Here is a 237,813-nt window from a genome sequence, read left to right on the forward strand (position 1 = left end):
AGCGTATCCCGTTAGCGCAGGCGGGGTTACCATTACGTTTTCACCTATCAAAAAAAACCCTGTCAGGTCGACACTCCATGTGATCTCTCCTGGAAACCATCATGTTGAATTCCAGGTGCATTCATCACAATGGGCCAACTGAGCTGCCTCTTCGTCTTCGCCTGTCATCTCTCACTGACACCCCGCCAGCGTAAAACGTTAGTGCCGGCGGGATTACCATTCCATTATCACCCATTAAAAAAATGGGGCTACTAGAGGAAAGGGATTTTTAGTAATGCGGGCTACAAGTTCCATTACTAGCAAGACCTGACAGGGTCAGGTCGACCTCATCGTTGTCCCCCCTGGAACCATCATGTTTAATGTTAGTTGCATTCGTCACGGTGGGTTAACTGACCTGCTTTCATCCTCACCTATCATCCCTCACTGGTGCCCCACCTGTGCATACTAATAACGCAGGCGGAGTTACCATTCCATTATCATACATTAAAAAATGCAGGTGCTTATCCCCATTATTGGGGGGAAAGGGATTGTTAGCAATGGAGTTCGACAGCCCCATTGTTAGTAATATGCCCTATCAGGTCAACCTCCACGTGGTTTCCCCTGGAAACCACCACCAACAATTCTTGTTGAATACGTCACGATGGGCTAACTGACCTGCTTCATCCTCACCTCTTATCCCTTACTGGTGCCTTGCCAGCGTATACTGATAGCGCAGACGGGGTTACCATTCCATTATCATCCATTAAAAAAAATCCCCATTATTAGCAATCTCTTCTATCCCTCGACATGTCGAGTGTCATGTGCACCATAATGGCTGCGGTTGACGAAATAATCACCTGATAATGTGATCAGAGGCAAGACTATAAATAAAGTTCTAATAATTTGTTTTAATGATACATTGAGAAGATTTAAAAAGTATAAGTAACGTATAAGAGAGGTACTGACTGTAAACCAGCGCTGTGCAGCTGTTCACATTGCGCTGGGACACTCACAGCATCAGCTGAGCCGATTCCTTTTGCCTAGTATGGGACACTTTTTGTATGTTAAATTGTATGTAATATGTTATTTATATTTTATATTCTAATTGTATGTTTACTGGCAATATATGTTTCTATTCTATTCTATTTTTAAAATATAAAAATTAAGACCATAGAAATTTTTTTTTTTTTTGTTTTTGTTTTTAAAGCGGCTACTTGGAAGTAAGAATAACAGGCATTTTAGAAGATCAGGCAGTGTGGCTTAATTCCTTTGCCCTTCCTATTGTAGTTAAATTATAATTACTACAGGCATTTTGCCAATATTTATCTATGTATAAGGATAAAGGCGGGAAAACTTGTAACGCGAGGGCGGAAATTTTAAATTCATTTTATTTGTTTAATATTTATTTGTTGCTTCTCCTAGTTTCTTTTACTTATTTCTCCAATTTAAGCCCTCGTGTGTTGTTAGAGGGTATGTGCGAGTCAAGCGGAGGCAAGTTAAAAAGAAAAAAAAATACTTCCATATCTGATGAAGAGCCAAATGCTAAAATGAGTATTAAATTTACTCACTCAAAAAGAGGACTGTTTAAAGATCAAAATTACCTATATTCTGACACTACTAAAAATGAATATTTTATCCTGTTGTCTCCTATTGAGGGCAACAATGTAAACTTATTGCAAGTCAATTCTATTCTGAGGACTGTACCTGGTGTATTCTATATTCGTACTATGGGTCCTACTGCATTCAAAATATGTTTTCGATCAATGAAACAGGCTAACGAATTTTTATTAAATAAAGATTTATTAGAGAAACATAAACTTCAGGCTAGGTTACCCAATAATCAGCTGGAATCTCAGGGAGTTATAAGAGCTCCTACTGAAATATCTGAGGAAGATCTCTTAAATAACTTAAAATCTACTGTAGATATCATCGGTGTTAAACGTTTCAAAAAAAAGAAAGAAGATGAAAGTTTTCATCCTCTTCCTACAGTTTTAGTAACTTTCCTCTCTACGCAGCGACCTGATCACGTAACGTATGATCATATTTGGCTGGATGTGCGTGAATTCATTAGACCTCTACTGTTACAAATTTGGTCATGGAAGCAGTTCCTGCAGAAGTAAGCAAGTTTGTTCCATATATGCCGGTGCCCATGATTATAGATCCTGTATCAACAAAGAGAACCCTAAATGTGTTAATTGTAATGGACAACATGTAGCAGTATCTAATAGCTGTCCCACTAAATCGATGAAATTGTCTCAAATCAAAGATAAAATTCTAGGCAAAACATCTTATGCATCAGTGACTTCAAAATCGGTTAACTCTGTAATTAATTCAAATACTCCTGTGTCTATTAACAGCCCAATGCAAAATAAATCTCCTCAAAAAAGGGCATTAGTTACTGACATCATTAACTCAGACATTGTACTCAACACAATTACTAAGACTGTTATTGAGCTAGTTAAGAAAGCTCAAACTAATTCTGATACAATTTCATCCAAATTAATTAAGGAAATACTCATATCTAATTTTTCAACATGACCATTACATCTTTAAAGGAAATTAATATTGTTCATTGGAACTCAAGAAGCTTTCTGTCTAAAATATTTCAATTTAAAAACTTTATTTACAACTTTACATCACATTTTGATATCATTTTACTAAATAAAACTTGGTTTGATTCTAACAAAATCTGTAAATTGTCTGGTTACAATATTGGTTGGAAAAATCTAATGTTTTTCTTGGTAGACAATATTATACTACATTAAGTAGATTGCGGATAGGTCATTGTAAATTTCCTGCACATTTGCAACGTATTAATTTATTGGATAATTCTATCTGTAAATACTGCCAAAACATTTTTTCTGATTTGGATCATATTTTTTTTGTTTGTCCTAAATTCTCACTTCAACGGTTACTTTTTATTTGTCAATGTCAAGATTTATTAAAATGTCAAAATATTCCTACTTCAGTGCAGGATCTACTAAAACATACCATTTTGTACCAAGAAATTTTTAATTATATTACTTCAACAATTGGTGAAATTTAAATATGTAATTGTAACTTATACTTTTCTACTTAACTTACTTTCTTAGTATATTATAATTAATTTATAACTATAATAATTTTTGTAATTTGTCTTGTAATTTTATATTGTTACCTTGTAATTGTTACTTTTTGGCTGATGGCTTTCGCCAAAGTCACAATAAATGAAAAAAAAAATATATCTATGTATAAATAAAAAACAGACATCTTTTCACATATTTTTTCTCAATTTCTTTTTCTAACCAAAAAACTTATTTCATGCAATACAGATACAAAACTACAGAACAATATTTATTGTTTCAATAAAAAAAATCATCTAAAAATGCTTGATAAATAAAATAAACCTCCCGCAACGCACAAAGAGAAAGGCGACGTTGCCGTTCCGCGTGTGACGTGACGCAAGCGAGTCGAGTTGACGGCTGGTCAAATAGGACGGCTCACTTGATTATGCTTCTGATCTGGCTGTGCCTCTGTTTCGTTTTAAAAACAAAACAATGGCTTTATAGTGTTGTGTCAATAGATGGATACACCCATTCCAACTCGTAGACCATTAATTAATTATCGAGAAAGAATCTTACATAGAAATATTATAGTTCTATTTGCTACGCTGGGTTCGGTAAAATATTGACTGTGGGCTTGATTCTAAGACGCCATTTCTCTGAGCGTATCACAAAATTAAAGTTTCAATTTGATATTACAGCGAAACCTTCATTCTAAGGGTCAATATATTGAATTAAAATCATTTATTCCATGAATATGGGCACATTTGATGAAAATAGTTTTTTTTTATAATTATTTATTATTTATTCATTATTTCACTATATAAACAAAATTTCAAATAGATTTTAGTAAAAGTTATTATAAATTTAATGGTATTTTATAATGGTCCATAAAATAGTAATTTTGTGAAACTATCAAAGTAAAATATTTGGGTAAGAGATTGATTTAGAGAAATAGCGTTACAGAAATGACGCCATTGTTCATTAAACAAAAAAAAAATGGCGTAATTAAATCAATAAGAATAAATGACTTATTTGCGCGTAAGTGTATGCATACTAAGCATATAGTGGAGCTAATAATCATCATCTCCGGCTTTCGTTTTAATTAACGAATCTAGTTAAGGCTTTTTCTATATAACTACAGAAACACTAAAAAAATTAGTAACAAATCGTAACATGCATTCAATCAATCGATTTTTATTTGTATTAATTTAATTCAAAATTAGAATAGAATAGAAAATATTTATTGCCAGAAAAACACAACTATAAAAAAAAATACAGAAAAGAAATATATATAAGTGTCTCATATCAGGCAAAAGGAACTGGCTTAGCTGATGCTGTAAGTGTTTAAATGCAATCTGTACAGCGGCACAGAGTAGGTTTTCAGCCAGTCCCTCTCTTAAAAAAAATACAACAAAAATGCAAAAAAATACTTTTTACAAATTTTTTATTTTTTTTTATGATGGGTGAAAATGGAATGGTAACCCCGCCTGCGCTAACGGGATACGCTGGCGGAGCAATAAGAATGAAGGGTAATAGATGAGAATGAAAACAGGCCAGTTAGCCTATCATGATGAATTCATCAGGAATTAACCATGATAGTTTCCAGGGGGAACCGCGAGGAGGTCGACCTGGTTGGGTATATTGCTAGCAATGGGATTCTTAGTCTCCATTACTAACAATCCCTTTCCCCCCCCCCCACCCACAAATTTTTTATTAGATTTTAATCAAAACTATTGTGGTTATAATTTATAACGGTCCATAAAGCAGTATACATAACATGATATTATCCAATTAGGTTAAGAGATAGGCAGAGAATGCTACTAGCATCAAGTTCGCCATTCGTACCATATTTTATTTAGGTCAATAAAGTTATTTAAATAAACAAATAGATTTAGGGAAATAACGCCTCAGAATCGATACCATTTTCATTAAGTTCCGTTTTTCTTAATGGATGATAATGGAATGGTAACCCCACCCGCGCTATCGGTATACACTTGCGGGGCACCAGTGAAGGGTAATAGATGAGGATGAAGTAGGTCAGTTAGCCCATAGTGACGAATTCAACAAGAATTGTTCACGATGGTTACCAGGAGCAACCACGCGGAGGGCGACCTAATAGGGCATATTGCTAGCAATGGGGCTGTCAAACTCTATTGCTAACATTCCCTCCCCCCTCATTAATTTACCTATTTTTTTCGTTAATATCTTTATAGTAGCGTACGATATAACTACAAATAATATACCCGCGCCGCTTGACAACACAGCTGTTACGGCACGCCTTGTTTTCGCAAACGTATTGCGCAGTTGGTTTTGTTTTGCGATAAATTATGTTTATTTACAAATATAGCACGTTTGTACTTTCCTCAATCTCAGCTATTTTTACAATGTTTTTTTCTTTTTTAATATAATCAGATGCAAAATAGATGAACTTGTCGATTCGTCGCTATTTTTTTATTGCGTCGACATTTTTTGTACACTACTTCGTAGGCGTGGATTTTAGATGTAGAAAAATTAAATCCGTTTCTAGATAAAACCTAATCTAATTTTTAAGTTAAATATTTAGGAGCACAAGTGTGAAAACCGCACCCAATATGGTGCAGTAATCTTTGCATAATATTGGAACAAATACAGACCGACAAAATTTCTAAAAATTATTACTTTCTATTTGATTTTAGACCGCTCATATCAATTATATTAAAATTTTTCAAATATTAAATTATTTATTAAATATTTATATAATTTTTTTTTCATGTACAGACATCATCCATTTACAATTTTATTATATTATAGTAAAATAACATATTTTTGCTTAGTTTTCTTTTTTTATAATAATATCTTGTACACAACATTCTTGTACATATGTGTTAGTTATCCTATGTTTTGCGTAAAACTGGTTGAAAGAAATCTATTTCAGACCTAATCCTATACATATATATATAACGAGACCTATAAACATGTAACTGTATATCTCTTATTATATACATATGTCTTACAAATGCAATAAAGAATATTATATGGTCGATTCTGGAGTTCTCTATCTCTCTATCTCTTAGCCCAATGTTAATTTGATAATTTTACGAAATAATTATTTTATGGACCGTTATTAACTAAAATAATAACTGTAATTTAAATCTATTAGAAAATTAATACATATTGGTCCTTAAAGTAAATATTTTGCTGTTATATTAAAATGAAATTTTAATTTTAGTGGTAGATTAAGAGAGATGGCGCCTCCGAATCGACCCTAATATCTTCACTATTTCTTACCCTAAAATCCTTAGCTCGAGTCATAATTCTTAAAAAGAAAGTTAGAGACGTAATAATAGTGTTTTTAATCGACTTAAAAGAATGCACAAGTTTTTATTTTTTTTAATACCACAATGATTGCAAATAATCATTCTATTATTATTTAATTGGGTTATAATGTGGCATTATCATTTGCTACAATGACCGTTTAACATCAGACGGGTGGCAGACAAGCATATAGCTTGGTTTGCCACCTTCTTTGATATATAAAAAAATCTTTTTCTGTTTGATACCTCATAACTCCGTCATTTACAGACCAATTTGTAAAATTATTTTTTGTCTAATACTTTTAGTAAATACTTTAAGGTTGATCGCATAGATTTTTCATCAAAATTAATTAAAAAATTTGGTTTTTAAATCAAAATCACTGGTTCAGCCACGACTGAAATCTGTTTTTTTTTATTACGGGGCCAAATCTAATTGATATATTCACACGATTATATTTCTTTGTCTATGCCCTAATCACTTTATGTTGGGGGGAAAGGGATTGTTAGTGGTTAATGGGGTCTAACTGACCCATTGCCAGCAATACCCTATCAGGTCGACCTCCACGCGGTTCCCCCTGGAAACCATCGTGGTTAATTCTAGTGGAATTCATCACGATAGACTAACTGACCTGCTTTCATCATCATCTATCACCTCTCACTGGTGCTCCGTCAGCGTATACCGATATCGCAGGCAGGGTTACCATTCCATTAGCAACCATTAAAAAATTACGCTTTATGCTTCAATACGCCCGATAAATTTATCAGATAAAACGGTTTGATAGCTCTAAAGTTTACTCATACCCGGCCGTGACTATGTAATTACTCTTTGATGACGCACACCAATAGTATCAGGCACAGCGCATTCGACCTCGTCACTGTATATGACGTATTTAGTTTTTGTTTCATTATTTCTAAAAACAACACAATTATGCTTATTAAGAGGATCTCCACAATTTGTTTGTGACTTCCAAAAAAAAAAAGATAAAAATATAGATTAAAAAAGAACTTCCGAGCCGAAATGTACAACTGCATGTATTCTAAATTGAAAAACAAAAATTCAAAAATGGAACCGAAAATTTATAGCTAGTGTCACTCGGAATGAAATTAATACCTCATATATTGAAATCTGTAAGACATTTAACAATTATGGCGGAATAAAGGCACTCATATTTGCAGTGTGGTCACAGCATAGAATGGGGCACTCTTTCCTTTTCCGTGAGTGTCGTAAGAATTTACGATTCTTACGACACTCACGGAAAAGGGAACTTACTAGTCAAGGGATCGGCAGCAGCATGTCTCTTAAAACATCACCAAAGCCTAACTGTGGTTACCAACCCGCTTGCCAAGCGTGACAACTATTAGCAAAACTCTCGTTATTCACATACGTGAACTTTAAAAATATTACGTTTCTTATTGTCCAAATAGTCATGCAATAAAACAGTTACAACTTTCCATCAACGGCTGTCAGCTTATTTACCATTAAATATTACATAAATATATAGAATAAAATCCCGTATTGATCCCATATTGATTTTGCGATTATCGCAGCTATTTTAATTCGGAAAAGAGAAAACTGCTTGTTGCGAAGTCTACTTGCAAACAGCGGATTCCTGGGGATCATTTATTTCATCGTCAATCAATAAAGGGCTTGGTGACCTATTTTTTTTTCTATTGTACGGAAGTGGGTTCGCCGTCAAGAATAGGCCCAGGGACGCCAGGTTAAAGTAGGCCCCGGGTAATAAAACTTTAAAAAACGTTACATGTTTAAGTCACATGATTAAAAACTAGTTTATTTTGTCTATGCTTTTATAGTAATTTAAAGGGTAGCTCTGTTTTATCAGTAATAAGCCCTTTGTTCAGTACGATAACAATATCTAGGGCCAATATCTTTTCAAAAGTAACATTGTAACGTGGAAAGATTTGATTTTCCGTTTTATACTGAAGAAACTCAAAAAATACTAACTATAGACTGCTATATAAACAACGAGCAATAAATCTATAATATTTTTTAATAAATTACTGCCTCTATCTTATTAAATAAATTATAGATCTTATTTACACGTCCAAAACCTAATACCTAAGATGGGTGGAGCCCTAGTTTTCATAAAGACCCCGTTTGTCTTGCCCAGAGTAGGTTAGACGCGAATTTTATAGATAAACAATGATTTTAAAATTATAAAAACAATGATGCATCCAAATGCATTGTGTCAAAAACACCATTTGTCTATTTTAGAGCGTTCCTAATTGGTAATCCCAAAAATAAATGCGTGGGCAGAATCCTTGGGATTGACCTTGAAAACCAGTGTCGATGATTTTTATTCGTGCTTCTATGTAACCGTGTCAACATTTTTTTTTTACAACGTAATTTGTTACATTTCTTTAAAACATTTCAACTTTTTTTTTCGAGTATTGAATACCTGGCAAAGAAATTGTTCTGCTAGAACTAGAATATGATATTTCACGTACCGTTGACATTTTTTTTCTTTTTTAGCAGTTCACAATATGTACAGTAGTGTTTTATCTATTTTATCTATGATTTATGACTATATATACATCTATGATTATTAAACAGCTACCCAAAAATCGGTTGTAAACATTTTTCGGATATTTCTTTCCCATAATTTCCTTCAATATGCAAAGTGACGTATCTATAGTTTTTATTCGATTTTTTAATTGTAAAAATAGGTAGGCACTTAAAATAATTTGCAGCAACATACATTTAATTTAATTTATATATATATCTAGCGTTTCTTTTACCTACACTAACTTGCCGTGCTTTAGACTTATAATTTTCGTTTAAGTATATAATTAAAATCCGAAAATTGGCTGTATTTATAAGAGATTTAGCATGTTATTTTTATATTAAATAAATATAACTTTTACCTGCTTATTCATACCTTTATTTATATAAAAAAAATATTAGGTATTTAAAAACAATAGCTAAAAACAATTATAAATTTGTTAGCTACCAATTTCAATAGCAAAACACGCAAAAAACTTACCTACCTAACTGCTAAATTGTTGTTGGATTAGTACTAAATATATTTTGCGTTTTACATAACAGATCTTATCTGTTATATCGAAATTATCTTTGTAAAATAGATGAAAATGTAATGTAAACAATATCCAGCTCCATCCAGATATCCAGGTAACGACCATTCCAAATATAGATGCTTGACATGATCAATATAAAAGGCGGGAGTGCGACGTTGCCGTTCCGCCGACAAAAACAAGATCTCTACTTACGCCATTCTCGTGTCAATTCCAGTAAGTAACATGCACATCTCTAAACTAAAATCGTCCTTAAGATCTAAGTGTTAAGGTTTGAATTTTAATAATGATTTGTGGCGTTTATGTTAATTTGGAATGTACGAGCATTGTAAACAAGCTTCGCGGGCAGAAAATATTGATTCCTATCCAAACGGGATAAAGGTTTTAATAGAATGCGCGTTGCCTACGTGATGTTAAATTATGCTATGATTGAAGTAGGTACCTAACTTTATAGGTAGCTGGGTGAGTATGTAACTGTGTACTTGGTATAGAAAACATTTCGATTTATTCAAACGGGCTCCATAATAATTTTAATTTTTTCACATTAATTTTCATAATGTGTATGAATACATCAGTTCCCAGTCCCGAATAAAGTCCTTAGTCGTAGAAGTTAGAATAAATTTAAACCCTGTGATTCCTAATAATAACATATACTGTTCGAACATGAACGATTATTAATTGAAAAAAAAAAAATAGTTTTAGGTAAGTAGCACGATTACGTTTTAATAGATAGGCGAGTGATGCATCTATTCTTCGATATACAGCGCCATTAGCAATCAAGTGGCAATAGGTAGAACTAATTTATAACAGTAATTTTAGTTTCTTGATCGCAATGTAGAGGCAGCACTTTACAAGACTGTGCTTTGGAATTGTAAATTTTTATGGCAGTGACCGGCCGCATGATAAAAATTGGTAACCGTCGCCTACACATACGGACATTACAGAAAATATTATGGCGCCCATGGTTAGCCCTCATGAGTTGTCATTCTTAAAGATTACAGGGCGTACCTCCATAATTTGTTTCTGTAATGTCACTGCCATATCCCATCCTTAGTAAACTTAACTATACTCATAGAAAAAAAAATGAAAAAAAAAACATAACCATACATATGTAACTGTAGAAACACGAGTGGGACAAAGGTACTAGACGACGTTTGCACAAAATTTTCCTATAAAACTCTCAGTCACGGTGCATTTATTTTTTAATAAAGCTATTATAGCACGCTACTTCACTTTTATAATGTAGCCAAAAGTTTTAAGTAATAAATAAAATACTATTATTTATAATTGTACCCCAGTTATTGCTGGAATGATGATGCCTGGGGTACAATTATAATACGTCCTGATGGGGAGGGAGTATTTATCTCGTTGATCTACGCGCGGTCCACTTTGGAAACCATAGTGGTTAATTATTTAATTTTTACCAGAGGCAGACTTTGTACAAAAGTCGATTGCTTGGGTACCTCTGTCCCATTCGTGTTTCAACCGTGAAGCAGTTGTGTTTGCATGGCTGTGTTTCGGTTTAAAGGGTGGGATATGGCGTGAATTTACACGGTACAGAGGAATAACACCTGAATCCTTAGGAATGGCAACGCATGGGTGGTATCATGGGCGAAACAGTATACTCTGTTATGTTCATAGTACTGCTTATGTCTGTAGGCGACGGTTACCAATTTCCATCAGGTGGTCCGTCAGCTTGTTTGCCATTCTAAGTTTAATGAGGAAAATAAAAAAAAATAGGCTGTAACGAACAATATACTTTGGTGTAACGCAGGGCGATACATAGAGAGCATGGAATGTATCGCATAGCGCCATCTAGTTATGGATAAATAATTTAAAATTGTGTGTACAAAAAAAAACTAACCTAAAACTAGTTATTTTTATTTCAAAAGTAAACTAAACTCAATCAATTTTGATAAAATTAAAACGGGACTTGTCTGTAAGTATACCTTTCAGATAAACAACTAGTTTTCCAAATCGGTTTACAACTGACGGAGTTATGCGGTAACAAACATAAAAAAAATACAGCTAAATTGCTAACTATTTCTATTTAAAGTTAATTGATAAATGGCAATATCGCCTGCGCTATCGGTATACACCGGCGGAGCACCATTGAAGAATGATAGGTGAGGATGAAGCAGGTCAGTTGGATTGGTGGAGTGGAGTTGGCGTGGAGGTCGACCTAATAGGGTTTTTTTTTTGGGGGAAAGGGATTGTTAGTAATGGAGACTTAGAATACCATTGCTAGCAATATTCTCAACCAGGTCGACCTCCTCGCGGTTCTCCCTGGAAACTATCATGGTTAATTCCTGATGAATTCATCATGATAGGCTAACTGGCCTGTTTTCATTCTCATCTATCACCCTTCACTGGTGCTCCGCCAGCGTATACCGTTAGCGCAGGCGGGGTTACCATACCATTTTCACCCATCAAAAAAAAAATAGGATTTTTTTAATGATAATGGAATGGTAGCCCTGCCTACGCTAACGGTATACGCTGGCGAGGTACCAGGGACACATGATAGGTGAGGATGAAAAGACAGGTCAGTTAGCCCATCGTGATGAATACACCTGAAATTCAGCACGATAGTTTCCAGAGGGGTCCACGTGAAGGTCGACCTGATAGGGTATATTGCTAGCAATGGGACTGATAGTCCGTATCAATCAATCCTTTCCCCCCTAACGTTTTTATGAATAAGGGGTAAAGTTATATTCTAAATTTCAGTTTTTTTTTTATACAACTTAGAATGGCAAACAAGCTGACGGCCCACCTGATGGAAAGTGGTAACCGTCGCCTATAGACATGAACAGTACCGTGGACATAACTGAGTATACTGTTTCGCCCATGATACACCCCATGCGTTGCCATTCCTGAGGACTCAGGTGTTATTCCTCTGTACCGTGTAAATTCACTGCCATATCCCACTCTTCAAACTGAAACACAGCCATGCAAACACAACTGCTTTACGGTTGAAACACGAATGGGACAGAGGTACCCAAGCAATCGACTTTTGTACAAAGTCTCCCTCTGGTAAGTTTTATTAGTACTTATGTCTGTGTGTTGGTAGACACAGTCAAAACAAACCATTTTATAAGTATTTAAAAGAAAATTATGTCCTTCCAATATGTTCAAATAATATCAATTGCGAACAAGCTAGAGTGCCCATCTTAGCTTATATTCGCATACGGGGTCAGCTAAGCCGTTGCATGTCGACCCACATTGAACTTTTGTGCTTCCCCTTGCCTTATACCATCATTTCATAGATCCTATGTGTTATCTTTAGGGTATTTTTTTGACGGGTGAAATTGGTATGGTAACCCCGCCTGCGCTAACGGGATACGCTGGCGGAGCACCAGTGAAGGGTGATAGATCAGAATGAAAACAGGTCAGTTAGCACATCATGATGAATTCATCAGGAATTAACCATGATAGTTTCCAGGGAGAACCGCGAGGAGGTAGACCTGGTTGGGTATATTGCTAGCAATGGGATTCTCAGTCTCCATTACTAACAATCCCTTTCCCCTCTTTAGGGTAATGTACCAAGTAGTATGGTACGCGTGTATCGTAATTAATAATAATTAAAAAGAAAATTGTACACTAATATAGTTTTAAGTTTTAATAACATATAAATAAAAATAAAAAAAGAACAAATAAAAACAAATTCAAACTTAGACTTGTTTACAAGCACTTTTAAATTGTTATTTTTTTTTAATGTACTGCAGGACTCGGAAGGATTGTTACATATATTAAGAGTACGTGACCTAAGACCATGTGTCAGCCTACGACCTAATCATTATAATATTTGACATTCCTATTTGTATATTTGTATTTGTCCATTTGATATCGAAATCATTATATTGTTTAATATTCATATTTGTATATTTGTTTATCTCATACAAGTTTCCATTAGTAAGTTATTATCTGTATTTGTTGTCACTCTTTCGATGGAAGTATTTGACTATTGTAATTGTAAATAGTAATTAAGATATCTCTACTATATATATGGACGATTTGTAATAATAAAGACAGTTCAATTCAGAATACTCTACGAGTCTAGTCATTTCAAAAACACCAACTGTGTTAAAACCCTGCCCCATAACAGGATGTTATCTGTCGAGAAAAGTCCGCTAGAAACTCAAATAAATAAATAATATCACTTTATGTTTGTGCCATGACCGTATTATTATTTATTTCAAATAGAAATCTACATTTCAATAAAAATCTGCATATTTTTATAATATAAATCTATATGTATATGTGAAACCGTGTTTAGTCTATCTCCTTCTTAAACCGTTACACAGTAGGATAACCAAGTCTCAATTCAATATTAAAAAAAAAAATTGAGGCACTTTATTTTTTTTTACAATGTTAGGTTTTTTCTTCTTTTGGCTTCGGCTTTTTAAGGTAGCCATTAGCCATTCAATGTTAGGTTATAAAAATAGAATTAACTGTTCTTTTCATCAAATTTCCACGGATCGGGCGTCCATCCCTATAACTGTTAACTTAGTTATTATCGAATAAGTCAAATAAACAAACGGTTAATGTATATATTTCCCCGTTATCGATACATTTCAAACGACTGTTATCAACCATAGATCATAAAAAGTTTAATCATAAAGTCAATAAAAAAAAATACATACCTTCATCGCTCAATGTCAAGTACACTTCTTTGCTGACAGCGTCTAAATCCGGCGGCTGCAGTTCCAGGAACCTGGTGTACTCATCTGGATGTTTCTTTTGTAAATGTGTTTTCAAATTGGCCGTGGTTGTACGGTACGAGACATGTTTATCACAGAAGTTACAGGCGGCTTCTTTATCTTCCCCTTCGACTTGTGAAAAGTAACCCCATATGATTTTGGAGTATTTCCCGTATGGGGCATAATGCGCCGGACGCTCCTTCTTCGGCGGTACCTTAATGTCGGTGCTGTGTTTACTCGCTAAATGAACTCTTAGGTTACCCGTCGTTGATGAATATGAATAATAGTTTCCACAAATTTTACACAACGCTCTCTTTTTATTTTTATCTGTACTTCTCTCGAAGTAGTCCCAAATTTTCGGTATCTCAGACATGATAATCAAAAACACCGCCAAAAACAAGTTAAATATACAGTTTTCTATAACACAAACGAGTTGGCTATCACGCGGCGTTTATAACTAACAAGATGGCTACGTTTTATTTGTCGCGTTACAATTAACGGCGAACGAACGAAATAGCAACACTTGAAGCAGAGCAAGTTTAGTAGGAGGGAAAGAGATAGAAGAAATAACGATGTGAAGGCCGCTATGTAGCTTCCTAACCAATATCTATATAGCTTCACTCTGCGAGAATCAACACTACAATAGAATGCGACCAAACCGGCTAGTTACCTATATCAATGTTGCTAGATTAACATCTTTGTAATATTTGGCCCGTCTGCGTAATAAATTAATAATATTGTTTTGAGACAGTTCTTATTATTTTCTAAGATTATAAAATTATTAAAATTGGGTGTAATTACATTTTTTTTATATTAATAAAGTAAAATATATCATAGCAATTATTCTACGATTTTTTTTATGACATAATTTTATTTAATAAAAAATAATCATTAAAGTAACATTCAAACTGGTGAAGTAGAATATGTAATAAATACAAAATGTAATATAAAAAAAACAACAAGTAAACACTATTACGTAGCACGATTGTATTATAATCGTTGAGTAGGATGGGTGGGTTAAAATATATAAATGAACTTTTTTGTGACAATCAGCGCCATTTACGATTTGGTGTTCGGTAATGGCTGGAAAGAAGCCATATAGTATATTGGAAAAAAGAAAAAGAATTATTTGAATTTTTATATACCATTCATTATCTCTTGATTTAATGTTTTAATAGCTATAATTTTAATACGTAAATAAATATAAAAACACTAGTGGAACTATAGAAGTGTTATAATTTTGGAGTACGTCGTCTAGTGGCAAAAGACAAAACTAATTAAATTTTGTCTTTTGCTACTAGACTTTAAATATTAGTAATTTTAGTTCCTAAATCGCTCTACAGAGGTCGCACTAATATTCGTTTACAAATCTCTTTTAGACGAATATAAAAAATGAAGATAAAAGCAAGAGACGTACCATTTCTCCTTTTACAATTGTTATTATAGAGTATCACTCATGTATCTGATTATATAATCAAAAATCAAAACATGGTAGGCATAAAGGATAGGTATTGTTTATTAATATTTAAACGCGCCAAAATTTTAAAACAGATATATGATGGTGAAGATTTTGACACGTAGATTATGGCTGTTAATACTTGGGCGAGTTGGGAATAACTTTCTAGCTATAGGGTTTTTTTCCGGGAGGGGAACGAAATAAACCTCTTAATTTTAAAATTTATGTTTAGATCATTTAATATTAATTGTCACTTACTCTCTGTCTTCGGAAGACACATAAAGCAGTTTCGAGCGACGACCGAGGCCTTCGTGCACAACGAGAACGGGTTACAACTGTTAACAATATGGGGGAAAGGGATTGTTAGTAATGGAGACTGAGAATCCTATTGCTAACAATATACCCAACCAGGTCGGCCTCCTCGCGGTTCTACCTGGAAACTATCATGGTTAATTCCTGATGAATTCATCATGATGGGCTAACTGGCGTGTTTTCACTCTCATCTATCACCCTTCACTAGTGCTCCGCCAGCGGGGTTGCCATACCATTTTCACCCACCAAAAAAAAACTTAACACTAGAGGGCGCCATTGTCCCACGTATAGTAGTGTCGATGCCGATGGAGCCGTTAAGTGTACATCGCTGAAGGTAAGCTTCCGCTATAAAGGTTGGTTTTGTCAATAGTTGCCACGTTTGGTAGACGAATTGGCAACTGCAGTTTTTTTTTGGTGGATGAAAATGGTATGGTAACACCGCCTGCGCTAATGGGATACGCTGGCGGAGCACCAGTGAAGGGTGATAGATGAGAATGAAAACTGGCCAGTTAGTCCATCATGATGAATTCATCAGGAATTAACCATGATAGTTTCCAGGAGGAAACACGAGGTCGACCTGGTTGGGTATATTACTAGCAATGGGATTCTCAGTCTCCATTACTAACAATCCCTTTCCCCCCTGGCAACTGCAGTTAGCAAGGGGTAGCCCATTTTATGTCAGGACCACACGACGACGCATAGTAGCATTAGACAATGTTTATTTATTTATTTCTGACAACTTTTTGAGTACAATGAACAATTTATAATAATACCATAGATACATTAAAGTTGCAGAGAATAATAATTAAGCAAATACGATTTCCATATTTCCTTTCAATTCAGCGATTCTTTTTTTTTTATGCACAATAATGGAATGGTAGCCCCGGTTTTCTGACAGGCTGATCTACACCCATGCTTCCATCAAACCCAAACTGGAAAGGAGTGTCAATTAGAAATTTTTCACCAGAGGGAGACTTTGTACAAAAGTCGTTTACTTGGCCACCTCTGTCCCATTCGTGTTTCTACCGTGAAGCAGTTGTTTGCATGGCTGTGTTTCGGTTTGAAGGGTGGGATATGACGTGAATTTACACGGTACAGAGGAACAACACCCGAGTCCTCAGGAATGGCAACGCGTGGGGGGTATCATGTGCGAAACAGTATACTCTGTTATGTCCACGGTACTGCTCACGTCTATAGGCGACGGTTACCACTTTCCATCAGGTGGGCCGTCAGCTTGTTTGCCATTCTAAGTTGTATAAAAAAAAAACCCGGTTTGTAAATGTCTTATCTTATGCTTTATTATTATTTCTTTAATTATTTCTATTACAACAAGTCGTGGTCGTGCACCACGGATATCTTCAGCTTGTGTTTATGCCACGTTAGAGTAAGAGGTAGGGCTGGCGCGCTGTCTCGCTTGCACTCGTCCCCGCTGTCCGACTCCGAGTCGGTGTCCGCCAGGGCCGACAGCCCCGCCACTTGCCGCGACATGTCCTCCGCCAGGTCTTTTGGTATTAATATCTGGAATGACATTTTTTTTTAATGAACGATAATGGAATGGTAACCCCGCCTGCACTAACGGTATACGCTGGTGGAGTACCAGGGACACATGATAGAAAGATTAGTTAGAACATAAGTAATGAATTCATAAAAAAACAATCAAGATGGTTTCCAGGGGGAACCGGCAGAAGGTCTACCTGATTGGGTGCATTGCTATTTGATAGTTATTTATCGCCTCTAGGTATTAATATGACGGAGAGAAATGAAACACACCTGGATCGGATCACTTCTATTTGTAGTCAAGAGCTGTTACCCGCCAAATATAATTATTATAAAAATCTCAGTATACCCACATGAATCACAGTAAGCAATAGAACTAATAGCTTGCATTACTAACAATCCCTTTGCCCCCATTGCCAACCAATTTTTAGTGGGTGATAATGGAATGGTAACCCTGCCCGCGCTATCGGTATACACCAGCGGGGCACCAGTGAAGGATGATAGGTGAGGACGAAGCAGGTCAGTTAGCCAATTGTGACGAATTCAACAAGAATTGTTCACGACGGTTTCCAGGGGGAACCACGTGGAGGTTAACCTAATAGGGCATATTACTAGCAATGGGGCTGTCAAACTCCATTGCTAACTATCCCTTTTCTCTCTGCAAAGGAGGTGGGCAGTAAGATACTTAATTTAGCCTGGACGGGTATACGGTGGGAGGATCCTAGTTGTACTGAGACTTAAAACTATAAAAGGTGGCAGCTGTCGCAGACAACGTACTGGAATGTGTGAGCGATCTTAAGTTCGTGTATCTGTAAATAGCCTATTTGTTTTGTCCACCATATATACATATATATATGTAGTAATGCAGCCGTATGAGGGAGAGTGTCGATGTGATGTCTGGTGGTGGTTGTGCGTACCTGCAGCCAGGTGGCGCGGCATGCGTAAGGCCGCGCAGGCGACGTGAGCGCGCCGCCGACGGCCGGCGCCAGCAGCGTGGCCGCGCCGCCCGCGCCGACCGCGCCGCGGTATGTGAAGTGCCGCCCGTGCGCCACGCGCCCGCTGCCGCCACACAACATTCTTAGTATTATTTTTATTTATACAACTTAGAATGGCAAACAAGCTGACGGCCCACCTGATGGAAAGTGGTAACCGTCGCCTATACACATGAGCAGTACCGTGGACATAACAGAGTATACCGTTTCGCCCATGATACCCCTCATGCGTTGCCATTCCTGAGGACTCAGGTGTTATTCTTCTGTACCGTGTAAATTCACTGCCATATCCCACCCTTCAAACTGAAACACAGCCATGCAAACACAACTGCTTCACGGTAGAAACACGAATGTGACAGAGGTGGCCAAGCAAACGACTTTTGTACAAAGTCTCCCTCTGGTATTACCAGCTTGTAATGAATATATAGGTAGATATTCGACTGGTATGGACGACATTGCAATGGGTGATCACCAATGGCCAGAAGAAGTCAACATATAGATATAGGATTTTACCCATTAAATAAAGATATTTAATTTTTTATTAAAGTTTTTACATCAACACTAGCTGACCCCGTTAAACGTTGTTTTACCACTTATTGCGAAATATAAAAATCGCAATTAAAATACAGGGGTTGATCGTAAAACGATGAAAATTTAAAGTTGTATGTATTTTTCAATGCTAAATTATAATAAAATAAAAATAAAAAAAATTATCTACAAAATACAAAAAAAAATTTTTGTGGTGGGTCACCCTTATCATTGAGGGGTATAAAAAATAGATGTTGGCCGATTCTCAGACCTACTCGATATGCGCACAAAATTTCATGAAAATCAGTAAAGCAGTTTCAGAGGAGTTTGGTAACAAACACCGCGACACAAGAATTTTATATATAAGATAGGCCTTGGACAATTTTGTCAATAGTTGCTACGCTTGGCAGGTGAATTGGCAACCGCAGGCTTTAGAGATGTTTTAAGAGGGACGCTGCTGCCCGTCCCTCGCCGTCCCTTAGTCCCCTCTTACGACAGCCACAGGAAAGGAAGGGGTGGCCTGTTCTATGCCGGGACCACGCGGTGACTTGAGAGATAAAATAACGCCTCAGAATCGGTACCATTTTACAGAATTTTCGTTTAAAATAATGAATCAAGATCGCCAGTTGGTATTAACTCACTCAATAGCTAGCGGCAACAAGCTGGCACCTTCAGGGTTCAGTATTAAATGCACTCCGTCCAGGTACTCCACGGCATCATCCTCGCTTTGCCAGGAACCCTGGAATAGAATGGAAATCATCTTAAGTCTGTACCGTCTTTTACGATTCTATTGCTGGATTCGGGCTGCCCACGGCCACCTTCTATCATCGTACGGCTCGCCATCGACAGGGACTTCACCCTCAAAGCCTACAAGCCTTTTTTTACAACACAGGGGGCAAACGAGCATGCGGCTCACCTGATGGTAAGTGACTACCGTCGCCCATGATCACTCACAACACCAACGGCATTGCAGGTGTGCTGCCGGCCTTTTAAAAAGGAATATGCTCTTTTCTTGCAGGTCACGATGTCGTATCGGTTCGGAAATACCGCTGCTGGAAGTTGATTCCGTAGAGTGGTTGTGCGTGGAAGAAAGTGCCTTGAAAAACGCACGGTGGAAGACCACCAGTCTTCCAGATAGTTGGGATGATACTATTGTTTGTGGCGTCCTAGATGGTCGCATACAGCGCTGTTTCAAAGATGTTTCCTCCCACGAACGCTCAGGTTATGGAATCCATGGAACACTTGATATGCAACTGCGATTCGTTGGCAAGTATGCGTATGAGTCTACTGGGAACGGCTTATCCGGAGCCAGAGGACTACAGGTATCTTAAACCGCGGGATATCGTTAGGGTAACACATAGGATCTATGAAATGATGGTATAAGGCAGGGGGAAGCACAAAAGATCCCAATGGGTCGACGTGCGACGGCTTAGCCGACTCCATACGCGAATATAAGACACACAGTAAGTTTTAGTTCGTAATATCATGTATTTAGAACATATTAGTAACAAATATACAAAAAAAAATACAGTCGAGTTGAGTACCACCTCTTTGAAATCGGTTAAAAATTGTATGAGATGCATTAATCACCTGCATTAGTTCCGGTACGTGCGGTAGGGCGCGCTCGATGCTCGACATCTCGAAACTGTCGGTCGACATGTGGCCTGCAACCAAGTTATTAACGAAATTACAGGGTACAGGGGCATAGCACCTCAGTCCGGGGGGAAGGGATCGTTAGTAATGGGGAAGTTAGTTCCCATTGCTATCAATATACCTTACGATCTCCACAGAGTTTCCCTTGGAAACCATCATGACTAATTTATAGTGGAATTCGTCACGATGGGCTAACTGACCTGCCTTTTCATCCTCACCTATCATGTTTCTCTGGTACTCCGCCAGTGTATACCGATAGCGCAGGCGGGGTTACCATTCCATTATCACCCATTAAAAACACCCTAGTCCTCAGGAATGGCAACGCATGGGGGGTATATCATGTGCGAAACAGTATGCTCTGTTATGTCCACGGTACTGCTCATGTCTATAGGCGACGATTACCACTTTCCATCAGGTGGGCCGTCAGCTTGTTTGCCATTCTAAGTTGCATAAAAATCTATGAGGCCTGTATTCAGTGGACATTTAACAGCTGGAATGTTACCTTCACCTTCGGGTCCGGTGCGGTCGGTGTTCATAGTGGTGAGACCCCGCTGTAGCGTGTCCTTGATCTGCTGTTCCACGCTCGGGGACAGCTGGGACGGGGACGTCGGCTCCACACCCTCGCTTGGCTGCAAGTCAATGGATATATTAATATTGGGACACTAGTTTAGTGGATGATAATGGAATGGTAACCCCGCCCGCGCTAACGGTATATGCTGGGGGGAAGAGATTGTTAGCAATGGAGTTTGACAGCCCCATTGCTAGCAATCAGCTACCTATCAGGTCGACTTCCGCGTGGTTTCCCCTGGAAACCATTGTAAACAATTCTCGTTGAATTCGTCACGATGGGCTAACTGAACTGTTTCATCCTCACCTATCATCCTTCACTGGTGCCCCGCCGGTGTATACCGATAGCGCGATCGGGGTTACTATTTCATTATCACCTATAAAAAAAACGGTATACGCTGACGAGATACCAGGGAATCATGACAGTTGAGGCTGAAAGCAGGCCAGTTGGCACACTATTCTGACAAATAAATTCTGCAAGACGGACCTGTGCGCTCGGTGTGGGCGTCCAGGGATGCCACCGTAGCCGCGCGGTCACCCCCGCGAGGTGTGCGGCTTCCTTGTCGCTCCCTTTGCTCCTGCCCTTCAGTCCGCTGGCGGAGGCACGTCGCGAGACCCTCGTGACTAGCCAGGGGTCTCCACACCTGCATAACATATAAAGCGCTGGAAGAACCTCACTAATATAAAAAAAAAATTAACTAGATCATGTCTGTATATATATATGTGTATATATATATACACTCACACCACATACAGACACACACACACACACAGACACGCACACACACACACACACAGACACACACACACACACACACACACACACACACACACACACACACGCACATACACACGCGCGCGTGCGCACACACACATACACACATACCACATACCACATATATTATTATGATTGTTTTATACCATAATGGTAAGAAACTAGCGTATAGCCCGTCTGATGGTAAACGCTCACTGTAGCCTATGAACGCCTGCAACACTAGGGGTGTCACGAGCGTTTCGCTGACCCTGAAGAAACCTTAACATGCCCTTTTTGAAGGATCCCCTTAGAAGCCATAACAATATTTTTTCAGATAATGTTTCTGTCTGTCTGTATATTTGTTCTGAATTCATGCATAACCTACTGCATCAAATGGAATATAGTTCTCACAGTTTTGTACCTAAAGGTATAACTATATCAGAGGGAGACTTTGTACAAAAGTCGTTTGCTTGGCCACCTCTGTCCTATTCATGGTGTTTCTACCATGAAGCAGTTGTGTTTGCATGGCTGTATTTCGGTTTGAAGGGTGGGATATGGCGTGAATTTACATGGTACAGAGGAATAACACCTGAGTCCTCAGGAATGGCAACACGTGGGGAGGTATCATGGACGAAACAGTACACTCTGTTATGTCTACGGTACTGCTCATGTGTATAGGCGACGGTTACCACTTACCATCAGGTGGACCGTCAGCTTGTTTGCCATTCTAAGTTGCACAAAACTGGTACAGGTTTCATGTTAATATACCATCCAGAATTCGTTGTCCACCTTCAAAACCCAAGCGTACAAAGCTGTGGGGAACATGGTGTTATAGGATTCTGACCTGTGGTCCTCGCTGATCAGCTTCAAGACATCGAACCCGGAGCCTCGCTGTGCCGCTCGCAGCTCGCGACCAGTGCACCCCACCAACTGGACACAGGTTTTATTATATATATATATATATATATATATAATGTATGATAATGGAATGGTAACCCCGCTTACTCTAACAGTATACACTGGCGGGGCACCAGTGAGGGATGATAGGTGAGGATGAAAAGACAGGTCAGTTAGCCCATCCTAACAGCAGCATCCTAACAACCCATCACAACACCCTGCTTTCATCCTCACCTATCACCCCTCACTGGTGCCCCGCCAGCGTATACCAATAGCACGGGCGGGGTTACCATTCCATTATCATCCATTAAAAAAAAATCTCTGATCCATCCGGATTAATTTTTGTCCCGGAGTTCACATATAGCGGACGAAGTCGCGGGGAAGAGATAGTGAAAAAACTACACCTGTAGGAAGTTGACGGTGCCGAAGGGTCCATCGGTGGGCGGCAGCTGCGGGTCCTGCGCCACCAGCAGATGTCGCAGCCGCGAGCCGCCGCCGTCCAGCGGCGCGTGCCACGAGATGTGGTCGCCCGCGTAGAATTTGTTACCTGCACAGTATGAAGTTTACATTATGATCGTGAAGAACTGTCTCCTTGGGTACCGCTGTCCCACTCTTTGCAATATATTTTTTTTATACAACTTAGAATGGCAAACAAGCTGACGGCCCACTTGATGGAAAGTGGTAACCGTCGCCTATAGACATGAGCAGTACCGTGGACATAACAGAGTATACTGTTTCGCCCATGATACCCCCCATGCGTTGCCATTCCTGAGGACTCAGGTGTTATTCCTCTATACCCAATAAATTCACGCCATATCGCACCCTTCAAACCGAAACACAGCCATGCAAACACAACTGCTTCACGGTAGAAACATGAATAGGACAGAGGTACCAAAGCAACTCTGGTATCCAAAATATCCTTCAGTACCTTATATATATGCACGTATTATACAATGTATGAGGGACTGACCGGTGGCGAACACGTATCTGGCCAGCGCCTGCAGCAGCGCGGCGGGCCACAGCGGCGGCGCGGCGGGCGGCGGCGGCGCGGCCAGCCGCAGCGTCAGCTCCAGCCCGTAGCCGGCCGCCGCCTGCCAGCCGGCCGGGTGCACGCGCCCGTCGCCGTGCAGGTCCGACAGACCGAAACTGGATGATGGATACACTTGGAATTTAGCAAGCCATCGTTCTGAATTTGAAGATTCCAGGGGGGACCATGTGGAGGTCGACCTGACGGGGTATATTGCTAGCAATGGGACTGGTAGTCCGCATTACTAACAATCCCTTCCCCCTCGGAAAGGAATTGCTAGTATTGGGGACTAGAGACCCTTCTCTAGCAGGCCTGGGTCTACCAGTCACATTGCTAGCAATATACCCTGTCAAATTGAGCGGTGATATCAAGTTGAAATTTCAATTTTAGAGATCGGCTTAAAGAAATGACGCATTACAATCGGTCATATTGTCAATACTAGGTACATTGAAAATAAATATCTCAAAAAAAAAAAAATTTAATACCTAATAATGCTGTGTGGTCTGGGCATAGAATGGACCATACCTTCCTTTCCTGTAACTGTCGTAAGAGGCGACTAAGGGAGGGCGAGGGATGGGCAGCAGCGTCCCTCTTAAAACATCACCAAAGTCTAACTGTAGTTGCCAATCCGCTTGCCAAGCGTGGCAACCACTGGCAAAACCCTCTTAGAGAGCCCTATGTTCAGCAATGGACAGTGGAAGGCTTAACGATAATGGTACCTAATATAATGCCAGTGCGGTGGTATGTGTTCATCAGGACTTCCCGGGTTCCAGTACATGCTGATGTAGTCCAGGGGATCTTGGCCGCCCAGCCTGCAAGATTTTTTTTATAGAATAAGTGTTTGGTTGACATAGCAATTACTTTTCTACTGTTACCCCTAAACTAGAGGCAACTTTAAATCCTCTCCATCCTGAGGTTATCTGGTTTTGATGGTGGAAAATGGTACGGTAACCCCGCCTGCGCTAACGGGATACGCCGGCGGAGCACCAGTGAAGGGTGATAGATGAGAATGAAAACAGGCCAGTTAGCCCATCATGATGAATTCATCAGGAATTAACCATGATAGTTTCCAGGGGGAAACACGAGGTCGACCTGGTTGGTTATATTGCTAGCAATGGGATTCTCAGTCTCCATTACTAACAATCCCTTTCCCCCCGAGGTTATCTGGTAGAGATTGGTGTTTAGCAATAAGACTGCCCATTATTAATAATAATAAGTTTTATTACAGATTTAGGTCCTTCATATTATGTGTTAGTATTTATTTTATACAACTTAGAATGGCAAACAAGCTGACGGCCCACCTGATGGAAAGTGGTAACCCTCGCCTATAGACATGAGCAGTACCACGGACATAACAGAGTATACTGTTACCATGCGTTGCCATTCTTAGGAATGGAATCAGATGTTATTCTTCTGTACCCAGTAAATTCACGCCATATCCCACCCTTCAAACCGAAACACAGCCATGCAAACACAATTGCTTCACGGTTGAAACACGAATGGGACAGAGGTACCCAAGCAATCGACTTTTGTACAAAGTCTCCCTCTGACGGCCCACTTGATGGTAAGTGGTAACCATCGCCTATAGACATGAGCAGTACCATGGACATAACAGAGCATACTGTTTCGCCCATGACATCCTTCCTTATTATAAATTTACCCAGTTTATGGTGCAAATTCAGCTGAGAAGAATGGGTAAAAGACTTAGTTATTACTTTATTTGACTGATTACATGGCATACCAGTATTTGAGTCTCGTGGTGACCTGCAGAGGGTTGGGCTGGTCGGGATACACCTTGGCACATGCATCGCACAACGCTTTGAGGCCGGCTGGTACGAGGCAGTCTGGAAACATGAAAGTCATAGTTGTATGTACAGCACTCGTGTACTTTAGCTGCCCACTAACAACATGCTTTCTAACTGTATCGGGTTGACTAGAAGAGATCTCTGTCAGAGACAAGTCCACCCTTGCTCACAACGTTTATAAATACATTAACAATGTAATTTACAAGTGTAATAAAGAATATATACACATGCAGATTCATTATCGAAAAATAAATACTTGACTTTTTTTTTTTATACAACTTAGAATGGCAAACAAGCTGAAGGCCCACCTGAGGGAAAGTGGTAACCGTCACCTATAGACATGAGCAGTACCATGGACATAACAGAGTATACTGTTTCACCCTTTGATACCCCCCATGCATTGCCATTCCTGAGGACTCGGGTGTTATTCCTCTGTACCCTGTAAATTCACACCATATCCCACCCTTCAAACCGAAACACAGCTATGCAAACACAACTGCTTCAGGGTTGAAACACAAATGGGACAGAGGTACCAAAGCTAACGACTTTTGTACAAAGTCTGCCTCTGGTGAAATATATTTTTTAAGTTTTTTTTGCCTATACCTATTTTGTAATCAATCACAGAATTATGAGCAGAACAAAGAAGTTTTTGATATATATTGGAGTATCTTCTTTATAGGGAAAGGGATTGTTAGTAATGGAGACTGAGAATTACATTATTAGAAATATACCCAACCAGGTCAACCTCCTCGCGGTTCCCCCTGGAAACTATCATGATTAATTCCTGATGAATTCATCATGATGGGCTAACTGACCTGATTTCATCCTCATCTATCACCCTTCAGTGGTGCCCTGCCAGCGTATCCCGTTAGTGCAGGCGGGGTTACCATTCAATTTTCATCCAATAAAAAAAAGAATGGAGTACCAGTGTGGTAAGGATGAAAGCAAGTCAGTTGACACATCACAATGAATTCAACAAGATTTAACCAGAAATGTTTCTAGGAAACCCATGTAAAAATGTGGCAGAGTATTTTATAATTTTGTTTAAAGACTTTTAGATCCCAGTAACAAGGAATAAGTCGCGGGCAAAAGCTAGTAATAAATATACCTTGTCCCGTTTGTTCTTTAGATGTGTCCTGCAGATTACTCGGAACATCTTGGTCAGGTGAAGGTTGCGCCGGCGCAACAAATGACAATGCGCTGTTGCGGACCACGCCGGAGCCACCCGACCCGCTCGCACCAGACATTTTAAATTAATACTCGTTTAGGAACACATTACGAAGAATAGAATGAAGAAATGGAGAAAATTAAAACTATAACTTTTGTTGATACGTCAGTGAAGAAGGAAGTTATAGCCACTTTTTGTTTTTATACTTTTAATTAATCTGTGGTCACTGGAAATATTTTGCTAGATTATTTATCTGTGGCGTAAGAATTAATGTTGTTGTTTCCATACTTGTTAGTATCCATGTTTACCTATATTTAATTTATAATTAACATACATAAATATTTAATTGTTGTCAATTACAATAAAAAATAAATTTTATCTGTTTTTGTAACACCTCTCCTCTAAATTTGATATCACAATAAAATCTTTAGTCTAAAAAGAAATATAAACTAATTCTTAATAGAATAGTTTTCTAGCTGCCCCGTCGCGTCGTTTTAAAAAAAACTAAAAAAATAAAGAATCGAATGTTTCGACAATACGAAGTTTGTGGTGTTAACTAGTTTATAATAGATTCAAATCTAAATTATTTTGAATTTAGTTTATGATAGTTTGCTGTAGCCAATGTTAAGAACAAGGAATTACAAAATGCCGAAATTTTTGTGCGAATATCAACACAATAAAAAGAAAACTATGTTAGTGTAGGCTGTATCCGTTTTATTGATTTTTATCTTTTTGGCTAAGATCAAAGTATAGTTATATCGGCTTAATTCACTTTATCAGGCAAAAAAAACTGATATATACACAGATTAAGGATAGTACTTTTGGTACAAGTACTCTTTCTACGGTCAAAAGATAAAAAAATTAACTGTCATTGTCATTTTTGGATTTCGATTCATTCGTTGGTGGTTCTTCGATTTCGTTTCGTTTGTTTATTTTTACCAGTTACATTTTTCTCTTACGATTTATTCTAAATATAAATATAAATAACCGTTGCGCTCGCTAAATATAACTTCTGTCGTTCCTTTTTTTTTACTGTACGGCACAGGGATAACGCGTTACCGGAAGTATTATTTAAAATGCGGTACATTTTCTTATCTACGATATTTAGTGTTGTTTTTGCGTTTGAAAAAGATATGACTTTTACAGTGCAAGCCGGAAAAATGGATTGTTTCTTCCAGAAAGTTTCACCTAACGAAGTAATCGACATAGAGTATCAGGTACCTACTTGTTTATTTTTTCAAAAAATAACCTTTATACTTTGACGATAATTATTGAATTTTCTTTTAAATGAGTGAAGGTGAAATGGTAGCTTAGCTTGTGACCCGGTGAGGTTCAAGTAAGAGACTAGGATGAAAGCAGAATAGGCCATCCATAGTGCGAATTCATCAATAATCAACCACTTCGGTTTCCAGGTGGAACTGTGGAGATCAGCCTGATAGTTGATATAGCTATAGGTGTATTAAACCCCATTATCAATAAACTCCTTCCTGTATATTAATATAGCGACCTATCCTGGCTGCACATTTTATGTAATTGTTTTTAATTTTTAATTATAATTTCTATAGAACCAGCAATATATATAGTGGCAAAAAGGCACCTATAGACATAAGCAGTACCATGGACATTACTGTTTCACCTATGATACCCCTATGCTTTGCTATTCTTAATGACTCAGTTGTTATTCCTCTGTGCCCTGTAATCCCACCGCCATATCCCACCCTTCAAACCGAAACACAGCCATGCAAACACAACTGCTTCACGATAGAAACACGAATGGGACAGAGGTACCCAAGCAAACGACTTTTGTACAAAGTCTCCCTCTCGTAATTACGTTTTTATTGTAAACACTTTAATCTATGTAACAACAAACTATATATCAATACTCAATTTAATAATAACTTTTCCATAAAAAATTATAAAAGTGAGGGTAGTTCTAGATTAACATTAACACAAAATTATTGATATACAACTGTGGAATGTTACAGAAATTATATAGAAGTAAAAAGAACTTTTAAATTAGATCATGTCTGTTCCAGGTGATAGATGCCACACATGGAGAGCTGGACGTGTCATTCCAGATGGCTGATCCCGCTGGCCTAGTCATTGTGGCGGATTACAAAAAACCGGAGAACTCTCACCGGTACACGGCCACCCTCGACGGTGACTACAGATTCTGTTTTGACAACACATTTAGCACATTCAGCCAGAAAACGGTTAGTTAAACCACAGTTAATTTATTTTATTTTATCAGAAGGAGTAGAAGGAGAAAGAGAAGAAAAAGTTTTTCACAATTTTCATTATTGCCAATTGTTATAATTAGATATACTAACTTTATATAAAATCAATATTCTATATGTAGCACTAAAAATTTAGCTGAACTAACATTATACTATGTAATGAGGGTTGAGCGCTGTTGTCTGAGATACAGGTTTTATAACCTAGTTCAGACACAGATATTTAAACTGATCCAAATGTACAAATGAATTCGTATCTACTTTTACTGTAATTTCCAGTGCTGAGTTTGTTAAAATCATGGTTATGCAATAAAGTTATTATTAAGTTAAATTAAGTAATTTTGCTTGGGCACCTCTGTCTCATTCATGTTTTTACTGTGAAGCAGTTATGTTTGCCCAGCTGTGTTTCGGTTTGAAGGGTGTGATATGGTAGTGAATTTACAGGGTATAGAGGAATAACACCTGAGTCCTCAGGAATGGCAACGCAGGGGGGGGGGTATCATGGGTGAAATAGTATACTCTGTTATGTCCACAGTACTGCTCATGTTTATAGGTAACAGTTACCACTCCATCAGGTGGGACGTCAGCTTGTTTGCCATTGTAAGTTCTATATAAAAAAAAAAATTCGGTTTAAGCGTGTGAGGATGGATTTCCTGTCGACGGCAAGCAGTTTGATGCAGTTATATCATTACTGAGAAGTATTCTTGTCTTCTGCAGGTGTTCTTCGACCTGATGATTGACACCGAGGATACACAAGAGAAGGATTATGATGACGACAGAGAAATGGAGTTAGGTGAGTGTTTTATAATATAGCTCACTTTTCACGAGGGAATGCTGCGTTGGTTCGGCTATTTCGAGAGGATGAATGAAAGAAGAATTACGAAAGTGATTTATCGAGCAAGAATGAATGGAGATGTCGGTAGGGGCCGCCCTAGACGGACGTATGTCGACCAAATAGGCGACGTGCTGAAGAAGGGCCAAATTAAAAGTACCCGTAACCGGCGAGCGTGTATGGAAAGATTGATGAATGTGGAGGAAGCGAAAGAGGTTTGTTTGAATCGAAGCATTTGGCGTTCCATTGTTTCTGCCTACCTTAATGGGAGACAGGCGTGACAGATATGTATGTATGTATTGATTTTTCGCCGGCTACTTCGTAGGCGTGGATTTCATGAGTCGAAAAACAGAAAGGTAGTGTCTTGACAGACGGACGGACCATGAAGTTATCCTATAAGGCAGGGGTTCCCAAACTTATTTTGTCTACTGCCCACTTTGAGAATAAATTATGTACATTATGTATTACTGTATTATTATTACAGTATGTATCATGTACTTTTAACATAAAGTTTGTGTTTTGGGCGAGGGATTGGCAGCAGCGTACCTCTTAAACCTTCTCTAAACCCTGCATGCAGTTGCCAATCCGCTTGCCAAGTGTGGCAACTACGGGCAAAACCCCCCAAAGGGAAGACTTATGTCCAGCAGGGGACAGTTAACGGTTGAACAAATTTAGAAAATAGTGGAGATCCGACCTCTTTTTTTTCCAAGGTGGTAAACCAGCATACGGCTCATCTGATGGTAAGCGGTTACCGTAGCCTATAAACGCCTGCAATACCAGAAGTATTACGCGCGCGTCGCAGACCCTGAAGAAACCTCTAAACCGAAAAGACCTAAGGGTGCTATGTCGTCTTCGGTGAGGTACTGTACCCAAGAAGTAATGATACTTGTAGGCAACGCGGCTGAGACGTACATGATGCGCGTCCGCGACATATCGGAGTCAGTGTCGCGGGTGCGCGACAACGTGTCTACCGCGCGGCGGCTGCAGGAGCTGCACTCGGCGCACGAGGCGCGCGACCGGAACCTCGCCGAGGACATGTGCTCCAGGTAAATAAGGAGACCTATTGTGTATTATATTATGGCGGTTGCCAATCCCAGATGGATTTTATAATACGTGTATGTATGTATTTTGGCCGCGTGGTCCCGGCATAGAATGGGCCGCCCCTTCCTTTCCCGTGGGTGTCGTAAGAGACGACTGAGGAGGGCGAGGGATGGGCAGCAGCGTCCCTCTTAAAGTATCTCTAAAGCTTGATTGCAAATCCGCCTGCCAAGTGTGCCAACGACTGGCAAAGCCCCTCAAGGGACAGGCCTGTGTACAGAAGTGGACATTTGAAATATAAATAAAGTTTTTTTCAAATCGCTTTATAAATCTCTCTATCTCAGAGTTATGAGATGGCACACAAGAGAAATACACTGGTTATTTTATTAAAATTATTTCATTTAATTTTGCTACCATTTTAATGAATGATAATGGAATGGTAACCCCGCCTGCGCTGACGGTATACACCGGCGGAATACCAGGGAAACATGATAGGTGAGGATGAAACAGGTCAGTTAGCCCATCGTGACGAATTCAACAATAATTGGTCACGACAGTTTAAAGGGAGAACCGCGTGGAGGTCGACCTGATAGGGTACATTGGTAGCAGTAGGGACTAACTGTTCAATTATTAACAATCCCTTCCCCCCATTCCGCTCCCATTAGTATGTGTGTGACTGCCAACACTCGAAGATAGATCACCACTAAAGTTAGGAGGAAGGCAGGTTGGTTTTTTTATACAACTTAGAATGGCAAACAAGCTGACGGCCCGCCTGATGGAAAGTGGTAACCGTCGCCTATAGACATGAGCAGTACCGTGGACATAACAGAGTATACTGTTTCGCCCATGCGTTGCCATTCCTGAGGACTCAGGCGTTATTCCTCTGTACTCAATAAATTCACTGTCATATCCCACCCTTCAAACCGAAACACAGCCATGCAAACACAACTGCTTCACGGTAGAAACACGAATGGGACAGAGGTGGGCAAGCAAACGACTTTTGTACAAAGTCTCCCTCTGGTAACCCATCATACTAAATTGACCAGGGATTAACTACTATTGTTTCCAAGGTTCTCCCCTGTGGAGGTCACCTGACGTGTATTGCTAGCAACGGGGCCGTTTGGCCCCTTAACTAATAAATATTTTGCCCCAAATAATATGATTTCTGTTTACATTCCAGGGTGCTGACGTGGTCAATAGGGCAGATTATATTGATGCTGCTCGTCGGTATCACTCAGGTATGTTTGCTATTTCTTCATCATCATCACCATTCAGCTGTTAATTGTTCACTGGACGTAGGACTCCATCATAGACCTACCATAAGGAAAGCTCTCGAGCCACCTGCATCCACTGACTCCCTGTAATGAATTTGTGGTCTTCCCTCCACACGGTTCCCCCTGGAAACCACCGTGACTAATTTATCATTGAATTTTTCACGATGGGTTAACTGACCTGCCTGGGGGAAAGGGATTGTTAGTAATGGAGACTGAGAATCCTATTGCTGGCAATATACCCAACCAAGTCGACCTCCTCGTGGTTCCTTCTGAAAAACATTAGTGAATTTGTTACGTTGGGCTAATTGACCTGCTTCATCCTCACCTATCATCCCTCCTGGTGCCCCGCCGGTGTATACCGATAGCGCGGGCGGGGTTACCATGCCATTATCATCATATATGTCTTCAAGCCCACATCTACATGTGTATTTTGAATGTAAGTTAATTTGTAATTAGGTAAACATAATTTATTATTTCTTAATAGTAACAACTATACTGTTCCCTCCTATCACTGTACGCGCACCGCCTGCTGGTAATCAACGCTCCTTACCACTCAGGGTGCGCTGCAAGAGAACTGTTACAGGGTGATGCTCGCCTGCTGTACAGCTTTATTTATATATATATATATATATATATATATATATATATATATATATATATATATATATATATATATATATATATATATATATATATTTTATTAAAGTAATTTTTGTGTACAATAAAGTATTAATAAATAAATAAATAAAACAATCTCGCCATAAACTAAAATTTCATTCCAACCATCTGGACGGGTGGCGGTCCTCCACCGTGCGTTTTTCAAGGCACTTTCTCCCACGCACAACCACTCTTTGGAATCAACTCCCAGCAGCGGTATTTCCGAACCGATACGACAACATAACCTTCAAGAAAAGAGTATATTCCTTTTTAAAAGGCCGGCAGCACACCTGCAATGCCTTTGGTGTTGTGGGTGATCATGGGCGGCGGTAGTCACTTACCACCAGGTGAGCCGCGTGCTCGTTTGCCCCGTGTGTTGTAAAATATTTTTCTTCCGTTGCAGGTGTACTTCGTGAGGAGTTTATTTGAAGATAAACACAGCATCAGCTACAAGAGATTCATACCGAGCTTCAGTTCGCAATGATGCCAAAGATTTTTTTATAATGATTGTAAATAACAATAGTGATAAGTCAAGTAAATCTGTGTCAAGTGTATAAGTGTCCACTTTAACACGGTACCCCCCCCCCCACTCCCCCAAACTGTCCCCTCCACCGCGTGCGCCCGTACACAGACAGGGGAGGGTTGAATTCCCTGGTGGAAACCTTGAAAATATTTGTTCCGATATCAGCTGAACATTGGTCTCCCCCATAGACTGCCATAAGGAACAGTCCTGAGCCACCTGCATCCACTAGCTTCCTGCAATGCATTTGAAGTCGTTACTCCATCTAGTGGAGGGTCGTCCTATACTTTGATTTTCCATATTGGGGTCTTTTTTTTAATGGGTAACAGTGGAATGGTAACCCCACCCGCGCTGTCGGTATACACCAGTGAATGATGATAGGTGAGGATGAAGCAGGTCAGTTAGCCCATCGTGACGAATTCAACGAGAATTGTTCACGGTGGTTTCCAGGGGGAACCACGTGGAGGTTGACCTAATAGGGCATATTGCTAGCAATGGGGCTGTTAAACTCCATTGTTAACAATCCCTTTGGAGGAGCGTGCCGTGTTATTGTAGATGATCTATACAGTTCAAATCAAGTAAAGCTTGTAATATGGACATAGCAAATGATAGGCATAATTTTTTTTTGTAAATAAATTGTCAATAGAAGAGAAACCGAAAGCTTTATTAATTAACCAACTGCGTTTAAAAAAAAATCTTTAATATTATAAAAAAATATGGTATATTGAGGGGAATGATAGCCGTGTGGTCCCGGCGTAGAATAGGCCACCCCTTCCTTCCCCGTGGGTGTCGTAAGGCGACTAAGGGACGGCGAGGGACGGGCAGCAGCGTCCCTCTTGAAACATCTCCGAAGTCCAGCTGCAGTTGTAAATTCGTCTGCCAAGGGTGCTGACTGCGGGCAAAATCCCCCCAAAGGGGGAGATTTATGTTCAGCAGTGGACAGTTAAAGGCTGATAAGAGGATGATGGTATATTCAGGGGGGGGGGGGGAATTGGTAGTAATGGAAATCTAAAACCCCATTGTTAACAAAATCAGGTCCGTGTCAGGTCGACCTCTAGGCGGTTTTTTTTTGCTGGGTGAAAATGGTACGGTAACCCCGCCTGCGCTAACGGGATACGCTGGCGGAGCACCAGTGAAGGGTGATAGGTGAGAATGAAAACAGGCCAGTTAGCACATCATGATGAATTCATCAGGAATTAACCATGTTAGTTTCCAGGGAGAACCGCGAGGAGGTCGACCTGGTTGGGTATATTGCTAGCAATGGGATTCTCAGTCTCCATTACTAACAATCCCTTTCCCCCCACCTCTACGCGGTTAGATATTTGCTTGCAATATATCATGTTTTTTTATACGTTTTACTCTGAGTCGCCATTTTTATTTTGTAGTCGTTGCCAGTATTCGTCAGTATTGTCATTTTTAGCTAGTAATGGTTGCTTGGGTGTTACGTAACTTTTAGGGAAGGGGAAGGGCTACAGAAGAATTACGGCGCGTTACATGAGGGGGGGGAGTAAGGGATAAGTCTTTAAAAATGTCATTATTAGATTAGGACTTAAGAGCGTTCATGTTTCAGCTTGCCGAGCAGCAACGACGCAATTATACAATAAATTTACGGACGTTAAATAATGTTTTTGTGAGCTAAGGTGGATTTTGTCTGGGGTTGCCATCTCTAAAATGTGCCAAACAGGACAAGACGCGTGAAACCCAGAGATTTAAGAGCCCAGAACGCGGGCATATCTACGGTATTTTTTTTTATATAGTATAATAAAAAACAGTTGAAAATGTTAAAAATTACTTTTTTATGTATTTACATACTTAAAAATTTAATTTAGTCATGATTTATTATAATTTTAAATGTACCTAACAAAACAGAATTACGCCCAAAAGACTGTAAAATACGCCTCGCCCGGACGCAATATGGATGCCCTCTAAACTAGGACAAATCCGGGGTAACTTGGACGGATAGCAACCTTAATTTTGACCTACTTACAATGTTAAAACTACATAATACATACATACTTTTTAAAAATAATAAAAAATCGTTATTCTGAACTATTACTATTGGATTTAGTACGAATAAAATATTAAGTCCCATTTGTTGGGCCGATTTCAGTACTAAGAACAAGGAATTACATAGAAGGAATGATAAAATAAAAACTGTAAATCATACGGTTGCCTCCTTTCTTCTTATGCAAATATAATTAGTAAAAAGAGGACGAAAGATACACCATCAGTTGCTATTTCTCTCAATTCGTAGCAGGCTAGTGTATAGACAATGTTTGATATGTCAATTATTTGTCAATGACAAATGTTACATTACTAGATTATATATTGGACACAGTTTATGTAGACAGTATGCGAGCAGGTTGTATCTGTATTTGGTGGGGTTATACGGCCAACATTTTTTATACACTAGCCTGCTATGAATTGACAATTTTATCACTCGTTCAATTTAATTCCTTGTTCTTAGTTCAAGTACGAACGTAAATACGAAATTTCTAATTTCATTTAATGGTAGATTCGCCGTAGTAATGTTTAAAATTGGAGTTACAATATTAGATTTCGGATTGTATGATATGTATTTTCCAAGACAAATACAAGGAGTCCCAAACTTTTAGCACGGGACCCCTTTTCAGTACAAATCCATCTTAGAATTTGAAAATTGTTAATAATTATATCATTATTTATATTGAAATTTTGCACAAAACAGTTATAATTATAATATTTTATAATTCAAAATTTATTTTATTAATTTAATATTTCACCATCCTTTTATCTCCTTTAACGGATATCCATACAGACTGTCGAAGACTACACCAGGGGTGGATCGCGACCACTAGTCCAGTGGACGGTGGCAAGGCGAACAATATAATACATTGCTAATTCAGCGGAGGATGCTGGGACGCTTGGCATGCAATATTTTTTTATAAATAATAATGTTCTATATAATATAAAACAAACTATATATCTAACGTCCTTCATTTTTCTTGATCCTTTATTCCATAAGAGGGGGTCTTTTTAATGGATGATAATGGAATGGTAACCCCGATTACGCTATCGGTATACAGTGGGGGGGCATCAGTGAGAGATGATAGGTGAGGATGAAAAAGCAGGTCATTTGGTAAATCGTGATGAATACATATGGAATTTAGCACGTAACAACAACATGCAATAACAGCATGTAAATAACGAGAATATACTGTTTCGTCCATGATACCCTTCATGCGTTGCCATTCCTGAGGACTCAAGTGTTATTCCTCTGTACCCTGTAAATTCACGCCACATCCCACCCTTCAAACCGAAACACAGCTATGCAAACACAACTGCTTCACGGTGGAAACACGAATGTGATAGAGGTGGCCAAGCAAACGACGTTTGTACAAAGTCTCCCACTGGTAATGATTTTTTTTATTGTGAACACTGTACTCCACGTAATGACAGACTATATCTTAGTACCCTACATAATAATAGCTTTTAATATAAAAGTGAGGGTAGTTCTAGAAAAACAATGACATAGAATTATTGAAATATAGTAGAAGCATACTTGGCTTTATGTTTTGTGCACGGCAATAAAAGCTGATGTTTCCAATTATGCATTTGGCAACATATTGGTAATATTTAATGCATTTGCAAGGCCAGCAGTCGAGATGCATTCTGAAAGTGCAAGCCAAGAAAAAACGGCGAGCCAGCCGGATGTGACCGCCGTGCGTGTCAAGCAGGAAGCTCGGGAGCCACAGTCGGATACTGATGCAGTCATTGTACCAGGGGCTGGTGCACATGTCTGTTGCAGAATTAAACAAGAGATCCTCCCCATATTTTACAAAAAGTCTCCAGAGTCCAGAACAGAAGAAGACACAGTGCTGAAACAATCGATTAAACAAGAAATCATCGAGTACGATGTAGATATAACTGGAGTTGTGAAGACAGAGTGTGTTGCCACTGAGGAAACGGCACATATAAACATATTCTCTGGTGAAGACAGTCAGCCACCAACAAAACAGTATGAGAGTTGTAACACTGAACAAGAGACGAGTGAACTTGATGTCCTTCAGTATGGAGTAGACGGAGCTGGAGTTGTAAAGTCGGAGTGTGTTGACGCAACTGAGCAGTCAGCAGTAGGCCACCGCACATGTTCAGGCAAGGAAAAAGATAATCTTATAAAACTGTACGAGGATCATGAAATAAAGAGCGAGTTGGTTATAGGACCAACAGTCGTTCAAACAAGGACAGCGTCTGGAGCTGCAAACCATTTGTCACGTTCAAAAGATGGTTGTAAAAATGTGCTGTATACTGAGGATGATGTCCACATATCCAAGCACCAAGATAGGACAGTGGCAACTGGTACATTGTACTCATGTGATATATGCAGAGAGACATTCAAGTCCTATAATGCAATAGAACACCATATGTCAGTACATATGGGCCAGAAATCATATAAACAATGCAAAACTCCTTCTACACCTGAATTGGATACTCGTGGAGAGCCATACAGATGTAAACATGACAAGAAGTGTTACAGTTCACATGGAAAAGCCATACAGTTGTGACGTGTGTAAGGAGTGTTTTCAAAGAAATGTATATTTGAAGGTACATATGCGAACACATACAGGTGAAAAGTCATACAGTTGTAATGTATGTATAAAATGTTTTAGTACACGTAGATATTTGAAGCACTATATCAGAACACATACAGCGAAAACGCCATACAGATGTGAATGCGTGTAAGAAAAATCTTAAAAGTAAATCGTATTTGGCAAAACCCATGCATTCATTGTGAACATCACTAAGATAATTACTCCTCTCCATCCAAAGGTTGGCTGGAAGAGATCGCTGTTAGCCATAAGGTCGCCCATTGTTCTCTCATTGTGATTATTTCTTGTAATTGTTTATATTTATAATAAGTTTACTATTGTAATCTTTTGGAGGGAACAATAAAGAGTATCTATCTATCTATCAGTCTCTTACGGCTTTCTTCTTTTAAAAATATATTTAATTATGGTTTAATAAAAGTATTTTTTTTTTACGTTAATTGTAAACCTCGCATTTCGAAATGTAATATTACTAAAGTATTCCTAAAGCAATAGTATTTTAAGAGATATTTTACATTGTTTTTTAAACAGCACCCATATTTTTTATAATTCAGCCATCTTGTATCTAATGTCATCGTCTTTTGTATCAAATATCAACCAAATTGTTAAAAAAAAAAATGGAAGTATATGTTTACTCTTTAAATAAAGTAGTATTTTTCATATTTATAAAGTTAAATTCTTTAATTTCTGTCTATTTTACAAAAAATTGAAGAATATGGTAATTGAAAATAGATATTTGTATAGGCTGAAAATATGTATTTGAAATACATTGTTTTATTTTTTTTTTAATTTATTGTTAAAAGTTTTGTAAGCACACATTACATTTTAATGTAATAACTACCGATTTAGCTTGTAGTTAGATTGAGAAAGTTCCGATTAGTATTATGAAAAGGTTGGAAACTATTCCATTATCATTCATTTACTCGGTTACTAGATCCCTGTCTGCAGTAGCAGTATGCCCCAGTCGGGCACCTGAAATTGAAAGGAGGTTGGTTGGGTTAGACTAAGGAATTTATCATAGATTACTTCAGACAAGGCGGTATGGTCTAAATGACTTTAGCCTGTCCACAAATTGGGCGAACATTATAAAAAAAAAGAATTAATGGTTTCTAGATGTCCGCGTGGAAGTCAGCTGACATGTTATACTGCCAGCAATGGTGCTACTAGCCTTCATAAGTAATCATGCTTTTTCCCTCCTTAATTTGTCATTATGAATATTAAAATCTGACTGTTAAACAATCGGAGCATTGAGTGAAGAAATAGTATGACAAATGGCAACAAATTGAGCAGGGGGGATAATCTGTTAGTAATATGGAGTATCAGTCCTATTGTTAACAATATACCTTGTCAGATCGACCTCCATGTAGTCCCCCCTAATAAGTTTTTCAGTTGTAGTGAGATAGAAAGAAAGAAAAAAGATTTTTAATTAAACTTAGATTTTAGCATCTTTGAACAATAATTTTTATTACCGCTCCGTAATCCGAATGATTGCAATCGAAGCTGTTGCTTGTTTTTTATTCAAAAAGTTTAACTATATAAGTATTTGATTTGAGACAATATATTAAAAGGGATTTATTTGTTCATATTTTTTTTTTATGAATTACGAGTATAATGGAATGGTAACCCCGCCTGCGCTAACGGTATACGCCGGCGGAGCACCAGTGAGGGATGATAGATGAGAATGAAAATGCAGGTCAGTTAGCCCATCGTGATGAATACATTTGGGATTCAGCACGATGGTTTCCAGGGGCGACCACGGGGAGGTCGACCTGTTAGGGTATATTGTTAGCAATGGGACTGACAGTCCACATTACTAACAATCTCTTCCCTTCTATTTGTTTATATTAAAATCGATTTTTATAATTCCATATGAAAAAGATACAAATGATGATGACGCGCAAAATTACAGGTAACGTAAGGGATTTATTTATTTATTTGAAAATCACTCACCACACTTACAGTCTCCCAAAACGTGTAATGAGCCACAGGTTTATTTTACAAACTTACAAATTTTGTACAACATTTTAAAAATATATCTATTTTGTCATTAAATATGTCAATATCTGGCTGCCGAGCAATCAGAGAATTGAGCAGAGAAATAGCCTGATAAGTGGAAGCAAACTGAGCAGTGCAGGTGCGAACTGGCAGTGCCGATAGTAGTCGATAAGCACGCATATGTATCTCAGCAACTTGTTGTCGTCATTTAAAAAAACAGTCAAGAAATTGACTAATTTCTCCCCACTACAACGTCCGCCACGCCGTAAGCGGGAAGCAAGTATTAGACAACGAGTAAAAGGCGGTGCAGTCGCTCGACAGAAACGGAAGGGTAGGTCTCTGTGTAGTTTTACTAAGTATAGAATATTCAATTTCATTTATAATTAGAAAGTACCGTTATGTTTTATTAAACTTAAAATTCATTAGTTATGTTACTGATTAGATATGATTTATAGAATTGAAATTTACTAACTAGGTTATTCAAAAATATTAACGTTATAATTGCCTAATTAGAATTACAACGGTCTAAATTTATTATTGTCCTAATTTATATACATAATTATTGATTATAGTGTTGTTAAAATTGTCAAGAGGGTATTCAGAATATTATGGCTTACTATGTGATATGTTAAAATAAATGTATTAATCCTAAAATTGTTTTTAAACTTATAAATGATATTTATATGTATATTATTGAACGATTTAGGCTATATTGCAATAAAAAAATTCGGGCTTCTTTAGGCTACTTGACATGTAAGGTTTTAGCTAATTTCGGCCCAGTTTATATGGCAACACTACTGTGTTGGGCTTGTTTATTTTTATTTATTTTCTTGAATGAAAATTAAATTAAAAAATATACTTATATATTGTTTTATTAAAGAAAATATATTCAAATATATTACGACTCCAATGCAACATTTATAAAAAAGAATATAATTCTGTTACCCGTGTTACATTCGAAGAGGAACATGAATTTTTCTTCTGTTTGCAGAACTTGTCTTAGTAAATCTTCTTTGAATTCAATATTTGTGAATAGCAGCGACCACGCACGGTATTCTCTATCGATTTACATCTCAACTGGTGTGAAGGTGTGTATTTACTTTGGTAAAATATCTCATTGGAAGTGATCTCTTATAGAGTTAAGCCCTCCCTTGCTAACAAGTTGTTAAACAAATCACTGTATCCTTTTTTTCAAGTGCAATTAATAATATATGGTCAGTGGATACCCTTAGGGGCGGTTGTTGGAGTTGAGATGTATGGATAGGGGAACACTATTGAAAAGCCGAAAAAAATTTTTTTTTTTACCAAAAAATATGGGACTTGGGAAAATTTCTACTTTTTAATGTCGATATAATCCCCCCCTTTTTATAGATAAGGTAGGGTTCCTAGAGAACTTTGGTCATGTGCATTTTTTTGTGTGACACTCCATTTCTGAGTTAGATAGCAAGTTTGAGAGAGATAGGGGCCTAAACATGTCGTTCGGGGGAAAGGGATTGTTAGTAATGGGATGAATAAATGACCCATTGCTAGCAATACATCCTATAAGGTCGACCTTCTCACTACTGTCCCATCAGCGTATACCGATAGTACAGGCAGGGTTACCATTTCATTATCACCCATTAATAATAAAAAAAAATGTCCTTCTACTTTAACTACATAGAAACCCTAGACCACATACAACCCATAGAAACATAGAAATTATAATATTTGAATATTAGAATAACCAAGACAGATAAGACGGTGTTCGCCCTGGAAACTTGTCCTTAATTCAAAAAACAACAGTGTCACAAAGTCGCAAAGCAATTTTGGTAGTAGGAGCATGCATTATGCTCTGAACAATACTATATCAAATTTAGTGATGATGATAAACTGTGATGTTTGCAGTCCTGTTCATGTGTAGGGTACTGCTGTATTTTACCAGAGGGGGACTTTGTACAAAAGTTGTTTGCTTGGCCACAAGGTCTGTCTTGGTCTGTCCCATTTGTGTTTCTACCGTGAAGCAGTTGTGTTTGCATGGCTGTGTTTCGGTTTGAAGGGTGGGATATGGCAGTGAATTTACAGGGTACAGAGGAATAACACCTGAGTCCTCAGGAATGGCAACGCATGGGGGGTATCATGGACGAAACAGTATACTCTGTTATGTCCACGATACTGCTCATGTCTATAGGCGACGGTTACCACTTTCCATCAGGTGGATCGTCAGCTTGTTTGCCATTCTAAGTTGTATAAAAAAATATATAAAAAAATAAATAATAATAATAAATAATAAGTTGTATAAATATTTATAATCTACTTTTCAACCGAATTTAAAAAGAAGGTGGTTTTTTAATTCGGTTGTATTTTTATATGTTTATTACCCCATAACCCCATCACTTATAAATCAGTTTGCAATATTTATTTATTTATTCACCATGTGTGCATCGGCATAGAATAGGCCACCGCGTCCTCTCCCGTGGGTGTCGTAAGAGGCAAATAAGGGACGGGCAGCAGCGTCCCTCTTAAAACATCTGCAAAGCCTAACGGCAGTTGTCAGCCCGCCTGTCAAATATGGCAACTACTTGCAAAACTCCCCTTATGAGGAAGGCTTGTGTCCAGCAGAGGACAGTTAATGGCTGAAATAATAATAATAAAAATAAGTTAAAAATAAGTTTTGTCGGTGAACGGTCTTATCCCAACCAGTCTGGAACAACATCTCAGACGGTTGGGATTCCGAGGCGGCTCACTCCCGGGAAAGATGCAGAAAGCGGTGCTTTAAGAAAGAAAGTACAGTCGGCCCTGAACCCCGGCCGACTGTGCTTCTGCCGGGGGTTAGTTGCCATCTCCTCTCCTTAAGAGGGGAGATGTGAATTTTGTAAAAATTTAAAAAATAATAGATGATATAACTAAAACTACTTTTTAGCAATATCTATTATTGTTCCAGATTGAATTCAACGATGGGTTACCGCAGAACATGTGTACGGAATGTATAAACTTTCTTAACTCGTATTTGAAATTTCGAAAGAAATGCAAAGAGGCCGAAATTGTATTATTAAAATTGAAACTAGAGTTGGACAATGCACATAACGGAGTTGCACTCCATCACACAACGGAATCTAGCATCGTTACAAATAATGACGATGAAACGGTAGCAACGGAAACGGAGAGAATTGATAGAAACAGCGAATTGAAAAATGATGAAATTACAAATGTACTAGAAGACGAAGACGATAAACCTTTGAAATACTTAATTGAGAACATATTGTGCGACACTATAGACGCAGAACATGTTGATAGCAAGGAAATATATTTAGAAATAACGGAAACGGACAACGAAATGAAAGAATTAACAGAAACAACGGAAATAGATGTGAACGAAGTTAAACAAGCGGAAATAATAGATCAACCTTACGATGTTATATTTAGTGCGGGTAAAAAGAAACGTGTGATATGTAAACTGTGTCAGAAGGATCTGTCGGTGAGGAGTATTGACACGCATATGGCGCGGAGTCACCCCGGCGCTGACAAGAGGAAGGTCAAGTGTGATCTGTGCGACAGTTATGTACTGAAGGAGAAAATGAACAGACATAGAGTACTAATGCACGGCTCTGCGTGCTCACGATGTGGAGTAAGTGTTCTTTGCTTACTTTTACCCGCGGCTTTGTCCGCCTGACCGGGATATATTTACTTATATGCCTTTATATCATAAGCCTTTAACTGTCCATTGCTGAACATAAGCCTTGTCCTTGCGCCTTTGGGGGGTTTTGCCGATGATGGCCAAGTTTGGCAGGTGGATCAGCAACCGCAGTTGGGTTTTGGAGATGTTTTAACCCATTGAGTGCTGACGAGCGCCACCGCGTTCGTGCGCATTGCAACTAAAAGTGCCACGAGCGTCATAGCGCTCGTGAAATCAGTCGCTGTTTAGCTTGCTGTAAAAAAAAATATAAAAATTGGATAATTTTTGGAGGAGATACAGTTTTTTTTAGAGACAAGGGTAAATGGTACTGGTTACGCTTCAAAGTCTTCTCCTACATTCTTCACGACTCTGGAACGCGCTTCCTGATGCCATACGAATCGTTTTATTTTTCTTTTTTAATTTTATATATATATATATATTTTTTTTTTATAAATATTTTTTTGTGTTGTTTCTTTATTATAATTCTTAATATATGGATTTTTTTTTAACCCCTGTGTGGGTGCCGTCGCATATTTCTTGTAAAATAAAGTTTTTTCTTTCTTTCTTTCTTTCTTTATTAAGAGACTACCGACTAAACCGTCTTTCAAAAAAAGCGTTCACGCTCACTTTTTATTTTTATCCGAGCAGTAAGTGCTTTATATTATTCCCAAATTCGTGTATAATATAGTATATATCATATATGTGTAAGTATATTTGTTATTTATATATATTTATTCGTTTATATATGTAATTTTAGTATGTATGTATATCAATAATTACTAGTACCGCATTCGAGTGTTCTGCCACTTCCCTACGGTTGACTGGGAGAGAATGCTTCTAGCATCCGCCATGTACACATATATGTATATCCGCCATGTACACATATATGTACTAATGAATAAATAAATAAATAAAATAAATGACATCAACACGACAAAGATTTCTTTGGCATTTTTAAGTATATATGAGTAAAAATCAATGGCACTGAAAGGGTTAAGAGGGACGCTGCTGTCCATCCCTCGCCCTTACATCGTTTCTTACGACACCAACGGATAAGGAAGGGGTGGCCTATTCTATGCCGTGGATGTAGTAAGAGGCGACTAAGGGAGGTCGAGAGATGGGCAGCAGCGGCATTTTTAAATAATTTTTAAAGTCTATCGGTTGCCAGTCCGCCTGTCAAACGTGGCGACTACTGGTAAAACCCCAAGAGAGAGGCTCATGCTCAGCAGTGGACAGTTAAAGGCTGATGTGAAGATGATGATGAAAGGCTGATGATATCCATTGTTCCAGTACTGCAAATCCGAATTCGAAAATCGGGAACTGCTCGTAGAACACGTGGCGACGTGTACGGCCAAGAAGAGGAAACGGAAAGCCAACGACTCGGTGCGTATGTATTGGGGGGAAAGAGAACTAGTTGATCTTCAAAGAGAGGTGAGGGGCGGGAGCTGAGCTTCACATTTCTGGAACGTGCAGCTGTGGCCTCTCAACGGTTAGAAATCCTTGGAACTGAGGTCGCTCCGTAAGGCCTGTGAAGGTACCAGCAAGCTTCTGTGCGTCTTGCCAGAGCTGGGCTGGCTGTACTGGACATGACTCATACCGCCAGTGGTCCAAATGAGAGGCTTAGCATGAAAAATAGAGTCCAATTTACATTTTTTTTCATACTGCAATACGGCTCACCTGATGGTAAGCGGTTACCGTAGCTTATGAACGCCTGCAATACCAAGGAAGGTAAAAAGTAGGTCTTTTCTTTAATGGGTGATAATGGAATGGTAACCCCGTCTGCGCTATTGGTATACGCTGGCGGAGTACCAGGGACACATGATTGGTGAGGATAAAGAGGTAGGTCAGTTAGCCCATCGTGATGAATACACCTGGAATACAGCACGATGGTTTCCAGGGGCTATATTGCTAGCAATGGGATTGGTATACCACATTACTAACAATCCCGTGGGAAAAGGGATTGATAGTAATAGGATCTAACAGTTCCATTGCTAGCAATGTACCCTATCAGGTCGACCTCCACGCGGTTCCCCCTGGAAACTGGTTAATTTTCACGGAATTCTTCATGATAGGCTTACTGACCTGCTTTCACCCTCACGTTACCAGAGGGAGACTTTGTACAAAAGTCGATTGCTTGGGTACCTCTGTCCCATTCGTGTTTCAACCGTGAAGCAGTTGTGTTTGCATGGCCGTGTTTCGGTTTGAAGGGTGGGATATGGCAGTGAATTTACAGGGTACAGAGGAATAACACCTGAGTCCTCAGGAATAGCAACGCATAGGGGGGTATCATGGGCGAAACACTACACTCTGTTATGTCCACGATAATGCTCATGTATATAGGCGACGCTTACCACTTTCCATCAGGTGGGCCGTCAGCGTGTTTGCCATTCTAAGTTGTATAAAAAAAAACCCTATCACCCCTCACTGGTGCCCCGCCGGTGTATACCGATAGCGCAGGCGGGGTTACCATTCCATTTTCACCTATTAAACAAAAATTACTAACAATCCCTTCCCCCCAGGGTCGAGAGCTGACAGAGTGTGATGTCTGTCACAAAACGATGCAGAGGGCCAGCCTGAGGATGCACAAGGCCGTCAAACATGCCGGCCTGGGGCCCGTCTGTGAGGTAACACTTGTCTGAACGAGTCTGTCTTAGTTGGCAAAAATTATTGTATGGAGGCTTTATGAACGCAATAGAACCCAGAAACAATGATTTTTAGAATTTTGTCTGTTAGTCTTTACGTTTGTGCGCGCTAATCTCAGAAACGGCTTTACCGATTTGAATACAGTTTTCACTAACGCGTCGCGGTTTGCCCCACTTAACATTTAGTGTTTGTTTTATTTCAATCGGTTCGTAAATAAAAATGTTATATCAATGTAAAGAATCACATATGGGGGTAAAGGGATTGTTAGTAATGGAGACTGAGAATCCCATTGCTAGCAATATACCCAACCAGGTCGACCTCCTCGCGGCTCCCCCTGGAAACTATCATGGTTAGTTCCTGACGAATTCGTCACGATGGGCTAACTGACCTGCGTTTTCCTCCTTACCTATCATGTGTCCCTGGTACTCCGCCAGCGTATACCAATAGCGCAGGCGGGGTTACCAGTCCATTTTTATCCATAAAAAAAAGAATCACGTATAAAATGCTATAAAATAACCGATCAGTTCAATTGGCTGACACTTTATGAAGGTATTTTTTTTAATGGATGATAATGGCATGGTAACCCCGCCTGCGCTATTGGTATACGCTGGCGGAGTACCAGGGACACATGATAGGTAAGGAGGAAAACGCAGGTCAGTTAGCCCATCGTGACGAATTCGTCAGGAATTAACCATGATAGTTTCCAGGGGGAACCGCGAGGAGGTCGACCTGGTTGGGTATATTGCTAGCAATGGGATTCTCAGTCTCTATTACTAACAATCCCTTTCCCCCGCTGTAAATGTTGTTTATAAGGACATTCTGTAGTAGCTAGGTATATTTAGTATCAGCATTGCACCCGTGCGAAGCCGGGCCGGATCGCTAGTTATATACAATACGTTGTGTACAGCACTGCGGTAAAAAGTTCGGGAACAAGTTCCGTCTCAACGAGCACTACCGCGCCAAGCACGGCTACGAGAAATTCAAGTGTTCCTACTGCGACTTCCAGAGCGCCGCCATCATGGGCATGCGGGTGAGTAGCGTGGCGTACGGCCCGTCTGATGCGCCGCCTGATACAATAAATTATAGCTTATTTTAGCTCGAAAGATTAAAGAAGAAGCACCAGCATCGTTTTTTTTTATACAACTTAGATTGGCAAACGGCCCACCTGATGGAAAGTGGTAACCGTCGCCTATAGACATGAGCAGTACCATGGACATAACAGAGTATACTGTTTCGCCCATAATAACCTTCCCATGCGCTGCCATTTCTGAGGACTCAGGTGTTATTCCTCTGTACCCAGTAAATTCACGCCATATCCCACCCTTCAAACCGAAACACAGCCATGCAAACACAACTGCTTCACGGTTGAAACACGAATGGGACAGAGGTACCCAAGCAATCGACTTTTGTACAGTCTCCCTCTGGTAAACCATTGAGCGCGCGTTAATTATATAAGTAAATTAACAATCCGCCCCGGCTTCCTCCATCCTCCACCGTGCGTTTTTTAAGGCACTTTCTTCCACGCACAACCACTCTTTGGAATCAACTTCCAGCAGCGGTATTTCCGAACCGATACGACAACGTAACCTTCAAGAAAAGAGCATATTCCTTTTTAAAAGGCCGGCAGCACACCTGCAATGCCGTTGGTGTTGTGGGTGATCATGGGCAGCGGTAGTCACTTACCATCGGGTGAGCCGATTGCTCGTTTGCCCCATGTGTTGTAAAAAAAGTCTGTGTCTATGTTTATGTTTGTTTGTCTCGCCGCAGAACCACGAGCGGCGCCACCGCGGCGAGAAGCCGTTCGTTTGCGAGTCGTGCGGCGCCGGCTTCCACGCCGCGCGGCTGCTGGCCCAGCACCAGCACTCGCACCGCACGCATCGCTCGCTCACGGTACGCCTACATCAGCTCGTCATACCGCCTGCTCGACATAGGCCTCCCCCTTAACGGGAGTTTTGGCAATAGTCGCCACGCTTGGCAACCGCAGTTAGGTGTCAGGTCGACCTTCACGTGGTTCCCTCTGGAAACCTTCATAACTGATACGTTGGTGAAATGGTTTGGCTGATCCGATTTCGTCCTCATCTATAATGTTTCCCTGGTGCCTCGCCAGCGTATACTGACAGCGAAGGCGGGGTTACCATTATATTGGTCATATAGCTCAAAGAACCGACAACCGATGGGGAAAAAAAAGGCTCTTGAGTGGCCACCGCTTAGGGGCAAACGCAGTGTAGGATGAACCTCATAAGATGGAGTGACGATCTCAAATGTATTGCAAAGAGTTAGTGGATGCAGGTGGCTCAGGACCGTTCTTTATGGCAGTCTATGGGGGAGGCCTATGTCCAGCAGTGGACGGATAATCTCAAAAATGATGAATGATGAAATGTACTATGTAATAGGTTTTTTTTATACAACTTAGAAAGGCAAACAAGCTGACGGCCCACGTGATGGAAAGTGGTCACCGTCGCCTATACACATGAGCAGTATCATGGACATAACAGAGTATACTGTTTCATCCATGTTACCCTCCATGTGTTGCCATTCCTGAGGACTCAGGTGTTATTCCTCTGTACCGTGTAAATTCACGCCATATCCCACCCTTTAAACCGAAACACAGCCATGCAAACACAACTGCTTCACGGTAGAAACACGAATGGGACAGAGGTGGCCAAGCAAACGACTTTTGTACAAAGTCTCCCTCTGGTGAGGTGTGGTGTACTGGCTACCCGTGTGTTGTGACGCCCCCCTCCCCCCGCCTGCCGCAGTGCCCGCAGTGCCCGGCGACGTTCAAGGCGGCGAGCGGGCTGCAGGCGCACCGGCGCGCGTGCCACGGCGGCCGCGCCGCGCGCTGCGGGCTGTGCGGCCGCGTGTACCGCTGCCGACACTACGCCGCGCGGCATCTGCGGCGCGTGCACGGGTACGCACGAACACGCACACGCACGCACGCGCACGCACACGCACACGCACACGCACACTAGCACACGCACACGCACACGCACGCACACGCACACGCACACGCACACTAGCACACGCACACGCACACGCACACGCACACGCACACGCACACTAGCACACGCACACGCACACGCACACGCACGCACACGCACACGCACACGCACACTAGCACACGCACACGCACACGCACACGCACACTCACACGCACACTCACACGCACACGCACGCACACGCACACATATGCACGCACACACACGCACGCACGCACACGCACACGCACGCACACGCACACGCACACGCACGCGCACGCACACTCTAGCACACGCACACACACACGTACACGCACACACGCACACGCACACACGCACACACACACACACACACACACACACACACACACACACACACACACACACACACACACACACACACACACACACACACACACACACACACACACGCGCGCGCGCGCGCGCTCACACACACACACACACGCACACACGCTGTGGGGAACAACACGAAGCTTCCCTGGAGACCGTCGTGCTGAGTTCCAAGTAGATTCGTCACGGTGGCCTAACCGACCTGCCTTTTTATCGTAACCTTCAAGAAAAGAGTATATTCCTTTTTAAAAGGCTGGCTACACACCTGCAATGCCGCTGGTGTTGCGGGTGATCATGGGCGGCGGTAGTCACTTGCCATCAGGTGAAGTGCATGCTCGTTTGCCCCCTGTGTTGTAAAAAAAATAAACCTATCATCTCTGGCTGGTGCCCCGCCAGCGTTTACCAATAGCGCATACGAGTATTTTTAATGGGTGATAAAGGAATGGTAACCCCGCCTGCGCGGGGGGAAAGCGATTGTTAGTGATGGAGACTGAGAATCCGATTGCTAGCAATATACCCAACCAGGTCGACCTCCTCGCGGTTCCCCTTGGAAACTATCATTAATTCCTGATGAATTCATCATGATGTGCTAACTGGCCTGTTTTCATTCTCATCTATCACCCTTCACTGGTGCTCCGCCAGCGTATCCCGTTAGCGCAGGCGGGGCTACCATACCATTTTCATCCATCAAAGAATAACCTCGCCTGCGAGGAGTTCTCCTTTAACCAAAAGTTGTCTATAAGAGATCGCCCTAGCGATAACACCGCCTTTTGTACCTTTATGTGTATATTTCAGTCTGTATTTATGTCACTGTATTTCACTTGAACTATTCACAAGCAAGCAAGCTGACGGCCCCCCTGATGGAAAGTGGTAACCGTCGCCTATAGACATGAGCAGTACCGTGAACATAACAGAGTATACTGTTTCGCCCATGATACCCCCCATGCGTTGCCATTCCTGAGGACTCAGGTGTTATTCCTCTGTACCGTGTAAATTCACTGCCATATCGCACCCTTCAAACCGAAACACAGCCATGCAAACACAACTGCTTCACGGTAGAAACACGAATGGGACAGAGGTGGTCAAGCAAAAGACTTTTGTACAGTCTCCCTCTGGTAATTGTTGTATTTTTTTTTATTTACAGGACAAAAGCATAGCAGACGATAGAACATGGCGTCCTGTGTTCCGTTTAAATGAACGAGAAGCTTTAATTGTTTTATGTTGTAAATTAAAATGTATGGCGTTAGAAATACCAATGGACATTGTGGAAATAAAAACTAATACAATATTTTGTTTATTTATTTCATCACCATCATCTTCACCTTATCAGCTGTTAACTTTCCACTGCTGGACATAGGTCTCTCCCATAACGCGGATTTTGCCAGTAATGCCACGCTTGGCAGGCGGATTGGTAACCGCAGTTAGGCTTCGAAGATGTTTTAAGAGGGACGCTGCTGCCCGTCCCTCGCCCTCCCTTAGTCGCCTCTTACGACACCCACGGAAAAGGAAGGGGTGGCCTATTCTATGCAGGGACCGCACGGCATTATGTATTTATTTCTTTGTTAAAAAATCCACAAAAAAAAAAGATTTCTATTGTGCCAAAATCAGTTATTTCGGTTTCAAAACTAGACTGCTGAACCGATTTCGATAAACTTTCTACACGACCAATCTTTAAGTACGTCCTTTCAGATAAAAAAAGGAATTTACCAAGTGGGTTCACAACTGACGGAGTTAAACAAAATACAAAGTCTCCCTTTGGTATCCGATAATAAATATCTGATTTCTGTAATACTCTGCTGTGGCCAAAAGCCGTAAACTTGATAATAACCTTTTTAATTAACTGAACTGTCAGTTATTTGCCATTTCTTTTTGTAATCACAAAACAAACCCCGTCTCCATAGCAACGCGTCCAAACAAAACACAACCTAAATAAAAATACACAAGTATTTTCAGCGATAAAAGTAAAATAGAAAGAAAGAATTTCGAAGTAAAAATAATGTCTAATCTAAGCGGTTATGATAGTGAAGTTGTGGGCTTCGAATCTGTAACTAGAAACAAGAGCTCCGAATCTGATAATGGTACTCAGACAAGCGAGTTCGCAGAAGTTGGTGCGTCTTCACAAACTAACCTGTCCGTGGACAGCGGATGCAATGTCACCCCTGAGGACTTGAACGCTACAGAGTCTGTTTTAAGGCAGTACCCGCCGCCTGGACTCAACGAGTTCTTAAGGAGAGTGGTCCCGGCCATGATGGACCAGTTAAATCAAAATGACAAGGAAATTATCGACAATTCATCAGACTCTGATGACGAGGAACTGGTATCGGCGAAGTTATTCCAAGAGATTGAAGTGAAAACGGAGCACAGGCTCGGCAGCGGGGATCACCAGTCGCCCTGTGTATTAAGTTTATCTTGGAGCAGTGCTGGTAACTCGTTAGCTGTATCAATAGGTTACACCCACCACGAGAATTGGTGTGAACATGACGGTTTAATCAGGATCTTTACCGTCAAACGCACAGCTGGCGATAAGCTAGTCCAAGCGTTGGATATTACTGAAAAAAATTGCGTCTCCGTGGTACAGTACCACCCTTCCGTGGCCGCGTTGCTAGCTTACGCGACCACCTCTGGAGAAGTAGTCATTTGCAACTTGAGGAACTCTTTGGATTACCACGAAGGCGCCCAACTGACTTCCCCGTCGGGTTGCCACGGCTCTAAAAGGGTAAGCGCCCTACTATGGGCCGATCAGTCTTTAGCAAACATATTTTTGACGATGCAAATAAAGAATACCGGGAAAAGGCGAGGCGCGGCCGATCAAATTCTTTTCTCCTCTGGGAGCGACGGCACAATAAACGTGTGGCAAGTCAACTCGAGTTCCAAGGTCTTCGAGAATGTAGTCTCTTACGCTGTGAACGGTTCCAGGAAACTGGCGACGCCTGACATTACTTGTTTTGACTTTATAAAGAGTTATCCTCTACGGCCGAGCGACGACAAGGTCGCCGACGATGTGTTTGTCGTCGGAACGAAGTCTGGGGCTCTCTACCTTTGCAGAGCGAAGTCGTGTCGGCAGATTGCCGGAAGTAATGTGCTAGACCCAGTGTACGAAGTGCTGGAGGGGCATTCCACTTGTATTTTGGAGGTGGCCTTCAGTCTCCAGAGGCCTGGAGTCTTCGCATCCGTGTCCATTGGCTCGGAACTAAAGGTTTACGACATGAATCAGGCTGCTCCTTTGAAGGTAAGTATTTAAATATTGAAAGTGGACTTCAATTGTGGGAAAACCAGTAAGTTTGATTTAAAAATTAAACTATTGAATGGACTTTAATAAAACTTATAAAGATAGATAGATAATTTATTTACATTACTTACAGCACACAAATTACAATACAAACATATACATAATACCGACTAAACCGTCTTTCAAAAAAAGCGTTCACGCTTACTTTTTATCTTTATCCGAGCAGTAAGTGCTTTATATTATTCCCAAATTCGTGTATAATATAGTATATATCATATATGTGTAAGTATATTTGTTATTCATATATATTTATTCGTTTATATATGTAATTTTAGTATGTATGTATATCAATAATTACTAGTACCGCATTCGTGTATTCTGCCACTTCCCTACGGTTGACTGGGAGAGAATGCTTTCAGCATTAAGTCCGCCATGTACACATATATGTACTAATGAATAAATAAATAAATAAAATAATACACAGTAAAAGAGATAAAAGAATGAAAAACAAAAAAGCAACAAAACAAAAAGCAAAATATATAAAACGACAATTTAAGGGACCTATCTGCAAGTATGTAAGTAATTTCAATTATTTACACGGATAAATAACACCCTAACTAAATTTATAAGGTTATATTTCCCTTTGGCCGCAACAGAATATCAGTGCTTTGCTCTTTTGAGGGCGAAGCGATAAACTGAGTTGTGGCCATTTTGTATTGTTTTGGCACACGCACGAAAGGAAAAATTGTACTTGGCTTTATGTATTTTTTTTAATCATTTCTCTTATCTCGCTTTTTATGTATATCTATAAATGTTATAATTTGTGTGCTGTAAGTAATGTAAATAAATTATCTATCTATCTATTTTTTTATACGATTTAGAATGGTAAACAAGCTGACGGCCCACCTGGTGGAAAGTGGTAACCGTCGCTTATAGACATGAGCAGTACCGTGGACATAACAGAGTATACTGTTTCGCCCATGATACCCCCCATGCGTTGCCATTCATGAGGACTCGGGTGTTATTTCTCTGTACCCTGTAAATTCACGCCATATCCCACCCTTCAAACCAAAACACAGCCATGCAAACACAACTGCTTCACGGTTGAAACACGAATGGGACAGAGGTGGCCAAGCAAACGAGTTTTGTATAAAGTCTCCCTCTGGTATCTATCTATTTATTGACTCCACTGAGTCGGTATACTCACTATTATACACATATCCACGCGGCAGGTGCTCTGCCTCGACGTTCCCATATCGAGTATGTGCTGGTTACCAAACAACCCGAGCGTGGTCGTTCTCGGGCTGGCCGCTGACCCACAGAGGAAACACTCGCTGGCCGTCTACAATGTATGCAGCGGCCGCACTTTGCCGGTCGACGGGTTTGCTGGCGAGGGCACAGTCACCTCGCTGAGTGTCAACCAGAGTGGGTAAGTTAAACATCTTCAATTTGCCATTTGTTGTTGCTTCCGGTGATTTCAACCGGAAATGTGGTATTGGAGCGTATATGGACAAGGACCAGTGGACAATTTTTCCATCCCAACCATTTGGATGAGTGGCGGTCCTCCACCGTGCATTTTTCAAGGCACTTTCTCCCACGCACAACCACTCTTTGGAATCAACTTCCAGCAGCAGTATTTCCGAACCGATACGACAACATAACCTTCAAGAAAAGAGCATATTCCTTTTTAAAAGGCCGGCAGCACACCTGCAATGCCGTTGCTGTTGTGGGTGATCATGGGCGGCGGTAGTCACTTACCATCAGGTGAGCCGTTTGCCCCCTGTGTTGTAAAAATAAAATTCAAAAACGAAAAAAGACAGTCAGTATTGTTGGAGCCACGAAACAGTTCAGAGGTGTTTTTAATCTATACAAATATTTCTTAATATATTTATTAATTAGTAGAATTACATGATTAGGTTTCTCTATGTCCTATGTATGTTTATAATTATAAATTATAGGGGGGAAAAGGGATTGTTAGTAATGGAGACTGAGAATCCCATTGCTAGCAATATAACCAACCAGATCGACCTCTTCGCGGTTTCCCCTGGAAACTATCGTGGTTAATTCTTGATGAATTCATCATAATGTGCTAACTGGCCTGTTTTCATCCTCATCGATCACCCTTCACTGGTGCTCCGCCAGCGTATCCCATTAGCGCAGGCGGGGTTACCATTTTCATCCATTAAAAAAAAATATATAAATTATATACTACAAGATTTAAGAACGATAATATACTCGTAATTGGTGTGTGTTTAATTTAATAGTTATGTTTTTTTTTTATACCACTGAGGTGGCAAACAAGCATACGGCCCACCTGATGGTAAGCGGTTACCGTAGCCTATCAACGCCTGCAATACCAGAGGTATTACGCGCGCGTTGCCGACCTGAAGAAACCTCTTTACATCGTTACCGTATATCGATAGCGCAGACTGGGCTATCATTCCATTATCTTCGATTAAAAAAATAATCCCGTTCTCTCAAGTGGGATAGAGGTCCCCGTATTTCTTATTATGGGTGTCAAGTGAAAGGTCTTAAAGAGTAGAAAACAACAAGTTAGTGGCATCACATTAAATACAATATGGCCGCCATTTCAAGATGGCGGATTATGTTATCAAAACTTGTTTTTATTTTTAAACAGAATTATTTATTAATCGATTTTTTAAAATAAGAGTTAAAGTAAGTTTCTTACCTCATACCTCCATCAATTGGCAATCAATTTCTTTTTTTTTTCATCTCAAACAATGTACTGGTAGATTAGTCCAATCAAATATTTATCAAAATCGGCTCTGTAATTTGTTTTTTAAATTAAAATAATTGGTATATATTATTCCATTCTCAGCCATTAAAAAAACTATTTTACATTTTTTTTATTTATTTTTCAGATCATGTCGTATAGCAGCGGGCGATAGTGCCAGCATTGTACGCGTTTGGGATCTACCGTCGAGGAAAATTCGACTCTCGTCCGAGGATTTAGAATTCTAATTCTTGTGATCTGTTTTTCTTAACAGTTCCAATAAATGTTTTATTGAAATAAAAATACTCCGTGGGCTGCATGATGGGTCCTTTACAGGCCCTTACAGGCCTCTAGGAGCTGTTATCGTCCGCTTTGTGATTCAATGCATTACATTGGAGTCGATTCTGAAGACACAATTCTCTAGCAAAATTTATAAAATTAAAATTTGATATTACACCCATGATGAATGAAAGATGACTTAAAAAAACTGAGATACGACTGTTGAGACAGGTGTCTTTTTATGCAACTTACAATGGCAAACAAGTGGAAAGTGGTAACCGGCACCTATAGACAAGAGCATAACAGATTGTACTATTTCACCCATGATACCCCCCATACGTTGCCATTTCTGAGGATTAAGGTCTTGTCTCTGTATTCAGTAAATTCAGTCAAATTGCACCCTTCAAACCGAAACACAGTCATGCAAACACAACTGCTTCACGGTAGAAACACGAATGGGACAGAGATGCCCAAGCAAACGTCTTCATCAGACCTTGGTTACCATTTAGTATCAAAGTACTAGTCAAGACGAATTGAACGAGCCCAAACCCGATGGAGTTGCGTCGTTTAATTACGGAGTTCCTATGGCCACCTTGCAACTCCATCATTAGACCCTGGTTACTATCTAGTATCAAAGTACTTGTCAAGACGAGTTAAACGAGCCCAAACTCGATGGGGTTGCGTCGTTTAATTACGGAGTTACTGTGGCCACCTTGCAACTCCATCATCAGACCCTGGTTACCATTTAGTATCAAAGTACTTGTCAAGACGAGTTAAACGAGCCCAAACTCGATGGGGTTGCGTCGTTTAATTACGGAAATCCTATGGCCACCTTGCAACTCCATCATCAGACCCTGGTTACCATTTAGTATCAAAGTACTTGTCAAGACGAGTTAAACGAGCCCAAACTCGATGGGGTTGCGTCGTTTAATTACGGAAATCCTATGGCCACCTTGCAACTCCATCATCAGACCCTGGTTACCATTTGGTATCAAAGCACTTGTCAAGACGAGTTAAACGAGCCCAAACTCGATGGGGTTGCGTTGTTTAATTACGGAGTTCCTATGGCCACCTTCCAGCTACAACACCAGATCCTGGTTACCATCTAGTATCAAAGTACTTGTCAAGACGAATCAAATGAGCCCAAACTCACTGGGGTTGCATCGTTTAATTGCGAAGTTCCTATGTCATATTAATATTGCATTGTCATCTGATTTGTACTTGTCAAAGTCCAGTTAGAACAAGCTAGGTCACAATTAAAATTTACAAACAGAAATACACGTAGTCGCTTATTAATCCCAATAACATGCCAACACAATGTAGGTAGATCTCTAACCGCAGGGTTGCCATTAAAATAATTAATTGTTACTCAAATGTTAAATATTTTTTCTTCAAATCTGCAGAACTTTCTTCATTGTACTCGAGCACAAATTTGTATCCATTTCTCTACATTTTGCCATGTAACCTCAAAGAGAACGACAAAAAAATACTATACTAATTATATAACGCTGTCTGATTTACAGATACCACAAATGTAAAATAAAAATATAAATAAATAAAAATATAAATAAATGAAATATAAAAAAAAAAAAAATAAAAAATAAGCAAACTTCTCCAAAGCTTTTTGACTTATTTTCGAACATTTTACCAAGATTTTTTTGTTTCGCGAACAATTAATTTTTATCCATAATTGTGACAAGAGTACCCAATCTGGCAACGCTGTATCTAGAAATTTCAGGTGAACGGGTAAAACAGATTTAGTAGTGCACTAAATAGAAACAGCGCCATCTGTGAAATGATGTGTACAAACTTGTAGCAGGACCGCGTTAACTAAACAATGCTAATTAGATCGAAGCATAATAGTTTCCTGATAGAAATAAAACAATTTTTGAATTTTAATATAACTAATGAGATTTGGTTTAAGAATCTGTTTTATTCATTTTTACGTTTTTAGGAGATTTTTAAAATAAAACTATACATATTTTGTTCAAAATAAAGCCTTATCCCTTTATAATAAAGCACAGTTTGTTTACAATATTGGAGTCCATCATTATTGTTTTTCTCCCACTTTACTTTGACGAATAACAAAAAAGTACTGACCGAATGGAGGCGTGTGCGCGGACTGAAAATAAATGTGATTTTGTGTGTTTTAAACTGTATGTGCCCTGAAGAACCTGTAAAACCTCGTGAGTGCATATAGGAGTTGAGGAAGAACTACCTATAACCTACAGCAGAAAAATACAGAAAGCCGATGCCAGGTTAGTCCTCCTCGACAGACAGAGAACATTCCCTTATAAACGCTTCCACTGCGGTGTTTTACCTTAAACATATTTTATAAATGATTTTGTTTGTTTTCTAAGACTTACGGAAGCATTAATAGTAAATTGCGACTAGTAACGCCATCTATTAAGACTATTTCCGCGCGGCCATTTTTTTTGTTCGTCATCGTCTCCCCCTGGTATTGTAACCTTATGGAGGGTATTTTTTTGTTGAATGAAAATGGTACGGTAGCCCCGCCTGCGCTCACGGGATACGCAGGCGGAGCACCAGTGAAGGGTGATAGGTGAGAATGAAAACAGGCCAGTTAGCCCGTCATGATGAATTCATCAGGAATTAACCATGATAGTTTCCAGGGGGAACCGCGAGGAGGTCGACCTGGTTGGGTATATTGCTAGCAATGGGATTCTCAGTCTCCATTACTAACAATCCCTTTCCCCCTGTGGCCTGTACTCCACACTGCGTATTGATACATTTTTGTATTGTTTTCCTTTTAATGGCTCATTTCTGTTTGCAAACTGTTATTGTAACTTATAACAAATAAATAAATAAATAAATTTATTTCTAAATAAAACACTGTACCATTCAAATCAATTCATTTATTCCATACAAATTATATCACTAGTGCGCTTTATGTAATGACTCGAAATATACATTCTGCATTCTATCCCACCGCGTCCTCTGCCGGCGTCGTGTGAGGCTGGAATGGGATAAACAAAACATATAACCACTAGAGGGAGACTTTGTACAAAAGTCGATTACTTGGGTACCACTGTCCCATTCGTGTTTCAACCGTGAAGCAGTTGTGTTTGCATGGCTGTGTTTCGGTTTGAAGGGTGCGATATGGCAGTGAATTTACACGGTACAGAGGAATAACATCTGAGTCCTCAGGAATGGCAACGCATGCGGGGTACCATGGGCGAAACAGTACACTCTGTTATGTCCATGGTACTGCTCATGTCTATAGGCGACGGTTACCACTTTCCATCAGGTGGACTGTCGGTTTGTTTGCCATTCTAAGTTGTATAAAAAAAAATATGTAAATAAAGTAATGTGAAATGGTTGAAAAAGATTCTTGGACCATTTTTTATGCAACTTATGAACAGTGCCTTAGGGGGGAGGGGGATTGTAAATAATACGGGCTACCAGTCCCATTGCTAGCAATATACCCTGTAAGGTCGACCGCCACGCGGTCTCCCCTGGAAACCATCGTATTGAATTCCAGGTGTATTCGCCACGATAAAAAAACACTCCCTTCACTTCGGTTTCATGTATTGTATTGCCCGAAGTTTTTTTATAAAGGACGATAATGGAGTGGTAACCCCGCCTGCGCTATCGGTATACACCGGCGGGGCACCAGTGAAGGATGATAGGTGAGGATAAAGCAGGTCAGTTAGCCCATCGTGACGAATTCAACAAGAATTAACCAAAATGGTTTTTGGAGGAAACCGTAGGAAAGTCGACCTGATAGTGTATTGTTAGCAAGGGGGCTGCCCAAACCAATCCCTCCCCCTCGCTCCCCGTTGCGCGAAGGTTACCTGATCACTGCTTGGAGCGGCGCGAGGGCTCGGTGGCGGTGGGCGGCGGCGGTGGGCCCTTCTTCTCCAGCTCCTCCAGGTAGCTCATGATGATCTGCTGCCTCTCCTCCGGTATGTGGTCCAGCGCTAGGTACCTGGATACAATACTTTTTATTCAAATACACTTGTTTACAAGCACTTTTAAATCGTCATTTTTTAAATCTACTGCATCCTGTAGGCACTAGTGTCACCTCCTGTAGGCACTAGTGTCGCGTCCTGTAGGCACTAGTGTCACGTCCTGTAGACACTAGTGTCACGTCCTGTAGGCACTAGTGTCACGTCCTGTAGGCACTAATGTCACGTCCTGTAGGCGCTAGTGTCACGTCCTGTAGGCACTAGTGTCACGTCCTGTAGGCACTAGTGTCACGTCCTGTAGGCACTAGTGTCACGTCCTGTAGGCACTAGTGTCGCGTAATGTAGGCACTAGTGTCACGTCCTGTAGGCACTAGTATCACGTCCAGTAGGCACTAGTGTCACGTCCTGTAGGCACTAGTGTCACGTCCTGTAGGCACTAGTGTCACGTCTTGTAGGCACTAGTGTCGCGTAATGTAGGCACTAGTGTCACGTCCTGTAGGCACTAGTGCCGCGTAATGTAGGCTCTAGTGCCATATCTTGTAGGCACTAGTGTCACGTCCTGTAGGCACTAGTGTCACGTCTTGTAGGCACTAGTGTCGCGTAATGTAGGCACTAGTGTCGCGTAATGTAGGCACTAGTGTCACGTCCTGTAGGCACTAGTGCCGCGTCTAGTAGGCATTAGTGACACGTCCTGTAGGCACTAGTGTCGCGTATTGTAGGCACTAGTGCCACGTCCTGTAGGCACTAGTGTCACGTCCTGTAGGCACTAGTGTCACGTCCTATAGGCACTAGTGTCACGTCCTGTAGGCACTAGTGTCACGTCCTGTAGGCACTAGTGTCACGTCCTGTAGGCACTAGTGCCACGTCCTGTACAACCTAGTGCCGGGTCCTGTACGTTCCTAGTGCCGCGTCCTGTAAGCACTCCTACAGTAGTGCCGCATGCTGTACTTGCCTGGCATCGTGCACGAGCGTGTCCTGTATCTGCTGCAGGGCGCTGCTGTTCTGCTTGACGGCGGCGAGGCTCTTGTGTGTGATGGATCGCGTCTCGAGCAGGAGCTGCCGCATCGCCGTCTTGGCCGCGCTCTGTTTGTCGCGCTGGTAGTCCCGGAACTCGCGCTCCATCTGTCGGCGAAAATATAATAAACTAGTGACCCAACCCGGCTTCGCACGAATCGATAGCTAGATGTCTAATGCTTTTTTTAATAAAATTTAATTTTTTTAATTCGAAACTTTGATTCACCTTGTGGTTAAGTTGTTAAGGCGCAACAAGGTTACAAACAAACATACTTTTACATGTAGAATTTTATTAAGAATATGCTTGTTTACAAGCACTTTTAAATCGTCATTTTTTAATCTACTGCGGGGTTCAGAAGGTTGTTATCTGTTGTGAAGAGTCCGCGAGAAACTCAACAGTTACTCTTTTAAATCTCTGTTAACATTATGTGTATGGGGGGAAAGGGATTATTCGTAATGGAGACTGGAAATCCCATTACTGGCAATATACCCAACCAGGCCGACCTCCACGCGGTTCCCCCTGAAAACTATCATGGTTAATTCCTGATCAATCCATCATGATGTGCTAACTGGCCCGTTTTCATTCTCACCTATCACCCTTCACTGGTGCTCCGCCAGCGTATCCCGTTAGCGCAGGCGGGGTTACCATACCATTTTCACCCATCAAAAAACTTTGTACTCCTTTTTACAAAAAATTGCGCGGACGGAGTATGGAATTTGGCACACTTATAGTTTTTATAGAAAAGGAGGGGCAGAATGATAATATTTTTTTTAAAATTATGCATAAAAATAATCAAAAAAAAAAAAAAAAAAAACATTACACACACTACCATGTATTTGGCACACACACCCACGGATATATACTCTTTTGTCTATTGTTAAAGTCTGCGGTCGAGTTGAGAATAGATTAATATTGTTTATCTATAGATTTGATTTAAAATTAAAATTTTGAAAACATGTAATTGGTTTTTTGTCTTTACTAGTGTTTTTTTTATTATGACACTAGCTGATCCCGCAAACGTTGTTTTGCCATAATACATTATTTAAATTTGTCAAAAAAAAAATTATGAATGGGTCACCCTTATCATCGAGGGGTATAAAAAAGAGACATTGGCCGATTCTCAGACCTACCCGATATGCACACAAAATTTCATTAAAATCGGTAAATCCGTTTCGGAGGAGTTTGCTAACAAACAACGCGACACGAGAATTTTATATATTAGATTTTCTTTAATAAATAAATAAATAAATAAATGACCCTTAAATACCTGAAGTTTCAAACTTGATGCCGGGGTTATAAATCGCATTGGGCGCCTACAATCGATTTTATTTTAATATTTGGCTGTTTACATGTTACCAAATGGTTTTTTTTTTTCAAAATAAATATATAAAAGTATCGATTTGATTTTTTTTTTACTATTTTCCCCCATTAGTAAACACAGTGAAGGGTACACTTGTATATTTTTTAATTTGATTTAAAAAATCACGCTTTTAAGGATTAAAAGTAATCCAATCAGGTCTTCTCTGTGCACGCCAGATGGCGTGGGCGGCCGAGATAGGGGCCTCGGGGCGTACCCCATTGTCCCGGCTTCAGCTCCGGAGGCTACCACCTCCGGGTCACGAGGTTTTAAGCCGACATACACGGATGGTCTGTGTATGCCGGCCTGGCGTTTTTTTCTTCATCTGGTTGAAGAGGCTGCTGGCTTTAAAAGTAAGAACGTAGTGAGGCGGTACCTGGCCGGCGCTGGAGTAGACGGGCGCGGTGGGCTCGTGCTTGAGCCGCGCGCGCACCTCCCGCCAGGTGGCGGTGCAGGCGACGCCCAGCTCGTCCAGCAGCGCGCGCAGCTTCTCGCGCCGCTTGCTCGCCAGCGCCGCCGTGTGCTGCACGAACAGACGCTCCTGCGAAGGGGGGGGGGGGGGGGAGATGAAGGTCACCAGGACAGTTCCACAGTTTGGGCGCCAAAAGGTCAACATTAAGATTCTAACAGCGATCTATTAATTTGCCCGATGATGGAAACACGTACTGCAAAACGTGCGTGGACTGAATGGTGGTCGGTGATTGATGGCTAATATGGAAGGTTGTGGTACTTCTGGCAGTAACAGTGGTGGTCATTCTTCGAGTGTTGGCAGTCACACGCATAGTAATGGTGGCGGAATTAAACGAGATAATTTTATGGACTTCTAAATGTTCATTTCGGGGGAAAGGGATTGTTAGTAATGGAGACTGAGAATCCCATCGCTAGCAATATACCCAACCAGGTCGACCTCCTCGCGGTTCCCCCTGGAAACTATGACGGTTAATTCCTGATGAATTCATCATGATGTGCTAACTGGCCTGTTTTCATTCTCATCTATCACCCTTCACTGGTGCTCCGCCAGCGTATCCCGTTAGCGCAGGCGGGGCTACCATACCATTTTTACCATAAAAAAAAGTTTCATGAGTTTTTAATATTACAATAGCTAATGTGCATATACGATTAAAAATATTGCTCCCTGCCGAGGTTTTCCCAAGAGACTACAGCATGGGGTTCTTCAAAAGGGGGGTAAAGAGGTCTCTTCAGGGTCGGCAACGCACGCGTAATGCCTCTGGCATTGCAGGCGTTCATAGGCTACGGTAACCGCTTACTATCAGGTGGGCCGTATGCTTGTTTGCCACCTCAGTGGTATAAAAAAAACTCAAGGGCGGGCATGCCCACCCCGTGTCAATATGGCGGAGTTGTTACCTTGTCCTCCTTGGTGAGTACGTCCGCGTTGGCGTATCTGTGGTCCTTCTTCAAGTGCTTTTTACCCTCGCGCCACGACAGATCCGGGTCCCGTACACGATCCGCCAGCAGCGCGTTGTAGTTCTGTACAAACAAACGGTACGTACAATAATTTTTTTTTTGTACTTATTGTTAGTAATGGGGTCTGATTGGCCCATTTTTTTTTATACAACTTAGAATGTATATCAATAATTACTAGTACCGCATTCGTGTATTCTGCCACTTCCCTACGGTTGACTGGAAGAGAATGCTTCTAACATTAAGTCCGCCATGTACACATATATGTACTAATGAATAAATAAATAAATAAATAAATAAATGGCAAACAAGCTGATGTCAAACAAAACTCGTTTCCTTGGGTACCTCTGTTCCATTCGTGTTTCTACCGTGTAGCAGTTGTGTTTGCATGGCTGTGTTTCGGTTTGAAGGGTGGGATATGGCAGTGAATTTACACAGTACAAAGGAATAACACCTGAGTCCTCAGGAATGGCAACGCATGCGGAGTATCATGGGCGAAACAGTATACTCTGTTATGTCCATGATACTGCTCATGTCTATAGGCGACGGTTACCACTTTCCATCAGGTGGGCCGTCAGCTTGTTTGCCATTTTAAGTTGTACAAAAAAATTAAAAAGCTATAAAAATTTAATACGACAAGTTCGGATGCCGTAAACTAGATGGCGCTGTCACAAAATTACAACTCGCTATCATTTGAATGTAGCCGTTTTGATAATATTTTCCAAGCTATCGGTTTAAACGTATTCTATGTACAGACAAACATCCTAAACTAGCTTTACCCGCGGCTTTGATCCGTGAATTTTTGTAGTCCAAACAGATATGGACTTAATAAATTTACTGAATTAAAAAAAATACAGTCAACCATTCGCTAACTTCATACGAGAAAAAAAGGAGTCATTACCTTACACTCAGTCATACATTTTAATGTATTTATAAGTTATTTTTTTAATGCATCAAAATGGCATGGTAACCCCGCCCGCGCTATCGGTATACACCGGCGGGGCACCAGTGAAGGATAATAGGTGAGGATGAAGCAGGTCCGTTGGCCCATCGTGACGAATTCAACAAGAATTGTTCACGATGGTTTCCAAGGGGAACCACGTGGATATCAACCTGATAGCAATGTCGAACTCCATTGCTAACAATCCCTTTCCCCCCTACCAATTATGAGATAGAGTAGTACAGTACTTAACAGGGGAATTACAAAACTATGAACAAACACACAAGTAGAAACAAAAATGGATTGTCATGTCATTCTAAGTCGTATAGAAAGTAATACAATTCCATTATGTTCCATGTAATATGTAAGTGGAGGGGAAAGGGATTGCTAGTAATGGAGACTGAGAATCCCATTGCTAGCAACACCCAACCAGGTCCACCTCCTCACGGTTCCTCCTGGAAACTATTATGGTTAATTCCTGATGAATTCATCATGACGGGCTAACTGGCCTGTTTTCATTCTCATCTATCACCGTTCGCCGGTGCTCCGCCAGCGTATCCCGTTAGCGTAGGCGGAGTTGCCATACCATTTTCACCCATCAAAAAACTTTGTACTCAAGTGTAGCAGGGTGTTAGGATGTGCTAACTGGCCTGTTTTCATTCTCACCTATCACCGTTCGCCGGTGCTCCGGCAGCGTATCCAGTTTCTGCGACCGGAGAGGGTGGCGTACCTGCTCGGCCTCGTCGCGCGCGTGGTACTGGCGCTCCTTGTCGCGGTCGCGCAGGCTGGGCGCCAGCGCGCGCTGCACCTGCCGCTCGCGCTCCTTGATGGACGCCGCCGCCCGCGCCGCACGCTCCCGCGCCGCCTCCTCCGACCCGGCCTCCTCCTCCTCCGCCTCCGCCTCCCCGTCGCCGTTCGCCACCGCCTCGCCCGTCTCCACCGCCGCCTCCTCCGGCGCCGGTTGCACCTTGTGCTGTACACAGCACGGGGGGAGGGATTATTACGAATAGCAATGCAGACTGCCCGTTCCATTTTTCACATATAAGATTTTTTTTTTAATGGATGACAGTGAAATGGCCAACCCCATGCGTGTTATCGGTATACACTGGCTGGGCACCAGTAAAGCGTAATAGGTAAAGATGAAGCAGGTCAGTTAGCCCATCGTGATGGATACACCTGGTAATTCAACACGATGGTCACCAGGGGTATTACGAGGAAGTCGACCTGGTTGGGTATATTGCTAGTAATTAGTGTCAGATCGGCCTCCCAGCGGTACTCTTGAAAACCATCTTACTGAATTCCAGGTGTATTAATGACGATGGGCTAACTGACCTGCTTCCATCCTCACCTATCATGTTTTCCTGGTGCCCCGCCGGTGTATACCGATAGCGCTGGTGGGGTTACCATTCCATTATTATCCATTAAAAAAAAAAACAATAAACAGCAGTTGGTAATGTTATACATTGCAGTGAAGTAATAGAGTGAGAGAGAGTAAGGTGAAGATACACGACAGTTTTTCCGACAAAGATCGATTTTTAAATCGATTCGAATAAAAAATCTTTTAAATTGTGATCATACAAAAGTCGATATCTTAAAAACGTTGTCTCTTTAATGTAAATTTAAATACAATTAAGTATGGAAAACAATAGTAATCGATAATTTGATTATTTTTAACTAATTTATATATATATATATATATATATATATATATATATATATATATATATATATATATATATATATATATAATCCGTTAACTGTCCACTGCTGGACTTGCCACGCTTGCCAGGCGGGTTGGCAAATAATATTAAAACTAATAAAACAAATAATAATAAATATTTTGTGTATTTAAGTAAACTTAATAAACGTTTTTAAATACAATTTTTTTTTTATAAATCTACCGCCCAATTCGTAATGCAATGTCAGCTGAGAACTGGCGAGGAGCGCAGCTGTTGCTTTTTAAAAAGCTAAGTTTACTACAAAACAAATTACGAATTGATAAAATACCAAGCTATAACCAATTATGTCGAGTAGGACACCTAGCTACGATCAATCACAGATTCTTGTACAGACCAGTTTGTACTTTTTATAAACATAAAGTTAAATTAATAAATTTTTTGGCAAAGGTAAGATAGAAGGAAAGAGGGCAAGGGGGAGACCGAGGCATAGTTACATCAGGCAGATCAAGGAAGGAGTCGGTGTCGTGTCGTATCAAGAGGTGAAGGTACTCGCTGACAATCGTAGTGAGTGGCAAGAGCTCCACCGATAAGAGCGCAGCTCTTAAATAGGATAGATAGATCGATATTTTCATAAGTTGATATAGGCCTATGTAGGTATACCATTATGCATACTTCGAGCTGCATGTTTGACCAAAACATTGGTATGCAAAATTTATTAAAACAATACAGGTATGTCGAAAATAATTAATTCACATCTGAGTAAATTAAATGTCTCATTTTTTTTTTTATTGGATGAAAATGGAATGGTAACCCCGCCTGCGCTAACGGGATACGCTGGCGGAGCACCAGTGAAGGCTGATAGATGAGAATGAAAACTGGCCAGTTAGCCCATCATGATGAATTCATCAGGAATTAACCATGATAGTTTCCAGGGGGAACCGCGAGGATGTTGACCTGGTTGGGTATATTGCTAGCAATGGGATTCTCAGTCTCCATTACTAACAGTCCCTTTCCCCCCAAATGTCTAATATTAACAATATTATTTCGGTAGACAAAATAAAAATACAATATTTAACGTAATAATAAATTAATCTATACTTATAATAAATCTGTAGAGAGGTCAATTCTGTACATGAAGTATATTCACAAAATAACTATCAGGCGGTGATTAGTGGTCGATACTGATGACAAAAACGCAATCAGTAAAATTTTTGCCTGTCTGTCTGTATGTTCATTATAGAAACAAAAACTACTCGACGGATTTTAACGAAACTTGGTACAATTATTCTTCATACTCCCGGGCAGGTTATAGTATACTTTTCATCACGCTACGATCAATAGGAGCGGAGCGGTGAAGGGAAATATTGGGAAAACGGCAGAAGTTACGCTATTTTTAAGTTTCCATCGCACGTGCAGCCTTAATGGCCACTTTTTAAAATGTAAAAATCTGTGCCTCTAGTGAGAAAGGGTTCAATTCAAAATGGCCACTTTTCAGGAGAGCCAAAAAACCATTTTAAATAAAGAAAAACAATTCTGCTGCTTTTATTATTTGCTAATTGAACAAGTCAATGATTGCATTTATAGTAATTTTTTCTCCTCTTTCTTATGAAATTGTCGGTTTTTGTGTAAAACCTATAGTTTTAAAAATAATTCTATTATACCTAATCACACTTAACAAAATATTAAAATTATGATGTGAAAATAGTTAGTGGCTTTTACATGTTTACTATCTCTATTGTTTTTAAAGATATCGTTACGATTCTTATACCATTCGAAAGAGAAAAATTTGCTTATTTAAAGTAGCCTAAAAAAGAAAAAGGCTATAACTTGAGTTATATCCTTTCTCACTAGAGGCACAGAAATGTCCACCCGTGCGACGCCGGGACGGGCCGATAGTTATTAATAATTCATTTATAACAAAAACCATTATCAATTTTTCTAAGAAAAATCGATAATCTCTTTCGAGTAGCAATATTGAAAATCTAATGTATAACTAACCAGAGTTGCAATAATCTCGGAAAGGCATTTAATAATTCAAATATTTATCAATACTTTACAACTTAGAATGGCAAACAAGCTGACGGCCCACCTGATGGGAAGTGGTAACCGTCGCCTATAGACATGAGCAGTACCGTGGACATAACAGAGTGTACATTAAAAATGATAGAATTCCCATGGTGCCTCCGATCAAACTGTTTATAATTACTCCTCTCCATCCAAAGGTGGCGTGCAAGAGATCTCTCTCAGCGATAAGGCCGCGCATTGTTCTCTCAGTGCAATATTACCTTGTAATTGTTTGTATCTATAATAAGTTTACTATTGTAATCTTATGGAGGGAACAATATCTATCTACACTGTGTCGCCCTTAATATCCTTCACGCGTTGCCATTCCTGAGGACTCAGGTGTTATTCCTCTGTACCCAGTAAATTCACTGCCATATCCCACCCTTCAAACCGATACACAGCCATGCAAACACAATTGCTTCACGGTAGAAACACAAATGGGACAGATGTACCCATTACAGTTTTAATAAAAGAAACACAGTTCAGCACAAATATTTATTAGTAATAATTAACTTGATATTCTTGGACTCTGTTATTTTTTTTTTCAATTTTTTTTAATAATTATTAATAATAATAAACAATAACTCACACATACATACAACACTACATACCAATAACCAGTAGTAACACACAATAGTAAAATAACATTTACAATTTTTGCATTAATATTTACATGGCTCATACATAGTTTTATACAGCTATTTCGTAAACTATAGTACAATTACTGCAGCGGCCAGCAACTGAGGCATTGATGGACGAACGTGCAAATGTGGGCCGAGGCGTAGCCGAGGCACACATACGTGAGTCCATCAATGCCTAGTTGTGGCCAAGGCTTGTATAGTACTTTTCTCAAACAATGCGCGGAAATCAAAAACACAATTTTTTATTTTTTAAGTTCAATGACGAATAACAAACAATACCTAATAATTTTTCACGCGCCATACTGTTCCTTTGTTTTTTTTTTCAATAAACAGCTTTCTATTTGCAAGCCAGTTCGAAATTTAAATAAAACCTTTTATTAGTTACCTCCTTGGTAGCCATGTTTCGAAGTAAAAGGTCATTCCATTTTTAAATTACAGGACAGATATGAGTTTACATAGTAATTTATCTGGCCGCAAAACACGACAGATATGGATTTTCATACAACTTTTGCCGGCCGCTGCCCGCATGTATCTGGCCAGTACGGCAATTTTGATTTATCTCGGAGAAGATTGTCAAAATAATGCTCACATTTCCAAGGCATGTTTGAGAAAAATATTTAACAGTTTGTTGTCTGTAGAACTTATAATGTTAACGAACAATAGACAATAACAAAGAAAAAAAAAAACACTAATCTTGTTGATAAAAATAAATTGTAAACTTTTTGGCAGATAAGAAAATTTGGGCTCGGAATTTTGTTACCTGCCGCCGCCATCTTTTATAATCCTTCAATATTAAAAGATAACGACAATATTAAAAAAGCTAATACATAAATATACCCATTTTAATAAACATCATATCTGTTCTCTTCGACCTGACCATAAGACAATTTATTTATGTTTTATAGTAGCGTAAAGTAAAAGCGGGAAGCAGTGTTAACGGTGCACTGTTCTCGAGTATGTCAAGTAAAAATGTATCGAGCAAAGCTCGCCTTGCCATAATTCAAGGAGCACTGACACCAGCACTCATGTATGTAAGCGAATCGTGGGTATGGCAGAAGCATGAAAGTAAGACAAATGCTGTAGAGATGAGAGCTCTGAGAAGTATGTGTGGTGTTACATTGAAAGATAGAGTAAGAAACAGTTTGATTAGAGAGAAGTGTGGACTGAAAGACGATGCGGTGACAAAAATAGAAAAAGGAATGTTGCGTTGGTTTGGCTACTTGGAGAGGATGGATGAAAGAAGAATTACGAAAGTGATTTATCGAGCGAGAGTGAAAGGACTTGTCGATATGGGCCACCCTAGACGGAAGTATGTCGACCGAACAGGCGACGTGCTGAAGAAGGGCCAAATTAAAAGTACCCGTAACCGACGAGCGTGTATGAAAAGATTGATGAATGTGGAAGAAGCGAAGGAGGTTTGTTTGAATCGAAGCATTTGGCGTTCCATTGTTTCTGCCTACCCTAATGGGAGACAGGCGTGACAGATATGTATGTATGTATATGTATGTAGTGTAAATCCAAAGTGGAATAATTAACTAGTTGTTTCGATTCGTTCTTAAGGGGGCCATCCAATGTCCATCAATCCATTATCATCAATGGGTGATAATGGAATGGTAACCCCACCCGCGCTATCGGTATACACCTACTGGGCACCAGTGAAGGATGATAGGTGAGAGTGAAAGCAGGTCAGTTAGCCCATCGTGACGAATTCAACAAGAATTGTTCACGATGGTTTCCAGGGGGAACCGCGCGGAGATCGACTGTTAGATCGATTGCTAGCAATGGGGCTGTCAAACTCCATTGCTAACAATCCCTTTCCCTCCCATTTTGTGCTACTATGACCAGGTACAGTAGTAGTCAATAGAACGACCGGAAAATACATACAGATAATAGTTTCCCGATGAGTTCGACACGAGCGCTGCAGGTGCGGGCGACCTCGAGACCGTTTTAAAGCTCATACAAGAGAACACAAATAAAATCCCATAATAGCATTTTACTTCATAAAATATGTTTGAATTGGGGGAAAGGGATTGTTAGTAATGAGGACTACCAGTTCCACTGCTAGCAATACACCAAGCCAGGTCGACCTCCAAGCGGCTCCCCCTGGAAACCATCATGTTTAATTCTTGTCGAATTCATTATGGTGGGCCAACTGACCCGCATTTGTTCTCACCTATCATCTTCCACTGGTGCCTCGTCTGTGTATACCGATAGCGCGGGCGGGGTTACCAATCCATTATCATCCATTATAAAAAAATATGTTTGAACCTGCAGCAAATTATTCCCACTACACTAACCGTTCCCCACGACTTTGCCCGCGTCAATTAAAATACAAGACTCGATTATCCGGACCTGGGTTACATACGGGTTCGCGACTATTCGTAACGTCGACCGAGAACAAACAACGGCGTCGATTCTGATGCGTCATTTTCATAAACTACAATTAAAATCCTTTAAAAAGCAGGGTATCATACAATTTTATTTTGAAACTCTTGTTTTATTGGGACAATTGTGAATATTCATATGTATGTATGTATGTATGTGTTATTTAAATATGTTTAATTCAACACAATTTATTTTTCGCATTTTACAATATTATTATGAAAGATATTGTACATAGATAGGTACTCTTTATTGTTCCCTCCATAAGATTACAATAGTAAACTTATTATAGATACAAACAATTACAAGGTAATATTGCACTGAGAGAACAATGGGCGGCCTTATCGCTGAGAGCGATCTCTTGCACGCCACCTTTGGATGGGGAGGAGTAATTATAAACAATTAAATTCCAAATTAAATTTTTATTTCCATATGTTTTATTTTATTTTATTTTTAATATTAATATTCATGTTTTTTTTTATACAACTTAGAATGGCAAACAAGCTGACGGCCCACCTGATGGAAAGTGGTAACCGTCGCCTATAGACATGAGCAGTACCGTGGACATAACAGAGTATACTGTTTCGCCCATGATACCCCCATTGCGTTGCCATTCCTGAGGACTCAGGTGTTATTCCTCTGTACCGTGTAAATTCACGCCATATCCCATGAAAAGAAAGAAAATTGTTGTTTTATATATTTTGTTTTTTTTTTGTTTTGTTGCCTTTTTGTTTTTCATTCTTTTATCTCTTTTACTGTGCATTAAGTGTATGTTTGTATTGTAATTTGTGTGCTGTAAGTAATCTATCATCTTTTTTGATGGCAAAGCAATAAACTGAGTCGTGACCATTTTCTGTTACTGTAGCACACGCGTGAAGAAAAAAATACGTTAATTATTTTATGTATTTTCCCTGTTTTTTTTTTTGTACCTGTATTTTTTATTTCTTTATTCGCGTATGCACCTCTATGTCTACTATTACTTGTCTGCTGTAAGTAATGCAAATAAATTATCTACCTATCTATCTAAATTAACCAATTAAAATATTAGGTTCAGTGATAGGTATAGAGAAAAAGACGCATCAGAATCGGCCGCAACGCATCTAACACTTTTTAAGTATGCAAAAATATACGTACAATCTCTTAATAAACTAAAATCAATTTTATTTGATCAATTTATTTTTATTATATCTTTTGGTAATTTCGTTCCAAACAAGTGTTCGCGGACGTGACTCATATTAACAACACCATATAAAAATAGTTTCTTTTCGTATATTAAATTATCCGGATTTCCGATTATCCGGACGCAATCACGATAATTTGTCCGGTTAACAGTCTATACTGTGTAAAGCATCGCGTGTTAAATGTCCATCGAATGTCCAAACCATCAAACATGTATACATCTATACAATCCAACATGTATACATCTATACAATCAAACATGTATACATCTATACAATGAAACATGTATACATCTATACAATGAAACATGTATACATTCTATACAATCCAACATGTATACATTCTATACAATCAAACATGTATACATCTATACAATCAAACATGTATACATCTATACAATGAAACATGTATACATCTATACAATGAAACATGTATACATCTATACAATGAAACATGTATACATCTATACAATCAAACATGTATACATCTATACAATGAAACATGTATACATTCTATACAATCAAACATGTATACATCTATACAATCAAACATGTATACATCTATACAATCCAACATGTATACATTCTATACAATCAAACATGTATACATCTATACAATCCAACATGTACACATTCTATACAATCAAACATGTATACATCTATACAATCAAACATGTACACATTCTATACAATCAAACAGATTACGTGCACGCGCTATGTGTAAAGTGCTGAATCAACGTTCTTAGAACTTTCCCTCTTTTTTTTTATAGAAACAGACCACAGCCGACCGGACGATAAGCAGGTATGTATTGTGCAATATAGTACAAACACGAGGGCTGCCAACACAGTATAAATTGCTGTGTTCGTCATCTTGGCAGCCCTCAAATGTATGACTATCAGACCCTGCAGATATCGTCTTAACTCATAAAAATATTAACGGTCACATATCAAGTTAGAAACTACCCTATAATCGAACAATACACATTTACAAAATTACATTAGAATCAATTGAGCGGTTTCGAAGATTATCGTGAACGAATGTCGTGACACGGGATTTCCTGATCGACTGTTTACAATATTAGCCGTTTCCCGTGGCTTTGCCCGGGTGAATTAATATATGAAGTACCCTGCGTTAAGTTAGGATATAAGTTATCCATGTAATAAAATTTTATTCAAATCTTTACAGCGGCGTTTGTGTTATTGAGCAACAAACGTGCAAACATCTAAACATCCAAGCATGCAAACATGTAAACAGCCAAACATGTAAACAATCAAACATGTAAACAGCCAAACATGTAAACATTCACACACGTAACCAATCAAGCAAATTACATACATACGCCATACACAAAGTGCCAAATAGTAATTAATAAATGCTAACTCCAGAAGCTCTACCTTGAAATGTTTTCCAAAATTTTCAACGAACGAACGAAATATAAATTTGATCTTCAAATTACATAAAAAATACCGTTTAAAAATATAAAAAAAAAAAAAAAAAAATGGTAAAATACCGTTCTTTTGGACTTTTGGATAGACTGGTAGGATATATGACGAATAAAATGTTAAGCTCCGTTTACTGTATCGATTTGGGTATGAACAAAAACACAAATTTGAGGTGGAAAATTCGGAAATTTAATGGTAGACCTCCAGTTTTGTGAACGAATCACCGTAGACCGCTGGCGCGGCGCCTCCACTGCCCTACCGTGAATAAGCATGTCAATATCAGTACCGATCCGGTATCTATGTATCAAGTTTCTCTGGACATTGATGGTGGATATAGGTATTTACACACACTGGTCAGATATGTATATTCCTTGCGATAGGGTTTTACATCTCGATACTATACATTGGATACACGATATTTTTTTTATACAACTTAGAATGACAAACAAGCTGACGGCCCACCTGAAGGAAAGTGGTAACCGTCGCCTATAGACACGAGCAGTACCGTGGACATAACAGAGTATACTGTTTCGCCCATGATACCCCCCATGCGTTGCCATTCCTGAGGACTCAGGTGTTATTCCTCTGTACCCAGTAAATTCATTTCCCACCGTTCAAACCGAAACACAGCCATGCAAACACAACTGCTTCACGGTAGAAACACGAATGGGACAGAGGTGGCCAAGCAATCGGCTTTTGTATAAAGTCTCCCTCTAGTAATCCGTTGTATGGACCAATATATAGATAGATATTGCAACTACAATAAATAGATATCGCTGTATCGCCCTGACCATGAAGATGACATTTACGAACAATCACTGACCAGCAGGTTTACTCTTGAATCTAATATAATTAACGATATTAATCCAAATCTATTGCCAGATACAATTTTACATCGCACTCATGAAACAACAGGAATTGGGGGGAAAGGGATTGTTAGTAATGGAGACTAAGAATTCCATTGCTCGCAATATACCCAACCAGGTAGACCTCCTCGCGGTTCCACCTGGAAACTGTCATGGTTAATTCCTGATGAATTCATCATGACGGGCTAACTGGCCTGTTTTCATTCTCATCTATCACCCTTCACCGGTGCCCCGCAAGCGCATCCCGTTAGCGCAAGCGGAGATACCATACCATTTTCACCCATTAAAAGAAAAAAAAAAAACAGGAATTAGCTTAGAACAGGGATCGGTTTACAATAGTTCGCATTGGCAAGTTGCACTAACGTGCATCTATCAGAACAGTATGGAGCCATTACGTCGCTAAAGCTGCAGTACGAGAGCAAGACACAGCTCGATTTGAATATCGATCTATTGGACTTTATTTCAAGAGTAACCCCACGGGTCAGTAAGTAGTTTTAATTTTTCCAAAAAACTAATTTTGAAAATATCCTTTTTTTTTTAGATCCTCCGACAGCGGCCTGCGTAATTTAAATCTGAACATACATACAAACATCTAAACGTCACAGGCGTATTCAGGGGGCGGAGGGGGGCGAGTGGTCGTGCCCAGTACAAAGTCATCTGGTACTTAACCTACAATTCGAGACGAGGTTTCAGCTATGCAATACTAAAGTGACAATTGACAAATAAAAAGTGACAAAGACATGTCTGAGAACACGATATGCCCTTTTGAAGGAGACCAGGCCCTCTGTAGGACGATCCTTAATACGCCAATAGTAAAGAACGATTACTGACCGATGGTTAATATATATATATATATATACCGAATAGCTTCCCTTCTTACTTTGCGTTTTACGAATTATGTCACGAATTCGTGTCAAACGTAGGTGAAGAGACAGCATTAAGACTGCAGCTGTAACTACCCGCAACAAATTTTTTTTTGTAATATAATTAAAAAAAAAAAAAAAAGTATATTGTCATAAACGTCGTAAATTTTTAATAGCCACTAATCAATCAAGGTACGAGCATAGAGAGAAATGCTTCCCGAACCGATCATGAAACCATTCGGGACACGCCAACATCGGACTACCATTTGTCCTTACAACGTGATCTTACATAACAAGTACTTATATCTACATCTAATATATGTATATTTTAATATATAACGTAATTCACCTATGCTAATATAGTATGTCCCAATTTTATGTACAGATATTGTAGTCACAGCATGGTGTCCAATATTTTCCATAAACTAAACAACACGAGTCATGGTCGCTGTTGATCGTTTAAAGAAAACGTAAAGTAAACACTAATCTTTCTCCGATTTTTTCCGTTTCTTCTTCTCTGTCTTCTCCTTCTTCTTGTCCGCCTTCTTCTTCTTCTTCTCCTCCGGCTCGGGGGATTTGAACTCCGCTATCCGCTTCTTCGGGGGGCACCTTATGATTATCTTATTTTCGTAAGTAAGCACTTCTTTCTTCGACGACCTGAGGTGTTTCAGCGGTATCATGTCCTCGGGGGTGGAACACGGCGATGCTTCCGACTTCTCCGACACCGCGTCTATTCTCTGCAAGGCCATGTCCTGGTTCCCTTCTTCTACGCCTTCCTCCTCCTGCTGGCCCGGTATACCGAGGATCTCGGCCCACTGGTCGGGGGGAGGGGTGGGCTGTTTCCACTCCTCCTCAGCGGCGGCTGCCTCTTGCTTCTGCGGGTAAATCGGCTGATTAGGAGTGCTTGGGGGTTATACACAGTTATATTTGTGGACACAACCTCCCCAATGTAAACGCCAGGAAGGAAAGGCTCGTTCCTCGTGGCAGTCTATGGAGGAGGCTTGTTCACCAGAAGTTAATGGCTGATTTGAACGGATGAATTTTGGCATATCGAGTCGAAGTCGTGCATATTTGGAGCAAGTTACGCAGGCAACATGGCCGTTATCCTGTGTGGCTCGAGTCTGAAATGCTATTTCTTTAAACCCACCTTTCGAATAAAAAATTTTATATCACAGGGGGATTCCCCTGATTCCCTTTTCCTTCTGTGGACCAAAATGAACTAAATTTCTAATAGATTCAAATCGATTTTTTTATGCAACTCAGAATGGCAAACAAGCTGACGGCCCACCTGATGGAAAGTGGTAACCGTCACCATGGACATAACCTGTCTTAAACTGTTTCGCCCATCATGGGCCCATGATCCCCCCATGCGTTGCCATTTCTGAGGACTATTATTATATTATTATAATTTTTGCCAATAGTTGCCACACTTGACAGGCGGATTCGCAACCGCAGTCAGGCTTTGGCGATGTTTTGAGAAAGACACTGCTGCCCATCCCTCGACTTTTAAATACCCTTAACGCATCTAACGACACCCATGGGAAAGGATGGACAGCTCGTTCTATGCGGGGACCATATGACGATTAAGAATTAAGTTTAATAGAATAAAAAAAAGGGCAGGTTTAAAGAAATGGCGGCACAGGATCGGCCTCAACACCGTTGTCTACGTATCTGGCTGCAATGTTAACGGAACGTTCATTAGGCAGGCTGAACAATAGTCGTGGTCGAAAAAAATAAAAAAAAAAATTATTAGAGACCTTCCATACTGTATGTTTTATATACCATTGTATTGTATTTATGTTTTTCTAAATATGGCAGCGTTCAAGTTTTATGCAACGCAATTTAGGGGGTGTGGTATAACTTTACGATGAGTTACGTAGACGAGAGACAGTTTAAACAACACGTTAAATAACATTGTTTTTTATTTACATATATGCTTTTGTACATTCACTTATAATATAGATATTAGATTATATAGCATTTTTTATTTATTTAAATGAAAATCTAAAATTAGGGAATTTAAATCTCCCAAGTTGGCAACACTTCCCCCCTTTCTGTTTCACGGGGAGTCCCTCGACTGTGTTGCACGTCATTTTTATTTTGTTTTCGTTGGCAGTATTCGTTAGTGTCGTAACTTTTACGTGGAAATGGTCACTTGGGTGTAAGCAATGTTTAGAGGGGACAGAGGGGCGGGAGTCAAAGTAAAAAATTTGGATACGTATTGTCTGATTCAAGTGAATAAACACTACTGTGAAAGCTAGACGTGACAGTATGGGAGGCTCCAATATCTCACTAATCAAGCCACAATCCTTCGTCGTAAATGTTCAGTCGGCCTGCTTGAACGCTCCCTCCGTACGCTGACGGCTTCGACGCCACCCGGACACTTGCACGACCGTGCAATAAATGTTTTTATTATCTATTCCTGTGCAGTTACATCCACTTACCGAAAATGTGATAACGTTAGAGTCGAAAATTGACAGGTTAAAAACAAAAATTTAACAATTTTCAATATTTTTGTTCGATTATTCAAAAAAAAAAAAATGCTCTGTTAACGATTTCAAATATTAAAAAAAAAAAATACTACAAAATTCTAATAAAATAGTCAGTGAGAATTTGGAATTTTATAGCAAGTAAAGTGTTTGAAAAATTTTGTAGTAAATTTATATGCAATATAGTGTATGATTAACGTTACAGATTGGTAGCAGAGCACTGTTTTAATATTTAGTTAAAAACATTGAAAATTGACAAATCACTTGGTAAGTTTTAGTATATACAGACTGTCTACGATAACACGGCACGCGCCTCCAAAATACAAAGAATTAAAAATGAGTAAAAAAATTTTGCTAAGTTTCCACCAGGGAATACAACCGTTCTGCGGGCCGAGCCGCTGCTGGCGACATCTCCTCGCAAACACGAACAGAGCACCGACTCGGTATACGTGCGCGCGTGGGGCCGGGGGGGGGGGGTGGTGGACAGTTGGAGGGGGGGGGGGGGGTGCTGTGTTAACGTAGACCTTCTACAAAGGATGCAACCACACGATTTTAAAGCGAACCTGCATCGGACATACTGGCAACTTGACTGTAACGGCCTTAGGAGTAATATGTATATTTAATACACCATAATATTATAGGCAACCATAGCCAGCGTACATAGAATTACAATTAACATACATATACGTAGTGTGCGTATAATTTACAAAGTCACATTTAACGTCTTTTAATTGTAAATAACTCTTTTTTGTGTCATTTGGAATGTTCTAAAAAATTTTTAGTAAAAAAAAAAAAAAAAACAAATAAATAATTTAAAAATAAAACAAAACAAATAAAAAAAGACATGTTTTTAATTAAATAATTATATTTTTTCTCTTATCAGTCACTTATACATCTTTTTTATTTAAATAAATAGAATTAATTTAATTTCAATGTATAGTATAAAGTACGATGACTTTTCAAGACATATCTTCACGGTAACTCCTCCAAAAGATAGGCAGAGTTGTCTTACAGATAATTTAGTACCATCTAACCGTTCAACTATACATTACCATAAAACTAGTGTAAATAAATCCATTCAAACACCATTTAATATTTTAATTTTGAATCACAAAACTAACAGAGCTATTTCAAGACCGGGGAAATGGTCGTCGTGTTTTTATAGAACATTCCAAATTCCTAAGGCCGTGTGTCATATCTGCGGAGCGCGTCCAAGGCAGGCCGCCGCCGCTATACAGCTCACCTGCCGTCACTCCGCAGGGGTCGAACCCCAATACTTTACCACTGCAACACCAAACTATGAACACAGTGGAACAGCCCACCCGGTATCTCCATGTCTGATCTATGGTTTTCGAAAATTTTCTTTTTCAGATCAGCCACTTAATTGGATGGTAGCGAATCTCTCATCCAAAACACATACATCAATCCCACTAATGATTAAAAAAAAATTCACTACACAAACACTTTAAAAACTTCACGACGATAATTTCAAATTTGATCTACAGACGACACTATCCCGCGGTATAAGTATAGGGTAATGATAAAAACGTAACCATAGAGTTAACGGTCTAAACTCTATGGCGTGGGGTCTATGCTAGCACCCCGCAGATCATGACAATCGGCAGTATCGCAAAGTTTCTTTAGTAAAACGTTCAGTCACAATCGAAGTGGCAACACCGTGACACTTTCACACCTCGTTTGCTAGTGTTGCCAGCGTATAAATTCGCTTCTGAAATAGCGTGAAAAAATTACGTGTTCATAAATGTAAATTATTATTCAAATGGATATTAAATTCAAAATTCTATAATCAATTGGAAATATTTTTTAGAGAATTATATTTCAGTGTGTTTAGATTATGGCAAACATATAGACAGCTCACTATGAGAGGCGCTACATATATGTAGAACTACGAATACCCATGGTATCCCCTTCAAACGTTACCATTCCTGAGGACTCAGGTGTTATTCCTGTTGCCGTCAGAGATGTGGTGAGTGCGAAAGCGAACCCATGTCTCCGACATATGGCACCTCGAGGGTATATCGTCTGGTTTTTGGTGGGTACACCCCCACCTTACGGGGGGACTCCCACAGTACCCATTCACCTCCCACAAGGTGTATGGGTCTGCATAAAGCATTTTCCAGACGTTAAAAAAAAAAAGGTGTTATTCCTGTGTACCCTGTAAATTCACGCCATATCCCACCGTTCAAACCGAAACACAGCCATGCAAACACAACTGCTTCACGGTAGAAACACGAGTGGGACAAGGAGAGGGATATAACAGTTACAGTTCTTAGGAATGGCAACGCTTAAGTATTTTGTGAAGTCAACGATGGTCTTTATGTCTATAGGGGACGGTTACCACTTTCTATCAGGCGGGCCGTCAGCTTGTTTGCCATTCCAAGAGATATATATATAATTAGGAAGTACGGTTTCGGGCCGAGGCACCGGAATGTAGTTAGGTTACTTCAAGAAGGTGTTGGGGTCTGACAAATTGGTTTAAAATCTCACCAATAGAAAACGGGTGTTAACTACTTCAACGCTGAATCTGGTAAATTGAAATCAAATGTTGTATATAGATAACTAAAAGGGGGAGGGGAAGGGGGGATTTAAGTCAACTATATATTTTTGTCTTATTTGTTAAATTTGATAATAAAAATAAAACTATTTAAAAATATCCTTTAGATAAATCCTTTGGATTTTTATATGAAGGTATGAACGAAAGCACGAAATAAACGAAATGACATATCTGTCACGCCTGTCTCCCAGTAGGGTAGGCAGAAATAATGGAACGCCAAATGGAAAAAAAAAACAAATTGAGTCCGAAAATTCGGAATTTCATTTCATAGACGCAGAAGTCCAGACTCAATGGTTGCCAGAGAGCAATGGAATGAAGTGTTTAAGGGGTAAAGAGGACGGATGGTGTATCCAACATCTTATTTTGCTCCCAAACTGGCGTTAAAAATGAAGGTTGGACTTAAATAGATATATTTCCTACAGACGGGCTAATATTTCCCGGTGAGTACATACTGTGTAGCAATGTAAAACGACTCCCCACTAGATGGAGTGACGACCTGAAATACATTGCTGGGAGTCAGTGGATGCAGGTGGCTCAGGACCGTTCTTTATGGCAGTCTATGGGGGAGGCTTATGTCCAGCAGTGGACGGATAATGGCTGAAATGATGAGTACCTACTGTCAATCCAGATTGAATAGACATAGGAATGAATTGGCTGCTCAATTTACAAGGATCGGGAAGTATTAGTTTCTCTCGATTAAAAAAACACCCCATCCAAGATCCTGATAGAAAGGTTTACAGAGACTGAGAGCTGATTACTGGATTGGTCTCATCATATCGTCATACCAGATGGAGACTTCGTACAAAAGTCGATTGCCTGGCCACCTCTGTCCCATTCGTGTTTCAACTGTGAAGCAGTTGTGTTTGCATGGCTGTGTTTCAGTTTCGGTTTAAAGGGTGGGATATGGCGTAAATTTACTGGGTACAGAGGAATAACACCTGAGTCCTCAGGAATGGCAACGCATGGGGGGTATCATGGGCGAAACAGTATACTCTGTTATGTCCACGGTACTGCTCATGTCTATAGGCGACGGTTACCACTTGCCATCAGGTGGGCCGTCAGCTTGTTTGCCATTCTAAGTCGTATAAAATAGTCGTAGAATACTGACGAATCTTTATATATAACATTTGTCAGATCCGTCAGTATTCTACGACTATGACGATAGAATGGGAAAATTCAAACCTGACATCCAAACAGCATGTTGGATTATTGTTCTACAAGGAAGCGATTCCTAAAAAGTCACTAGGATTCCATTCCATTCCATTTTTCACATTAAAAATATAAAGGGAACTTGTAAAGTGTTGTACTTTTAAAATATTTCTAATAAAAGCTTTCGTTCTTCTTTCAATTACAGTGTTATTGACTTGTAACCGTTTGATATGGGATTCCTTAAAAGGTATTTGGTGGGCGTTCCGTTATCTTGAAAGTTTAAGGACCCCTGTTATAAGGAATAGATTGGCAATGAGTAGATTAGACAAGAAAAAAAAGTACCCATTGATGGACAGCGTGGCTGTAGCCGTCCTAGGAAATGATGTCGTGACGATTTAGACACATTTAAAAGGGGCTGGTTCGAGGTGGCGCTGATTAGGGGAAAACCTTTGCCCAACAGTGGGACATGAGTTAAATAGACAGATGGATAAATAGATATTCAGTCTCAAAAAGGAGGGAAGCTACGCTGTTACAAGGTACACTAAAATTCGTATGAGTGTATGTTGGAAACTGCTATAAATTTTGTGGCAACACTGCCTCTTTTCTTTATGGCAGTCTATGGGGGAGGCTTATCTCCAACAGTGGACGGATAATGGTGGAAACGTTAATGACTGCCTCTTTCTCCCATCTTCTTCAAGTGATATGTTTTCTTTATGGGATGATAATGGAATGGTAACCCATAAAGAAGGCTGTGTTATCAGTGTATGTTGGTGGGACACCAATAGCGGATGATAGGCGAATTCGCCAGGAAATAACCACGATGATGTGGTTATTGGGGCCATTATTCCTCAATACTAACCTCTCTTCCCATCAATCGTCTTTTAAGTCGACCATAAAATTGTAGTTTTGTAATAATTAAAAATTTGTTTGTCTGAGGATCCTTGTATGCTGCATATTCGACATCAGCAATGGTCCTTCGAGCCGGATTCGAACTCCGATAAGGTGTCATAGTTAAAAATAAACCAATAGTTTATTTGGTAATCTTAAAATCTACTAGGTTGAAAAATTTAAACCTCGCGGTAGCTGGAACCAATGGTCGGAACGGTCAAAATTTTAAACCTGTTAGATTTTACACAGTTTTCCTGTGACATACAGACATTCAACAATATAAAATATTAAAACACAACGCGTGTCCGAAGCAGATTGACTTTAATAATTTGTTAACACAAAAACAATTCGCTTGAGCAAATAAAAAGACGATAGAGGCAAATTTGTTAAAATATTGAATTTATTAAAATATTATTGTATTTTCTGGCAACACTTAATACATCCTAATTATAATAACGATGAAATTAAGTAGAGACAGTGTCGAGTTTAAGGAAAATGGTATTGCAATACTGTTTATTTGATAAAATTCAAAATTTTATAAGCCTGGGAGGACGCAAACGTAATAAGAGATTGAGATATGGTACTCAGTAATTTAATCATCATATCTTCACCTTCAAATGGATTTACAGCACTCATTGCAAGCTTTTACTTCAGGCCGGCAATGCGCGTGTAATATCCCTGGTGTTACAGGCGTCCACAGTTACCCCGTTTACCATCAGACGGGCCGTATATTTGTTTGCCACCATAGTTGTATAAAAAAAAATATTAAAAGTTTTTTACAGATCTTGACATTCGATTTAGTTGAAATTTTGTAAACACCTTTAGTTCTGCAGTTAATACTTATATGCAATACTCCACATTGTTATATTTACAAAATGGCCGCCCGTCACAAGATGGCGGACGGCTTATAAATTGAGGTTGATTCTGAAGCGTCATTTGTCTAAATTTATCTCTTAATATAAGCATTTTAATTTGATAATTTAGCGAAATTATTGTTTTATAGACTAATATAAACTAAAATTCCAATAAATTGGACTTAAATATATTAGAAAATTAGTCTATATTTGTTCTTACAGTACAGATTTCACTGTAATATCGAATTAAAATTTTTAGAGACACATTTAGACGAATGGAGCCTAATGAAGAGCCTAGAGAATATGGATATCAAATGAGAGCTCAGAGAGTCCATAACGATAAAATAAATTACATTTTAAAAGTCATTTCACAGCCACAATATGGCGGATTGCATTATTAAAAGTTGCTATTAAATGTTTTTTTTTTTAATTTTTTTTTTTCAAACTAAAAACAGAAACGGACGTAACCACGCATTGTTATTCCGCACTGCATTCTCAATTAGCTTACGTACCTCTTTCTCTTTTTTCTTCTCCTTCTTCGACTCCTTATCCCTGTCCTTGTCCTTGTCCTTGTCTTTGTCCCTGTCCTTGTCTTTCTTCTCCTTCTTGTTGCCGCTCCGTTCTCGCTCTGGAATGGTCGTGTTTACACATCAAATTTAAAAGTACCGTTTACTAGTTACAGCACGCGATTTCGTTTGAGATAAAGCACTAACTCCCTGCTCTTCTAAATTCTTTGCACTATTACCAAAATATTTATTTTACACTTTATTGCACTATTTAAAAAAATAATAAATTCAGTAAATTGTAATGAGAAGTGATACAAAAAGCGGTCTTATCGCTGAGCAATCTCTTCCACACAACCTTTGGGTAGAGGACATTGGGAAAAAAAACAAAGGGTAGGTGGCGCACTGTTATGTAGATACTAAGAGACTACCGACTAAACCGTCTTTCAAAAAAACGTTCACGCTCAATTTTTTACTTTATCCGAGCAGTGAGTACTTTATATTATTCTCAAATTCGTGTACAATATAGTATATGTCATATATGTGTAAGTATATTTGTTATTCATATATATTTATTCGTTTATATATGTAATTTTAGTATGTATGTATATCAATAATTACTAGTACCGCATTCGTGTATTCTGCCACTTCCCTACGGTTGACTGGGAGAGAATGCTTTTAGCATTAAGTCCACCATGTACACATATATGTACTAATGAATAAATAAATAAATTAATAATGTGCTATAATGTATGTTTATATACACATATTTAATAGCACACATAACAAGAGAGAATGACGAAGGAAAATGAAGAGAGAACACACGGAAATACACGTTTACCTATTTTTTTTTGATGGGTGAAAACGGTATGGTAACCCCGCCTGCGCTAACGGGATACGCTGGCGGAGCACCAGTGAAGGGTGATAGATGAGAATGAAAACAGGCCAGTTAACCCATCATGATGAATTCATCAAGAATTAACCATGGTAGTTTCCAGGGGGAACCGCGAGGAGGACGACCTGGAGCAATATACCCAGCTAATAATGGGATTCTCAGTCTCCATTACTAACAATAATCGGGACATTTAGCGTCACGATCAGGTACAAATCGGGACGCGTCCTCAGACCCCTGAAATTCGGGACACCTGGCAACACTACTAGCTACCCACCGTGCAAGCAAGAGCTTTGAATTACACAAATAATACATATTTGAATGTATATGTGCTTTCAGATATGTATTTTTTGAGCTATTTTTGAGACCCCTATCTGGAAAATTACAGGAAAAGGCCGATCTTCTTGGATCCATCTTTGCGTCAAACTCGACATTGGATGACGGGGAGAAATCACCACCGACCATCACGTGTTGTAGGAGCTCTATGCCTGACATTAAATTCACGCATAGCTCAGTGCGTAGAGCACTTTTCTCCCTCGAAATCCATAAGTCGAGTGGGCCCGATGGTATTCCTCCAATTGTGCTTAGGACGTGCGCACCAGAGTTGGCTCCGGTTCTTACGCGTCTTTTCCGGCTTAGCTACTCATCGGGCATAGTCCCAAAGTTTTGGAAGACTGCTCTGGTGCATCCGATCCCTAAAAAGGGAGATCGCTCAGATCCAGCTAACTATAGGCCCATAGCTATCACTTCCTTATTCTCGAAGGTTATGGAATCCATCATTAACCGTCAACTGCTCCGGTACCTAGAAGAGCACCAGCTGATCTGTGATCGCCAGTACGGCTTTCGACAGGGACGTTCGGCTGGTGATCTTTTAGCTTACTTAACACACCGATGGGCAGTGGCAATCGAGAGTAAGGGAGAGGCCTTAGCAGTTAGTCTGGATATCGCGAAGGCCTTTGATCGGGTGTGGCATAGAGCGCTGCTTTCAAAGCTACCTTCATTTGGGTTGCCTGCGAGACTGTGCATTTGGGTCGCCAGTTTTCTCAAGGAACGTAGCATTAAGGTCGTAGTCGACGGAGCATGCTCTGATTTAAAACCTTTGAATGCTGGTGTCCCGCAAGGCTGTGTACTATCTCCGACTCTGTTTCTTCTGCATATCAATGATATGTTACAGATAAGTAATATTCATTGCTATGCAGACGACAGTACAGGAGATACATTATATACCGGTCATGCAAAGATCTCGCGGGCACATACCGATGAGTGCCGGAATAGACTTGTGTCTGAAATCGAAACTTCACTCCATCAAGTTTCGATCTGGGGTGAACAAAATCTTGTCCAATTTAACCCCAAAAAGACACAAGTCTGCGCGTTTACCGCAAAAAAGACGCCGTTTGTCGTATCTCCTCACTTTCAGGGCACTTCCCTTGATAAAAAGTCGAGTCTAGGAATTCTGGGCGTTGATATATCTTGCGACGTCCAGTTTTGCGGTCATCTGGAGGAGAAGGCTAAGATAGCTTCCAAAAAGTTAGGAGTGCTCAATAGGGTGAGACGATATTTCATGCCAGAACACCGCCTGAAATTATATAAAGCCCAAGTCAGGCCGCATATGGAATACTGTTCTCACCTGTGGGCAGGAGCGCCACAGTACCAACTCCTTCCGTTAGACCGCATTCAGAGTCGGGCGGCTCGAATTATCGATAGTCAACGCCTTACTGTCCGGCTTGATCCACTGAAACTGCGCAGAGATGTTGCATCTCTGTGCATCTTCTACCGAATTTATCATGGGGAGTGTTCTGAGGAATTGTTCGGATTGATACCTGCTGCTGATTTTCACCACCGTACAACCCGCCACAAACTAAAGTTTCATCCCAATCATCTGGACGAGTGGCGGTCTTCCACCGTGCGTTTTTCAAGGCACTTTCTTCCACGCACAACCATTCTTTGGAATCAACTTCCAGCAGCAGTATTTCCGAACCGATACGACAACATAACCTTCAAGAAAAGAGTATATTCCTTTTTAAAAGGCCGGCAGCACACCTGCAATGCCGCTGGTGTTGTGGGTGATCATGGGCGGCGGTAGTCACTTACCATCAGGTGAGCCGCATGCTCGTTTGCCCCCTGTGTTGTAAAAAAAAAAAAAAAAAAAAACATCAAATGCTGCTGTTGCCGATTTTCACCACCGTACAACCCGCCTTAAACTAAAATCTCAACCCAACCATCTGGACGAGTGGCGGTCCTCCACCGTGCGTTTTTCAAGGCACTTTCTTCCACGCACATCCACTCTTTGGAATCAACTTCCGGCAGCGGTATTTCCGAACCGATACGACATCGTAACCTTCAAGAAAAGAGCATATTCCTTTTTAAAAGGCCGGCAGCACACCTGCAATGCCGGTGGTGTTGCGGGTGATCATGGGCGGCGGTAGTCACTTACCATCAGGTGAGCCGCATGCTCGTTTGCCCCCTGTGTTGTAAAAAAAAATACGCCAAGGAATACAGTTTACCTTTCTCTTTCGTCTCCTTCTCCTTCTTCCTCTCGTCCTTCATCATCTTGCAGTACTCCCTAAAGTAGTCCTCTCTGAGCGCGCCGTTTTCCACCGCCTTGTACTTGGGCTCCGACTCCATCTTCTTCTTCACGTCCGCCCACCGGGCGTGGCGGTCAATCAGCTTCTCCTTGAGGAGGGCGATGAACTCTGTCCTCACCTGGGGAGAGAGGGGACGTCATTTCCGGTAGATGGTTGGCGCGACGGCGGGTCGGTCGGCCGACGGCTACCGGGGGCTTCCGTTACAATTTGAATTTTAAACAGTTGACTTTAAATGTTATTATTGTGTGTGTTTGTGTTGGTAGAAATTATATAAATCCATATTAGTATCGAATATGAAGTGACGTAAGACAAATAGATTAAAAAATTTTTATTTTTATACTAGTTATGAAATAAAAAAAAAAACTAAATATTATGAAATTTATAAATTAAATTTTTATTTGAAAAGAGCAATAATAATAATAATAATAATTTTTTATTAAAATTACCAAAACCCCCTTTTTTTAATTTATATTTTATATAATATAATATAATTAATAGCCGAGTTGTTTTCGTACATTTTTCACAACTTTTGAAATTGGAGGGTAGATTGAAAAATAGTTAACGCATCAAAATATTTATTTAAATTCCTTTTAAAAGACGTGCAAACAAATCTACCTGTAGGCACGCTTTCTTTACTGCATACACGATAACCTTTAGACGATCACCGTCTCAATTTCCAAATTAGAATTTAAAAGGGCAAAGAAAAAAAGTTATTTCGAATATAAACTTTAAAACAAAATTTCGGACTCTAGTTTCCAAATAACATAATTAATACCAACAGAGACAAGCTTTAAAAAAAAATTTTGAAAAAATTTAGTTTCAAAATATTTCGCATAGCCCAGAAGCCTGCCGGTGGCCGTCGGCCGACCCTTAAAAAACAGCCCTAATCTGAATTTCGCGCCTGAAAAAAAGAAGGTAGTTAGCTGCTGAAAAGTAAAACATTTCAAATTATGGCTGTGAAGAGAAATATGATTAGTTCCTGGAAGAGAAGTGTCGATTATTGGTGGCGGCGTCGCGAGAGTAAAGGTATTTTTAACAAATTAATTTAACCGCTTACTCCACTGGGTTTTACCTTGCAACGGTCACGGGTTCGATTCCCGAAACTAAGTATATTTTACCCATTTCTTATTGACTCCTATCCCTTCCTTTCCAGAGCTTCGTAAGAGACGAGAGGACCTTAATACTCGAGGTTATGGGCAGCAGGTTCTGTGCGGGGAGAAATCGGAATCCATGGAACATTTGATGTGCAATTGCGATTCCTTAGCGAGCATGCGTATGAGTCTACTGGGAACGGCTTATCCGGAGCCAAGGGACTACAGATATCTTAAACCGCGGGATATCGTTAGGGTAACACATAGGATCTATAAAATGATGGTATAAGGCAGGGGGAAGCACAACAGATCCCGATGGGTCGACGTGCAACGGCTTAGCTGACCCCATATGCGAATATAACATAAGATATGGGAAGCAGGGTCCCTTGTAAAACTTTACTAAAGCCTAACTGCGGTTTCTAACATGCCAGTTAAGCATGGCACCTTATGGGGAAAAAAACAACTGAGTATAAAAAAAAATAATCTATCACGAATTTTCAATAAAAACTACTAGTGAAGAAAACTAGTAAATGGATTTCCTATGTTTTTTTTATACAACTTAGAATGGCAAACAAGCTGACGGCCCACCTGATGCAAAGTGGTAACGGTCGCCTATAGACATGAGCAGTATCATGGACATAACAGAGTATACTGTTTCGCTCATGATACCCCCCATGTATTGCCATTTCTGAGGACTCAGGTGTTATTCCTCTCTACCAAGTAAATTCACTGCCATATCCCACCGTTCAAACCGAAACACGGCCATGCAAACACAACTGCTTCACGGTAGAAACACGAATGCGACAGAGGTGGCCAAGCAAACGACTTTTGTACAGTCTCCCTCTGGTACATTGTCTGCTTAATTATTGTGAACATATTGTTGGCGTGTCTTTTATAAATAAATAAATAATTATTTCATATATTGTGACCCTTTATATAGCAGGACGTGGAGATACTGTTTAACTGATGTAACACCGAAACGTAATACGTATGTATAGGAAGTACCTACGCTGTGAGACGCATCTAAACAAACAGTACAGCGCACGCGCGTCGCGAAGTAAACCGCGCGACCGACCAATAGGATCGCGCCTTTCGCGCTTCCAGAAAGTTCGCGGCTAACGAACGACATAGTTTTTTTTTTTATGGATAATGGAATGATAACCCTATCCTGCCTGCGCTATCGGTATACACTAGCGGGGCACCAGTGAGGAATGATAGGTGAGGATGAAAAGGCAGGTCAGTTAGCCCATCGTGAAGAATTCAACGATAAATTAGTCACGATGGTTCCCAGGGGGAACCGCGTGGAGGTCGACCTGATAAGGTATACTGATAACGATGGGGACTAACCTCCCCGTTACTAACAATCCCTTCCCCCCTGGACGATACAGTAGCAAGGCGACGAGTGTCCCAGTAACATCGTTATAATACTGTTTCTTGTCAAATTTTATTGTTACACACACAATTTCATAACAGATAACGTGTTCCCACGTTACACTAATGTAATACCTTAATTCGACCTCTATGATACCACAATAAAGACATTTGTATTTATTTTTATATACCAGTGGGAATCCACCGCTAGATACCTTTACTCTCGGTGACCGCACGCCTACATACTTGACTCTAACATGTAGAGAGCAAACCAATATTACTGGACTAGTGTTATTTTCAACAACGAAACCGGCTTGCCTTTTTTGTCTTTCATACAACTTAGAATGGCAAACAAGCTGACGGCCCACCTGATGGTAAGTGGTAACCGTCGCCTATAGACATGAGCAGTACCGTGGACATAACAGAGTGTACTGTTTCGCCCATGATACCTCCCACGCGATGCCATTCCTGAGGACTCAGGTGTTATTCCTCTGTACCCTGTAAATTCACGCCATATCCCACCGTTCAAACCGAAACACAGCATGAACAGTACAGAGATGTATGTATGGGGATTAGAGGTACTCTTAATGGGTGATAATGGCCATCTAACAGTTCCCATCGCTAGCAATATACCCTAACAGGTCGACCTCCACGCGGGTCCTACTGGAAACTATCATGGTTGATTTTATATGAATTCATCACGATGGGCTAACTGATCTGCTTTCATCCTCACCTATCAACTCTCACACCAGTGAGACCAATTGTAACGACAGCGCAGGCGGGGCACCAGCCCCGCCTGCGCTGTCGGTGTAGGTTGGCGGGGCACCAGTGATGTCAGTTGATACATAGTGACGAATTTATAAAAAAAAAAAAAAAAACAAGATAGATTTTAGTGGGAGTCGCGTGGAGGTCGATCAGATGGGGTATAATTGCTAGCAATGGGGTTGTTAGATCGCTATTACTAACAATCCCCCCCAAGGTCAATCATCAAGGTCATGGCACTCGGTTCTCTCTGCCTACCCCGCAAATAACTTGGCGGAACTTGGAGGAATTATATATATATATATCTCAAAACTATATATACGTATGTGTACATTTTACTTTAATTAAGGCGAGTAAACCCATGGGTTACGGCTAGTGTAACCCAATTTAAAGTCATTACTCCTTGCAATATAATCCTGATAATGAACGGAGAGACCGTATTCGCTCTGAAGGAGTCAACAGTTTCTGGAGTCAACATGCCAGTATGAGGCGAGTCTCACACGCAGCAAGCAGGTGTAGGGACAAAGGCATTCGGTACTCGGTTCTCTCTGCCTACCCCGCGAGGGACTTAGCTTGAAATTAATATATATTAATTACTTTAATAAGTAACATTTCAAGAAGAAGCACTTTCGTAAACCGAATCTTCGTTCATAAAAAAAAAAAAAATGAAAATTTAAAGAAAACGCTTGTAAACAAGTCTATTTAAATAAAAAAATTCAATCGGTAATTCATGCAAAAAAAAAAAAACTTTTTAATTGATTACTAAAAACAAATATAAGGTACGACCATGCATTAATTATTTTTCATGTAACCAATTTACATATTTTTTTATGCAACTTAGAATGGCAAACAAGCTGACGGTCCACCTGATGGAAAGTGGTAACCGTTGCCTATAGACATGAGCAATACCGTGGACATAACAGAGTGTACTGTTTCACCTATGATACTCTCCATGCGTTGCCATTCCTGAGGACTCGAGTGTTATTCCTCTGTACCCAGTAAATTCACGCCATATCCCACCCTTCAAACCGAAACACAGCCATGCAAACACAACTGCTTCACGGTTGAAACACGAATGGGACAGAGGTACCCAAGCAATCGACTTTTGTACAAAGTCTCCCTCTGGTAAAATTAAATAAATATCTGGTAAAATTAATTAAATAAATCTGGTAATATTAAAAATAAAATTCTACTATTTTTTATCAAAATCGATTCAGTCGTTTAGTTGTTGCAAACACTCATCCATATACAAGCAAAAATCTAGTTAAATTAAAACAAAGTTTCACTAAACTGTAAAAATAAAATGTATAAATTTAATCAAACTTGCAAAGTGTACAACTTGTATTTAACTCTGTACATACAAGTTGTACATTTTACAAGTAATTTGATACATTGCATAAATTGTACACATACCCATATTGTTATAGAGACAAAATTGATTACCAAAAATTACTGAAATAACAGCCTTTAAAAAAAAAAAAAAAACCTAATGAAGTGAATGTAAACAAATAAACAGTCGTCCCGCCCGTAAGCCATTCCGCCGCTGTCCGACAGCAGTACGAATCAAACGTCGACCGATCGACTGGACGTGTCGATTCGTTACCGATTACAGTCAGAGAGTGCTCCCGGGATGATTACAACGAGACGAGGATACATTTACATTAAATTCCATTGAAATATACTATACCTATATGAATAAATAAATGCAAATTGTACATTTTACAAGTAACACAGACCGGTGTACAAGTTGTACATTTCAATTTACACGCAAGTGATAAACTTGTAAACAATTTGCCATTTCGCTTCAACATCCGCTTGCAATATTGGTATACTCTCTATTTCAGCTCGATTCTACAAGTATTATTGTCATTTTACAATTTATTACGAAAATTAATTGTTTTATATTCAAATTTTAACAACAATATTTGATAATTACTTAGACAATTATTCAAAAACAATTTTTTTTTATAAATTTACCTCTGATATAATAATATAATTATAAATCTTTCTGTTCGTATCTCATTGTATACTTTTACTTAATTAAAAAAAAAAAAAAAAAAAAAAAAAACATTGACAATAAATTATCTTCTCCTTTCATATAAGAATCGTATTAGAATACCTTATATAATACTATATACAAAAAAATATTATAGCAAATATATACATTTACGCGGTCCAGTAGCTGTTTGAGATAATACAAAAAAAAAAAAAATTAGGCAATATATTAAAAGACATGACGCCTTTGTTAATTTTACATTAATAAAAAAAAAAGCACCTGAAAAAAAATTATTATTAGTCGTTCGGAAACTATCTACATTTCTTTAAAAAAAAAAAAACAACTTTATATAATACTCTGTAAGTCTTTAACTCGTTTACTTTTTCATGAACCCATCACCAAGTTCCGAGAAATCTACTAAAATGGTAGTATTTTTCTACCATTGCACAGGAATCTCCGCATGCAGTGATCACAGCTGGGTGGGGGGTGTGTTACTTTATATAATAACAAATTTGGGGCGGCCTCAGTTTCAAAATTTAATTGGCCGTTATTATTTTTTTAAATTTTCAAATTTTAATTTAATTTCATAATATTATAATTTTGATTTGCTTATAGTAAATCTAACCTTATATATTTGTGGCGTATAGGTGTGATCATTTGACGATAATTCAATATATATTTATATATTTATGTATCGCTTGATAACAGACTCCCTGCAAAAATAATGCAACGATAATGTCTCTTATGTATTTTAGATAAAGAAGTTTGGGAACATTATATTTCTTTTCTTTATCTCTAACTATTTTTTACTCACATCTTTGTAAGTATTAATTTATTTAAATTAAGCAACATTCTTATGAATGTTTAGGAAATAAATAAATAAATAACAAAAAATTTAATAATACTGTAATGTGAGTTGTTGTAAAATAAAAGTAAATTATTTCCAACTGTTGTAGAGACGTATTGTATTTGTAAATTAAATATCCCAATATCTTATCAGTAGCATAGATTAATAATAATTCTAACATACTATATATGTAGTATATAAATATTCCATTAGTCTGTGCCTGATTGACTCAAAAATCTATCATTGCTCTCAAATATTTAAATTTTAAAAATTTAAAAATTACAATTCTAAATAGTCTATGCTCGATCGATTTAAAAAAAAAATAGACTATTATTTCTCTTAAATATTTAATTTTTAAAACTTTAAAAAACTCTCTTAGACTATTATTAGTCTTATACTTTTAAATTTTCAAAATAAAAAAAAAGAAACGAAACATCTATTACAGTCTATGCCCCGGTCGTACCATAGAGATCGTCAATTGATCACCCCGTGCGCCGGCCGCCGCTCCGCCCGCCGCCGCCGCCGCCGCGCCCGCCTCCGCTCCGCTAGCCACAAACATCTAGTTGTCTATACCACACGCGGGACATTATGACCTACGGAGCGTCTAGACAGTTCTACATTATAGTCTCCCTAGTCTAGACTTCGGGTATTGACGTCTGTCGCGGTATCGGCATGGTGTCAAAACTACAATTCATTTTGTACACTTTTAAACACCAAGCACACGTCCGCCATTATTTAAAAATGGAATCTCTATTAAAAAACAATTAGGATCCAAGTGATTCGTTTTTCGAAAACATTGTTTTTGGTGCGTTCATTTTTTAAACGTGAATGACGTTCCGTTTTAACACTACAAATGTTGCCATGTGAAAAATTTAAAATTCTACCATTTATAAAAAAAAATTAATTACATGAACACAACAAAGACAAAAACGAACTAATATTAAAATATGACATTTTATAATTAATATTAAAATTGAAATGTAATTTTAAAATTAGAGAAAACATGCAATTGTCGCATAGCAGTTCGCAAGCACACGTGTGTGAGCAACACAGGAATCGAACCCGTGTGCACTTTTGGTTACAGGAATCGAACCTGTACGACATTAACACATCACAAATGATAATCCTGTAAAAAAATCATTAAAATCATGATATAATAATGAAAATGTGTTCAAAATTAATTTTAAATATATATATATATATATATATATATATATATATATATATATATTTTTAAATTTGAACTTACGATTCGAAATTCAAAATGAACTTTCATTTTATTTTATAAATGTATAATTATTTATTTATCTATCCAACATACTGTGCCTAGTTATAGTGTATTGAAAATATTGAGCATACGGCCCGCCTGATGGCACAGAAACGTCCACAGAACGTTTGTGATACCCGGGCACGTCACAGCTTCCCTCGGGCGTGAAACTGTCAGGCCCGAGCCGCAGTACACAGTAATATCACAATCTCATCTCGCCCTTCTCGCCGGATCACGGCGAGACGTCCACTTGAACACAAATGGGGGACAGACGTAGCCATGCGGATGACAAGATCACACTCAGGCAACACTGACGAGTTGGATAGATACTGTTTTTTTTTTAAATCAATTATTCAGTAAATTAACAATTTCACGAACAATATTGTACGGACATGCACACAAAGTACTTGTAAATATATAAAATATCACAATATATGTAATATAATATACTAGTTTTTACCCGTGGCTTCGTCCGCGCGACCGGGATTCGTTCACTGAGCGGGACAAAAGAAGTTTAGGTCCTGCTCCGTGTTCTATTGTACGTGCGTACCACATTGCATGATCGGTTAAGCCGTCAAGGCGCTATAAGGCAACAAACAAACAAACTCATTTTATTATTAAGGATGTACTGCCACTTATTGGGTTTATTCTCTAACCGTGCTATCTGGGGGGGGAAAGGGATTGTTAGTAATGGAGACTGAGAATCTCATTGCTAGCAATATACCCAACCAGGTCGAATTGCTCGCGGCTCCCCTGGAAACTATCATGGTTAATTCCTGATAAATCCATCATGATGTGCTAACTGGCCTGTTTTCATTCTCATCTATCACCCTTCACTGGTGCTCCGCCAGCGTATCCCGTTAGCGCAGGCGGGGTTACCATACTATTTCCATCCAATAAAACAAAACTGTGCCATCTTTCAAGTCGTAGCGAGCAGTATACATTTACAAATATCCGTTAAAATCGAGCGGTTAAAGAGGTTATAGCATGAAAAAAAAAAACATCAACACTATCCTATCCTTATTCTAATTATTATTTCGTGTCGACTTAGATAGATAGATAGATACTCTCTATTGTTCCCTCCATAAGATTACAATAGTAAACTTATTATAGATACAAACAATTACAAGGTAATATTGCACTGAGAGAACAATGGGCGGCCTTATCGCTGAGAGAGATCTCTTGCACGCCACCTTTGGATGGAAAGGAGTACTAAGCAAGGGGGGGCGTATTAAATTTTTCTCTTCCATTCTATTCATTCACTGTCCATTCCGCATACACGCCCATTCTGTCATATCATTTTTGGATATTACATTAAAATCTCTCTGAACATTTTAAATTGAAACAAACAAGCTGACGGCCCACCTGATGGAAAGTGGTAACCGTCGCCTATACACATGAGCAGTACCGTGGACATAACAGAGTATACTGTTTCGTCCATGATACCCCCCATGCGTTGCCATTCCTGAGGACTCAGGTGTTATTCCTCTGTACCGTGTAAATTCACGCCATATCCCACCCTTCAAACCGAAACACAGCCGTGCAAACACAACTGCTTCACGGTAGAAACACGAATGGGACAGAGGTGGCCAAGCAAACGACTTTTGTACAAAGTGTCCCTCTGGTATCTCATCTCCTCGCCATCAATCACCAGACCACACATCACACATAACTCTACCATTAAAATATTTTGTCTCCTTCTTTCACACTAAACTCCCAATTTAGAGTGAAGCGACAAAACAGTGTAATAGTAAAAATAGGCTTGTAAAAGCTTTCCCATTTTTAACCAACTTCGGAAAGGAGATTCCCAAGTAAATTATATTTTTTTTTACGCTTGCCACCCCATTACTCCGTCAGTTGTGAAGCGATTTAGAAAAATTATTTTTTGTATCTGAAAGGCTACACTCACAGATCGGTCCTATAGAAATATTATGAAAGTCGATTTAGCAATTTACTTTTTAGAACAAAAAACTGATTTTGCTAAAACAAAAGTAGTTTTTTTGAAGGGGGGGACAATCTTTAAATGTTACGTATACCATCATGATTATCGTCATTTCATCCATTACCTGTCCACTGCTGGACATAGGCCTTCCCCCATAGACTGCCACAAGGAACCAGACCGTTCCTTATGGCAGTGTATCATTGGAACCGATTTTTCCAGTACCCACGCGTGGCAGGCTGATCGGCAACCGCAGTTTGAATTTTGGTGATGTTTCAAGACGCTCACTGCTGCCCATCGCTCGACCATTAAGTGAACAACTACTGTCACCACGGTTTATAACTGTTGACTGTCCACTGCTGAACATAGGCCTAGCCCATAAGGCGGGTTTTGCCAGTAGTTGCCACGTTTGGCAGGCGGATTGGCAACTGCAGTTAGACTTTGGTGTTAATAGGAAATACAATGAAAAAGATCACTTTTTAAGACACGCCTCCAGGAATACACCTGCGATAACGCATCCAATTTGGCGCAGTAGTTTTTGTGTTACATCGAAACAAACATATAGAGAGACAAATTTACTAAAAAAAATATTATTTCGGCTTCAACAAATCTTATTATAAGACCCTTAATGTACGCAATATACCTAACCAGGTCGACCTCCTCGCGGTTCCCCCTGGAAACTATCATGGTTAATTCCCGATGAATTCATCATGATGGGCTAACTGGCCTGTTTTCATTCTCACCTATCACCTTTCACTGGTGCTCCGCCAGCGTATCCCGTTAGCGTAGGCGGGGTTACCATACCCCTTTTCACCCATTGAAAAAAAAAACACATCCCATGTACAGACAGACATCCAATCAAGACTTTACTACATTTGTAAGAAGTAAATATGAATAAAGACAATTTCAAATCAAGTACAAATAAATATTTACAATAACTTGTGTGCACGCCCGTAACAGTAAACGGATATATCGCTCCCCCCCATCCCCCCGCACCCCGCTGGTGCCACGCCCGCGACCTTACCTGCTCTCTCTTCTTATCCTTGTCCTCCTTCTCCCTCTTCCTCACTTCGGCCAGGTACTCGTTGAAGTACGTCTCGCGGTCGCGCTGCTTCTCTATACCTTTGAAGCGCTCGTCGCGGCTGTGCTTAGACGAGAAGTCGCTGAACGACGATCTGGTGGGAACGTAACAAGTATTAATAGCTAAAAGAGGTCGCTCACATGGGTACTACAATCCCATTAGGGTTTCTGTCGCTAAGCAGCTCGTGTTTCGGTTTGGTGGGTGGGATATGTCAATCAATATTAAAATAAAAAGTAATTGCATGCTAGTTTTAAAATTTGAAATCCCTTAAAAAAATTACCAAAAAAAGTTATCGCTATCCAGACAGCTCCATAGACAACTAAAAACTATCGCTAAACATGTAGCTTCATTCTCCCACAGACCACCAAAAACTATCGCTAAACATGTAGCTTCATCCTCCAGAGACCACCAAAAAATATCGCTAAACATGTAGCTTCGTCCTCCCACAGACCACCAAAAACTATCGCTAAACATGTAGCTTCATCCTCCACAGACCACCAAAAACTATCGCTAAACATGTAGCTTCATCCTCCACAGACCACCAAAAAATATCGCTAAACATGTAGCTTCGTCCTCCCACAGACCACCAAAAACTATCGCTAAACATGTAGCTTCATCCTCCACAGACCACCAAAAACTATCGCTAAACATGTAGCTTCATCCTCCACAGACCACCAAAAAATATCGCTAAACATGTAGCTTCGTCCTCCACAGACCACCAAAAACTATCTCTAAACATGTAGCTTCATCCTCCCACAGACCACCAAAAACTATCTCTAAACATGTAGCTTCATCCCCACAGACCACCAAAAACTATCGCTAAACATGTAGCTTCATCCTCCCACAGACCACCAAAAAGTATCGCTAAACATGTAGCTTCGTCCTCCCACAGACCACCAAAAACTATCGCTAAACATGTAGCTTCATCCTCCCACAGACCACCAAAAAGTATCGCTAAACATGTAGCTTCGTCCTCCCACAGACCACCAAAAACTATCGCTAAACATGTAGCTTCATCCTCCCACAGACCACCAAAAAGTATCGCTAAACATGTAGCTTCGTCCTCCCACAGACCACCAAAAACTATCGCTAAACATGTAGCTTCATCCTCCCACAGACCACCAAAAACTATCGCTAAACATGTAGCTTCATCCTCCCACAGACCACCAAAAAGTATCGCTAAACATGTAGCTTCGTCCTCCCACAGACCACCAAAAAGTATCGCTAAACATGTAGCTTCATCCTCCCACAGACCACCAAAAACTATCGCTAAACATGTAGCTTCATCCTCCCACAGACCACCAAAAACTATCGCTAAACATGTAGCTTCATCCCCACAGACCACCAAAAACTACCGCTAAACATGTAGCTTAATCCCCACAGACCACCAAAAACTATCTCTAAACATGTAGCTTCATCCTCCCACAGACCACCAAAAACTACCGCTAAACATGTAGCTTAATCCCCACAGACCACCAAAAACTATCGCTAACATGTAGCTTCGTCCTCCCACAGACCACCAAAAACTATCGCTAAACATGTAGCTTCATCCCCACAGACCACCAAAAACTACCGCTAAACATGTAGCTTAATCCCCACAGACCACCAAAAAGTATCGCTAAACATGTAGCTTCGTTCTCCCACAGACCACCAAAAACTATCGCTAAACATGTAGCTTCATCCCCACAGACCACCAAAAACTATCGCTAAACATGTAGCTTCATCCTCCACAGACCACCAAAAAGTATCGCTAAACATGTAGCTTCGTTCTCCCACAGACCACCAAAAACTATAGCTAAACATGTAGCTTCATTCTCCCACATCTTACAAAGGAGCAAAAATGAGAGCGTATTGTGCTGTGATCCCTTAGTAGTCTCTTACGACATTCCAATGATGAAGAATGGTGATAGAGTATACTTAATCACCTCATGGTGTCATTAATACATACAGAGTTATGCTGAAACAGCAAAGCCGTTTTTAAAAAGTTTTCTATCCGTTAAAACACCATATACAGGAGACTTAACATTTCCTGTTAATTTTCAACCCATGTTTTTTTTGGTTAAAATGTTCTGTATAAAACACGGGGTTTAAGGATTATTAGTAAAGAGTTAAACCGCCCCAGTTTTTTTTATGCGTGAAGATGGAATGGTAACCCTGCCTACGCTATCGGTATACGCTGGCGGGGCACCAATGAAGGGTGACAGGTGAGAATAAAGGCATGTCAGTTGGCCCATAGTGATCAATTGAACAAGAATTAACCACTATTGTTTCCAGGGGGAACTGCGTGGAGGTCAACCTGATAGGGTATATTGCTAGCGATGGGGTTGCTAAATCTCATTATTACCCATCCCTTTCCTCCCAACTGCCTCATTACTAGCAATATGGTCAGGCGGACTTCATGCACTTCCCCTGGAAACCATCATGGTCAATTCTAATTGAATTCGTCAGGATGGGATAACAGACCTGCTTTCATCCTCACCTATCATGTTTCCCTGGTACCTCGCCAGCGTATACCGATAGTGCAGGCGAGGTTACTATTCTGTCACCATCTTATGATTTACAATCCATTGTGAAATAAATCGAAGTACTCACTTGGAATGCACCTTGGCCTCCTCCATGAGCTGTCTGTAGGCCACCTTCTTCTGTTGCAGCCTGTTCTTCTTCTCTTTGCGTTCCTCCTCGGCCCTCTCGCGCACGTACTGGTCAAATATCTGTGGCGACAAGAGGAAAATACTATCATTTCAGATAAGAACCGAAGGGAAAATTAATTTACGAAAATTCATAACTTTAGTTATCAGAGGGAGATTTTGTGCACAAGTCGTTTGCTTGGGCACCTCCTACCATCTACTTCGTCCTCACCTATCATCCTCCACTGGTGCCCCGCCAGTGTATATCGATAGCACGGGTGGGGTTACCATTTCATTGTCACTCATTAAAAAAAAAAAAAGTAGATAGGTAGTAATAGCACCATTGCTTCCTTTGGAAACCATCATGTTTAATTCTTGTCGAATTCATCATGGTGGGCCAACTGATCTGCATTCATTCTCACCTATCATCTTTTACTGGTGCCTCGTCGGTGTACACCGATAGCGCGGGTGGGAATACCATTTCATTGTCACCCATTAAAAAAAAATAAGTAGATAGATAGGTACCTGGCGCCTCTCCTTGGAGTTGAGCATGAGGTAGCGCGCGTCGAAGACGATCTTGTGCAGCTCCTTCTCCCAGGTGCTGAAGGCGGACACGTCCTTCTCGTGCAGCATCTGCAGGAAGCTGCGCACGCGCAGCTCGTGCGGCACCACCGCCCTCTCGCGGGCGGCGCGCACCTCCGCCTCCACGGCGGCGTCGCGGCCCGCCTCCAGCGCCGCCGCGCCGCTCGTGCCGTTGCTCGTCTTCTTGCTGCCCGCCGTCGCCGCGGCCGCTGACGTGCGTTCTGTCCACATTAACGCAAATTTGTGCCTTTTTTGTGCTTCGAGGTAAATCTTTTATAGGACTGTTTATTCAAATTCACTTAATGCCAGACAACGAGATCTATTTTGTTTAGAAATCACGTTAGTGAAAAAGGTTATAATTTACTGAACCACATACCTGACAGGCATTCGGTCAGGACGGCGACAAACCAGGGCATGGTTTTGTGTTTTAGTCCCTGTCCTGACGAAATGCTCCATCACAGGTGCATGGACATCCTCAGCTATAATTTTAAAGATTATGTTGTTATTGTTGTTTATATGTATAATAGATTTTTCTATAAATTTTTATTTGATCCTTCGAGCCGGATTTTTATATACAAACATTTAACAACAATAACAAAATTCCTTTTTCCATTTGATGGTTCAAACCATTTTTTTTTTTATACAAACAAACATTAAAATTCATACAAATTCAATACTCGACGTACGAGAATGATAACGATAACATACAAATAGGGTTTAATTAAAATAAAAGAGAAAGCGGTACGACTCGTAAAAGTTTATAGTAATACAAATTAAAAAAAATATTGGACTAATAACTTTTTTTTTAAGATATAACAATAAATATAAGGTAATGTATGGTTTTATTTGCTTATTTGTTAAGTTAGCTTATGTTTTATGCTGTGGATAACTATAATTGGCTAGCATTTAGTAAATGTGTATTACACATAGTATTTAATTTTGTAAAACGCTGTTGTTGTCCCATATAAACTAAATAAATAAGTAAGTTTTTTTTTTTTAATAAATCTTCATTTATTTATATATATTACATATGTCGAGGGTAGACGAAAGAGGGCTAACGTCAGGCAGGCAGCCGGTCGTAAAACTATAAGCCAAATCTTTTGGTAATATGGATAAAACCATATGACGCCGACCCCAAATAATAATTGTGATAAGGGAAGGAAGATGGTGATATACTGGTATGTTCCCTTATAGAGACACAGGGTAGGATGTAGGGTGGTGTACCTTCGTCGAGGGCGGTCTTCTTGCTGGGCGCGGCGTCCGAGTCGTCCGAGTCGCTGCCGGCGCGGCGCTTGCGGTCGCCGCCCGCCGCCGCCGCCGCCGCCGCGGCCTCCGCGCCGCCTTCCTTGCGCTGCGCACGCGCCGCACAAACAATATTTTATTTATTTATTTAGGTAACAATGGATGGTATAACAATATGAGTCCTCTATGATCAACCCCATCTATCGAGGTATACAAATTCGCATATATATATATATATATATATATATATATATATATATATATATATATATATATATATATATATATATATATATATATATATATATATATATATATATATATATATATATATATATATATATATAACAATGTCACATTTACAGTAAAAAAAATATATAGAAATTTGAAGCAGTTGTATTTGCATGGCTGTGTTTCGGTTTGAAGAGTGGAACATGGCAGTGAATTTACACGGTACAGAGGATCCTCAGGAATGGCAACGCATGGGGGGTATCATGGGCGAAACAGTATAGTCTGTTATGTCCACGGTACTGCTCATGTCTACAGGCGACGGTTACCACTTCCCATCAGGTGGGCCGTCAGCTCGTTTGGCATTGTAAGTTGCATGACAATGACCTGCAGCTCGACGACTTGCTGCGGCGGCTTGCTGATGGCGCGGTCGACGTCGGCGCGGCCGCGCAGCTCGGCCGGCCGCTCCCACACCGACTTGGTGGTCGCCGTCGGGTTGTAGAAGAACACGCGGCCGTCGCCCGTCCACACCACGCACCTGAGGGGACAGACGGAATATTAGTGATGAGATTTTCAACGCACTTTCTTCCACGCACAACCACTCTTTAGAATCAACTTCCAGCAGCAGTATTTCCGAACTGATACGACAACATAACCTTCAAGAAAAGAGCATATTCCCTTTTAAAAGACCGGCAGCACTCCTGCAATGCCGCTGGTGTTGCGAGTGATTATGGGCGGCGGTAGTCACTTACCACCAGGTGAGCCGCACGCTTGTTTAACCCCTGTGTTGTAAAAAAAAAAAAATTTAACCGGCCCACTGCTAGCAACACACACATTAGGATTAACCTTCATACAGTTCTTCTCTGGAAACCATTGTTGTTTAACTGGCCTGACTTCATCCTCGCCTATCATCCCGCATTGGTACTTCACGAATGTATACCGACAGCGCAGGTGGGGTTACCATTCCATTATCATCCATTAAAAAAAAAATTTGTCTTGGTTGACTGGGAGAGAATGCTTTTAACTTTAAGTCCGCCTTATACACATGTATCAATGTATATATTCTAATGCTAAAAATATGGTAAATAGGTACTCTTTATTGTTCCCTCCATAAGATTACAATAGTGAACTTATTATAGATACAAACAATTACAAGGTAATATTGCACTGAGAGAACAATGCGCGGCCTTATCGCTGAGAGCGATCTCTTGCACGCCACCTTTGGATGGAGAGGAATAATTATAAGCAGTTTGATACATTATAATGGTGGCGAGTGGTACGGACCAGAGCGTGCCGGCGATGGGCGTGCTGATGATGGGGCGGCTGCGGTCGGTCTTGGCGGCCTTGTCTTTGTCGGCCTTGTCCTTGTCGGCGCGCTCGCGCTCGGCCTCGGCGGCGCGGCGCTCGGCCTCGGCGGCCGCCTGCCGCGCGCGCTCCGCCTCCGCCGCACGTTCCGCCTCCGCTTCCGCCGCCGCGGCCGCTGCCGCCTGTGTCTGCGCCTCGTCGTGCGCGTCCACGTCGATCACTGCGATTCACACAGTATATATAATTACCGTACTGTTATATTGACATTAGAACATTGCTTTTAAAAATATAATTTGTAATAGAAAGTATTTGATAATGAAATAATATAATTGATTATTTGATGCGACCATCCAAGATGGAGTCTGAACCTGAACTGCCTTTGCGCTTTAACCGAGTCATCCAGTTGCAACTGAGTATTGCAACACTCAGCATTTTTAGTTACATTTTAGGGTTGTAACAGTACACGTGTATATATATATATATATATATATATATATATATATATATATATATATATAATTTAGTATGTATAATATATCAATAATTACTAGTACCGCATTCGTGTATTCTGCCACTTCCCTACGGTTGACTGGTAGGTACTGCCCTAGATGGACGTATGTCGACCAAATAGGCGACGTGCTGAAGAAGGGCCAAATTAAGAGTACCCGTAACCGGCGAGCGTGTATGAAAAGATTGATGAATGTGGAGGAAGCGAAAGAGGTTTGTTTGAATCGAAGCATTTGGCGTTCCATTGTTTCTGCCTACCCTAATGGGAGACAGGCGTGACAGATATGTATGTATGTATGTATGTATGTATTATAAAGAATTACCTTCAATCTTGTCGTCAATTACGATACTCTCGATCTTTTTGTTGATCGGTTTCTCTCCCTTTTCAGCGGCGATTCTCGCTTGCAGTACTGGAACGGAATACAACATAATTTTTAAGAAATGACATAAAATATTGGAAATTCCTATTCTAATATAAATTTTTAAAGTCATTCAAAGAATTACAATGAATAATCTGCTCTAGCGTTTATTACAATCCAACGAAAGATAGGATATACTGGTTTCGCATTATTTTTGGTGGTCCATGAGAGGCTACAGTAAGAGGCGATAAATCACAAGTCGCGTAAACTTTATTTGCGATTTTCTTTTTTTTTTTTATACAACTTAGAATGACAAACAAGCTGACGGCCCACCTGATGGAAAGTGATAACCGTCGCCTATAGACATGGGTAGTACCATGGACATAACAAAGTATACTGTTTCGTCCATGATACCCCCCATGCGTTGCCATTCCTGAGGACTCAGGTGTTATTCCTCTGTACCCTGTAAATTCACGCCATATCCCACCCTTCAAACCGAAACACAGCCATGCAAACACAACTGCTTCACGGTTGAAACACGAATAGGACAGAGGTACCCAAGCAATCGACTTTTGTACAAAGTCTCCCTCTGGTGACGATAAACTGTAAAAGTTACACCTCTTCAGGAAGCCGTCGCGATTGATTCGTGACCTGCCTACACATCCTCACCTATCATGTGTCCCTGGTACCCCGCCAGCGTATACCGTTAGTGCTAGCGGGGTTATTATTCGTTATACGTTCGGTTAACCCGAGAAAGAAACGGTTCTAGGCTAGCTCGCTACATCCACTGCATCATCGATTTTTGAAATTACCAAATTTCGATTAGAGGTTATGGATAAATGGTTTTTTGTTTATAGATGATAATGGAATGGTAACCCCGCCTGCGCTATCGGTATACGCTGGCGGGGCACCAGTGATAGATGACAGGTGAGGATGAAAGCGGGTCAGTTAGGCCATCGTGACGAATTTCACAAGAATTAACCACGACGGTTTCCAGGGGGAACTACGTGGAGGTCGACCTGATCAGGGGGATCGATCGATGGGGCTGTTAGATTCTATTATTAACAATTCCTTCCCCCCGGATAAATGGATCTATTACCTACATAAATTAATGACCTACGTAAATTTAATGAAAACGACGCTGCAAATTGCAGTTATGCAACAGACGCTGTTGCACATTTATGTTCGGTACAGCGTATGAGGCTTAAAGCTGTAGGGGTTAAAAGAGAGGTATACTGACCTTCGAGCTCCCTGAGCGGCTTGGGCTTCTCCCAGACGCTCTCCTGGCGCTGCGCGTGGTAGTAGTAGGGGCGGCCGTCGGGCGCGCGGTGGGTCGACCACTCCGCGGCCGCCGCCTTCGCCGCCGCCAGCGCGCTGCTGCTCACAGCCGCCACGGGGGCTGTCGCTGGGGCCGCCGCTGACGGGCCCTGGTGCAGGAGTACAGTACATAGAGTAGGAGAGCTGGAGGAGGACTATGCCAGGAGGCACGCCGAATTGAGAATTTTTATTTTATACAACTTAGAATGGCAAACAAGCTGACTGCCCACCTGATGGAAAATGGTAACCGTCGCCTATAGACATGAGCAGTACCGTGGACATAACAGAGTATACTGTTTCGTCCATTATACTTTACATACGTTGCCATTCCTGAGGACTCGGGTGTTATTCCTCTGTACCGTGTAAATTCACGCCATATCCCACCCTTCAAACCGAAACACAGCCATGCAAACACAACTGCTTCACGGTAGAAACACGAATGGGACAGAGGTAACCAAGCAATCGACTTTTGTACATAGTCTCCCTCCCTAATCAATAGAAAGTGAAAATATATCTTGCCAAGATTATATGTATGTATGTGCGTATGAGTCATGACTAGTACAACCAGCCAAAAACACTTGGAGGATTTGCCAGCAGTTGGTTTGCTTGACGGCCGCAGTAGTTTTACAGATGTTTTATATAGGAATGCTGCTGCCCGTCCCTCGTGCTCCCTTAGTCGTCTTTTACAACACCCATAGGAAAGGAAGGGATGGCCTATTCTATAATGAGACCACATGACCACCTTTGTCCCCTTTAATTGGCGTAAAACCCAAAGTGAGACTGTACAAAAATCGATTGCTTGGGTACCTCTGTCCCATTCGTGTTTCTACCGTGAAGCAGTTGTGTTTGCATGGCTGTGTGTCGGTTTCAAGGGTGGGATATGGCAGTGAATTTACAGGGTACAGAGGAATAACACCCGAGTCCTCAGGAATGGCAACGCATGGGGGGTATCATGGGCGAAACAGGATACTCTGTTATGTCCACGGTACTGCTCATGTGTATAGGCGACGGTTACCACTTTCCATCAGGTGGGCCGTCAGCTTGTTTGCCATTCTAAGTTGTATAAAAAAAAAGTGAAGCCCCAAGATTAAACAGAATACTAACCGTGTCGTCTTTCCTGAAGAGCTGCGTGTGCGAGCTGACTGGCGCGCAGTCGCCGGGGGCTCCGTCGGCCGCCAGCGGAGCGCCCGCGCCCGCCGCCATCTGTGACCCTGCATCACATAAAAAAAGCGATTATTAAAATTGTATTTCATAAAAAACTGATTTTAATTTTTTTTTTACAACACAGGGGGCAAACGATCACGCGGTTCACCTGACGGTAAGTGACTACCGCCGCCCATGATCACCCACAACACCAGCGGCATTGCAGGTGTGCTGCCGGCCTTTTAAAAAGGAATATACTCTTTTCTTGAAGGTTAAGTTGTCGTATCGTCTTTAACTTCTAACAAAACCAATTGTTTAAATTTAAAAACTAAACCACTGGTCAGCGGGCCCTCTAGACAAGTAGCAAGAGATTTCGTCGATGGAATCGTCATCGCTAGCGAGTCCGTAAGTTGGAAAGAGACATCCGGCGTTGCTATCTCATTCTATCTCACGGACTCGCTAGCGATGTCAATTCTGTCGACAAACTCGCTTGCCACTTGGTCTTGAGGACCAGAACTACTCTTGAATCCAATATCAGTATCGATCCAGTCTGTTGCCAATGACAATTTTACACTGCGCTCATGTAACAACAGTTAGGGATTAGCTTAGAACAGGGATCGGTTTACAATAGTTCGCATTGTTTTTTTTTTATGGATAATAGATAGATAGATACTCTTTATTGTTCTCTCCAAAAGATTACAATAGTAAGCTTATTATAGATATAAACAATTACAAGAAATAATCACAATGAGAAAACAATAGGCGGCCTTATCGCTAATAATAATGTAATAGTAACCCCGCCTGCGCTATCGGTATACACTGGCGAGGCAACAGTGAGGGATGATAGGTGAGGATGAAGCAGGTCCGTTGGCTCATTGTTATAAATTCAGTGATAAATTAGTCATGATAGTTTCCAAGGGAAACCGCGTGGAGATCGACCTGATACGGTTTATAGATTGCAACGGGAACTAACCTTTCCATTACTAACACTCCTTTCCTGGGAAGGAAAGGGATTGTTAGCAATGGAGTTTGACAGCCCCATTGCTAGCAATATGCCCTATCAGGTCGACCTCCACGTGGTTCCCCCTAGAAACCATCGTGAACGATTCTTGTTGAATTCGTCACGATATGTTAACTGGCCTGGTTCATTCATCCTCACGTATCATGTGTGCCTGGTACGCTGCCAGTGTATACATACATTATGAGGGCTGTGGTGCAGCCGAGTGGGCAGGTGTAGCGGTAGCAGTGCATTACCGTGGTCGGGCGCGGCGGGCGCGGCGGGCGCCAGGCCTGCGAGCGGCGGCTGCGCGGCGAGGTGCGCGTGCGGCGGCTGCGCGGCGGGCGGCGGCTGCGAGCCCAGCGGCGGCGGCGGCCAGCCCCAGCCGCCCCACGCGCCGCCGCCCGGGCCCGGGAAGCCGCCCACCATGTTGCCTGGAAACCAATTGCACCGTTAAACGTTGATTTCACATTTATTACTCTAAGTGACTGTAAGGCATCCCTTTATAGGATTCACCAGAGCGAGACTTTGTATAAAAGTAGATTGCTTGGGTACCTCTGTCCCATTCGTGTTTCAACTGTGAAGCAGTTGTATTTGCATGGCTGTGTTTCGGTTTCAAGGGTTTGTATGCCGTACAGGCTAAACATGTCGAACGCTATTATATTGTCAACATATGCATGTATTTATACGCATGTTTTACAAATAAATAAATCTTGAACCTTGAATCAAAAACTGTAAAAGGTGCAGGTGCATTGCACGTGTGCTGGCGGCCTTCTATAAAGGAATGAATGCTCACCGTTGGGTGGCGGCTGATGCATGGAGGGCGGCTCGCCCGGCGGCATGTCGTCGCCGTCGGCTGGACTCTGCTCCGGCTTGTCCTTGCCGCCGCCTGTTCACAAACAAACCATTTATTTAATACATTCATGCAAATTAATGAATTTTTTTATATATATTATTACCATACATAACAATAGTTTTTTTTGTACAAAAGTCGAATGCCTGGGTACCTCTGTCCCATTCGTGTTTCAACCGTGAAGCAGTTGTGTTTGCAAATCTGTGTTTCGATTTAAAGGGTGGGATATGGCGTGAATTTACAGGGTACAGAGGAACAACACCTGAGTCCTCAGGAATGGCAACGCATGGGGGGTATCATGGGCGAAACAGTATACTCTGTTACGTCCACGGTACTGCTCATGTGTATAGGCGACGGTTACCACTTTCCATCAGGTGGACCGTCAGCTTGTTTGCCATTCTAAGTTGTATAAAAAAAAAACAAACCCTATACACTTTCTCCTGTCAAGTTCTCAAGGTTGCATGGAAGAGATCCCTTCAAGGGATAACTCCGCCTGTGTACATTTTTGTTACAACCTAATATCTATACTACAAGTGAATCTACAAAAGCATATAAATAAATAAATAAATAAAACGTTTTTGTATTATTTATTTATTTATAATATAGATATAAAAAAGGTTTTTGTACATTTAATCACGAAAAATTATTAATTCCCATCTTGCGCCACCTGCCCACTTCTATCTGTTCTCCTTTAACCAAAGGTTGTCTGTAAGAGATCGCCCTAGCGATAACACCGCCTTTTGTACCTTCATGTGTATATTTCAATCTGTATTTACGTTACTGTATTTCACTTAAATTATTCACTTGTCATTGTATATTTTAGTTCATGGTGCAATAAAGAGTTAAATAAATAGAATTTTAAAACCTTACCATCCTTAATCCAGGGCGGCGGCTGCGTCATGAAGGGCGGCACGTGCGGGCCGCCGGGTCCCGGGGGTCCGGCGCCGGGCTGCACGCCGGGCGGCATCATGCCCATCATGCCGTTCGGCATCATGCCCATCGGTGGGCCACCCATGCCGGGTCCGCCCATCGGTCCGCCCATGGGACCGTTCATAGGCATCGTTTGTGGAGCGCTTATTCCTGGCATTTGACCTGGGAGGAAGGTTATTTGTTTAGAATTTCTTCGTCAAATTCCGCTATCATTAGTATGCGTGCGACTGTCAACATTTGAACATAGACTATGACACCAATCTCCGACCGTTATTCTGTCCACGCATGTGTTGTTGTTGTTTGTTACCTTATAGTGGAAAGGGATTGTTAGTAATGGAGACAGAATCCCATTGCTAGCAATATACCCAACCAGGTCGTCCTCCTCGCGGTTCCCCCTGAAAACTATCATGGTTAATTCCTGTTGAATTAATCATGATGGGCTAACTGGCCTGTTTTCATTCTCATCTATCACCCTTCACTGGTGCTCCGCCGGCGTATCCCTTTAACGCAGGCGGGGTTACCGTACCATTGTCACCCATCAAAAAAAAAAGTGCTTTAATAGCTTAAACAATCACTATGAAATTTGGTATACAACTACCCATATGCCTATGTACAGTAGTGGACAGTATCGCTGATCTGATGACGAACGCTACTGTACGGGAGCTGTATGGGAGGCACTACTCACCCGCAGCGGTGAGCACCTCCATCTCGGCCTGGGTGATGACCTTGCAGTTGGCGTTCTCCTGTGGCCTGTTCCACGTGGTCTCGCGAGTCCTTGAATGGTAATAGTAGGACTTGCCCTCGTCGGACTTGGTCTCGATCCACAGCTCCGGATTGGGCTGGAAGGAATTTTTTAAAATTATATTTAATGCATCATTTAACAATATTATGTCCACTTATATACAAACTATTTTTTTTAATGTGTTTTTCACAGCTTTTTTTTTATGCAACTTAGAATGGCAAACAAGCTGACGGGCCACCTGGTAAAAGTGGTAACCGTCGCCTATAGAATTAAGCAGTACCGTGGACACAACAGAGTATACTGTTTCGCCCATGATACCCCCCATGCGTTGCCAACCCTGAGGACTCAGCTTAATCTGTACCCAGTAAATTCACTGCCCCATCTCATATCGCACCCTTCAAACCGAAACACAGCCATGCAAACACAACTGGTTCACGGTAGAAACACGAATGGAACAGAGGTGCCTAAGCAAACAACTTTTGTACAAAGTCTCCCACTGGTAAAATAGCGGTTGTTGGAGTTGGGATGTATGGATAGGGGGACACTATTGAAAAGCCGAAAAGAATTATTCACTTTTACCAAAAAATATGGGACTTGGAAAATTTTTGAGTTTTTAATATCGCTATGATTCCCCCTTTTTATGCAACCATCGGATAGGGTTCTTATGATAAAAAAAAATGTAATTTCAACCTTTTCTTAAAAGAGATAATAAAAGGATTCTCTTGTATGTGGAATAATATGTGTGTATTAACAAAGGCTCTCGCTGGACACTGCAAACTAAACACGCACATTGCTCAACTAGGCTTCTAGGACAATCAAAATTGGCCGTGCCAACGTTGAATCAACGACTATCAAAACGTTTACTACATCTAGATAGGAAAAACCTCAAAATAATGATAGGGACAATAACGGGCCATTGTCCATTAAACAAACATTTATACACAATAGGAGCCACAGGCAGCCCTCTATGTCGAGGCTGCTTCGACGCCGAAGAAACGGCTGCTCACGTAATCCTGTAATGTAAGTTAACGGGCTGTGGCCCGTCAAAGTTTAGAAATCCTCGGAACGGTGAGGTCTGTGAAGGTACCAGGAAGCTTCTGCGCTTCTTCTGGTTGGCTGTACTAGCCACGACTCATACGCACAATGGCCCAAATGAGAGGCTAAGCGCGGAAAAGAGAGTCCAATTTACATTACATTAGGCTTGTGTCCAAAGTGTTTGCAGATTTTGTCATAACGAGGAAGAAACGCCGCAGCACCGAATGTGTCGCTGTAGCCCTTTCGTACATACACGATATATCCCTTTTGGAAAACACACTCTGTATCCTGAGGAGATAAAAACATCGCTACAGAGAACAACTTAAAATTCCTCTCACTGATTGGAATCAGGAGGGCATTTTAAAAAGGGCGAGCACAATAGATCGTGGAAAGGTCGCGGTGTCACATGTTTATCTACCTGAAAAGGCCAATCTCTCAATAATCATAATACAGTAAGGTACCAGGAGAAGCGACTTTAAAACGAAACATGCTTACTGATCTTAGAATAGTTGAGCATGGTCTGGTCATACAGCAGTCGAATCGACAACCGATGGGGTAAAAAGTACATACATATAATACCTCTATTTAATCTCTGTTAAATCCTACTACCTCTCACTTTAGTACCATTTTCCTGTGTTCTCTCTTCGTTTTCCTTCGTCATTTTTTTTTCTGTTGTATGTGTGCTGTTAAGTATGTGTATGTTATGTATGTGTGTATGTATGTATATATGTTTGTATATGATAATATTCATATAATAGTGCGCCACCTACCCTTTGTCTTTTTCCCAATGTCCTCTACCCAAAGGTTGTCTGGAAGAGATTGCTCAGCGATAAGGCCGCCTTTTGTATCATTTCTCATTAATATTTACTGTATTTGTTATTTCTCTTTTTACTTGGTGCAATAAAGTGTATAATATATATATATATATATATATATATATATATATATATATATATATATATATATATATATATATATATATATATATATATATATATATTTACAATCAATATAACCTGTTTTTATAAATCAATTATTTTTGATACTCCAATTGTTTTTGTACGAAATATCTATAGATATATAAAATGAGTCGTGCTGCTGGATCTGCTTGTGGATATGGTGGCTTTAGTCGTTGGTTGTTAAGCATTTAATAATAGATGTAAGCTATATATATATATATATATATATATATATATATATATATATATAATCATTAGTTTAACAACTTGTTAGCAAGGGAGGGCTTATCTCTAAAAGAGAATTGGCGGGTAAACTAGTGCAGGAAAGATATGTATGTATGTTTGTATGATCATTATGTACATTAGTTCTCTACTGTATAATAACATTAATGAGTCAATATAGAATACTGCTCTAGGCCACAACAGAATATCAGTGTTTCGCCCTTTTGATGGCGAAGCAATAAACTGAGTCGTGACCATTTTGTGTTACTATGGCACACGCGCGAAAGCAAAATAAATATTACTTCTTTTATTTACTTATTAATAAGTTTAAAACTGTTATTAAAAAACACTTATTGAACAAAGCCTATTACACACTAAACGATTACTCGAATGACAATAGTGCATGGTGTTAGTGGATCATGCACGGGCTTCTAACGACCGTGTAATATTAGACATAGGGGGTAAAGGGATTGTTAGTAATGGAGACTGAGAATCCCATTGCTAGCAATATACCCAACCAGGTCGTCCTCCTCGCGGCTCCCCCTGGAAACTATCATGGTTAATTTCCGATGAATTCATCATGATGTGCTAACTGGCCTGTTTTCATTCTCACCTATCACCCTTCACTGGTGCTCCGCCGGCGTATCCCGTTAGCGCAGGCGGGGTTACCATACCATTTTCACTCGACAAAAAAAAAATATTAGACATAGTACATTTAAATAAACACACATAATGTTAACAGAGATTTAAAAGAGTAACTGTCGAGTTTCTCGCGGGCTCTTCTCAACAGATAACAACCTTCCGAAGCCTGCAGTAGATAAAAAAAAAATGACGATTTAAAAGTGCTTGTAAACAAGTGTATTTGAATAGAGACGATTTGAACTTTCCTTTTGTTTTCGTATGTTGTAAACAAATGCAAATAAATTACATTGGCGTGAATTTACACGGTACAGAGGAATAACACCCGAGTCCTCAGGAATGGCAACGCGTGAGGAGGTATCATGGACGAAACAGTATACTCTGTTTTGTCCATGCTACTGCTCATGTGTATAGGCGACGGTTACCACTTGCCATCAGGTGGACCGTCAGCTTGATTGCCATTCTAAGTTGTATAAAAAAAAAACATACGTCTGCAACTGTTTATTTACAATAATTTACAATATTTTCCACCGCATAGTTACATTTCTATTTTGCCAAAGGTTGACTGGGAGAGAATGCTATATAGTAACAAGTCCGCCATTTGTACCAAACAAATTTTTTTTTGTAATATATTCAACAAATTACTACATAGTATAAAACAAAGTCGCTGTCGCTGTCTGTCCGTCCCTATGTATGCTTAAATCTTTAAAACTACGCAACGGATTTTGAAGCGGGTTTTTTTATAGATAGAGTGATTCAAGAGGAAGGTTTATATGTATAATACATGCATAATATTGTAGAGGTACACTGGTAAATTTAGAGATTTCTAATGTGATGAGATGTAGTGTGCACCCGTGCGAAGCCGGGGCGGGTCGCTAGATTTAATTAATAAAAAATACTTACTATGTTCGGTGGAGGCATACCGGGCGGGCCTCCGAACGGCGGCGGCTGTCCCATCATGTTGGGTGGGGGGCCCATGGGCCCGCCCGGCGGCATCATACCGGGCGGGGGACCGAACGGAGGCGGGCCGCCCATCATACCGGGCGGTGGGCCCATCGGTCCCCAGTTGTTGTCGAAGTTCGGCCCGTTGTTGGGCCCGAAGCGGGGGCCGCCCCGGCCGCGGAAGAAGCCGCGGCCCCGCATCGGCGGTCCACCGGGACCGTAGCCGCGCCCGCGGAACCGCATCGGCGGCGGCATCCACCCGGGAGGGGGGCCGCCGCGACCTCTGCCCCTGTTTTCATCACATTATTCATTAGATATACAGTTATTAGAATGGCAAACAAGCTGACGGTCCATCTGATAGAAAGTAGTAACCGTTGCCTATAGGGGGGAAAGGGATTGTTACTAATGGAGACTGAGAATCCCAGTGCTAGCAATATACCCAACCACGTCGACCTCCTCGCGGTTCTCCCGGGAAATTATCATGGTTAATTCCTGATGAATTCATCATGATGGGCTAACTGGCCTGTTTTCATTCTCATCTATCACCCTTCACTGGTGTTCCGCCAGCGTATCCCGTTAGCGCAGGCGGGGTTACCATACCATTTTCACACATAAAAAAAAAAACTGTCGCCTATAGACATGAGCAGTACCGTGGACATAACAGAGTACCTATATATTTAAATAAAAGAACGGGTCTTCAGAACATCCACAACGAAGTATGACACAAGGACATAAATTCTATCTTTTATGACACAACTTTTACTGGGTTCCTTAAACTGTACTAAAATAATATAAAATTGAATTAGAAAAAACCCAGTCAAATACCCTATTATCTATCAATTTCCAAAATCAGTTTGAACATTTTTCAGTCTTGTTTCATATTTAATTGAATTTTCTAATTAAGGAATATGTAATTGTAAATTTAATTTAATATAATAATTATATTATGACAGAGATTTATCGAGCAAGAATGGATGGAGATGTCGGTAGGGGCCGCCGTAGACGGACGTATGTCGACCGAACAGGCGACGTGCTGAGGAAGGGCCAAATTAAAAGTACCCGTAACCGGCGAGCGTGTATGAAAAGATAGATGAATGTGGAGGAAGCGAAGGAGGTCTGTTTGAATCGAAGCATTTGGCGTTCCATTGTTTCTGCGCTACCGTAATGGGAGACAGGCGTGACAGATATGTACGTATGTATATTATGACATTTATATGCATGTAATCTGTAGTCAACGTTGTGTACGCCTGCTATAGGTAGGTATGCATGTCACCATGCTACACAAAAAATGTTATTTAATTTATGTATAACATGTATACTGTTGGAATGCCTAATTCGAATTAAATAAATAAATAAATAAATTTCCGATTGACTATTTAAAAAGTACTCTGGACACAAGTATTAGAAATGTCATGTGCATCATGTATTTATTTTCACAAATAAATAAATAGATTCAAGTGAATGCACATGGTACTCCGCCAGCGTACACCGATAGCGCAGGCGGGGCTACCATTCCATTATCATCCATTAGAAAAAAAACCTATATATATATATAATGAGTAGGGATAATATTTATATTATTATATGTATCACATCTCCATATTTAGAACTAACAAAATTTTTCATCGTGCCTCCCACCAAATTGTTTAGAATTACTCCTCTCCATCCAAAGGTTGGCTGGAAGAGATCGCTCTTAGCGATAAGGTCGCCCATTGTTCTCTCATTGTGATTATTTCTTGTAATTATTTATATTTATAATAAGTTTACTATTGTAATCTTTTGGAGGAAACAATAAAGAGTATATATATATTTGTTAATGTAATTCACTTATAATCGTATTTACTGATATTGTTCACAACTCAGGTTACATGTATATTTCTATAACTAACAACGCAACTTTTACAATATTTGTAATCTAGTGTTATTTAATTCATTATAATTGTTACTTCATTTTCTCGCCACTGTATAACTATGTTAAAGTAAATGCTGTGAATACCTATAATAGGCGTGTGCATTAATATTGTATTGTATTTAATGTTTCTTATATATGTTATAATGCAATATGCAGTTGGTATTTCTTTAAATAAATAAATACAACGCAAAAAAAATACTAATTTCTCTTTTTATCCGTACCATTCCGAATGGGGAGTTTTTTAAGTGAGAATTGATCGGTTCCTTGTGCTGTGGAGTGGATGTCAAAACCGTAAAGTTGGATGGGATCAGTTTTTAATAAAAAATTTCTAATTCCATCCCAAATTTACAGTTTTGACATCCACTCACTCACAGCACAATCTTCCACCGTGCGTTTTTCAATGCACTTTCTTCCACGCACAACCATTCTTTGGAATCAACTTCCAGCAGCGGTATTTCCGAACCGATACGACAACATAACCTTCAAGAAAAGAGTATATTCCTTTTTGAAAGGCCGGCAGCACACCTGCAATGCCGCTGGTGTTGTAGGTGATCATGGGCGGCGGTAGTCACTTACCATTAGGTGAGCCGCATGCTCGTTTGCCCGCTATGTTGTAAAAAAAAAAATCTTTGACATCCAATCATAGCACAATCAATAAGTTATTTAACCAATGAATTCACACTTGTTTTTTTCGAAATCTATTAAAATTCGTGGTTGGAACTCGGCTGCAAAACAAATTTCCATAGTCAGACCTAATCTTCACATATTTTGTTGAGTTTTGGGAACGTGGTACAAAATTTAACTGCAAGGGTTCCACCGGAACCAGCTGAATTCTGAAAGTGGTCTGTGAGAAAGTCTGGGACACCCTGGTTTAGAGGAATGGCGTCGCAGAATCGATACAGCGAACATTGATTTCCGCCCACTGTCACATACCGGGCCCCTTTTATATATTGCTAGCGATCCGGCCCGACTTCGCATAGACATATCATAACCGTAGACTCTTTAGATTCGTAATATGTTTTAGACACTTTGCTTTACCTGATATTATGTATAATGTAAAGTAAATATGTTTAAACGGAAATATAAAACCGAGCAAAGCAACAGGACCATAGTAAAGTCAAATTACACCACAGTAGACCCTATTACTAACAATCCCCCCCCCCCTTATATAGCAGCAAGTAATTAGATATTATTTAATTAATGTAATACCCTAATCTGACCTATGATCCACAGTAGAGACGTTTGGGGGGAAAGGGATTGTTAGTAATGGAGACTGAGAATCCCATTGCTAGCAATATACACAACCAGGTCGACCTCCTCGCGGTTCCCCTGGAATCTATCATGGTTAATTCCTGATGAATTCATCATGATGGGCTAACTGGGCTGTTTTCATTCTCATCTATCACCCTTCACTGGTGGTCCGCCATTGTATACCGATAGCACGGGCGGGGTTACCATACCATTATCACCCATTAAAAAAAAACTGACCTGCCTTCAATCTCGCCTGTCACCCTTCACTGGTACCCTGCAGCGTATACCGATAGCGCAGGCAGGGTTACCATTCCATCTTCACGCATAAAAGAAATCTAGGACCTAACCAGAATCTGAATGATTCTGTTATTCAAATAATTAGTAATATACTAATTTTAGAATACTTTACTAATTAGTAATTCGATTTACTAACTATTAAACAAAATCCTTTGCTAATAACTAATGGTGAACGATCAAGCAGCCTGCCATTCCTGTAACCAGTGTGTCAAGAAATCCCTTACCACAAATAAATTAAAAATCTAACTCGTAGATTCTATTTTTAATTAAATTTTAAAAATATTCCACATTTAAATGTTTATTCCATATTTAAATAATTGTTCTAGTATCGAATTTAGTAAAGTTATAACATTCAATATTTACCAATATTTAAGTTCGCGTCAGACTATTTCCATATTAAAATCTGTTTAAACTAACATTCAAAATCTCCGTTACTGTACTCGCTGTACACTAACATCCCTCGAGCCTCAATTTCAAAGATCGATATATATCTCTTCGCAGATGACAGTACCCTCATCAGTTACCCTGGGCCACATGACATCGACGACACTCGACTACAAAAGGCCGTAAACATGTTGGGCCAATGGTTTCGCGGGTGGCGCGTAGAGGTCAATCCCGAAAGCAGCGCAGCACTACTTTAGAATATTTTTTTTATACAACTTAGAATGGCAAACAAGCTGACGGCCCACCTGATGGAAAGTGGTAACTGTCGCCTATAGACATGAGCAGTACCGCGGACATAACAGAGTATACTGTTTCGCCCATGATACCCCGCACGCGTTGCCATTCCTGAGGACTCAGATGTTATTCCTCTGTACCCAGTAAATTCACACCATATCCCACCCTTCAAACCGAAACACAGCCATGCAAACACAACTGCTTCACGGTTGAAACACGAATGGGACAGAGGTGGCCAAGCAAACGACTTTTGTACAAAGTCTCCCTCTAAACCTACTTCAGTTGTGACAAAACTAGCCTTTTTTTATCTAAAACGAATTAACAAATTTCTATAAAATAACTATGGGACCGATCTAAGTTTCTGTACAATTAAATATAAGTATAAATACAGACGTAGAAATATGTCAATACAAATACACATTTGAAAGTACGTCTGTCTTATCTTTACTTGAATAAATAAATTATGCATGACAATTTTAATCTAACGATTCATAAATGTGTTTAAAAATAAACTTGAACGCTCTTTTTAACTTAACCTTTTGACTGCACGTCTTTGTATCAATGGCTGCGTTCCTAGCGACTTGCTCAAATCAGATAAAAGGTTCTCCTTTAACCAAAGGTTGTCCTTTGCCCTAGAGATTGCCCTAGGCGATAAGACCGCCTTTTGTACCTTTACGTATTTATTGTGTCCCAAACAACAAAAAAAAACCAACCATAACAAAATCGGTTATTTTAATTTTACCAGAGGGAGACTTTGTACAAAAAACGTTTGCTTGGGTACCTCTGTCACATTCGTATTTCTACCGTAAAGCAGTTGTGTTTGCACGGCTGTGTTTCGGTTTGTAGGGTGGTATATGACACTGAATTTACACGGTACAGAGGAATAACACCCGAGTCCTCAGGAATGGCAACGCATAGGGGGTTACATGGGCGAAACAGTATACTGTTATGTCCATGGTACTGCTCATGTCTATAGGTGACGGTTACGGTTGAAACAATAGTCAAAAAGATAAGAAAATATTAATATATACAAGTGAGATCGCTTGCCCAGACCAATGAATTAAATATAACCATTCTATGTGTACGAATATACATACAAATAAAATTCCAAAAGTCATACAGGTCACCTTCCCCCATCAAATATTGGAGGGAAGAGATTGTTAGTAATGCGAACTAGCAGTCCCATTGCTAGCAATATACCCTGTCAGCTCGACACTCCACGTGGTCCCCCCTGGAAACCATCGTGCTGAATTCCAGGTGTATTTTTTTTATGGGTGAAAATGGTATGGTAACCCCGCCTGCGTTAACGGGATACGCTGGCGAAGCACCAGTGAAGCCCATCATGATGAATTCATCAGGAATTAATTATAATAGTTTCCAGGAGGAACCGCGAGTAGGTCGACCTGGTTGGGTAAATTGCTAGCAATGGGATTTTCAGTCTCTATTACTAACAATTCCTTTCCCCCCATTCCAGGTTCATCACGATGGGCTAACTGACCTGTCTTTTTATCCTCACCTATCATCCCTCACTGGTGAATCGCTAGCGTTTACCGTTAGCGCAGGCGAGTTTACCATTCCATTGTCATCCATAACCCCCCCCCCCCCCCCCAATAAAAAAATTTAACAATCTACAGTGCCAGCCAAGCAAACGACATCTGTACAATACCCTCTGATTAATAGTGTATTGAAATTCTTCATTGTATTTTAAGTTGGTAATTCTATATATAGGGGGGAAAGGGATAGTTAGCAATGGAGTATGACAGCCCCATTGCTAGCAATATACCCTATTAGGTCGACCTCCACGCGGTTCCCCCTGGAAACCATCGTGAACAATTCTCGTTGAATTCCTCACGATGGGCCAACTGACCTGCTTCATCCTCACCTATCATCCCTCACTGGTGCCCCACCGGTGTATACCGATAGCGCGGGTGGGGTTACCATTCCATTATCACTCATAAAAAAAAATCTATATATAAACAAATAGATAGACAGACATTATTTATTTATTTTTTGCCCCCTATCAGCTGCATTCTTTCTTATCAGAGTTACAACTGTCCTATCACTCAAGTCGGAGACAACAGTGCACGTTGAAAGGATATCTTAATAGTGGGCCTCCAACAACTCTATTGTTACCAAGATACCCTATTTTTTTTTTATACAACTTAGAATGGCAAACAAGCTGACGGCCCACCTGATGGAAAGTGGTAACCGTCGCCTATAGACATGAGCAGTACCGTGGACATAACAGAGTATACTGTTTCGCCCATGATACCCCTCATGCGTTACCATTCCTGAAGACTCGGGTGTAATTCCTCTGTACCCAGTAAATTCACGCCATATCCCACCGTTCAAACCGAAACACAGCCATGCAAACACAACTGCTTCACGGTTGAAACACGAATGGGACAGAGGTACCCTATCAGTTCGATCTTCACCACTGGGGGTTAGCATTCCATTATCATCAAAAAACTAACTTTATTTTTTTAAATTACACCGTAAGGGTTATTTTACTTTAATATTTATACATAAACTAGCTGACTCGGCAAACGTTGTTTTACTATATACATCATTTCGAGAACTATACATGAAAATTTATCCTACTACAATTATTATATTCGATTGCCATCTTGCAAGCCTATTGCGGTATATAAAAATCGCGATTAAACTACAGGGGTTAATCGTAAAAGCGTGAAAAATTGAATTTGTATGTAATTTCCAATGCTAAATCATGATAAAATAAATATAAAAAAAATTCTCAAAAAAAATTAAAGAAAAAATTAAGGGTGGGTCACCCTTATCATTGAGGGGTATGAAAAATAGATGTTGGCCGATTCTCAGACCTACTCGATATGCACACAAAATGTCATAAAAATCGGTAAACCCGTTTCGGAGGAGTTTGGTAACAAACACCGCGACACGAGAATTTTATATATTAGAGACAAATCATAGGAACATGGTAGACTATGTACACATATCGTTCAATGACCCCAACCAGTAACTGAAGCGCCCAATCTATGCGTTACGACACCGCGGCCTACAATGCAAACACTGTTTCGGCGCCTCGGTATCATTAGGTTCAAATGTGAACAAATAAAGATTGCGTATCGTGGTAAAGGGGGATGCATCATTTAGATAGCGCAGATCCAGAGGGAGACTTTGTACAAAAGTCGTTTGCTTGCCCACCTCTGTCCCATTCGTGTTTTTACCGTGAAGCAGTTGTGTTTCGGCTTGAAGGGTGCGATATGGCGTGAATTTACACGGTACAGAGGAATAACACCTGAATCCTCAGGAATGGCAACGCATGGAGGGTATCACGAGCAAAACAGTACACTCTGTTATGTCCACGGTACTGCTCATGTCTATAGGCGACGGTTACCACTTTCCATCAGGTGGAACGTCAGCTTGTTGGCCATTCTAAGTTGTATAAAAAAAAATAGTCTTAAAAAGACAGGTGGTGGTTTTTTAATGAATGATAATGGAATGGTAGCTCCGCCTGCGCTAACGGTATACACTAGCGGAGCAGCAATGGGAGATGACAGGTGACCTGCCGCTTAAAGGCAGGTCAGTTAGTCCACCGTGATGAAGACACCTTGAAATCAGCACGCTAGTCTCCTGAGGGGACCACGTGGAGGTCGACCTGACAGGGTATATTGATAGCAATCAATGAGAATGATAGTCCGCATTGCTAACAATCCCTTCCCTTTCCCCACCCCCCGACAGGTTGTGAGTGAAATAAAGACAAGCGAGTATAAAAAAAATTGACAAAGTGAGCTGTGGGCAAAATACAGTTGAGAAACTATGGTCTAAAACCGAAAAATGGAAAAAAAACCCTTTTGTATCCATAAATAAATAATTAATAAAAATAATTTATTTATTCAGACAACATAAGGCCCATCCCGTTAGTAACAAATTCACTTAATCTACTTTGGTAAATGAGCGGTCGTGACGCTCTTGTATTGGTAGCATTTTTTTAAAACTTAACTGTGTTAATTATTTAATAATAAAAGATCAAAAAAAAAAAAAGAACACCGACTTCAATTGTGGTGAACCAGTTTTTTTGATATAAAAACTAAACTACTGAATCGGTTTTAGTAAAATTTCTATGGGACCAATATATATACATAGATATACTTCCATATAAAAAAAAAATTCCAAATCCTTTACAACTGACGAGTTTTTAGGTAAAAAAAAAAAAAAAACAAAAAAAATACAACTAAATTGAGAAATTCCTTTTTTTTCAAGAAGATTAATCATAAATATAATTTTCAATAATGTAATTTATAAAAGTTTTTTTTAATCTTTTTTTTTATACCACAAAAGTGACAAGCATACAGCCCGTCTGATGGTAAACGCTTGCTGCTGCGAACACTTAATTCACCACATATTTTATGAAACCCCATCAAAGGATAAGTATGTCTGTGTAGCTTATCACATTCTACGTAACCTGACATTAATATCAAATATGAATGCATAATTAAGCTTGTACAAACAAACAAAGGATACCCTATGGTGTCATTTTGTACCTCCGACCGTCTGTCTGTCTGTCACAGTGCTACATCTCAGCAACAATTAACGATATTGTTAATATTGTTATATTCTCAATGTTTACTATTTGCTTAATTAATATTTAAACACTACGGAATTTATTTTGCATACATAGCACAGAAAATACACTTAATGGGCCGTCAGCTTGTTTGCCATTCTAAGTTGTAGAAAAAAACAATTAAAAAAAGTCTGTTTAAAGTAGCATTCTCATCTTAAAATTTTTTTTTATCTAATATATAAAATTCTCGTGTCGCGGTGTTTGTTAGCAAACTCCTCCGGAACAGCTTTACAGATTTTCATGAAATTTTGTGTGCATAGCGGGTAGGTCTGAGAATCGGCCAACATCTATTTTTCATACCCCTCAATGATAAGAGTGATCCACACTTAAATATTTTTTTTTAAATTTTTTGATAATATTTTTTATTTTTATTTTATTATGATTTAGCATTGAAAAATACATACAAATTAAAATTTTCACGCTTTTACGATCAACCTCTGTTTTTTAGTCGCGATTTTTATATAGCAATAGGCTTGCAAGATGGCAATCGAATATAATAATTGTAGTAGGATAAATTTTCATGTATAGTTCTTAAAATAACATATATGGTAAAACAACGTTTGCCGAGTCCGCTAGTATATATATATATATATATATATATATATATATATATATATATATATATATATATATATATATATATATATATATATATATATACGTATATATTAAAACTAATTTTTATTTATTTCACTACAGTGTAGACTTTAACCTATTATCAAATATGTGAGAAAAAGAAACCAACCCCTCATATCTGGGAAGTTTGTGAAGTGATTAATCTGAAATAATGACAGTATATAAATATATAAATGTTACAGGAGATATAAAACAATCTTTCTTATTACATTGTCTAATTTAATAATCACAATTATTGTTTGAAATACCAAAATTTATATCAATATAATAATAATAATAAAGTAGGTGTCTATTTCATATAAGGCAATGCATGGGGGGGTATCATGTGCGAAACAGTATACTCTGTTATGTCCATGGTACTGCTCATGTCTATAGGCGACGGTTACCACTTTCCATCAGGCGGGCAGCTTGCAGCTTGTTTGCAAAATAAAGTAAAGTTTATAAAGTAAAGTTGTTTGCAAAGTAAAGTTTATAAAAAAAATACAATGAATGATATAATTAAAATACTGGCATAGTTAAAAATTACAAACAAAGATAACTTATCATAACGTTTATCAAATTTTTTTAAATTATAATCTAATTTAATCAAAATTAAAATGTACTTCTTAATAAAATAATATTGTATTTTTTAGTTTCCCATTCATGGAAACACTTTATAAGGCATTAAAATATGCAGTCCCTTCAATTTTACTATATAGAGGGAGACTTTGTACAAAAGTCTATTGCTTGGGTACCTCTATCCCATTCGTGTTTCAATCATGAAGCAGTTGTATTTGCATGGCTGTGTTTCGGTTTGAAGGGTGGGATATGGCGTGAATTTACTGGGTACAGAGAAATAACACCTGAGTCCTCAGGAATGGCAACGCATGGGGGGTATCATGGGCGAAACAGTATACTTTGTTATGTCCATGGTATTGCTCATGTCTATAGGCGATGGTTACCACTTTCCATCAGGCGGACCGTCAGCTTGTTTGCCATTCTAAGTTGTATAAATAAAAAATATATAGAGTGTTCACTGTATTTAAAATCTTTAAATCTATGTAAGCCGTGTGGTACGTGCATAGAACGGACTACACTTTCCTGTGCCGCAAGTCTGGTAAGAGGCGATTATGGGAATTTAAAAATCGGTGGATAAGCAGCAGCGTCCCTCTTAATACATCGCCAAAGCCGAACTACAGTTACGATAACTACTTGAACAAATCCCAAGGGGAAATATATGGGAGCGATGGACAGTTAACGGCTTATATGGTATGGTATTTAGAATATGCCGTTAAAAAATGAGAATATTTGGTCCTGCACAGTTACTATAGCAATTGTTACTACAAGAAATTAATCATAGCACATTTTTTTTTTTTTATTATTTTCTAATATTTGTGCACATATGTTTAATATTTAATTTTTATTGTGCTATAATAACAGATTTCGCAACAGCTTTAATACTTTAAAATAGTTAAATTACATTACAGAGAAATATAAATATAATACTCGGAAATGCCACCACATGGGTACTATTTGTCTTGCAGTGTAATGTGGTGTCCATGGTGGCAGCTTGACGAACAATGGTATGTTATATGATGATAATTAATTTTATATACTTAGAAAATATAACTATTTGAATGAAATACAAATTATATACACAGCAGATGTCTTATTGGTCGCTCAATTAAAATATACATGAAATGTTGTATCTAAGAGTAGTTTGTTTCGCAACAGGCATATTTTTGCTCCGTAAAATATATCCTTAATAGTCACAAAATTAATATGGGACCAACATGGGAGCAAATTTGAGAAAAGTATCATCAAAATCCGTTCAATACCGGTAACACGAGTTGAAAATGCTTAAAAATATTTTTTTATCACTGTTTTACGTTAACGAATAAATAAACTTGAAGTTTATCAAATATACGTGATTGACTAATTGTCTATTGCATTAAAATCCATTTGTATCTTTAATGTGTTTTTTATTAATCATTGGAAACCTAATAAATGATAATATGTGTTAAAACTATGGAAATTTCTCGATAATAAGAAAATGACGGTGAACAAGTGGAAAATCGATTAAACAGTCTGCTAAAATACGACATTCATTAAAAATAAATGATATAAGACATCGCGTAGCGCGAAAATGCGTTCATGACTTTATAAATGTTTACATATGTTTTTAAAGTACTATCGTACCTGAAATTGCCGCGTCCACGGTTGTCGCGACCCCTGAAACTGTTGCCTCCATCATCCTCTTCATAACCATCGTCGTAGCCTGAAGAATCATTGAATTCTTTCAAGGCGTCACCAACAATATCACTTCCATCGTTCCGATTAATATTATCGCACAAAAGTTGCGAGTCCTGTGAGCTCATATAGTCTTCTTCCATTTTGAATGAATATTATAACGTACACGACACAATTAAGTCCTCATGCCTGTTGTAAATATTTGCAACGAAAAACAAAATTCAGCACCAGTCAACATCGATCAAGCAACAAAATGGCCGATGGACAACACCGAGCTGCCGCTATTATAGGACGAGTGTTGCTAATTCTGAGTGAATTTTTCTAGCTAAATTGAATTTAAAATGGTAGAGTGTTCCAATAATTTACTGAATTGCTGTCTATTTAGTATATTTGTATAATAAAGTATAGAATTCTAGAACATATCTATTTGTACAAATATTAAAAAAGGATAGTTTTTGATAAACTATTTAAAAACATTAATTTTGTTGCCAAATATATTAGGATATTAATAGTTAGTAATTGTTCTGTAAATAAAAACGTTTCATATTGTTTCAAAAGTTCTTAATATAGGAGTGAAATAAAAATATAAAGCGCTAGATAAGGAGAGAAATAGCCAATTTAGTTTATAGATATTAAATTGGCAACACTAACCATTTTTTTAAATTTTATTGCGTCTTTGGATGTTTAGTTTCCATATCTTTGTGTTGACATATATAAAATATGGTAAAAAAAATGGTCTAAATTAATAGAATAAAAATTTATAAGAATACCAATTACATTTACCACATATTTTGTATTTAATATTGACTGCCTGCATCTCATCAGTTTATCGTCACGAAAACATTATTATTCCAAATTAACCATAACATTTTGGTTGCACAATTACATTCATAATCACGGTTTTCATATTAGAGCAATCCTTGTCCCATATTCCTGGATTTTCAAACTGGAATGTTACGACGTGTCAAGTCGCATCCAAAATTTAATTATTTTTTTCTTTTATTCTATCTTTTACAAGTATCTATCTACAAAACTTAATACAGTTTATATTAGAAATCAGTTGTGGTATACGAAACTCTTTACAAATAGTGGTTTGTATTTCCATTATTGACTTAAGATTGTGACATTACCTATCTAACTACTAATGTCTGTCATAATACCAATATACAGTTATTTTTAGTTAAACTAAACCTTGTTTTAAAACCAATTTTTCCCTAATAGCTTATATCGTTTTGTATCAACAGTGATATTATAATAGTATATTTAAGGAGAGGAGTTGACTGAAATTAATAAAATAGTAGATTTTGCATCGTATTTATTTTACAATCGTACACAAGAAATAATATCAAACGTGTTAAGCCACACAAGTGATATAATTTATTTAAAATTTACATACTATATATATTTAACAACAATTTCTATATATTTAAATCTGAAATACACACTTTACATTTCTAGCACCTAATAATCTGTACTTGCTTCCTCATATCTTTATCATAAAGATTAATGTACAAATGATTAGAAAATGATATTAATATTACAAAAATAATCAACAATCAACAATATGACAAAAAAATAAAAATAAATTAGAAAACTAACAAGTAATACTTAATCGCTAACAGCGATATATAATCCCATTATATTTATATATAGGTAACGTAAAACACCTACTAACAGAAATAATTGGACCGTTTAGGAGGCATCGTTTCTCTATACATGTATTTAAAATTAAAATTTCAATTTGACATCACAGCAAAATCTTTTTATTTTAAAAATCAATAACTAAATTTCTGATAGATTTAGGTCATAATTATTATTTAGTTTATGATAGTTCACAAAACAGCAACACCGAGTAATAATCAAGTTAAAATATAGATAGTTAAAAGATAGATTCAGATTAGAGAAATGTTGCCTCAGAATAAGTATAAATATTAGTCCAATATCTAATAGATGCTATCTGCCTTATGACTTATTGCAGATGTGTTATTATTATCCATAATTTGTGAAATATACGATTTTCAACCCCAGTATAACTAAGGCACAATTTGCAATACCAGGCCTACCTAAAAAAAACTTTTAGAAATTGCAAAACAGAAATCGGCGGTATCGCTTCTTGTACTGTTATTATTTTGTGAAAATGTTGTTATTATTTTATGAAATCGCATGTTTGTAAAAACAAAAATACCATTACTTTTTTTAATACTGGTACAAATCACAGACTAACAATTTTTCTTTATCTAGATAAAATATTATTTTTTTCTTAAAGAACATTAGTTACCGACAACTTTCAGCATTGTTGTTTAATTTCGCTGAAGCCTTAATCTAGCTACACTAGATTTTTTTTTTTTAATTGAACATTTAATTTTATAAAAGCAGGGCAAAGTATACATAGGTAGACACTTACAAATTACGTACCCATTATTTTGGTCGGTTATTTTTATGCAAATATATCCGTCGCGTTCTTTAAATTTTCATAATGGCAACTTTCATAGGATATGGCCAAAGGCCTAGTATCTAAATCGATACATTAAAAATACTGCTACGTAATAAAATCGCGCCAAATAGATCAATATCAATTTTAAATATTTGAATAATTTTATTTAACCTTTATCATTTAGATAAAATTTATTATTATCATTAATTTCAACAATTTATTACACGATTTTGATTATATTAAAATGTGTTACAGTGAAATATTTTAAATAAACAAGTACTATCGTGGTTTGGCGGTACGATCGTACCGCCGTGCGTGGTCATGCATAACAAAAAAAAAAATCATAATTATGAGCAATAAATTAATCCATAGCTGGCACAAAGAACAATCCCGTATCACAACGCATCCATTCGTTGAAAAATATGTAATATATTTATTTAATTTATATTGCAAATGGAAAATTAATACTTAATAGATTACTACTGGGGGGATAAGGATTGTTAGTAATGGAGTCTAAGAATCCCATTGCTAGCAATATACCCAACCAGGTCGACCTCCTCGCGGTTTCCCCTGGAAACTATCATGGTTAATTGATGAATTCATCATGATGTGCTAACTGGCCTGTTTTCATTCTCATCTATCACCCTTCACTGGTGCTCCGCCAGCGTATCCCGTTAGCGCAGGCGGGGTTACCATTCCATTTTCAACCATCAAAAAAAAATAGATTACTACTTGTTTATCTTCAAGACGCTTAAAAATTAATGGAGATTGGAAAACCGATATATTATTTTAATTTTTTTTTAAATTTCGGCGTTGTCTTTTATCTGGCTTATAGAAGACTGAGATCTTACACGGTCAAAATTTACAATTTTATGTACGCGTTGGAAACTCCATTTAATTTTATTTGTATTATAAAAACACAGATCTGCATTTTAGTAATAAATATGTCGTAGAGAATAGATTTTTTTTATACAACTTAGAATGGCGAACAAGCTGACGGCCCATCTGATGGAAAGTGGTAACCGTCGCCTATAGACGTGAGCAGTACCATGGACATAACAGAGTATAGCGTTCATAACGAAGTCTGGCTACTTTATAACTATATATAATTTTTCAATAACAATTAGATTGACACAAACAAAGCCGACTTCTATTGTGGCAAATTATTTTGTTTTAAAAACTAAAATACCAAATGGATTTTAATAAATCTTCTATGGGACCAATATTTAGATAAAGAATAATTTTCCAAATCGTTTACCACTGACGGAGTTATGAGGTAACAAATATATATATATATAAAAAAAAAAATAGACAACCTCTTTCTTTTGGAGGGAAAGGGATGTTAGCAGTATGAGTTGTAGATATACGACCTAATTATCTGTGTCTATCGATGACAATGTTCGTTGCTAAGCATCTTGTTGATTGTAACATATTGTTCTGCTTATTATACGTATTTTAATATTTAATATCGCTTTCTGTTCTCCACTTTAATAAGGGATTGTTAGTAATGCGGACTATCAGTCCCGTTGCCAGCAATATACCCTATCAGGTCGACCTCCACGTGGTTTCCCCTGGAAACCATCGTGCTGAATTCCAGGTGTATTCATCACGATGAGCTAACTGACCTGCCCTTTCATCCCTCACTGGTGGCCCGACAGCGTTTATCGATAGCACAGACGCGGTTACCATTCCATCCATTGAAGAAAAATACTCGTTTTTGAAATTGGTTTAAAACAACTGAACATTTTTCTGGTAGATTATTTAAGAGTTTTCTACAAACGAATTGAAACGTTATTTAAGCAATCATATTCTTATTAAGTTGTAATTGTAAAATTGGATTTTGATGGTAAATAATGTATTTAAAAAATGTCGGAGTAAAATATGAAATTGGTGTAAAGAGTTTAGTGGTAGATTTATATGCAATGCATTCTATGATTACCGTTTAAGTTATTTAGCATAGCTCTTTTTGAATAATTAGTCAGAAATAATGAAAATAATTAATTTTTTTTAACATTGACAAATAATTCCGACATCGCCACACTTCCTTTTTTTTAGTACGTTTGTTTTGTTATGGAACAGGCTAAGGTCGGAGACCATGCTGCCTAGTCTTCAGTATTATACCACTACCATAAGTAAAACCAAAAACAAAGCTTGGAAAAGTGCATAAGCAAAGGGGGGACAGGGATTGTTAGCAGTGAGATCCAACAGACTCATTAGTAGTAACATACCCTAACAAGTCGAGTTCGATGCGGTTTCGCCTCGAAACTATCATGGTTAATTCCTGATGAATTCATCACGATGGTCCAACTGACCTGCTTCATCCTCACCTATCTTCCCTCACTGGTGCCCTGCCAACTTATCCCGATAGCGCAGGCGGGGTCACTATTCCATTTTCATCCATTAAAAAAAAAGCATAAGCAAAACTTACGAGCGCTCTAAAGAATAATTCTCTGTGGTTAAAAAAAAATTGATAGGGATATGAACAACCGAGTCGTTCATCCAAACAGCCATAATCCAATCTGTGTAAATGCTATTAAAGTGAACTTAATGACAATGAGTACGAAGAGGATCGCAAGGGTGACGATTATGGAAACATTGTGAAGGTTGTGTCCCCGGTTTCAGTCCATCCAGTCGTCGCCCCCGAAGTCGGCGCTCTCGGAGAATTCCACCACGTTTACCTGAAAACGAGTTTACAAGTTTTTTTATAATTAGAATTTACGAAAATAAGATATAGCCTATACTATTCGCTTTTTAAATTAATATTCAATTTTTAAAATTATTGGCTTCTAACAGCCCCATTGCTAGCAATGCATGGTGCATTGGTCAGGTCGCTCTCCACGCTGTTCCTAGTGAATTCGTCACGATGGTCTGACTGACCCGCTTTCATCCTCACCTATCATGTTTCCCTGGTACCTCGCCAGCGTATATCGATAGCGCGGGCGGAGTTACCATACTATGATTATGATACATTAAAAAAACAGCAGACTGTCTATGGTCAGTTTAATTACTATGACAATGTAATTTTAGACATAGTTTTAGACACAGACATTTAAATAAATATAACGACCATGTAATTTTAGACAAACTTAGTATATTTAAAAAAATACACATAATGTTAACAGAGATTTAAAAGAGTAACTGTTGAGTTTCTCGCGGGCTCTTCACAACAGATAACAAGCTTTCAAAAAAAAAATGACGAATTAAAAGTGCTTGTAAACAGGTCTATTTCGAAAAACATAATTTAAATTTGAATTTGATATTCAATTATTTATATTTTATTTGCATAATGGTGGAAATTTCCATCATAACATTGAACGCCCAAAAATTATATAAAAGATCAAGTTCGCTTTAAGTTGATCGTGTATGGATACCTTTTTAATGTCCATTGCAGAAAAAAAAAATATAGCTGTCAAATTTACTTTTTAACCATTTTTCCTTTAATTTTGAACATGAATTATATCACCTCGATTTATTTCCCCAATAAAAAAAATCATACAAAGAAGGGTTAAATTCTATTATACTTAAATTTCAAACTACACAACACCCACCTCCTCTCTCGGCGGACTGTCACTGCTGAAGCCACCGCCGAGCGCGTACCCAGCCAGCCCGCCGGCTGCCAGCGCGCCCACGCCTAGACCGACCGCGGCTCCCGTGCCGAGGCCTCTCCTTTGTTGAGCCACGTACGGTGCACCCGCCTCATACGGCTATATTAATTAATAGTTATAAAAAAAAATATATATATACAAAAAAAAAAAAAATAGGGAACAGCGATATCAATATGTGTAGTTATTAAAAAAAAAAACTTCACTTTGTGCCGTGCCATAAGAAAGGAAAAAAAAAAACTTTCATTTATTTACTACAAGGCCATATCAAATTTAAAAAAATAGAGGACAGCTTTATCAGAGATTTTTTTTAGATCGGTGATTTTTTTATGAAACTGAGCAAAATAACAGTTGGGCCCGGTCTGTTTAAGAATCTGTGATTGATCGTAGCTCGGTGTCCTACTCGACGTAGCTGATTGTTGCTTGGTATTTTATTTATTTATTTACACTTTATTGCACCAAGTAAAAAGAGAAATACCAAATACGCGCCTTATTGCTAAGCAATCTCTTCCAGACAACCTTTGGGTAGAGGACATTGGGAAAAAGACAAAGAGTAGGTGGCGCACTATTATATGAATATTATCATATACAAACATATATAGATACATACATACACATACATATAAAATATATACACAATTATATATTTTATCCATTCATATTTTTTTTGTTGTAAACTTAGCTTTTTAAAAAGCAACAGCTGCGCTCCTCGCCAGTTCTCAGCTGACATTGCATTACGAACTGGGCGGTAGATTTATAAAAAACATGGCTATTCAAAAATGGTTGTTTTTTTTTTTAATGGTTCTGATTAAATTTACTTGAATAAATTTTTTTTTTTTAGTATGTTTGTTCCGTTGTGGTACAGGCTAAGGTCGGAGACCATGCTGCCTAGTATTCGATGTGATAATTACTTAGTCTGGAACTTATTTATTATTATTAAATATTTATTTGCCTATTGTCTTGATGACATCTTCGATGAGTCAACTGAGCTATATCCATCCTTTCTTATTATCTCTCTGGTGCCCTGCCGGCGTACATCGATAGCGCGGGCGGGGTCATCGTTCTATTACCACCCGTTACTAATTTAAAATTGTATCCCATAAAAAAATCGACTTCATATTATTTTGATTTAAAATCTAAACTGTTGAAATTATTTTGGTAAAATTTCTACGTGACCTATCTGTAAGTATATATTACCAGTGGGAGACTTTGTACAAAAGTCGATTGCTTGGGTACCTCTGTCCCATTCGTGTTTCAACCGTGAAGTAGTAGGGGGAAAGGGATTGTTAGTAATGGAGACTGAGAATCCCATAGCTAGCAATATACCCAACCAGACGGGACTTCTCTTACTTACCGCTCCAGACGGGAATCCTGCAACAATAAAAAAAATAAAGGTATTAAATAAAATGGAATACTGATGGCGAAGAAGGACTTAAAGATCTTTATATAAGTTGTTCAAAATTAACCTTTTTATATATTGACAATTGTAGTTTTTTATAAAAAAGAAAATTGATAAACAATTGAAAAAGAACAAAATACATACAATACTTCAAGTCAACAGACGGCAATTTTATTTCCAATTAATATAATATAAATAATAATATATAATAACAAGAACCAGCACATTTTAAATACATAAGACTTTAAGGTTTTATATTTTTATTTCATTTTAAAAACAAGGAATTACATAGAAGGAATGATAAAATAAAAACTGTAAATCATATGGTTGCCTCCTTTCTTCTTATGCAAATATAATTAGTAGAAAGAGGACGAAAGATACACCATCAGTTGCTATTTCTCTCAATTCACAGCAGGCTGGTGTGTAGACAATGTTTGATATGTCAATTATTTGTCAATGATAAATGTTACATTACTAGATTATATATTGGACACAGTTTATGTAGAAAGTATGCGAGCAGGTTGTATCTGAACTTGGTAGGGTTATACGGCCAATAAAACCAAGTGACATATTTTGATGAACTAACTTCTACGGACTAGTCAAACGGCAAATGCGTTTTTATATGTCTATCCCTTTCTAACGCATTACAAGGATTGTTCCTTGATTCCTCGATTCCCATTGGTATCAAAATATTTTATCTGGTCGACCTCTACGCGGTTCCCCATGGAAACCATCGTGAATAATTTATTCACTGGTGCCCCGCCAGCATGTACTGATAGCGCAGCCGGTTATTTTTTTATATACAACTTAGAATGGCAAACAAACTGACGGTCCACCTGATGGAAAGTGATAACCGTCGCCTATAGACATGGGTAGTACCATGGACATAACAGAGTATACTGTTTCGCCCATGATACCCCCCATGCGTTGCCATTCCTGAGGACTCAGGTGTTATTCCTCTGTACTCTGTAAATTCACTGTCAAACCGAAACACAGCCATGCAAATACAACTGCATCACGGTAGAAAGACGAATGGGACAGAGGTGGCCAAGCAAACGACTTTTGTACAAAGTCTCCCTCTCGTAATTCAGCTGTACGTTTTGCAAAAAAAAAAAATTAAAAAAACTATATAACTGATTTAAAAATCCTTGTAAAACTGTCAGTAAGATGGACTACCAGTCCCATTGCTAGTAATATACCCTTATCAGGTAGAACTCCACGCGGTTCCCCCTGGAAACCATCGTGCTGAATCCCAGGTGTATTTACCACGATGGACTAACCGACCTGTTATTCAGGGGGGAAAAGCTTTAGTAATGCGGACTACCAGCCCCATTGCTAGCAATATACCCTATCAGGTCGACCGCCACGCGGTTCTTCCTGGTAACCATCGTGATTAATGTCAAAATCGTCGTAATGGGCCAGCTGATATCACTCCATCCTCACCTATCATGTTTCCCTGGTAGCCCGCCAGCGTATACCATTAGCGCAGACGGGGGTACCCATTCCATTATCATCCATTAAAAAAAGACTGTCTACTGTAGCTACTGCGGGGAACGTAACACTTGATAACTTTATATGTCGGACATAACTGCATTTCGCAGTACAAGTTAAAGTCGACCGTTCAAGATTCAAAGATGCTTTTTTTTACAACACAGGGGGCAAACAAGCATGCGGCTCACCTGATGGTAAGTGACTACCGCCGCCCATGGTCACTCACAACACCAACGGCATTGCAGGTGTGCTGCCGGCCTTTTAAAAAGGAATATGCTCTTTTCTTGAAGGTTATGTTGTCGTATCGGTTCGGAAATACCGCTGCTGGAAGTTGATTCCAAAGAGTGGTTGTACGTGGGAGAAAGTGTCTTGAAAAACACACGGTGGAGGACCGCCACTCGTCGCTTTCTATCACCAGAGACTTAGAATACACGAATTCAAACAAACCAATAGGATATTGAAATTTTTATAAAATTAAATCCATATTTTTGGTTACAGTTCTTTATTAAACAGAGAAATTAAGTTAAACAATTTATTATCTTATATTTAATAGCTTAGTTTTAGCCAACAAAAATAAAATGCAATTACAATTAAAAAAAAAAAAAAAAAAAAAATATATATATATATATATATATATATATATATATATATATATATATATATATATATATATATATATATATATATATATATAATCTAATAATCAGCCAATATTTTCCCAAATAAATTGACCATACGTTAATTATCTTGGTCAAATCTAAATTTGGTTTTACACGTTCAAGTTAAAATTAACTTACTTATAAAATAATTAGGTCACATGCAAACAACGTGACGAAAAGTAAATTAACACGACCAATTTTAATTTTTTTTTTCGCCAAATGCAAATTGACACGGGCAAATGTAAATTAACTTGACCAGAACTAAATTAACACGGCTAAATTTCAATTATTTTCGCCAAAAGTAAATTAACATAGTCAAATGTAAATTAACTCGATTAAAACTAAATTAACATGGTCAAATTAAAATTATTTCCACCAAAAGTAAATTAACAAAGCCAAATGTAAATTAACTTGATCAAAACTAAATTAACACGGCTAAATTTAAATTATTTTCGCCAAAAGTAAAATAACAAGGCCAAATTAAAATTGTCTCGCTGACAATCAATTGTACTTAATTATATTTAATAACATTTACTATACTAAAGATTCAATTTAGGCGACATTTTTAATACAAAAATACTTTTTGATTTTTTAACTAAACATGCGTGATTTATACACAATACAATAGTGAATACTTTAAATAAAGTTATAATTAAAAATATATAATCTATCGCTTCAATAGACAGATAGACAACTCTTTATTATTTCCTCCTTAAGATTACAATAGTAAACTTATTATAGACACAAACAATTACAAGAAAATATTACACTGAGAGAACAATGGGCGGCCTTATCGCTGAGAGCGATCTCTTGCAGGCCACCTTTGGATGGAGAGGAGTAGTTATAAACAGTTTGATGGGAGGCATGGAACTCTGTTCGTTTTTAAATACATATTATATAGAGGATAATATGGTAGCCAAGTTTGGCCACAGATAAAATCTTTGGAAACTTTTAATTTATTTAATTTTATTATAATTTCAAAATAATACTTTTTGTATTAAAACATCTCTAAAAACCTAACTGCGGTTGCCAATCCGCTTGCCAAACGTGGCAACTACTAAACTGCCCTTATGGGGAAGGCTTAGAATAGCACATTTTTTCCAGTTTAACAATGGTTTACAGCTAATAATATGTTATTAAATGCTTATATTCAGCAATGGACACCATAATTTGATGATTACATTTTGTATTGGACTCCTATAGTTGGTTGTACGAAAAGAAAACAGATATATATATATATATATATATATATATATATATATATATATATATTTTACAACTTAGAATGGCAAACAAGCTGACGACCCACCTGATGGAAAGTGGTAACCGTCGCCTATAGTCATAAGCAGTACCGTGGACATAACAGAGTATACTGTTTCGCCCACGATACCCCCCACGCGATGCCATTCCTGAGGACTCAGGTGTTCTTCCTCTGTATGTACCTGTATGTACCCAGTAAATTCACTGCCATATCTGCCATATTATTCATAGTTTTCTTTTATAATTATTTACCAAATACGAAATTGACACGCATCTCCATCGTTTCCTTTTGGCTTGCCTTCACGGCCCTAGTCTTCTAAATTCCTTTCGCCAATATCACGCTGTGCGCACATGTTGTGGCAAGTTTACCTGATCAATATATTAATGTACTTGCATGTTATAATTTAAGTTTGTATTTGTAAACTTCTGTTATGTGCGCCTAATAAATAAAATATACATATATTTCCAATTTCCCTTCCTGATTTCCTTTGTCGCCTACAGTATTAGTAATTTAAAAGGGATAAGTTAAAAAAAAGATAAGAGAAATCTCAACAGAGAATTTAAATTATTATGTGGCATGAAAACGAAGCAAAAGTCGTTTCGTTTTAAATTATATACAATCAAACATGTTCAATTTACTCACACGTTGTCAATTTTGAGAAGTTGTTCAGAGAATAAATTAGATTAATATAGATTCTCTTTTCTTTTAAATTAAAAAAAAAGTAAATTAAAATGAATTAATTTAAAATCAACAATCAAGGAATGCATTCCTCAGCTCAATTTTATTTATGTTTTTTTAATTTCTTATCAAAGTAAAGTACATACTTGTACATAAATATTTTGTACATAATAATATACAAAATACGGTGGAAAGGGATTGTTAGTAATGGAGACTGAGAATCCCATTGCTAGCAATGTACCCAACCAGGTCGACCTCCTTGCGGTTCCCTCTGAAAACTATCATGGTTAATTCCCGATGAATTGCTACCTTTGCCACAGACGTGGATAAAAGATTAACTCTCATGTTGACACTTATAAATGAAATAGCTAAACCTATCCCGAATTCCGTCTGTTGTTAGTAGCATATTGGGCAACACTAGCTCATAGCCAGTTAAAAAAAAAAGCTAATAAAAAAAGAAATTAGATTTTCCCTCCAATATTTGTATATTACATAAAGACAAGGCAATATGGTCTTAATGACTTTAGCCTGCTCTATTGATGGGCGAGTAAATTAAAAAAAAAAAAACAATTATAAATGAAATAGGACTTTTCGATAGAGGATATTACAGGGCCGTAGCTAGACCCATGTTTAAGGTAGGGCAAAAGAAATAATTGGTAGGGCAGAAGCCGTAAATAAGTGACTTCGAAAAAGTGAATCAAATTTTTTTGGAGCCATTCATTTTAAGGTAAATCATTGCTCCTTAATGCCCTCTCCCTCGTAGCTACGACCATGGGAAGCCATAGTTAAATTTTTAATTATTTAAAACTACTTTGACAGTGTAGAAAATAGTAAATTATATAACATAACATGATCTGCTAAATTAATCTTACAATAATTATATATATATATATATATATATATATATATATATATATATATATATATATAAAAATACACCAAGTAAAAATAGTATATACTTGGCACATTTAGTAAACCATCTTGGCATCACTTCCCAATTCAAGTAAGTAATTATTTAAAAATAAAACACACAGAGAAAAATTTTGTACAAAAGAGACATCTTTTGGGCAGATTTCAGGCAAATATAACCCACAAAATATATTCGAGATCTGCAAAGACCATATTTTTTGAAGAACAAAATGTAAATAAAGTTCATTCATAAAATAGTTGTCCAAAAATTTATCGAAAACGCGCTGCGGTCTACACGAATATAGGCCGGGGACCGCATGCGGGCCACCGGCCACTTTTTGGCCACGCCACACACGCTAAACAACAAGTCTACCATGAAAAGAAATTCCGAAATTTCGGACTCAATTTCGTGTTTTTGTTTATACCAAAATCAAATCAACAAATGGAGTTTAACATTTCGTTCGTCATATATCCTACCATTACCATTTACACCCATTAAAAAAAAATATCCTACCGCGACGCGCGGAATCAGCTGTGCGAGGTCAACGACACGTGCGTACGAGAACTACCTGCGAAGAAGCGCCACTGACCGCGCGCTGCAGGTATCACGCGTCGTGTCGAGCGTAACATTTCAAATACATTGCGCGGCGTCGACACTAAGAATTGTTAATATATATATCCCTTTCAGACCCAAGATTTTTTTTCTTTCGCATTAAATATATTTTCGTGTTATGGAGTCAAGCCATCTTGTCGGCACGCACGAGACTACTGCACCACCTAACCGCTAAAACGATTTCCTATTGGCTGGTTTAGAATCTCACTATCACGTTATCTCAGCTTCGTGCGTTAAAATGAATTGCGCGCGGTTTTAGAATCTTCTAAAGTTACAACTCACGCCCGTATCGTTCAGGTCTGAAAGGGATACGGCTGTGATGCATTTCCGGTGGGAAAACAATCCGCCATCTGTTTCAGAACATTCGTCTGAATCAGCTGTTTTCCCTTTTACCCAATCTGCCCCTTTCATTCTATCCAAGCAAAAACTGTTACCAAGATTACTTACTAGATATGTCAAGTAAAAAACACACATAAAGATATATAGAAAAAAAAAATTAAAAACACGCTAAAATAACAAGGTAATGGTGCAAAAACTAGTATATTATGATCCAGTAACAAAATAATATTTGGGACAAATGTTTCCACTCCGCGACATCCATTCCCTTTCTAGAAGGCACCTGAAAATAATGGAAAATCGCTTACACATGGGGAAAAATAGTGATTTACAAAAAAAAAACACAAAAAAACCGACTTCAATTGTGATAAAAACAGTTATTTCCATTAAAAAACTAAACCACTGAACCGATTTGGATACAGTTTCTATGAAACCAATCTGTAAATGTATCCTTTCAGATAAATAAAAGAATTATCCAAATCGGCTCACAACTGACGGAGCTATGAAGTTACAAACGTAAAAAAACAAACAACCGAATTGAAATACTCGTTATTTTTGAAGTCGGTTAAAACAACAATTACACACATTCGGTTATCATCTTTAATCCTTCAACCGGCTACTGTCAAATTCATCCGCCCGTAAGCCATTCCGCCGCTGTCCGACAGTAGTACGGATCGACCGTCGAACGATCGACTGGACGTCTCGATTCGTTACCGATTACAATCAGAGAGTGCTCCCGAGATGATCCCGACCTTCGCGTGGTTCCCCCTGGAAACCATCGTGAACAATTCTTGTTGAATTCATCACGATGGGCTAACTGACCTGCTTCATCCTCACCTATCATTTTTCACTGGTGCCCCGCCGGTGTACACTGATAATGCAGGCGGGGTTACCATTCCATTATAACCCATTAAAAAAAAAACAAATAAAAAACTTAGTGCAATACTAAGAACAAGGAATTACATAGAAGGAGTGATAAAATAAAAACTGTAAATCATACGGTTGCCTCCTTTCTTCTCATGCAAATATAATTAGTAAAAAGAGGACGAAAGATACACCGTCAGTTGCTATCTTTCACAATTCATAGCAGGCCGGTGTATAGACAATGTTATACGGCCGTATAACCCTACCAAATACAGATACAACCTGCCCGCATAGAGGGGAAAGGGATTGTTAGTATTGGAGACTGAAAATCCTATTGCTAGCAATATACCCAACCAGGTCGACCTCCTCGCGGTTCCCCCTGGAAACTATCATGGTTAATTCCTGATGAATTCGTCATGATGGGCTAACTGGCCTGTTTTCATTCTCATCTATCACCCTTCACTGGTGCTCCGCCGGCGTATACCGTTAGCGCAGGCGGGGTTACCATACCATTTCCACCCATAAAAAAAAAAAACCTGCTCGCATACTTTCCACTAAACTGTGTCCAATATATAATCTAGTAATGTGAATGAACAAAAATTTTACATTTCCTATACATTTTCTATGTTCTCAGGTGCAACATGAAGTCGCCAATTTGACTGGAACGGTCGAAGGGTTAAAATTGTCAAATATTTTCGAATTTAAACGAATGTTGGTGTAAAGAAGAAAAAAGTCATGCGAATATAGTCTAATTGTGTTAAAATTAAAATTTATTCCTTGTCAATAATAATTAGTAATGAATAAGCTGACGGCCAACCCGATGGAAAGTGGTAACCGTCGCCTATAAACACGAGCAGTACCGTGGACATAACAGAGTATACTGTTTCGCCCACGATACCCCTCATGCGTTGCCATTCCTGAGGACTCAGGTGTTATGCCTCTGTACCCTGTAAATTCTTATATTTTTTAGTTTTTCTTTCAATTACTTCGTTGACATGTTATTTTCTAGTTGCTAAAGTCGTGCGAGCGACATCTATGATTGAAAAAAGTAAATCATGAAATATAAATTTCTTTTAAAAGAAAATTCTATAAAAACAATTAAAATATCTGTTTCTACGCATTAAAATTAATACTGTCTCTTTAAAATAAATATATGGCATTACTACACCAACAACAACGTCTCAATAAAGAAAAAAAAAGCAATAAGAAAAAAAAGTTACCTACTTTTACTACTTCTTCGTCAGCATTCACTACGGTACGCCTCAGTAGAAGCCTGCGCCAAACGGACAAAAAAAAAACATTACAAAAAGTTATGCCAATAAAAAAAAAATAAACAGGACACAAACATAAAAGCTAATGAGAACACGAATAGCGTAGACGTATTACAGATTTAAAAAATGAAAAAAAAAAATATATATATATATGCACAGAAATTAAAAATAGAATGAATAAAAAACAAAAACAGACATTTCTAACCAGCCTGCCAGGATTGTCTATTGTCGAATATAGCCAAGAGGTGTTATTAAAAAAAAAACTATTTTAATTCTAATTTCAAATCTACCGAACAACTCATCTTTTGGTATATGTACGTCTCTGTTCACGATTAAAGCCATGTTTTTCATCAATTTAATTAATAAATTAATAAAAATAATTTATTTACCAAATATATAGTTACATAATAAGATGTTACAATGTTTTTTTTTAATGAGACTTTGTACAAAAGTCGTTTGCTCGGCCACCTCTGTCTCATTCGTGTTTCAACCGTGAAGCTGTTGTGTTTGCATGGCTGTGTTTCGGGTTGAAGGGTAGGATATGAGATGGGGCAGTGAATTTACTGGGTACAGAGGAATAACACCTGAGTCCTCAGGAATGGCAACGCATGGGGGTCTCATGGGCGAAACAGTATACTCTGTTATGTCCACGGTATTGCTCATGTCTATAGGCGACGGTTACCACTTTCCATCAGGTGGGCCGTCAGCTTGTTTGCCATTCTAAGTTGTATATAAAAAAAAAATGCAAATCTTTGTATCATGCCGCCAAAATGGACTCTTCGTACGTATGGGTAGTTTGCCCATAGGTTTTATTTGAAAACCTGCATTTTGCTCTCTGAGCAATATTACTCCCACTGATTTAAGACCCTGTTGTATTACTGAAGACTGGGGGGGGGAGAGGGATTATTAGTAATGGATTATAACAGCTCAATTACTAGCAATTATATTTTATCAGGTCGACCTCCACGCAGTTCCCCCTGGGAAACCATCATGGTTAATTCTTGTCGAATTAACCGAATGAACCGAGTTCGAATAAACCTTAATATTTCTTGGGAGGGGGAAAGGGATTGTTAGTAATCGGCATTAGCTGCTCCCTTGTTAGCAATATACCTCGTCAGGTCGACCTCCACGCGGTTCCCCATGGAAATTATCACGATTTATTCTAGTGTAATTCGTCACGATGGGCCAACTGACCTGCCTTTACATCCTCGCCTATCATGTGTCCCTGGTACCTCGCCGGTGTATACCGATAGCACAGGCGGGGCTACCATTCCACTATCACCCATTAAAAAAAATTCAGCTTGTTTGCCATTCGAAGTTGTATAAAAAAAAATTCTTTATTGTATACAAACATAATGTAAATAATCTATCTATCTATGTATCTATGTACAAAGACAAGCCTATTATCAAATTGAATTAATACATTAAGAGATAGATTTAGTGGATCGGCGCCTCAGAACAGGCCTCAGTGTTGCCATGCAATAAATGTTTAAAGCAAGATAGGTACAAGTTAAGAACAAGGATTAAATAGAAGGAATGTTAAAATAAAAACTGTAAATCATATGGTTGCCTCCTTTCTTCTTATGCAAATATAATTAGTAAAAAGAGGACGAAAGATACACCGTCAGGTTGTTATTTCTCTCAATTCACAGCAGGCTGGTGTATAGACAATGTTTGATATGTCAATTATTTGTCAATGATAAATGTTACATTACTAGATTATATATTGGACACAGTTTATGTAGACAGTATGCGAGCAGGTTGCATCTGAATTTGGTAGGGTTATACGGCCGTATAACATATTCTGTACACTAGCCTGCTGTATGGTATGGAATATGGTAGGTCACGAATGATGGCAAGAAAACGAAGACTTTAACAATTGGATATTATTTTACGTTTTTAATATCGTTAATTATAGGTAATAAATAAATAGACGTATGGTGTCGATGGTATCTAGGTGCAGACTGGGCGTGTGGCGTCCGTTGCGCCGATTATAAGTTTAAACGACCGCACGCATAGACAATGACATAGACAAACTATTGAGTTTTGAGGCACAGAACGCGTCGCTTACACCTGCTATGAATTGACAATTTTATCACTCCTTCTATGTAAACTCCTTGTTCTTAGGGTACGAGAGTAGACAGTGAAGTTAGGTACAGGTTAGTGCGTTAGGAACAATGCGTGATTGTTAATACATAGAGAACTTACCTTTAATAGAAAAAATATATATATATATATACACACAACACTCCCGAGTTATTGTTTTAATTTAAAAAAAAAACTTTTTTTTTACGAAAACATTCCCTTACTACGTCGGAACTACTAGTGTACGTGTGAGGGTGGCTCCCTCTGGCGTTAAAAACTTTTCAAATCTGTTGTAAGTATATTTTTATTACATTTAAATATTTAATAAAATACGTAATATTAAAATATATGTATGTTTGTTGAACAATCAGCATCAAACAGTTGAATGGACTTGAATGGAATTTGGTACACTAGTTGTTTTTTTTAATGGATGATAATGGAATGGTAACCCCGCCTGCGCTAACGGTATACGCTGGCGGAGCACCAGTGAGTGATGACAGGTGAGGATGAAAGGGCAGGTTAGTTAGCCTATCGTGGTGAATACACCTGGAATTCAATACGATGGTCTCCAGGAGGGACCACGTGGAGGTCGACCTGACAGGATATATTGATAGCAATGGGGCTGTCAGACACCATCGCTAACAATTCCTTCCCCGCCCCCCTTTTTATGATATTAGTGTATGTACATGTCCCGGTCACGCGGACAAAGCCGCGGGTAAAAGCTAGTCATATATATATATATATATATATATATATATATATATATATATATATATATATATATATATATCTCCTTGTAAACCATAGATTTTAATAGGTTTATAAAAAAAATAGATCTGCATATTTTTAATCAAAGATAAAATGGTAAGTGAATATAAAATGCCTATGTCTACCTCCTATTGAATTGTAGGCGTGAAGGTAATTGTGTATATACATAATTACAGTCAGTCTGTACGTGGAATATTTATAGAACTGTAATGTAGAGAGTTTAGAGTTTATGAGGCTGTACACGGTACAGAGGAATAACACCCGAGTCCTCAGGAATGGCAACGCATGGGGGGTATCATGGGCGAAACAGTATACTCTGTTACGTCCACGGTACTGCTCGTGTCTGTAGGCGACGGTTACCACTGCCCATCGGGTGGACCGTCAGCTTGTTTGCCATTCTAAGTTGTATAAAAAAAAAGCTAACGCCCCACCTGATGGAGGGTGGTAACCGTCGCCTGTAGACATAAATTTTCAGGACCTTCAGGTATACAAGCGAGAAAGACTTATACAATTTGGTGCGGTTGTTTACGAAACAAAAACATAATAGAGAGACAAAATTTCTAAAAAAAAATCATTATTTTGACTTCTATCTAAGGTCTGAGAACTCTTATATGAGTTTTTTTTGAAAACCCCTCCACGTACAGATGTCGCCCGGGTACAACTTAATTATTTTTAATAATAAAATATATTTTCTCAAACATGCTTGGAAATGTGAGCATTATTTTGACAATCTTCTTCGAGATAAATCAAAATTGCCGTACTGGCCAGATACATGCGGGCAGCGGCCGGCAAAAGTTGTATGAAAATCCATATCTGCCGTGTTTTGCGGCCAGATAAATTACTATGTAAACTCATATCTGTCCTGTAATTTAAAAATGGAATGACTTTTTGCTTCGAAACATGGCTACCAAGGAGGTAACTAATAAAAGGTTTTATTTAAATTTCGAATTAGCTTGCAAATAGAAAGCTGTTTATTGAAAAAAAAAAAACAAACAAAGGAACATTATGGCGCGTGAAAAATTATAATTGTTCGTTATTCGTCATTGAACTTAAAAAGTAAATTTGTGTTTTTGATTTCCGCGCATTGTTTGAGAAAAGTACTATACAAGCCTTGGCCACAACTAGGCATTGATGGGCTCACGTATGTGTGCCTCGGCTACACCTCGGCCCACATTTGCACGTTCGTCCATCAATGCCTCAGTTGCTGGCCGCTGCAGTAATATACTATTATTAATTCAGTCGTCATAACGCCCATTTTGTTAGTTAAAATTTATTTAACCTATGTTAGTAAATGAGCGGTCAAAACATTCTTGCATTGATAACCTGTCCCACCCAATATTTCAGGATGGAACAGTCCATTTTACCAGCAATCGTCTTCAGGACACTGTTTGATCTAACACGCACCCTACCCAACAGCGAAACAATTCGTTTGCGCCGTATTTTTTTTTAATGGGTGATAATGAAATGGTAACCCCACCTGCGCTATCGGTATACACCGGCGGAGCACCAGTGAGGGATGATAGGTGAGGATGAAGCAGGTCAGTTAGCCCATCGTGACGAATTCAACAAGAATTGTTCACGATGGTTTCCAGGGGGAACCACGCGGAGGTTGGCCTGATAGGGCATATTGCTAGCAATGGGGCTGTCAAACTCCATTGCTAACAATCCCTTTCCTTCCCCCCTGTTTGCGCCGTATTGCGTAGAAATCATCAGTATACCCTGGTGCAAACATGGAGACACACTACAGCGGGGGAGAAGAGATTGTTAGTAATGGGGAGGTTACTCCTTATTGCTATCAACATACCCTATCAGGTCGACCTCCACGCGGTTCCCACTGGAAACTATCGTGACTATCGTTGAATTCGTCACGATGGGCTAACTGACCTGCCTTTACATCCTCACCTATCATGTGTCCCTGGTACCTTGCCAGTGTATACCCACAGCGCAGGCGGGGTTACCATTTCATTATCATCCATTAAAAAAAAAGACATTACAGCGATGGCGTAGCCCCAAAAGTGCCCTGAAGGCATCATTGCATTAATAGGTAAGACAGCCCGCTATGTCGACGTTGTTTCGACACCGAAGAAACGGCTGCTCACGTAATCCTGGAATGTGAGGCTGTGGCCCGTCAACGTTTAGAAATCCTCGGAACTGAGGTCGCTCCGTGAGGCCTGTGAAGATCCCAGGAAGCTTCTGCGCTTCTGGGCGGAGCTAGGTTGGCTGTACTAGCCACGACTCATACGCACAACGGCCCAAATGAGAGGCTAAGCGCGGAAAAGAGAGTTAAATCTACATTACGTTAGTAAGTAAGCTAGTACATGGTAGTTACCTTGCGGGGCTCCATACCCAGGGGCACCATAAGCCGGCGGGGGGGCTCCGTACGACCCGTACGCGGGCGGATCCGCCTGCAAAACATGTATATTACTGTACACTAGCTTATAGTTTCTCATTCCTGTTTAGTATGCATCGACCACTTTCTATCATCAACAGGGAGTTCACCCTCATACCCTACAGCCTCAATGGTCGCGTACAACGCGGTTTCAGAGATGTTTCCTCCCACGAACACTCAGGTTATGGAATGAGCTCCCTGCCGAGGTTCTCCCAAGTGACTACAGCATGGGGTTCTTCAAAACTTTTACCAGAGGGGCACTTTTTTAATTGTACGAACTCATTTGTTAATTTACGTATCATAAATGGCTCAAATGAAGTGTTTATTTATCTATCTTTTATACAACTTAGAATGGCAAACAAGCTTACGGCCCACCTGATGGAAAGTGGTAACCGTCGCCTATAGACATGAGCAATACCGTGAATATAACAGAGTATACTGTTTCGCCCATGAGACCCCCATGCGTTGCCATTCCTGAGGACTCAGGTGTTATTCCTCTGTACCCAGTAAATTCACTGCCCCATCTCATATCCTACCCTTCAACCCGAAACACAGCCATGCAAACACAACTGCTTCACGGTAGAAACACGAATGGGACAGAGGTGGCCAAGCAAACGACTTTTGTACAGTCTCCATCTGGTAAGAGCTATTAAAAGAGAAGCGCTGACTCACCATGTAGACCTGCTGTGGTCCTGGCTGCGCCCCCTCGAAGCCTATGAACTGCACGCCAACGTCGCCGTCTACGGTCAGGTGGGAGACCCTCGAGAACGGAATGCGGTGCATGAACTCCGTGAAATGGACGCCGTTCAGCGCAATCTGGAATTAAATCAGATTTTTTTTTTACTTTGAATTGCCAACAGGCATACGTCCCGTCTGATGCAAAAATATTTAATGGGTGATAATGGTATGGTAACCCCGCCTGCGCTAACGGTATACGCTGGCGGAGTACCAGGGACACATAGATAGGTGAGGATGAAAACAGGCAAGTTAGCGCATCGTGACGAATTCAAAGTTAAATTAGTCATGATGGTTTCCAGGGAGAACCACGTGGGGGTCGACCTGACAGGGTCAACTCCCCCCGTAGCCGGGGATGTATATGGTACCCCTTAGGAGGGGGGATTGTTTTTTTTAATGGGTGATAATGGAATGGTAACCCCGCTTACGCTATCGGTATACGCTGGCGAGGTACCAGGGACACATGAAAGGTGAGGACGAAAGCGGGTCAATTTGCACGCAATGACGAATTTATTAATAACTAGCGGCCCGTCCCGGCGTCGCACGGGTGGACATTATTTTAACATTTCCCTTCACTGCTCCGCTCCTATTGATCGTAGCGTAATGAAAAGTATACTATAACCTGCCCGGGAGTATGAAGAATAACTGTACCGAGTTTCGTTAAAATCCGTCGAGTAGTTTTTGTTTCTATAACGAACATACATACAGAGGGACAAAAATTTTACTGATTGCATTTTCGGCATCAGTATCGATCACTAATCACCGCCTGATAGTTATTTTGCAAATATATTTCATGTACAGAATTGACCTATCTACAGATTTATTATAAGTATAGACAGACAAATCATCGTGGTTTATTATTTAAAAAAACAATATTTTTTATGCGTAAAATGCTATCACGGTCGAAGCCGTGAGGTAGAACTAGTAAAAATAAAAAATAAAATAAAAAAAACTTAAATTGTGACCGTTTCTACACGACCGATCTGTACGTATGCCCTTTCAGAAAAAACAATCTATTATTCGATTCACAACTGACGGAGTTATGAGGTGACAAACAAACAAAAACACAACCGAATTTAGAACTCCCTCTTCGAAGTCGGTTAAGAAGATAATAAAATATATATATATATATATATATATAATTAATATCAAACTATATAATATATACACAGAAAATATATATATTTTTAAAGGTAAATATAACGTGTAAAGAATCCATAGTTCGTCTTTAATGCACAAATTCTACAAAACTATTTAATTAATTTCAAAAATTCTTTCACCTATTTATTTATTTATTTATAGCAAGGCGACAGATTACAAATTAATACATTTATAAAATAAATATTACATAAAACAGCATCAAATTTGCACTTCAACAACTGCTCTGCGTAACATTCGATATTAGAAACATTAAAAGAATGACGGCTATAGATTTAAAGTAACAAATTGGCAGCCTCAATGTAACATTGCAAGGATTGTTGGAAGATATCAAGCTCCTTGCATACATTGTTATGTTTTCACCTATAGAAAACTATATTAAAAAGTACTTTATTAAATAAACCGAGCGGAGCCGGGGCGGCTCGCTAGTACTGTATAAAACCACCCAAAATCTGCTTAGGGGATTCATCGAATTAAATTCTAGTTCCCACTGCGCGTACTAGATGGCGCCAGTGTCATTTTAGCACGCACTAAGGTTTCGTTGCGCACGGCACGCTAAGTGTAAACGTGCGGTGGGTGGCGGACAAATCGGTTCAGTAGTTTTTGAGAATATTTTTGCGTAGTGCCTTCTCACGACATCTAGTCGTGGCAAAGTGCACACTTAAACTAGGGATGTCGCCTAAAAAATAGACCGATATTTTTCGATATATCAAAATCTGTTATCGGTATTATATATATATATCCTTTAAAAATATCGATACTTTCCATACATCGTATATAATATTCAATTTTGAATGAAAAAAGGAAACCTAAAGGTTAATTAGCAGCAGAGAATTAAACCACGACCGTGTGGGGGGAAGGGATTGTTAGCAAATGCAGTTTGACAGCCCTATTGCTAGCAATACGCCCTATTAGGTCGACCTCCACGTGGTTCCCCCTGGAAACCATCGTGAACAATTCTTGTTGAATTCGTCACGATGGGCTAACTGACCTACTTCATCCTCATTTATCATCCATCACTGGTACCTCGCTAGTGTATCCCGATAGCACAGGCGGGGTAACCAATCCATTATCACCCATTAAAAAAAAAACTCCAAGCCCGCGACAGGGGTGTCGACTCTTACTTATGGACTGCAGGGTACGTCTTTAATTTCTTTTTATATTTGTATGTCGTTTAACATTTACATATATATATATATATATATATATATGTATACATACTATATATGCGAAGCAGCATCTCTTAAAACATCTCTAAAAGGCTAACTGCGGTTACCAACCCGCCTGCCAAGCGTGGGCAACTATTGGCAAAACTCCACTTATGGGGAAGGCTTATGTCCAGCAGTGGACAGTTAAAGGTCAATATGGCGATTTTTTTTTATACAACTTAGAATGGCAAACAAGCTGACGGCCCACCTGATGGGAAGTGGTAACCGTCGCCTATAGACATGAGCAGTACCGTGGACATAACAGAGTATACTGTTTCGCCCATGATACCCCCCATGCGTTACCATTCCTGAAGATTCAGGTGTTATTCCTCCGTACCCAGGCGATGATGGTAACATGCCTTATACTATATACACGATAGAAAGGTCAACCGATGGATCGCGACCACTAGTCCAGTGGACGGTGGCAAGGCGAAAAATATAATACATCGCTAATGTAGCGGAGGACGCTAGGACGCGACGCTCGCACTAATATAAACAAGTAGTCGCCGAGAAGCAGTTTCAGTTTTACGTTCTCCCTCTTAATACAACAAACAATACTGCAACGCTACACGCTCGTGTACTGAACTGTGCCGTTACATCTGTGATCTCATGAAGTATGCAATTGGTAGATCGCACAGGGTCTCGTCGGTAAACAATCTTGGGTCTGGTGAAGCCGACCACCCCTGGATTTACTATGGAATATAGTAAATAACTGTAGTTACCTTGAACGATTGCGGCTCACACAGCACGAGCACCTCGAACTGGTCGCCCCTGGACAGCGGCAGCCCGCCGCCGAGCTCCTCCACGCCCCACTCCATGGCGGTGAGGTGGTTACGTACAACGCACATCTCTACGAAGCGGAAGTTGAGATGGAGGGCGATGTCGTCGCGCGGGTCCGTGTTGGGACCGCACTGCAAGTTGATTGCGAACCTGGAAATTAGGTCACGAATTTGGGGATTTGAAATAAACAAGTCACCTCTGGTATTGCAGGCGTTCATAGGCTACGGTAACCGCTTACCATCAGGTGGGCCGTATGCTTGTTTGCCACCTCAGTGGTATAAAAAAAAGAATCCAAGGTATCATCATCATATCCAGCCTTTAATTGTTGACTGCTGAACATGAACTCTATTGCCAGTACTTGCCACGTTTGGCAGACGGATTGGCAACCACAGTTAGGCTTTGGAGATGTTTTAAGAGGGACGCTGCTGCCCATCTCTCGCCCTCCCTTAGTCGCTTACGACACCCACGGGAAAGGAAGGGGTGGCCTATTCTATGCCGGGACCACACGGCCTATCTAATTTAAGTAATATTACGAATTTAAAAAGGAACAGATTCCATTTTTAACCGACTTCAAAAGTAAGGTAATACCCCAATGAAGGGGGGAAGGGATTGTTAGTAATGGGGTCTAACAGCCTTACTGCTAACAATAAATGTCAGGTCGATTCCATGTGGTTCCCCCTAGAAACCATCATGGTTAATACTTGTGGAATTCGTCACGATGGGCTAACTGGCCTGCTTTCATCCTCACCTATCATGTTTCCCTGGTACCTCGTCAGCGTATACCGACAGCGCAGGCGGGGTTACCATTCCATATTATAAAACTAGTTGAATCTCGTGGCTTCATTCGAGTGAGTCGATATCCTTTGGTCGAAAAAGGGTACAATCTACACGTGTACCAAATATCGATCAAAATCATTCTGAAGTTTGCAGGAAAAGGTGAGGGAAGGGATTTTTAGCAATGCGAACTACCTGTCCCGGGGGGGGGGGGGGAGGGAGTGTTGGGATACTGAAAATCCCATTGCTAGCAATATACCCAACCAGGTCGACCTCCGCACAGTTCCCCCCGGAAACTATCATGGTTAATTCCTGATGAATTCATCATGATGGGCTAACTGGCCTGTTTTCATTCTCATCCATCACCCTTCACTGGTGCTCCGCCTGCGTATCCCGTTAGCGCAGGCGGGGTTACCATTCCATTTTCACTCATAAAAAAAAAAACTACCGGTCCCATTGCCAGCAATATACCCAACCAGGTCGACTTCCACGTGGTCCCTCCTAAAAACCATCGTGCTGAATTTCAGGTGTTATTCATAACGATGGACTAACTGACCTGCCTTTTCATCCTCACCTATCATGTGTCCCTGGTACCTCGCCAGCGTATACCGATAGCGCAGGCAGGGTTGCTATTCCATTATCATGCGTTGAAAAAATGTAGGAAAAGGTAGGTTTAGCAGGACATACCTCTGAGCGCCGGGTGGGGTGTTACCCTGCAACCGGATCATGCGGCCGGGGAATATCCCCCCGGGGATCGGGTGCACGCATGGTATGATCTGGAACACAAAACGCAACAATAAATTTAAAATTGTTTTTAGTTGTTTACATTTCTTGCCACAAGCAAGGATACTTGGCATGACCCTCTTGGAGTGGGAAGGGAGGGGATTACTAGTAATATGGACTACCAGTCCCAATGCTGGCGATACACCCTGTCAGGTCGACCTCCATCTGATCCCCCCTGAAAACCATTGTGCTGAATTCCAGGTGTATTCATCACGACAGGCTAACTGACCTGCCTTTTCATCCTCACCTATCATCCCTCACTGGTGCCACGTTAGCGTATACCGATAGCGCAGGCGGGGTTACCATTCCATTATCATTTATTGAAAAAAAAAGACCCTCTTGGCGTAGCACTTCCTTAGCTGCAGAGAAATTACAGAATGTCTTACTCCTCCCCATCCAAAGGTGGCGTGCAAGAGATCGCTCTCAGCGATAAGGCCGCCCATTGTTCTCTCAGTGCAATATTACCTTGTAATTGTTTGTATCTATAATAAGTTTACTATTGTGATCTTATGGAGGGAACAATAAGGGAGTATCTTTCTATATATCTTTCCATATAGACATAGAATAATACCCATTTCTAATTGCTTATTAATTCAATATAATATTTTTTTTAATGAATGATAATAGAATGGAATGGTAGCCCCGCCCGCGCTATCGGTATACACCGACGGGGCACCGGTGAGAGATGATAGGTGAGAATGAAAAGTCAGGTCAATTAGCCTTGTGGTGAATTCACTTAGAATTCAGCTTGGTTTCCAGGGGGAACTACGTGGAGGTCGACCTTTTTGGACATATTGCTAACAATGAGACTGGTAGTCCGCATTATTAACAATCCGCATTATTGTCCATTTAAGATAATTTAAATCCAATTATTCATTGATTGGTTAAATCCAGTAATAATTTAACTATCAATTTGATAATGGATGTGAACATTTTAAATAACAAGTAACATCAAGAAGTATTTATTTATTTATTTATAACTTACTCACCACACTTACAGTCTCCCAAAACGTGTAGTGAGCCATAGGTTTACTTAACAAACTTACAAATTTTGTACAACATTTTAAAAATATATCTATTTTGTCATTAAATATGTCAATATCTGGCTGCCGAGCAATCAGAGAGTTGAGCAGAGAAATAGCCTGATAAGTGGAAGCAAACTGAGCAGTGCAGGTGCGAACCGGCGGTGCGGACAGCAATCGACGTGCACGCAATCGCATGCAGCGTTGGTGCGCGTACAAAGAACAACGGCTGAGAGTTGCAGGATTGTCTATTATAACCCATAATAGTGTATAATGTATGATAAACATTGATGTTCACAGTGTGGTCCCGGCACAGTATTCCTTTCCCGTGGGTGTCGTAAGAGGCGACTAAGGAAGGGTAAGAGACGGGCAGCAGCGTCCCTCTTAAAACATCTCCAAAGCCTAACTGCGGTTGCCAATCCGCCTGCCAAGCTTGCTAGCTACTGACAGGACCCCCCAAGGGGAGGCTTGTGTTCAGCGGTGGACAGTTAAAGGCAGATATGATGTACACATTGGTAATACATCAGTAGTGTGGGGGGCAAGGGATTGTTAGTAATGGAGACTGAGAATCCTATTGCTAGCAATATACCCAACCAGGTCGACCTGCTCGCGATTCCCCCTGGAAACTATCATGGTTAATTCCCGATGAATTCATCATGACGGGCTAACTGGCCTGTTTTCATTCTCACCTATCACCCTTCACTGGTGCTCCGCCAGCGTATCCCGTTAGCACAGGCGGGGTTACCGTACCATTTTCACCCATCAAAAAAAAAACCGCTCTTTAACTGCTGTCGCTGTCTGTCCGTCCCTATGTATACTTAAATACTTAAAACTACGCAACGGATTTTGAAGCGGATTTTTTTTAATAGATAGAGTGATTCAAGAGGAAGGTTTATATGTATAATACATGCGTAATATTGTAGAGGAACATTGAGAAATTTAGAGGTTTCTAATGTGATGTAATATAATGTGCACCCGTGCGAAGCCGGGGCGGGTCGCTAGTAAATTATTAAAAATGTTTTAAAACAAACTTGCTAAGTAAGTCTGCCATATGTGGTTTGAGGAAGTCAGCGGTACTAATTGGTGACGTGTTCACGTCACAGTGACGTCACCTGGCGACACGAGACGCGACATCTTGAGGAAATTCTCAGAATAATGATAATTAGCGGTTTTTCTTTAATGGAGGATAATGGAATGGTAGCCCTAACTGCGCTATCGGTATACACTGGCGGGGCACCAGGGAGGGGTGATCGGTGATAATGAAAAGGCAGGTCAGTTAGTCCGTCGTGATGAATACACCTGGAGTTCACCACGATGGTTTTCAGGGGGGATCAGGTGGAGGTCGACCTGACAGGGTATATTGCTAGTAATCGAGTTGCTAATCCCCTTTACTAACAATCCCCTTCCCCCCCCCCAGTTTCTTCAAGTTATGACACAGTAAATCTTAATTTTACAAATAACTTCAATTGCATACAGCTTACATAGGATTTCTGTTACATCCTCAACAGCCTGTTTGGCTGCCTTATCTATTATTTCATCTATCTATATGACACATGTTCACCTTACTGTGTGTGTGATAATAAGTCAATGAACCCCTATTATCAGAGGACACTCCTGCCTGTGATTATGACAATATACAGTGATAGATGCTTCTAAATCACACATAAAGTATGTGCAGTTATGATAGTTACACTGTAGTTATATTATGGAAGGATGAAGATGAAGTGGCAATAGGCCGGTTTTTTTTAAACAACTTAGAATGGCAAACAAGCTGACGGCCCACCTGATGGAAAGTGGTAACCGTCGCCTATAGACATGAGCAGTGCCGTGGACATAACAGAGTATACTGTTTCGCCCATGATACCCCCCATGCGTTGCCATTCCTGAGGACTCAGGTGTTATTCCTCTGTACCCTGTAAACAACACTATATTTGCAAATATAGTGTGATGAACTTCCTTAGACGGAGTAACGAGTTTAAATGCATTGCAGGTAATCAGTGGACGCAGGTGGCTCAAGAATATTCTTTATGGTAGTCTATGGGCAAGGTCTATGTCCAGTAGTGGACAGATAATGACTAAGATAAATGTTTTAGATGTTATGTTAATAGAGTGAAATCATGTGTTTCAGTCCAAAGGATGGAGATATGGCAGTGAAATTACAAGGCTTGAAGGCCACCACAGTCCAGTATGAGGGATTTATTTATTTTAGGGATCCCATGGGCATAAAGCATTAGCCAACTAAGCATCATCATGTTTTTATTCATCTATATAAATATAAATTGTAATGATTCTTTTTTGTGATGTTCATAATTTTCATGACAAGATTTATATAGGATGAAACATTTGAAAAATCATATGGAAAATACAATGGAATAACATCATAAGAGAGGCAACGGACACCTTTCAAGGACACGACCTTCAGTAATGAAGAGGACGAAGAGAGAGAGAGATGGAAAATACAGGACTGTGCGAAACCGGGTTAAGTAACTAGTACGATATAAAAGATTTTATTATATTTATAATATCAATTCATACTATTATAAATCTTATGTTATATTGAATTGAACACACTGGAAGGGCAAATAACGAGGTTGAATTAATTCATACTGAAAAAAAAAACATACGCTAAATGTTTTCTCATAAATTCGCAGCTACCTATCATGAAAAAGCCGGCCTTGGAACGCCGCGCTGTTTCTAACACTATATTAGGTTATCCAACCTTCTAATTTCGGTAATACCTATTTATTGATAGTACAATGTAAATAACATCGTACTGTACCGAACGCCCTTGAATTTGCTAAGACAATACGAAAATATTGTAGAATATTATGTATAACATTTTTTTAATGAAATATTCTTGTAATATACTTTTAAAAAGCAAACTAGTGGATAATATTACTCAGAAATGACCGCTTAATCATTGTTGCTGACGAAATTATGATTCCTATGTATTTAAAAATGATGATTAATAATACTCACAGGGTTGTAGATCGGTGGCGCTGTCATTTCAGTTTTCAGATTTTTCCAGCGGCTGAAAGGTCAAATTTACAATATAACGTCCGTACAACGAATTAAATTGTTTCGTTGTAGTACACTTATATTTGAGACAATCGTAAACACAGTTTCGCAAATTACAAACGTTTACAGAATGAGAATAAAACAAGGAGGTAAAAATACAAAATTGCGAATCCTTGATTACGCCGTATGCGTCATGCGTCATATGACAACAATGACTTGTGACATTTAACTAGTGACAATAACAGAAACGACGTAGTAGCATAGACTTGGTATATCAGCTGTCAGGTAGTATTCTTAGTCTATGATGTATGACCTTGTAGTGATGTCTCATTCATGTCTATTATGTATTCGAGTACTTTGGTATTCATTAAAAAATAATCGTGTCATGACTTGTGTATCAAGATTTAGTTGAAAATTTAGACTACTTATATATATATATATATACGAGGTCTGTCCGGAAAGTTCGTATAAAAGTGTTCTGGAATGCGAGAAAGAGGAGTGGGGAGGCCAGGTAAGCGCAGGACCCCTTCCTTATGTCCCTAACAATGCTTCAGTTCTGGTCTGACCGCCGTGCGGTGCGAACTGGCTTGTCACGCCATCTGTGAAGTTACCTCTTAACGAAACCCCGTCGGCATGGAGCCCGCTTCCGTTGAAGAGCAGCGCGTCGTAATCAAGTTTCTCTCGAAACTCGGCAAGAATGGCCGTGAAATTTTTGCCGATCTCAGAACAGTTTATGGGGAATGCTGTGAAGGAACCAACCGTCCACAAGTGGCTAAAAAGATTCAGAGAGGGCCGAGAAAGCGTTCAAGATGACCCACGTTCAGGACGTCCTTCCACTTCACATTCCGACGAAAACGTGGAAAGAATTCGAACTTGTGTTAATGGGGACCGTCGTTTAACGGTCAGACAGGTGGCTGAAGAGCTTAATTTGGGCAAAACCGTGGTCCACGAAATTCTAAGAAACGAACTTCAAATGAAAAAAATTTGCGCCAAGATCGTTCCGTGAGTTTTTGAGTAAAAATTCCATTACGGTGACCGAACACCCCCTATTCGCCGGATTTGGCCCCGTGTGACTTCTTCTTGTTCCCAAAAACCAAATTGGTACTTCGGGGGCGGCATTTGGGGGACATAAATGAGATAAAAAAAGCTACGACGGGGCAGCTGAGAAACCTACAACCAGAGGACTTTCAAGGAGCCTTCTCACAGTGGAAACGGCGTTGGCACAAGTGCATTATGTCACAGGGGGAGTACTTTGAAGGGGATAAAATTGATTTACCTGAATAATTGTAAAATAAAATTTTTAAAAAACTTTTATACGTACTTTCCGGACAAACCTATATATATATATATATATATATATATATATATATATATATATATATATATATATATATATATATATATATATATATATATATATATATATATATATATATATATATATATATATATATATATATATATATATATATATATATATATATATATAGGTATTTCAATACCTCATCGGATTCAATATTTTTTTTCTATAATTTACTGTAATTTATGATAAATATTCTGTCATTTATTATAATTTTTCAATTGGTAATTAATGAAGAAATTAATGAAACTATGTACATATTTTTCATACCTGTCTCCCATTGGGGTAGGCAGAAACAATGGAAAGGCAAATATTCCGGTTCAAACAGATCTCTTTTGCTTCTTACACATTCATCAATTTTTTATACAAAATCGTCAATTATGAGTACTTTTATATATTATATAATTGCCCCTTCTTATTTAGTTAACATGCATCCGTCTAGGACCGCACTCACAGATATTTCCATTTATTCGTACTTGATAAATCTCTTTTATAATTCTTCTTCTATCTATCCTCTTCAAATGACTAAACCAACAGAAATTTTTAGTAAAGCTATAAAACAAAAATAAAAAAATTAGGTATACGCGAGTGGTATTCATTTATTTATTTATACTTTATAACACCATTTATCAAAATAAAAAATACAGTAAATTGTAATATGAAATGGTAAAAAAGTATTTAAATATCGGAAGTACTTGAAACCTATATTTAAATACGTAGTAATCGAATTCTGTACATTGGTTATAATGATAATTTATTAAATTCTTATTTAGTCTTAACAATACCACAGATAATATAATATTATATTAGTAGACAATAGGTATTCGGAAAAAAAAGCGCGGGAAACGTTTAAAAAAGCGGGAGTGTTTTTTGATCTTCTTTAAATTAATTTTATTTTTAATTATATAAGGATTAGTCTTATTTATATATTGTGTATTAGATTGTATATATAATTGTATATTTTGTAGTAATAGTGTTTGTTGCTGTAAATATTGGTAAGTAAATTACCTATATTAACTAGACATTATGGATCCACCTATAGACCCTGGGGGGACAACCCCCCAGGTGTCTGCAAATATAACTATCCCATTTAATAATAGTTTTGATATATTGGGTGAATCTAGTATGGACACAGATGGTTCTAGCGTTGCAAGTTCTAAACGTAAGCGAGTACGTGGCGAACGTCGCATTTGCAAACATTGCAATAAAAAACGAAGGAGGCACACCAAAGGTCTCGAATCTAAAATTAAAGATAGTGATTGTCAATGTATTGAGGATGAGAATCAAACTCAAGTATCAATACCAGTTGTAAATAATACCGAGTCTGTTAAACCTGCTTCTCCACCCAGTACTTTAAGCAGAACTTTGTACAATGCCGAGGATGTAGCTCCTTATGTCGTTCATGTACAAAAAAATGAAACACATCCTAATGATAACACTACATTACATCCTATTGCATTTGGTCGCTTTTTACACACTAATAAGATAAATAATATAGTGAATGGTAGCCTCAAAAGAATAGGAAGAAACCGTTTATCGCTTTCTTTCTCAAATTTTGAAAATGCAAATGCATTTTTAAATAATAGTCACTTAGAAACACATAATTTTAAGGCATTTATACCTTCTTTCCATGTAACCCGTATGGGAATTGTGAGGGGTATTCCTAAAGATTGGACAGAAGAGGAAGTAATCCAAAATATATCAGTACCTATAGGTTGTGGGAGAATTCTAAAAACCAGAAGAATTAAGAAAAAGACCATTAATGAAGGACAACCAAGTTTTATTAATACTGAAACCATTGTTATTACTTTTGATGGACAAATATTACCAAAAAGAGTATTTATGTTTTACACATCATTAACTGTAGATTTGTACATTTACCCCACTATCCAATGCTATAACTGCTGTAGGTTCGGACATGTCAAGATGCAGTGTCGTTCAAATCCTCGATGTTATAAATGCAGGCTAAATCATACAGGTGATAAATGTGAAGTAGATGAGGAAAATGTTTCTTGTATCTTGTGTAATGGTTCTCATTCAGCAATTAGTAAGAAATGTCCTGAATATGCACGTCAGAAAGCCATTAAAGAAACAATGGCCCACAGTTGTGTTTCTTATGCTGAAGCATCAAAATTTCATCCTCCCACTTCTAAACTATATTCAGATGTATTAACATCATCATCTCCGTCCAATAAATCTCATTTTCAATCTTCTTTCCTTAAAGAGAAATCATCATTACCACATATTCAATCATCATATAAAAAAACAGTTACACTTAAACCACGCTCTCCTCAAAAAGCACAACAAGGATATGATCGTTCTGCCCATGAAGCCATAGTTAAGGAATATAATATTCCTGCTCCCTCTAATGGTTGTGCATTATCATCAAATAATATTGACAATAATCAATCCATCTTTGATATTATTCTCATGCTTATTAAAGTGTTATCGCAATCGAAAATGATACAAACAACTTTACCACCGTCCAACGATGCCATTTACAATGTATTTTCTCAATTATTAACTTCTCACAATGGATTACAAAGTCCTAATAATTCAGTGGAACTGTCGTAGCATAACAAACAAGAAATCAGACTTATTTTATTTAATTAATAAATATAATCCTTTTATAATAGCTCTCCAAGAGAGCTCCGCCATATCCGTCAGCTCTATCAGCTGACGGATATGGCGGTGTTGCCATATTGGTCAAAAACTCCCTTCCTTTTTCTTCTTTTTCGCTTCCTGTATATAGCGGCATTAATGCAGCTGCTATAATTATAAATGGTATCTGTTTTGTTACTTTATATATTCCTGATCCTACATGCCAAATATATTCACAACTAGAACAATTATTTTCAATTTTACCTAAACCTTTTCTCGTAATGGGCGATTTTAATGCTCAGCACCAATCGTGGGGCAGTTCTACTTCTAATTTTTATGGTGGAAAACTCCTGACGATAATTGACACTTACAACTTATGTATTATTAACTCAGATGTACCAACACGTAGAACTGCACCGAATGAAGGGTTTAGTGCTCCTGACATTTCAATATGTTCTTCTGATTTAGCTTCTTCACTGTCGTGGTATCCTCATTCCTCTACTTTCGGAAGCGATCACTTTCCCCTCATTCTTTCTTTTCCAATTTCCATTCCCTCAAGTCGAAAGAGTGGTCCTCGGCTTAAATATAATTTATCAAATGTAGACTGGAATATTTACAAACAATATTTAGATAATAAAATATCGGAGTTACCTATTGTTTACCATGGAAATGAACATCAATGTTGTAATGACTTGATGATAAATATGAAGGAGGTTGCTGATTTATTATTTCCTGTTAAAAATAGTGCTTCAGGGAAAATTCCCTCCCCACCTTGGTGGGACAAAGATTGTACGGAAGCAATTAAAAATCGTAAAGAGGCTGAAAAAAATTATAATAATTACATGACAACAGAAAATTTTGAAATTTACACCGCAGTTTCACGTTCTACTCGAAAACTACTGAAAAAAAAGAAATTAGAAGGCTGGAGAAGATTTTGTTCTTCTATCTGTCCAGAAGTTAATTCATCAGTCGTTTGGAATAATATTAAAAGATTCAGATCTGCCTTTAGTGATCATACATCACGTTCTGCACTCGATTTAACTTTAGCGAATAAATTTTTAGATCGCCTTGCTCCTAGTTATGTGCCGGAATGCCTTTACAATATTTCTCTATCCGTCTCTGACGAATTATTCGAACTTGACTCTCCTTTTACTCTAGTAGAACTTAAAGGTGTTCTCGCTTCTATTAAAGACTCTGCACCGGGAGAAGACGGTATACCGTATTCCTTTTTTAAAAATGCTAGCGATGCGACATTAATTTACTTTTTAAATATAATTAATTCCATAATTATTTCGGGAAATATACCTACTTCATGGAAGTCTCAGATTATTATACCATTTCTAAAGCCTCATAAACCACCTTCTGAACCATCATCATACCGTCCTGTTGCACTTTCCTCTGTCTTACTAAAGCTAGCTGAACATTTAGTGAAAAACCGTCTAGAATGGTTTTTAGAAAGTAATAACTTACTATCCCCGAACCAGTTTGGTTTTAGGAAAGGTAAGAGCACCTTAGATAATGTGAGCATTCTTATTTCAGATATTCATATAGCTTTCTCACAAAATTTGTCAATCCTCTCAGCCTTTTTAGATATAAATTCTGCCTATGATAATGTAATAATTTCTATTTTAAAAACTAAATTACAAGCTCTAAATGTACCGGTAATGCTTTCTAATTTCATTATTAATATTTTATCAGAAAGAACAATACATATGGATTTAGATGAAGATACCAAATTATCTAGAACTGTATGGAAAGGCCTTCCACAAGGATCTGTTCTTAGTCCAATCTTATTTAACATATACACATACGATCTAGAATTATTCCTTGATAAATCCGTCAAAATTTTACAATATGCTGATGATCTTTTATTATATTTTATTGCGAAGTCCATAGAATCTGCTTCTGCCAAATTATCTGATTCATTAGATTTGTTAAAAACGTGGTTAGATGCAAATGGTCTTAATCTTTCTGTAACCAAGAGTAGTGTAGTTTTGTTTTCAAGAATGAGATCACCGCAACAAATTAAGGTGCTTTATGATAACTCATACATTCCTATAAAGACTGAAATTAAATTTTTAGGTATCGTGCTAGATAATAAATTAACAGGTCTGTCCCACTGTAATTATATTTCTACGAAATGTGAGCGTAACCTCAACATTCTTAGGTGCCTTGCTGGAGTTTGGTGGGGAGCACATCCCGTTTCACTAAAACTTGCTTATAATGGTCTTATAAGGAGTGTCATTGATTATGGAACTTTTTTGTTAGCTCCAGGAAGTTCATTTGCTTTTAAGAAATTGGATTTAATTCAATCAAAGGCCTTGAGGATTATCTCTGGAGCAATGAAATCAAGTCCAATCAATGCTTTACAGCTCGAAGTCGGTGATCCACCTTTGGTTTTAAGAAGACAATATCTATCTGATCGCTTCTTTTTTCGTTGTTTACAATTATCTGATCATCCGCTTATTCAAAAGTTATCTCAACTACATATCTTTATTTCGTCTTCATCTTATTGGAAACATAAAAAACCTCCATGTTTAATACAAAGTTATGAAAAATATAAATCCATAGAATCTCCCACTTTTACATCGTCCTGTTTTCCCATTTATAAATGCTCATATCAATCTTTAGTTTTATCTCCTAATATTAAATATGATTTTGGGTTATTAAAAAATGATTCAGAATTGAATGCCAAATTTATGTTTATAACTGACATTGAATGGAATGAATGGCACTACATCTTTACTGATGCATCAAAACCAGACAATAGCGGTTGTGTAGGTGTGGGTGTGTTTCATTCACAATTTAATATCGTTCAAAAAATTAAACTTCCACCGGAGTCTTCAGTTTTTACCGGGGAATGTTATGGTATTTTAAAAGCTGTAGAATATATACTTTTAATGAAATTACATAAGGCAATAGTTTTCACTGACTCTATGAGCTCTTTACAAGCTCTAGCCAAATATCCGTTTAAATCAAAACCAGTTTATCCCATTATTTGTGACATAAGACAAAGTCTTTATCTTTGCATGTTGAGAGGGTATTCCGTTTCTTTTGCCTGGTTACCAGGACACAGTGGTATTAGCGGCAATGACAAAGCTGACCTTATTGCAAGAGAGGCTGTAACTTGTGGTGATATGTATCCGTATCATAATTACTGTAGTGACCTAGCTTGTCTCCCAAAAATATATTTAAGGTATGCCTGGAAGGAATATTGGGAAAAAACAAGTACAGTAAAAGGAAGATTTTATCGCCTTATACAACCCGATATTCCTTTCAAACCATGGTTTTGTAAATTAAAGCTTGGAAAGACCGCAACAACTATTATAACTCGTATGCGTCTAGGTCACGTATGCACACCTTCTCATTTATACAAGCTTGGTATTGTACAAAGTTCGTCGTGTAATTGCGGTGCTGAAGTGGCAGACTTGAATCATATATTCTTCTCATGTTCTAAATTTGACCACACCTCCCTTTTTAATCATCTCCTATCCATCCGTGTTCCATTCCCAACTTCTATTCTTACTCTACTTTCTTCCAATGATCCTATTATCTATAAAATACTATCTTCATATATATATGATAACAATATTAAGATTTAGTTATATTACATGAATACATTTATAGTTGCATCAATTGCTTTTCCTATATATTTATAAGTATATTCTCATATGTACAAGTATATGTTTCATATCCTATAAATATCCTAGACCTAATCCTTATCCTTTCTAAATTCGTTTGTGTTAGGTATTTTTATTACTATTATCGTTTCCCCGTTTTGTTCTTGGCAAAATACCCTAATATCGGGGTGAACGCCACAAAAAAAGAAAAAAAAAAAAAAAAAAATAGGTATTCGAATCAGCTCACCTCGTCTGTCACTAGTCAGTGCCTACCTACGTAATTCTTTCGACATTAGTTGCTGAATAATTAATATTTTTATTTTCTCTCTTGCAAATGTCCACAAAGCTGTTTACGTTAATTGGATTTGCGCAGAAAACTTAAAAGTGTATACCACGTCATACAATAACGAGTTTCACAATAGAATACAGCGGGAAAACCGTAAAATAACACGAAAATGACGATCGAAGGGAACAAGGACGAGGCTGACAAGTGCATTGATATAGCTCAAAATGCTTTTTCCGCTGGCGACACGGAGAAAGCTGAGAGATTTTTGTTAAAAGCGGAGCGTTTGTACCCTTCAGCGCGGGCTAAGGAGTTGTTGACGCGCGTCCGAGCCGCTGGGTCGTCGGGAAATGCAAGTAAACGGACACCACCGAGCACTCCGAGTTCTAGCACAGAGGAAAATGTACGGAAGAGGAAGACCCCGTCCCACCAGCCCCCGCAGCGGGAGTATACACAGGAGCAGTTGGAGGCCGTCCGACGCGTCAATACTAAATGCAAGGACTATTACGAAATACTCGGTAATTTTTTTTTTCATATTTTTTTTTATGGTTCTATCGGGGTTCCCATAATTTTGCCAATATTAAAATAATATATTTTTAATAATCCTATGTTATTTTTTTTGATGGGTGAAAATGGTATGAGTACTGAGTACACTGTGTAGAAATAAGTAAAAATATTTTCCACATGGTATTTTTATACTCCTTTTTCCCCTATAAGCAACTTTACTTCCCAATAAGAAAATTTTAATTTTTTATTGAAATTGGTTCAAATGAGTTGATTATATATAGAGCATTCATTGTATATATAAATAACAAATATACTTACACATATATAAGATGCTTGAGGCATTCGAAATGTGGACATGGAGGAGAATGGAAAGGATAAGTTGGACAGAAAAACTAATGAACAAGGAAGTCCTAAAAAAAGTAAACGAGAAGAGAACATTGGTTGAAATAATAAAGAATAGAAGAGGCAAAATGCTGGGCCACCTTATACGACATGACGATTTTTTTAAGAGCATAGTAGAAGGAAAGATGGAGGGCAAAAGAGGAAGAGGAAGACCGAGGAATAACTACATGGGACAGATAAAAGAAACACTAGGCGTCATGTCGTGTAGGGAGATAAAGGATATGGCCTGGGATAGAGCTGGCTGGAGGAGGATGCATGAATTAGTTGCACTGACAAGAGGAAACTCTTAAATGAAAATTAATATATAAGATAGATAGATGTACTGGAATAGTATTTACTTATTATACTTACTATACTACTTACTTACTTACTATATTATACATTAATTATTATATATAACCAAGTGATATTTATTTTTTAAATCTGCAGGAGTAACAAAGGAAGCCACTGATTCTGACATCAAGAAGTCCTACAAGAAACTGGCGTTGCAGCTTCATCCCGACAAGAACCATGCGCCCGGCGCCGCTGAGGCCTTTAAGGTATTTTTTATTTTTTTATTTACTAGCTTTAATTTTGTTTATGAAGTGGTAATCCCACCTGAGCTATCGGTATACCCTAGTGGGACACCAGTAAGGGATGAAAGCAGATCAGTTGGCTCAATAAGAATTAATTAGGATGGTGTCCAGCAGACATCACGTGGAGATCAGGTGCCTTTTTTGATGGATGATAATGGAATGGTAACTCCGCCCGCGGTATCGGTATACACTAGCAGGGCACCAGTGAGAGATGATTGGTGAGGATGAAAAGGCAGGTCAGTTAGCCTATCCTGATGAATTCAAGAATAAATTAGTCATGATGGTTTCCAGGGGAACCCTGTGGATGTGGAGCTGATAAGGTATATTGATAGCTATGGGGACTAACCTCCCCATTACTAACAATCCCTTCCCTCCTGGAGGTCAGGTTGACCTTCATGTGGTTTCTGGTATATTGCCAGAAATGGGGCTGTTAAATGTCCCTTTTCCCCCAACTGGGGTACATTATATCCTGACTTCACACATAGGATACATTATGTATTGATTCAGGTATTAAAAACTAAGGAATTTATTCAGTCATGTCAACAATCATCAGTCATAAACATCGTCATCATATCAGCTTAACATTCCACTGCTGAGCATTTTTTTTTATACAACTTAGAACGGCAAACAAGCTGACGGTCCACCTGATGGAAAGTGGTAACCGTCGCCTATAGACATGAGCAGTACCATGGACATAACAGAGTATATTGTTTCGTTCATGATACCCCCCACGAGTTGCCATTCCTGAGGACTCAGGTGTTATTCCTCTGTACCCAGTAAATTCACGCCATATCCCACCCTTCAAACCGAAACACAGCCATGCAAACACAACTACTTCACGGTAGAAACACGAATAGGACAGAGGTACCCAAGCAATCGACTTTTGTACAAAGTCTCTCTCTGTGTATTCATCATGATGGGCTGACCTGCCTTTTCATTCTCGCTTATCGCAGGCGGGGTTACCATTCCATTATCACCCATTGAAAAACAAAAACATATTAATGTCTTCACAGGCAATCGGAAATGCAGCAGCCATCCTCACAGACCCTGAGAAGAGGAAGCAGTACGACCTGCGGGGCGAGGAGCCAGTCCAGCCCCAGCACACCCACCACCAGTATTATGCCAGAGGGTTCGAATCGGATCTCACAGCTGAGGAGCTCTTCAACATGTTCTTTGGAGCGACCGGTGAGTGCAAACATGTTTCTGTTAGTAAATAAAGCTACTTAACAAGGGCTCTCGCTGGACACTGCAAACTAAACAAGCACATGGTCCAACTAGGCTTATGCCCAAATAGTGTTTGCAGATTTTGTCACAACGAGGAAGAAACGCCGCAGCACTGGATGTGTCGCTGTAGCCCACTTGTACATACACGATATATCTCCTATGGAAAACACACTCTGTATCGCGAGGAGATAAAAACATCGCTACAGAGAACATGTTACCATTCCTATTACTTATAGGGAATTAGCAGCGAACTTTAAAAGGGCGAGCACAAAAGATCGTCGAAAGATACCAGTGTTCACAGGTTTTTGTGTTTGAAAAAAGATTGTCCTTCAATAATAAAAATAAATAAGGTTTTGGTTTCGATTTCTGGTTGGGCAAATTTAGGAAACAAACTTTTCTGAAACTATATTTAACCAGAGGGAGACTTTGTACAAAAGTCGATTGCTTGACCACCTCTGTCCTATTCGTGTTTTAACCGTGAAGCAGTTGTGTTTGCATGGCTGTGTTTCGGTTTGAACGGTGGGATATGACAATGAATTTACTGGGTACAGAGGAATAACACCCGAGTCCTCAGGAATGGCAACGCATGGGGGGTATCATGGGCGAAATAGTATACTCTGTTATGTCCACGGTACTGCTCATGTCTATAGGCGACGGTTACCACTTTCCATCAGGTGGGCCGTCAGCTTGTTTGCCATTTTAAGTTGTATAAAAAAAAATCAAGGTGATAAAATTCATGTTCAAAATTAAAGGAAAAATGGTTAAAAAAATAAATTTGACAGCTATGTATTTTTTTCTCTGCAACGGACATTAAAAAGGTATACAGACACGATCAACTTAAAGTGAACTTGGTCTTTTGTATAATTTTTGGGCGTTCAATGTTATGATGGAAATTTCCACCGTTATGCAAAGAAGGGCGACATTCTCTACCAGTCAACCTTTGGGATGAACAGAAAATCGTGAACTTGATACTTCGTTATTGGAATAGGTAAAGTAAATATAGGTTACCATTCCGGTAATCTAACTTGTACACACTAATGAGGCACTGGTGGGTGACGATGATCCGACCTGTTCGCTTGGTTCCAGCGTTCCCCGGCGGAGGCCCGACGGTGTACGCGCGACGACGGGCGCGCGAGCCCGAGCCGCGCGAGGCGCACGCGGGGCTCGTGCAGCTGCTGCCCGTGCTGGTGCTCGTGCTGCTCTCCATGATGTCGGGCTTCTTCATCAGCGAGCCGGTGTTCAGCCTCACGCCCAGCTCCAAGTACCCGGTGCCTAGGGAGACTGTCAACTTGAAGGTGAGCCTCGTTACCTTATCATCATATCTGGAAGAATCTAGATCGGTGTTACCCAACGTGAGGCCCACAAGGGGGCAATTAGTGACTTAAGGGGAGGGCAATAAAAAAATGGACTCGAAGCGGTATTAACCCTCTTGCTGCGGGCCATTTAAATGCAATGCTACGATCAGATATCGGCGCCAAATTCAACTTCCAGCAGCAGTATTTCCGAACTAATACGACAACATAACCTTCAAGAAAAGAGCATATTCCTTTTTAAAAGGCCGGCAGCACACCTGCAATGCCGTAGGTGTTGTGGGTGACCATGGGCGGCGGTAGTCACTTACCGTCAGGTGAGCCGCATGCTCGTTTGCTCCCTGTGTTGTAAAAAAAAAAAAAAAAAACAAAAAAAAAAGTAAATTAAAAAAATGCTGTATATATTTATTAGGTATAATTTCGTTTGACGTTACCAAAATATCAACTGGGCGATTAGAGTCGTCAAGTAAACTTTGTCGGGAAAAATTATGTATGGGGGGTATAAAAATATTAGAAATGTCCAAGTGGGGCATGGGACAGAAAAGTTTAGGAAACACTAGTCTAGATGATGTTAATAGACCAAATTGAAATGCCATCCCCGTCTATGCTATCAGTATGCGCTGGCGGGGCACCAGTGGGGGAATTGAGGGGAGATTGAGAGAAGGCAAGTCGGTTAGCCTATCGTGATGAATACACCTGGAATTTAGTACGACAGTTTTCAGGGGGAACCGCGTGGTAGTCGACCTGCCAGGGTATATTGCTAGCAATGGGACTGGTAGTCCACATTACTAACAATTCCCCCCGGCCCGGTGTATGTGCATAGATTTCAAGTTTTTATGAATAAGGCCATAAGTATGAATGAATGAATTTTTTTATACAACTTAGAATGGCAAACAAGCTGACTGCCCACCTGATGGGAAGTGATAACCGTCGCCTATAGACATGAGCAGTACCGTGGACATAACAGAGTATATACTGTTTCGCCCATGATACCCGCCATGCGTTGCCATTCCTAGTAATGTAATATTACGCTTGTCTCCCACTGGGGTAGGCAGGAACAATGGAACGCCAAATGCTTCTAAGTATGTACATATATACCAATTACAAAAAACACTTATGCAAATGTTACAGGTCCCGTATTATGTGAAGGAGAATTTCCACACGGATTATCAGGGCTCGCTGCGGCGTCTGGAAATGGCCATCGAGGAGGAATATATTGGTGAGCTTTCTTCCATAACTACTGCGCATGGGTAGAGTGGATACAGATTGCTTTAATTGCATAGGTCATCACTGGCAACCCATGCGTATTTTTTTTAATGGATGATAATGGAATAGTAACCCCACCCGCGCTATCGGTTTACACCGGCGGGGCACCAGTGAAGAATGATAGGCGAGGATGAAGCAGGTCAGTTAGCCCATCGTGACGAATTTAACAAGAATTGTTCACGGTGGTTTCTCTAACAATCCCTTTCCCCCTGGTTGTCAGTAGTTATTTGAATGTGTTACATGTGTCCCCACAGTGGGACTACGGCACGCGTGCCAGCGCGAGCGCAACTACCGCGACAGCGCGGCGTGGAAGGCGCGAAACTTTGGCGACGCGAAACAGTACGCGGACGCGCAGCGCCTGCGCACGCCCAGCTGCGACAAGCTGCATGATTTGCGCGCCTAGACACCACGCAGCAGACGCGAGGAGCTGGCGACGGTATCGACGGGGGTACTGTCGTTAAGGGCATAAAGTCACCGGCGACGATGTCACCAAGGGCAGAAGTCGTTGGGGACAACGTCGCCGGGGGCATAGGTCGACGAGGGCATAGTTGCCAAGGGAAACGCCACCGGGAATTCTATCAGTAGCAGCAATAAATCACGGGGGCACTAGTCACTAGGGGCGGGCATGTTTGCTAAATATACTTTGTACACAAATGAATTGTTAATAAATATAGTATGTGGATTATAATTAACCATATGGGATGTTTCTGTAAGACACAGTGAATACGTCGCTATGGGCACTAATCACCAGGGTCACTAGGGCACAGAGTCACCAGGGGCACTAAATCACCAGGATCTTTAGGGGCATGGAATCACAAGGGGCATTAAATTACCAGGGTCACTAGAAGAATGGGATCACCAGGTGCACTTAATCGCCAGTGTTCCTAGGGGCATGGTATCACAAGGGGTATTAAATTACCAGGGTCATTAGGGGCATGGGGTCACCAGGGGCACTACACACCCGTCACAGGTTAAAACGTTGTCTATGTTCATATTTTATTAATGTTAGGTTCCTGACGTAGTATAAAATAAAATATTTACAATCATAGACTTGCATCTAATCAGAACTGTATTTTTTTTAATGGGATGAAAATGGGACGGTAATCCCACTTACGTTATCGGTACACGCTGGTGGACCACCAGTGGGTGATCCACCAGCAATGATAGGTGAGGATCAAGTCAGTTGGCTCCTCGTGGCGAATAAACCACGGTAGTTTCTTAGTGGTGGGTGGTGTTGGAGGGGTGAGGGGGGTAGGGGGTAGTTTGACTAATTACATATAATTAGCAATGGAGCTACTGTACCGAAGTATTGAAGTATTAGCACTTCCCTCCACCTACTGCTAATTAAGGATAGACGATTTAAAGAATATATAGTTATAATATCTATATATTGGCGGGTATAACAGATATTTCTGTTATCCAATATGTAATATCGGAATGAAGAAAACGTTTGAAGTGAATATATATATAAGGAAATAGGAATCTTGGTTTGTAAATTGATAAATGTAGTTAATTTATTTATAGTAAACTGTTTCCTGTGGCTTTGTTCGTGTGAATTGGTACATAAAGTGTCCTATGTGTTAAGTAAGGATGTAACCTACTCGTGTACCAAATTTAATGCAAATCCTCAAATCCCGTATCAAAAATCACGCCCCAGATCTTGATACGGGCTAGATACTCGATAGATAGATACTCTTTATTGTTCCCTCCATAAGATTACAATAGTAAACTTATTATAGATACAAACAATTACAAGGAAATATTGCACTGAGAGAACAATGGACGGCCTTATCGCTGAGAGCGATCTCTCGCAGGCAACCTTTGGATTAGGTATAAATAATAATACAGTATACATTGCATTGGTTGAATTGACCACATTACCTGAGTCCTCAGGAATGGCAATGCATGGAGGTATCATGGGCAAAACAGTATACTCTGTTATGTCCATGGTACTGCTCATGTCTATAGGCGACGGTTACCACTTTCCATCAGGTGGGCCGTCAGCTAGTTTGCCATTTTAAGTTGTATAAAACAATAAAAATAACAAGTTTGGCACGAGGATAGGTTACATCCTAACTCAGTACACAGGATACTTTATGTACTGAGTCACACGAGTGAAGTCGCGAGATACAACTAGTGTTTATATGATTTGTTTTATACGCTTATTCATAATTTGTTGTGTACATTTATAAATTATTATTTATTATAATAGCCGTTGACTGTCCACTGCTGGACGTAAGCCTCCTCTTTGGGGTGCTTTGTAGTTGCCACGCTTGGCAGGCGGGTTGGCAACCGCAGTTAGGCTTTGGTGATGTTTTAAGAGGGACGCTGCAACCCATCCCTCGACTGTTGAGTTCTAAATTTATAAATACTATAGCAATATGTTTTGTTTTTTTTTTTTAAGTACACCCAGCAGCTCCAAATTCCAATTTATTGTGGCCGATTTTTTAAATAAGTCATTGCATCGGCAGAACGATTGCTTGTAAATTTATACAGATAGATGGATAGATAACCTTTATCACCAGTATTAAGAAAATAAAAAATTAAAACAACAAAAAGAAAAAAAGAACAATTAATGTTGCTGGTCGCTGGAGCCGCCTCAGCTGTTGCTATATATATGTACAGCTCCAGCGAGATGTACTTATATAGCGCTGATTTTCAGGCGGGCCCTTAATTTATTTACCTTTAGCATGCGCGCGGGTCGCCAATACCTATTTCTCGGATGGGAGACTCAACACGCTTACCAACAAATACATAAAACATTACAACTAATACATAAAACATTACAACAAATACATAAAACATTACAAACAAATACACAAAACATTACAACAAATACATAAAACATTACATCAAATACATAAAACATTACAACAAATACATAAAACATTACAAACAAATACACAAAACATTACAACAAATACATAAAACATTACAAACAAATACACAAAACATTACAACAAATACATAAAACATTACAACAAATACATAAAACATTACAAACAAATACACAAAACATTACAACAAATACATAAAACATTACAAACAAATACACAAAACATTACAACAAATACATAAAACATTACAACAAATACATAAAACATTACAAACAAATACACAAAACATTACAACCAAAACCGAAAAGAACAAACTGAATAAATTGTCGCACCTCACAATGACAGCATTTTGAAATTATTTCAGTGATTAACTATTAAATAGATAGATAGATAGATAGATAAATTATTTGCATCACTTACAGCACACAAATAATAGATACTGGTACTTATTTAAAGAAATAAAATATAAGATATACATAAAAAAAGAGGTTTTTTTTTTTTTAATCAAATTTTTGTCGAGGCTTTAGTACACCGGAGTGACTATGCCAGCCTCATAGAGATTGTCTGAAAGTCAATCTGTCAGTCCGTCAGGGACACCTCTACCCACGGATATAGTCGTCTTGCATTGCGACTGCCAGGTTGACCCAGTATTAAATTGACATTACCGTTATGTAATGGTAAAAAAAAAATTATAAAATTAAAATAAAAAATGGTCAAAAGAGGTTACACAATTTCTTGTGAGTGTGCCACAGTAACGCAAAATGGTCACGACTCAGTTTATTGCTTCGCCATCAAAAGGGCGAAACGCTGTAACAAATCGTAAAATGTTATGGTATTTTTTTACAACCAACGCCCATGACTGCAAGAAGGAAGTGCTTGACTTATTTTTTTTTTCTTTTATGTCATCTCATCTATAATATATCTGTTTCTTCTATCTAATCTGTAAGTTTCTAAACGAATTTTTTTTTTTTTTTTTTGTATCTGAAAGGATATACTTATAGTTCCTGTAAAAATTATATCATAGCATATTCGGCAGTTTAGTTTTTAAATAAAAAGTAACCGGTCTTTCTACAATTAAATTCGAGTTTTTTTTTTTTTTTTTTTTTTTTTTTTTTTGTGGAGTACTGTCTAAATAATTATTGTTGCCAAGTAAATTGGAATGATGTCAGATTCATTACAGACTCACAGCACTTGCTGGCTGGCAGAGAATAAAATGTGCCTAATGTATTTAATATCCAGGCACAACACGCTTTAACCGCTTAAAACTAGTTATTGTTCCAAATTTAAAAATAACAAGAATTTATTTTGTTCATATTCTTGTCAAATCAGCTTCGAGCTAATATATTTTTTTTTTTTGTAATAAATGATAATAGAATGGTAACCCCGCCTGCGCTATCGGTATACGCTGGCGGAGTACCAGGGACACATGATAGGTGAGGATGTCGGCAGGTCAGCTCGTGACGAGTACACTAGGAATTCAGCACGATGGTTTCCAGGGGGGACCACGGGGTGGTCGATCGAGCTTATATTGTGCAGTTGAATGCCCTACTTTTCTATCTCGCTCTAACATGTGACTCATTATGTTCTTTTCTCTTTTACATTACCAATCTATATATAGTTTGTAATCTAAGATTTATGCCGTTGTTTAAAACAATATGGATGGTACAAGTACTTTTTAATTAATTAATATAGAAATATAGACAGATAAATAATTTATTTGGATTCCTCACAGCACACAAATAACAACAGACATGCACAGTGAAAAGAGATAAAAGAATGAAAATAAAAAAAAAAGCAAAATATATAAAAAAAAAAAACAATTTCTTTATTATTTATTGTACACAAACACAATGTTAAGAATAATTCATTTTAAACATAATGTATTTTTTTTTTATACAACTTAGAATGGCATGTTTACCATGGTATAAAGCCAGCTAGCCGCCAGCTTGTTAGCTGACGGCCCACTTGATGGTAACTGGTAACCGTCGCGTATAGACATTCATTCAGACATTGTTTGCCATTCTAAGTTGTATAAAAAAGAAAAATGTGGGACTCGATGCCGGCGTGTCACTCCTCTGCCAGCCTCCACAAGACACGGGTTGAAGTTATAGATTGTGAATAAGTTATTTATTAAATTGTCATTTTTTTAATTCTTAGATATGTATATAGTTTATTTATTAACTTAAAAATAAAATGTTTAAATGAAATATTTGGTTTTGTTTCAATACCATTATCAACAGTATGGGGTTCTTCAAAAAGGTTGTATTAAGGTTTCTTCAGGGTCGACAATGCGCACGTGACACCCCTAGTGTTTTTGCTGGGTGAAAATAGTATGGTAACCCCGCCTGCGCTAACGGGATACGCTGGCGGAGCACCAGTGAAGGGTGATAGATGAGAATGAAAACAGGCCAGTTAGCACATCATGATGAATTCATCAGGAGTTAAGCATGATAGTTTCCAGAAAGAGGGTATATTGCTAGCAATGGGATTCTCAGTCTTCATTACTAACAATCCCTTTCCTCCCGACAACTGGGCGATTAGAGTCGTCAAGTAAACTTTGTCGGGAAAAATTATGTATGGGGGCATAAAAATGTTAGAAATGTTTAAGTGGGGCATGGGACAGAAAAGGTTGGGAAACACTGCATTAATATCTTCGACGACGTTATTGCAAATATAATAAATATATACTGTTTACAAAAAATAAGATAACTTAAAAGTTACGTCTGGCAACACTGTCGTTCACGATCGGTCTGTCACAGCTCGCACATGTTAAAAAAGTCTAGTGTTTTTCAATGTGTTGGGTCAGAAGCTTCTATAGGGGGTTCGAGGAAACTACCTCAGTAAAAAAAAATATGTACTTAAATTCCGTATTTGTCCTGTAGGCTATCAACCTGTTTCAAACCTTCGTAGTTGTATGAAAGTAAATAGTGACGTTCGTGACAATCTCCTTGTCTCAGTTTTTTTTTTATACAACTTAGAATGGTAAACAAGCTGACGGCCCACCTGATGGAAAGTGGTAACCGTCGCTTATAGAGTATACTGTTACACCCAAGATACCCCGCATGCGTTGCCATTCCTGAGGACTCGGGTGTTATTCCTCTGTACCGTGTAAATTCACTACCTGCATCGATGAAGCAGAAAGATAAAAAAAAGCTTATGTACAAGAATACTATTCGTATGTAGTAACATGTAGTGAATTCACATACAGTACTAAAAACCTGTTTTTTTTTTACAACACAGGGGACAAACGAGCATGCGGCTCACCTGACGGTAAGTGACTACCGCCGCCCATGATCACCCGCAACACCAACGGCATTGCAGGTGTGCTGCCGGCCTTTTAAAAAGGAATATGCTCTTTTCTTGAAGGTTATGTTGTCGTATTCGAATAACGACTTTCCATACTGAGTATCAAATACCTATCAAAACAAAAATACTAACTCGATTAGTTAGTATTTTTGTTTTGATAGGTGAAAATGGTATGGTAACCCCGCCTGCGCTAACGGTATACGCTGGCGGGGCGCCAGTGAAAGGTGACCGATGAAAATGAAACCAGGCTTGTTAGCCTATCATGATGAATTCATCAGGAATTAACCATGATAGTTTCCAGGGGGAACCGCGTGGAGGTCGACATGGTTGGGTATATTGCTAGCAATAGGATTCTTAGTCTCCATTACTAACGATTCCATTCCCCCCATCGAGTCAGTATTCGAATCTGCTGGACTCGGCGCATCACTATTTGACATGTCATAAACAAGCACTGTAATGAAAGTAAAAGAAATTAAACATGGACTAAAAGGATACATCCAAAGCCGTAAATATATCACAAAAAAAAATTCATAAACAAGTTGTCAGGCTATACTCGACTTTTGGAATTTTCGCTTACTTGTGTTACCGTGAAGCGAATAGAAAACGTAACAATATTAAAACTAAGAAATTATGTTCGAATGTCAAGACGTATGTAGGTTATGTCTCGCTGAGAACAATTTGGGCCCAATATTTAGTGATACGGAACGTAGTGAGAGATACACCACTGTATTGTCACTAACGACCGGTCTCAAAGTGAGTTTTTTTTATACTATACTGTATTGTTAAACCTTTGATAATATAGATAGTCTTCATACAAATACTTCCAGAAAAGACAATCAACTTTTTCATACAATTTCACGTGATAAATAGTTACGAGCGATTCCTTTATAACTGCTATATTTATTTTGTTTTATAATTTCTGCATCTTTTTATTGCGTAAACACTCATTTTATTTATTGAACAATTAAATATAGATACGTCAAGGTGCATTGTGTGCGTACGTATATAGAACACTGATAAGGGAACGAGTCAGCCAACTTGACAATTAGCTGACGAAAATTATAATATATTATATATACTATATTATCTAAATGTTAAACATAAGCTATGAACTTTAAATTTTTCTATACTCATTTCTATATCTCAGTAATTTATTTATTTATTTAAGGCAGACAGCTATAACAATACATAATTAAATAATAACTTAACAGCCCCTAAAGTTTGCACAAATGTGTCATACAAGTGAAGGAAACATAAAATTAAACAATACTATTAAAAACTACAGCAACATTGTCAATAATAGAGTTCAGATGTCAATAAAGCCATCCGCAACACATTATTTGAGAATAACATCTAGATGTAGATATCTATTAAAAAAGAAGTTGAAAATAGATTAAAATAAAAAAAAAAAAAAAAATTAAAAAAATATTTTAATAAAAAAAAAATTAAAAAAATATATGTAACGACGAACCAAATAGAAGACCATTACCAGATGGAGACTTTGTACAAAAGTCGTTTGCTTCGCCGCCTCTGTCCCGTTCGTGTTTCTACTGTGAAGCAGTTACGTGTTTTTTTTTCAATGTATGATAATGGAATGGTAACACCGCCTGCGCTATCAATATACACTTACGGGGTATCAATGGGAGATGATAGGTGAGGATGAATAGGCAGGTCAGTTAGCCTACTGTGAGGATTTCAACGATAAATTAGTCACGATAGTTTCCAGAAGGAACCGCGTGGAGGTCGACCTGATAGGGTATATTGATAGCAATGGGAACTATTACTAACAATCCCTTCCCCTCCACGAGTGACAGATTTTTTTGATGGGTGAAAATGGACTGGTAACCCCACCTGCGCTAACGGTATACGCTAGGGAAAAGGGATTGTTAGCAATGGAGTTTGACAGCCCCATTGCTAGCAATTTATTAGGACGACCTCGACGTTGTTTTCCCCTGGAAACCATCGTGAACAATTATTGTTGAATTCGTCACGATGGGCTAACTGACCTACGTCATCTTCACATATTATCCTTCACTGGTGCCCCGCTGGTGTATATCGATAGCGCGGTCGGGTTACCAGTCCATTATCACCCGTTAAAAAAAACGGGATACGCCGACGGAGCACCAGTGAAGGATGATCGATGAGAATGAAAACAGGCCAGTTAGCCCATCATGATGAATTCATCAGGAATTAATCATGATAGTTTCCAGAGAAAACCGCAAGAAGATCGACGTGGATTCTTAGTCTCCATTACTAACAATCCCTTTCCCCCAACGAGTGACAGGTTTTTTTTTTGATGGGTGAAAATGGTATGGTAACCCCGCCTGCGCTAACGGGATACGCTGGCGGAGCACCAGTGAAGGGTGATCGATGAGAATGAAAACAGGCCAGTTAGCCCATCGTGATGAATTCATCAGGAATTAACCATGATAGTTTCCAGGGGGAACCGCAAGCAGGTCGACCTGGTTGGGTATATTGCTAGCAATAGGATTCTCAGTCTCCATTACTAACAATCCCTTTCGCCCAACGAGTGACAGGTTAGGTTAAGTTAGAAACGAAGAAAATAACCCACCCCATAGCTTACGTTATGAAGAGAGACTAGTTTCTAGCTGTATATTAATTATTTCTTACCACTGTATTGTAGATCGAACCCAATGATGGTTTACCGCAAAATATATGCGAGAAATGCACTTATTTAGTCAACTGTGCATTGCGCCTCCGGAACAGAAGTTTCATATGTGATACAAAGCTGAGGAAACAAAAATATAGAACGAACAATGAAGTACAAACACTCTTAAACAATGTTGATACATTTGATTATAATTCATCGGAAGATTACAATAATTACAGTGGATTAAAAGAATTCAACGTTCAAATAGAATTTGACAGGTTGACAGAGGAAAATCAGGACGGTTTCCCGCCAAAACCGCATGAGGCTAAGGAACAAACTGTGCAATCTAAAATAAAAAATGTAAAAGGCGAAAAAGTGACACGGAAAGAGAAAAGGGACAGGTATTTGAGTTTAGTCGATGGTGATTTCGACGCGAACGGTCCTGTGAAATGTAAAGTTTGCAAGAAGTCCGTAAGTAAATGGTCGTGTTTTATCAGTCACGCGAAATTACATTTGGGCTTCAAATTTATGTGTGAAGTTAGTTCCTTTTTATATATTTTAATTATCATTATTATTTAAAACACGATTAAGTATTTTTTTTTCAATGAGTAACTATCGATGCCACTTATTTTACAGTATTGTGGGAAAAGTTTCATATCTTCCACACAATTGAAGCGCCACTGTCGTTCCTATCACGGTATGCGACGAGAGCTGGCCTGTAAACACTGCGACTATCTCGCTCTGGATAACGCTCAACTAGCGGTGAGTGAGAGAGACAGGACATTGAAATAGCTACTGAATACTTACTACTACTTATTAAATACTTGAAGTGCGTAATGTTTTCTTTTCGGCCCAAGCATTGTACAGTAATACTGTTAAAATTATGACATTTTTTTACAACTTAGAATGGCAAACGAGCTAACGGCCCCCCTAATGGAAAGTGATAACCGTCGCCTATAGACGTGAGCAGTACTGTGGACATAATAGAGTATACTGTTTCGCCCATGATACCCCCATGCGTTGCCATTCCTGAGGACTCAGGTGTTATTCCTCTGTACCCTGTATATTCACTGCCATATCTCACTCTTCAAACCGAAACACAGCCATGCAAACACAACTGCTTTACGGTAGAAACACGAATGGGACAGAGGTGGCCAAGCAAACGACTTTTGTACAAAGTCTCCCTCCCAATTACGTAATAATAGAAGAAAATACATATACCATTATGGTTCATTGTCACAATTTTTTTTTTCCGTAGTTCATATTTGTTTATTTGCATTAAAATAAACGTTCTTTAAACGTAATAAATATTTACCCATCTGTAATAAGTGACATATAGGGCAACACTAGTCCATTGTCAATTAATTCAAATTGCCAAGAAAATCTAAGATTAGAGGTATTCACTCGCGTGTTGGTCTTATTTCTATACCGATTTTGTTACGTTTATAGCTGTCGTTCCTCTTTGTGTGATAAAAAACTGCATTTCGAAGCAAAATATACTCTTTTTTTAAATGCCAATATGTCACTTATAACAGATGGAAAACGGGGCGGGAAAATAATGAAGGAATAGGGTTTTAAGGTAGGTTTTTTTTTATAATCATGAGTTACAATTTTATATTAAATAAGGCTAAATAATGATAAGTTAAAAAATATATAACCGAGTCGAGAAGAGTTCTTTTTGAAGACCTAAAAATTGTAGTTACATGAAAGGCGAGTGCACACCGGTGAAAGGCCATTCGTGTGCGACCATTGTGGGGCGTCTTACTATAGCAGACGATGCCTGGTGCAGCACCTAGAGAGCCATAGAGACATCGGCACTGTACAAGTATGTACCTTTTTTTATGCAACGTAGGTGTAACCGTCGCCTATAGACATGAGCAGTACGGTGGACATAACAGAGTATACTGTTTGGCCCATGATACCCGCCATGCGTTGCCATTTCTGAGGACTAAGGTGTTATTCCTCTGTATCGTGTAAATTCACTGCCATATCGCCATCGAAACACAGCCATGCAAACACAACTGCTTCACGGTAGAAACACGAATGGAACAGAGGTGGCCAAGCAAACGACTTCTGTGTTTCCCTTTGGTACCTTTGGCGGAATTTTAAAATTGTCACTGCATATAGTAGTTTTTACCGTGTAGCTCCTTGCTTAGAATGGGCCACCTCTTCCTTTCCCGTGGGTGTCGTAAGAGGTGATTAAGGGAGAGCGAGGGATGGACGTCTTTTTTAAAACATCACCAAAGCCTAACTGTGGTTATCAATCCGTCTGACAAGCGTGGCAATTATTGGCAAACCCTCCAAAATGGCCGCCGGTTTAAAATGGCGGAAAGTTTTTATTTGTCTAATGTACGGTAATGCACTGGTAACCCCACCTATGCTATCGATATACGCTGGCGGGGCACTAATAAGTGGTGATAAGTGAGGATGAAACCAGGTCAGTTAGCGCATCGTGACGGATTCAACAAGATTAATTCGATCGAGGCCGACCTCACAGCGTATATTAATAGTGGGTATTAATTTCCCCATTACTAACAATCTTTATTTATATTTATCAACCGTGTTAATATGAGTTAAAATAAATTACATCATTTTAAAATCGCCGCAAACACAAGATGTCGAACTGTATTATAGAAGTTTGTTTTTAATAGACATGATGCCATTTCAAATTGCATTGTATCGTCAACAGTGCACCGGAAAAAGCGCGGGAAACGTTTAAAAAAGCGGGAGTGTTTTTTGATCTTCTTTAAATTAATTTTATTTTTAATTATATAAGGATTAGTTTTATTTATATATTGTGTATTAGATTGTATATATAATTGTATATTTTGTAGTAATAGTGTTTGTTGCTGTAAATATTGGTAAGTAAATTACCTATATTAATTAGACATTATGGATCCACCTATAGACCCTGGGGGGACAACCCCCCAGGTGTCTGCAAATATAACTATCCCATTTAATAATAGTTTTGATATATTGGGTGAATCTAGTATGGACACAGATGGTTCTAGCGTTGCAAGTTCTAAACGTAAGCGAGTACGTGGCGAACGTCGCATTTGCAAACATTGCAATAAAAAACGAAGGAGGCACACCAAAGGTCTCGAATCTAAAATTAAAGATAGTGATTGTCAATGTATTGAGGATGAGAATCAAACTCTAGTATCAATACCAGTTGTAAATAATACCGAGTCTGTTAAACCTGCTTCTCCACCCAGTACTTTAAGCAGAACTTTGTACAATGCCGAGGATGTAGCTCCTTATGTCGTTCATGTACAAAAAAATGAAACACATCCTAATGATAACACTACATTACATCCTATTGCATTTGGTCGCTTTTTACACACTAATAAGATAAATAATATAGTGAATGGTAGCCTCAAAAGAATAGGAAGAAACCGTTTATCGCTTTCTTTCTCAAATTTTGAAAATGCAAATGCATTTTTAAATAATAGTCACTTAGAAACACATAATTTTAAGGCATTTATACCTTCTTTCCATGTAACCCGTATGGGAATTGTGAGGGGTATTCCTAAAGATTGGACAGAAGAGGAAGTAATCCAAAATATATCAGTACCTATAGGTTGTGGGAGAATTCTAAAAACCAGAAGAATTAAGAAAAAGACCATTAATGAAGGACAACCAAGTTTTATTAATACTGAAACCATTGTTATTACTTTTGATGGACAAATATTACCAAAAAGAGTATTTATGTTTTACACATCATTAACTGTAGATTTGTACATTTACCCCACTATCCAATGCTATAACTGCTGTAGGTTCGGACATGTCAAGATGCAGTGTCGTTCAAATCCTCGGTGTTATAAATGCAGGCAAAATCATACAGGTGATAAATGTGAAGTAGATGAGGAAAATGTTTCTTGTATCTTGTGTAATGGTTCTCATTCAGCAATTAGTAAGAAATGTCCTGAATATGCACGTCAGAAAGCCATTAAAGAAACAATGGCCCACAGTTGTGTTTCTTATGCTGAAGCATCAAAATTTCATCCTCCCACTTCTAAACTATATTCAGATGTATTAACATCATCATCTCCGTCCAATAAATCTCATTTTCAATCTTCTTTCCTCAAAGAGAAATCATCATTACCACATATTCAATCATCACATAAAAAAACAGTTACACTTAAACCACGCTCTCCTCAAAAAGCACAACAAGGATATGATCGTTCTGCCCATGAAGCCATAGTTAAGGAATATAATATTCCTGCTCCCTCTAATGGTTGTGCATTATCATCAAATAATATTGACAATAATCAATCCATCTTTGATATTATTCTCATGCTTATTAAAGTGTTATCGCAATCGAAGATGATACAAACAACTTTACCACCGTCCAACGATGCCATTTACAATGTATTTTCTCAATTATTAACTTCTCACAATGGATTACAAAGTCCTAATAATTCAGTGGAACTGTCGTAGCATAACAAACAAGAAATCAGACTTATTTTATTTGATTAATAAATATAATCCTTTTATAATAGCTCTCCAAGAGACTTGGTTAAAGCCAGGATATCCTTTTAGGATTTCAGGCTTTATAAGTCTCCGTGATGATAGAGCTGACGGATATGGCGGTGTTGCCATATTGGTCAAAAACTCCCTTCCTTTTTCTTCTTTTTCGCTTCCTGTATATAGCGGCATTAATGCAGCTGCTATAATTATAAATGGTATCTGTTTTGTTACTTTATATATTCCTGATCCTACATGCCAAATATATTCACAACTAGAACAATTATTTTCAATTTTACCTAAACCTTTTCTCGTAATGGGCGATTTTAATGCTCAACACCAATCGTGGGGCAGTTCTACTTCTAATTTTTATGGTGGAAAACTCCTGACGATAATTGACACTTACAACTTATGTATTATTAACTCAGATGTACCAACACGTAGAACTGCACCGAATGAAGGGTTTAGTGCTCCTGACATTTCAATATGTTCTTCTGATTTAGCTTCTTCACTGTCGTGGTATCCTCATTCCTCTACTTTCGGAAGCGATCACTTTCCCCTCATTCTTTCTTTTCCAATTTCCATTCCCTCAAGTCGAAAGAGTGGTCCTCGGCTTAAATATAATTTATCAAATGTAGACTGGAATATTTACAAACAATATTTAGATAATAAAATATCGGAGTTACCTATTGTTTACCATGGAAATGAACATCAATGTTGTAATGACTTGATGATAAATATGAAGGAGGTTGCTGATTTATTATTTCCTGTTAAAAATAGTGCTTCAGGGAAAATTCCCTCGCCACCTTGGTGGGACAAAGATTGTACGGAAGCAATTAAAAATCGTAAAGAGGCTGAAAAAAATTATAATAATTACATGACACCAGAAAATTTTGAAATTTACACCGCAGTTTCACGTTCTACTCGAAAACTAATGAAAAAAAAGAAATTAGAAGGCTGGAGAAGATTTTGTTCTTCTATCTGTCCAGAAGTTAATTCATCAGTCGTTTGGAATAATATTAAAAGATTCAGATCTGCCTTTAGTGATCATACATCACGTTCTGCACTCGATTTAACTTTAGCGAATAAATTTTTAGATCGTCTTGCTCCTAGTTATGTGCCGGAATGCCTTTACAATATTTCTCTATCCGTCTCTGACGAATTATTCGAACTTGACTCTCCTTTTACTCTAGTAGAACTTAAAGGTGTTCTAGCTTCTATTAAAGACTCTGCACCGGGAGAAGACGGTATACCGTATTCCTTTTTTAAAAATGCTAGCGATGCGACATTAATTTACTTTTTAAATATAATTAATTCCATAATTATTTCGGGAAATATACCTACTTCATGGAAGTCTCAGATTATTATACCATTTCTAAAGCCTCATAAACCACCTTCTGAACCATCATCATACCGTCCTGTTGCACTTTCCTCTGTCTTACTAAAGCTAGCTGAACATTTAGTGAAAAACCGTCTAGAATGGTTTTTAGAAAGTAATAACTTACTATCCCCGAACCAGTTTGGTTTTAGGAAAGGTAAGAGCACCTTAGATAATGTGAGCATTCTTATTTCAGATATTCATATAGCTTTCTCACAAAATTTGTCAATCCTCTCAGCCTTTTTAGATATAAATTCTGCCTATGATAATGTAATAATTTCTATTTTAAAAACTAAATTACAAGCTCTAAATGTACCGGTAATGCTTTCTAATTTCATTATTAATATTTTATCAGAAAGAACAATATATATGAATTTAGATGAAGATACCAAATTATCTAGAACAGTATGGAAAGGCCTTCCACAAGGATCTGTTCTCAGTCCAATCTTATTTAACATATACACATACGATCTAGAATTATTCCTTGATAAATCCGTCAAAATTTTACAATATGCTGATGATCTTTTATTATATTTTATTGCGAAGTCCATAGAATCTGCTTCTGCCAAATTATCTGATTCATTAGATTTGTTAAAAACGTGGTTAGATGCAAATGGTCTTAATCTTTCTGTAACCAAGAGTAGTGTAGTTTTGTTTTCAAGAATGAGATCACCGCAACAAATTAAGGTGCTTTATGATAACTCATACATTCCTATAAAGACTGAAATTAAATTTTTAGGTATCGTGCTAGATAATAAATTAACAGGTCTGTCCCACTGTAATTATATTTCTACGAAATGTGAGCGTAACCTCAACATTCTTAGGTGCCTTGCTGGAGTTTGGTGGGGAGCACATCCCGTTTCACTAAAACTTGCTTATAATGGTCTTATAAGGAGTGTCATTGATTATGGAACTTTTTTGTTAGCTCCAGGAAGTTCATTTGCTTTTAAGAAATTGGATTTAATTCAATCAAAGGCCTTGAGGATTATCTCTGGAGCAATGAAATCAAGTCCAATCAATGCTTTACAGCTCGAAGTCGGTGATCCACCTTTGGTTTTAAGAAGACAATATCTATCTGATCGCTTCTTTTTTCGTTGTTTACAATTATCTGATCATCCGCTTATTCAAAAGTTATCTCAACTACATATCTTTATTTCGTCTTCATCTTATTGGAAACATAAAAAACCTCCATGTTTAATACAAAGTTATGAAAAATATAAATCCATAGAATCTCCCACTTTTACATCGTCCTGTTTTCCCATTTATAAATGCTCATATCAATCTTTAGTTTTATCTCCTAATATTAAATATGATTTTGGGTTATTAAAAAATGATTCAGAATTGAATGCCAAATTTATGTTTATAACTGACATTGAATGGAATGAATGGCACTACATCTTTACTGATGCATCAAAACCAGACAATAGCGGTTGTGTAGGTGTGGGTGTGTTTCATTCACAATTTAATATCGTTCAAAAAATTAAACTTCCACCGGAGTCTTCAGTTTTTACCGGGGAATGTTATGGTATTTTAAAAGCTGTAGAATATATACTTTTAATGAAATTACATAAGGCAATAGTTTTCACTGACTCTATGAGCTCTTTGCAAGCTCTAGCCAAATATCCGTTTAAATCAAAACCAGTTTATCCCATTATTTGTGACATAAGACAAAGTCTTTATCTTTGCATGTTGAGAGGTTATTCCGTTTCTTTTGCCTGGTTACCAGGACACAGTGGTATTAGCGGCAATGACAAAGCTGACCTTATTGCAAGAGAGGCTGTAACTTGTGGTGATATGTATCCGTATCATAATTACTGTAGTGACCTAGCTTGTCTCCCAAAAATATATTTAAGGTATGCCTGGAAGGAATATTGGGAAAAAACAAGTACAATAAAAGGAAGATTTTATCGCCTTATACAACCCGATATTCCTTTCAAACCATGGTTTTGTAAATTAAAGCTTGGAAAGACCGCAACAACTATTATAACTCGTATGCGTCTAGGTCACGTATGCACACCTTCTCATTTATACAAGCTTGGTATTGTACAAAGTTCGTCGTGTAATTGCGGTGCTGAAGTGGCGGACTTGAATCATATATTCTTCTCATGTTCTAAATTTGACCACACCTCCCTTTTTAATCATCTCCGATCCATCCGTGTTCCACTCCCAACTTCTATTCTTACTCTACTTTCTTCCAATGATCCTATTATCTATAAAATACTATCTTCATATATATATGATAACAATATTAAGATTTAGTTATATTACATGAATACATTTATAGTTGCATCAATTGCTTTTCCTATATATTTATAAGTATATTCTCATATGTACAAGTATATGTTTCATATCCTATAAATATCCTAGACCTAATCCTTATCCTTTCTAAATTCGTTTGTGTTAGGTATTTTTATTACTATTATCGTTTCCCCGTTTTGTTCTTGGCAAAATACCCTAATATCGGGGTGAACGCCACAAAAAAAGAAAAAAAAAAAAAAAACAGTGCACCGAGTGCGATCAGCTGTTCAAGTCGCGCCGCCATCTTGCCCGCCACCGCTACTCGGCGCATGCGCGGGCGCGCGCCGCCTGCCCGCACCCGGCGTGCGGCCGCGTCTACAGCCGCAAGTACTTGCGCGCGCACGTCGCCAAGCAACACCCTAATTTATTCACTCCCGACGACAGTGCCGACGTTTGTATACAGTGATCATGATTGTACACAATGACGGCGTCTGTGGACAGTGATGACGTCTGTAGACAGTGATGACGACTGTAGACAGTGATGACATCTGCAGACAGAGACGATGTCTGTAGATAGTAAAGGCGTCTGTAGACATTACTGTCATTACTGACGTTTTATAGACAGTGCCGACGTCTGTAGACAGTGAAGGCGTCTGTAGACAGTGATGACGATTATAGACAGTGATGACATCTGCAGACTGTGAAGATATCTGTAGATAGTAAAGGTGTCTGTAGACAGTAATGACGTTTATAGACAGTGCCGACGTCTGTAGACATTGATGGCGTCTGTGGGCAGTGAATACGTCTGTGAACAGTAATTATGTCTGTCGACAGTGATAACATCTGCAGATAGTGACGACATATATAGACAGTGACGATGTCTCTAGATAGTAAAGGCGTCTGTAGATAGTGTTGATGTTTGTAGACAGTGGGGCCAATTCTGAAGCACCATTACTGTAAACCTATCTCTAAAGTTAAAATTTCAATTTGATATCACAACGAAAACTTTATTGTTTTGTTTGTTTTCAAAAGTTCTTTATTTATCATAAGTGATTACAAATATAATAAATTCCAGTGTACGTAAGCCTAGAATTTATAATCGGCCATAAATCGTTCGGCGAGTATTATACACTCCTTCAAGCATTTAAAATAGAGATACAAGTACTCGTATCTATAATTCTACACAACATAAAACTTTATTGTAAGGACTAATTTGAAGTAATTTTCTAATAAATTTGTCGTAATTATTATAATTTTATGTAATGATAGTCTATAAAACAGTTATTTCGCTAAATAGTGCCACATCATTTATCCTAGTGTTGATGTTGGTAGATGATGATGACGTATGTAGACAGTGATGACGTATGCAGTCAGTGATGACGGCTGTAAACAGTCATGACGCAGGTAGACAGTGTTGACGACTGTGTAGACAATGTCAACTTGAGTCAATTAAAAAGATAAATAAAAAACAAATTAAGTATAATATTAAAGTTTATTAAATTTAACAATTAAATAACAATACGAAACAATTTGTTTTACATTATTTAAGTATTTTTGCGAATGCAATTTTTGTGCAATTCATTATTGTGCATACTACATATGTAAGTGTATGATAATAAATAAAAAATAAAAAAATAAACCGCTGTTTTTTTTTTCCAATTATTGCTTTTTTATTTTCCCAGAGAAAAAAAAAACATTGACAGCATTATGGTCGCGCTAAGGAAAAAAAATATTGTCAAAGGAATTTGTTCATACAGCCCGTTTTTCACGACATCTGTGAAGGTATTTGAATATGTGTTTTTTCAGAAGTATATTTAATACTCATCATGGAATGGATAGTCCGGGTGGTGTGTGCTGAAACAAAAGAACATGAGTACTGTATCGTTTATATTTAAATAAAAAACTATACTAATATATAATATATTGGATTATATAGATAGAGCGTCAAGTCTCAAAAAACGGGTCAACTTTTTGTTAGCTAATTGTCAAGTTAACTGACTCGTTCCCTTATCAGTGTTCTATATACTTACGCACACAATGCACCTTGACGTATCTATATTTAATTGTTCAATAAATAAAATGAGTGTTTACGCATTAAAAAGATGCAGAAATTATAAAACAAAACAAATATACAAGTTATAAAGGATGTAAAAAATTGTATGAAAAAGTTGACTCGTTTTTCTCGAAGCATTTGTATAGAGACATACTATCTATATAATATAAGAATATAATACATAGTACGAAAAAGTTGTATATTTGAGTAAGCATTAATCAGAGGGAGACTGTACAAAAGTCGTTTGCTTGCCCACCTCTGTCCCATTCGTGTTTCTACCGTGAAACAGTTGTGTTTGCATGGCTGTGTTTCGGTTTGAAGGGTGGGATATGGTAGTGAATTTACACGGTACAGAGGAATAACACCCGAGTCCTCAGGAATGGCAACGCATGGGGGGTATCATGGGCGAAACAGTATTATACTCTGTTATGTCCACGGTACTGCTCATGTGTATAGGCGACGGTTACCACTTTCCATCAGGTGGGCCGTCAGCTTGTTTGCCATTCTAGGTTGTATAAAACAAAAACTCTTTATGGGTAAGGTATTCAGCAACAGTTGACCGGCTGATACGGTGTCGACGATGAAGAATAAAGAGACCTATCTATCTATACTTACTCGCCCATATTGCAGAAGCGTCCGTTACACTCAAGCGTGGAGATCTGGGTGAGGTCCTCAGGCGTGAGGCTGAAGTCGAAAACGTCAAAGTTGGCAATAATACGACTCTTGGTGACCGACTTGGGTATCACGATCAGACCTCGCTCGATTGCATATCTGAAAGTAACATTTGCATCAGTTTTTTTTTTATAACACAACAAGCAGGGGGATTGTTAGTAATGGAGACTGAGAATCCCATTGCTAGCAATATACCCAACCAGGTCGACCTCCTCGCGGTTCCCCCTGGAAACTATCATGGTTAATTCCTGATGAATTCGTCATGATGGGCTAACTGGCCTGCAATGCTATTCACTAAAAATTTACCGCAACGCTGCGCCCGCCGACGAGCTTTAGGCTGATCAGCCTTGCGAACGACCGTGGCTACAGCGCTGCGGTAATTGGTATTCACTAACGTGTCAAACCTCATCGACGAACTGTAGGCTGTGATAACTCGAGGCTGCGCGCACGGACGAGATAGGGCTTGCAACAAAAACCGTAAATTGAAACCGGTAATTAAACAAATATAGTGTTTTATTAGTAAAGAAAATGTTTTATTGAGTTAATAATGTTGTCTGAATAAACATTTAGCAAAATAAATATAAATTTATTCACTAAACATTTAATTTTGTCTTTTAACTTGAATTTGAATAAGCTTGTTTCCATGGCCGTAAAAAAGACTAAGATGTCACGCCACGCCAAACAACATTCCAGACGCGCGTTTTTTGTATTTGTCTTGTTTAGTTTCTACACTAAGATAATTCTTTTTTTAAATTAATTGAAATTCATAACTTTGGATCTATCTATCAAATAGGTAAGTAGTACTTTTTAATTATTTGTGTGATCTTTTAAATAGAGTTCTATTATATTTCTAATAACTAAAATAAATAACTATTTCGTAGCATGTCAAGAAGTGCGGTTCCTTCTCAAGAGCAGTTGGAGATGCTGGTGGAATGCATGGAGGAGCAGCGATGGCTTGCGACAGGCCATGCACGAACAGCCAATGCTAGGGACCGTACTAAAGTCGCTTGGGGAGACATTGCTGTTAAACTAAACAGCGACGGCCGTGGCTGTTTAAAAACATGGCAGCAATGGTCTAAGGTTTGTTTTTACCTCCTTTTATAGTACATAAGTAAGCATGTATAAAATGTTATGCATTTCTAATAAGTATTTATTTTCATACTAATATTTTATAGTACTGGAAAGATAAGAAGGCTGCAACAAAAAGAAAAGCCAGCCTTCTAAGGGTGGCAAGACAAAAAACTGGTGGTGGTGCGGTGGAGGAATTAGCGCTTTCTGTTGTAGAAGAACGCATTATAAATATAATGGGTGGAGAAGGCTTTGCTCACGGGGATCGTGAACTAGAAATTAACCCTTTCCATGTATGTTCTCTTTTTATTTATTGGCTTTTTTATAATAATAATTATTATTTTATTTTAACCATCATGACCTAATTTATAATTTTCATATAAATTGTACAAAAAAAAATATTAAGTAAAATATTTCATTTATAGGAATCCAGTGAAGATCATCCTAACAGAAAAGAGCTTGAAGAAGCTATTTCTTTGGTGTGTATATTATAGTTTGCAGCATAGATATTACATATTTATTTTTTATAATATCTTTTTTTTTAATTATATATATTTTTTATACAGAATATACCCAGCGCTTCTACATCAGATGTGGATTCATCTATAAGTATCTTACAGGTATTACATACAATTAAATTTAATATAACTGTACACTAACAGTACATATAATATTTAAATTTTTAATATAAAATTTAATTTTGGTTGTACAGTCAATAACAGTGGAGCCTGGGACTATACCTATATTAGCCACAGGAACTGAAGAGTCTACACCTTCTATACCAGTATGTATATGTAACAAAAATTTTCTAATTACATATTGCATGTAATGTAACTTATATTTATTGTCTGCAGGATCCACAGCCAGGACCATCATGGCGGAGGGATAATCTGGAGAGTATTCCTCAATACCCTGCAGAACAACAGATGGTAAAACTGCATTTAATAATGTGTTAGGTATTAGATTTAGTCCGTTAAATTTAGTTCTTTTTTATTTATTTTTAGTATGACAATAGACCTACACCACCGCCACCATCATCACCACCACCACCACCACAACCACCACCACCACCCACCACTTCAAGACGCAGTGCTACTTTATGTAAGTAATTAATCATAATAGTGGACAAAATTAAACTGGGTATTGTAAATACATAACTACTTTATATATTTTGGAATTATATGTGTAATTGGTTTTGTTGTTATTAGCTCCACGCCGTCGTTTAACTGCACCACGACGACGCTTACTCCGGCGCTCACCTCCTTCACAGCGGCAGTCTCAACTGAGAAGTCTTACAGAGAGATTTGTCGCTATAGAAGAGCGCCGAGTAGAGACAGAAAGGATCTTGGCAGAGAACCAGCGAGCCTTAGTTCATGCCTTACAACAAATAAGTGACGCATGGCTAAGGCAAAGTCAATCCCTGTCAGATTTAGTTCAAAAAATAAAAAAATAAATCTTTGGTAAAGCATTTTTATTTCAACTTAATTTATTTATTCATTTAGAATATGAATAATATTTTAAGTAAACTTACAAATGTTTCTGAATAGTCACTATTTATGATTCTACCACCCATTCGGAATGCAATTTCAGCTGAGAAGAACAGGCAAGAAACTCAACTGTTGCTTTTTTTTAAACAAAGGAAATTTTACAATTGAAATTTGTATAAATACAGACTTTGACAGTCATGAAACATGAAAGTCATTTGAAATTAACTTAATTCATGTCATTAAACATCATTAAACCTATTATCTAGTCATTTATAACATATAAAAAATATCCAACACTATGAAGTATTGTAGCAAATAAATAAATTGAATTGAATGGAAATTTAATATATATATCATGTAATAAATTAATAAACAAAAAGTACAGAATTTCAATGAAACTGAAAAATAAAGTACTTTAATTAAGTTTATATAAATAATATTTATACATATTCCCTATTGCATATGTACATAATATTATAAATGTAAAAGTATGTCAGCTTGTTTAAATTTAATTTGCTGTACTATGAAATGGATGTACATTTTACTACTTATTATTAATATTTAACATACGATTAGACAAAAAAGCTACAATAAAAATGAAAAGTATGTAATATAAAGTACAAAAAACATAATATAAATAGTCTTAAGACTACTGCATTTTCTTTCCTGCTTCTTTGATCTGTGAGATGGTATAGATGAATATGCATATCACAAATAAGACAGCAATCAGTGGATTTTGATATTATGGTGAGAGTCCAAGGGTTTACACTATTAGAAGGGTTCTAGTCACCTGAAAAATAAAAGAACATGAAATTATTTTCTTTTTCATTACATTTTTATCTAATGACCATATCATAAAGGTCTTAAGTTTTACAATCATGATTGTGAAAGAGATTATTGTTTGTCAGCCTAAACTGTATTAGATTAATTTAACAATAATAAATTGACATGAATAAGTAACTTATTGCATGGGTAATTGAGTCAAATTGAGTGATTTATAATATTTTAACACTTAATTATTTTTATACATCAATAGTCATCAGGTGCATGGACCACATAATAGGAAATAGTTACTATAGTTTATACCGACCTACAATACCAGTGGTGTCATTATGCATACAAAAACTTTGTTACATATGACGAGCACGCCATAATTGACGCACTACTTGTGCTCTACATAAGCGCCCAGTGGCTACATTGTCTTGAGACAACTGAGCTTGTCTCAATGTGCCAAGTATTCTTTTTTCCTGTTCTAAGTCTGTGGAGGCTAAAGTTGGAGAAGATAATCCTGCACGGTTACAAATGTTGTGTAGGACACAACAAGCTACTACTATTTTTGAAACTGTTGTGGGGTCATAATGTAACACTCTATGAACTAATAAGCATCTAAATCTCCCTTTTAGAATGCCTATTGTTCTTTCCACACTGTTTCGAGCAGTGCTATGCATAGTGTTGTAGTGTTCCTCAGGCGTTCCTGGGTTTGGGTTATTAAAAGGGGTCATCAGGTAGGGCCTCTGAGCATATCCAGAATCACCTGAAAAAAAATAAAGAATAGTCATTATTTGTAATATATAATATTCCACAAAGTAGTTCAAAGATTGGAACCTTACCAAGCAGGTATACTACTTCCCCATTATTATGAAGTTTTTCTAGATGATCTTTAATTATACTATTTGTAAAAACAAAACTGTCGTGGGTTGCTCCTCCAAATGTCACATCTACATGTAAAATATTCAGATCAGCATCATTTATCTGGATAAAGAAATGCACTTACATATATAGTAGAACAAATATTAATATCAAAAATTATTCTGAATATAATTGCCAATAACTTACAATCATGACATTTCTTGCATGATAGCCTTTTCGGCAATAATAACGTTCTTCATGTTGATGAGGTCGAACCATTGATACAAGTGTACCATCAATGCAACCCAATACACCAGGGATCTTAAATTTTTCATAGAAACTGAAAATAATACCAATATATAATTCATATACATAAAAAATCATAAACTATTTAAAAATTTCTTAACAAAATATACTTTTTGTTATGCACTTAGGGATTGTTATGTTTCTTTCTTTCTTACTACCTTTGTTTTAAAGCTTGCCTTTCTTGAGAATTTTGTGGAAATCTTATATATTTCTGGACAATATTTATATTGTTTAACGCATCTATAACTTGATGAATTGCTCTGGATGCTGAGGGTTGAGAGATTAAAGTATCTAAATTATTTCCAATAAGTTTTTGGTAACTTCCATTACCCAAAAATGACAAAGTACATAATATCTACAAAAAAAATTAATGATTATTATTTTATTTACATAATAATATCAAACAGTAAAGTTGAAATTACAAACCTTTAGCCTGAGTGACAAACCTCCGGAACGGCGGCACACAGGCATATATGGTGCTAATTCACTTTCCAACATATTAATTAGGTCTTCAGACAGTCTGTAATGTCGAATATAATCCACATCACGTAAAATTGTGCGTGTATTTCGCAACTGCCTTGTTTGTTGTCGTTTTTTGTAATCATCTTCTTTTTTAGTTTCTTCTAACAAATGGATCATTATACATAAACGAGCAGCCATCGTTTTTATACACAAATTGATAATTTCAATGCTATTAAATATCACAGAATTCAAGAAAGAAAGAAATATATTAGTTGAATACTATGTAAACAGCGTAGAAAACAAAGCTTTTGAATTTGACATAAGAAATCGAGGCTGTAGGCTAGGCTGTCGGCGAAGGCGAGGCTGATTTTTGTTAGTGAATACCAAATACTATGACAAAATGTCAAATCGCACAGCCTTGAGTAGTTCCCGTTTACGCCGCTCGTCTTTGAGCTCGTCTTTGGGCGCTAGTGTCGCGTCTTAGGAATTAGTGAATACCATTTCAATATTTCATCGCTGCGCCAAGGCTGATCTCTAGGCTGTTTGTTTAGAGAATAGCACTACTGTTTTCATTCTCATCTATCAGCCTTCACTGGTGCTCCGCCAGCGTATCCCGTTAGCGCAGGCGGGGTTACCATACCATTTTTACCCATAAAAAAAAACAACAAGCAAATTATCATGCGGCTCACCTGATGGTGAGTGACTACCGCCGCCCATGATCACCCACAAAATCAGTGGCATTGCAGGTGTGCTGCCGGCCTTTTAAAAAGGAATATGCTCTTTTCTGGAAAGTTACTGCTGTTGTGCGTGGAAGAAAGTGCCTTGAAAAACGCATGATGGAGGATGAAAACTGTATAATGGAACTTAAGAAAAATGTATTCTTTCCATTTAAGAGTTCCCTCTTGTCGGTGCAACTAATTCATGCATCTTCCTCCAGCCAGCTCTATCCCAGGCCATATCCTTTATCTCCCTATACGACATGACACCTAGTGTTTCTTTTATCTGCCCCATGTAGTTATTCCTCGGTCTTCCTCTTCCTCAAGAAAAATGTATACAAACATATAATTTAGAAACAATGAATGGATGTTTTGAAAAGGCAGGTCAGTTAGCCCATCGTGATGAACACACCTGGGATTTAGCACGATGGTTTCCAGGGGGGACCATGTGGAGACTGACCAGACAGTCTATATTGCTAGTAATGGTACTGGTAGTTCGCATTATTGATAATCCCTTCCCCCCAATCTTTACAGAGTAGGACAATTGGTGACGTATCATACCTGATCAACACTTGGGCAACAGTTTTGTCGTATTTCTCGGCGATGGGCTTCAACTTGGGGTCCTCCAACAACTGAGGGTCGTCGGGCTTGGCCCAGGGCCTGTCGGGGGAGCCGAGGGGCGAGTATCCGGTGACTGCGATCCCCTTGGACATGCAGTAGTCAATCAGCCTCTGCTGGTTCAGGTACGGGTGCACCTCGATCTGTAAATTATAAACCAATATACAACAATAAGACTAGAATAACTGCATGGGATAGATAAAGGAAACACTAGGTGTCACGTCGTATAGGGAGGTCAAAGATATGGCCTGGGATAGAGCTGGCTGGAAGAGAATGCAGGAGTTAGTCGCACCGACAAGAGGAAACTCTTGTTCAATATGATGCCCACGACAACTGTCTACCATCGTATGACTCGCGATCGACAGGGAGTTCACCCTCATACCCTACAGCCTAAATGGTCGCGTACAACGCGGTTTCAGAGATGTTTCCTCCCAAGAACACTCAGGTTATGGAATGAGCTCCCTGCCGAGGTTTTCCCAAGAGACTACAGCATGGGGTTCTTCAAAAGGGGGGTAAAGAGGTTTCTTCAGGGTCGATAACGCGCATGTATTACCCCTGGTATCAAAGATGTCCATAGGCTGCGGTAACCGCATCATGCGTATCATGCATTAAAAAAGAAAGCAGGTCAGTTAGTCCATTGTGACGAATTAACCTAAATTAATCGGGATGGTCTCCAGAGAGGATCGATTTAGGTCGACCTGATAGGCTATATTGCTAGCAATATGGTATAATAATATGTTTTAATGTTTATCAAACACAAGGCACGCTGTGGTCGCCTATAAATGTAAGAACAGTTAGATCTAATCTGCCAGTGTATTGTATTGAAATGTTTCGCTGTATCTTATGTTGGTGATCCTATAAATAAATAAATAAAGTCTAATCTCCCCATTATGAACATCCCCAACACAATTTAGTCGCTTTTTTGTTCAGTTCCATTGTAACGTACTATGCCTAGAAGCTTCTAGAAAGTGTTTTTCCTCACCTGGTTGACAGCGGGTTTAATATCGGCCAATGTGAGCAGCCTATCGATCTGCCGTTTGTTGAAGTTGGAGACGCCGATGCTCCTGACCAGGCCCTTCTCCACCAGCCCCTCCATGGCCTTCCACGTGTCCACAAAGTCCACGGACGAGGGTATGACTTTGCCGTCCTCATCCAAAGGCAAGTTTTCTTCTCCTTCCTAGAATTTCAAAGGAAAAAATGTTATAATCACGAAATAGTCGGAGAAACTAATAAGATTTCTAGAACAAGCCGTTTATGTACCTAAAAATCTTTATTTATTTCTTATTGCATTCCAAAATGTGATTAGTAGATAACATTTTAACTTCTTCTAATTGTATCTTCTAACTCTATTTTAATTCTATCTTAGGTAATATTCTATATTTTTGATGTAATTTAAAGTATATGTCGATTAAGAGACAGTTAAACGTAATAATATCGTCATAGTCGTAGAATACTGACGGATCTGACAAATATTACATACGTAGATCCGTCAGTATTCTACGACTATGACGATATGACAGTTTTGTGAAATTACTGTTTTATGGATTTTATAAACTAAAATTATAACGTCGCGTCGTATTAAAAAGTGAAGGGACTCGCTGAAAATCGTAGTGAGTGGCGAGAGCTCCACCGACAAGAGAGCAGCTTTTAAATAGGATAGATAGAAAATTATATTAATTTTGACTTAAATCTATTGGGAAATTAGTTCATATTGGTCCTTATAATAAAGATTTCGCTGTGATATCAAAATGAAATATTAATTAAAGAGATCAGAAACAACCCCAATACCTTTGCCAAACTTAATTTTGAGTCACTTTGCTGTTTTATTCAGAGATAAAGGAAAGCAGAATTTTTTTACAACACAGGGGGCAAACGAGCATGCGGCTCACCTGATGGTAAGTGACTACCGCCGCCCATGATCACCCACAACACCAACGGCATTGCAGGTGTGCTGCAGGCCTTTTAAAAGGGAATATGCTCTTTTCTTGAAGGTTACGATGTCGTATCGGTTCGGAAATACTGCTGCTGGAAGTTGATTCCAAAGAGTGGTTGTGCGTGGAAGAAAGTGCCTTAAAAAACGCACGGTGGAGGACCGCCATTCGTTCAGATGGTTGGGATGAAACTTTAGTTTGTGGCGGGTTGTACGATGGTGAAAATCAGCAGCAGGTATCAATCCGAACAATTCCTCAGAGCACTCCCCATGATAAATTCGGTAGAAGATGCACAGAGATGCAATATCTCTGCGCAATGCAATGTTATTACCTTGTAAGCTTGTGGCCAGTGTATCAGGTAAAGGTCCAAGTACTCCAGACCGAGGTCCTTCAGGGTGACGCTGAGGGCGCCCTCCACGAGGTCCGGCCGGTGGTAGGTGCACCACAGCTTGGACGTTATGAACACGTCCTCCCTGGTCATCAAAAATAATCACTCTTTTTGTTAATATTACAATGCAGTGCGGTCCCGCCATAGAATGAGCCAGCCCATCCTTTTTCGCAGGTGATTTTGTTAAAATTACCATACGATCAAACTGAAAGTATTTTTTTTTTAAGATAAAATGAAAGAAAATATCCAAATCGGTTTAGAATTGACGGAGATACGAGATTACAAACATGAGAAAAATACAATCGAACTGAAAACTACCTTCTTTTTTGTAGTCGGTTGTAAATATCAAATATCCGGTCGATTGTATGAAACATTGCTAAAACATCGCCATAGTCGTAGAATACCGACGGATCTGACGAATATTACGTATAAAGATCCGTCAGTATTCTACCACTATGACGATATATGTATAGTAGTTTAATAAATAATGCAGGATCTGACCAATATTACGTATCCACAACAAACATCGACAACATAACCTTCAAGAAAAGAGCATATTCCCTTTTAAAAGGCCGGCAGCACACCTGCAATGACGTTAGTGTTGTGGGTGATCATGGGCGGCGATAGTCACTCACCGTCAGGTGAGCCGCATGCTCGTTTGCCCGCTGTGTTGTAAAAAAAAAACCGTTCTAATTGATCTAAAAATGACTGAATCTATTCCGTATTCGTCGAGTGATAAATAAACAGAAGCATGTCTGTCATGGCGTCCGTCTGTACAAACATCGTCTGTACTAATTAACCTTGTCATAGCTCGCGAACAGTGTTGCCAGATTGCGTATTTTCCCCCAAGTTTTAGGTAAAGAATTTTGTACGGGAAAATTTTTAAGAAATGAAATTAAAAACAAAAATGGACTTTTTGTAACAGTCTTTGTATAGTATACAATGATAAATAAATACAATAAAATATATCAGTATCTAACGAAATAAGTGTGTAACAAATATACAAATAAATCATGGAACTTTTTGTTAGGGAACGATGGAGTTTCCATTCGTTCCTTTATTAGTTCTTTTATTCATTATTATTTTTTCTTTCTTTCTTTGGTTTTTATTGTACACAAACATAATGTTAAGAACAATTTATTTTAAACGTCATTTACAAAGGAGAGCTTATCTCTAATAAGAGTTTATTTTTTCCAGTAAACCTTTTCAAGTGAATAAAATAGAAGTAAAAGAAAGTAAAAAGAATAAACATTTCAAATAAAAAACAAAAATAAAAAATAAAAAAATTGTAAAAAAAATATTCGTTATTGTTTTTTCATTATTTATTCATTTAAAAAAAAAGTAGCCTATACCCTTCTCCCTCACATATATTTTTGTTTTATTTATTAGGCGCATATAACAGAAGTTAACAAATACAAACTTAAACTGTAACATGCAAGTACATTAATGTATTGATCATGTAAACTTGCCACAACATGTGCGCACAGCACGATCCAATAATAAACGCGACTGCGACGAAACCATTCGGTTGCAACTATTAGTGATAAAAATTGAACATAAAAAAAAAAGTTAAATAAAAAACAAAACAAAAGTTAATTAAGAAGCATCTAAATATTACATTATTCAAATATATTTTTTTTTTACAATTGTCTGCCTTATTGATTGTAACTGAATTTAAATATATCAAGGTCGGCTTGATGAGCGTCGTTATATGGTTTACATATGTTCGCTATAAGGTTTTTTTATAGGTGCAAATAACATGGTAACCCCGCCTGTGCTATCGGTATACACTAGCAGGGCACCAGTGAGAGGTGATAGGTGAGGATGAAAAGGCAGGTCAGTTAGCCCATTGTGATGAATTCAATGATAAATTAGTTACGATAGTTTCCAGGGGGAACCGCGTGGTGGTCGACCTGATAGGGTATATTGATAGCAATGGGGACTATCCATTACTAACAGTCCCTTCCCCCTCTTAGGCACCAGTAAAAGTACGTTAACCTGGGGGGAAAGGGATTATTAATAATGGAGACTGAGAATCCTATTGCTAGCAATATACCCAACCAGGTCGACCTAATCGCGGTTCCCCCTGGAAACTATCATGGTTAATTCCTGATGAATTCAACATGATGGGCTAACTAACCTGTTTTCATTCTCATCTATCACCCTTCACTGGTGTTCCGCCAGCGTATCCCGTTAGCGCAGGAGGGGTTACCATATCATTTTCACCCATCGAAATAAAAAGTACGTTATCCTCTCAACTGTGTCGCGTCCGCTCAGCGGGCATATAGATAATAATGTCATATATACTGTTTCGTCTAAACTAGCTTGGCGACAAGCTTAAATTATTGTAAACAAACCACCTCTTTTCCCTGACGTCAAGGATGTACGTAAAATAATGAAATATGAGACCCACTTAAGTGTCAATTGAAGAGGGACTTTTTTGGTCCATATTTATAAACTATCTATTATACTTAAGAGCTGCTCTCTTGTCGATGAAGCTCTTGCCGCTCACAACGATTGTCAGCGAGTCCCTTCACTCGATACGATACGACACGACACCAACTGCTTCCTTGATCTGCCCGATGTAACTATGTCTCGGTCTCCCTCTTCCCCTCCTTCCTTCTATCTTACCTTCTATTATAATGTTCATAAGTTCGTCGTGTCGTATCAAGTGTCCTAACATTTTTCCCCTTCTGTCCTTAATAGTTCTAATAATTTGTCTTTTTTCCTTAACCTCAAGCAGGACCTCCTCATTGCTAATTCGATCCCTCCAGCTAATTTTCTCCATCCTTCTCCAGCACCACATTTATAAACAAGTGCTATATCAAAAAATGTATTGGGACATAAGCCATTTTATTTTTATTCTATCAAGTATATAATATTGTACAAAAAATATATATTTTACATCCAGCAACGTCTTAGTTTTTTTAATAATTGAAAACAAAAAGGTAAGTTACAGGTGACCCCATTTTATTTCTCATAGAACAGTTGCAATGCAATTCAAAGTCGAGTGTAGTGTAAGAAATTACACAAGGAATCTAGTTGGAATATAAATCTAATTTGAATTTTGTATAAATCCAATTAGACTTCGGGAAAAATCAGGTTTTTTTAAACCTATACGCTAAAAATATCTAGTCTGTGTAAAGTCCGCTCATGGGACGCCACAGATGTGGATTTTCCACCATTTTGCATGACACAGTTGAAGGGATAAAGACGAATTCGGTCATTCGTATTAATATTATACCAAATTTCATCTCTGTTTAGCAGTTATGGCGATATAAAATAATAAACACATTCATTTATTCATTAGTACATATATGTGTACATGGCGGACTTAATGCTGAAAGCATTCTCTCCCAGTCAATCATAGGGAAGTGTCAGAATACTCGAATGTGGTACTAGTAATTATTGATATACATACATACTAAAATTACATATATATACATATATATATTTTTCTCAAACATGCTTAGAATATGAGCATTATTTTGACAATCTTCTTCGAGATAAATCAAAATTGCCGTACTGGCCAGATACATGCGGGCAGCGGCCGGCAAAAGTTGTATGAAAATCCATATCTGTCGTGTTATGCGGCCAAATAAATTACTATGTAAACTCATATCTGTCCTGTAATTTAAAAATGGAATGACCTTTTACTTCGAAACATGGCTACCAAGGAGGTAACTAATACAAGGTTTTATTTAAATTTCGAATTAGCTTGCAAACAGAAAGCTGTTTATTGAAAAAAAAACAAAGGAACATTATTCGTTATTGAACTTAAAAAGTAAAATTGTGTTTTTGATTTCCGCGCATTGTTTGCGAAAAGTACTATACAAGCCTTGGCCACAACTAGGCATTGATGTACTCACGTATGTGTGTCTCGGCTACGCCTCGGCCCACATTACTCGTTCGTCCATCAATGCCTCAGTTGCTGGCTGCTGCAGTAATGTACTATTAGTAAGGATTCACGCTAGCAAAACCGCGGGTAACATCTTAAATTTATTACGATAAAATAAACTGGTTTTTCAATTAATTACATTTAAATGTAACATCAACTTGAACATGTTTTCTTTTATCGTCGTTTCACGAAAATTGCATTTTGTTTATTTTTAACTTTTCCATTAATAAGCATTGATAACAATTTAAATATTGCCAATTTTATATATATATACTAGCTGACTCGGCAAACGTTGTTTTACCATATACATTATTTCTAGAACTATACATGAAAATATATCGTACTACAATTATTATATTCGATTGTCATCTTGCAACACTATTGCGGAATATAAAAATCGCGATTAAACAACAGGGGTTGATCGTAAAACAGTGAAAATTTGAGGTTGTATGTATTTTTCAATGCTAAATCATAATAAAAATGGAAAAATTTGCCTCACGCGGCTTTGCCTACATGTATATTTTTTTTTTAATGTGCGATAATGAAATTTTAACCCCGGCTGTGCTGTCGGTATACGCTGGCGAGGCACCAGTGAGTGGTGACAGGTGAGGATGAAGGCAGGTCAGTTAGCGCATCGTGATGAATACATATAGAATCCAGCACGATGGCCTCCAGGAAGAACCACGTGGAGGTCGACCTGATAAAGTGTTTCGCTAGCAACGGAACTGGTAGTCCGAATTACTGACAATCCCTTCCCCCCCGATCATTCAGTGTTTTTTTTTTGATTGGTGAAAATGGTATGGTAACCCCGCCTGCGCTAACGGGATACGCTGGCGGGGCACCAGTGAAGGGTGATAGATGAGAATGAAAACTGGCCAGTTAGCACATCATGATGAATTCATCAGGAATTAACCATGATAGTTTCCAGGGAGAACCGCAAGGAGGTCGACCTGGTTGGTTATATTGCTAGCAATGGGATTCTCAATCTCCGTTACTAACAATCCCTTTCCCACTAACCATTCAGTATTGTTTACTCGACCATTACTGAGTATCAGCTTTCCCCTGGTCGCAATAGCCTTACCTCTTCACGACGCCCTCCTCGAACTTGGCCTTGAGCGCGGCGCCCACTTCCGCTTCGTTGAGGTAGATGTGGGCGCAGTCTATATGCCGGTAGCCAGCGTCGATGGCGTCCTTCACCGCCTGCGTCACCTGGCCTGGTGCTGACTGGGGACAATTGACAATTATATATATATATATATATATATATATATATATATATATATATATATATATATATATATATATATATATATATATATATATATATATATATATATATAAATGTTGTGAGCAAGCGTGGACTTATCTCTGACAGAGATCTCTTCCAGTCAACCCAGTACAGTGAGAAAGCATTTCGTTAGCGGGCAGCTGAAGTGCTACAACTATTAATATTTAGAATACATAAACAAATATACAGTTAAATAAAATATTAAAATATATATATAAATATTACATAAATACATACACTATAAATACATACAATACCTACCTACTTATATAATAAATGTTAAAATAAATGAATATACTACTTACATTAGAAATTTAGTTTAATGATTTTAAGATTTGACAGTTAAATTTTATTATCCGTCTCTTTAATATATACTCAATGATTTTATTTTAAAATATCAATATTTTTTTTTATAAATTTAAATAGTTAAGATAACAAATTTCCTTAAGATCACTGCCAGCTGGTAGGGTACCTAGGTAACTTGCTGCATTTCCACGCTGAATAGCTATGGAAATGCGTTGACCAAAGTATAGGCCAGCCGTCTTGTCGCCAGAGGTTTCTACCAGCCGGCGTGAAATCTCTTTGAAAAGATTTTATTATTATTTTATTTAACTCTTTATTGCACCAAAAAACATAAAAATAAACAATGTCATATAAACAATTCAACTAAAATACAGTAGCATGGAGTACAGATTGAAATATACACATGAAGGTACAAAAGGCGGTGTTATCGCTAGGGCGATCTCTTACAGACAACCTTTGGTTAGAGGAGAACAGATAGAAGTGGGCAGGTGGCGCAAGAGGGAATTAATATTTTTTTTTTTAAATATTAATTTATTGATTTAATATTAATTTACTAGCTATACCCTGCGAGTCCTATCCGGTTGACGTCAGACAGGCGGCCGGTTGTAAAACTATAAGGCAAATCTTTTTGTACTATGAATAAAAAACAAATTACAGCGAATCCAAATATTAATTGAAATAAAAGTAATCTGTAATTGTCTAATGTATGGTGTAACTATTATATTTTTAATTATTCTAGACATAAGCTGTTGATTACAGATGTAAACTACACTAATATTATAAAGAGGAAAGATTTGTATTTTTTATGTGTATGTAGGTTTGTAATGAATAAACACAAAAACTACTTTGCCGTTATCAAAAATTCTTTCATCATTAGAAAGCTACATTCACCCCGAGTAACATAGGCTATATTTATTGCTAGAAAACATTAGGGATCCTCACTAAAACTTTAGTAACGTAACTCAAGGTGTAAAAAAATGTTATAAAATATCTTTGGTCGCGTGCGCTGCGGAAACTATTGGTGATAGAACAAAAGTATGTTCTACAATATTGAAGGAAATATCAATAACTACAAAAAACTTCGCGACACTATATGTCCAACTATTATCGTTATGTCACAATAGCCACTTTTTAAAATGTTGTAAAAATGTCCACCCGTGCGAAGCCGGGACGGGCCGCTAGTATCAAAATAAAATAAATTAAGGTAGGAAGACGATGATTCTGCGGCTCCTATTTTATGTGTCAGCTAAGGATATGACATGCATTGTCAACAGTCCATTGCTGAATACAGACTTTCTCCATAAGGGTTTTTTTTAAACCACTGAAGTGGCAAACAAGCACACGGCCCGCTTGAAGGTAAGCGGTTACCGCAGCCTATGAACGCCTGCAATACCAGGGGTATTACGCGTGCGTTGCCGACCCTGAAGAAATCTCTTTACCTCTCAGAATCCCATGCTGTAGTCTCTTGGGAAAACCTCGGCAGGGAGCTCATTCCATAACCTAAGAGTTCTGCCAGTAGTTACCACGCTTGGCAAGCGTGTTGGCAACTGTAGTTTGGTTTTTGGTGATGTTTTAAGAGAGACGCTGCTGCACGTCCCTCGCCCTCCCTTAGTCGCCTCTTACGACAGCCACGGGGTAGGAAATGATCGCCTGGTCTACGCTGGGACCACACGACATTTACAATACCTATCCTTGTTATAAACTAGCTCATGCCCGCGACTTTGTTCGCTATTTGGTACTCCTGTTTAATACGTACCGATGTATGTACCTACCTATTCATTATGTCCGGGAACACTGGACCAAAATTAACAAATGACGTGTCGTTCTCACTCTTTGCCTTAGTTCGAAATGACTTCACCTAAGTAGGTCGTGTACTAAGCTGTACAAGTTACTATAGTTTTTTAACTATCCCACGGGAACACTTTAATTTTCCGCAATTAAAAGTATCTAAAATGTTGACCGGGGATGTAAGGTACCACCATGCAAAATTTCATTTAAATCGCTCCAACAGTTTTGGAGATTAGCCCGTACAAACTTACAAATAGAGAAACAAATAATTTGGAAAAATCTGGACGTGTTCTATTTTACTTCTAACATCCTTCTGACTCCGTTTTTAGCGTTTTTTTTTTTTCTATGTAGTATAAATAAATAAAAAAATATCAAATTTAGCAGGTATTTTTTCCAATGGATGATAATAGAATGGTAACCCCGCCTGTGCTATCGGTATACACCGGCGGGGCACCAGTAAAGGATGATAGGTGAGGATGAAGCAGGTCAGTTGGCCCATCGTGACGAATTCAACAAGAATTGTTCACGATGGTTTCCAGGGGGAACCACGCGGAAATCGACCTAATAGAGCACATTACTAACAATGGGGCTGTCAAACTCCATTGCTAGCAATCCCCTCACCCCCCAATTTAGCAAATTAAACCGCATGATAGAACTAGTATCTAATAGTTAATAATAACATTGCAAGGTTTAAAATTGAGTTAGCAATTTCTAATTTTAGAAACACTGATATACTAAATTACCAAGGTGTTATCAATTATCAACTATTTACGTATTCTTTTGCTGCAATTGGATGGTTAGAACAATATTAGACAGGTTGAAGAGCAGTGTTGCCAGGTTAAGTATTTTTTCCCCCCAATTATCATCATTTTCCTGCCCTTTTCCCTAAAAACAAGGAATTACATAGAAGGAATGTTAAAATAAAAACTGTAAATCATATGGTTGCCTCCTTTCTTCTCATGCATATGTAATTAGTAAAAAGAGGACCAAAGATACAGCGTCAGTTGCTATTTTTCTCAATTCATAGCAGGCCGGTGTATAGACAATGTTTGGTATGTCAATTATTTGTCAATGACAAATGTTACATTACTAGATTATATATTCGACACAGTTTATGTAAACAGTATGCGAGCAGGTTGTATCTGTATTTGGTAGGGTTATATGGCCGTATAACATTTTCTGTACACTAGCCTGCTATGAAGTGACAATTTTATCACTCCTTCTATGTAATTCCTTGTTCTTAGCTTTAATCCAATTATTACATATGTAGGTATATATAATTATTTCTTTACTGTATTATATATTCAATTTTTTACTTGGTATTATTTAGTTTATCTTTAACTGTACGGTTATTACCCTTGTACATTCAACAGTTTTCTTTCAGCTTCTCAAAGGTTGACTGTAAGAGATCCCTTTATGGGATAAGTCCGCCATTGTATATTAAATATTTTAATGTATTCAGTATGCATTATATACAATAAAGATTTTACAATACAATACAATATTATTTGTGGTCGGCGTGATATATTTTTTATCCATATTACAAAAAGATTTGGCTTACAGTTTTACGACCGGACGCCTGCTTGACGTCAACCCTCTTTGGGAATACATTTGTTTGTGGTTTGCGCCACCTACAGTATGGAGGGAAGAATTGAGGAAAAAAGGAAGGGAACGTTGGAAATGCGTAAAGGAATTTGGTAAATGAGAGGAACAAGGGATTTATGTGGAAAAGGAAAGTAGAGGGGACACTGCAGTTGCGGAAAGGACTGGGACACTGCAGCGGCTCGGGAGGCCGGGGTCCCATACTCGCGTATATGGGCGTATGCCTTTATTCTAGAGTCGGACAGATTTCTAGAGAAGAACACCCCTGATGCAATTTTTTCCCCCTAATATTGGATAAACATTTTTCTATTTGCAAAAATTTCTGTTGCGAAATCTTTTTTAACACTATCTCAATTATGTAAATGGTCCGTGACTGCAAAAAATTTAGGAAATCTTGTTTTGGAGAAATGGCCTCAGCTTCAGAAGCGACCCCAATATCGTGAGCTCGTCGTATCAATCCATTCAGCAAATGATCATGATTCCCTCTGAAACGACGGATTAAGCCATCGAAGCGCTTCCTTCTCGGAAGAAGAGGTAACAAACTTGTTTACATTTGTAATATCGTATGGCTTCGCCCGTGTAACTCAGTATACTCGTATACAGCAAGGGGGAAAGGGATTGTTAATAATGGGGTCCAATAGCCCCATAGCTAGTAATATACCGTAACAAGTCGGCCTTTTCCAAACAGAAACTTAATATCCGGTCGAGGCGCACGTCCTACTAGGGGGAGGATTGTAAAAAAAAAACACGTGGTTCGCCCTGGAACCATTCTTGATAAATTTGTCAAGACGGTCAACTGACCTGTTTTCGTTCTCCCCTATCATCCCTGATGCCCCGCCAGCGTGTATCGATAGAACGGGCGAAGTTACAATTTTATTTTCTCTCATTAAAAAAAAAAGCAATTTCGATTTGACCTGTATTTTGACCTTTATCTATAATTTTTAATACTGGCTGGCTTTCACCTCACTTAAGACTCTAAATTATGACATTTCTTTAAAATATAAACAGCTATTCATTTCTCTTCCCGCCGTTTGACTTTTTTTTTATAACCCTAATATAAACTTCTTATATATGTCAACATATTTATTATTTTTTAATAGAAACATCTATAATATTTCCTCCTATTATTGTACGCACACTGCCCGCTAGTAATTAATGCTCCTTTCCACTCAGGGTTTGCTGGAAGAGAACTCTTACAGAGTTAAGCTCGCCTGTTGTACATCTTTATTTTATATGTATTATATGTTGTAATTTTTTGTGTACAATAAAGAATAAATAAATACAAAAATATTTTTTTTTCTTTTTTTAAATTGCTTAAATAAGTTGGCAGTACTCACTTTCCATGTGCCAAGTCCGATGACGGGACAAGTGTAGCCATTCTCGAATTTGACGACTGGTACCACTGGCATTATTTTTTTTTTTAATTGAAACTTTTCACAAATTGGCGATCTCAGCAAGCGACTAATCAGCTATGAAACTCACCACAAACTGGACACTGAAGCGGTCTCATGTTCTATATCTAAGCCCGGTACGCGTGTTAAGCTGAGTTTTCGTTGGCGCGTCCGGTAGAAGCTTAGACTATATATAGTTAATAAAACAATATAAAACAGAAAGACCATAATTCTTATTATTTTAATGGGCTAATTTTATAAATGTGAAGAGTTTTTTGTTTGTTTATTACCTTATAGCGCCTTTAAGGTTTAAACCAATCACTAAAAAATTTGTCATACATGGTCAGTAAACATATTCCGGTATGAATTTACACGGTACAGATGAATAACGCCTCAGTCCTCAGGAATGGCAACGCGTGCGGAGGTATCATGGGCGAAACAGTATACTCTGTTATGTCCACGGTACTGCTCATGTCTATAGGTAACGGTTACCACTTTCCATCAGGTGGGCCGTCAGCTTGTTTGCCATTTTAAGTTGCATAAAAAAACTAACTTTTTTTTATGCAAATAAACTAATTCTATACACCTACATTTATTTATTTATAAAAGATACACCAACGATATGTTCACAATAATTAAACGGGCCGTCAGCTTGTTTGTCATTCTAAGTTGTATAAAAAAAAGAAACAACGTTATAAGTAAGTAAGTAATGAAAAATGACTATTCAGAAACGCTTAACTCTAAGTTAACTTGAACAAAAACATTTCTTTCTTTCTTACATATATAAATAACTAGCTGACCCGGCGAACTTCGTTCCGCCTAACAGTCGATTCTTTAATTTTTTAATATATTTTTTATTATTATACCTACTTAATTTAATTTTATTTTTACTTATTCCAAATTAAGTTATATTTTTATTGACAATAGCTGTATCCGCGACTTCGTCCGCGTGGCATGCGCGTAAACTGCGCGCGGTACCAGGCATTACTTGGACATTGCAACATTATTTTTCTAAAATAAAAGAATTTTTCAATTGCCAATAAAAGTCACGTCAAAATCAGTCCAGCCATTTCAGAGATTAGCCGGAACAAACAGAGAGACAGACAAAAATTGTAAAAAATATTATTTTGGTGTATGTACCGTATATATATTCATATAGATGTAGTAAAAAAACGTTTATTTCAATATTACAAACAGACGGTCTAATTTTATTTATATGTGTAGATAATAATAATAATGCATGGAGCGTTTGTAAAGTCGCATTAATGGAACCGTATCTTAAATGTTTACCTACATCACTAGTTGACTCATACAAGTACATACAAATTTCATACTATGGAAAAATATGGTCCTCGACCTTGAATGATTTTAACAACTACTGGGGTGACTTAATAAAGCGTGATGCTGCATACAGCAGCGCTAGGCATTATCATTCTAAACCGACTTCAAAAATGGAGGGTCCCGATTCAATTATATATATATATATATATATATATATATATATATATATATATATATATTTTCCTTTTTAATATTTATTGTACCAGTCTTTGATTCTTTTTTTTTTTTATTTATTTATACAACGTAGAATGGCAAACAAGCTGACGGCCCACCTGATGGAAAGTGGTAACTGTCGCCTATAGACATGAGCAGTGCCGTGGACATAACAGAGTGTACTGTTTCGCCCATGATACCTCCCCACGCGTTGCCATTCCTGAGGACTCGGGTGTTATTCCTCTGTACCGTGTAAATTCACTGCCATATCCCACTCTTCAAACCGAAACACAGCCATGCAAACACAACTGCTTCACGGTAGAAACACGAATGAGACAGAGGTACCTAAGCAATCGACTTTTGTACAAAGTCTCCCTCTGGTATTCTCCAATGCATATATCCATAGTCTCCCCCATAAGAGGGGTTTTGCCAGTAGTTGCCACGCTTGGCAAGCAGGTTGACTACAGCAGTTAGGTTTTGGTGATGTTTTAAGAGAGACGCTGCTGCCCATCCCTCGCCGTCCCTTAGTCGCCTCTTACGACACCCACGGGAATGGAAGGGATGGCCTATTCTACGCAGGGACCTACACGCCTATTTTTTACGTTTGTCACCTCATAACTCCGTCAGTTGTGAACAGTCGATTTGGAAAATCCTTTTTTTTTTAAAAGGATTTACTTATAGATTGTTCCATATAGAATTTTTTTTTTAAAATCATTCATTAATATCATTGAATTCGTCACGATGGGCTAACTAACCTGCCTTTTTATCCTTACCTTTCATGTTTGCCTGGTACCTCTCCAACGTATACCAATAGCGCAGGCCATTCAATTATCAACTATTAAAAGAAACCGTTCCTCCTCCCTCCCACCACGGGAAAAAGCCTGGTTAAGTTTCCATTAAATTTTAATGTAACACACTGATAAAGTTTTAAAGTACCGTGCTTATCCGTGTGAACTCCCACAACGCACACTGCCAGCCCATTTAAAATTAACACGTTAGCATTGTTAATTTACAACTGTAATTGAAACAGAACTGTCTAAAATGTACATTATAAATTGTTTTTTTATACAACTTAGAATGGCAAACAGTATACTCTGTTATGTCCATGGTACTGCTCATGTCTATAGGCGACGGTTACCACTTTCCATCAGGTGGGCCGTCAGCTTGTTTGCCATTCTAAGTTGAATAAAAAAAGCATGAAGTCATGAGTAATAAGTAAATAAAAAACACAGTTATTATACACTTATATAAGCCTTATTAAGTCCATTTACTAAGCTTAATTATAAGCTTAATTAATTAATATAATTTATACAATTCGCATTAGATGCAATATTTATGTCAAGACAAGTACTTTATAATGATTTCCGAACCGATACGACATCGTTAACCTTCAAGAAAAGAGTATATTCCTTTTTAAAAGGCCGGCAGCACACCTGCAATGCCGCTGGTGTTGCGGGTGATCATGGGCGGCGGTAGTCACTTACCGTCAGGTGAGCCGCATGCTCGTTTGCCCCGTGTGTTGTAAAACAAGGTGGAGTATTTATACATGGATTTAAATCGTCATTAAATCACCCATTACCTGTCTACTGGTGGATATAGGCCTGCCTCTATTAAGGAGTTTTGCTATTAGTTGCCACGCTTAGCAGGTGGATCGACAACCACAGTTAGGTTTTGGTTATGTTATAAGGGAAACTCTGTTGCCCATCCGTCGACGATTATATTCAACTAGTCGCCTCTTACTACGCCTATGGGAAAGGAAATGGTGGTCCATTCTATGCCTTGAGCACACAGCATAGATCTGTAGGTATGTCTACGCTAATATTATAAAGAGGAAAGATTTGTATTTTTGTGTGTATGTATGTTTGTAATGAATAAAGTCAGAAAACTACTTTGCCGATTTCAAAAATTCTTTCAACATTAGAGAGCTACATTCACCCTGAGTAACATAGGCTATATTTATTGTTAGAAAACATTAGGGGATCCTTACTAAAACTTTAGTAACGTAACTCGAGGTGTAAAAAAAATGCTATAAAATATCTTTGGTCGCGTGCGCTGCGGAAACTATTGGTGATAGAACAAAAGTATGTTCTACAATATTGAAGGAAATATCAATGACTACAAAAAACTTCGCGACACTATATGTCCAAATATTATCGTTATGTCACAATAGCCACTTTTTAAAATGTTATAAAAATGTCTAGCCGTGCGAAGCCGGGACGGGCCGCTAGTTGGTCTTTAAAGGTAATGAATGAAAGACGATTCCGGTTGGCAGAGATGGGAATGTTTCGGATGGATGTATGGGGCATAAAAACAAAACGAAACATAACACTAGCATACACAAAACCACCATAAAAAGTTTACACTAATGTGCGTATTTTCTATTCCGTTTTACTGTTCCAAATCATTGTTTAGAAAAAAATAATAGGTCTTTTGGGAATGGGCATTAAATGTTATAATGAAATACCGAAGATAATTTTGTATCTGCCTTTTATAAATTTAAAACTGTTATCAGAAACCTCAAGTCGGCTAGTCAATAATATAATTCAGTCTTTCCCAAAGTGGACGAGAACGCCCCCTTGTGGGCGCTGCAGGCTTAAAGGGTGGGGGTAAGAGACCCAAAAAAAAATGGGAGCATTGTGTAGAGGCTTGGGGGGTGATTTGTTGATCTTGCAGTGATAGTGATTTTTAAGTTTTTCAAGTATTTTACCAGAGGGAGACTTTGTACAAAAGTCGTCTGCTTGGGTACCTCTGTCCCATTCGTGTTTCTATCGTGAAGCACTTGTGTTTGCATGGCTGTGTTTCGGTTTGAAGGGTGGGATATGGCGTGAATTTACTAGGTACAGAGGAATAACACTTGAGTACTCAGGAATGGCAACGAATAGGTGGTATCATGGGCGAAAACTCTGTTATGTCTATGGTACTGCTCATGTCTATAGGCGACGGTTCCCACTTTCCATCAGGTGGGCTTTGCCATTCTAAGTTGCATAAAAAAAAGTAGGTGAAAAAATGGGAGCGTTAAAAAATAATTTATTCTCAAAGTGGGCAGTAGATAAAATAAGTTTGGGAACCGCTGACTAAGATTAAGACCTTGAGCTGTCTCGTAGGCATTATAAATTACTAATTGCTACCGGCGTACTGAACAAGGAGTTTTCTAATGAGTATAATGTTAAACAGTTTGTGATTATTGCTACATATTTCTGGTATTTAACACAAAAAGTGGTCGATTTATTTTTATTAATATATATAAAAACCGTGGTAACCGTCGCCTATAGACATGAGCAGTACCATTGACATAACAGAGTATACTGTTTCGCCCATGATACCCCCCATGCGTTGCCATTCCTGAAGACTCAGGTGTTATTCCTCTGTACCCTGTAAATTCACGCCATATGGCACCCTTCAAACCGAAACGCAGCCATGCAAACACAACTGCTTCACGGTAAAACACGAATGGGACAGAGGTACCCAAGCAGACGACTTTTGTACAAAGTCTCCCTCTGGTAAATATGTAAAATGGTAAATGGTTATTACTATTTATCTATATATACATCGCGTTATGTCTGATCGTAAATTTTAAGCACTTCATCACATTGAAGATCAGTTCTGGAACGTTATTGTCAGATTAGGTTCGGTAGTCACTTACCACCAGGTGAGCCGCATGCTCGTTTGCCCCCTGTGTTGTGAAAAAGTAATAAATGTGAAAAAAAAAATCCAAATTCGATGTTTAAACTACAATCTGCGTATTTCAAATTAATTCGTTTAAATTGTAAGTTATACATACATAATACATACATAAGTTTAATCAAAAAAAGTGTCTTCAATTTTTTCTAAATCGATATTTCGTCCAAACCAATGCATAGATTTTCAAAATTCGTACACGAAATTATGACTGATATATACATTTTTCTTTAATTTATTTATTTATTCATTAGTACATATATGTGTACATGGCGGACTTAATGCTAAAAGCATTCTCTCCCAGTCAACCGCAGGGAAGTGTCAGAATACACGAATGCGGTACTAGTAATTATTGATATACATAAATACTAAAATTACATATATAAACGAATAAATATATATAAATAACAGATATACTTACGCATATATGATATATACTATATTGTACACGAAATTGAGAATAATATAAAGTACTCACTGCTCGGATAAAGTAAAAAAGTGAGCGTGAACGTTTTTATTTTTTTTGAAAGACGTTTAATGTGTGTGTTTAACTTTAAATTTGGATATAACTTTGGTCAGAAACCTTCTTCTTCACGGTGAACAGTTCCCTCTTGTCGGTGCAACTAATTCATGCATCTTCCCCCAGCCAGCTCTATCCCAGGCCATATCTTCGACCTCCCTATACGACATGACACCTAGTGTTTGCTTCATCTGTCCCATATAGTAATTCCTCCGTCTTCCACTTCCTCTTTTACCCTCTATTTTTCCTACTACTATACTCTTTAAAAAATCGTCATGTCGTATAAGATGGCCCAGCATTTTGCCTCTTCTATTCTCTATTGTTTTTATTAATGTTCTCAAAAAAAAAATTGGAAAGCTAAATTTACTAAATCCAGTAGCTAATTTAACCAATAAATTTAATTTGTCAAGGTTATTTAAATAACTTATCTCGTTTGTGCAAACCCATGAGTTTATGGTCGTGAGATTACGACAAAACAAGGCTATACCACAGATAATCTAATACTATACTGCTATACCAACATCGTTAACAGATAATCTATGGCATAACTCTTCTTTGAATGATTTTTTTTTTTATTGGCGAAATAAATCAAGGTGATATAATTCATGTTCAAAATTAAAGGGAAAATGGTTAAAAAAATTAATTTGACAGCTATGTTTTTTTTTTCTGCAACGGACATTAAAAAGGTATCCAGACACGATCAACTTAAAGTGTACTTGGTCTTTTGTATAATTTTTGGGCATTCAATGTTATAATGGAAATTTCCAGCATTATGCAAAGAAGGGTTAACAATAGATACGAATATACTAGCTTTCGCCGGCGACTTCGTTTGCGATAATTTTAGATTATTTTTTCTTGTTAGGGAGATAAACAAGCGGACAGTCTACCTGATAGAAAGCGGCTGACAACACGAGAGGAGTTGCTTGTGCTTTGCCGACCTTTTAAATGTTTGTAGGCACCTTTTTTGAAATTCCCCATATTATATTGCAAAGGGAAAGAAGGTTTTACCAGAGGGAGACTTTGTACAAAAGTCATTTGCTTGGCTACGTCTGTCACATTCGTGTTTCAACCGTGAAGCAACTGTGTTTGCATGGCTGTGTTTCGGTTTGAAGGGTGGGATATGGCGTGAATTTACTGGGTACAGAGGAATGACACCTGAGTTCTCAGGAATGACAACGCATGGGAGGTATCATGGGCGAAACAGTATACTCTGTTATGTCCACGGTACTGCTCATGTGTATAGGCGACGGTTACCACTTTCCATCAGGTGGGCCGTCAGCTTGTTTGCCATTCTAAGTCGTATAAAAAAAGAACCTAAATTTGGTAAATTCTTTTTTTTTAACTGAATGGATATAATAATATTGAACGAAGCCTATTACACACTAAACAATGACTTGAATGACAAGCGTGCACGGTGTTAGTGGATCATGCGCGGGCTTGTAACGACCGTGTAATATTAGACATAGTGCATTTAAATAAACACACATAATGTTAACAGAGATTTAAAAGAGTAACTGTCGAGTTTCTCGCAGGCTCTTCTCAACAGATAACAACCTTCCGAAGCCTGCAGTAGATTAAAAAAAAAATGACGATTTAAAAGTGCTTGTAAACAAGTGTATTTGAATAGAGACGATTGATAAAATAGATAGTGTAAATTATATAGTTGCCTTCTTTCTTCTTATGTATTATATATATATATATATATATATATATATATATATATATATATATATATATATATATATATATTAAATTCAATTATTTTTCAACAACAAATGTTACATTACTAGATTATATATTGGACACAGTTTATGTTGAAAGTATACGAGCGGGTTGTATCTGTATTTGGTAGGCTTATACGGCCGTATAACATTGTCTAGTCTATACACTAGCCTGCTATGAATTGAGAAAAATAGCAACTGACGGTGTATCTTCCGTCCTCTTTTTACTAATTATATTTGCATAAGAAGAAAGGAGGCAACCGTATGATTTACAGTTTTTATTTTATCATTCCTTCTATGTAATTCCTTGTTCTTAGGATTTGAATATCTGTGCACATACCTTTCTTCCCCATCGGTTGTCGGTTCTTCGAACTATATGACCAGCCCATTGCCACTTGAGCTTGCTTATCCTTCGGACTATGTCGGTTATTTTGGTTCTTTTGCGGATATCCTCGTTTTGGATTCTATCACGCAAAGAGACTCCGGGCATAGCCCTCTTCATAGGGGGGAAAGGGATTGTTAGTAATGGAGACTAAGAATCCCATTGCTAGCAATATACCTAACCAGGTCGACCTCCCCGCGGTTCTCCCTGGAAACTATCATGTTTAATTCCTGATGAATTCATCATGATGGGCTAACTGGCCTGTTTTCATTCTCATCTATCACCCCTCACTGGTGCTCCGCCAGCGTATCCCGTTAGCGCAAGCGGGGTTACCATTCCATTTTCACCCATAAAAAATAACCATCTCCACAGTCCGCAGGAGCAGACATGTACACTTGTTATTACACGATTTACAAAATACAACAGTTTATGTTGGCAGAGAGATGACGGATGATAAATGGTAACCATAGTAACCACTCATAGACTTTTACTTTTTTTTTATTCAACTTAAAATGGCAAACAAGCTGACGGCCCACTTGATGGAAAGTGGTAACCGTCGCCTATAGACATGAGCAGTACCATGGACATAACAGAGTATACTGTTTCGCCCACGATACCCCCCATGCGTTGCCACTCCTAAGGACTCAGGTGTTATTCCTCTGTACCCTGTAAATTCACGCCATATCCCACTCTTCAAACCGAAACACAGCCGTGCAAACACAACTGCTTCACGCTTGAAACACGAATGGGACAGAGGTGGCCAAGCAAACGACTGTTGCACAAAGTCTCCCTCGGGTCTACTAGCGTTATCCAACCTTAATATAAAGTTTAAACAGTTTTATATATGCAGAATTCAATTCGGAAATAACCGACATAAGAATAAGAATAAGAATAATTTATTTGCTCGAAATGTGGTACAAAGGTCTTAAAATGGTAACTGAACTACACATTTCGCCTTATCTAAAGGCATGCAAATTTTGTCTTAGCACATGTTAAGTAAAAGTTTATCAATTATGTATGTCCAAATAATTATTCTAAATACATATTAATTGTTACATTGAATTAGTTAATTATGTCAACATTTAAAAATAGTCGATATTATAGTTATAAAGCATTAAAATTGTACATGTAATATTATTAATATTATTACGTAAAATGCATTCTTAGTCTAATCTGCCATTCAGACTTACAAATTCTTTTATCGTGTAAAAACACTTTTCATTAAGCCAATTTCGTAGTTTTCTTCGGAAAATTTCAAAGGGCATTTCACGAAATGACTGGGGTATCTTATTGTAAATATTTATGCACATCACAAAACAATTTTTATGATAAAGGCTACTCTTACATATAGGCATGTGTAGTTTGGTAGGGTCCCTTTTGATAAATTTATTAATTTCACAAATTTTATTAAATAACTGTGGGTGTTTTTTAACAAAGATTCCAATTTCTAAGATATATAAACTCGTAACTGTTAATATTTTTATATCTTTAAAATAGTTTCTACATGATTCCATAGGCGCTAATCCACAGATAGCTCTAACGCATTTCTTTTGTGAAATGAATACTTTGTTAATCAATGTTGCTTTACCCCAAAGTAAGATTCCATATCGCAATATAGATCCAACGTAGCCATGATACGCGGTAAGAGCTGCATTTTTACTGGCTGTATTGCGTAGACGTCTGAGTGCATATACAAATTTATTAATTTTAGTACATAACACATTTATATGGATCTTCCAATTACAATTTTCATCTAACGTAATACCTAGAAATTTTACTACATTATCTTTGGAAATTAATTTGTTTCGATATTTTACTGTTAGGTTCTTATTTGTGGAATTGTAATTAGAAAATTGGACATATTTTGTTTTCTCTGTATTTATACATAGTTGATTTCTATCAAGCCAGTCCGCAATCTGCGTAAGTGTTATATTGATCCTATCATTATAATTAATAGCTGGATCATTATGTGGTACTATTATCGAGACGTCATCCGCAAATAATATACATTGTTCTTGAGTTGTATCAGGTAGGTCATTTACACTTATTAAGAACAGAAGAGGCCCTAAAACGCTTCCCTGAGGGACACCTGTTTTGTTACAAAGGAAAGTGGATCTATATGCTGAGGAATTTAAATTCTTATCAATGCGATTAATTTCTACACACTGATATCGGTCACGTAGATAGCTCTCTACCCATTTTAAGGCTAACCCCCTGATACCAAATAATTCACATTTGTCCTTTAGTACGTCATGATTAATTACATCAAAGGCTTTGCTCATGTCTAAGAAAATAGCTGTAACTGGTGTTTTTTTATCTATACAATCTGTGACGGAACTAACTAAAGTGAAAGCTGCCAATGTTGTGGATTTATTTTTCTGAAATCCGTTTTGTGATTGTTTAATCACATCGAATCGGTTAAAAAAATTCGTGAGGCGTTTATGCATGGCTTTTTCAAATACTTTGGACAAGTTTGAGTTTAATGCTATAGGTCGGTAGTTGCCTAGTTCAAGTTTGCTATCTTTTTTATGTAAGGGCTTTATTATAGCTGTTTTTAATCTCTCTGGGAATACACCCTGAGTAAAAGAATTGTTAATAATGTGGGTTAATACAGGTGCAATAATATCTGCACAGGATTTTAAGATAGTGGTTGATATCTCATCAAATCCTATGGACTTTGTATTTTTTAGTGAAGATATGTGTTTAATAGTTTCATTACTACTACAAGGTTCCAGGAATATAGTTTTATCCAATTGGTTTGTGGCGTTTTTATTACTGCGATGTAAGTGAGAATTTTTGGAATTATCAACCACAGAATTAAAAAAATTATTGAAAATATTAGCTATCTTTATTGGGTCTTTTTCTATTTTGCCATGGTTTTGTACAGCTTCAATTTCCTGGTAACCTTTTCCTGTATCGTTTTTGTCTTTAATAATGTCCCAAGATGCCTTACATTTATTTTTGGAGTTACTTATGTAGTGATTGTTAACATGTCTTTTTGAGGTATTTATGCATTTTTTTAATATTTTATCGTAAGTTATAAAGTTTATTTTATTTTTAATAGATTTTTTTTTATATGCCATGTATCTTAGTTTCCTTTTTTGTATACAAGATACTTTAATTCCCTTAGTAAACCATTTTGGACATGATGTGTTAGCATTAACTTTTATGCGTACTGTAGGAAAGCACAAGTCATAAAACATAACAAAAATGTCATGAAATCTATTAAATGACTTATTTGTATCCTTTTCACTAAAGACTTCATACCACGAAAGACTTGACATACATTGTTGAAACTTGGATATATTAATCTTAGAGTAGTCTCTTTTTTTAATATACCAGTAATCAATTTTTTTTATTTTTTTTCCTGAAAATGTTAATGTCTTTCCTGTGTCATGATCAGATAGCTCCAGTTTATGTACATTGCCTACTGCGTTCTTTATATTACTAAAAATATTGTCGATACATGTATTTTTTCGAGTTGGTTCTTTGATATGAAGCTTAATATTATGATTAAGAAGTATGTCATTTAGTCTCGATGTCGAATTGTTATCTTTTAAAATGTCAATGTTTATATCCCCGGCAATTATTATGTGTTTACTTTTCTTGGTCAGTTTGTGTAGAAGCAATTCAAATTTGTCCAAAAAAATTGATACATTGGAGTTCGGTATTCTATATAAACAGATTATGATGGAGTCCAAAAGAGGAATATTGATACCACAACACTCAAAAGTCTTTTCCTCAGAAAATTCATCACATAAATTTATAGTTTTACACCGTATTGTACTTCGTAACAAGATACATACACCACCACGTTTCTCAGCTTTCCTAGAAAATGAACTCACAACATTAAAGTTTTTGATTTTTATATTAATTTCATCCCCTGCTTTTACGAATGTTTCTGAAAGGCATATAATATCGATGCATGATTTATTTTGCGCTAACTCATTTAAACTCAATTCTAAGTAGCTACTCTTATTAATTAATCCAGCAATGTTTTGGTGTAGTAAGTTTATTTCACAATAATCATAACTATTATTATTGTCGAAAAAAGGGGGTAGTTGGATGACAGATGTCATTAACACAGCGGTTATCTATCGTGTCATGGCCAGATGGTCTTTTTGGGATTTTAGAGAAATAATAAGGAATGGTCCCCTTTACTGGTGGCAATGAATTTATTGTTTGTGATATGTTGTGAGATGTGGGTGTATAGCTGTTCTTTCTTAGATTATCCCGTCGGAAATTATAAGGTATTGTACTCTTTTTTTCTATGTTTCTTTGTATACATCGTTTAGAAATAATTCGTTTTTTACAAGTTATGAATTCCCTGTCATAGTCATTACAGTCAATTGTAAAATTTATTCTTTGACATATTATAGATAGATAATTGATATTAGAATAACAATTTGTTAAGTCAATAAAAGTACAATTATTAAAGTATCGACTAGTATTTTTAAACATATAATTCATTCGACGTTCGTCAAGATATTTATTATACTTAACACTTAATATTAAAATATTTACGTTTTTGAATTTACTTAATGTTGATATTAATTCTATTTGCAACTTCATAGGGTCGCTATCATTTTCACCAAGGCCAAGGATAAGATAGTTATCTGAGGAATCTATGATGGTATTACAATCTTGGAGTATTCTTTCTGAATATGCAAGAGGTTGTGTCACTGAAGTTATTTTGTATTTCTTATATTGAGTATTTCGTCTAGAATAAATTAAACGTGAAGCTAGATTAATACATTGTTGTGCTCCAAATATACGAGTAAATATCTGTTTATTATTTTGATTGCAAGCGCCCTCATCCAGTGGAATAGTAAACTTAGTTTTATTTTCATTAGGCATTGCCAATGGTTTTTTATGACATATCTGTTGAGTAGTAGACATATGGGTCATAGATAAGACAGAGTTTTGTGTTTTGAGTTTTGTTTTGTTTATAAGTTCTTGATTTATTTCTGTTTGTTCAGTTTTTCCAAGATCCAAATTGATTTGTGTATTAATACACCTTTTTATTTTTGGTGTCATATTAATTTTTTGAGATACTGATGGAGACTTCGTATATATATTTTTTAAATTAATTATAGTATTCTTCTGTTCTTCAGTGACTTTTCGTAGACGATTATTTTCTAATATTAAGTTGTCAATTTCATTGTGATTGTCATAGCCGGATAAGCAAGCTGAAGTGACAATGGGCCGGTCACATAGCTCAAAGAACCGACAACCGATGGGGAAGAAAGGCTCTTGAGTGGCCACCGCGTACGGATTAACGCAGTGTAGGACAACCCTCCACTAGATGGAGTGACGACCTGAAATGCATTGCAGGGAGTCAGTAGATGCAGGTGGCTCAGGACCGTTCTTTATGGCGATCTATGGGGGAGGCTTATGTCCAGCAGTGGACGGATAATGGCTGATATGATGCAGAATTAAACGTCGGGATCTTAGGGTACTAGGAATGAAGACTCTTCTTCTTTCTTCTATTTATGACAGAGTTATTGTCACATTTGACAAAATTGTGTTAATGGTAGATTTATACCTAAGAACAATTAGGGTTTTACGACCAAGAAAAAAAAGTGACATAACTTGACAAATTCGACTTTTACGAACTAGTCAAAAGGCAGATGTGTTTACGTCTATCCCTGTTGTATACGTCTATCCCTCTCTAACGCATTGGCAATGTCATAAATACAACGAGCAGCACACTATGTGAATTATGCATTCCATCTATTCTATTCCGAAATCTTTGATAAAGACTCTACTTCTTTCTTCTGTCTATGACAGAGCTATTGTCACATTTGTCAAAATATACTTCTGTCAAGCGAATGATTATGGATTTAAAACGATTATTTATTAAATTATTAATAGTGATTTTATAATGTAATTCATAAATTTATTACCTTGTTTAATAATATTGTATTTTGTTTAAACATCAAAGTGGTATGGTAAGATTTTTTTTTTGTTTAATTTATAAAAGCAAACAAGCTGACGGCCCGCCTTATGAGAAATGGTAGCCGTTACTAATAATAAATAATACTGAAATGATTAAAACTGATAAAACTGAAAAATTATGTGTATTTATATATGTGTTAATATGTATATATATGTGTATGTGTGTGTAGGTGTATATATATATATATATATATATATATATAATAATGAATAGGGATAATATTTATATTATTACATGTATCACATCTCCCATATTTAGAATTAACAAAATTTTTCATCGTGCCTCCCACCAAACTGTTTATAATTACTCCACTCCATCCAAAGGTTGCCTGCAAGAGATCGCTCTTAGCGATAAGGCCGCCCATTGTTTTCTCATTGTGATTATTTCTTGTAATTATTTATATTTATAATAAGTTTACTATTGTAATCTTTTGGAGGAAACAATAAAGAGTATCTATCTATCTATCTGAACATTGTGATGAACAAGCTCACATTTTCATTGTTTCATTCACTCATATCTGTCTTTAACTGTCCACTGCTGAACATAAGCCTCCCCCTTGGGGGGTTTTGCCAGTAGTTGCCACGCTTGGCAGGCGGATTGACAACTGCAGTTAGGCTTTGGAAACGTTTTAAGAGGGACGCTGCTGCCCGTCCCTCGCCGTCCCTCAGTCGCCTCTTACGACACCCACGGGAATGGAAGCGGTGGCCTACTCTATGCCGGGACCATACTAAACTCCCCATTAATAACAAACCCTTCCCAAATGGAACCAAAGGTTAATGAGTAGTTAAATGGATGAGTTATCTACAGATCAGTTGGCTCATCGTGTATTAAATTCAACAAGAATTAATCACTATAGATTCCAGGGGCAACCGCGTGGAGGTCGACCTGTTAGCAATGGAGCTGTTAGACTCCATTACCAACGATCACTCCTCTTACTCCAAATAGAGTTTCTATTCTAGTTAATTTTTTGTACAGAACCCTCAGTGTCTGAATTCAATTCACACTTGACTTATTCTTTCACCAGAGGGAGACTTAGTACAAAACTCGATTGCTTGGGTACCTCGGTCCCATTCGTGTTTCTACCGTGAAGCAGTTGTGTTCGCATGTCTGTGTTTCGGTTTGAACGGTGGGATATGGCAGTGAATTTACTGGGTACAGAGGAATAACACCTGAGTCTTCAGGAATGGCAACGCATGGGCGGTATCATGGGCGAAACAGTATACTCTGTTTGTCCATGGTTCCGCTCATGTGTATAGGCGACGGTTACCACTTTCCAACGGGTGGGCCGTCAGCTTGTTTGCCATTCTAAGTTGTATAAAAAAACAATTATTTTTATACATAGGCAGGGCAAGGCCCACAGCAGCCATACCACGGACCTGGCGGCGCCCCTACCAGCTTTTCCCCTAACTTCCAATACTCCCAGACCCCTCATGGGGGCTATCCCCCACCAGGGGCGGACGGTGTACCCCAGGGGCAATATGCAAATGTGACACCACCTTATGGCCAGGGTTACAATGAGGTAAATATCTTATACAGTGGTACCTCGATATACGAGTGCCCTAATATACGTGTGTAGGGGGAAAGGGATTGTTAGTAATGGAGACTGAGAATCCCATTGCTAGCAATATACCCAACCGGGTCGACCGCCTCGCGGTTCCCCCTGGAAACTATCATGGTTAATTCCTGATGAATTCATCATGATGGGCTAACTGGCCTGTTTTCATTCTCATCTATCACCCTTCACTGGTGCTCCGCCAGCGTATCCCGTCAGCGCAGGCGGGGGTTACTATACCATTTTCACCCATCAAAAAAATATGTGTGTTTTGAGACACGAGCCGCCGAGCGAGCGATATTTTGTTTCGAGATGAGAGCAAGATTTGAGATGCGAGGGATCGCACACTACACCGCTGCACACGAGCCCAACTTGCGGGCTGGACGTTGGTGTCTAACAGTTTCTCCCACCTCTGGCTAACACTTAACAAAAACAACTAAGGTGGTTTTATGGGAGTACGGATTAATGGTATTTCGATTAATTTCAACGGGGAAAATTGCTTTGAGATGCGAGCAATCTGACATTCGAGCGAAGTTACGTAACGAATTAAACTCTTATGTCGAGGTACCACTGTATTACTAAAATACAATAATTAGACTTTATTTGTACACACGTGCACGGTGTTAGTGGACCATGCACGTGCTTTGAACGACCATGTAATTTTAGACATAGTACATTTAAATAAATACACATAACACCAGAGGAAGACTTTATACAAAAGTCGTTTGCTTGGCCACCTCTGACCCATTCGTGTTTCTACCGTGAAACAGTTGTGTTTGCATGGCTGTGTTTCGGTTTGAAGGGTGAGATATGGCAGTGAATTTACAGGGTACAGAGGAATAACACCTGAGTCCTCAGGAATGGCAACGCGTGGGGGGTGTCATGGGCGAAACAGTATACTCTGTTATGTCCACGGTACTGACCATGTCTATAGGCGACGGTTACCACTTTCTATTAGGTGGGCCTTGGCTTGTTAGCCACTTTAAGTTGCAAATTATTAACATATTTCAAATTTGTTAATTTCCACAAAGTCTGTTGTGTTTCCGGATTACCAACAGGGGTACCAGCCTTATCCACAGCAAGGGTACCCACCGCAGGGGTATCCGCCGCAGGGGTATCCGCCGCAGGGGTACTACCAACAAGGGTACCCACCACAAGGGTACGCGCCGCAACAGAACTCGCCACGAGGGTTCCCGCAACAACTACAACAAGGTATAAAACATGGCATAGTTACATAAACATACATATACGTGTATATACAAGAAAAAAAAAACGTTTTTTCTTGTATAAAAAAAACTGGTTTTGTCAGAATTCCAGTCGTGTCTATGTGGGACACAATTTTTAAACACCTTCTTGTTTATTTTTTTGTTTATTGTCAAATATTTTTTTTATATTTAAATGTAAAATTAATCACTAAATAATTGTAAGTATTAAATATTTATTTATTCATTTATTCATAATTTTTTTTTTATTTACATTACTTACAGCACACAAATTACAATAAAAAAAAAACATACACGTAATACGCAGCAAAAGAGACAAAAGAATAAAAATAAAAAAAGCACAAATAAAAAAAATACAAAAACAAAATACATAATCTAACAATCTCCTTTGTTACCATTCCTTCATGCGTGTGCCACAAAATGGTCACATCTCAGTTTATTGCTTTGCCCTCAAAAGAGCAAAACACTGATATTCTGCTGTGGCCAATTAATTATACCATTATAACAGCAAAAGCCCAATCAATGTTATAAATCTAGTGTGCCAACATACAAAGTTATAAGAAATGTATTTAACCCCGACTCGAGATATGTGTGAGCCGCTTCCAATATCTCTGGCAGGCTGCTACTAAATATATCAGTGATGTTTATAATATTACCGTACTGAGTTAAGAGAGCGTGATGAAGTAGGTTAGTTCTTACTATAAGAATAGAATAGAATAGAATAGAATAGAATATCTTTATTTCCTTTAACAAAATTAGCCTATGGTACAATATAGCTATGAGCCCACACTAGGCAAAGCCTGTCTCGTGGAAGTCAAAGCGAGTAATTTTACAGTTATGGTGCGGCGAACAGGGATAATCTAATTATATAATGTTTCATGTGAGTTTGGGTATTTGTGTGTGTGTGTGTGTGTGTGTGTGTGTGTGTGTGATTGCGCGCGCGTGTGCGTGTGCGCGTGCGCGTGCGAGTGCGCGTGCGCGTGCGCGTGCGCGTGCGCGTGTGCGTGTGCGTGTGCGTGTGTGTGTGTGTGTGATATTTAATTGTTTATATTTATAATAAGTTTACTATTGTAATCTTATGGAGGGAACAATAAAGAGTACCTATCTATCTATCTATTTATATAAATAAATATTTATTTCTCTCTTTCTTGTTATGTTACCATTCGCATGCTAACAGGAGCGCAGCCAGGCTTATGCACTATGGCGGGCTTCCTGGCGTGCATGACCTGTCTCATGTGTTCGTGCTGCCAAGCCCTCGGCATGGCCATGGGCTCCCATGGAGGCGAGCAGTTTCCTGGACAAAATCCTGGGCAATATCCCCAGCAAAATCCTGACCCCTCAGGCACGATAATTTTTCATCAAAATATATTTATTTATGTAGGGAACCACAAGCTTTTACTCGCGACTTTGCGTGACCGAGATATGGTTACTGTACCAAGATAGATAGTAAGGCTTCTCTCTCCCATATGTATATCAAATCTTATAGTGATTGTTTTATACGTTGAGGTTGTTAGGATTGGGTATTATCAGTCTCATTACTAGCAATATACCCTGTCAGGTCGACCACCACCTGGTCCCCCCTGGAGGACCAACGTGCTAACTTCCAGGTGTATTCATCACGATGGGCTAACTGACCTGTTCCCCCCTGGAGGACCAACGTGCTAACTTCCAGGTGTATTCATCACGATGGGCTAACTGACCTGCCTTTTCATTCTCACCTGTAATCTCTCACTGTTGCCCCATTAGCGTATACCGTTAGTGCAGGTGGGGTTTCCATTCCATTATCGTCCATTAAAAAAAAACCTGAAGGCGCTATAAGGTAACAAACACACTTTCATATATATATATATATATATATATATATATATATAATATAAACGAAAATATACAATGACAAGTGAATAATTCAAGTGAAATACAGTAACATAAATACAGATTGAAATATACACATGAAGGTACAAAAGGCGGTGTTATCGCTAGGGCGATCTCTTACAGACAACCTTTGGTTAAAGGAGAACAGATAGAAGTGGGCAGGTGGCGCAAGATGGGAAAAAATATTTTTTATTAGTAATTAATAATTATTAGTAAGGATTTTAAGTGGTTATTCGTTTAGAATTATCTCGTTTAATTCCGCCACCATTAGTATGCGTGCGACTGCCAACACTCGAAGACCGACCACCGCTATTTAATCGAGTAATTCAAAACTCAACAATCTTCGATAAATCGCTTCTAAATACTAATCGCTTAAAGTTTTCTTTTTCTTTTTGTGTAGTTGGCGAGGCTGTTGCAGTAGAACCTCCTAGCTTTAATGAAGATTAGAAGAAGGAAGATGACATCTGAAGGTGTCTAGGCGAAAATAAATATTTACTTGCTTGGGTACCTCTGTGCCAGTCGTGTTCCCGCCGTGAAGCGGCTACGTGTGCTCGCATGACTGTGTTTCAGTTTTAAGGGTGGGATATGACATTGACATTGCAAAGGTTACGATATGTATATATATATATATATATATATATATATATATATATATATATATATATATATATATATATATATATATATATGAGCTAACTAACCTGCCTTTTCATCCTCGCCTATCATGTTTCCCTGGTACCCCGCCAGCGTATACCGATAGCGCAGGCGGGGCTACCATTCCATTGTCATCCATTAAAAAAAAAGTACACGGTACGGAGACATGACATAATAGTCCTCAGGAATAGCAAAGCATGAAAGGTTCCATGGGCGTCACAGTGTATTCTGTAACGGCCAACGTATTGTACATGTCTATAGGCGACGGTTTTTTTTTATGTGTGAAAGCACCAGTGAAGGGTGATAGATGAGAATGAAAACAGGCCAGTTAGCCCATCATGATGAATTCATCAGGAATTAACCATGATAGTTTCCAGGGGGAACCGCGAGGAGGTCGACCTGATTGGGTATATTGCTAGCAATGAGATTCTCAGTCTCCATTACTAACAATCCTTTTCCCCCCTATAGGCGACGGTTACCACTTTTGACGTAGTAGCGTGCGGCGTAGTTCATGTCTTTAGGCAATAGTTAACACTGTCTATCAGTCGGGCGGTGAGCTTGTTTTTAATTCTCGTTACATTTAAATACAGTCCTGTTTATATTTAATATGTTTTTATAATTCACTTTGATGTGTATACAAGTGTTGTTTATAAATAAATTACTCTATATATTATATTAATTTATTTTTATTTTTTTTATTAAATTTTACGTCCACCAGAGGAATTAGAATTCGTCTATTTGGATGTAGGATTGTTTGTAGCGTTCATCTTTATAATATGTTTAATTAATAATTAAAATACATGAATTAATTTATAATAAAACAAATACGTTTTAAAATTGTCCAAGTCAACAAACACTCTCTCTGGTCGCTGGCCCGTGCGCGGTATTTTTTTCTCTGCGCGCGCAGGCAACAATCACAAAGCGCCTGCGCGACCTGCGCGCGCATCTTGCGAGTGAGTCCCGTGACCAAGCGCCATGTTATAAATATGTATATAACAAAATGTTTGCTTCACTGCTTGTTTTTAAGATTCAATTATATTATAAAAGTTGATATATATTATATTATTTATGCATCATTTATGTAGGTATGTATCTATATAATACAATTTTACCTTTGGCTGTTAAATTAACACAGGTTACACTCTGGGTTTGTTGCACGCGTCCGTGTAGCCTGAATTCAGGCTGTAGCTGAATATCAGTGCTTTGCTTTTAAGCAAAACTATCACTGAGCTGTAGCCTGTTTGGGTCGCTGCGACACACTTGGTGAAAACATATCTCCATACTTCATGTTTTATTTTATATTTGAAAAAGTGTAAATAATCTGATTGTATAAACTCATTTGTTAATTTGTCGTGTGTCGTAAATGGCTCAAATAAAGTGTTTATCTATCTATTTATACTATAATTCAATTATATAATAAATATTGGTGAGTATCGTCTCACCACATCGATACTCGCATTTCTGCTGTGAAGCAGTTTTTTTTTTGTTTTTACAACACAGGGGGCAAACGAGCACGCGGCTCACCTGACGGTAAGTGACTACCGCCGCCCATGATCACCCGCAACACCAACGGCATTGCAGGTGTGCTGCCGGCCTTTTAAAAAGGAATATGCTCTTTTCTTGAAGGTTGTGATGTCGTATCTGTTTATTACTGCTGTTTTAGTTGTGTTTGCATGGCTGTGTTTCGGTTTAAAGGATGGGATATGGCAGTGAAGTTACAGGGTACGGGGGAAAGGAGTTGTTAGTAATGCGGACTATCAGTCCCACGGGAGACTTTGTACAAAAGTCGATTGCTTGGGTACCTCTGTCCCATTCGTGTTTCTACCGTGAATCAGCTGTGTTTCGGTTTGAAGGGTGAGATATGGCAGTGAGTTTACACGGTACAGAGGAATAACAACTGAGTCCTCAGGAATGGCAACGCATGGGGGGTATCATGGGCGAAACAGTATACTTTGTTATGTACATGGTACTGCTCATGTGTATAGGTGACGGTTACCACTTTCCGTCAGGTGGGCCGTCAGTTTGTTTGCAATTCTAAGTTGTATAAAAAAAATTACCCTCTCTCTTCCTCTGTTTATCGTAACGGTTGACTGATAGAGAATGCCATCAGGCATTAAGTCCGCCCTGTACACATATTTTAATGCGTGCAAAAGTATAAATAAATTAATTAATTAAAACTCCACGGAAAAACACTTCGACCCCTTCGGTGAAACCATAAAAAGAACTAAAAAAAAAGAAGAATACAACATTTGAATTTCGTAACATAATTTTACGCAGCAATTGTTTTGACAAACCAAATTCTTTCAAACTCCGTACAATGGGTCAAATTTTCAAGTAACACAATAAAAAAAAATCAATAAAAATATAGTAAATTTCCAAGTTTCCATTGCCGGCTAAGCTTAATAAAAATAAAAAAAATATATATAAAACATGGCTCTAGTTTTGAGGAAGGCGGTGCAGCCCAAGAACGTGTCCATGCTAAAATGTGCATGGAAACGACCACTAGCGACAACTGTTAACAAGAAAAATACACTGCCACTATGTAAGTGCTTTATATTATTCCCAAATTCGTGTATAATATAGTATATATCATATATGTGTAAGTATATTTGTTATTTATATATATTTATTCGTTTATATATGTAATTTTAGTATGTATGTATATCAATAATTACTAGTACCGCATTCGAGTATTCTGCCACTTCGATACGGTTGACTGGGAGAGAATGCTTTCAGCATTAAGTCCGCCATGTACACATATATGTACTAATGAATAAATACATAAAAATAAATAAGTATCTCACGTAAAATAACCTACAATCGATTTCAAAAAAGTTGTTTATTTTTGCTTATTACCTAATAACTTGTTGTGAACTTATTTGGCGATTTATTTAAAATGGCGTACTTACAGATTGATCTTGAAGAAAATCTTTCTAAATCGACTCCCATAATTTAGTTTTGAAGTGAAAATAACTGATTTTGCTATCATCAAGGTCGGTGTCTTTGTGAAACAATCGTATATAGATACGAAATTAGATTTTTCACACGATTGCTTGGCGGTAGAGACGCGAGTGGGACTGTGGTGCCCATAAAAACAAATTTTGCATAGTCTCCTAAAAATGCTGTGTATTTTTTTTATACGACTTAGAATGGCGAACAAGCTGACGGCCCACCTGATGGAAAGTGGTAACCGTCACCTATAGACATAAGCAGTACTATGGACATAACAGAGTATACTGTTTCGCCCATGATACCCCCCGTGCGTTGCCATTCCTGAGGACTCAGGTGTTATTCCTCTGTACTCAGTAAATTCACACCATATCCCACCCTTCAAACCGAAACACAGCCATGCAAACACAACTATATGAATAAATAAATAAATAAATCCAAAGGGTGGGACCTTCAAATCGAAACACAGCCATACAAACACAGCTGCTTCACGATTGAAACAAGAGAGAAACCGAGGAAACTTTGTTTTATAAATAAGTAAATGTAAATAGGACTCCATTTTCCGCACTAAGCCTATATAAATAAGTATATAAATATTGTATAAAAACCATACTTACTATAATGGCTATAAAATTGGAGTTTTTTTATTGTAAGCGATTTTCAAAATACAGAGCAACTTGTCTGAATTTTTTTGTGACTATGATATATACCTGAGGGAGACTTCGCGTCGCGTGAACTATACTCGTATATGTATGTTATATTTACACTAATATTATAAAGAGGAAAGATTTGTATTTTTGTGTGTATGCACGTTTGTAATGAATAAACTCAAAAACTACTTTGCCGATTTCAAAAATTCTCTCACCATTAGAAAGCTACATTCACCCCGAGTAACATAGGCTATATTTATTGCTAGAAAAGATTAGGGAATCCTTACTAAAACTTTAGTAACGTAACTCGAGGTGTAGAAAAAATGCTATAAAATATCTTTGGTCGCGTGCGCTGCGGAAACTATTGGCGATAGAACAAAAGTATGTTCTACAATATTGAAGGAAATATCAATAACTACAAATAACTTCGCGACACTATATGTCCAACTATTATCGTTATGTCACAATAGCCACTTTTTTAAATGTTGTAAAAATGTCTACCCGTGCGAAGCCGGGACGGGCCGCTAGTATATAATAAAAAAAATATATATATCAATAATAATAATAATAATTTATTTGCCAGAACCATAGATGTTACAGTTTGTTTTTTAATCTTTAGTATGTTTCGCCATGATTTTTTTTAATGAATGATAATGGAATGATAGCTACACTCGCGCTATCGGTATACACTGGCGGAGTACCAGGGACACATGATAGGTGAGGAAGAAAAGGCAGGTCAGTTAGCCCACCGTGATGAATACATTTGGAATTCAGCACGATGGTTCCCAGGGGGACCTCGGGGAGGTCAACCTGTTGTTAGCAATGGGAGTGGTAATGCGCATTACTAACAATCCCTTCCCTCCATGTTCCGCCATGTTTAATAGCATGCAAATGTCTATAGTTAGTATCCATCAAATATACTGAATCCTGTACATTATAATTTTATTATAAAATAGGCTTAAATAAATATTTTTATCATAATTTTTGTCATTCTCTTGTAGTTTTCGAGTACATTTTTTTTATACAACTTAGAATGGTAAACAAGCTGACGGCCCACCTGATGGTAAGTGGTAACCGTCGCCTATAGACATGAGCAGTACCATGGACATAACAGAGTATACTGTTTCGCCCATGATACCCCCATGCGTTGCCATTCCTGAGGACTCGGGTGTTATTCCTCTGTACCCAGTAAATTCACGCCATATCCCACCCTTCAAACCGAAACACAGCCATGCAAACACAGCTGCTTCACGGTTGAAACACGAATGAGACAGAGGTACCCAAGCAATCGACTTTTGTACAAAGTCTCCCACTCATTTCAACAATAATCAGTTTTTACTGGTAACATGATAATTTTAACATAATACGCTTTGATTATGTTTTTACAAAATCTAACAATTTTAATACTAAAATAATTAGCACTAGTGATTTCGTTGCTGTGTGGTCCCGGCCTAGGATAAACCACCATTTTCTTGCCCGTGGTTACTAAATGGACTAGAGATGGGCAAAACATATTAAAACATGACCAAAGTCTAAATACGGTTTTTTTATGGATGATAATGGAATGGTAACCCCACCTGCGCTATCGGTATACACCGGCGGGGCACCAGTGAAAGATGATAGGTGAGGATGAAGCAGGCCAGTTGGCCCATAGTGACGAATTCAACAAGAATTGTTCATGGTTTCCAGGGGGAACCACGCGGAGGTTGACCTGATAGGGCATATTGCTAGCAATGGGGCTGTCATACTCCATTGCTAACAACCCTTCCCCCCTCTAAATACGGTTGCCAACATATCTCTGACTGTAATCAGTAACGAATCGATACGTCCAGTCGATTGGTCGACGTTTGATTCCTACTACTGTTGGACAACGGCGGACTGGACAATGGGCAGAGCGAGTATTTTTTAATTAACTCTGTTTGTGTAGGGACTTATTGTAAACTAGCTGTTCCCCGCGACTTCGTCCGCGTTTCTGTCGTTTTTTGTAAAATAGGTAGCCTATGTCCTTCCTCACGGTTCAGTGGTTTTGATGTAACAGACACATTTCCCTTCACTGCTCTGCTTCTATTGATCGTAGCGTGATGAAAAGTATACTATAACCTGCCCACGAGTATGAAGAATAATAGTACCAAATTTCGTTAAAATCCGTCGAGTAGTTTTTGTTTCTATAACGAACATACAAACAGACAAAAATTTCACTGATTGCATTCTTGGCATCAATATCAATCACTTATCACCGCCTGATGGTTATTTTAGAAATATATTTATATACAGATTTTTTTTTATACAACTTAGAATGGCAAACAAGCTGACGGCTCACCTGATTGAAAATGGTAACCGTCGCCTATAGACATGAGCAGTACCGTGGACATAACAGAATATACTGTTTCGCCCATGATATCCCCCATGCGTTGCCATTCCTAAGGACTCGGGTGTTATTCCTCTGTACCGTGTAAATTCACGCCATATCCCACCCTTCAAACGGAAACACAGCTATGCAAACACAACTGTTTCACGGTTGAAACACGAATGGGACAGAGGTGGCCAAGCAAACGACTTTTGTACAAAGTCTCCCTCTGGTTGACCTCTCTACAGATTTATTATAAGTATACTTGTAGATAGATAGATAAGTCAATATTGTTTAATTAGTCATATGTATAACGCACTAAATTAGGTATATGTTTCAAATATTCGTAATATTAGTTGATAGAAAAAAAGAAATTTTTTTTTACAACACAGCGGGCAAACGAGCACGCGGCTCACCTGATGGTAAGTGACGCCCATGATCACCCGCAACACCAGCGGCATTGCAGGTGTGTAGCCGGCCTTTTAAAAAGGAATATGCTCTTTTCTTGAAGGTTACGATGTCGTATCGGTTCGGAAATACCGCTGCTGGAAGTTGATTCCAAAGAGTGGTTGCATTCAAGTAACCTTAGATTTAAACATTTCTGAATAGTCATGTTTTTTATTATTTATTCGGAACGCAATGTCGGCTAAGAAGAACGGACGAGAAACTCGGCTGTTGCTTTTTTTTTTTTTTTTTATACCACGATGGTGGCAAATAAGCCCCGTCAAATACAAACACACACAAAGCACGCGTGTTATTTTGGAGAACGGTGGTCGCCGCCGACTGACATCCACGCTTTAATACTCGGCGAGCGAACCGACTTCGTTCTTCTCAATAGCATTCGTCAGCTGACTCCTTGCCGAGTATAAAGCTTGGATGTCCTTTTCAGCACCAGTCCACGGCGGGGCCTCGTCTCTTGGCCCTTGGGCGCGCACCACCCTTCTCAGTTGCGGGGACCAGCGCGGCTCGCTGCGCTACTTCGCTGAGAAAAAGGAGGACGACAAAAAAGATGATTGTCCCACTTGTGAAAAGCCTTGTGGACCATGTGGCCCCTGCGGACCGTGTGGCCCCTGCGGACCGTGCGGCCCCTACGGCCCCTGTGGCCCATGCCGGTGCCCGTACCCCTGCGGACCATGTGGCCCCTGTGGACCTTGCGGACCGTGTGGACCGTGTGGTCCCTGCGGTCCATGTGGCCCCTGTGGACCATGTGGACCGTGTGGCCCCTGCCCGGCCGGACCCTGCGGCCCGTGTGGACCCTGCTGCCCGTCTCCATGTCCCTGCCCGTGCCCCTGCCCGAAACCGAAGAAATGTGAATGCGGCACGTGTCCCATGTGCAAAGAATATCCGATGGCAATGGCCCCGAGACCGGAGGAGTGCAAAAAAGACGATAAGAAGATGCCTTCTCGTATCACAACCGCAGGCGCCGTGAAAGTAACCCCATGACATTTCCCTGAACATGTTTCTTTCGGTTAAAAATTTCTTGCTCTTTTATTATAATATTTTTATTTCTATACACATTTTTATAATTGTATTTCAATGCGCTATTCAATAAATTTGTATCCCTAACATTGGTTTTTATTCAGACACTTAGATGTCTTTGAATCTGAAAGTTACGTGAATTTTAATCGAGGTCAATAGCGTAACATACCTTTGCAGCAAAGGCAGCGCTGAACCGTGCGAGAGACGAGCCCCAAACGCTGCTCCTCCGGTACGCGAAGATTGGGAAGTCACGCCAGCTGTCACCACTAAACCGCTCCGGGCTGTGCAAGACTCCATCTTTACGGTTCTGCATCTCGTGTCCGAACCTCGTACCAGAGACAAGATCAAGACTCCATCTACCTCTAAGACATCTCAGCCCCCCCAGAACTAAGCCAGTTTTCTCCGATACCAGCTACCCTAAGAAATACACGCAGTCGCCCTTTCCCCTTGTAACTGGTCTACTGCAGTCGAACCTCCCTCAAGTTCTGTCGAAGAGGGCTTACTCCAAGCCTAACGTTTGCGGTTGCCCCAGTCCATTTCCTTGCGGACCATGTGGTGGACCTAGCGGCTGTGGCTGCCTTCCTCCACCATGCAATACCCCACCCCGCTGTATTCAATACATGACAGGTTATTACTACTACCCGTATGGTTTTTGGTTTTGCGGTCCATATCATGTTGCGGGCAACTGTTGTCCTGTAGGGCCTTGTAGATCGTGCGGACCATGCGGGCCTTGTGGACCCTGTGGGCCATGCAGGCCTTGTGGATCTTGTGGGCCTAGCGGGCCTTGTGGGCTCTGTGGGCCATGTGGGCCCTGTGGGCCGTGTGGCCCATGTAAACCTTGTGGGCCATGTGGATCATGTGGGCCATGTGGAAAATGCGGGCCGTATTGCGTTTGCCCGGCAACAGCAGCCGTCATGGGAGCTCAAGCTTCTAAAGATCAACCTAGATCCGGTATAGTTCCCCCCAACCAGATCAATTGTCCTCTCCCCCAAGATAGTTCTAAACAAGGCCGTGCTGGTATTTCCAAATATTTCCCCTTTAATTCGGCCATGTCCCCGGGCCCAGTCGGCAAGAGCAATGAACCAAAGAAGCCTAGTACTCCAACTATGTCCTCACTTTTTTGTCCATATAGTACGAAAGCTCAATTGAAATATGAACCTGATATATTTTATAGCCCTTTAGAAGCGTTTTACACGAAACCTTCGTCTTCTAATCCTGTTCCATGTCTAAAACATACTCAAAACCCCGCCAAAAGTCATTCTTCGCCTACTGCTAAAATATCTCCTACTTTCACAAAATATTCAGATCACAAATTAAACGGCAGTAGGAGCCCAATTTGTCATAAAAGATCAACGAGATATATCTATGAGCATTGCCCACCACTGACACAGCCTAGAGGAATCAAGACTAAGCCACAAAGGGATAACCCACAGATGAAGTCTGGAACATTTGACTACAGTTCTGTGCCACGTTATAGAAATCCCCAACCGACGGAAGACGCAAAATTTAAATGACATTTATCTTATAGCCTATTTAACATTATAAGGCTTGTTCAAAATGGAAACGAAACTTGGAAATATAAATTACAAAAGTCAAATTGTAATAGATTTTTAGATACAGTACGATTATCTTGTAAAAACTAAGCACTTTGAATCATAATCAAATAAACAATAATCCGTTGATCTTATTTTATTTACCTTTACCACTCCCTCTTAAAATTCTTTAGGATTGTGATCACAGTACCGCTCGTCGTTTCAGCAAATGCCACCAAGAAGATGGGCTTACGAGAGCATCTAAACAAAGCATTTCTTGACATACCGCTGTTGAAAGTGAAGAAGCGCACGCCAAAAACTGAGGAGACACCGCCAAAGACAAATCGGCTATATAAAAGCATGTCTTGCCCGTGCTTCTTGTATCATCAACACGACGTATCCCAAACTAGCGAAGAAAAAATGTTTTACGAATTGCCTCGGACGCAGTCTGCCATCTTCCCCAATCGGAATTGTTCTCATCACAGACATACACCGTTCGCAGTCAAGCAGTGCTGTTACCCCATTAAGAGTACTGCGTTCGTTCCATCTATAGACGCATCGAAACCTCCAGAAGGAAAACAGAGCACTGCCGATATTCTCAAAGAACTTTGCAGTATATGCGGCTGTCCATTCCCATGTAGATGCTACCTGCCTGCTCCGTGTAATACTCCAGCACGTTGCATCCAGTATATGACTGGTTATTACTCTTATCCTTACGGTTTCTGGTTCTGTGGACCTTATCATGTACAAACTGGACCTAGTAGTTGTGGAGGCCCCGTCACTCCTGGTGGGCCGTGCAGACCAAACCCGAAGAAACAAAATGGCCCTTGTGGACCATGCGGTGTTGGGCCATGTGTGTGCGGCCCATGTGAGTCATGCGGACTTTGTGGATGTGGACCGTGTGGACCATGCAGACCTTGTGAATGTAGGCCATGTAGGCCATGTGGGCCATGTGGGCCATGTGGACCATGTGGATATGGGCCCTACGGGCCTTGTGGATCTTGTAGTCCTTGCGGCCCATGTGGGCTTTGTGGTCCTTGCGGCTCATGCGGACCTTATGGTCCTTGCGAATCATGTGGTCCCTGCGGCCCATGTGGACTCTACAGCCCATCTTGTCCTTGTGGCCCATACGATTCTTGCTACAGACAGCCCTGTTTGTAGTCCGTCCCTCCGGCCCTGCTACAATTGCCCATGCCCTCCCTTCCCCATGTACAGCTCTGTAAAACCAAGCGGCCCCTGCATACAGTCGGGTCCATTAGGACCGGTAAGCTCCTGTTCCAAATGCTACGTTGTCCCCCCACTTTCCTTCAAAGATGCAAACCCGACCTGCTTCTGTACGAATTGTCGAGCCGCAAGAGCAGCTAACTCAAAAGACCAAACTAGTAGCGCCTATTCTAAAATCCACACCTCTAGATTCACACCAGCAGCTCCAGCGTTCACAAACGAGGTCAATTCAAATTTAGTCCAAACAAATCCATTTAACAAACCGAAACCGAATCTCCAAAGGCGTTTCTGTCCACCAATGGACACGATCCTGGCTTGCTACTATTCGACTATGGCCAATTTGAATTTTGACGCCAAATAATCAAGCGACGAGACTAAATCTTCAACCCGAATTCACGATTCGAGCAATGTGCATAAACTGAACCCATTGTTTATGCCTCGTAAGTCTCTGAAAGAAATTGCGGAATGCAATAAAGAAATTTGCAAGTTCAAACTGACTAATAATGAAAGAGGTAAAGACGTAGCAATGATTTCTGTAAACGGGCTATATCTGATTACTCTGAATTACCCCAGACATTTACCGAAGCCCTGTTCGGAGATTATGAGAAAGGTATATGTTTCCTACAAGAAGTATCGACCGCGATCGGCATAATCAAATATAATAATCGACAAATTGTGATTAAAAATGTGTGAAATCTAACTATCAGCAACTAAGCATATTAAAGGGAAG

At 38.6% G+C, this 237,813-nt stretch overlaps 13 protein-coding genes across 24 annotated transcripts; 8 read left to right on the forward strand and 5 right to left on the reverse strand.

Annotated features, from left to right (window-relative positions):
- Positions 1–17,104: 17,104 nt before the first annotated feature.
- On the reverse strand, positions 17,105–26,930 carry LOC113521100 (suppressor of fused homolog). Of its 2 annotated transcripts, none has more exons than XM_052899625.1 (12): positions 26,661–26,930; positions 25,489–25,591; positions 24,467–24,559; positions 23,691–23,866; positions 23,125–23,267; positions 22,668–22,753; positions 21,557–21,713; positions 21,005–21,131; positions 20,440–20,513; positions 19,491–19,588; positions 18,247–18,388; positions 17,105–17,350 (listed from the first exon to the last, which is right to left on the reverse strand). In XM_052899625.1, the coding sequence occupies exons 1-12, from the start codon at positions 26,797–26,799 to the stop codon at positions 17,156–17,158; spliced, it is 1,533 nt and encodes a 510-aa protein (XP_052755585.1). In that variant the 5' UTR covers positions 26,800–26,930; the 3' UTR covers positions 17,105–17,155. The 2 variants fall into 2 exon arrangements, with proteins under 2 accessions (XP_052755585.1, XP_052755588.1); XM_052899628.1 differs by having other exon boundaries at positions 21,011–21,131; positions 26,661–26,929.
- A 673-nt stretch (positions 26,931–27,603) lies between these two features.
- Positions 27,604–36,011, forward strand: LOC113521099 (transmembrane emp24 domain-containing protein 5-like). Its single transcript, XM_026906532.3, has 6 exons — positions 27,604–27,937; positions 28,757–28,933; positions 29,672–29,747; positions 30,679–30,832; positions 32,005–32,062; positions 33,159–36,011. The coding sequence occupies exons 1-6, from the start codon at positions 27,797–27,799 to the stop codon at positions 33,237–33,239; spliced, it is 687 nt and encodes a 228-aa protein (XP_026762333.2). The 5' UTR covers positions 27,604–27,796; the 3' UTR covers positions 33,240–36,011.
- A 4,635-nt stretch (positions 36,012–40,646) lies between these two features.
- On the forward strand, positions 40,647–50,762 carry LOC113510545 (zinc finger protein 782-like). Its single transcript, XM_052899685.1, has 8 exons — positions 40,647–40,944; positions 42,777–43,460; positions 44,799–44,891; positions 46,028–46,132; positions 47,059–47,181; positions 47,919–48,041; positions 48,911–49,062; positions 50,625–50,762. The coding sequence occupies exons 1-8, from the start codon at positions 40,825–40,827 to the stop codon at positions 50,635–50,637; spliced, it is 1,413 nt and encodes a 470-aa protein (XP_052755645.1). The 5' UTR covers positions 40,647–40,824; the 3' UTR covers positions 50,638–50,762.
- Positions 50,763–51,369: 607 nt separating this feature from the next.
- On the forward strand, positions 51,370–55,748 carry LOC113510431 (cytoplasmic dynein 2 intermediate chain 2-like). The gene is made up of 3 exons (XM_026893890.3): positions 51,370–52,709; positions 53,942–54,138; positions 55,592–55,748. Exons 1-3 carry the CDS (start codon positions 51,477–51,479, stop codon positions 55,689–55,691), a joined length of 1,530 nt encoding a protein of 509 aa, XP_026749691.2. The 5' UTR covers positions 51,370–51,476; the 3' UTR covers positions 55,692–55,748.
- A 2,835-nt stretch (positions 55,749–58,583) lies between these two features.
- On the reverse strand, positions 58,584–126,305 carry LOC113522358 (transcription elongation regulator 1). 5 transcript variants are annotated; one of them, XM_052899646.1, is made up of 26 exons: positions 125,975–126,305; positions 114,381–114,708; positions 110,566–110,719; positions 109,821–110,042; positions 108,894–108,986; positions 108,433–108,531; positions 108,355–108,372; positions 107,062–107,168; positions 105,881–106,067; positions 104,605–104,691; positions 103,754–103,994; positions 102,857–103,007; positions 102,224–102,350; positions 100,943–101,220; positions 100,383–100,501; positions 97,734–97,884; positions 95,231–95,352; positions 93,967–94,048; positions 87,356–87,554; positions 83,969–84,084; positions 65,116–65,358; positions 63,389–63,511; positions 62,400–62,564; positions 60,604–60,773; positions 59,538–59,671; positions 58,584–58,699 (listed from the first exon to the last, which is right to left on the reverse strand). In XM_052899646.1, the coding sequence occupies exons 1-25, from the start codon at positions 126,166–126,168 to the stop codon at positions 59,542–59,544; spliced, it is 3,906 nt and encodes a 1,301-aa protein (XP_052755606.1). In that variant the 5' UTR covers positions 126,169–126,305; the 3' UTR covers positions 58,584–58,699; positions 59,538–59,541. The 5 variants fall into 5 exon arrangements, with proteins under 5 accessions (XP_052755606.1, XP_052755601.1, XP_052755596.1 ...); XM_052899641.1 differs by having other exon boundaries at positions 108,355–108,380; positions 108,432–108,531; XM_052899636.1 differs by having other exon boundaries at positions 108,355–108,531.
- A 1,018-nt stretch (positions 126,306–127,323) lies between these two features.
- On the reverse strand, positions 127,324–156,479 carry LOC113513982 (galectin-5-like). The gene is made up of 8 exons (XM_052899749.1): positions 156,224–156,479; positions 152,127–152,215; positions 150,608–150,815; positions 147,457–147,600; positions 146,725–146,800; positions 133,416–133,432; positions 132,008–132,163; positions 127,324–131,137 (listed from the first exon to the last, which is right to left on the reverse strand). Exons 1-8 carry the CDS (start codon positions 156,248–156,250, stop codon positions 131,078–131,080), a joined length of 777 nt encoding a protein of 258 aa, XP_052755709.1. The 5' UTR covers positions 156,251–156,479; the 3' UTR covers positions 127,324–131,077.
- A 7,615-nt stretch (positions 156,480–164,094) lies between these two features.
- On the forward strand, positions 164,095–174,454 carry LOC113517872 (dnaJ homolog subfamily B member 14). The gene is made up of 6 exons (XM_052899725.1): positions 164,095–164,644; positions 165,465–165,574; positions 166,624–166,795; positions 167,921–168,129; positions 169,276–169,363; positions 169,665–174,454. The coding sequence occupies exons 1-6, from the start codon at positions 164,299–164,301 to the stop codon at positions 169,811–169,813; spliced, it is 1,074 nt and encodes a 357-aa protein (XP_052755685.1). The 5' UTR covers positions 164,095–164,298; the 3' UTR covers positions 169,814–174,454.
- Positions 174,455–176,075: 1,621 nt separating this feature from the next.
- Positions 176,076–187,592, forward strand: LOC113513517 (zinc finger protein 420-like). Of its 2 annotated transcripts, none has more exons than XM_052899721.1 (5): positions 176,076–176,306; positions 178,198–178,635; positions 178,801–178,926; positions 179,864–179,989; positions 186,513–187,592. In XM_052899721.1, the coding sequence occupies exons 1-5, from the start codon at positions 176,184–176,186 to the stop codon at positions 186,711–186,713; spliced, it is 1,014 nt and encodes a 337-aa protein (XP_052755681.1). In that variant the 5' UTR covers positions 176,076–176,183; the 3' UTR covers positions 186,714–187,592. The 2 variants fall into 2 exon arrangements, with proteins under 2 accessions (XP_052755681.1, XP_052755677.1); XM_052899717.1 differs by having other exon boundaries at positions 176,077–176,306; positions 178,198–178,701.
- Positions 187,593–187,720: 128 nt separating this feature from the next.
- LOC113511526 (aldo-keto reductase family 1 member B1-like) lies at positions 187,721–207,964 on the reverse strand. The gene is made up of 7 exons (XM_052899744.1): positions 207,794–207,964; positions 202,557–202,699; positions 197,521–197,662; positions 196,241–196,435; positions 195,202–195,401; positions 188,916–189,071; positions 187,721–188,101 (listed from the first exon to the last, which is right to left on the reverse strand). The coding sequence occupies exons 1-7, from the start codon at positions 207,863–207,865 to the stop codon at positions 188,062–188,064; spliced, it is 948 nt and encodes a 315-aa protein (XP_052755704.1). The 5' UTR covers positions 207,866–207,964; the 3' UTR covers positions 187,721–188,061.
- On the forward strand, positions 189,341–191,499 carry LOC128201786 (proline-rich protein 12-like). 3 transcript variants are annotated; one of them, XM_052899734.1, is made up of 9 exons: positions 189,341–189,765; positions 189,854–190,052; positions 190,148–190,333; positions 190,466–190,519; positions 190,607–190,660; positions 190,753–190,824; positions 190,895–190,969; positions 191,045–191,141; positions 191,249–191,499. In XM_052899734.1, exons 2-9 carry the CDS (start codon positions 189,855–189,857, stop codon positions 191,491–191,493), a joined length of 981 nt encoding a protein of 326 aa, XP_052755694.1. In that variant the 5' UTR covers positions 189,341–189,765; position 189,854; the 3' UTR covers positions 191,494–191,499. The 3 variants fall into 3 exon arrangements, with proteins under 3 accessions (XP_052755694.1, XP_052755697.1, XP_052755700.1); XM_052899737.1 differs by lacking the exon at positions 190,148–190,333; XM_052899740.1 differs by lacking the exon at positions 189,854–190,052.
- On the reverse strand, positions 191,932–194,260 carry LOC128201777 (putative nuclease HARBI1). 2 transcript variants are annotated; one of them, XM_052899710.1, is made up of 6 exons: positions 193,889–194,260; positions 193,621–193,817; positions 193,364–193,496; positions 193,138–193,279; positions 192,618–193,061; positions 191,932–192,317 (listed from the first exon to the last, which is right to left on the reverse strand). In XM_052899710.1, the coding sequence occupies exons 1-5, from the start codon at positions 194,120–194,122 to the stop codon at positions 192,658–192,660; spliced, it is 1,110 nt and encodes a 369-aa protein (XP_052755670.1). In that variant the 5' UTR covers positions 194,123–194,260; the 3' UTR covers positions 191,932–192,317; positions 192,618–192,657. The 2 variants fall into 2 exon arrangements, with proteins under 2 accessions (XP_052755670.1, XP_052755664.1); XM_052899704.1 differs by having other exon boundaries at positions 191,932–193,061.
- Positions 207,965–221,459: 13,495 nt separating the features above from the next.
- On the forward strand, positions 221,460–226,851 carry LOC116412886 (annexin A7-like). 2 transcript variants are annotated; one of them, XM_052899762.1, is made up of 5 exons: positions 221,460–221,593; positions 222,944–223,120; positions 224,185–224,365; positions 225,554–225,718; positions 226,649–226,851. In XM_052899762.1, exons 1-5 carry the CDS (start codon positions 221,591–221,593, stop codon positions 226,693–226,695), a joined length of 573 nt encoding a protein of 190 aa, XP_052755722.1. In that variant the 5' UTR covers positions 221,460–221,590; the 3' UTR covers positions 226,696–226,851. The 2 variants fall into 2 exon arrangements, with proteins under 2 accessions (XP_052755722.1, XP_052755729.1); XM_052899769.1 differs by having other exon boundaries at positions 224,212–224,365.
- A 1,018-nt stretch (positions 226,852–227,869) lies between these two features.
- LOC113517924 (DBF4-type zinc finger-containing protein 2 homolog) lies at positions 227,870–236,014 on the forward strand. Of its 2 annotated transcripts, XM_052899680.1 has the most exons (3): positions 227,870–227,987; positions 229,343–229,444; positions 234,505–236,014. In XM_052899680.1, the coding sequence occupies exons 2-3, from the start codon at positions 229,378–229,380 to the stop codon at positions 235,839–235,841; spliced, it is 1,404 nt and encodes a 467-aa protein (XP_052755640.1). In that variant the 5' UTR covers positions 227,870–227,987; positions 229,343–229,377; the 3' UTR covers positions 235,842–236,014. The 2 variants fall into 2 exon arrangements, with proteins under 2 accessions (XP_052755640.1, XP_052755636.1); XM_052899676.1 differs by lacking the exon at positions 227,870–227,987 and having other exon boundaries at positions 228,898–229,444; positions 234,505–236,013.
- Positions 236,015–237,813: the final 1,799 nt, after the last annotated feature.

The sequence above is a fragment of the Galleria mellonella genome, unplaced genomic scaffold (genome assembly GCF_026898425.1).
Source record: "Galleria mellonella isolate WM207_F2 unplaced genomic scaffold, CSIRO_AGI_GalMel_v1 utg121, whole genome shotgun sequence".
NCBI lineage: Eukaryota > Metazoa > Arthropoda > Insecta > Lepidoptera > Pyralidae > Galleria > Galleria mellonella.

Coding starts and splice junctions, on each gene's coding strand:
- LOC113521100 (XM_052899625.1), bottom strand. CDS start 26,799: ATGTCTGGTGCGAGCGGGTCGGGTGGCTCCGGCGTGGTCCGCAACAGC. Junction 24,560..25,488: donor ACCACGAGACTCAAATACTG/GTATGCCATGTA, acceptor AAAATCTTGCAG/GCTGGGCGGCCAAGATCCCC. Junction 21,714..22,667: donor CTGATCAGCGAGGACCACAG/GTCAGAATCCTA, acceptor TATGTTATGCAG/GTGTGGAGACCCCTGGCTAG.
- LOC113521099 (XM_026906532.3), top strand. CDS start 27,797: ATGCGGTACATTTTCTTATCTACGATATTTAGTGTTGTTTTTGCGTTT. Junction 28,934..29,671: donor GCACATTCAGCCAGAAAACG/GTTAGTTAAACC, acceptor TGTCTTCTGCAG/GTGTTCTTCGACCTGATGAT. Junction 30,833..32,004: donor GCCGAGGACATGTGCTCCAG/GTAAATAAGGAG, acceptor TTTACATTCCAG/GGTGCTGACGTGGTCAATAG.
- LOC113510545 (XM_052899685.1), top strand. CDS start 40,825: ATGAATTTTTCTTCTGTTTGCAGAACTTGTCTTAGTAAATCTTCTTTG. Junction 40,945..42,776: donor ACATCTCAACTGGTGTGAAG/GTGTGTATTTAC, acceptor TTATTGTTCCAG/ATTGAATTCAACGATGGGTT. Junction 48,042..48,910: donor GCACGCATCGCTCGCTCACG/GTACGCCTACAT, acceptor CGCCTGCCGCAG/TGCCCGCAGTGCCCGGCGAC.
- LOC113510431 (XM_026893890.3), top strand. CDS start 51,477: ATGTCTAATCTAAGCGGTTATGATAGTGAAGTTGTGGGCTTCGAATCT. Junction 52,710..53,941: donor ATCAGGCTGCTCCTTTGAAG/GTAAGTATTTAA, acceptor TCCACGCGGCAG/GTGCTCTGCCTCGACGTTCC. Junction 54,139..55,591: donor CTGAGTGTCAACCAGAGTGG/GTAAGTTAAACA, acceptor TTTATTTTTCAG/ATCATGTCGTATAGCAGCGG.
- LOC113522358 (XM_052899636.1), bottom strand. CDS start 126,168: ATGGAAGAAGACTATATGAGCTCACAGGACTCGCAACTTTTGTGCGAT. Junction 110,043..110,565: donor GGAGGTGCTCACCGCTGCGG/GTGAGTAGTGCC, acceptor CCTTCCTCCCAG/GTCAAATGCCAGGAATAAGC. Junction 63,512..65,115: donor CGCGCGACGAGGCCGAGCAG/GTACGCCACCCT, acceptor TTGTTTGTACAG/AACTACAACGCGCTGCTGGC.
- LOC113513982 (XM_052899749.1), bottom strand. CDS start 156,250: ATGACAGCGCCACCGATCTACAACCCT. Junction 152,216..156,223: donor CGCCACCGATCTACAACCCT/GTGAGTATTATT, acceptor TTTGTGTTCCAG/ATCATACCATGCGTGCACCC. Junction 131,138..132,007: donor ACAGTCCGCCGAGAGAGGAG/GTGGGTGTTGTG, acceptor ACTCGTTTTCAG/GTAAACGTGGTGGAATTCTC.
- LOC113517872 (XM_052899725.1), top strand. CDS start 164,299: ATGACGATCGAAGGGAACAAGGACGAGGCTGACAAGTGCATTGATATA. Junction 165,575..166,623: donor GCGCCGCTGAGGCCTTTAAG/GTATTTTTTATT, acceptor ATGTCTTCACAG/GCAATCGGAAATGCAGCAGC. Junction 169,364..169,664: donor CATCGAGGAGGAATATATTG/GTGAGCTTTCTT, acceptor GTGTCCCCACAG/TGGGACTACGGCACGCGTGC.
- LOC113513517 (XM_052899717.1), top strand. CDS start 176,184: ATGTTCGAATGTCAAGACGTATGTAGGTTATGTCTCGCTGAGAACAAT. Junction 176,307..178,197: donor CACTAACGACCGGTCTCAAA/GTGAGTTTTTTT, acceptor ACTGTATTGTAG/ATCGAACCCAATGATGGTTT. Junction 178,927..179,863: donor TGGATAACGCTCAACTAGCG/GTGAGTGAGAGA, acceptor TAAAAATTGTAG/TTACATGAAAGGCGAGTGCA.
- LOC128201786 (XM_052899734.1), top strand. CDS start 189,855: ATGTCAAGAAGTGCGGTTCCTTCTCAAGAGCAGTTGGAGATGCTGGTG. Junction 190,053..190,147: donor CATGGCAGCAATGGTCTAAG/GTTTGTTTTTAC, acceptor AATATTTTATAG/TACTGGAAAGATAAGAAGGC. Junction 190,970..191,044: donor ACCCTGCAGAACAACAGATG/GTAAAACTGCAT, acceptor ATTTATTTTTAG/TATGACAATAGACCTACACC.
- LOC128201777 (XM_052899710.1), bottom strand. CDS start 194,122: ATGGCTGCTCGTTTATGTATAATGATCCATTTGTTAGAAGAAACTAAA. Junction 193,818..193,888: donor GTTTGTCACTCAGGCTAAAG/GTTTGTAATTTC, acceptor TTTTTTTTGTAG/ATATTATGTACTTTGTCATT. Junction 193,497..193,620: donor AGGCAAGCTTTAAAACAAAG/GTAGTAAGAAAG, acceptor TATTATTTTCAG/TTTCTATGAAAAATTTAAGA.
- LOC113511526 (XM_052899744.1), bottom strand. CDS start 207,865: ATGCCAGTGGTACCAGTCGTCAAATTCGAGAATGGCTACACTTGTCCC. Junction 197,663..202,556: donor GAGGAGGGCGTCGTGAAGAG/GTAAGGCTATTG, acceptor TTTGATGACCAG/GGAGGACGTGTTCATAACGT. Junction 188,102..188,915: donor CGCTTCTGCAATATGGGCGA/GTAAGTATAGAT, acceptor CTTTTGTTTCAG/CACACACCACCCGGACTATC.
- LOC116412886 (XM_052899762.1), top strand. Junction 223,121..224,184: donor ATGGCCAGGGTTACAATGAG/GTAAATATCTTA, acceptor ATTTCCACAAAG/TCTGTTGTGTTTCCGGATTA. Junction 225,719..226,648: donor GCAAAATCCTGACCCCTCAG/GCACGATAATTT, acceptor CTTTTTGTGTAG/TTGGCGAGGCTGTTGCAGTA.
- LOC113517924 (XM_052899676.1), top strand. CDS start 229,333: ATGGCTCTAGTTTTGAGGAAGGCGGTGCAGCCCAAGAACGTGTCCATG. Junction 229,445..234,504: donor GAAAAATACACTGCCACTAT/GTAAGTGCTTTA, acceptor ATACCTTTGCAG/CAAAGGCAGCGCTGAACCGT.